The sequence below is a fragment of the Motacilla alba genome, chromosome 5 (assembly GCF_015832195.1).
Source record: "Motacilla alba alba isolate MOTALB_02 chromosome 5, Motacilla_alba_V1.0_pri, whole genome shotgun sequence".
Taxonomy (NCBI): Eukaryota; Metazoa; Chordata; class Aves; order Passeriformes; family Motacillidae; genus Motacilla; species Motacilla alba.
Genome location: NC_052020.1, coordinates 7,870,697 through 8,100,682, shown reverse-complemented (window position 1 = coordinate 8,100,682; position 229,986 = coordinate 7,870,697). Strand labels below are relative to the sequence as shown.

Sequence of the window (229,986 nt, the reverse complement as noted above, 5' to 3'; positions counted from 1 at the left end):
GAGATGGAACAAGAGATGGGTGATGATAAACTGGGCATCTCTGTATCTGTAAGACAGGTCTGGATGCATTTTGCAGCTTTGATGATAAGTTTGTCACTCAGTAGCTTGCATTGCCTTTTCAATTTTGTGTTTTCAGTCATCAGATCTAATGGAAAACTTGGAAAACACTGAACTACATCTTCAGAAGAGGAGGGCTTTAAGGGATATTGAGGAGGCAACAAGGTAAGCAGGCAGGAAGTCTGGATTTTACGGCAAATAGCACGCTGGACTGAGATGCACATTTCTGAGATGCACGGAAAATGTGAAAAAATCACCTAGAAGAAAATCAGGGAAAGGAAGGTAGGAAACTTTGCTTTGCGTTTTGTCGTTTTTCACCCTCCTCTGCTGTAGTTATTAGGACAAGGTCTCGATTTAAATTATTAGGGAAAAAAAAGATTAGCCTCAAATATAGAAAAGTGTGTTAGAATATTAATAATTTATATGTTTCAAACATGTTTTTCTTTGCTTCTCTCATTTTCCATAGATGAGAATGACTTCAGTGATTTTGGAGCAGTTGTCTTTAATTTTGGAGGTTTGTATGGGGTTAGTTAATGCCAGTGGTCCTAGACCTAGTCCTTTTTAACCAAAAATATAATTTAATTAATCCATATTAGTTGTTTCTAATAATGTCTTGCTTTTCATAAACTTCTCATGATCATCGTTATGAAGAATTTGTGTTTCATATTTAGTGCTGGAAAGACAGCTGCAATCTACTTCTTGAGATCAGTGAAGGAACAAAAATAGGGATGCAGCACTTTTCAGGTTGTGGGGTTTCCAAACATCTTTAGCATCCTGATACCTCAGTTCTGTGTTTTTATTCGTCAAAACTGCACCATTAAAATGATTTCACATCACAGACACACACTTTTTGTTAATGCAGGTTTGATTTCCTTTCGAGTTAGAGTGCCCACACGAATGTTTTTCTCCATTTGTTCTCTGTGTTATTAGCAGCATTGCCCGAAGCATCTACCCAGTGGCAGTTCATCAAGCCTCCGTTTTGGAACCTGATTTTGCCCATTGAAGCTTCATTCTGCATAAGAAAAGATTTAAAGCGAAACGCAGCCGTATTTTGTTCCGTTGTTACAATCAGAAGCTCTTGAGCTTTTAAATGGGTCAACCCTCGGTATGACTTAGTCACATGTTCTTTAAATTAGTCAAGTGCTTAATTAGCATGCTGGATGTTTGCATGTATAAATACAGATGTTTGATCCAAGAGATGCCTTGATACTATAGGTGTCGTTTCATGTGTTCCAATTCCACAGAAAGAAGGGAATCCTAAATGAACGGAGCTTGAAGCTGCAGAAAATTAAAGGCAACTAAAAACGTTGTCTGCCCAGCAGGACTGGAAAATCAGGCTATTATTTCATGGCCAGGAAAAATCAGACACATGCCCTTGAAAAGTTTGGAGAGATGTGTGTAGCTAAATGCATCAGTAGGGCTCTAGGCTGATACACAGAGATTATTGATATAATTCATTAACAGCAGTGATGATGGACTTCAGCACGGCTCATACCTCAAATTTCACTTAGTTTGGTACTAAACAATGTTAAAATTTGTTCTTTTCAGTGATGATTTCTGAATTTCCTTGGGAATATGGGATCATGGCGCTGACTGGAAAATAAAACATCATCACAGGGAGCTTATGGAGAAAAACCAGCAACAGCAAACACAGCAGCCAGTGGAATGGCAACAAACCAGATGAATTTGTGGTAACCACAGCAAATATGGATGCTGGAGAACAAGGAAAGGCAAACAAGTAGATTCATGAGGTACTGAGAGAGGAAATGTCTCCATCTTTGAAAGCAATAGGAGGTAGAAATTCTCCAGACTTGATCGTTTCACCAAGGCGGAGCTGAGAGGTTTGAGTCATGCAGCCAGGGGTGTTTAGGCATCCTGAGGAATGCTGGATTGATCCCTTTCTGTTTCAGTGAGTTGGGAAAGATGGGACACCCTGCAAGCAGAGGGACATCAAAGGCTCTTACCAGGTGACAATGGTGGCAGGCACACGTGGCATTTGTGTGCCAGGGCATCAGCAAGCACTCCACATGACAAGTAATCCACTCTGCTGACTGGTTGGGTCAGCTTCCCATGGAATTGCTGCAAATTCCAGTGTAGAGACAGCCTGCAAGATCCCATTGAAATTGCATTTTCTAGGTGTTTATAATTCAAATATAGTTTAAAATGTTTTCTCTTTCATTTTTTTTGGTCCTGAAAATGCACACACGCATTTGAATTTATTCAGATTGATTAATTTTCAGTGTCTCTAGCTGATTAGTAGATGCTAAACATAACTGTTTTTTTTAAAGATAATTTCAATGAATTGTGAAATAAAGGCAGTTTGAAAAATCTGCTTTATTCTAGAAGATGGATGTAGCTGTCTCTTGAGGTGCCCTGTTTGAGAGCAATAACAGCCATTTAGGTTTGTCCCTTGAGATGGCAGCAAATAGAGCACAGGGAATAATTGATCCTAGGACACCAGCACGGTGGAATTGATAGGAGTTTCAGTACCTTTGAAAGTCAGTTTTTATTTTGATGTGAATATTTTAGCCTTTTTTTTTCCCCACTTGAAGTAGCTGCCATTCTCATTCTGTTTTCCATCATAATAGGAGACATCTAAGGATTGAAGAGTGGCAAAAAGTGAACCACCTGCCTCAGCATCTTCATTCTGACAACATGAAAGGCTACCAAAAAATCCTAGGGTTAGTGGGATATGAGATAAATATAAAATAACTCTTCCAGCCCAGTGGCTGCCATCTGGCCAGCAGTTTGCTGGTGCCCTTTGCCCCAGCTATCAGCATTTGAGTAGTTGCTCCAGTCATATCCTAAAAGCAATTAGTTCTAGATCATTACAGGTTGCAGAGATGGCCATTGATTTGTTTAACATTTACAAACCGCCAGGGACCTTCTCCTGAATTAAAGTCCTGGACAAGCCCTTCTTAGCTGTTTTGAGCACAGGTAGGTGCATGGAAAACAAAGGGTGGATTTTTTTTCCTGCTCTTTAAGCCCAAGTCCTCTCCTGTACATTTGACCTCATTTTTCTGTTCACAGAAAACTCATTGCCTCAAATAGGTAAGCTGGAATTAAGGAAGCTCAAAATATGCCCCCCCCCCCCAAAAAAAAAAAAAGGCAGAACAATTCCATAATTACAGTGTCTTTAGTTAGACATTTAGTCCATTTTTCCACATCCTAAAGACTGCCAGCTTGTTATGTGTTTGGAGAACTGTGCTCCTAGAATGTTCATCTTCACAAAAATTGCTGAAATAATTATTTTGGCCTAACATGGAAACTGTAACAAATTGTTAGTGTGTTTGGATTTTTTTTTCCCCTGGAGGTTGATGCTAAGCTACCGGGTTAATTGACATGTTTCTTTCCAGCTCCTAATTGCTACCTGCACCCTGGCTGGACGTTTCTAAGATATTTGCAAGAGGTTTACAAGCCCTTTACACTGCCAAGAAACCTCTGATGTAGGGATAAAAATGAAATACAGATCATAGCTTCCAAACCACCAAACTCATAAACCCTCCTGCACAGATCTAAGAGCATTCCTACCCAGCTTTGGTTCCATTTCCTATTTTCCTTGGATTGAGGGCAGTGGTTGACCAGCACAATTGGGTCTTGACCTGTAACGTGGACTTCCAAACAACTTTAGGAGGAATATACATTTTTCACTTAGGGTTTTTTTTTTTCAATACTTTTGGTCTAAAAATATTTGATAAATTTTTACAGCTACCACAAAGAGCACTACATCATATTAGGCATGGAAATTTGGCCTAGTTTTGACCACCAACTACTTTTGATTCCGCCAGGGTGAAAACAAATCTTTTTCAGTAGTCCTCTGGTTATCATATTATTTGAGAAGGTTCTTTTTTTCCCCTTTTCTTTTTCTATTAGTAGGGTGGAGAGGTTCTTTACTTGTTTTCACAATGTGCTTATCCCTCTTCTGTTTGGCGTTTTTATCCATACATATTCCTGAAAATGAAAATAGTTTTCAAGATATGGAAGGCTGAGATATCTTGATTTTCTTGGGATTCTTGAGCCTTTTCACTGTCTTCTTCCACAATGATGGTTTCCTCCTTTTCTTCCTTACCACTCCTAGGGATTGCAACCAATATTTCCTATCCTATTGTACTTGAGAATTATTTTTAAAGTATTCCCCTGTGGACTGGAGGCAGACCTGGGTCTGTCCCCCTCTATTTTGATACTTTTGAATAGGGAGGTTTTGCTGTGATCCATAGTGACTTATCCTACAACATCCTACAATATCCACCCTCCATTCTTCCTTTTATTTAATCCTTTCATCCAATTCTGATACATTCTGACTCACCATTTTATTGACTGCTGATGGCTGCTGGCACCAGCCCCACTTTTACTGAATCATCCAGACTGTTCCTATGTTTTTTTGGGGATGGGTGTCTGGCTGTGCCATGCACAGAACACTACAGAGCACTGTGACACTTCCATCACAGGTGATGTGTCCCGGGAATTCCTTCCCAATGATGCAGGCAAGGGGAAAAAAAGGGTCATTATCTCTCCATTGCTTCCAGCGTGTGTTTCATCCTGAGTAGCAATCACAAATTGGCCTGTCAGCTATCTCCTTGTTGGAAAAATATTCCTGGGTTATGTGATAACAAGCAGCCCTGTGTCATAACTGGAATTAGGGATCCGAGGAGGTGGATGGCGTTATGTTTATTCAGGCTGCACGTTGACAAGGTGGCTTCTGAGCCAACACTGCTAATTAACAACGTGTGCCTGTACCGAGCTGACAATTACGTTTGAAACCTTGGTATGGGATTGCTTCCCTAATGTTTTTCCCCCCAGGATTTTACTTTTTGAGGTTGGAATTACACGCGCTCTTCTGCTGTAGCAAAATCATGGCAGGATACACATTCTGCATCTTCACAAGAGGGGTGAGATGGCAAAAGATTGTTCATTCACATAAAAACTGGGAAGGAACATGCTGGAAAAGCGTGACCAGTGCATTATGGAAGGTACTTTCTGACCAACATATTCACTTAGAAAGTTCCCATTAATTACTACACTCACATGGCAATAAATGTCCAGCTGCAAATTCCTGCTCTCAACATACTGACTTTAAATCTTCTCAGTGAAAACGATTTCCAAAATTTTTAATAAGGGTAATATAATTTAGTAGTGAATCCCAGAATAGTGTTACACTATGATACAGAATAAAGAGATTTCTTTGAAACTCTTTTACAGATTCTTTGAGAGAGAAAGATTTTTTTCCTCTGTCTCAAACTTTCCTGTTTTAGTGGCCTACTAGTGGTACAAAGCTTGGGTTTCTGGCTTGTTTTTCTTTTTAAAAAAGCCATTATTATGGTCATGCTGGGTGAGTTATATCACGCTTTTACATAGGTCTTACAAATTTTAGATATAACTATTTAAATTTCAGCCTAATTTTGGGCAACCACTCATTTATTTACTACATTAGAATTATGTGCTGTTGGTTCAGAGGTATTTAAACAATATGAAATATGCCTCAAACTGAAACATTTATAGCATTCTACTGTAGGTTTCTTTGCAGGTAGGCAAAGTTTTCTGGTGTTCACTGGAAAGGGTGAAAAACTCTTGAGTTTACCACAGAAATCAGAGATAAGAATATTAAAGGTCATGAAACAAAAAGGAAAGAAGTTCTGAGCAAAAAGAGAATTCTGCAATTAAAGATGTTTTGTTGTGGGTTTTCCCCTTATTCTGACATTTGACTTTTTTTTTTTTTTAGGAATTGTTTGAACTTTACAGGATACATACCAATTCAAAGTGAGGCGTCTGAAGCCTCACAGAGTTTTTGATCTGCTCCTCCGTTGATGAGAAAAAAGCAGTGGCAAAGTTTCAATACCACACTGCACTCACTTCCCTTCGTAGAAAAATCTCAGCAACAGTGCTGAGTCTGTCTGGCCAGTGGAGAGAAGGGATGCTCCCCCTTCCAGAGGCTTTAGGCTAAGGATGAGGAAGGAAAGCAGATTTCTGTTTTGAGTTTTTTAACTAGAAAGTCGGCAGCTTTGCTACCACACAGTCAGGATGCTCCTCCGGACATCCTCGTGTGCGGGATGCTGCACATTCTGGTCCCTCTGTGAGGCAAGGACCTTGTGACAGTGTCACATCGCGGGGACAGGATCACCTGTGCCACGTAGGCAGCGCCTCGTCCGAGCTCACACACATGCCCATCGCACGGGGAATGACAGGCAGCCCTTGCTCACACGGCTGCGCCTGCATCTTTCCCCTCAGCATCCCGCATCCTGCTCCTTCTGGAGCTCCCGACGGACAACCTGCCGCAGTTCAAATGCGCCATTGCGGCCTCCAGAGGGAGGCAGCGGGTTACGCGACACGGCAAAGCTGCTAATCCTACCGAGTTCGGGATTCCTTGGGAAAATAAAGGTTTAAGCACGACCAGGGCGAAGCAGAATTTAGGCACAGCCGCTGGAGATGATGATGGAGTAGTAGCCAGGAAGCTGTTGCTACACTTGGTGTATTTCAGTACCAGAACAAACACTGCAGCTGTTGTCCGATGGTTCTGAATGATCCCGGGCAAGGCAGGCGGGGTTTTGACCTTGAATATTCTGAATAATTTCTCTTCAATTCTTTTCAGTGCTGTTTGCCATTGTAAATAACCAGTGATCTCAGCATGGCCTGATAAGCTTTGGGGCACCAAATTCACAGCACTCTTAGAGGGTAATACTTTATTTGGCTTCCTGGCAACTTCCTTACTGGTCAGGGTTATGAAAATACAATTTTTAGCTGTAATTCCTTCTCTTTGGCTATTATTTCTGTTGGCTTTGCAATTACAGTGATAGAGCCTTGATAATGTTCTTGTCAATACTGTGTCCCTGGCCAGTAGGGGAGAGCTGAGGATATGAACATTGTTTCAGGAAACATGACACACATCCGTTGCAATTGATACACATAATTGGCTCTATCAAGTGCCTCATGAGACAGGCTGACATTGCAGCCAGTGAATGGCTGTAGTAATAAGTGCAATTTTAACATGAAGTTCTCCCAAATGTGTGTTTTGGTGCACAGGACTGCAGCAGGTTTCCACACAGACATGATGTAGCAGTGGATCCCGTGACCAGATAACTGAGATTATTTCAAGCGCCTCCAAAGAGTTATTTTACACTGGTAGCTATCATACACAGACTTGGCAGGCCTGGTGTCAGATCAGAGCTAGGGATCTGGCTGACTGGGGAAGTTTATCCTGCTGTAACTTTATAGCTGGATGTTATAAATTAGAAGCTGTTAAATGCTGAAGAACAACATCATTGTCTGCAGCGATTTGGTAATGCCTGATGGCTCTCAGAATGGTCTGGTTGTTTGATTCCTACATTAGGAAGAAAATGCAGGCACTGTAAAATTGGAATTAATAGTAGGAGTGAAATGAGAAGAGGAGGAGTGGAAAAGAGACCTCAGTAAGTTTCAGTACACCCTTCATCTTGAATATTGACGTGTGGTGAAGTAAATACTCTTTTACTCCCTTCATTTGATCTGATTCCAGGTAAAATATAATTCTCCCCGTGAACCCTCACTGATAAGATTTCTGATAGTGACTGAGACAGTCTGATACTGTACCAAGTTTTATCCAGGAATTTAATGCATTCTAGTATGATCTTTCTTATTCTGACAGTTTTCTCCACCCTTTGTCATCACAATCATTTTATTGGGCAAAATAATCCAACATAGATCCATAATTTTTGTAGTTCCATAATCTTTCCAAATAAAGCCTACTATAACACTTGCTCGGTTGTCTGCTTGCAATTAAAATTTTAAAAGGCATTTTTATATCAACTCTTGTCTTCACACACTCCAAATTTCAGGACAGAAATGCTCAATGCTTGTTGAGGATTACATTTTAAATTGGGTAAAATGCCATTGGTTGTTTCTGAGATTAGTTTACTTTTCCTGCTTCAAAGGTTTTTCAGAAAACACCCATGGAATAAATGCAATACAAGTGAAACAGCTGCTGGGGAGGGAGGCTCTTTCCTAAAAGTGTGGGAAGCATCTTCAGCACTGCTTTCATTCTTAGAAAATGTTTGATTTAAAGATGCCTTAACGTATACAATGTAACGTATACAATGTGTGCTGAATTGAGAGAGATTAAAAACAAAATGAACCAGAAATGTTTAAAGATCAGAGGATTCAGCAGCAGTGCTGAAAGTTTGTGAGGAGAATCACTCCAAATGTAGGCAGACTTTGGAAAGGGGAAGTTGTGTTGGAAATGGTTCCTCTACCCTTTGCAGTGGAAAGAGCAGGATTCATGGAATCCTTCTGGTGGTTGGAAGGCACCTCTGGAGATCACAAAGCAGGGTCAGCTAAAGCAGCTTGTCCAGGATTGTGTCCAGTTGGGTTTTGAATCTCTCTGACTACGGAGATTCCACAACCTTCTTGGGAAACCTCTTCCAGGCTTTCACCTGTTTCACCTGTTCCAGTGAAAAGGTGGAAAAGGTGTGTGTGTGTGGGGGGGGGTGTTACAGTTTAAAGGGAATAATTTGTATTTCAGTTTGAGCCTACTGCTTCTTGTTCTTTCCCTGAACACCTCTAAGAAGAGCCCACCTGTCTTTTTCCTTTTTTTATTCTTCAGATATTTATAGACAGAGATACTGTCCCACCTTCTCCAGAATGAACAGTTCCAGCCTCTCAGCCTCTCAAATGACAGAAACTCCAGTCCCTTAATCATCTTTGTGTCCCTTTGATAAAATAACTCCAGTTTGTCTGCACCTCTTTTGTACTAGAAAACCCAGAGCTGGACTCCGACTCCATCTGAGTCTCATCAGTGCTGAGCAGAGGGAAGGATCACCTCCTCCACCTGCTGGCAGTGTTTTCCCAGGGATGCTGCTGGCTTTCATTGCCACAGGGATGTATTCCCAGCTCACATCCAGCTTGTTTTCTGACAGGTCTTTTTATCCAAAGTTGTTTTTCACTTAGATTGAAAGGAGCCATTTATCCAGGCAAAAAAAAATCATCAATTTGTCAATGAGGATGTTGCAGGAGTGAGTGTCAAAAGCCTTGCTGTGGTGAAGATAATATCAACTCCCTTCCCTCATCCATCATAGCACTGATATCATCTTGTAAGGCTGACAGATTGGTCAGGCATAATTTCCCCTTCCTAAATCACTGGAGAATGGATTGAGAGCAGCCTGGAAAAGACTTGGGGGTGTTGGTTGATGAGAAGCTCAACAAAACCCAGCAACACACACTTGCAATCCAGAAAGACAATTGTATCCTGCATCAAGTATTGGGAATTTATTCTTCCCTGGAGTGGTGCTGACACACAGGCACAGACATGTTGTGGGATCCCCATCCCTGGAAGGCCTCAAAGGCCAGGTTGGATGGGGCTTGGAGCAACCTGGTCTAGTTGGAGGTGTCCCTGCCCATGGCAGGGGGTGGAAGGAAGTAAGTGGAAGGTCCTTTCCAATCCAAACTCTGTGATTCTAAATCGCCCTTTTGTCCTTAATGCTTTCCAGGCTTATTTTTTCCACCCCTTTCAGCACCATCCCTTTCCACCATGAGTAGTTCCACCCCTTTCCACCATCAGTCGATGCTGAGCAGTTTGTACCTGACTGGTACCTGACCAGTTTGCTTTGAAGGGTCTCTGAAGAAGTTCTCTGCACAGCAGCAGCAGAAAACCATTTATTTGTTCATTTTGGGCATCTGATACACTTGTGCATGGAGATTTCACTCCTAGTTCCTTATCACTCTAATTATATCTACTACAAAAGGCAGCTCTTGAGTGTAGAAAAATATTCTTAATAGATTCTCAGTGCTTCTTCTGCTTTTCATACCTGAAAATGTGTGTCAGTAGCAGGCTGTAATATAAAATCTTCAGCAATTAAAGTTTTTAAAATGGCCTTGCTTAACACTCACTATTAGTCATGATAGACATGACCCCTTCTTTCTTGACAGTATTAATTTTGAGAAGCTCTGCCTTATCTGTCATTATAAATAACAGTAATGCTGATCTGGGCTGATTTCTTATGCTAAGCAAATTTAAGTTCCTGATCTTATTTAAATAGAAATTATGTTTTAATTGACAGCCTAAGGATACGAGCGAGGCGAGTTATGTAAGGACAAGAAATGTCTTTTATTAGACTAAATAGTAGAGTAGGGGAGAAATGAGGCAAGATTTGTTAAGCAGGAGTGTTTCTCTTGGTAGGAATTGTTAATAGCAAAATGTAGTTTTAGGCTATGCTAAACCACAGATAAAACCAAGACAGGGAGAAGGTGAGATGTCCATTTATTATTAATAGCTTGAAGATTTGTTCAGCACACACTGATTTCAGTGACTTCTAACCATCTGAAAAGTTTACACAAGGGACAGTATTATTCCTAAAATTCTACATTCATGAGATTCTGTGTTCTCTTTTTAAATTTTAATTGGTGCTATCAAGTAGATTTACCTAAATTACCAATCAAGACATTCTGAAAGACAAGTATTGTAACCTTGGCAAAGGCCATTTTGCACAAAATGAATGGGGGGAGACTTGGAGTTATTACACATTGAATAGATTTTCTCTCCAGCTGGGAAGATTCAAGAACCTGGCTGTGGTGAGGTCAGCAGGGAGTATTTGGTCACTCCAAATACTGGACCAGCAACTCCAGTTAGACAGTAAGTTGAGGGCTGGATGGGGATTTTGCTGCATGGTAGAAAACACACCACATGAACATTTTCTCTCCATCAGTGGTGCTTTGAAAATATGCAAAACAAATTCTCATAACTCTTTTTTTTTTCATTTAATTTAGACTTGATATGTGATTCACCTGCTCCAGTCATGCTTCATCTCTGCTCCCCCCACATCTCCTGCTGTCTAGGCCCACACTGATTTTCAGGTATCAGACAGCAGCTATCTTTCTTTATTAACAAAAATACTTCTGAACCTTGCAGATAAAATGCAGCTTAATGAAGTAGCTACACAAGGAAAATGCCATTAGCACGTGTTCAAAACAGAGACAGCTGCTTGAGAAGGAAATTTCCAGCAACATCCATGGAAGCCCAGCCAGCTGTTGAGCGTTTGGGCTCATTAACACTCCCTCCCACAACTGCTTTAAATAAGGTTTGGAAAGGGCCCTTCTTTTCTTGGTAGGGCTCTGAGGGGCTGGTAGCACCAATCAAGCAGCTTCTTCGAGGGCTCTGTGAAGGCCAGATATGTTGTTAAATTTTTTCTTTTCCTGTTGGAAATTCTTGAGTCTTCTTTTCTTCAAGCGAGTAAAACAAGCTTATGTGGGACCTAGAGGTAAGGGATGTTTATGCTGCTCAATACCATGTACATGAATATTATTTCCTAGAAATGCACTGAACTTTGTGGCTTGAACAGTAACAGGCCAATCTCAGTATTGGTTACTTTAGAAAGTATTGATTTGGATGCTTTGGTAGAGATTAAGTCTATGAAGATTTTACATTTGCTTTGACTGCTGCAGTTCCTTAAAACAAGTGTTTGGTTTTTTAAATAGGTTTCCTATTATCCGGTTGCTTTTGGTGTATCAGAGAATGCAAAGGCTTTTTATTTGTAATTAATTCTGGTGTACTTTAAATTCAATTTTTAAAACCCTGTAGTTTATCAGAGCTAGAAAAGCTCATATCTGAACCCTTTACACAAAGGAAAATGGAGATTCTAGAGTCCCATGGTTTTGTTTATTATGAAACTTCCAATGTTACATGTTTTATCTGTTTTATTTATGTTCCTGGAAGTCTTCTGGTGCTTTCTACTTTAACACTAATTTTAGAGAGAAAGGATTATAAGAAAATCTGTCTGTGGAAAGTTGATTTTTATTGTGTGAAAATAACTTGGGATTCCTGATGGCTCCACTTGAAACATATGCAAACAAACAAAAAAAGCTGAGTATTTATTGTGCCTTATAAATCAAGGAATGTTGAGTTGTTTTTATGGGTGTTTTGATGTATGACTTGTTGTCTCTATTGGGTTCAACATCTTGGAGTTTGAGGTTTTAATCTTCAGTAAGGAAAATCCTTTCCACATTTGGGGGTGCTTCTGTTCTAAGGTTTTTTTTCCCCCCTGTGGAAAAGGCTGGTGATACCTTTGTAGCAGGAGAAGAAAAGGATTTATCTGGCAAAGGTTTTTCCTTTATAAATAAATACTACAATGAGAAAACACTGTCTAAAGGAAGTGGGGAAAGCAGACACTGCTTGTTAAACCAGATAATTTTTGGTGTTGTTAAATGACATGGAATGGCAGGAATAACAAACTGTGTGGGAGTATGGGAGAAGTGTGATAAAGGGGGGGAACAGAAGTGGTTTGTAGAAGTTTTGAGTGCTTGCACAGCTGCATTTTTCCTAAATAATGTCAAGTTCCTATTTGCCAAGTGTGTAGCAATTCCCTGTGTCAATTTAGCCTTGCTTTTGTGATTGAAATGAACCCTAGGAGATAGAACAGGATGAGTTTTAGAGAAAGCTTTTGCAAAGAGGCATCACAAACCAAAGCATGAAGGATTTTTGGTGAGAGAGAGAGAGGCCAACTCTGTTGCCTTTTTTTGCCCCATTCCCATTCTTGCAGTGATCCTTGTGAAGACAGAAGTCTTCTGTGCAGGATCTTTGAGGAACTAACAGAGAATAGAAGAAGTACCCTGGTTTTGAGGAGGCACCACATGGTCACCCACCAAAAGTCTTGTTTAAGAGGCCTGCAGTAGTCCATGGCACTCTAAGATTGGGGAATAAATACAGATGTAAGAAAAAAAAAAAGGAAAATTTTTAATAAAGAATTGTCTTGATTGAACACATGAGACTTAAAACTGGGTTCTTTGAATCAGTCCTGCCTTGCCTCACATTTAGGGACCTATTTACCATGTTTACTGTCAGGTGTGTATTGTCAGCTCTTAAAAATAGAGCCTAAAAAAATACACCAAAATAGCAGAGGCAGCTTTGATCTGTAAAATAACACCCGAGCAAGGCATCAGTTGTGCAGAAAAAAATACCAATTTCTGAGCTGACAGTGGAGCACAAATGAGGTGCTGAGGTGTTAAGATTTCCAAATAAATTGGAATTACTTTGAGAGAATTAGGTCTGGTTTTATTAGACAACTTTTCCTTTGTGTTCATGATTTCATGGGGAGAAGCTATGAAAAAGCTGAGAGCTGCATTATAGCTGGGCTTCAGTCTAAGAAAGATAAAAGATATTATGTTTAAAAAAAATCAATTTTGGGGTCCAGCTAGTGGAAGTTAGGATGCCTTGTTAAATATTTTGTCTTTTAGTATAAACAGAAGCTGCTTGATCCTCTGAGCAGAAGTGCATAAGTAAAAGAGATGATTTTTCAAGTATTTAATTCATGCCTAATCGTTAGGATGCGTTTTTATTGACACTAAGTAATATGTATACTGCAGTACAAAAAGGCAACGGGGTGTCCTGTAAGGCATTGTTGTTTAGAAGCAGGAAATCCCTTTTCTGTATCATCTGACCCATCCCTCCGTCAGTTCAAAAACATCCCCCTTGTCCTATTGCAACGGGCCCTGCTGCAAAGTTTGTCCTCGTGGTGCAAAGACAATTTGTCCTTTTGAACTTAACTCTGGAAAGCCAGGTATTGAAGCGGATCATAGTTGGAAGCTGTATCTTGTAAGGAACATTATTGTGGAAAATATGGCTTGTTTTTTTGTTGGTTTTTTTTTAGTCTGTAGTTAAGGGCTGTGTAAGATCTGTCTTGACAGTACTTTTGAAGTGAAAAATCTCCTTTGTGAGAAGTTTTGAATGTACTCTCTTTAGGCTTCTAGTCGTACCCTTTCATATATGTCCTACAAACAGTGAGTAAATGACAGGAACAGAGAGCAAACTTCAAAATCCGTGTGAACGAACAGCCGAAAATGCCATCCTTTGAGCTTTTGGGTTTTTACGCACTTTGTCACAGCGGCAGCATTAGCAAGGACACGCGTTCTCTCTTGCTTTATCGCGTTTGCCTGGATCGGGGCCGTTAACAGCAGCGGGTTTGGGATCTTTTGGGGGCCGCATCTTGTAGGAAGACCCGCAAAGCGCGTTTTTAAGTTCAGTTCCAGGGATTTGAGGACCCGAGCCCGAAGCACAGCGAGCCCCGCGGCTCTGCCCGCCGCAGCCGCGCGGGGGCGCGCTCGTCCCGCGCAACCCCGCGGGACGGGGACGCGCTGGGCTCCTCCGCTCCGCGCGCGGCTCCCGGCCCAGCCCGGTTCGGGGAGACCCGCCGTGCCTCGGGGGCTCCCGTGGGGGGCTCCGGGCCCCGGGGCCGCCGCACCATGCCCGGGCCGAGCACCGACCCCCGCCCGCCGCCCCGCACGGCCTGCGCGGGCCGCTCCCCGCTCCCTCCCTCGCCCCGCCTCTCTCGCGTGTGATTGGCCGGGCCGTTCCGCCGCCGCCGCCGATTGGCGCTCGCCGCGCGCCTCATTTGCATGCGGCGGTGCCGGGCGCGCGGCGGAGGCGCGGCGGGGAAGTTGCGCCGGAGCCGCCGCCGAGCGCCCGTCCCGGCCCGGCCGCCGCAGCCTCCGCAGCCTCCGCCGCCCCGGCCCGAGCGGGACATGGCTGAGCGCAGCCTCCCGCCGGGATGGAGGTAGCCGGGCCCTCGGGGAGGGCTGCTGCCCGCTGCGCTGTCAATCCGCCCGCGCCGCTCGGGGCTCGCTAGGGATCTGCCCCTGCCTCACCTTTCGCGCTTGTCGTGCCGCTTGGCTTAACCCGTCTTTCCTATGGCTGGGATATACAGCTCGACTCTGAAGACCCTGGAGGATTTAACTTTGGACTCTGGTTATGGGGCAGGGGATTCCTGCAGGTCCCTTAGTCTCTCTTCTTCCAAGTCCAACTCGCAAGCCTTCACCTCTTCTCAGCACAGAGGCAACTGGTGGTACTACTCGGGCTCCATGAACAGTAGGAATAACAGCTGGGACACCGTGAACACCGTGCTGCCGGAAGACCCCGAGGTCGCAGATATCTTCTCCAAGTGCCCTAAGCTGCCGGATCTCGAGGAGTACCCTTGGACTGATGAAGACATCGGCAGAATCCTGCGCAAAGGGAAGGGAGAGGGCCAGGGCAGGAGCTTTTCGCAGGAGGCTGTCCGGCGGCTCTCGCAGCTGCTGCGGCGCGCTCTGATCCGGGTGTCGCGGGAGGCTCAGCGCCTCAGCGTGATGCACTCCAAGTGCACCCGCTTCGAGGTGCAGAGCGCCATCAAACTCATCCAGAGCTGGGCCCTGGCCGAGAGCTGCGTGCTGGCCACCGTCAAGGCGCTCTCCCTGTACAGCATGAGCGCCGGCGATGGGCTGAGGAAAGGCAAATCCGCCCGCTGCGGCCTCACCTTCTCGGTGGGCAGGTTTTTCAGGTGGATGGTGGACACGAGGATCTCGGTGAGGATCCACGAGTACGCGGCCATCTCCCTGACCGCTTGCATGGAGAACCTGGTGGAAGAGATTAAGGCTAGGGTTTTGGCGAGTCAGAGTCCCGATGGTGGAGGGGAGATCTTGGCTGAAATCCTGGAGATGGTTATCAACAACGATGCGGAACTTTGGGGAGTGTTGCAACCTTACGAGCACCTCATCTGTGGGAAAAACGCTAATGGTAAGATCCAACTTTTACGGTATGTTGTCTGCATATCAGCAAGCTTTACAGTAAAGTCCTCGTTCTCTGTGGGCTTGGGGTTTTCCTGGGTTTTCTTTGCATCTGGATTGCATCTTGCTCGTGGTTTGTGTGTGCGTAAAGCAGGCATGACGGTCCTGCCAGGCAGGAATGCTCCTGCTCTGTTCTTAAGATGTACCAGGTTATAAAAGGCTGTGGGAAACCAAGCCCTGTTGTCCCGACAAACATCTGACTTTCCACCAGCTGCTGTTTTGAGCATTTTCCCTCTAACTGGCATGCAAATATGTTCTCTGTAACCCTAAGATGAAATGTGTTTTACAAGCTGCTGTCCAGAAAGTACCACTATATCTCTTTTAAACAAAGTTTATCTTACAGCGAGTATCTTGTAGTTTCATCTCAAAGATGCTGTTACCACGTACAGCCTGGAGAGTGAAAACAACGTTAATTTCCCCCCCCCCCCCCTTTGCGGTAGTAAAATTCACTTTATGAGCAAAAACTTTGAACTTGTATACTTTGGAATTCCTTGTAAGTCAGCAGAAACCTGTGGTGTCCTTTCCTGCCATAAACAAGAGCGCGTGTGTGAGCGCAGGACGCTGTCTCGGTGATGAGAATAACACAGTGCTAAGGTACTTACCGCTGCCATTTGTTTGGAAAGCAAAGTTTCCGAACACTTAAGCGCATAGAGGAATGTTGGCATCCTCTTACGGGAGCGAGCAGCAGTTTGGACGGCTTAAGCCGTGACAGTTGTGTTAAGGAGCTGCGCTGTTTATTTTGCATTGTCACGCTGAGGAATACCATATTTTTCCCATGGAAAATTCACGGAAACGTCCAGTTTAGAGAAGTATTTTGTGTACCACCCACGGTTTCATGACTTTTGCTGGCCTCCGTTACGGTCGACTGTTCCATGCTTAACACGTTTGTGATTTAACTCTGTAAAACCGAGGGGCTTTTCAAAAGGGAATCTCATAGCGAGAGACGTCAAGGAGCTGTTTTGATTTGAGGGGGAAAAAAACCCTTTGATATTGTCAGAGATGGGCTGACTCACCTCCTCCTCCCTGGGTGCATTGATTTCCTGCAGCTTTTCCATACCCAGGCAATTCTGATGCTCAGATCACGAGTAGGTGACTGCGGGGAGTTGTCCCCCTTGGGTCAGCATTACTAAACACTTGTGAAATAAATGCGAAGAGCCTTTTGGATGTTCTCTTGGCTCTGCTTCAAGGCATAACTGTAAGTTTCAAGGACAAACACAGACACCTACACTTCTAACTAAAAGCGCTTGGGTGATTAGAGAGGTATGAGGATGTGTCTGCCAAAACACTTGTCATTCTTCGTTTTTCGTGAGAGTGTTTGCCACCAGCTCCGAGAAGAGGACTTGTTTCCCCTCCCTTGTTCCTTATTTAGGGAACCTGGAGTAAAATATTTTGGTTCTGCGAGCGGAAATGTACATTTCAGCTCTTCTCTGCTCCGTGCTTCTGCCACACAGGTTCTGCGTGTGAAGTAAAGAGTTGGACCCTCACTCAGCTTTTTTTCTTTCCTTTAATCTATTTCTTAAGGGAAATTTCCCTGGAAAAAAACTGCAGTGAGTGAATGGGTGCTGGTGTTGAATGGGGAGAAGGGCGAGCGTGCAGGGAAATGCTTATAAATATTCAGAGCACCAAATGGTCAGTTATGATAACGCTCCTGCACAGCGGAAAGCCAAGCAGTCAGTGGCCACAGAAGGACTGGCTTCTGTTGCCTCTTTTGTTGTTCCTGCCTTTCAGATCAATCCTGTCAATAATTGAATGCATTTTTTAAGTCTGGCAATTGAATAAAACCGCACATGAAGGCATCCTGTGATTTCCTGTGACAGTCTGTCACTGGTGTTTTACCTGACACAAGTCAGTGAATCCTCTAAATGGCTTTTCTTGCAGTTGGAAGGCCACAAATGGTTTTATATGGATGCAAAAAAGCTTGAAATAACTTCTCTATTCTTCTCCCTGTAGGAATTGTAAATGAGTAGTATTCACATCATTCTGCACAGTGCTTTCAAATGATCTTGTCTTTTACATTAATTTAAATCTGAAGTAGATCTGGCAGTGAAATAACTGGATTTATTCCAGTTTAAGGAACAGGGAAACTTGCTTTACTGTCACTTTTGTTTCTTTCCTAGTAAAAGCATTTAGTGGAGCGCTGGTAAATTGCAAACCTGGGGGGTGTGTGTGTTGGGTTTTGTTTTATAGGCCTGAGTTTGATGGCAGAGATAAAAAGCACTTAGAGGTTCAGTTCTAGCTCCAGTCAAGCATTGTAATCCCTGGATGAAATCCATGGCGCTGTCCTATGCAGAAGATTGCACGGGATTATCATAATGGACATTTCTGGCATTATGATCTATTGAATACCATTTTCATTATTAGATCAGGACAGCCTGCTGCTTTGGAGTCAAAGAAACAGTAAGTAAATACATAAATCTTCCTAAATTCTCATGAGACTGAGGTTTAGACCTGTATTTCTTCAGTGACTAATCTCCCATCAAAGACCACAGTCCAGTCACTTGAAGCTTTGGAAGCTGAAAGAGCAATATTGTGTATTACAACAAATGTGTTTTAATCAGCACCTGCTGTGTGAAGGGTAAAGTTTAAAACTCTGTAAATGCTTAAGGGGGAATTTTAATATTATTTTTAAATAAATAATAATCTGTGGCTTACTTGTTTATTTGCCCTTTGTGTGAAGCTGTTCTTTAATCAACTTTTTTTTGCTGCTTCTGTGAGCCTTTCTCTGCCCTCAGTGCGAGTTCTGACTCTGTGCTTGGGACTTGGTGGCTCTGCCTTGGAGGAGGGAGGAATGTCCTGAGCCTGTGGACACCTGAGTTCTGCCAGGCTCTGGGTGTGCTAATGCCTCCGAGGGTAAGGTGGTCTTAAGCAGAGTTCAGGTGGGAAGTTGCAAAACTGATGCAATGCTGGAAAGAAAATGAAACAAAAGCAGCAAAAAAGATAAGCAGCTACTGAACAACGTAGCTAATGAAAGGTAAAGCAAGTGTAAATTGGAATACAGGTTTTATTTTCTGTTTTTATTTACATGGAGATCTAGATGTGCAGTGGTGGAAAATGCACCCAGTGGTTTCACAGGGATTTGAGACGCTCTAATTAGGAATATTAGGGTCTATTAATTTAAAATGCTGAGGAGAGAGGTTGAAATCTGAACTTACCTTGGGAATGTGATTCTTTTACTGATCTGCCTGTGTTTGGTGCATGGTTCTTTAGACTCTGAGCTGTCAGCACTGCAAATACATTTGGATATCATTGCCCTGTTAATTACAGCACTTGGGTTGTAGTGAACTCTCTGGTTATGGTCAGGCACTCCTCTGTCTGCCAGTCCACCTGCTGTGCTGTTTAATGCATCAGCACATCCTGGTGCTCTGGAGATAGAAGTGTTGACAGATGTTTTGCCAAAGGAAAAAAAGGAGAGGGGGAAGGGTTGGAGTTTAACCTGATAATGCTGTTTCTTCAACACTTGAAGTTCTCCCTGGACAAACGAATCCACAAATGAGTCTTGTGGTTCGCTCACCTGAGATGAAGAAAAATAGGGTCTGAAATAATTCTACTTGTGTTTTGAGGTATTTTTCTTAGGAAGGGTTGAAGGGTGAAATGTGTGACCTTTCCTCACAGTGTGGGGGAGTGGTTTGGACTCTATAAAATTAAACAAAGCATGAATTTTCTTCTCTCTAATATTAAATACTGACAAACCTTACCAAACATCAAACATGGGCTTAGCATTTACTGTCACCAACCCTGTGTTCTTTTATATTTCACACTGCACTACTACAAGTTAAAAATTACATCTAATTTTAACAGAGGATTCTTTAGAGCTGCACTGTGATGAAAATTCCCTTTTATACCTGTCACATGGTCTGAAGTAACTTTTTTATTTCTGCATAGTCATGGTACCGTATTGAAATGCAGCGTGGGGGAAAAAATAATGACATTTCAATAAGCAGAATGTCCTTTTGTTATCTGAGCTGAACGAACTGGTGTGCTCGTCAAGAGCCTCATCAATTTTAATAAGCTATCAGCTCCACAAGTCTTCAGCAAAGCACTGCATGGTGGAAGGGGGGCATTTTGGGGAAAAGAGCTGCAAATGCAATCAATAAATGAATTTGAGAGGAAATACAAGGTTCATATGGTGTACAGCAGGTGGCTTGTAAATTGTTTCAGAAAAAAAATAATCAAGTAACTCTGTCTTCTGTGTTACTTTGTCTGAAGCAGGTGTTTGAAGCAATTTTGGGGATTCCTGGGCAGGAATTTGGTAACTTATGTACACATTTCCACGTTGGGTGAGCTGGTTGTAGCCATGATCCTGTTCCAACTTTGGCTTCATTCACCTCTGGACCCCCAGCCCACCTTGTGTGCCTCTACTCCTACACAGCCAAGAGCTTGGATTTCTATCCACAAACCCACAGGGACAAATGCTTTAAGCCTAAATATTAATGCTTGTACACACATGCTCTCCTCCCCTACAAAAAACAAACCACCAGGTGCATATCTGCAGATGTTTGTGTTTTTAATTGTGCATCTTAGGTTAAAGTACACAGCAAGTAAGGCTGACCTGCCTATTTTTTCCACTTTACCGTGTGCCTATGTATATATTTTTAGTTATAGTAAAGGAAAATGAATGATGCAACGATTCTGTCTTAATTTAATCCTTCACATTGCTCATATTGCCTCATGGCAATAAAATTTGTGTCCTTTCAGTAAAATTGGTTAAAGAGCAAGTGCTGAAATCCCTCTGTCTGTTACTACCAGCAGCAAATGCTGCTGATGTTTAGATTTCTAGTGGAATCAGTATTGTTGGCAACTTAACCCTGTGAAACAGAGGAGTTGTTTCTCTTGGAGAGAAAACTCTGTGACCTCTTTTGTCAAGGCTGAAATCTCTTGTTACTGCTAAAGACTGAACTGAGCAAATATTGTTGGGATCAGGACAGAATTTTATCCCTAAGTGACAGCAGAGTTCTGGTGTTTGGTTCATTGATTAATTGATTTTCCAGGTGAAAAATAAAGCTGGTTTAGCTCAAAGATTAGCAGCGAACACGTGCACAGTTTCTGGGATGCTGTTACATGTAATTTTGTGTGTGTGTGTCAGCAGAAAATGAGGAATGAACTCTAAATGTTCATATTATTAGTAATAAAATGCAATGTGTTTGAGGCACATGTCTTCTGATCCTGGAATAACTGGAATTAAAGTAGAGATCTTGCAGCTGATTTTGCTGAACTGAGCCACCAGAGTGGGATTTTCTCTCATGTACCCCATCTCATTTCTTATGTGATTTGAAACAGCAACTCACCTGATCAAGGGAGGATTGCTGATTGTCAATCAACTTCCATAACTGATCTGCAGGATTATGGATCTCCTCCTCTTCCTTAAGATCAGCACTAATCCAGAGCATGGATGTCATATATATACATTTTGGCTGTTTTGACATCTTAATCCACCCTAATTTGGAGTTATTCCAAAACTAACTGCATTAGTAACAAAGAGTAGTGGTGAATTTTGAATGAATTTTGTTCTGATAATGGGGTTGAGATGAAACATCTTTTTACACTGAAAAATCTTGTTTGGGTAGTAATGTTATTGCAATGTTTGCATGTTGTAATAATTTGTTTCTGGTGATATACATCATGTGATTCAATTACTCCAGTTAATGGTCCATTTAGAGCTTTCTTCATCTGTTTGATTTTTCTGTCCCTTTCACCAGCTTGCTTTGTAATGGATGGGTCTGCAACAACTCAAAGGAAATGTTTCAGTTTATGAAGTCCTCTGTTGCAGGAAACATAAGTAAAAGTACATTTATTTACAATAAACAGTTCCAAGTTGCAGAGGAGGATGGGTGAGGACGCAAACATTAATTAACTGCAGAGAGAGCCGAAGCTCCAAAGTGCTCGCTTGCACTTGGGAGCTTAAACCCAGAATCTCGGTGCTGAAGTAGAACAGAGTTGTTAAAAAACTCATTTTACAGCAATGCAAGAAAATGGAGTAAGACCAAAAGTTGTATTAATCTGTGATCTTCACTAAATTAACTTGTTGTCCTTTCTTAAAGGCTAATGCATTTTACATTTAACCTTTTCTTGAGCAATTTGTCAGTTGTGCCAGCAGAATTAAACAGAGGAGAAACAGAGACTTGTAAACACAATAAACCCACTGGATACTCTGCAGTGCCCAGTTAATCTCTCAGCTGTCTTAATTCTTCTGAATGTTTGGAAGATGGAAATAATTCTCCGTTTACATTTGAACTCTCACTTTGCATTTGGTCAGGGCTGAGCTTTACAGTCAGCGTATGTGGTCTTTATTTATAAACATTTCCCATTGTTGGAGGCTCAGGATTTTGCAAGCTGGACATTAAGGAAGACCTCTCTCTCCCTGATGAAGTTTTGCCCCACCAGTAGACAGCAGGAGGAAATGTCCATTTGCTCCTGTTGAGCTATGAGAATTCAGGCTGATGAACAAAAGGATAAAACCAATTGAATTTCTGGAGCTACTCTTGTTTTATTGGGATTGACTTAGGTGGTGTTTTGAACCTAAGTGCCTAACATGACATTCCAATAAATCCAAACAAGCCTGAGGCACCCAGGACATCTAGGACAGTGGTGGCTTCATGCTTTCTTCATTCTCAAACTGGGGCCACAGTACTTCAACAGAACTCTTGATTCTTTTCTGTACAGAAGAGCAGCTACATTTAAAAAACAAGTAACAAATATATATATAAAAATATATCTATAAATATCTATAAATATATAAATATATAAAAATATAAAAATATATAGAGCATGAGTTAAGGGTTCCAGATTGTGGATTTTTTGTGGAACACCAGGTTGGAAGGGACCTGAAGGATCACCTTTCAACCCCATGAGTGAGGAGAGCCTTTGGAGTGGAGTTGCCTTGTTTGCATCACAGGACTTGTCCCAAGAAAGCAGCAATAGAAAGAGGAAAGGTTTGTTCCTTTCAACCCCAACACATCCAGACTTGCCTTTGGCCTTGGGTCACAAGCCAGGCAGGATCTGGGAGCTCAGCCTGCTCCTTGGGAAGGGCTGGGAGACAGCAGGTGACCTGGTGAGCTTGGCAAGGCAGAAGTGGCTTTGTCAACCCCTAATTCAGGTGTCTGCCTGCAGCCTGCCAGGGTGGTGGCTGCACTTCTGTGAGCCTGGGACATGTTGGGATGGAATTAATAGCATGGAAGTAACTTCTGAGGAAAGGGGATGATGTGACTGCTGCGCTCTTCAAGAGGGGACACTGAGGATTGAAGTTTAATGGAATTCTGAGCTATAAAATCCCTGTCTTCGAAAACCTACTTGTTAGGTATACTTGCAGGTGAAAGCCCCATAGAATTGTAAACTTCTTCCTCCTCATCTGCTCAAAACCTGTTCCTTAATGCTGTGATTCCTGGTCGGGCTGATGCTGTTCGAGGAGCTCCTCCGTGGGGCAGTGGTTTGGGTTGGTCTTTGCTGTGATTTTAGTGAAGCATTTCTCTGAAATTGCCCCTCAGCAGAGCCCGAGGTGCTGGGCTGCAGCCTGGGAGCATCATTAAACTGGGTCTCAGGGATGGCATGGTGCTCTTGGTGTGGCTTTGACCCAGACACTTAGAGGTCAGTTGTACACCTGAGCACTTGTCAGTCTTGTTCTGGTTGTTTAATTATTACACTCGGACCATCTCTTTCTTAAAACCTGTTTGATGTTCACATCATGTTGTACTTGACCTGTTTCAAGTCTGAATTGAGCAAAATTCCAGAGCAATCTGTCATGAGGCTGCATTTGGCTCTCCCTGTCCAAAAATTAAAAAGCCTTGACATGAGCCAAAAAAAAAAAAAAAAAAATGTACTTAAACAATTCCTGTAGTTTTTGTGTAGTGACACTAAAATGCTCGAGATGATAAAAAGTGTTTTTGGTAGAATCCTGGGGTAGAGACAAAGAACTGAAGCCAAATAAACATTTCAGAGCAGCTTTTCAGTTTGTGGATGTAGATTTATAACAACTGATAAATTTGCTGTGGGGCTGCGCAAGATCAAAGTAAAAGTTGTTTATGATATTTTGGGGATGAGAGGAAGGGAACACTACAGAAGACATAATCTGCTTGTTCCATTCTTCAGTGTTTATAACATCACAGTCCATGCTGGATACTTCTGTCACTTTAATTTCTATCCCAATCTGGAGTCTGTTGCCTGGGACCTGGAGAATAAAGAAAAAATATAACTCTGTTTATGTTGGGACTTATGCATTAAAAAGATAAGTGTGCAGAGGCATAATTATCTATTATTTTTTGATCCTGTATAGCTCTGGATTTTTTCCTGATTAGTTCCAAGATGAGAGTGAATGGATTTTTTTCTAATATTTACATTGTATTCTTTGTGAATCAAGCACACTACTATTGGAGCTGAAGGACAAGAGTTGAATATTGGCAGACGGTTAAAGTAGGGAATTGGGCCAGTTTTGCCTCGTATTTATTCTTCAGACTATTTGGGTTTTTGATGTTTTACTAGAATTTAGAAGTCAGTTTCTTGTTTATTTTGTTTAAATGACGCCTCAGTACTCCAGGCAGCACTGACTCATATCAGGTGAAAGCAAAACCCAGAGTTTCGAGCTGCTTTTAGGCAATTTGCTCATCTTTATCTTTGATTCCTCTTACGAGTAGTTGTGAGGTTCCTTTTTATTTCTTTTCCCAGTTTTTGTGCAATTTCCTGAGATAACACCACAGGCCTAACCAAAACCTTAGTGATGGGTGTTTGTTGTAATAATATGAAAGATAACATATAATGAAACATATTTCCTCTGGGGGGGTGGATAGAAGTTCTCTTGAATTGCACATTGAATTTCTGCTCTTTGGTTGAATGTTATCTTCATTCCAGCCCCCCACCCTGCTTTGTGCTCAGCTTGCACTGGCGACTTTGTTTAGTCTAGAGATCATAAAAATGTCTCCCGAGCTGCATTGATACAGTTTTATTACTATCTCAGTGTGGGTTTTGGTACTTTTAAGCTGTTATATGAATTTTACAACGTGTCTGTGGATATTTGCGCTGTAGGGACAGTTGGACTTAGAGGGGAGGGAAGAAGGTGAAAAACTATAGTGGTAGTAACCAATTCATAATCGTTATTGTTGTTTTTAATAAACTATCTCACTCTGTTATCAATATATAAAGAGTTTTAAAGCTTTCCCCCCCCACTGGGAAGGGTTATGACAATTTCAGTTATGCTTTGTCAGCATATGTTGAAAGTTTGGCTTGAATGGCTATCAGTTTTGTTCCAACCTGAAGTAAAATCAGGAGATTTGTCAGAGTTGTCAATGACCTGTTGCTGAAAGAAGCTCAGAGTCCATGCAGGAAGTGCTGGTTACCTCAAAGTTTAACTTTGCTGCAGCCCAAGGAATAATTTCCACCTGATTTAATAGATATTTGATCAATTTTTGCTTAGCAGAAAAGACTGGATCCTTTCTGAAGCAGTTGCCTGTGTTCGAAATTGCTTGGATTGAGGCCACATGTTTGTCTGAGGTGGTTTTGTTTTAGTGCTTTGTAATAAACTTAAGGGATTTACACCTTGAGGTGGGAGAAGTTTTGGCTTTGGTGACCATTTCTTCCATGGAAAACCGGGATTGGGGGATTTAAAGCATCTGTGCCCTGAGGTAGTTTTGTAGCTGTGCTGGTGAGTGCAATCTGGGTGACTGGTGTGCTTTTGTTAATCTTATTATTTTGTTAATATTATAATATTATTTGGAAAAGTGTGTCCATCCTCCAGCTCCATTCCCTAAGGTCCATGCCAGATGCAGTCTCTTATTAAAGCCACTCGAGGAGGATTCATGCTCAACATTTCTCCGTGGAAGGCAACCTTGTAATTGTTTCTGGCACTTCTTCCCTGTGTGTGTAATTCTGTGGCTCATGTTTTTGCAGCAGACATGTAGAAATGCAGCTTTCACCACGGGTTATTTTGTGGGATGATGTATGTGCTGCACATACATAAATTTGGGGAGGGGGCTGTCTTGCTTTGTTTTCAGACGGTTGAGGTGACCTGTGACCTGCTGGAATTGAGTGATAAAACTCTGAATTTTCTTGTACCTCCACAGCAGTTCAGAATATTCAAAATTCTCCTGCTACAGTGTGATGATGTATATGCAAGGCTTGTGTGATTGTGGTTTTTCACGTTTACTGCAGAAGGCCAGAGCTCCCCGAAGGCAAGCACAACTTATAAATGAAAATGAATATAATTTATTAGCATGCAGGTAACCCTTGCCACACAGCCAAGACTTAGATAATTCTTTAGTTATGGCAGAAGATACCGAGCTGGCACGGGGCATTTGGCCTTGCACCATCTGCAAAGCCCACACTCCAATTTTCTGCTGTTGCCATGGGCTGCAGACTCAGACAGGAAATCATGGTAGGATGGGAAAGGCTCCAAAATACACACAGCCTGTATAAGGTTTGCAGTTAAAAGGGAGTTTCAGAGAACAGGCTATCTGTTCTGCTCACCAGGCAGGGAGAAGCAAAGCTGCCTTGTGTGTGCCCGCGCGCTTTAAATGTCCTGGTATGTTTTATACGCTCATTTTTTTAAAAGCTGGAATTTTTTCCATGTAAAGTAACGCGCAGAACTTCAAATGATCCATTGATGTACCAGGGGCCTGATTCAGCCCTCGCTAAATTGGTCGTGCTGGGCTGAAAGCAGAGGAGAAAGGAGTAACCACATGGAGCTTGGGGCACATGAGGCAGAAGAGCAGCCCCTGCCTCCCCTTCCCGGGGACTCATTTTGGGGATTTAGTTCTATTTTCATGGATCAAGGCCTGGGTTTGTGCACTGCAGAGTGCTGCTATGGCAGGCTGTGTGTGTGTACGGCCCGTCAAGTGACAGGGATGCAGAAGGTGCTTGGTTAGTGGAGCTGGGTCGCTTTCTAGCCCTGGCTAGATCACAGGGTAGGAGTTATTAATACGTTTTCCTTGAGCTATAGGTTAAAATAGGCAATACTGGAGTGATTTGCTTCGGAGAGCAAACAGTTTTATCGTCTGCCTGTGAGAGATAAGCACAATAATCTGTGTGTAATGAACTGCACAGTCTGCAGAGTGTGTCTGAAGTGTAGTGTAGGACTGGTCAGCTTATGCTGCCTTGACAGATGGGGGAGAGGATAATTTCTCCAGCAGTTCCTAATTTTATTTTAGCAAAGAAGATGCTCCTTGACTAAAATTCACAGCAAATCCACACCGAGCATCGTGCTTGGGAGGCGTTCTAGACAGACAGAACAGGAGCTCAGCAAACTTTTTGTGGTAAAAACCTGCTTTAAAACTTTCCCTCCAAGGACCAACTGTGGTTTTTAATTCTGACTGAAGGGAGCCATGTAAGAGGGTGATTTGTTTGCCGGGCATTTTCCAATTTGGCTTGGGTATGTAGTGCCTCTCCAGCTGCTTGGAAGAATGGAACTGTGAACAGGAGTAAGGTGAGGTCTGTGTGATACACTGCCAAATATTGCTGGATGCACTGGTGATGTATTTGTCAAGAATGAGACTGAAGCTACCAATTAATCTCATTAGAAATTAAAAACTTCGGTAGGGCTTAACCCGGGCCTGGGATCAGCGACTGAGGCAGTTTATTTCATGACCCTGGATCTTCCAGAAACTGCTGCCTTTTAATGTGCAATATAATGTCAGAAAGATTTGCTGCTTTTCCTTTTTGATTTTATTTAAATCTGACGGGAGACAGTGTTCAAATGGCAGACTGTCTCAGCCAAGCCATCTGCCTGAGCCCCTCAGCAGCGCATTGTATTCCTGAAAGAGCATTCTAGGGAAACATCCCAATTCTGAAAAGTTTGAGCTGATTCTACATTAAAAGAAGTGATCCAAAAAGCTGCTGGTGATTTACATGTGAACACTGCCAAGTATTTCTCTGATGAGAGTGCATAACAAAGGAGTGCTCGAGTGGTTGAGTAAGGCTGATTGGAACAATCTGTTGTGGGCTACAGCTCTTTCTGATGCTCCACAATGGTGAGAAGCTACTGTCACTTGTATTTTCAATCTGTATTTTGCTTAGAGGTACGAGATCTTTTGTTGTCAAGTCCCTCGAGCCAGTTGTGGGGGGGAGAGACAATATTTCTTGCTTTAAAATATTCATGGAGCTTGCATGGGCTGGCTTCGGCTGACTTTGTCACCCAGAGTGATTTCTAGAAGAGACAGAGAAGTTGTATTTGATTTGTCTTAATCAAGGCTTGATAGACACATTCTAATTTGACTTCTGGATCTGAATATGGATCTGCATTAATAATCAACTGCTTTCCTAGCCTTGCTTTTTGTTCTCAGCTGGAGGAGTTTGCTCAGGGAATAGCTGGAAGAATGTGTAGTAGTTGTTGTGTGGACAGTTCATCTGAGGACACTTCTCTGTCCTTCAGGGATAGCAGGTTGTTCTCTGAGCTTGTTCTCTAACAGCACGAGCTTTAGGAGACTCGTGTGGGAGTGATTTCTTCTACTTTTTTTGTGATTTGCTGTTGAAATGAGGCAGGTCATATAAAGCAGCTGCTTATTTTGGAACAAAATCAGCATAACACATTAAAGAACTCATTAATCACTTAGCTCGACCTTCATTTATTATTAAAAAAAAAAACTTATTGCATCTCTTATACATTTTGAAATGCCAGGGATCCTAAGACATATGTTGTATATTCAGATCTATAGGTTAAGAGCATCAAATAATTATAATAGGGAGTAAAACCAAAACAGATTCCTGTTGAAGTATTAGCTCTCCTTTTACTCATTTTTAGGAGTGGGAGGTGGCTGTATAAAATACCTGCACAAAGAACTGCTCTGAACTCTCCTCTTGTGTAAATTTTTGTCCTGGGGTAGTGACTTCTTCCCTTTGTTCAGTTTTGCTAACACAAAAACCTTCACTTTCCTGCAAGTCTTTGAGTGCATTAACCAGCTTCTGCTTCTCCTCTCCCCTCGAAAATACCAGTGCTTATTTTACAGCAGGACTTATTCTGTAGTTAAAACCCCAAGTTCCTTGGGGATGTCTTTCTTATATATCCCCTGTGTAGTCCTAATGGTAAGAGAAGAGCTTACTACATTATAATCATGTTAACTTGTTACAGAGTTGGGTTTTTTTGAGTAGTGGGAGTAAATGGATCAGCCATTAAAACCTAGATTGGTTTTGAGAAAGGGATCAGTAGATTTGGTCAGAAACCTGCTCTTTAATTGTCTAATAATACAATTGTCTGTTCCTGCAAGCCAAAACGGGATCATAAGCATGGGACCAAGCTTCTATTCAGCCTTTAAGGAGGGTACTCGAGCAGCATTTTCATTTTATTGGGAGGGTACAGTCAGGTTTGTGTGGTCGTTAATATATAGGAGTTCATAAAACTGGCAGCCTTAATTGGATAGAAGGGTTAGTAAAGCATGAGGTGAACCAGAATGAGATCTCTTGGGGTCTGAGTTGTGCCTCCTCTTAAAATACGCATGGCTTGGCACAGTGAGTAGCTGGGGCTGAGAGCAGAGTAGTATTAATTTTGTTTGAATAATGGCATTCATGTGCCTATGCTAATGAGTGTGTTCTGCTGCCCGTCCTGCAGATTGCGGACTGGACTCTGAGCTTATTTCACATCTCTAGTGCTTATTTCACATCCTTAATGGCTTCCTTCTGCAACAGAGCCTGTCTTGATTCCCAGTGATGTAATGGATCAGAACCTGACCTTGCTGCACTGCTTTTCCCACAACTGTTGTGCAGCAATCACACAGCTGTTCACTGATTATTATTTTTTTTTTCCAATTGGCTTCTTTGGGATACATTGTGCTTTGGCCTCAACCTCCTAATGCAAGTCATCAGCCGCTTTGGTAACAGCATTCAGGCAGTGCAGGCAGTGGTGCTGAAGGTGTTAAGTATTGCTGAAGTGTTTGGGTCTGCTCTAAATGTTGAATGAATACTAGGTTGATTTTTATTGGTGGGGAATTACGTGCTTCCTTTGCCCCTCTCTTTTCCTCAGCTTATGACAAGCTAGGACAAAAGCAGTATTTAATAAAGGAGTGAGGTGTTTCAAATAGAAATATCTCATAGGCTTTTTTTCCCTGTAATGTCATAGATATGTGCTCTGTTACATTCAGCATCAGGGAAGTTACGTGGACTAGCAGTTCAATGTGTTTTGGGGTTTGTGTTTTTGGGGGGATTTTTCAAGTATTTGTGATTCATTGTGAAAGTATTGTGAGCTGATGAATTAAAGCTGAGAAAGGGTGGGAGGAGGAATGGAAATCAATACTTCACAAGCTGGAAATCTCAGCTGCAGTGCACCTTAGAATCACTGAAATGCTGGTTAAGATTTGCTCCTGGAGGTTGTTCAGTCCATTTCCATTTCTGGCTGGACTCCTGCCAGAACTAGATCAGCTGAGGGATGGCTTTGCATCTCTAAATCTTGGAAACACCTCTGTGGTAGATCCCACAGCCTCGCCAAGCAACCTGCTCACTTTTTTAGTGAAGAAGTTTCTCCTGATGTCCAGCATGAGGCTCTTAAGTCACTGTTCGTGCCAGCGCCCATCATGTGCTGCTTCTGAGAAGAATTTGACTCCGTACATTTTGTAGCCACCCTTCCAATAGTTGTAGGTGCTTTTTAAATTGGCCTTTAGTATCCTCAAAGCCAGACTGTACAAGCCCAGCTCCTGTACACTCACAATTTCCAGGCAGAGACCATCTGGCCTCTGTGCAGTTTATCCACATCCCACTTGAAGTGAGGAGCCTAAAATTGTGTTCCCCACAAACCTGCTGAGGCTGCTGGTGAAGGGATTGGGCAAGCTGGACCTCAGGATCAGCTGCTGTTCTCTGATCATTATCAGTACATCGTGTTGAGTGGTTTGCTCTCATCTCTGCCTCACCTTGAGTGCAGGAGACCTTTCAGGTTGGAAAGTGCTGCTGAATTATGTGGTTGAGGCTTTTTGAGGTGGAAAAAGGGAAGTTTCAAATGTAGAATTTTCATTCTGTCAGAGCATGAAACTCAGAGAGCCCTTTGGAGTTTCCATAGAGAAATGACTTCATTTCATGACTGGGATGCTGGCTGCCACAAGCAGGGGTTCTTGAGTTCCTTTGTACCCATTGGTACAGTCAAAACTATTTCTGATGTTTAAAAAAAACAAAATGAAACAAAAATGAAAAAGCCCCTGCATCTCCAAACCACCAAAAAACTCCCCAAAAAACCTGGCAAAATCAAACCAACAAAAATCCTTAAAGTCTTCTGTGTGGCAATTGAATATTATGGTTCTTTTGCAAATTCACCTGAGTTACAGCTATTTCAGTGTGTGAGAATATCGGTGTTCTCACTGCCCAGACACCTTCAAAACCAAGGGTTTGAAGTCTGGCTGTGAGTCTGCATCTGCCTGAGATCTGGTCTCAGGTTTCAGTGCTTGTTTTCTTTCTCCTTTCCTGTCCCCCCAACCAGAGTTGAAGGCACAACCTGCCTGATGATTTTAAGCTTAGAAGATGGGAAAGAAGGTTACAGCAGACTCTTTTGTAATTCTTAATCACTGCCTGCCCTTTCTAAATTTGCAGTCACTTGAATGCTGTCTCCATGTACTTGGAGAATTGAGGCACTCTGGGCAACTGGAGAAGTGAGAAACAAATATTTTGGTTTCTCTACCCCACTGCATTGTGGAACTTTCACAAAAAACCAAAGGCTCATTCAATGTTTCTTTGGGAAAATGTGGGTCTGAACACTGCTTGCCTGGGAAAACAGGTATGGGATTATGTTGTAGTTTTACATAACCCTTAAAAACATAACATCACCACCAAAAATTACAGACCAAAAAAATAAAAGCAAGCAGTTGAAGAGGATTCTATTTCAATTAAAATAGCAATGCTGGTGACTGGGCAAGTTTCAGTGTAGCCGCACTGCTTGTCTTCCAACTTTCATTTATTTTGCTTCTATGTTATAAACTTTGGGGAGAGAGGGGGATGGAGACTGTGACCCTGAAAGTTATTCTGTCTTAACTTGTTCAGCTCTTGAACAAAGCTCCTAAATCTCGAGCTTTTGAAGCAATTAGTACAAATAACTGATAAGAATTGTAACTTTCTCTCCTGTGGAAACGTTGAGCTTGTGCTGAACCCTTCCTTGAAGAGGCCAGATCCCATCACCCAGTAGTGCCATTCCTGGATGCAGGCTTCCCTCAGAGGAATGGAAGATGGAAAAAGAGTAGAGACTTCTTTTTTTATATAATTAAAAACTCTGGAAAATGTCAGCAGAGACAATGCTGACTAATGAGGTATAGACTGCAAATATTGGTATATCCCAGAAAATGGTGTTCTCCTGTCTGGAGCAGTGGAACTAAATTGGGTTTGGTAGTAGCGAGAGGGAACTGCACACAAATTCATGTCTGTCTTGCTCTAATTGAAGTAAACCCCCTGTGAAATTGCTACCCAGAAATGACCTCACCAAAGCTGTTTGCTCAAGCTCTTGGCAATGAGTTTTGAATACTTAATGCAGTAGCCAGAGAGCAGCAAAAAAACCCCCATGTGCTAGAGAATGAGTGAGATGGTGGTGTTGTCCCTTACATCAAAATGCTCTGTAATTCCTCTCTGCTTTCGGCTGAAAATAATAATTAAAATAGTATTTTAATGTTGCTTTTATTAGTTACACCCTGCCATGTGAAATCCAAAGAAATGGCTCTGTGTAGATGCTAAAAATGCCAGAGGTTAACTGTGCTTCAACGTTTCATATTAATCTGAGTAACTGCAGTGAGCTACTTAAATACAAACACTGGGGGGGAAAAAAATGCTGCACTACCCTTATTGCCAGTGAGACTTTGAATTTAGGTAATTTCATGCATGCAGAGGTAGACTTTATTTTTCCTTCATCAGCTAAAATAACAATAAAGCTCAACTTGGTATATTTATTTAATGAAACACAGGATCCCTGCCCTGATGGTTTTAATCAGTCCCCTCGCTATGTGGTAATTAGGGGTTCTCTCCCGTGGTTCTGTTTTTACTTAACTTTCAGAATGTGCAGCCAGTTGAAGTTTCGAGAGATACTTGCAGCTAAATGTTGCCTCATTTACATGCGGGTTATCCGGAGGGGATCCTTAAACGCGCACTCCACGTTCCAGAAACGCAGCCCCTTTCAGCACTTTGGCATTCAGGGAGCGGCGTTCTCCAGGAAAATGTTATCTTTTGTCAGGAACTAATTCATCCCACTCGGGGGATGTGACCAGCCCTTTGATTCCTCGCACACACGAGGATTCAGAAGCTGGAGGTGGCTCAGAGCCAGGTTTGCCTGTGTCCCGATGGATGCAGCTCTGCTAATTCAGGAGAGCATCCCTGAAATCAGGTTCGGGCTGTGCATCTGTCACAGGCGAGCCTTGTATTGAACACGGGGCCAGAAATTGGCTTTTCCTGACCAGACAGAGCCTGTCAATGCTTCTCATCTTCGTTTAATAACCAGATCCCTTCGAGGGACCTGAGAAGTGTTGTACTTGTGCCTCTAATTGTGCAGCTGGGTGCCATTTGCTCCTGGCAGCTACGGAATCGCTGGAGACGCGAGGAAGTCGAGCAAATATAGAGCATTTAAAGCTCTCTAAAACAGCTTCCCTGCCTAATGTGTGATGTTAAAATACTAGGTGGCAGTTTGGGCCGGTGTAAAAGTTTTATTGGTGTGAGTTTGAGCCAGCCGCATTATTCAGGAAGCCACTACTGAGCTCTCAAGTCATCTGAAACGTGTGCTAGTAAAACCCTTTTTATAAAGCAATACAACCCCATGCAAGCTCCCCGTGTAACTCGTCATCTGTGTGCTGGGATTTAGCTGGTGGGATGTTTGGGCTGCTGGTTTGTACAGGTACTCTGCTTGTAAATCCAGACAGGAGCGAGCTTCTCCCAGTCCCAGGATTCTGGAGAAACCACCTCTGCACTGTGCTGAAAGCTATTAATTAAACTTTGCTCATTGCAGAACTGAGCCCTGCTGTTGGTTCATTCCCTCCCCAAGTATTAGGAGGGAATTTGTAAAGTTTTATCCAGCACACCGTGTACTTACTTGTTTCTAATCCTACTGCGGTTGTATCTGGTGTCTTCTCTACGAGCACAAGTATCAAAAAGCCTTCCCAAAAACGTGACCATTGAAGGGGTGACACTGAGACAATGGAACTGGAGTTTAGGAGTGCAAAAGAGGAAGGGAAGTTCTCTTCTATAGCTTTTGTCTCAGAATAAATTAATCTGAGAGCAGATTAACAGGAGATTAAAGCATATGAGTTGCAAATATAAGTGAGTAGCTGGAGAGATTTGGGGTCAGATCTGGGACAAGTGGTACAGGAGCATGGCTCCCCAGATGTGCATATACACCCAACTGGTTCCAGAGGTTCCGTGCCACAAATACCCCCCCTGCTCCCGTTCTTGGGAATACTGATAATTGTGAAATTCCCTCATAGCAGACACGCAGTGTTAGGATGAAGGTCTCTTGTGTTCTGAAGGCAGTGGGATCTCTTGTTATTTGTCTGAAAAGCTGTTCAGATTCTGAGCTAAATAGGTCTTTCCAGGCTTCTTCACTCACTTCTTTGATCTGGTTTGGCATTTTTCTCTTTCATTCTGTTGTAATTTTTTTTTTCTTTGCCGCTCAGCTGCTCTTAATCACAACAGCTCATGAATTTGGGTACATAGCTTAGCTCTGACTTTGAGGGGGTTCATCTTTACATTTTTGTCATAAATAACAAACCCAAGAAACTGGCAATGTGCTTTAAACAATTTCAGTAGGAAGGCTTGTTGTGATGCATCGTGAGAAACCTGTTTCACTGGTACCACTAAGTCTATTAACAGCAGCTTAACTTTAAACTTACACTTATTGCCCACAAAAAACCCTCATGCTCTTAAAGCAAAGGTAATTTTCTGGTGGGAAGAAGACACAGATACGTAAGTAATACAGTTGTGGAAGAGCTGTGTGTGAATACTGTGGTTTGGAAACCAAGCAGGAGGTGGAGATTGCAAAACAAATTGCTCAGAATTCTTCCTTCATTCTCCTCACCAAAAAAAAAAAAGGGGGGGGGAAGGATGACCAAGAATGAGAATTATGACCAAACAGCAGGGAACCCAGCACTGAATGGATTTACTGTAATAGTAGTACACTGTAGTTACTTCTGTAGTAGAATCCTGTGAAGATCATGTAGGTGAGTGGAGGACTAGAGGTGTCCCCTGCTTTCCTGAGGGATCAAATATTATTCCTGCTTTTATGTTAATTGGCCTGGATACAGTCAAAATATTTGAAATATTTGCAAACCTCTCCAGGTTCATCCATGTTATTTCTAGGGAATGTAGCAGTGGATGGAAGATTGTGGGTGAAATAAACATGACAAGGTTTAAAAAATGGGATCTGTATGCACTGCTGGAGTTGTTCTGTGGGAAAAAGAAAACTAATCCCTTTGGGGAAAAAATGAAAAGGAAAGCAGATCCCTTTATGAAAATAAAGGCATGTATGGGATAGATTTTTCTTGTACTTTGAGTACCTTTTTATTTTTTCAGCAAGGCCTGACTTTAAGGTGAATATTGATGCTAATTAGTACGGCACCCTACCCATGATATTGATGTGGCACTGGAAACTCAATTAACTGTACAAGACCACCTTTGAAGTCAGTCTTAAAGCTGGGATTGGATTCTAGATGTCCTGGCTGGTTCAAGTTTTGAGTTTTTGTGTTCCCCTGGTGTGAAAGTTTAGAGGTTAAGATTCCAGAGGACAAGTTGCACTTGGGACAGCACTAGTTGCTGATGGGAATCTTCAGCAGTGATTTTATATCATGAGCATCAAGCCTTCAGTGAAAATAACTGCAAGACCTTACTGCAGTAAAAATCACTGATGTTTGCAATAAATTCCACAGCTGCTTTGAACTGCTTGCTCATCTGATTTCTCTCCAGCCTGGGTAGGCTGGGACAGCCATGAGGAAGAGCAGTGAAAAATCTGAGTAGCCAGATAACTCTGGGGATTTCCATTGAGCTCAGCTGTGGCGTTCTGTCAGATTGAAAGTCAGTGTATCACGGTGGAATATTCTGAGGAATACCCTCTGTACTGCCAGCCACATTTGGGTAACATTTCCATGTTATAGGAGAGCGGAGCACTGTGAAACCTCCTTACAGAACGTGTTGGGGCAGCTCCCCAGCAGCAGCCTCCACGTTATCTGCCTGGTGACAAATGCTGGCTCAGCCCAGCAACTTCTGCTTTCTGATAAGCCAAGGTGGTTTCCTTGTTGCAAATGATGGGAAGGTCTCTTTCTCTTTCTCTCTCTGAAGCTCAGTCTTCTATTTTTGGATTCAATTTGCATGGCGTTGGTGATGACTCTGCTGGGTACGTCAGAGGCTGTCATGGTTCTTGATAAAAATATTCTCCAGCTGGGCAGAATTAGGGCATACCAGGCACATGAGGAAAGCCTCTCTTCCCCTTTCAGCAATATGGAAAAGCTGTGTGGGTTCTCTGGGTGTTTGTGTGGATTTCCAAGCGTTGTAGGCAGTGTAGAGGTGGAGAAGATGGCGCACAAGAAGTTGTGTGCTGCTTCTACCTCACACCCTGCTTCCAAAACACTGCCAGGGCTCAACCCTTAAATAAAGAAGCCTATAAAACTTACTATTATAATAAATAACTTGGATTTTTTAATGAAGTATTTCTTGTTGGCGTTTTGCAAGTACTAAATAAGCTTTGTAGTGCTTATTAAGGCAGAAGGCATTGCAAATTTAAAACAAAAAGGAAAATATGAAATGTATGCAGAAGTGATTTGTTTAAAATGACACCAAAAAGTGGCAAAACTGGAAAGAATCCTTGAATCTGAGTTGATATTGTGGTGCTACCTAATGGCCAGAAGTGCTGTTAGTTCAGGACTTGCACCAGTTCCTCAGGAATTGAAGCAGAGGTGTCCTGAACGTGCTGTGAGGCTGCAGCAGAGTTCAGGAGTTTTCAGAGCAACCCAGGACCACATGAAATTACAGCCCACAAAGAGTGGAGGGGGGACACGACACAGCAAAGCACCTTCAGCATCCTGCTCTATCCCCAGACAAGAAATGGGATGCTGTCTTCCTGAAATGCCTTTGGATATTGGGAAGTTAGCAGAGGGTGGTCTGCTTGAGACTTAGGGAGCAAAAAGGTTGTGCCATCCTCAGGCTGTGGAGTGTTGACTGTTCATTTTAAGGGATTATTCTGGTTAGAGGTTTTGCAGGGATTTTTTGCTAGAGAGAGGTGCTCCTGCAGCAAGGTGGGAATGGGAACTGCCTTCTTGGATTGAGCCAACTCTCAGTGCGTCACATACGATTTGATTACAAAACTCCTTTCCGTGTTGAAAGCGAAATCTCAGTCTGTTTCCATTTGGTCCTTCCCAGAAGGAGTTCTTATTTCTTTTACAGCCCTCTGGTAGATGCTGAAGGTGAAGGGGGGGATGTATCTGCTACTGCATTTTTCTTTATGGAAGTGTATAGGGAGTTCATTACCGTCTATTTTATAAAATTTCACCCAAAAAATAATCAATCCCTCATTGTTTTGATGGCTTCTTTTAGAACTGCCAACTCAGTTCAGTGTTACACTAAATAAGAACTGGTTTAGCACAGATAAAAGCAGCTTCTGTCATTAATCAGCCAAGAATATGATTTCTTTTTTTAATTACAAATAGAAAATTCCAAAGGCCTGAGGAAGTTCACTAGCATAACTTAAATATAAAACAAAAAGTTGTGATTTATTGCTTTCAGATCAGGCTCTGACTTTACTAAATGGATCTGGTGTTCATCTGAGCTCCAGTCATGTATCTGAAATGAGCATCTGGGCTCCTATCTCTTATCTACAAAGAAACCTGTTTTAAACAATGGCCCTTCAGACCAATGAAAATTAGTTACTCAGTAAAATTGGTTATTTAAGGTAAAAGCAAGTTCTGCATGGATATTTAGGCTTGTTCCATAAATGTGTGACCATAAATTTATCTGGTTGAGTAAACTTGTAACAACAGTCCTAAATTAGACATAAAGAACAGCTTTTACATAAGTCACGTTAAACCTCTGGAAATGTTATTGATTTATGTGCAGCTGAATTTCCTCGTTGCTAAATTTGTTCTGAAATGTCTCTTCCTCTGGAGAAAAATAATTTTCAAGTGTTGGTCTTGCTGGTTCTGTGTAAGCTGTGGGGTGGATTCATCCTGATGTGCCTTGCAGAGCTGGTCTAACACCTTCTGGTGTTCCTACCTACCACGAGGCAGGACAGGACTTGAGTGTGGATCTCTCCACCTCCTCCCCAGTCTGCCCGGTTACCTGGGCACCCAAATGTTCTTCCAAGGAAAATGGGAGGTTACAGCAGCAGAGTTGGGAAAATGGGACTGCAGGGAGTCCCTGGAATGGTGTTGGTTTGGAGTTGGGCACAACTGATGGGCGAGGACCAAGCAGGGCCATGCCAGCATCCCAGGATAGGAGTGACACCAGAGATAAGGCAGAGCATTCCATATCTGTGGGTAGGATTTTGACATTCAGATTTGTAGTTTCATCCTCTGCGAGGCAATGAGATGGTCATGAAAGCATTCTCCAAACAGATCCCAGTAAATCATATCAATATTTTAATGAAAGCTAATTGTCCCTTATGGGAGAAAAGTTTCATTTTCATCACTGCAGATTGAAACAGTGTTGGAGGTGGCTGCTTGCAACAGAGGCCAGACTTGGCTCTGAGAACTGAGCTCATCCTTTCCCAGGAGAGGCTCTGGAGTGCAAATCCTGCCCTTCCAGCACGGGTGGCAGCTGCACCGAGCTGTGTTTGTGCTGATGAGGGGTTGGGATCCCGAAGCAAGCAGCACCTCTGTTCAGCTGCAGCAGGAGAGGACTTGGTAGATAGGATCTCATCCTCCTCATACCCCAGATCCAGACTGTTGTGGCCTTTTAATTGGTGTCTCCCTGTTGAATGTTTTCCCTAGTGAAAATTTCGGTGTGTGATATTTTTCATTGGCTAGAAATTGAAGTAAAAGAATAGAAAAGTGCAAAAGGCATGATCCGTGCCCTAAGAGCAGTGATCTGGCTCTGTGAGAAGGAGCAGAGCTGTTAAAGAAGAGCTCATCATTGCTTTAAAGTGATTTTTTTTTAAAGTGGAAACACTCCTGAAACAGAAACCTGAAGAGTTAGGTGCTGGTGGAAGTAAAACTGAACAGAACACTTGCACTAAAGCAAGTTAACTGCACCATCCAGTTGGATCCTGCTTTGAAATTCATCAGCTCTGAGTTTTGTTCTTGTAACTTGAACTGGGTTGTATTTTTGGAGGAATATTCACTAAAATGAGTGTTTTGGTCGACAGTTTTTTTCAGGTGCTCATTTCAATACAAAATAAGCAGTGGTAAGCATTTGAGAAGGCTGTCTTAAAACAGAATAAGTAGAGTTGCTCTGTGTTTGTCAGGGTTGGTAGCAGAAAGAAAAGGGCACCCAGAAAGTCGTCCCCATTTATGCCATGGCTTGTGGTGATTACTAAAGCTCACACACTGTACATCCTGGAATATAACAACTCTGCACTTGGGGGGGGAAATATGATATTTCAGAATATTCTTAATGCCAGTGAACAAAGAGAGGAGATCAAAGCCAACCAATCAACCCCATTTTTTTTGTTTTATTGAATTGATTTCTAAAGGCCCCGTTACTATAGTAACTCCAGGAGGTCTTTTAATTACAAAATTTGTAAAAACGCTTTAATTATTCAGAACTGCTTGGCGGGGGGGAGGGAACAGTGACACAAATGGTTTTCAAAAATATGTAGGAAATTTGCAAACAAGGCTTGACAGACTTCCAGAGCACACCAGGGGCTGACACAGCATCAGCACAAACACACTGAGTTCAAGTTCTCAGCCAGCAATCCCCTGTGAGAGGGTTCCCCTTTGGCTGAAGAGAGACAAATCCAAACAAATCCCCATCCCAGTCCAAATCAAGCGCTTCCCTGTGCACAGATACAGGCGGCAGAGCTTGTTCTTTCTCTCCCCTAAGTTCAATTACAGTGTATCTGAGAGGAGCCCTGGTGTTATCACGTTAATTAGCAGTTTAGGGAACTGCTCACTCCTGGGAGCGTGGAATTCCAGTGGAATACCAGTCTGTGTTGCAGGTACTGAGCTCTATCAAAGAGGAATCATTTAGCACTAACGAGCACCTTTCAAATAATAATTGCATTTAAAATAGATGCTGTCATCTTTTATCGTCAGGTACATTTCCAGAATGGATTTATACTCCAAACAGACTTATATTTATGGTATCAGGGTAGAATTGGAGACATCATGAGAGCAGTTTTGAAATGCCGTCTCTTGACTTGAATCCATGCTGAGATAATGTGTTTGGCAGAGCTGCTGGAGCTTCAGGAGGTCACTGACACCCCTCAGAAATGCAGTAGTGAAATTTGGGTTCTGAATCTAATCTCTGGATTGAATTTGAGTTTTAGCCCAAACCTAAGTGGCTTTGCCTGTACTAAACTACTCCACTTGCTTGGCTGCATTGGAAGCAGAGTCTGCTTCTCTTGGAACCTCCTGCTTTGCAGTTTGCTATTTTTATTCATTTTTCTGCTTACATGCTCCCTACTTGCCCTCTGTATGTCAAAACCTGTTTGCTTCTATGGTGTGGCCAGGGTTTAATCCTACATTTCATATTGCTTGTTCCATTTCTGTAAGGCTTGGACCCTCTGAAGTAATGGGAGTTGTAGCAACGTGGGCCAAGAAGTCTGGGTTCTGTTAAATCTACTGTGCAAGTGCAGGGGGGAAAGAAAAAAAATTAAAAACATTCATCCTAGATTCTTATATTCTTCTAGTTTGGGTAGGAAGGGGCCTTAAAGACCATCTTTAACCCTCTGCCATGGGCAGGGACACCTTGCACTGCACACCTTGCACTGATTTTTTTTCCATTCTTGAAGAAACTAGTTAGTGTCCAGTGTTGGAAGTAGAAGAAATAAGAAATTGCTGTGCTGTATAAAGTAATAATGGGTGTGGATACCATTCTGGCCCTGGTAATTAGCACTTCTCTCTCAGCCTCTTCATTAACCCCTGGTGGCAGCACTGTGGTTGGAAGTGCATGTGTAGTTGTAAGGCATGACTGGGTTCAAAGCAGGTTTGGTGAGGTTTGTTTTCATCCTTGGGAAGGCATCCCTCATACCTGCTGCATGTAAAGATGCAGGCTTTGAGCAGAGGCATCCCAGGAACTCAGTGGGAGGTGAAGTTGAACTTTTCCTTGTCGAACAGCAAGTGCTCTGAAGGTCTGGGAACAACTCCCCAGCTGTATTAATGAAAATATTTTGTGAGTCTTCCAGAATCTCGGTTACATAAAATTTGTCCTTGCTTCTAAAACAAACAAGCAAAATGAACTTACTGCTACCGTGGGAAGGTTACTGATTTTATTCTTTCCTACTGGTGTAGCTCCTAGTGCTACAAGGAACATCCTGTACCTGCTGTTTACTGAGCAGGGGTTTGTATCCAACAGAACAATGAAGGATGTTTGTTAACCCCCCCTTGGGGTGGTTTGGTGTCAGCTGCGTTACTTGGCCAGAGTGAAAATGCACCACAAGTTTTTGAAAAGGTTCCCCCAAGACTCGTGTGTTTACACGTCAGCAGGTTGCAAGATTATTCCCCTGAGATGCTTTCACAAACACCACCCTGGTGGTGGATGCTTTTCCCCATTTTTCAAAGTCTGGGATTATGTAAATCCAAGGAGTTGCGGTTAACAAAGCTTCAGTGTTGGTGAATTCCTGGGAAAGAATTTGTTCCTCCTTAACATCTTGCAGTCTGTGTATGGGAGAAAATGGGAACTTTCTTCACCTGAGGAATAATCTGTGCCAATGTAAAAGGAATCACACTGTGCTCAATTCTGGACCTCTCCATTCAGGAAGAACATCGAGGGGCTGGAGTGAGTCCAGAGAAGGGAATGGAACTGGGAAAGGGTCTGGAGTGGCTGGGGGGGCTCAGCCTGGAAAGAAGGGGGCTCAGGGGGGGCTGTCTGCCTCTGCACAACTCCTGACAGGAGGGTGCAGGCAGCCAGGTCAGGCTCTGCTCCCAGGAACAGGGACAGGACAAGGGGACAGGGCCTCAAGTTGTACCAAAAGAGGTTTAGTTTAGATATTCTGACATATATTTTCATGGACTTACTCCTTTATTGGCTTGCAGAAGGTTATTTCTCAGTTTGTGAAGCGAACTAATGGTACAGAATTTCAGCACCCAGAATTGTGAGAAGTCCCTGTTTGTCCCTGTCTGTAAAAAATTGCATTCAAAACAATTTATTAAAAGAACCCCAAAAAACTCTGGAGCTTTGGGAAGAGGACTGTAATTTGGGCGTTCTTGTGATTCAAGAAAATAGCAAATGTCTTGTATAACTTCACAATATTTCAAGGAAAGTGGAAAACGCTTTCCTTGAATGTTAACTTTAATGGTTAAAAGTAGCACGTCTGTTGTGTCTTAATAGCACAACCTCCTTAAGGTTCAAAACTGCCACAGATGATGAAGTTTCCATTAAAGGATAATAAAGTCTCTCTGTCAATGTGACAAAAGAACTCCCTTATCTCTTTGGAATAAGAATGCTCTTTGAAGAGCGTCATAAAAGGCTGTGCTATGAAATAAGTCTGGTGGATGGTTATTTTGAATTTCTATAAAGTGCATCAACCCAAAGGCTAAAGGGATTATCTGGCGAGTGCCAAAATGTGAAAGATGAATGCTTTCCTTCTGTGCAGTGAATGACATCTCTTTAGAAAGCACAGGTATGATTTGTTCCTGTCTCATTGGGAATGATTCCTTGAAATTAGCAGAGCCTCTCGGGTCCAGGGGATGCAGCTACAGTGGAGCTAATTCAGCTTATCTTGAATGTAGATCTGGAGTGGAAATAAATAACCACGATCCCGGTCCAGCACATTTATCCACCTCTGCCATTGGAACACCACCCTTCTCGTAGCTTTCATTACACCTTTAGGGGAATTACAGTGACCAGGAACAGGCATTGTCCACACATGAATTTAGTTAAGAATTGCTCTCCCTGACCCAGCTAAGTGTTTGCAAGGCTGAAATGAGAGGTAGGTTGGATCTGATGAGTAATATTTAATGTTTCTGGATTACTTTTTATTATTTTATTCATAAACTATCGAAATACTGAGCTTTTACTCACAGGCAGTGGGAGTGAGGCTGAGGAGAGAGTGCATTTTACTCACTATTGGCCATATACCCAAAAATTATTTTTTAAATTTTTAACTAGCAAAGAAGAGACTGTTTCCATTTCATCACATTCCTTATGTGCCAAAAGTGTAAAAGCCCCTTAAAGAATGAACAAATTTGGAAATAATTGCCACAGTATTGTTCTTTTATGATGGATATATCTCTGAAATCAAAAGCAGTGTGAAATTTATTCACCAAAATTCAAGTTATTAAAACCTTTGAATGGTTTTGGTGCTTTTCATTCATTAAATGCCAGGACTCTGGGGAAAAAATAAAGGGATGTAGGTGAAAGCTATGAATTCAGATTTCCAAGCCCCTATCATTCCCAATTAGGTTTGGCAAATGGCAGAACAAAATTAATGATGCCAAATTATCCTTCAGTGCAGTGTGTGATAGCTTAACTCTTTTAGCTGTTCCAGGGTTGTAAATGATGGAACTGATAACACACTAATGTGATCCTTTCAGGCTTCTCGTTTATATTAATGAGTTTTAGTCATCTAAGGCAAACTGATAACCACTGATGAATAGCTCAGCAACTTCCAGACTGGCATCAAAGCCTGATCTCTCTTTTTTTTCCTTTTTATTTTTTTAACTCTTTGATGGGTCAGGAGTTAAGACAGTTAACAATTAACTCTGAGCTTAATTGAAATCCAGATGTAAAATTTTTGATGGGAGTTAATTTAATTCTGGTCTCTAGGCTTATAGCTGATTTCAGTCTGATTTTTTTAAAGTAGGTTTGAACTCGTAAATCAAGAGTGCAATTTGTTTCACAATTTTTTAAAAATTTATTTCTTCACATGTTCAGTCTGTTGAAGAAGGCTTGTTAAACAAACACTGGACAACAATAAATTATCACCAAAGAAGCACCAAATGACTGCCAGCAAAGCAATTAAAAGCTCTCAGAAAATCTCAGAATTAGCAAGAAGATACAGACTGCTCAAGTCTTTAAGTTGTTTTTAATTTTTATCTATATATTTGAAGAGCAGTCGCCACATTTCCTGGACACTGTCATGGTAGAGACCGGAGTGAGAGTTGGAGAAGTCAAATAACCATCACTTGGGTAAGAACATAGGTTGGAGGGTTTGGAAGAAAAACTATGGAGAGGGAAATAACAATCCTAGATATAGGATTGACCAAAACTCTTGGAACAGTGGATGTAAGGCATTTTGCTTGCACAAATACCTCCATGACACTTCCAAACATTCTGCTCCTGCAGCAGAGATTTTCAAAGCCAAGGAGACAATTTGGAGGAGTGTTTGTGCAATTATTGTTACAAACACTCTGCACTTTCCTTGGCCTGCTTACTAAAAATTACATCAAGCAGCTGAAGTTCTTGCCCTGACACTGATAATCCAGGTCAGCTTCAGCTTTTCAAACAACTGCCTTCATTGTTTTCCAGGAGGAATATCGCTCCACATTTCCAAAGGAGCCATTCCTCAAAATAAGGAAACCTGATCTGCTGAGAAGTCTTGGCCTGGAGATCAGAAACAACATTCTTTAATCAGTATTTTTCTTTAGATTGTAGTGGACACTTCACCTTGGTGCCTGGATATTAAGGCTGTCCCACAAATTATAGGAACTAGATTTGCAAAAAAACCATCTCTCTGAAGGAAGGGGGTTATTGGTGCACGTTTTAGTCATCACTTCAGATCAAAACCTCTTGCAATCACTGGATATTCCACACAACATCTGCTGGAAAGATAAATCCATTGTAGTGGAAATGAAATGCATATTTTAAGTTCAGGCAGTTTTGTATTGTGTTGTCAGTGATGGAGAGGCAAAATAAATGTGAAAGCCATTTAAAAAGCCTGTGTAAAACGTGCCTGTGTGCTAAAGGATGTTGTCCTCTAGAATTAGACCCCAAATCTGACTCCCTTGTCAGATTGACTGGGTTGTTTCTAATCTTAACAGTTCTTTTCATCTTTAGAAACTTGAGTCTGAAAAAGAACTTTAATATTCTGCAGCAGAATTATACATCTGAACAAAAAGCATCTGCTGCCATTTGGGATTCTTTCCTCCCTTGCAAAGTGCCCTGGTTCAGAGTGTGCTGGTGTTGGTGTTGCTTGGGGAGTTCATCTTGAGCATCTTAACCTTTTGCTCAGTTTTGAAGAGGCCAAACTGAATTTAAACTACCCCTACCTCAAGCTGGGCAGGTTCTGTTTGACCAGGTGAGTTTCTAGGACATGGAATAAAGACCTGCATGGCAGTAATAAGATAATTACGGTGTGAATTCCTGAATTCCAAATTTTCTCCTCAGAACTGGCATAAGATTCAAATACCAAAATTAATAGTAATAAAAAAGACATTACTAGATTATGGTATAAAAGTTTTAATACTTATAATTGGCATCCTTTAAATATTCAAGATATTAACAACAGAAGAAAAGAGCACTAATAAAAGGAACTTAATATAAATTAGTGGAGCCTTTCAGCTAAATCAGAAGGACCCTTCTAGCAGAAAATACATATATATTGTTTTGATATTAATGATAGTCCTGGAATGCTGAAAAGTTCTTATTTGCAGGATCAGGGCTTGGTTCTTTCAGCATCTTCAATATTCTGAAATCCTAGCCCGGCTATTCAAAAGTTAGGAGCCTGATCTTTTTTTTAATACTGATAAAAAAACAAACTTTACTTTTGGTTAGGTTTTGGTTGTTTAGTTTTGGTTGTTTTGTGTTTTTAGCCTCCAGTGTTTAAATTGTCCTTACCTATGAAAAATAAAAAGGTGCTTTGCCTTTTTTGTCGTTCTACTTCTTCTGAAGAATGTGTTTCTGCTCATATAACACTTCTGCTTGAGAACTGAGGAAAGCCCCACATTTGCAGTAGAGTGGCAACTCCTGACTAGAGTTCAGAGCCTTGGCTTTGCACTGAAAACTGCTAAGAGCTTGCATAGCCCTAATAATACTAATAATTAGTAATTTGGTAAATGTTGTTTTTCCTGAGTCCATAGCATGTGGACAAGGTTTCATCAGGCAAGTCTCACAATTGCTTTCTGGATCTGTTGTTCCTCTGTTTGTCCAGAGCTTTGTGCCAGCCTCTGTCACCACTTACATATGAAAACTGTTGCAGCAAAGTCCTTAACATCTGTTCCATGTTCTCAGATGGGAGAGAAGAGGAATCAGCCTCATGCACAGCAACTTTTGTAGTTATCCAGAGATCCTTCAGTGTCCTGTGAGTCAGTCAGAGACAATTCAGGGTGCAGGTTTTTGTTACGTGGAGTTCAGTCCCAGTTTGGGCTGCCAGTGAAACCAGATCCTGTTCTCCCTGGGCCAGCCATGTGCTGCCTCTGTTTGTGTTTGCTCTGGCAGCTCTGACTGTGGGCAAACTGGATCAGTTTGCTGACTTAATGGAAAACTGGCTTTCTAAACTATAAAAGCAATTTTTCTATTGGCTTGGATTCTGAGACACAAAACTCTGCGAGGCTGAGGGTGTGAATCTGCACCTTAAGGGAAAAAGAAAATAGGATTTCGCTTTTTTTGACAGCACTGGCATGATGTGACCTCGGTGATTAAATTCTGATAACACCTAGCTGAAGTTTACAGAATAATTTGGATCTTTTTAAGACATTGTTTGGTACCCCAGGTGAGATCCTGGTTTCTGTATTGTTGGGTGTGAGCTGCCCTGTGTGGTGATAGCTCTGCATGTGGAAACACTGGAATGGGTGGAATTTGACAGGCAAATATCCTGTCCCTTGTATCACTGACTCACCCCTTGCCAGTGCATCACCTGCAGTCCTGAGCAGTTGTTACATCATGGGTATTTCCTAGAGAAGGATGAGATAAACATGAAACTTCCCTGCAGCCGTATCAGAGGGTGTGGAACAAGTCTTGGAACACCTTGCTTTGAGTCAGGAGCAGGAGGAAGCTGCAGCTCAGGTCAGAGTTCTGGGTGAGCGCTTCCCCTTGAGTTGGTGACAGACTTAACCAGCAGGAAACTGCAATTTCCAGCATGAAAACAAATGCTTTATCCTCTCATCTCCTGTGGACTAATCTCATCTTCCTGATTGTGCTACATGAAGGAGTGGATGGGATACACTTCTTCCTTTTCTCTTAGAAGCTTTATGCAAGATCCCATCTCATTCTGTTCCCCTTTCCATTCACTCTGATATCCATCAGGAGTAACTCTGTTTGAAGTCAAGGTGTTCATAAAGCAGAATATTACCCTTTATTCCTGGAAGTAGTCCCTACAGGTAACCTGGGGGAATATGCACTGCAGAACCAAACCTTAAATTGGTGGAAATTGTGATTTTTCTGGACCAGGTTTATGGCGGGAATAAATACTACAAAAAGCATATAGTAACAAGTTATAAAACTCTCTGTATCGTTCTCTCACCCCTCAGCAGGGGAAAGTAGAATGAATAAATTAATTTTCTGTTTTTAAGAGATCACTATCCCTGTAAGATCTATCCCAGAACTATAAGCAGACTCAGCCTGGTGCAACTGCCCTTGGAAGTTCTTCCCACTGAGAGGAGTGAAGCTACACTCAGCCCATGTTTGTACATTTTTAGGGGGACTGTCCCATAAATTCACTTTGCTTTGTGCACTGCAGATCAAGGTTCTTCATTACAGTGGCTGCTAAAAAGAGCTTTATCAGGTTACTCTGCTTTGTAGCTGGTTCTTGCATCTGTCTCTCTTAAACATTTCCCTGTTTATTGCAAGGACCATCCAGTCCTGCAGCTGTGCCTGTGGTGCTGAGGTGTTCCACAAACAGGAGTTTGCATGGAACAACTTTCCCAGTAAATCCTCTCCTCCCAGCTCTTCGCAATTTCCTTTGCCAGGCACTCACTTTAACTGGCCTGAGCAGATAGGTTGCGGTAAAAATGGGTTAAAAATTCTAAATCATGCTATCAAATACGACCCAACCACTGAAATGCAAAATGTACAACCCCAGGGTGGTGTATAAGGCATGCAAAAATATCTTATGGTCATGGTGCAAGTCCTTGTGCTTTACCTGCTTTTGTTCAGGTACGGAATTGGGGTGATGATAATAAACAGCCTCTCGTGGCTCACAAGTGCATTTTCTGAAGCTGCTTTTTCATGTTAATATGGCTCATTGTTAATGTACAAGGAACAAATGCAAATGCGAAGGCCAAACTCCAGGCTTTTTAATGAAAATTGAAATTAGTGTCACAACACTGGAAGCAAGAACAGAGGCTGTGCTCTGACATTGGGAAGAGAGCAGGAAATTCAGATGGATAATTCTGATTGGCCCTCTGTTGGAGGGATTGTTTACTAGTACCGAGTTTTGCATTAAGAAAATTACTATTATTGTATACAATTAGTTTTCCTTAATGTCTTTCCTTACAGTTATTAGATGTCTTAATTTTCGGTTTGCAGGTCTGCTCAGTGAAAGGGATGGAAAGTGGCAAAGTTATTTTGATCTCTTTCAGCATAACCTCTGGCCAGAAATTCATGATATTACAGAACAAGAAGGAAAAAAAAAAATGAGAGAAATGTGAAAGCTCTTGGTGTTGTGAGTGGAAGCCCTGCTCCCTGAAGGATAGAGCTATTTCGTGTCCCCCTATTCCAATGGAGCATTACAGCCTAATAATGCAGCAATTATTTTGTTGGGTAGGTGTTTCATTACCAACCTGGGCCTTGGAGGTGATGAGAGAAAATTTGTCTTGACCTTCCAGGGAAGCCATAAAAGAGAAATGATGTCTAAATAATAAATGTCCAGGAGAAATGGGGAATGCCTGACAGTGTTGCACGTAGTTTCCATGATATCTGGGCATTGTAGGATAAAGAGCTGGTGGTATGTGGATAATTTCAAAAGCTGGAATATTTTCTATTGCTCCTCTGCATTTTTGACCTTCCTCCTCCTGGTGCAATCCCTATCAAATAGGGTTTAATTTTTTTTTTCTTTTTTTCTGCCGAATGTGCATTTTTCTGGTTTTCCCTTCAGAGCAAACCACGAAAAGCAGATCTTGGAAAAAAAACCTTTTGATTCCAGAGTGAGGGTGATGGGATCAAATTTTTATTTGCTGTACTTTGCCATATGTGCAGCATTTGGGATTGGGAGCCACCCAAGAAGGAATCTTGCCTTCTCCCTTTGATCCTGTGACAGTAGAACCAATAATTGTGTGGAAGAGAACATGCAGGAGTAGCTGTGGTGGCATGTGGCTCTGCTTTGTGTTTATGCTCAGGGACAGGAGTGCAGGTTTCTCTTGATTTGGGATGTTGTGGGGTTTTTTTTCCCCCATCATTTCCCAAATTTAAATGTAATAATTTACAGGACCAGCAGTTGAGGTGGTTGTCATTCTGAAGTCCCAAAACTTTGTAATTCTCTTCTGTTGGTCAATTCCTCACTGAATATTCATATTGCTTTCTATGCTTTTGCTCTTTCAAATTGTTTTGAATTCCTCTGTGAGGGATCTATGATAAAACTGATTTTAATGAAAAAATAATTATTCTAGAATAAATAGTCCATTAAACCATCTCATTTTTAAATCCCTTCCTTCTAAACAAGGATGAGTGTTGCCATGTGCTGCTGTCCTTATTTTATATTCCTCTGGGTGTAGTGGAGATGGAGATTGTCCTTTGCCAAGAGAATGTAATGCCCCCCAAAAGAACTGCAGATCTGGGCAGGTAAATGACCATTCTATTGGGTTTAATGTTCCCAGGAAGCCTTGTGTAACATTATCCATCCTAGCAGAGCATAGGAGGAACTCCTGGTTCTGTCTGTCCTGGGTCATCTGCCTGGTTCACTGGAGTTTTACAACCTCCCCAGGTACCGGTCGATCAGTTGAGGAGCTGGTGTTCACAGCTCTGATTCTTGCATAGAATTAATCCTTCTCAGAAATAAATGCTGAACAACTCCCCTGCTGCTTTATTGCAGGTTCAGCTCTGTCAGGCTGGTCTCTGGGGCTCTGTAGGGTTTGGGGCAGTGTGTCTGGGCACAAAAGCTGATTAGGAAAGGTTCAAAGCAGGCTGCTGGGGCAGGTGTAGAGCTGAACTCGACAGCCAGGTCCTTCAGCTGTGGCATCTGGAGTGTCAGCCAGGGCAGGGGCTGCTGAGCTCAGGGTGCCGCTCCCTCCTGCAGAGATAAGGAGTTGCTTCAGAAACCACTGATAAGGAAATAAGCAGGGTCTTGCCTCTTTTTGAAGTCAGTTTGTCACTTTAGATTCCCATTGGGAAAGGAGACTCTCCTCTGATACCTTAGCCTCAAAATGTTGCCTGTGCTAAGCTGAGCTTGGAATCTAAGGAGGCACAAAGGGAGCACTGTCCAAAAGCCTCTTTTTGTCACAGGAGCTCGCTCCTAATGCTTCCATCTTTTCTTCCAATGTTTCTGAGGTTCTCCTCCTCCAAACATTGCTGTGCTTCTCTTCCTCCTCCGTTTCAACCTTACTTTTCCACAGCTGAGAGCCTTCATCAGTGGATTCCCCCAGTGCAACTCCAAACACACTTAATTTGTGCAGCCTGAGTGCTCTTCCACTGAACTGACCTCGGTGACCTGCCCTAAATCCTCTTTCTATTCTCAAGACTTGCTCAGGTTCTGTTCTCCTTCCTTCAAGCATCTTTCTTCACCAATTTCTTTCTACCTTCTCACACCTGCAAATACTAAGAATTGGATTATGGCAGCTCCATTTTAGTTTTTGTCTCTTCCTTGGAGCGTGGCCTTTTGCCCATTTGTTATGGAGCAACTTCTGGGAGCTGCCATGTCCCTGTGATGAGGTTGTGCCTCTGATTTCACCCATGGCTGGTGCAGTTTTGAACCACAGGCCCAGTCATGTGCTGTCTGAACCTTGTCATCTTCTTAGGGAGAAAATAGGTGTCTAAACTGCTTTAATGAGTATTGGTTTGGAGGTTTCAGATGACTGGGGGTAGTACACAACTCCGGGGGCAGTGGGAGTGTGATGGATAATTTCCAAAAGCAGAAACTTGATGAGTTGAGAGGACAGAAAGTGTGATTCATAGTTCATGTCACTACTACAAACCTAAAAATAACCCCAAGGAGTGGCTCTAGTGTTAAGTGAGCTCAGCTGAGAGGTGGTTTTGATCATGGGAAGAGCTGCCAGCTCTTCTCAGGATTTCCAGACAGCCTGGGTACCACGCTGACATCATGATTACTGTCAAATATATATTTACACGTATGTACATGCAAAAGAGATTTACACTTGTGGTCCCTTATCTCATGACAGATGTGTCTTGCTTTAGTGTGCCTCAGAACAGCATCACTGCTGATATGTTTTCTCTCCTTTTTTACTGCCTGTCAGTCCCTTGGTTTTGCTATAAAGTGGTGGTTTTAAAAAAAAATAAAGTACCAATATGTACATTTAGATGATCACATTGGTGTTTGCTGTCAGCAGATAGTTGAGATAAGCAAAAGCACATTCCAAACTGGAAGCTGGAAGGAGCAATCATCATTGCCCTGCAGCACGGCAGTGGCAAGAATGGTGATAACAAAGCCATGTGGTTTTCTTAATTTCCTAAAAAGTGAGTCCTGCTCAGTGTAATGGGGCTGCTCAATAGGGGGTCTGTGTAATGTATGTAAAGTGAACACAAAGATATTTAAGATAGGAAGTTCTTACTGAAGTTAATTATTTTATATAGACTTTAAGGATTAGTTAAACAGTTGCTTGCCCCAAAATCCCATGCAGATAGTAGGAAGAAATGCCATAGTAGCTGTGAATGAAGAAGAGTGTGTGGAGTCTGTCCATCCATACCTGAGAGGGATGCAGGAAACCAGCAGGGACAAAAATGGGAAGAGCAGAGTTGAAGATGAGAGTTCCAGGTTTCAGCTCTCTGGGCTGTGGCTACCCGAGTTTATCTCAGAAATGCAGAGGCAATTGCAGAGTCCACGTAATTCTGAGGAAAGAATTCTCCCTCTTGCCCCCTGAAGAGACCTTCAAGTGCCATCTTGACACAGCCTAGGATCCAAGATGTTTCCTAGTGGATGAAAGCAGATAAAGTCCCGTGCGGGATTGCTGTTCTGAGTTAGTCTCACCTGTAAGTCTAAGCAGCACCACACTGGATTTAAGCATCTGTTAGGAATTAAGCAGAGCAGTGCCCTGACTTTTCCTTCTATCCTTACTAATTTTCTGGGCTTTGTGTGCCTTTTTCTTGGCTGTTGGTAAGTGCTCCCCACAGTATTTGGCTGCTGAAGTGCGGTGTCCCCCCAAAACCCACCCTGGAGCACAAAATGAAAAAGACTGTGTGTGCAGCTGCAGAGGAAGAATCTTTAAGGGAGTGATATGAAGAGCATCCCTTGGGATGCTAAAAATACATGGGACCGATTAGTCTTTGTGGCCCACTAATGAGTTTATGACTGAATTGGAGATGAATCCTACCTGGTGTGTTTGCTGGAAAACTTGAGTCGATGGCACAAAAAAAGGCCACTTAATCCTTGGGATGCCAGCCAACAAAATTCCTGGATTTCTGTCACACTGCCTGTTACCGCTCTGGCAGGTTTGCCTGTCAGGGCTGGTGCTTCCCCTTCAGAGGGGTTAATTTTGTCTCACTTTGAGAACACAAGGGAATCAAACTCAGCCTCTTTATTCTTTTGTTCCCCCTCCATTGCCCATGTTAATTTAATTTGACAGCCTGGCGAATAGGATTTGTCAAATATGGTAACCTTAAGCATCTGAGATATTGAAAACTGTGCTTTAAATTTATATAATCCAGATGTGAGAACCAATAAAAGGCTTGGATGAAATGAAATGTCAGGCTTTGTGGGGAGAGAAAGGGGAAAAATACTCTTTGCCACTTATTTTTCCACATGGCATAAAGTGCAGAGCAGGGTCCGATCAATTATATTAGTCAGGAATAGAAGCAGGTTTTGGCATCTCAGTGCTGGTAGCTAGCAGTAAATCTGATTGATAGCAAAGTGCTGAATCTCACAAGACTGGGCAAAGTAAAAACAATTTCAGCATTTGGGCAGCAGAAAGATGAGTCTTGGGAAGTACTTAGGTATGATGAACACAAGGCATTGCTCAAAAAGACTATTTTTCTTAGTACTAATAAAAAAATCCTATTTAATGAATTTAGCTCTGTAGGCATTATCCAAATAATATCCCACTCACTCATTCTGCAAAATATATTCTCAGATTATACACACAAAACAACTTCTCTTTCCACAATATTTGTTCTCCTGTATGTAGAAAGAGCCTGAGAGATGGAGAATAATTATCTTAAACTAATTCTCAGCTAAAGCTCTTCATTCCCTCTGGTGACCCTCCTTTGGCAGGGAGGGAAGAAATAAATACTGAGGGAACACTAGGAATTATTAATCAAATACTTCATTCCCCAAAAGTGCAGTTTAATTTTAGCTCAAAATGGGTATTCATCAAATTCAGAGCATCGGCCTAAGTAGGATTAAAATTTGGAAAGTTTAAAACATTTCCATTTTTTACTTAAAAGGCAAAGATTTTAATGTCAATATGAATTAAAATTTTAAATTTGCCTGCATTTAATATGAAAGCTGAAGAAACTTTCCATCAAAACAAACCAGTTTTTCATGTTGTAAAAACAATTCAATAGTAGGCCTGAAGTTGTAGGCATAGCTCAATAAGTAAATTGATAGAGTTGGACTTATTTCCGTTCTCTCCAATATGCATTTAGTGTTCAAAAACAATCATAGATTAAACTCTATTTAAACCACCACCCTCAGTTCCACTCTCAGGCAAAACTGCCTTTAATTTTTAAATAAAGTTAGACCTGAATCAAGTCCATCTATGATTTTGATCACATAAAAGCAAAACATGCAGGATAAGATTTTGTAAATCCAACCCAACCACTGGCTTTGTGAGAGAGAGTGTGTGTGTGTGTGTAAATTATGATTTGCTTCATCATAAGCTGTAGGAAAAAAAACCATAAAGGTTTACTGGGAAAATGAAGAGTGGGATGAGAAAATGCTTGTTCTGGGATTTTTGTCACTGCTGAGACAAACCTAATAGGCCATGATATTGAAAGAGCTTCTCTGGGCTGGTGGAGACACAAAGCTTTTATCACAGAGAGTTGCTGGAATGCAAATCTGGGGCAAAGTCTGTTGCTCTTGCTGGAGTCTCCAGATATCCCAACCTCTCCAGGCTGCGCTTAGGGTACAAACCAGCCTGGAGGTTCAGGCTAATATTATGGCTAAAAAGGAAAAATTTTGAGCAAATAGAACTTCACAGCCCTGGATGTTTCCCAAGAGAAGTGTCCTGTTCGGATTGTCTGGTGCCATAGGTGTATTTGAGAGGGAAATGCTCCCGAAGTTGTTCTGTCCCAAGTTTTGTAGAGGCCATCACAGAAGTTTTTGCATCAGTGGCAGCTAATTTGGATGGAGACAACACTGATGAAAGATGTCAGTGGGGGCAGATCCACACTGAAAAATTCCACGGTTTTGGAGTTTTTTTAAACAATTCAATATCTGTCTGGATCCTGGCTCTTGGAAATCTCAGTGTAACCATGCACAAAGATCTAAGTAGTAGAAATGCCGTTTCAAAAAGCGAGTCCCACGCAGCTGATGATATGATCTCCCTTCTTGGGTTCGTTTGATTCATTCATTGGCCCTGTAATCCATTCCTTTCTGCTGGGCTCCCATAAATCATATGCTTGCCTGAGTGGAGAGGGTTATTTGAAAGCATGGAAGAGCCATTAAGTAGGAATGAGAGCGTGTGTAAAATGCTCACCCCGGCCTAGCTGGGGGGGCGGATGAGCCCTGGCCTCTGGAAGTGTGGAGCCCAGCAAAACCTCAGCCGTTTCCCCTTTTTTTGGTTAAAGTAATAAACACGAGGCTGAGCTGCTCCCAGGAGGGACATCCTGCAGCTTCCAAAACTGGGAATGGCTTTCTCCCGTCACGCTCGGCCGTGGCTTTGTATGTTTTCCCTGGAAATTACAACATGGTTTCAATCTAAACAGACATTGGCTCTCTACACCATGCACATCAAATCTGTACTGCAGGGATCACAGAATGGAAGGAACATGGCTCATGGAATGACAGTGCAGGGAAGAGGAGGGGGAATTGGAGGAAAGGGCTGAGCAGGGAATGGACCCCTCAAGGAAAGCAAGTAAGAGAGGTTAATGAATAGAGGTATTGTATTCGAGTTGGTGAGGCAGAGTCCCTGGGGAAAGGTTAGGTTCCAGGAGAAATGAAATCTCCCCTCAAAAGTTCTTCTCTGTTTGGGTACAGGCCTTGTGAATACCTGGGAGGAAGCAGAATTGAAAATATTTATCACTTGTGCTCTAATTTACATGTCTGTACCAGTGTCTTGTTTTTGCCTGGGTTGGAAATGCTGTGTCATCAGGAGAGTCTGTCTTTCTGGGAGATATTTTCTTGTAGGATCTCTCAAGCACCTCCTCCCATTTATTTTCTTTATTTTCTTATGGCTTGCCATGCGTAGTGCTGGAGGAAGGTCCAGACTTTTTCCTCACTCAGTGCAAAACTGTTTAGAGAACAGAGCCAGTACTGTGTGAGTCCCACACTTTGGTGTCTCTCCACCTTCAAGGAGTTTTGGGAGGGAGTGTGACTGGAGAAGTGCTGGCTTTGGAAGCCTTAAGTCTTGTGTGAGCTCCCGAATTTGTACAGGCAGGAGATGTGAAGTGTACACATGCCTTATGGACTGCTTCAGGTTATTCAGATACTGAATTTGAATAAAATTAGTTATCGAGCATGTAGATACGCTCATCCATTTAGCAGATCAAAGGTATATTAAACCAGAGTCATCTGCAGCTGCCACTAACGTGGTGAGACAAACTGATATTTGTATTGTTTTTAGAAAGTTCTGCCAAACCTTTTGGAAAAAAGACAGATTACAGAAGTAGTTGTGGCCCAACAAAAACCCGGGCACAAAAAAAAAGCCGTTCTCAGAGCGTGAGTGAGAGCGCAAGGGAAACAAGCGGCTTGTAGAAGGTGTAGAAACGGCTTTAAAAAACAAAAATCAAGCTGAAACACGTTCTCTTTAGTCTCTGGTCTCAGTCTACAGCTGCTCCTTCTCCAGCCAGGCATGCAGCAGTTTCCTTGCAGCGCTCCCCGAGGACTTGGCATTGCTCGGTCTGTCAAGACCAACAACAGCTCAGCGCTGCTGAAACATATGAAGCACAAGTTGAATGGTGCCAACACTTCATAATGTTGCAGGGCTTTTCCCCCCCAGACAGAGGGATCCTGCACTGAACTGCTTTATGTTCAGTCCTCTTTACAAATCTACACCTCTGACTTGTAGTTTTGGAGAGGCACTTGTGGCTTTTCGGAGGTGTGGCACGTTCTCAGGCTTGTGCTTTGATGTTGAGTATTTTGACATTTGGCTTCAAAGCTGAAGGGGATTGGGCTCCGGAGGGTTGGAGGGTCAGACTCCAGTTTCAGATGGATGAGAATGAGGGAGGCAAGTCAAGTATCAAAACAGAACCCTGGGAAGCACAATGGTACTCGGCAGCAGAGCCAATACAATAATGCATGACCAGAGTGCCAGAAGCAGGATTACAGGACAACTGGGGCTAGATTCATGTCTTTCTGAATTTTTTTTCTCTGGAGCTCCTTCAGCTTCTTGTATGGACCGATGGAAATGGTCTGAAGTCAAAGACTAATGGTGGAATGCTGAATTTCAGGCACTGTTTTCACACTGACTCTCCCTTTGTGGCCAGAGGTAAAATATTTTGTTGTTTCTAATGTGTAGAACAGGCCAGACACTTCCCTTCTCAGAGAGACATGTGGGAATTAGCTTCCACTTCCAAAATATTTTAATGTGCTGTCGTCCTTCATGGTTCAGAATGGACTTTAACCATGGAGATCTCTGCCTGTGGCTCAGCACAGACCACACCTACCACATTGCTGTGAGCTTTGTGCAATTGAGTCACCAGAAAAAAGCTCACAAATTGGCAGGAGCTCACAGGGGAGCAACCCAAACAACTCAGGGACTGGCTGGAGGGGTTAAATTAATAGCACAAGATTAAAAGAGATAAATACAGGTAGTTTGGTGAAAGCTGTTCCCCTGGAGTTAATTATGCCATATTATTTGAAAGATGTAAATGGTGAAGGATTTGCTTAGTGCGCTCTGGAGAGGTAATTGGCAGAGGAAAGAGGATGCAAAAGGGAACTTCAAGTTGAATACCAAAGGATTTCCTGACAGTGGATGTCTTGCTCTGTCAAGCACACTTGCAGGAAAGCAAGACTTTTATGTTTCCAACAGCCCCACTGCTGGAAACATAAAAGTCTCCTCAATAGAAGGGAAATCCTGAGCTGAGATGAAGATGAAACCCAGTGAGTTTTGTCTGTTCCAATTACTGTAATTAGAGAGACGATTGATACAGCAGTAATGCCCCAGAGCTCAAATCAGAGAGATGCTGTAGGCGCTCACAAGCAAGCTTTCCCTTTCTGACATAAAATCTGTAGAGTAATCTGGATCCAGACCGACTCAGAAGTTCAGTCCTGAAGGGCCACAGCCCTGGATATTCCTCCCTTTTCTGTTCCTCTCTACCCTGGAGTACCCAAGAGTGAAATACAGCTCCTTAACTCATTCTCCATGTATGAACTAAAGTTCACAAACCCAAAGATGCTGTCCCAGGCTTCCAGGGTCCTTCTGATGTGTAATTGTAAGAAAAGCTATTAGAAGCTTCAGAAACTACAGAGAAACACTAATTTTCCTGGAGGTTTTCTACTTCAATTGGCTTCCCAATTAATTCTGAACATCTTTCCCCCTTCTTAAATATTTTTGTTTCTCTCAGATTCCAGGTGTTCCTATCCTGCAGCACACAGAGTTGACCTGAATATTTGAGGAAGGACAGCTGGGGTGCCCTGGAGTTCCTTGCAGGCAGATTTATCCTGGAGTCCTGGCAGGGTATATTAACCCATATTTAGTGCTGTGCTGTTGCAATTACTGCACTCCCAGTGATTAACTTGTTTACAGTTATCATGAGCATCTCTGCAGCGCTCAGCAGTCAGCTGAGCCTTTTTTCTGGAAAACAGTATCAGCAAAAAATCAGTATTCCTGCCAGCTAAATAAGCTGCAGTCCGAAAATCAGACCACTCTGGGCGCTTTATTTAGACCAGGCAAATCCTGAGCTCTGTTCTGTAGAGTAAGGAAGAAGTCGACCTAAACAGTCATGGCTTTTAACTTGCCACACACTGGGTTTGATCTGAAAGCTGGATCAAATTGTCCTTTGTAAACAAAACAGCACATTGGAAACCACATGTGAGAAACGACAGCTATGAAGCTGTAATCATATTTCATGGGAAATACCAAAGTGAGTTGTTTAACTAGGAGCATTTAAATTTCTGGGGGAAAAAAAGTCTGAAGGGTTAACAGATTTTTTTTTTTTTTTTTTAAATCTGTGATAAGAACATGGGATCTGCCAAGCTCCATTCCCTGTGCTGATGAACCTTCCAGGGTTTTGTTCCCAACCTGTAATAGTCCAGGAATGGAATTTCAGTTCCATTCCCTTTCCCATGTCAGCATTTCATGGCTTATCTACAGCTTTCTGCCAGACCAAGCCTCAGCCATGGCAGAGCAGCTCTTAACATTGTGGTCATGATTTGTGGTTAGCAGGACGTTGTATTTACAACATGAAGCTTCAGGGTATCTCAGATGGAGGGTCTAAAATCCAGCGAGATGTGGGTGTGGGATTTCAACCTTTTCAGGTTATTTTCTTAGGATACTTCTGCTTTGGGGCATTAACTTGGAGGTGGCTGGGTTTTTAGGAAGCAGTCCTGGTGGAATGAAAACAGTGAAATTTAGTGTTGCTGAAACTCCAAGAATTCCCTGCTGTTCCTGTGCTGGGTAACTCTAACACAGGAACACATACAGCAGCATTTTTGTCATTTTAAGTGCTGCCAAGCACTTCACTAAATGTGGGAAAACTCGTGAGCTGGAGCTGAACGTATTTGCTCTGTTCTTTCAAAATAAAAATACACGTGTCATGACAAAGCTTCCAGAGCACTGATGTAATTCTGGTTCACTTAAGAATTGAAAATTTGAAAAGCCTGTAGTATTTTTGGGTTTGCTGAACCCTTCACTTCAGCCTCGCTGCTTCCCTTGGGGAAAGCAAATTAAAGCCAAGGTGACAATTCTATTCCCAGGCCCAATTCTGGAAGTGGGAGCAGAGTGCCTGACTTATCCAGGCTGTCCCAGCGTCCCTTATCCGCTCCGTGCCGCCCTGCGCCCCGTCACCGACACTGCTCCAAAGAGGAACGCCGCGATAAGGAAGGGCAGCTGGGCTGTCCCGTGGGTTCTGTGCTGTGACTCCATGATAACATAAATTGAATTGGCTGAGTAAGTGCTCTGTGGGCAGGGTGCCAGCCCTGCTGGGGGTTCCTGCTGCTGGGGCAGGGCTGAGATAGGAGCTGCTCTCACCACGGGCACCGCTGCGGCGTCGCTTCCCATCGGCTCAGGGCTCCCAGGGGATGGGTACAGACACACGGGGCTGGCTGTGCCCTCTGCTGCTTGGGAGCACTGGGGTGTTTTCCTCTGGCACAGCGATGACAGCTGGAATGAGCTCTCTCCAGATGGAATTCCCCGCCTGGGTGACATGTTCACCACCAGCCACACTTTGTTCTCCTTTGCCTCCTCGGCTCTCTACGTCCCTGGCCTTGGCTTGGGATGGTCAGTGGTTCTTTACTTGCTCACTCACCTTCTGCCCTCTTCATCTCTCTGGCAGGAGAGAAGTAGGAAACGTGGCAGGAAAACTTCTTCTGTTGCCTTTTGGGCGTTGGCAAACCTGCTGCTAGCATTGTCCCTTTCCATTTACTACTTCTCTGTGTTGTTCCCCATTCCTGAGAAATTCTGCTACGAAATGCTGCTCTGCTTCAGGTTCAGGGCTCAGCCTTCCAGTGATGATCCCACTGCATCAACCAGACATGGGATAAACTACAGTAGTTGCTGTGCTGAGGTTGTCATCAGGAGCTGGACTTGGATGATCCTCGTGGGTCCCTTCCAACTCGGGATATTCTAAGGGAGAGCTCCCTGTGATCCATATGAATGCACAGTGTGTGTGCATTAGCAAAATCTGAGTTCTTTCATTGTTTAGTCGTTATTTTTACTCAGGGACAGGTATACATAGTGAGGGCCATTTGAAATATTTATTGCTTCAGCTGGTTAGAAGTTCCTTGGCCTTAACTAAAAATCTCGTATATAGAGAAAAAGCGTGTATGTGTATGTAGCTAGAGAGACAAGGGCAGTCTTTTTAGGTATCCTGTTTTGTTCTGAATAGAAATATCCTATTCCCATTTTCCCCCCTCCTCTGTCAAATTTGGAGCTTCAGCAAGCTGATTCTTAACTACTAACATATGTCTGGGGGTGGGGAAAGTGATGCAGGAAGGAATACTCCGAGGAGTACAGTAGCATTTCTATATTCAGCAAGTTAGTCATCAGCTCCTTCGGTTGTAACACAAAAAAATAAAATGAATGGTCTGTAAAGGAGCCGTAAATCTGGGAGAGCAAAGCTTGTGCTGTTCCTGAAGTGATCACATAGCAGATCATAACTGTACCTGCTGTTTTCTCTGTGAGGAGGAACTCAAAGCGCTGCAGCGCTTTGAAGTAACAGAGATGTTTATTGCCTCTACTTCACAAATGAAAACATGAAGTACCAGACAAAGACAAAGCCAGATCCTGAATTTCTTGCTTCTCAAGGGCCATTTGCTGTTTTCAGTGTGAGGTGCTGTGTGGAAGGAGTTTTGACAATTCAGCAAGTCGTGATGGAGTGGGAGATGAAACCATGTCTGAGGTGGGGGAAGACCAAGATCTCTTGCTTCTTAATCTGTTCTTTGAACCTTGGAATCATCTTAACTTTTGTCTTCCAAGTCAAGCTCCACTAACAGCTCTACCTGACTAGAATCTGTCCTTGCCTGAACTTTTTGAAATCTCTCCTTTGAACCTGCCCCAGTGGTGATCCCTTTGAGCCAGAGTTCTTGTTTTAGTTTGGCCTTTTACTGTACGAATCATGACCTGGGGGTTGTCTCACTGCCTCATGTTCCCACCTCTGCCTCTGAGTGCTTGAGAATGGGAGGGGTGAACACAGAAAGAACAAAACAGATACTTTCCCCCCTCTATTTTAAATTACACACATCCCTGCACCTGGAAGTGTTCAGGACCAGGCTGGATTGGTCTCTGAGTAGCCTGGTGTAGTGAAGGGTGTATGGTGATACTTAAGGTTCCTTCCAAGCCAAACCATTCTAGAATTCTATGACTCTATGACATAGGTCTATTTACTTTTAGTCCTTAAGGATCAACAAGTTGTTTTTTAATTGCTGTCTCCTGAGTGTTTCTTGGTTAGGCAGGTATCTGGAGAAAGAAAAGCACTAATAGTTGTGCTTTAAATCAAATTAATGTATGCTGTGTGTGTGGTCAGTATCTCCATTAATTTTTGGTTTCAAATATGAGTTGCCTATAAAACCTCTATGACTCCTGCTGGGAGTGAGCCAAGAGAAAGGAGAGCTGTGAGGAGTAGAAGCACATCTTCCCCATAATTGCAATCACATTTGAGTCCACTGGTGCTGCAGATTTAACCTTCTGCTTCTGCACATTCCTTCACTGTTATCACCCGGGGTTCAGCACTGGGCTGAGGCTTTTGCTTCAAGTCTCATCTTGAACACACGCTCTGCCTTTCTTCTTTTTCTTTTTTTCCTTCCCTTTGTGTTTGCTCAGACTCAAAACTCTGGTTACAAATCTCAGTGGAGGAGTCCTTTGAGCCCTGCCAATTGTTTCTGGAAGCTAATTATTGTGTGTTAGTAAATGAACCAGGTAGAAAGAATGTTAAATATATCAGACTTGCAGCAACACGTCTCTTGTCAAAAGGCAAAACACTCACCTCTCCCCAGCAGATGAGATAGCAGCAGTTGCAGCCACCAGCTGGTAGGAAGGTGAGGCACAGAATAAACCAGGAACAGGAACAGAATTGTGATTTTATACAATGAGCTGCTTCATGTAGAAAGGAAACTTTCTGAAAAGTGGAGCCCAAGACTGTTTCCTGTAGCACACACATGGTTGTGTGCTGCTGGCAGTGTAAGGAAGGCCTCTTGTCTCTTTTTTTTATTTCCTCTTGTCCTTTCCAGACTCAGTAAATGCTGCTGTGGAGCAAGAATTTGAATGCTGACTCAGAGTATGTATCCCATCCTGGTTGGTTTGATTCCTGCTTTTCCAGCTATAGCAGGATTTCTCCAAATGAAGGCTCAGGCTCTGAAATGCATCCACTTGCCCAGAGGGGAGTAATGAAACCCAGAACGTAGCAATTCAAACCATCCCCGATTCCAAACCCATCCCCTGAGTCATTTAGTTGAGGGGACAACATTTAAAAGTGAGCTCAGTTCAAAACAAACCTGCAGTTCATTATCAGTTTGGGCTGGTTTAATCTTGCAGCTCTTTTATTATTAATCCTTTTGGGGACTGTCTGAGGTGAAGGCTGGATCTCCCACTGCAGAAAGTGCCTCGTGTCAGTGCTGTGCAGCACAACCTGCTCACGTTCGTCTGACAAACTCCAGGAACTTTGCAACCCAAAAAGGAAGCTCGTGCTAAAAGCAGGGGACAGTCATAGAGTCTGCCAGGAGTGTGTGAGCTCCTTGTGCCTTTCTGGTTTTACCCAGGTGATACCAGGTGATCAACTCTGAAGTGCTGTGGTTTTTTGTTTTTTTTAATTAAATGCACCCTTTTCCCTCCATTTTTCCTGTGTGTGTCCCGTGTCAGGGGAGGGGATCATTGTGTTCCAGCACACACTGTGCCAAGGTAGCAGATGCTGAGGCAGTATCGGGTGTCTCCAAAGTTCTCTCCTCTCACGGAGTCTGGTCCTGGCAGAGCAGAACTGGGGCTGGATCTCAGGTGTCGACGGCTGCGCTGCATAATTAATTATAACTTTAGATGGCAGAGAGAGAAAGCAATGCTGCCTCTGGGTGCTGATGGTAGTAAATGGATCTGCTTACCAAGGATCTGTATCACACTTCAGGGGTTTTTTTAATCTTTCCACTGGTGTGTCATTTAATCCAGACGTTACCATTAATTAATTATGTTGTAATTAATCCTTGTTGCTGTTCATATCTGTTCCATCTGAATAAATTTGTCTTAGCCAGTTGATAAGAACAAAGGCATTTTTGAACTTCTGTCAGTGCAGAAAGTGACCCCAAGTAAATTATACTTCTAATCCTGTGGGTATCAGTCACTTCAGCTCCACTAAAGTACATATATTTCTATTTTGTAATAATATGTCTTTACCTTTACACGCATGCTGTGAATTTCTTTTCAGTACGTGCCTTATGCAGTCTGTCCCGTGAATCCAGAGGTTGGGAGCTGTTGTGATGCTTGGGTTAGGTTGGCTCTCTCTGCTGGGACCTCTCTCCCCCTGCAGACACTGAAACATCCTCTAGATGTACTCCATGCTCTTCTTGAATTGGGACAACAGCTAAAATACAAAACTATTTCCTTTACAAGCTACACCTTTTCCAGGTGTAACCTAAGGATGTCATTTAATCCTGACACTCTCCATCTGCACAGTAACCATGACAGCTCCAGTGAGTTTTATTCTCAATGTGCAGGAGAGCTGGATGTATTATTCAGGATGCAAAACGTAACACAGTGAACAGGTATTTGTGGTTTCATTCAGGTCACTTATTTGACTCTCAAGAAACCCAGCAAGTAGTAGGCTGGGTTTTCCTCCCTCCTGCTGATTGCACTTTATCCTCTTTCCTCATACCCTTCTTATCTATTCTTAATTCTCTATAGAAATGCTTCACTGAACATGTCAGATGCTTAATATTCTGGTGTTCCCTGCATGGGCTCAGGCATTTTAAGCAGTTGCTTTAGAAGACCTATAAAGTGATCTACTAAATATGAATAATCTTATCTTAAATTGGTCTGCTTTAGAAAAAAATAAAGAAATTGGAATTGCAGAGAAAAGTTCTTGGTTAAAATGTAAGTATGAATCAAAAATTGCTTCTGAGGATATCTGAGTTTTGATTGTTTCTAGTGCAAATGCTGCACAGTCAAATTTTGATCTGATTTAAAGCCCTGGCAGGCCTTTGATGTCAGCGAGGTTATGCAAGGCTGGATTTGCAAGCCTCTCACCATTTCCTCCCACGAATCCAACCCAGACTCTCAGTCTCTGCAGGAAGAGCAGATGGTTTACTGGGAAATTCACTTGGTTTCACCAAGGTTTTCCCAAGTTTTAATGTGTAAGTGAGGCAGAAATGAACACAGGCCTCCAAAAGCAAGTCTGATGTATTATCCTGGCAGTACCTGCCCTCGGAGCAAGCCCTGGCTGAATGCCCAGTGGATGAAGGATCCTGTTGCTGAACTGGGAGGTGGGGGATTCTCCTGGTGTTGAGAGGGAAGGTTGCACTTTCAACCTTAACTCACCCTGGTTTTGCCTGGCCAGTGACAATTCCCAAATTGCCTGGCACATTCTCACTGTTGTTGCTTTAAGGTAAGAGATCTGGAGGCTGCTGGAGCTTTAATAACCATGTCTGCAGATACTGGCGTGGCCTGCATAGCTCAGCTCTTGCCTGGGCTTTTTTGCAAAGCCTTTCATCTGCCAGAACAGAGTCTGAGTCTCAGGCTCCTCTTGCTCACACGGATTGTTGGCCATGAGTTGTGCAAGTCCCTGGCGTCACAGCATCCGAGGGAGAAATCCCTGGTACCTTTGTTACAGATGGGAGTCTCCTCAGCATTGGCTGTCTGGCAATTAATAGGGCTGCTTTATGTCCATGGTTCCATTTGGGATAGTTTAGGCAGAATGGAGCACGCTGGACTAGTAAACATTGTTACAGTGGAGAAGGAAGGTGAAGGAGTCCATGTGGCACTTCATGAAATGGTTCAGTGGGCACAGGAGTATTTCATCTTAATGATCGTGGAGGTCTTTTGCAACCCTAATGATCCTGTGATTGTCTTTATATGATGAGCTCTTATGCACCCAAAGCAGAACCAGCCCATCATAAGCCTTCTCCCAAATCCAAAGCTCACCTCTGGGCACTCTTTCTATATATAAAGACTCACAGTGCAAGGTGCTGAATTTTCTGCCTGAGATGAACCCTGCTAAACAGCTGTGACAACCATGGGAGAAGAAATAAGTAAAAAAAGGTGGATGGAGATGGCCTGAGGAGAGGAGAAGGGGGCTGCATGTACAGAGAATTATGTTTTTTCAGTCCAGCAGAATCGACTGCTCTCAACAGAAATTGGTGCTGCTTGTTCCCTGAGAGCCCTGGCAGATGAGTGTCCCTCAACCTGGGCAGTGTTTGTCCAGGCAAATTGTGGTCAGTGCAGTGGATCCAAGTCCAGTTTGTCCCACAACCTCTCCTAGGGAAAGCCAGGGCTGCTGTGAAGAGCATAATCTGGGATTTGTTTGCTTTTGTAGCCTTCTGGACCTGCCTTTTCCTGTAGGTCTCCCGTGACTGCTGAATGTAAAATAAGAGAGCCTGGAGCCCCAGGGGGCTGTGATCACACTGGCCTTATAGTGGGGCTAACAGAGCTGGAGTGTGTACCTGGTTTTGCTTGGAAGAAGAAGTGGAGCTTGCTTTTAAGGAGCATATTTCCTTCCTACCTTCTCTTGGTGCACACAGATGTTATTCCAGAGAAACTGCAACTACACAGTTTTGTAGAAATCATAGACTATGCTGTTTCCTTCTCAGGCTCATGCATCTGTACATCTGTACAGCCTTGTAACTCAGAAGGGCTCTGTAACTCAGAAGTTCTTATCGTTTCCACCATGAGATTTATTTTCTGGGCCTTACTGGAAACATTACCAGAGAAAACTCGGAGCTAGCGATCCATCTCCGTTGTGTTTTACTGTCTGGTTTTTATTATGCCTGTGGTTTTCACTAGATTTGCTTCAGCTGTGATTTATTTTGGTCTCCTGCTCTGGCATTTGCTGGGTAAGCTTGCGTATTCTTTGCATTTTGTTGTGTTACTACATTTCTCTACTCTGAATTGTTATTTTTAGGTGACTTTTCAGGCCCTTGTGTTTCTCCTGAGTATTGGTTTTCCAGATCCCAGTCAGAAATGGATTCCAGGTTGGCTTAGCACCGCCTGCTTGACTCAGGAGTTCTTGCTGCCTTTTTTATCTTGCTGAAAAATAGTCAGAAAACTATTTTATAGTCAGAAATAGTCAGAAAACCATTTTAGTAATGGGTAGGTAATTGTAGTCAGGGTGTTTAGCAGTTTAATGTAGTAATAAACAGCTTGGTGGTGCTCAAAAGCATCTGAGTAAATATTTTTTATTTAATTATTACAAAGTTCTGAGGCAAGTCTTCAACAGAGAGGGATGATGGGGTAAAGTAGGAGCCAGAGTTTTCTCAGTAGATTTGAGGTTCTTGTGTTCGGGGAGACAGAAAGTGCCACCATTCCACAGCCCAGCTTCTCCCACTTTTTTTTTGCTGTTCAGACTTTCGGGGGCTTTTCCAGCTCTGAGTCCATGAGCTCGGGGCTGCTGCCTACACAACCTGTAGCCCAACACTGTGTGCATTGTTTGGGCAGGAACTTCTCTGATTACCGTATGATTCACAGCCCTGCTGTGCCACCAACTTATGTCATACGTGTCCTGCTCCCACACCCACTGCGCTCACAGAAATCCTCTGCTCTGCTCCTATTTATTTTGTTTCTTTTGTAATAAAAATCGGTGGCTGGAAACCTCACTTGTGGAAAGCGAGTGTGGTCAGCTCTGACAAGGTTTTTTTGGCTTTCCTTTCGCTTTTCCTCCATGTGTGTTTACACACAGAGCACAGCCTTGTCTTTCCTCCCCAAGCCAGGCTCCAATTACACTCTATCCCTGTACTGTTCCTGCTTTTCCTCAGCTACTAACCCAAACCTAGTTGTTAATACAAGCCTCCTGCAGGTTCTGCACCTTCCTGAGCCTTCTCTACACAGTGCCAGCTTCAAAAGCCACCAGGCTGGTGCTGATGTGACGTTAGTGACTTAAGCCTGGCTGCTCTCATCTCCAAGCCTAACAGCTTTACCCTCAGTCATTCCCATGCAGCAGGGAAGGGTGGTTTCTCACAGGAATTAAATATGAAGGTTGCCTGCCACGGGCTCTCACCTTGGGGACTGAGCTGGTGTGTGTCCCTGTGGGGATGGGATCCTGCTCCTTCTCTTCAGTCAGTGGGATCCATCAGGGCGAGTTCCCAGTGCAGCCGTGGCCCCGAGGGTGGCATTGCTCTGGGTGCTCTTCTGGAGATGCTCTGGACATGGACAGTGGTCCTTACCCAAGGGGACAGGAACTTCTGAGGCTGACTGCTGGTTATACTGTGCTGTATCCCACTGGATACCTGTGAGGGGATCCAGATCCAGGCATCCGCTAAGAGCCTCCAGGACAGAGCTAAACCATAAATATTCTGGTGGCCTAGGGTGGATTCCCACTGGAATTTTATTGTTTCCAGTGAAACCCTGCATAGTCATTTAAACCACTTCATTGTTGGCGAGGCTCCGTCCTGATAACAAATACAGAGAAGCAGAGAAATGTCACTTGTAAACCACAAAAACTGCAAGAGAATTGAGTGTGAATAAGCCTTTTCCATCCCTTTCCGTGAAGCTTCAGTTTGTGATCTAATGAGCTAAAGATACCAAGTCCTTTCTTGGTGTGAGGATTTTCTCCCCCAATTCTTTGTTATCCATAATACTTTATTTTAGCCCTTTAATTTTGTATTGCAGATTCACAGTTTGACTTTTGTTGCCTTAAACTGGAAGGGAACCACTGTCTTAATACAGTTAATTTTTCAGAAGCTGTAGAGAGATGGCCAGAAAACCTTTTTCACTTCTGGTTTCTTCCGTAGTTGTTCTGAACCATGCAGACCTGCACACTGTAGTGAAATACTTTGTGAGAAGATGATTCATATTTCTTTGGCCAGCACAAAGCAGAAAATATTCCAGTGAAGGTGACAGTGTAGAAATTCCAGCAAGAGCTGCCTCCTTGCAACTTCCTCAGCCCTTACTTCCAGTAGTATGAGCTACAGGTGGTTCCTGGGTCTTCTGTTGTTTTCTTTTTGGTTTTTGGGTTTTTTTGTCTGTTTGTTAATTCATCTAGACTTTATATGTGGCAGGATAAGCTGCTTCCAATAATAGGCTGTAAAACATAACAAGAATAACAATAATAATAATAGAAGTTATTTCAGTCTAGTTTGTGATGTGATTTATGGGCACTCCAAAATCACTCTGCTTCCAGAGTGCAGGATCAGATGATGTTAAATAATAAAATGAACAAGGAATGTTTATTGAAAGAAAAAAAAAAAAGACTGTGGAACAGCAATGGCATTCTGGTTGGTGGGGAGAATGTATGAATGCAGCAAAGAGATTAAAGAGGCACGAGGGTGAGCCAAGATGTTACACTTTTTAAGAGATCAGGAAGGGGAAATTCATCCCTTTCACAGCCTGGCTGTGAGCCTGCCAGCCCTTGGTCATGACCTTGGGAAAAGCAGCAGAGAAGCTGGACTGACCATTTACTTGCCTTTTATTTTTGGAAGGGATTGGTCTGGAATTAAAGCAAAAATCAGTCTCTTATGTGATGAAGTAAGCCCTTTTTTTTTTTGGCTCTGCCTGTCACAAACTTGTCTGCAGTTCAGCCCCAAGGGATGGAGCAGCAGATCCTCACAGGGGCAATGTTATTAATGTCAGATGGAGTTGGAGTTGCTCAGAACCAGTCAGGGAATGTGGAAAACTGCAGAGAAAGAAATAACTTTGTTTCAAAGATGACAATTGAAGTCAGGAGTAAAAGTTGAGGGTGATAAGTGCAATTTCAGCATGGATTGGCTCTGTGCAAGAGGGTGATGTTGGAGCACGTGGTTGGGAGTAGCTGCTGATAGAGTCCAGCCAGGCTGGGCTGCAGGGAAAGGTCTTTTCCTCCTCTGGGAAGTTCCATGGATCACATGCTGCAGATGGAAGCCCTGTGGGTTCATTACTCATTGCAGAATTATGGCAGACTGTCCTCTCTGCAGCCTCTGTGTCAAACTGAAACAGAACTTTGCTCAGAGAGAAGCTGTACTGCAGAAATGAGCCTTGCTCATCAAGAATTGAAACTGTGAATATTGAATAAAAATTCCCATGTTACTCCTCAGTTCCCGGGCATGGAAAAGAAGGCATGGAGTAAAATGTCCTAATTGGGGGGGGATATAATCCCCAAAAAACAACATCCTTCTGTGCTCTACCTTGTGACAGAGCTAGCCTCGTGCTCATCCCTTGCTCCAAGGCTCCAAGTTGCAAACAATGTGAAGCTTTGTGTGAAGCTCAAAGTGAAGATGGCTGGTGAAGCTGGGTGTCTTTTAATCTCACCACAACGGATTGATCTTCTTTTTTAATTGATTATTTCCCCCCTCTCTGGTCAGACAGTGCCAGTAAAGGGAATTTTCTCTGTGTGTCACTGGTGATCTTTTAGTCATTTGCCTGCTCCCACTGGCGTGCCCTGGCTTGCCTTTCATCTCCCTTCAGGCTTTTAAAGGCTGGGGAGAGAGCAGAGAAAGATTTAGCCTTATCTCATAATTTGTTGTAAAACAGCTTCTTTGCAGCATAATTTGGTTTGGAAATGTAAAAAAATTGTATTTTTATCAGGACACAGATGTTGCCACACAGAGGCAACGAGCAGCCCCTTTGGTGGATCTGGACAGAACAACTGGGTTCTTCCCCAGCTCTGCCTTGTCCCTTCACTGGTTGAGAATTAAGGATTTAATTGCAAATACCAGAAATCTGTAATTGCAGCAACACCTGCCTCGCCATGGACAAGAAAGTGCTTTTTTTTTCTGGTTAATACTTGTCTTGAAGCGGCTGCTGACTTTGTCATGGCTGTGTTCACTGAGAATTGTCTTGCTCTGTCTTGGTTGAGGTTTTTATTCCCCCCAAGAGTTCTTTGGAGGAAACCCAGAATTCTGAAGTTGCCTTGCTTCGAGGCTGATATATACAGCATTATGCTTTATATAAAGCAGCAGACTAATGCTCAGCTTTGCTCTCAGTGGATCAGGAATTTAGTGTTCAGTTTTAGAGCTTTTCCCCTGCGCAGACTGAGAGCTTTTGTCTTGCCCTGCCGCTTCCTTCCTCGCATCTCAGAGCATTTTCCAGCATCTCAGAGGCACGGTCTGTGGGAAGCAGGGTTGGTAACTGTTAAACAGATGAGAAAGCTGAGGGAAATGCCTTAGCCACATGATTTAGTGGCAGGCTGGAATAAATTCAGTATTTCTGCTGCTGGGTCCCAGGAGCTGTGTACTAAACCTACTGTTGCCTTTCCAGCCTCCGAAGGCTTTTCCCACTCCAACCTCTGTTTCAGCACAGGCTTAGGGTTTTTAATGCTGCCTCAAAATAGCTGTCCTTCTCTTCTGAGAATAGAGAAGTTTTTCTTCAAAATACCTTCCCTCCCCCAGTTTTTTTTTTTTTTTTTTAATTTTTAATCATTCCCTGCTGAAAACCTCCACATCAATCTGATCTCAGCTTGTCCTTCCAGCAGGAGAGAGGGGTTTGCACAGGCCCCATCCAGAGCTGGGAATGTCAGCGCCTCTCTGGGTTATTTAAGATACGTCTGCCATGCAATAAATCTCATCTTGTCATTCTAATGCTACAATAACTTGGAAATGAAAGAAGTCAGCTGGGGGAATATGTGTGTGCGCTGGAAAAACCATCCAGAACACTGTGCTGGAGCAGGGCTTTGGATATTGTTGTGGAAAAAGCTTGGAAGCCGTTAGCCTGGTGCACAGGAGCAGTGAAGCAAAACAGGGGCGCTCGTTTAACACAGGGAGAAAATAGGAGAGTGGCAGAGTGAGTGTGTCCATTCCTTCTGGACTCTTCCATGGCTTTTAGGTGGAGGTGCATGTCTTGTTGGCATCATCCTTCAGGAGAAAGGGTACATAAAGAAAACAAGGCAGAGGGTAACCAAAACAATCCTGATGTAGCCTAGCATTGAAATGATTTATTTTTTTTATTGTACCTCCCAGCTGAAGACATGGAATAAACCATATCCATATGGAAATGCCTTGAGCTTTTGGGCTGTCAGGCAGGTTCCATGGAGGATATGGCATAAATCTGCTTGGGGATTTCACCTGGACACGGCACCAGGTGCCATGTGGTCACCAAAGATGTGCAAACAGGAAAAGAATTATCAATAACCCCTTCTGTTTTCCCACCCTTTTCCCTGACTTCCAGGGCACTGGGTTTGCAAGGGCTTTGGTGGCTGTGCCTCTGTTTCTTCTGCTGGAAAACAAAGACAGTGATATGGATCTTTGCTTTGTACCAGGTATTGTTTGAAACTTCAAACTGCTTTAAAAGGAGGAAGGGCCAAGGCGATTCAAATCCATAAATCAGTGTTTCTGCAGAGAGTGGTTTGGGTCTATTCATTGCATCCCAGAAGAAAAGAGGAATTGTCAGTTTGTTTTTTCAGTCTCTTACATGAAAATAAATTCAGAGACCTTTTCCTTCCTACCTAAGAAGGACAGAGATGGAAATAGTTCCTAAAGGCTCCAGTTAGACCCAAACCTCGGCTTTTTAACCATGTTTGAAATGAGAGTGGTGATGATGATGTCTTTAGTGAAGCCTAAATCTGAAGCTAATTTTGACAAAATACTGTGTTTGTGTAGTGGGCCCAAATGCTCCTTCACAGCTTTTCGTGATAGCTTGAAATCCATGCCTCAGGTTTCAGGCAGGTGTGGATAAAAACAAACAAAAAACCTAAACAAATAAATAACCACCAGCCCCCTGTGATTTTCCTCCTCAGTGGTGAGGAGAAGAGAAATGCTGATGTATCTAAAGTGCATTTCCTTTTTCATGACAAAAATACAGAAAGTGAAATTGGGAATGAAACCTGATGCAACAAATGCTCTTTTATTCGTGGAGAAGACATTTGGCAGCAGAAACACAAATGACAACATAACCTCTTTGAAACAGATGACCTCTGTTTGCCCTGTAAAATTTCCTGCGCTCTGCTTTTCATTAGCTATTTGCTTATGTGGTTGATGTATTTTATAGATTAAAAAAATCACATAAAATATGAACTATGGTATGATTTAGACCTAGCATGGGCCTTATGGATGATGTGACCAAGCTTGTAAGAACTGAGCTCTCTGTGGTTGGATGCAATGTGGTTCTTACTCGAGTCAGTGCTTAAGTGGCATTTTTGCATCTGGAGATGCCCATGGTGTTCATGGAGCTTTTGGGTCAGGATATGCTGATAACTTGGAGGGAGCCTCTTCATCCTGGGATGATGTACTGAAAGCTTTAGCTCAGGCACTAAGTGCTTTTAGTTCAGGGTTGTGTCCTAGAACTTCCCCCAGCCCAAAAGGATTAGAGATGATTGTATTTTTGCCCCAGAGTGTGGTGAGAGATTAATAGGAGATTACTGTTAAATAGGAGCTGTTAAAGAGGATTCACTATCGTAAGAACTGAATGTTCAGAAGCAGAACCTCATTTCAGACCTTTTTTCCTCAGAATGCTCCAGTGTGAGGGGAGAGAAAGAGAAGGGAGAAAAAGCCTCTTTCCAGGAAGCACTGCTGATGAACCACCTTGTTTAATGCATAAGAAGGTTCTTTTAGATGCTTCAAGATAAAAGGCATCTATAATGCTGCTTCAGAATTAATGATGTCATGCCAGCTCCATCAGAGAGTTTATGAGTCTTGGCTTCTTAGACTCTCATAAAATAGGTAATTTATCAGTGCTGCTAAATGAGAGAAATCACCCTGCAGCTGCAGTGGGGAACACTCAGGCTTTGATTGCAGTGGGAGAGGAAGAGAAAGTTGTTGGATGAGCTGTCATGTTCTAACTGCTCAGTGCTGTGTTTTATTTTGGAGGGAAATTGCCTAAATATTGCAGAGGTGTTCTCTAATTATGATCTTTGAATTACTTAAGTGTCAGCTGACCTCTTTGCCCCTGCTGTGCTTTCCTTTTTTGAACGTGGCGCCACAGAATTCCTTGGCTTGCTGGCACTGTGCTTAATTGTAACTCACCATCAGCACCAGGGGCTCTGTGGCTTTTGGGCTGGACTTATCTTGTAGTCATTCCTCTTTCAGCATGAAGCAAGAGAGCTCATGTGGAGTACAGCGAGTTCTGGAGGCCTTACTAAGAGATGCTCACTGCCCTAAGAATCTTAAGATGTTGTAAAAACAAACACCATTTCCCCACCCAACCAGCCTCAGGAATAAAGAGAAGAAATCCTTTGTTTCTGGTCACTGGGAGTGAGTTTAGAAGCAGCCTTGCCCATCAGAGCTGAGGAGAGAACCCAGACCTCCTGCAAAACCATTTCTCCCTGCCTGTGGTACCAGCAACTTGCTAATTTGAGAGCAATATTGTTCCAGTTCTCAGGCTATCTGGGCTGATGTAATATTCTTGGCTACAGTCAGGTGGGTCATAATAAATTTTCTGGAACCACGTCCAGTTCTGTTTCTTTTCTTATAAACAACTTCTTGCACTTGGCAAATTCCGTTTGCTTCAGAATGCCAAAACCGTGGATAAGTTTTCTACTGACTTCTAAAAAGCAAGTCTTTTACTATTTTCTCTGACAGCAGAAGAGATTAAATTTAAGAGGTTTTATTTAATTTATGATTTTTTCAGCATTTCAGCAGTTTTTGTTATTTCTACAAGATATGGTGGCCCTGGCAGGGTGTGATTTTGTGGCAGTTTTAGCTGACCTAAATTGGGGGTGCTGCAGTCTCACCCTTCATTTTTTGCCCCCAAACATTTCCCCACTGCCCTTTTATGACTGCGCTTGCATTTATGTGTTTATACAGTGCTTACACTGAGGCAAGGAATTGATGTAGCCCAAGCTGAGCCTGCTGGGGGGGAATATTGACAAAAGCAGAGGCCAGGAAGACAAAGCTTGGGACAAAGAGGAGCAGGGCTGCTCTCAGGAGGTAGTTCGCTGGAAATTTAAAACAATGTATGTGGTAATGAGAGCACCTTCAGCTCATTTTTAATGCCCTAGGTGTCTGAGATACTGCCTCTTATCAGTGTAATGTGGAGACACGAGGGTGGAATCCAGCCTGGAGCACGTAATATCGATGGTCTTTGATCAGAGAGGGTGAGAGGTGACTCAGTCTCTGGCAGGTTAAACAAGTGCCGCTCACCTGTGGGGTTTGAGCTTCCCAGGCTGTCTGCACCCACATCCAGAGCGAGCTGGGAGAGCAGCCCAGGCACAGAACCCTTGTTTTCACAGAGCCAAGTGTCCAGGCTCACGTCACAGACACAGGACAAACTTCACTCTTTTCTTGGTTTGGACAAGTCATACGCAACTTTTGCATCTGGCAAATGCCAGTGGTGGAGGCTGCAATAGCTGCAGGGCTTGGATGTGTTTCCTGCTCTCAAACCCTGCAGCTTTGCCACTAGCTCTAGTGATGCAGTGCATTTTAACCACTCTTTAATATAATACAGTACAGCTCCAGCTACTGCACGTGGCCAGAACTGAGAGGTTTGGCCTCTACTCCCAGTGAAGCTTTCTCTGTGTACGCTAATGTTTTTTCCCCTCACATCTGTTTTTGGCAAAATTGCAGTGGCCAGATTTGATCCAAACGTGTGCTTTTTGCTGCTGGCTTTGCACAGTTTTGTACTTTGGCAATATCATCAGATACCAGGGAGAAGGCTTGGGGTGACCTAATTGCAGCTCCCAGTACCTGGAGGGAACTACAAGAAAGAAGGAGAGAGACTTTGGACAAGGGCTTGAAGTGACAGAACAGGGGGGAATGGATTCACATTGACAGAAGACAGGGTTAGACGGGATATTGGGAAGAAATTCTTCCCTGTGAGGGTGCTGAGGCCCTGGCACAGCTTCCCAGAGGAGCTGCGGCTGCCTCGTCCCTGGAATTTTTCCAGGCCAGGCTGGACAGGGCTTGGAGCAACCTGGGACAGTGGAAGATGAACACAGCAGGGGGCTGGAATGAGATGATTCCTTGAGCTGGTCCCTTCCAACCCAGACCATTCTGTGAGATACTGAGAAAGCTTTTCCATGCAGTCCTTGTCTAGGTACCATCTATGACCTGCTGGTTTACTGATAAGAATGGGATTACAGGCAGAAAGTCAGAATAGAAGAAATCTTTTATACTCTAGAGATAGTTTTGGTGGGCACTGTAGGGACATTTCCCAAGGGGAGATGGAGAAGATGGATTGCTCACACCTGAGTGAGAGCAGAATGCAGACAGAGGAGCAGTGCAGCTGCAGATCAGGATTCCTCCTGGCTTTGCACAGCACAGATTTCCACATTAGTTCCTGTCAGCATGGAGACCCCTTGACATTATTGGGTCAAAGAAAGGTGCTAATCCATCACAGAGAATGGCTCAGCACTTGATTTATATTCATTTATCTTTGCTCTGCACAAATGCTTTGTTCCTTACCCTGCTTTGAATCAGGCCAGCCTAATATATTGGCATCTCAATCATCATTTGGCTCCCACTGAGATGAAGAAGCAATGGTGGAGCCTGCAGGGCCCTAACAGTAAATCAGTGATTTATTAGGAAGAACAGGGCAGGAAGGTGAAGATCATCTTGAAAATAGGTAGTGAGGAGACTGCTACATTTTTTCTGTTCGTCTGATTATTCTCCCCTGAAGAACTATGAAAAGGCAAAAAAAAAAAACAAAAAACAAATCAAACCCAAGTAACTTAATGATTCAAAGCATGGTGTTAAAAAATTGAGACATTTATTTTTTTATCTTATTATGGTGATCTTGAAATTAGCCTGGGAAGGGGCATTGGAAGCTGAATGGTTTTGCCCACACAGCTACAGTGGGTATCAAGTTCCATCAGCACAGGGCCAAGGCAGGTCCAGCTCTGCTCAATCACTCTTTGTTTGTTGTGCCACTTCTCAGGGAATGGGATGAGGGGAAGGGAGACAAATGATGCTGGGGGTTAAAGGATAGAGAGTGTCACACGTTCCTCAAGAATTTTTGAAGAAAAATAAAATATTTCCAAGGTAAAGGTGCAGAATTGGTTCTTATTTATAGGACTCTTTCCCATTCTTTCACTGATTTCTTCCATCAGGGAATGTTTAGGGTGTGAATTTTTTCCCCTGTTCCTTTTCCACCATCCTTCTTCCAGATATCTATTTCCAGCCTCTCTGAGTCTTCTGTGTGCTCCTTGCCCTTCCCTGTTGTTATTATTGTATTACTTCTGGGGGAAAAGATTGTTCTGAAGTACAGTTTGAACTCCAAATATGTTTCTGTGTCAGTTCCAAGTGATGTTCCCTATCTCCTATTCCAGTCTGTTCCCGCCCATAAGTGGAGCTGCAGGGCAGCCCAGTTTTAGCCTTTACCAGCTTGTCCTTTTTTAACAGAACAGTCTCTTATTTGAGCTGTCACTCCAATAATTTGGTGAAAAGAACCGAATAAAGCATTCTTAGACAGTTGAGCCTCCCCAAATCTGCCTCCGCCATGGTTCTGCCTTTTGCTTTATTCCATGACAAATTTAAAAAGCCTTCTAAGACGTTTTTTCCCTTGGCAATAATCAGAGCTATTAATATTGCTGGGATATAGTGGTTGCAGACAAACAGCTGGATCCAAAAAGTGATTACTTCTGTGGGATGGGGCTATTTGTGTGGGATGGACCTTTGCTTTTCAAGTCCTTCCATGCTGTGCATCTCTGCCTTGCAGCAGTGGAGACGCTCCACATTGCCCTCAGAGAGAAAATCATAATTTAAAACAACAGAGAACCAACAAAATAGAAAATAGAGGTTTTATTTTGTACCTTAATGACTACAGAAATTTTACGGACAAAGGTAACGCTGTGATTGTTCATTAAAATAAAGAAGTTTTTTTCCAGCTGTGTAGTTTTTTTCAGTTAAAGGATCTTGCTCTAAAAAATTCTTTCATTTTAATTTCATTTTCTTCTGCTGTGAGGCAGTCTTCCCTGTTTTTCCATCATTTTGCCTGAAATGATGAAAAATGTTTGGGTTTTTTTTTTCCCCTTCATTTCACCTCTACAAATAACAATGTTCCAAATGTCAGGAAAATAATTGCATGCTGTGAAATGGGGTAACTGGAAGTCCTGTGCAGGAAAGCCCTGAGACAGCAGCAGGCTGTCAGAATCAATTGGGCTGAATGCTTGAATCCATTATGGATCTGCTGCACGGGTGTGATAGAGATATCAAAGTGTACTTTTAAAATAAAATACAAGATTCAGATTCTAATTTTCATCCTCTACACAGGTGCTGTGTTAAAAACCCAGAACATGTGGTTGTGTTTCCAAATTCTTCAAAGAACCGTGGCCATCCTGAGAACTGCTGCTTTTTATGCTTATGCAAAAAAATCTGCTGTTTTAAGATAAAAATACTACTTTTCTTCTGACTTATAAAACAATGTTGGGGGATCTATTAATCAGAGTGGTTTCCTGACCAAGTATGCAGATCTTAATGTAAATGTCTATAAATAATATAGTGGCAGCAACATTCTTTTGGAAACAAAATTCAAAGAGGTCCTGTTTGAGCAGCGAGTACTTGCTCGGGGCAGTTATATTTAGGGCTCTAATGGAAGTGTACAAGTTATGCTTTTTATACAAACTATAAATGGCTACAACCAAGAGACTTAGACTTTGAAATGCACTTGGCATTTGTGCAATAGTGAGACAGGCCAGAGTCTTGTAGTACAGTTAGGGGTTTTTTAGTTGGTTTTTTTTTTTTTTTTTTTTTTTGCCTGCCAGCTTTACAAATATTGCCAAATTGAATATTGCCAAATTCTTAGAGCGTTGCCACCCCTGAAGGGCACTTTCAACAATAGATGTTGGATCTGCTCTCCTTTGGGACTGGTGTGGAGCCTTGAAAAGGCTGGACCCTGAGCGCCAGTGTGATGACAATGGAGAGGTGATGGGGGACAAGAAAGAGGAATTCAGATGCAGAAGCAGGGAGTAAAATAGGTGCTGAAACCAGAGCAAGACGTCGTGGAAGGAAGCCAGGCATGAATGTGGATGGTATGAGATGGTCCTTGAGTGCCACACACGATGAGAGAAATGGGCTCAAGTGTTGCAGATCTTTCAGATCGAGGGTAAAGCTGAGCAGTTGGTGAGTAAGTGGAATTCCTCAGCTTCACTTCTGAGTGTCTAAACAATTGGTCATTGTTGACAAGATCTCCAGGATGCTTTGATGTGAGGAAGCAGAAAGTTGCAAAATACTGTCATTAGTAAGAGGCTAATCAGCTGTATTGAGGGGGAAAACTGCCAAAGACTTCCAAGTGTTTGTTTGAGGAAATGAAAATTAAGAGAGGCAGAGCTTCTGTCCTGGGCTAGAATTGCTGCTGGTCTTCAGTGCTATCAAAATACTCTTGGGGAGAGCAAACCCTGCCTAATGGTGCTTGTCAAACACAAACATTGTTATCAGCATGGTGAAGCTTTTTATGTTTGTCTTGTCCCAAAAGCTTGCACTAATATGGGGCTGCGGGCAGAGCTGGGGTAAAAAATGACAAAGCTTGTGATTCATGAGTTACTCATGCATGTAAACGCCGCTGTGAGCAATTTACTGGGCTGAAATAATACTGAAGATTAAACTGGAGGTATCAAATCTACAATGGTGCTGTTTCTTTTCCCCTGAACTGCTCACCATGCACCCGCCCCAAGTTTTGTGCTGTCTGGCCGGTGACTCCAAACCTGAATCATTTTTGTCTGCAGGCAGGGTAGGAATGTGCTCATCCTGGGGAGCCTCCAAGCCTTGCCCTCCTGAGGTCAGACTTCACGGGCTCAGCACTGCACTGTGTTTCTCTTAGATAAAATTTCAATTTCATATTGAGTGACAGATGCATATTTCACCCTGACAAAACCCAAGGTGCTGTTGCTGACAGCTAAAGGAGACAGGCCCCGAGTTGCCTCAAAAATTCCTTTAGGAACAGTGAGTTGGTTACTGCTGAGCTCCTATTTCCTCATGGCTTTTTAAAAATAAACTAAGAGTAATCGGCTCTTATGACACTCTGATATTTTAGGTCATTAACTGATGTAATTGTAGTCTTGATGTTTATTATTAAGTGACCATGGTTTCTGAAATCTGATTTTAATGGCTTGCAACAGCCAGGAGAGGCTAAGGAGGGTAGATTTTATCAGGTCAAAGACTCACCTGTATAAAGAAGCTGCCATGCAGGGGTAATTTCTTCCAAAAAAACTGCTCTGGAATACGTTAGAAGGGATTGCACTGGATTATTCTGGAGTTCTCCCTGGTCAGATTCTCCGTCTTGACGTTCCCTAAGAAAAGGAACTGGGAGTGGCTGAGGATATAAATTTACTATCCTCTTTGTTTGGCAAGCGTACAGATCATGGGATGTATAAATAGAAGAATTGAAGGCAAGTAAAGAGAGGTCATTATGGGATGTACAAAGAGCTTACTCAGAGCACATCTGGGGAACTGGGCATGATTCAAAGGCCAGATTACAGGAAGGACAGTGAACAATAAGGAATGGATTAGAAGAGGGTATTGTGGAGGGTATGAGGCTCGAGCTGGTGCCTGCAGTTGCTGCGGTCCCCCTGCTTGCACCAAATGAAGCTGGTTTTACTGTAAAAGCACCTAAATTGGAGACTTCTAAAGAATTCCAAAGGAATGGAGACAGAACCCTCTTCTTCCTAAGCTTTCTGATTCCCTGAGCAGTGCCACTAAAGGACTCTTACCACTGCTTACCTGTCATACCTCTCTCCCTGTTTCAAAAACAAAGCTTATTTTTTTTATCTTGTTTGTTTGTTCATATATGTTGTTTCTTTATAATTTCTTATGGTACTTCTGCTCCGTTTGACAGAACAACTGTCCGGTATTGTATCCACATTCACATCTTTACAGGGCTAAAATGATTTTGCTTTCCTAAACCCTCTCAGAGTTGGGTAAAGCTTCTCTTCTGATGTCATAAGCTCCACTGAGGTGCAGTTAAATATTGTCACAATATCTGTCCTTTTATCTCAGAAGTAGCTGTGTCTTGGGGAGCTTTATTGAAGGTAAAAAGGGCTTTGTAAATGAAAAAAAGGGCTGTTGGTAAGGGGCAAAAAATGTGCTATTGACATATATGGGAAATGGGGACACTGCTAAATGTTGAGCAGCATGAAGGAGTAAGTTGAGGATGAGAAATGAAGCAAGAACACTGCTGCTGTCACACCACCCTTACCAGGAATGAAGCAATATCCTCATTTTCCAGATAAGCAGACTGAGACTCTGAGATTAATCAAACTGGTCGGGGTTTACACAAGTAGGGAATTCTAAGTCTTTAGCCTCTTGAAGCACAGTAATTTTTTGGCACAGAATTCTGGTTTTTTATTTCTTTCACAGTGTTCACAATCTATTTACACCACTCCTCATAAAACTGTGTTTTTTCATTGATATTTCTAACCTAGTATGGGGTTTTCTCTTTAGTGTGCCCTATTGGATCCTGAAAATAAGACTCCTGGAAGCATGGATTTATTGGTAATTGGTGGATTTTTAATACTGATATTACAGTGTACTTGGGCCCTCCATAGAAAAGCCAATGCCTGGAAAATCACATGTACAAAATTCCAGAAGTTAAGGATGTGCTTGTTGACATCTGAGCACACGCGCTCCTCTTCAGAAGTAGTTGTAGGAAGTAATAATAGTAGGAAGCATTTATAGTTTATATTTACAGATTATATCCCCAAAGGCCTTTTATCAGGACATATAAAACAGGAAGCATAATTCTACAAACCTAGACTTAAAGCCACATCGTTATTCCATTTATTTCCAATCTCTGGATCTGGGTTGTGGGAGCATTGACTCTGTGCTGCCCAGTTTCATACAGGGAATTTGAACTGGGAATTTTGAACAGGGAGCAATGGCGCTGTGCTGCCCAGTTTCCTACAGGGAATTTGAACTGGGAATTTTGAACAGGGAGCAATGGCTCTGTGCTGCCCAGTTTCATACTGAGAATTTAAACTGGGAATTTTGAACTGGGAGCAATGGCTCTGTGCTGCCCAGTTTCATACAGGGAATTTGAACTGGGAGCAATGACTCCATGCAGCCCAGTATCATACAGGGAATTTGAACTGGGAATTTTGAACAGGGAGCAATGGCGCTGTGCTGCCCAGTTTCCTACAGGGAATTTGAACCGGGAATTTTGAACAGGGAGCAGTGGCTCTGTGCTGCCCAGTTTCATACTGAGAATTTGAACTGGGAATTTTGAACACAAAGCAATGACTCCGTGCAGCCCAGTATCATACAGGGAATTTGAACTGGGAATTTTGAACAGGGAGCAGTGGCTCTGTGCTGCCCAGTTTCATACTGAGACTTTGAACTGGGAATTTTGAACAGAGAGCAATGATTCCATGCAGCCCAGTATCATACAGGGGAATTTGAACTGGGAGGTTAGGGCTTTGCCAAGTGCTGGTTCTGGTGCAGGAGTTTTGTGGTTGCTTCTCTTCCTTTTGCCCGTGTTTCTCCATCTCAGAAATGGGAATGAGGACAGTCATTGTGCTGTGTTTTTTGGCAGTTATGACAATGCAAGCCCAGGATATGTTCCCTTGTGCTTATGTTCAATTAAGTGCTTGGGGCCAGGCCAGGTTAGTGGTTGTCCAGAAGACCACAGGGATATGGAAGTGGGATTAGTGACTCAGTAAATTCTGACTCGGTATTAAACCAAGGCCTTTCTCCTACTTTTATAGTCATTTGCAAGCCCATATATCACAGCTGGATTCAAATGGAATACAGATCCTTCCTACCTTTGTCCAAGTCCACCATTTTCATAGCAAAGGGGAGGCAAAATGTGTGGGATGAAGACAGGTACAGGGAGTTTGCTAGGACTAGGGTAGCATTTTTTGTGATGGTCCAAAGGCTCCTGCCCTTTCCCTGGCTGTGTGCTCCATGGCTTTCCCTGCTTTTTAGACTTCCAGTTGCTGCAGTGACCTGCACCCCAGAGAAAGGGGTGGTGAATTTTGAGAATGCCTTATAAGTCTCTCCTGGGTTATTTTGGTACTTTACTTAAGCAATGCCTGTTGACACTGAGCTACAGGAATACTGTGAGCGTGAAGGCAACTCGTTCTCTGATAACATTCCTGAAGTCCAGGAAAACTGTATTTTGTTAATTTGGAGTGAATATTTTCTGTGTGATCAGTAGGACCAAGACTGAGGGCTGTGTGACAGACGTGTCCAAAAGTGTCCCCTTAGGACATCAGCTCTTTGATGGAGAGATCCAGCATAGTAGCACTTGCAGAACATTTTAAAATCTCCTCCACTTGCAGCTCCTCCTTCCTCTGCTTCTCCTCCTGTTTCCAATTACAGAATTACTGTTTAATGTGGATGCAGATATAGGAAACTGTGTTTGATTTTTCTTACTGCTGACAAACTGGGAGAGATGCCTGCCTGCTTTCTAGCAGAAGCCACGCTCTTTTCCTGTATATGAGCAATTAGGTGCATTGTTCCCTGATCACAAGCCTCTCTCACCATCTATGGCATGGCTGCAGTTGATTATAGAGCCTGATGTGTTTAAATTTTGAGGGAGCTCCATCAGGAACACTTTGGTTGCTGTTGTGCGGAGGGATTTGTTTATGTTCTGTCAAAATGATCCCATCTCATTTCATAAAATAAAGAGGGGTTGAGCTTTCCTAGCCGCGGTAGGTCAGCAAGGAGAAAACAGAACTCCAGGAGCTGGCATTAATTCCTGCTGGTGCTCCACACTGGGAACTGATTGGCAAGAGGGAACTGCGGGGCATTGTGTGGTGTGGGAGAACGGGAGAGGGAAAACAAGGAGAGCCTTGAATGCTCCTGGCCATGAGGAATGGCAGGACTTTGTGCAAGGTGACAGCCGTCCCGATGTCATGGCCGCGTTCCAACGTGGGAACTGCACTTGCGCTTGGCTGAGCTTTCCCCCGGCTCCCTTGGAATTGGTGGGATTTGGCAACTCCAGCGCAGTCAGGTCGTCACCGTCCGCCTTCAAAATTTGGGCCTTCCAGAATTTCAGTTCACAGGGATCAGCCGTCGTTCCCACCTCCCAGAAGGCTTCTTGCAGAATTTATCCCAAGCCAAACATTGCAAAAGCATGCTGGTGTAGGGATTCCTGCTTGGTTCCCTAATGCATTTTTCAAGCATACTCACAGCACTCCTGGTTTCACACAAGGGGCTTTTAGCAGCAATTTATAGTGTGTAGAGATGATTTTGAATTTTCCGAGGGCTTTCTGGTTGGTTTGGCCAGATAGGTGTTTTTTTCCCTACTGTTCTGATTTGTTTTATGGAAGTGTTTAGGTATAAATAGCATGTTTTATTGTCCCATGCATTTTGCTAGGTTTATTTTTAAAAAAAGCAGTTTTTCCGTGTCAGTAGTTTATGGTGCATATCCCTGTCCTAATTATATTCCTGATTCTTTGCCTAATCTGTCATGAGCAGAGCCAGTGCATTTCTGAAATAAGGAAATCAGTACCCTGGGCAATTTCCATGAGGAATCCCAGACAGCAGAATTGGAGTGCTTTCCAGCCAAGACTCATTGGCCCTCTGCCACTCGTGAGTGGCCCCATCTTAACCTCTAGACATCATACAAGTGTTTGAAAGCCATCAAATGGCTGATGAGTTAATCTCTAGGAAGCTGTCTGCCAACATCAAGGGTCCAGACTGGAGAAAGCCCAGAGAAAACCATTACACAAGGTAAAAATGATGGCAAGTTCCTTTGCGCGACCGTGGCGTGCAAATGGTGTGAGGTGTGAAGGGGCCGTGGGTGGGTGGAAACTCAAAACATTCCAATCTCAGAGTAAAATTCAGGGAAGGGTCTGCATTTGCCTGTATCTTGAGAGCAAAAGGACAGAATTTGATGCCAGCCTCTGAATTATGGGGACGTTCAGAGATGGACCCGGGATTCCTTACAGGAATTGTCCTGCTTGAGGAACTGGATTGACTGCCCAGCTTGGGGAGTCATAGTATCAGGTGGTGGTTTGGCTTGGAAGGGACTTTTAAAGATAATATAGTTCCAAACCCCCTGCCATGGGCAGGGACACCTTGCCTTACACCAGCTTGCTCCAAATCCTGTCAAACCTGGCCTTGAGCACTCTCAGGGATGGGGCAGCCACAGCTTCTCTGGGAAACTGTGCCAGGGCCTTCCCACCCTTATAGTAAAAAATTCCTTCCCAACATCCCATCTACACCCACCCTCCTTCAGTTTAAGGCCGTTCCCCTTTATGCTATCACTCCGTGCCCTTGTCCAAAGCCCCTCTCCAGCTCTCTTGGAGCCCCTAGGTTCTCCTTGGACCCTTCCCCTCTCCAGGTTGAGCATTCCCAGCCTGTCTCCAGAGCAGAGGTGTTCCAGCACGTGCTGGAAACCACACAAGAGCTTTGCCCAGCCCTGCTCGGGGGAGCCATCACGCTATAGCCAAAGCTCTCTGCAGAGCTGCTGCACCTCTTAAAGCAGAAAGATGTCCAGGAGTGTGAACAGACTTTTCCCTGGATCTCGCTCAGACTGGAAACATTTTCAGTTGCTATTAAAAAGCATCAGATTACGGACAACAATTTCAAACTCTTTAGGCAAGCAGAATAATTTGAGTTTAAGGAACTGCCTAACTGGAATTCACCCAGTCGTGACTGCCTTTTAAGAGCGTTGGCAGCAAGTGCTTGTGAACAGGTTTCATATTTAACTGAGGCAGAATAAATATGGCTTTATTTCCAGCTGCTGTGTCAAAAGCTATGGAAAGATCAGAAAAAAATTGTTAGCCAGCCATGCTTTAATTGAGATTCAGGCTATTCCAGAGGTTACTTGTGAGCTCTTGCTGCTCCTGAGGTTTGAGCAAAGCCACACTTGAATTCACAGTCTCTCCTTAACTCCACCAGGCCCTGGATCCTGTACTTAAAATCTTAATTAAAAATACTGCCCAGGTGGTTCATTCCCACACAGTAATTATGTGTTGTTTCACATTGTTTTGTAGGAAAAACACAGTTTGGAAAGTCAGGAAATAAAGGTGAATATCAAACTGGGAGTGTTCTGACCTGGATTGATTTCAGTTGCAGTTTTGCTTATCGTGCTAGTCATGATTTAAGCCAGTGTTGCCACTAATATGAAAATGCAGGAATGTGACTGCCAGACAGAAACTGCCCATGGTTTATACCATTGTAATACCTTTTGACTGAAAATTCCATTATTTGGGAAGCAGGAGAGCAAGAACCATAGTTTGGGATACAAATAATCAGCACAAGGCACTTGCCTGTTATCAAAAAATGGGGGTTTTAATTGATATTCAAGATTAAGTACTGTTCCTACTTAAAACATCACTGGACAAAGCTTGACTGCAGATGTCCTTGTGCCTGAATTTCTGATCTGAGGAGCAACAATGATGCTTTTCCAACTTCACAGAGTTACTGGGAGTGAATCAGAGGGGAAACCCAGATTAGGGTGCTGCAAGATAGAACAGTTGTGTGGTACATCTTTATTTTGCTTCCCACTGTCCCAAAATCAGTGTTGGGAGATGTGTCCTCATTTCCAGGCCTGCTTGTACCTGTGGAGACCTGCCAGGCGTGGGGAGCCTTGGAATCTCTGTGTCATTCATCCCTGTCTCCAATCCCAGGGAAAATTCCCAGTGGCATCACTGGGCTTTGGTACATGGCCAAAATCTTGGTGAGTTCCTTATTCCTCTCCTAAAGGATGTTCCTCAGCTGTGCCAAGGCAGGTGACAGCATAAAGCTACCTTGGATGAGTCATTTTTCCAAAGGTAAATAAATCCTCCCTGTTTCCATGCATCACCTGACAAACTGTGAACTGGAAAACTGCGAGCCAAAGCGTTCTGCAAATCTTTATTTTTAATTCCTTGTTAGAAAACAGAACCAACTGAAAGGGGCTGGCAGAGAAAATGTGCCCCACTTCTTTCCCTCTGCTGGGCCCAGCAGTGGAGCTGCCAGTTTCTGTTTTCGCCTCTGTAGAATTATGTGCCTCTATTTGAAAGTTTTGACAAATCAGGCTGTTTTCATTCTCCCTCTGCCATAAATTCAATCCATATGTCTCTCAAACATCCTTTCATAGCTTTGGCATGGAAAAGGAAGTGGCTTAGGCTCTGTATAGTGTATTTAAAGCAAAGCTCTCCTAGTTTGCATGCATGGCTTCTGTTAGCTCTTAAAGCCTCAACTTCCTAATTATTCAGGTTAAGAGGGCATTGGCAGACCGTTCTCCATTAACCAACAGTGATGTACAGTGAAGAAGCACAACAGGATAAGTCATTCCCTTATTCTCATCATGTCCAGGAAGTTTTTGATACAGCCCTTGGCTTTGCCACAAAGCAGGATGTGAAAAGGGTAGGAGAGATCAATCTGGCATAAAATCTCAAAAGAAAACATCAAGACAAAAAAACAAAGGGTCTTGCACAATGAGCTGCAGGGTTTTGTTGGGCAACAATACCCAGCACCTATGTGACAGGAGGTCACTGCCAGGGGAGTAAAGGATCTCCACATCCCAGCCTGAGCCAGGGTCGGGAGGTGAGGGCGGAAGGAAACGTGGGTCCGAGCTGAACTGTATTGCTGTGGATCAAAGTTAAAAATCAGAAATACAGGATGCAGCAGGCTAAGAGCACAGGCAGTCGTGGCTGCTCTGAGTGGCCTTGTCTGGAATTGGGGAAAATTTGGGCCGGGAGGTGTTGCTGGAATTGTGAGATGGATCTGTAATTAAAAATGGGGCAGTAGTGAGGGCACAGGAATAATGACTGAGTGGCTGCAGGTGGCTTTTTGGAATCCATCTGCCCTGTGGATGCAGCAGCACCAGATCTGCCCCAGGGTGCCACTGGACAGGGCAGGTCACTCTCCCAGCCCAGCCTCTGTCACACGCCCTGCCTCACATCCACTCCAGAGGTCACATTCCCCCTTTTCTCTGTGCCACACTGAGCAATCAGGTCCTGATTTGAAGGAGAGGAGATGTGTGTGGTAAACGCGTGTGTGCAGTGTAATTACCTTCCTAATCTCTCTCTCTCACACGGGGGTCATTTACAGGGATGAAAATTCAGGCAGCCTCAGAACTGCTGGGCGTCGCTTGGCGCATCCAGAGGTGTGCACATGCAGAAACCACAGTCTGAGCACCTGAAACTGCATGGCAGGTTCAAAGGGCTGGCACAGCCCCTGGTTTTGTTTGCAAGCTTGCAGGGATGAGGTGGACTCCAGGCTATATTCCACATCTCTCCAGATCAGGCCCTTCTATCTGGAGATCTGCATACAGCTGTTCAGCAGCGAGCCGTGTGTGCGCGGCCCTGTTGCTGTATAAACAAGAGTAGAGACTTAACCAAAGCTTTTCATGTAGTTTTATCTCGATTGCAATTTGTTTCCAGCTCTTAAAGGCTGTAGGAACATCCAGCCTTACTCCCTTGGGCCTGTTTCAGCCATCCCAGCAGTGTTCACAGCGCTGTTTGATTTCCTTTGAACCGCTCAAAAATTCCCGGAGAAAGGTGCGAGTTCTGTATCCCTCCTGGAGGGATTTGCTTTTCCACACAGAGGGTAGGCTGATTTGTAAGTGGTGTTCTGTGTGCTCTGTCCCAGGTGTGCTGTCCCTCCCTGCCTACTTCAGCCCCTACCACGACGGCTCCATGTGCAGCGATGGCCGGGCCGATGCCTACGCGCAGCTGGAGCTGCGGACCCTGGAGCAGTCCCTGCTGGCCACCTGCGTCGGGAGCATCTCGGAACTGAGTAAGTTTGGGATGTAATCCTGTAATCCACCATGGGGTCCTGCAGCAGGGCACGAGAGCCCATCCCTCCTCCACTGTTGAGGGGCAGCAGGAGCGCTGCCACTGTTGGCAGCGTGAGCAACATTTGATGTTGGGTGAGGTGTAATTGTCTGGTGGTGCTGTTTATGAAAATCAGCTGGTTTCATTAGTCTGCTTAATGTCTAATTCACCTGGAGAAGTGTGAGATGTGCCTTTTTGTTTTTGCTGAGGTTTAGATGCTCTTTCCTAGATGCCTCTGGAGGCTCTCCTGTGCATTTGTGAAGTGCAGCAAACCTCCCAAAGACAGCCAAGAGGGTTTTCTTGGTTAGTGTTTCTGCAGTGGAAATGTCTGGGATGTTCAAGGAAAATCTTTTTGGTTACTTAAAAAGCGAAGGAAAAAGAAAATCTGAGAGCACTCCGGTAACAAAAACTTGTTCAGCTCCCATTTTTTTTTTAAAGCTGACCAAATGAAATGTTCCATTCCTAGAGTACTCACAAAGCCCCTTTAAAGTAAACAAAAATGATTTGTGTTTTCCTGGTCTACTTTTCCCCTTGCAACGTTTCTGCTGGCATCACTTTCTCAGCCTGTACGGTCTGAATGCTAATGAATGCCAGGGCCAGTGAGGAGTTTGTGTGTTTCACCATTTATTTTGCAACCTGCCTTAGTTTGAGGTTTTCAAATTCCTTCAACACACCTCTATTTATCCTGGAACACAAGAGAACATTTGTAGCAAGGGCCTGGGATTGAATACAGCTTCCTCTCTCCCTCTTCCCCCATCCCTGCCTGGCCAAGTTGGTCAGTACATCCAGTGAATGGCTCTCCTGATACAGTTGCCTATTTTTTTTTTTTTTTATTTTTTTTTTAAACGTTGCTGCCCATTGCCAGAAAAATAGAGTGAGTGTGCAAAGGAGAGGGAACGTTATTCTGAGCTGAAAATTTGAATTCCAGATGCATTTCTGCTATAAACTATGCAGAGTTCTGTGTTAGCACCAGCACTGGAGGATCCGTGATGCTCTCGTAAAACGTGCGGATCCTGGAGCTACTGAAGTGGAAAGGCAGAGTTGTTAGAAGGATTTTTTTATTATTCTGAAGTGGGTCCTTAAAGCTGAATGTGCTGTACAACAAAGGAGTGGCAGGGCTTTAGACTACAAGCTGAGATTTTTAATACCCCGTTGGTCTGAACCACTAAAAATGTCATGTTTAGGCGTACAGTAGCTTTGTGGGGCTTTCTCCTGTGTAACGGTAGAACCCCAGAGCTTCTGACTAACAAATTTAGTGTATTGCTTTTAGAAATAAATGAACAAATAATAACTTCCCAAGAATTTCAGAGGGAGGTGTTGCTAATGCATATGTGGCACCACTAAACTCAGGTTGCTTTCCCAGGAGCCAGCTTTGTGATGGGGCGACTATTTTGGTTCCATCCTTTCCCAGCATTGTAACTTTTGGACACAATAGAGCAATGTTTCCTGTGAGAGTTTGAGGGGGACTGTGAAGCATAAAGCAGCAGAGATTCTTCCAAGGAAAAAACAGATCCTAGCTAAGTATAGTAATAGTTCAGCTCACTGGTTGGTAGTCACACTACTCAAAGATGAAGCTTTTAAAGATTTTTGGAGTTTGTAATGCGCCACAACACAAGGAGATTAAACAGGGTTGTGCCTAAAGCAAGCTTATTGCAAAAAGACCAGCTTTGGGCTCATTGCTCTGGGAACTTTTTAAAAATCTGCAGTCCTAAAATTCTGAGTGCAACTGTGTGATCCAGGTCACCTTCGTCGAGGCCTCCTCGGGTCCACCGTGCTCCGACACAGAGGCAGTTTGGCTCAAGTTCAAAAACCAAGAGGAATGAGAAGCCCAGAGACCTCCTGGATTGAGCTTCTTATTATGCTGAGGGACAGATTTCTGGCACAGCTTGAGATGATAAAGATTGGCTTTTTAATAAGAGAGTCAGGTCTTGGCTGTTCTGGAGAAACCTGCAGCTGGAGTGAGAATGGGAGCAGCAGACCTATCAAAGAAGGGGTTTCTGTCTTGAACATAATGTCACTAATTTGTCTCAAGTGCCTGGGCAGGAGGGTAGAACAGCATGACCCAGATGGAAGAAATGGGAGCACCCTCCTAAATAAAGGAGAGTGAAGTATTGATGCTACTGACTTTGCCTTGTGAAACTGTCGCTTCCAAGTTGGGCAGAGGACATTTTACAAGGACATCAGTAGTTTTTGTAGGCTGGCAAAAAACTTTGGTATTTGTGGGTGGGAAGAGGAGAACACCAGCAGTAAACCAGCAAGCTCACTGTAAAAAATGTGCTGAGAGGTGTTGCACTTCATGTTTTCTAACTGAAAACTTGGTATTTGAAAGAAAGTGCTGCCAAGTGGCAGCCTGAGGGACAGGACACCCTCTGCCTTCGTGGAGGACGTTCTGTGCACACAGCAAACATTCCTCTGAGCTGTGAGAGCTTTGATTTGTTCAAGAAGCATGACTGAAAGCACTGTGGGTGCCTAATAAAGAGATGGTTTTGTGTTTTCTCCCTGTGTGTGCGCGCAGGCGATTTGGTCTCGCGAGCCATGCACCACATGCAGTGCCTGAACACCATCCGGCCCGGCATGAGCCCTGTGCGGCAAACCCGGCAGCAGCAGCCCATCTCCTGGTCCCCTGATGCCCTCCACACCCTCTACTACTTCCTACGCTGTCCCCAGATGGAGTCCATGGAGAATCCCAACCTGGACCCTCCGCGGATGACGCTGAGCAATGAGCGGTAGGTCGGTGAGCTGGGAGCGGGCACGGAGCAGGCTGAAAGGGCTCCTTCTGTTGCAATTCCAGGGCAGGTTTGTGGCATGCTACCTAGGAGGCATCAGTTATTCCTGCAGCCAGGCCAGATTAGGTTGTCAGCCCTGCCAAGTTTGCAAAGCCTTGGAATCGGAGCTGGAAAGTGAGCTGGTTTTTCGTGCGGTCTTTCCGAGCGAGGCACAAGGCTGTGTGCTGCCAGCAGGGCTTGTCTGGAGACCTTGCCAAAAGTACATGTGGTTGCCTAAAGCAGGAAAGGCCTTCCCAAAGAAAATGTTACCTCCTGAATGGTGCCAATTAACAATTGTCATCGTTCTGGGGAAAAGCCACACTGTTTGCTGTGGGGAGGGTTCAGGGGATTTATGAACAGGGGTTTGATGAACATCCTACTTGAGGATTACTTCAGTTGGTGCTGTGTGTCTGGAGTAGAAAAAAATTTCTACAGGAAGTCAGGAGCTAACCAGGGAAGGCAGTGGGTCTCCCTGCCTTCTGCCAGCTCCGTGACCAACTCTCAAAGTAGGGCCATTATTAGAGCAGTCAGAAATTTTCCAGCGGGATGTTTTTGCTCTTGGAAGCCTCCCTGGTTTCCTTCCTGCCCAGCCCCTTGGCAGGCTGCCTGACAGGCGGGTGGCACAGGAGAGCTGAGGAGCCCTCAGAGCTGAGTTCCTGGACAGGTCAGGCAGCTCCTGGTCCCCAGTTGCATTCTGTAGGGATACCCAGGCTACTCCAGACTTGTTTCCCCGCTTCCAAGTGCACATCCAAGTTTCTGTTCACTTCAGAAATCTTAAATGGGAAGTTTTGTTATTTGGTTATCCATTATTTATTCTGGCTTGCTTTTTGGTTGTCTTTTTGGCCTGCTGGACATCAGGCTGATGGAAAGCTCCATCCTGGCCCTTCCCAAAAGCAGCCTGTGGTTGGGAAGTTTCCCGGTGTATTGATGTGCTGAGGCGATACTCATAAAACAAAAAAGCAGAATGTTTGTTGGACAGGTGAGCAGGGAAGGGAGAACATCTCTGTAGTTTTGTAAATAACATGGGCTTTACTGTACTCAGCCCCAGCTTCTGAAATCTGCATGAAATCATAGTAACACACAAATAATTAATTACAGGAGTAAAAAAAAGATTGCCTTTCTGTTTGATCCTCCCCTGAAATCTTTTCAAAAAGAGCAGAACTCTACAAAGAGAGAGAAGAGATGTACAGATATGAAGACTCAGGAGGAATTAAGTTGAATAAAACAGGAGTAGACAGAACTGTGGCTGCACACCTCAGCCTGCTGGTGGCTCAGGTTTTTGTGCTCACTAACCTTAATCTAGGTTATCCCTACCCACTGCAAGGCTGTTTATTTTGCACACTGTGCAGAAAAAGTTTTCACAAGGCCAGATTGTGTAAAGTTGTGCCGCTGGTTCCCACAGTGGTGCAGCTGAGGCTGCTGCACAGCTCGTATCAGAAATGTAGATTAGGCTTTCTGTTCTGTGCTCTTTTCAGTGCTCTCAGTGTAATGATGTTACTGCAGCTACTTGTTTTGTACACTGGGGATAATAAATGAGTTAAATCAGGAGAGCAGTTATCTCTCCAATTGCTCCCAAACAATGCTCTTCACATGGTTCACCGGAGTTTTTCTGGAGGCTGCGGCTCTGTTCTGTTTTGAAATCCTCACTAGATCCTACAACAGCTGGGGTAAGGGAAATTTCTGCCATTTTTTCTGACCAGTACTTAGCTGTAAAGGAAATTAAAGGGGATATATTAAAATGGAGCAAAAACTGACATGAAGAAAAAAAAAAAGAAAACAACCAGAGCACTTAAAGGACTGGCTTTTAAAAATTTATGGAAGCTGGAAATGAAATTAATACTGCCCATCCAATCCTACGTTTTGTTTGCTGCAGGATGTGTTTGTGTCTCGCTGTCCTGAGCTCTGGGCACATATCTAGCACAGGCAGGGGATGAATCCTGCTGGCAGCACTTTGCAGAGGAGGTGCTTTGCTCTCTCCTGGCCGAGGAGGAGAGAGGCAGCCGAGGCTGCGTGCGAGGCGCCGGACTCGTGGCGTGAGAGACGAGGGCACTGATTCACCTAATGTGACTTGGCAAGGCTGTGCAGCCCCGTTCTTTTATTCTTCCCTGAGCTGTGCTAAATCAGCTGCAAACTGGGCACTGCTCTTTTGTGTGTGTGTGCTCACTTTGTGGAATACACTTTCTGGAACACACGTGTTCCGTGCTCTGCGGCCCCAGCTCGCTTTCTGCTGGAAAAATCCCGGTCACGAGCAGGGACAGTAACGCTGACCTGTTCTGCTTTTGTTTGTGCTTCAGTCCCCACGCTCCTGCCTAAATCTGTACATCTATTGATCTGAAATTCAGCAAAGAGCTGTAGGCTTGGTGAGACCTGGTTTTGGGGAAGATCCGTGCTGATTCAGTGGAAGGAGCTGCAGTCGTTCATCCACAGAGCCGACAATCTGCTGTGCACTTTGGCTTTCTGTGTGTCACGCTGCCATGCAGAATGCTGTGAAAATCATAACACTGTAGGGCCTGGAAGATCTTCACTTCAACATGAATGCAAGCCTAGGATTCAGTTCTGAAACCGTGCCTAATGGAGGCTGTCACGTGCAGTGAAGGGCTTTTAAAAGCCTGGCTGAGCTTCTGCACTTACCCTGCAGCAAACTGCAGAGGGTACGAAAACAGACACACTTGCAGATTTGAGGCACCCTGGTGAACAGAGCCAGTTTCAACCCACACAAGTGGGTTTTTATCCATGCTAAACACCTTGGCAAAAGACCTGAGGTGAGGAAGCTGGAGAGGGCTGCAGCAGTGGGGTGGATGGAGTCATCTGTACAGCTCTCTGGAGTACGTGGATGCTTGGGGATACCCAGTAGGCTGAAACTCTGCAGAGTTTGTGGATTGGGGATGTTTGCTTCAGGCACCTTGAGGTGAAGTGTTGAAGCAGGAGGAGGAGAGGAGGCAGAATTAGAAAGCAGTCAGGTATCTTAGACAAAACATGAAGCATTTCCTAAGTGAATGCAGCTGCTCGCCGTGCAACCAAGCCATGGCCCACTTAGAACCCCAGAATGACCTTGTTTGCTGCACAGACAGTAAACCATCTGCTGTTTGGGGTCGAACAGGACACCTGAGGAAGCGTTTTGCAAACACAGAGTGCCACTGGTGCAATATTTTGGCAAGGGAATTAGACCCTGAGGTGAGCAGGAGCTCAGTGAGGATACACCTGAGTGCCCGGAGGCTCGGAGCTTTTCCGTGTCAGCAGAGTTCTGTCTGTGCTGCTGCTGCAAAAAAAGGCCTCTGCTGGGCAATAAGATACTTTTATTTTCTCTGAGATCCTAGTCTGTGTTGTGTTAGGGGTCAAGCTATGTGGTTTTGGACCAGGCACGTGGCATTTCTGCTTTCTTCACTCTGTTCCTGCTCTGGGATTTCTCCCATTGCTTATGTCAGGCAGGCTGAGTTTGGGAGCGCTCCTGCAGTGAGCTCATGTCCCAGAGCATGTTTGCTGGGATTGTTTGGGATACTGTGACTTGAGAAGAGCCATTCAAAGGTAAACGAAGTTCCTTTCTCCTTTTTCACTTTTCCCCAAGTGGGATATAAAGCTTTTGTTTTATTTTTAATGGTGTGTCAAGGCAGGAATGCTCTCACAGTGATGCTTATCTTGGGGAGTATTTGTCAGCTCCCATGGAGCCCAAATCGAGGTCAATATTTAGGCTTATTTTACTGCTGAATGCATTGCTCTGCCCTGGGTTAAATACTTGGCCTAGTGGTCCAACCTTAAAGTTGGGAATAGACACCACTGACTGCCCTCATCCTGTCTCTTTTTGGTTATCATCTGCCTGCAGCACTTACTGTTGGAAAGTCAGCATGATCTAATACCTAAGAACAGGCAAAAAAGTTGGATCCTGCTTCCTTGTGTAGCTGATTATCTGTGGGTTTGGGTAGGCTGGGCTTCTTCCCCTTCCAGCTGCCCTATTAAAAAAAGCTCTAAATTTTTGTCTGTTGTTGGTACTGTTGGTCTGTAGAACATTGGGGAGCTCATTCCAGGCTTGTCCATAAGTGCCTGTTGATCCAGCTATGTCAGGCCTTTCCAAGCTGTCCCTGCTGCAGCAGTGCCAAGTTTTACATGTTGTCTGGTTTGCTGGTGCATTATTTTATGCCAGACATCAGGGAGGGAGTATAAAACAATTTACATCTGCGGAAGCCCACAGACTGTACCCATCTTGAGCCTGTCAGTGGAAATCCAGCAAAACACTAGGGAAATTCCAGAGCTGATGGAGGATTTGTCAGCTGCCAGCAGTGAAATTTTGGGGCTTGTCAATTTAAAGGAAATTCACAGCTCTTAAGCTGGAAAACTGGAAGAAGCCCAGGGGCCACCTCTTAGGAGAAGAGAAAGCTCTAGGTTTGCCATGTGCAGGCTCCAGATTTGCTGCTTGTAAACAAACCTGGCCTCACTCAGTTTCTCACAATCCTTCAGGAAGGCTGCTGCTCATCCTACCTTCAGCTCAGTGGCTGCTCTTACCTACCAGGCTCAAAAATTGACCTGGATTTGTCTTCTGCTTCCAACAGGAGTCTTCCCATTACATCTGTTACCTCTCATGATCCAAAGCCAAAGGATAAACATGGAAACCATATTTTTCAGGAGGGTCAGGCAGGAAAAGAGGACTCCTCTGTTAGCTGGGCAGAAGAGGAAGGAGCTGAGCTGCCTGCTTGGGTTTTCTCTGTGGAATATTCCCAGCAAGTTATTTATTGGACAAGGGTGAAAAACGCATCTGATTCTGAAGGAAGATATATCAATGCTAGAGAAGGAAAGATTGCAGCCCTTTCATGCTGTTTTTCAGTGCTCTTTGCTTAAATACTCTACTCTTCCAATGTCTGAACTATTGATGTAAATTGTCATTGGCTGGAGCACTTGATAGTTTTTGTCCTGTGTGTAATCTAGACTTACTTTGGCTGGAACAGAAACCAGAGTTGGGTCTAAATTAATTCTTCCTGGTAGAGTGTCAAAAATCCTGCCCTGCCAAGCAGAATTGATTGATTGATTGGTTGGTTTGCAGTGGTCAATGCAAATACAGAGCCCCTATGGCATGGCTGGTTTTTAATCCCTAGTGACCCTCGGTCTCCTCATCATATTTCCTAAATTCCATGTTTTAAAAAACACATGACTTTGATCATACTTAGTTCCTTTTTACTCGATGATTTCTAGGTGCATCATCAGAAATAATTAGAGCCTGCAGCTCCTTCCCTCATGGTTCACTGGGTTCTTTCCCTGTGTTCAAAAAATGCCTGCCACGACTGAATGTTCCTTCTGGAATTGCTTGAGACAGGAGTGATTCGGTCACATGGATCACATTTACGCAAAGATTCTCATTCAGATTAAAGAGAATATTAATAGCCCACTTATTAATGGGAATTGTCTCCAAAAAGTCTTGCTTGGCATAGCACGGGCACCCAGCTGGCAGGAAGGGAAGGAAAATCAGGAATAACCTGCAGAGCCTGTTGCTGAGACCTGTGTTTGCTTGAGCTGCATCCCCACCATCACTGAGAGGAGTCCCTGCTTTCAGAGCTGGTTGAGGCTTTTCAGGACAAATCTCTTCTCCAGATGGATCTTTCCAGACTCTCACTGATCTGTCATGAGGCTTTTTTCCCCTCTGCTCCTTTTAACTGCAGGTTTATGGAATTTTATTAAGTGCCATAGCTACATCACTGCCTGTCTTTTAGATTTATCTGTGGCCTAGTCTTTCCTAATTCCACTTTAATGTATTTATGTCTGAATTCTTTTATTTTACAGCCATACCCTATTGTTTCCATGCAGTATCAGGAGCAGAACTTGATACACTTAGTTCCTTTGAAAAGGTCTGCAATAAAACAAATTCTGGGGTCTCTTGTCTGAGAGCTCTGAGTGTCTTTCCATTCTGTCTGCAGCTGCCTCACCACTCAAAAATAGGTGGGCAGGAATAATAAAAGCAGACCCTGATCCAGTCATTTGCCTTGAGAGAGCAAAATGCTGTGATCCTGCAGAATTTAACAGTACTTAAATCCACTCAAGAGTATCCCTGAAGTCAACAGAAAGATGGATCCACACATTCCAGCCCCATCCCCATGCCGCAGTCCATTGATTTTATTCTTTCCCCCAGAGCTGTTTTGATAGGAATATAGTGATTAAATATAGGGAAAGAGAAGGAAGCCTTGCAGTGAACTGTGCCATTAGGGCATTGCTTGTGCAAAGGGCACATATAAATGTGCTCCCCTTTTTAAAGGGAAAAAAAAAAGCTATTTGCTATCCACGAAAGCCTGGTCTGGTAGATTTATTAGAAGAATAAAAAGGTTATAAACAGATAAGATCAACTTCCTTCACCAACACAGGGAGAAAGGCTGCTACCATGCATTTTTCAGACTTTGACCAGTTAATGTCAACCTTAATTGAGCTTTTGAGGTGCTCATTCACAAGGAGATGACATGAATAACCCTATTTCAGAGGCCAGTAAGCTGCAGCCCACATGTATCTATTGACTGAATTTAACTGTTCAGTGGCATTGCTGTTCCTGACCTTAGGCTGGATCATTTGTTTGCTGAGTCCATACTAAATAGTTCAAAACATCGAATATATTGCACAATTTTGAGATCTGAGAACATCTTTCCTTTTAAAAAGAGAAGTGAGTAGCTTTAGCACATTTATGATGAGCAGCTTTCACCTTCCTGCTGTTTATGGGACATCTCAGCACATATTCAGCAGTAGCTTCTAGATCAAAATGAAAAAAAAAATGACATTTTGACAGAGTCAGAGCCCATGGAAGTGGGACTCCTGCATATGTGCTCCTGGTATTTTAACTGAAAGGCTGCAGAGAGACGCAGGATGAAGTGTTTATGGAATATTAAATGGAAGGGAATTAAAACAAGTCTGGCTAAAGTCAGTGGGTGACAGACCCCAGTTACGCTTCCATTCCTGGAATATTCCTTTCTGTGCCTGGCATCACCTACTGAGGTATTTTTAAGCTGTATTTTTAAGCTATTGAGGTATTTTGGGCTGTCTTTTTTTTTTAATTGTTCATTTCTTTATAGTTCAAAGATTGCAGAACTGGAATGTGAGAGATGACCTTGGCAGTGGTGAAGGGAATTAATTGCAAACCCTGAGGATCGAATCCATCCAAGTGCAATTGCTGAAGCTGGCAATGCCCTCTACTCTCAATTAGATACTTTCCCCCCTCTCTTTTATGTTGTTTGTATAAACATGCGCTGCTCAGTTGTTTTTTTTTTTTTCCACCTCTACATATCTCACACCTGGGACAGACCAGCCTTTCTTCCACGTTGCTGGCTGTAAGCAGTTTGTATTGTTATTGTAGTGCTTCCAAAGGAGCCCCTGCATCTTCTGATCTTTCTGTCTCAGAGCAGGGGTGTGATACAAACACAGATTATTTAAATTCTCTGCAGAAGTGGGAGGAGAAGACTCTCCCTGTGTATGAACTGGACCAGCACAGAGCAGACTGCATGGAGAGACAGGGGAAATATTACAGGTACAAAAGACAGTACAGTGAAACAGAAATTTGATGATAAAGGCTGTGGGTGATGCTGTGGGGGAAAAAAGTCAGGTTTTTGAACTGTCTTGAGACCTGGCTGCTCTTTTTCATGCTCTGAGAAGTCCCAAGTGTCACTGGTACAGGTGGGACAGGACACCTGAAAAATCACCCTTTTCATGTGGTCCTGGGCAATGTGCTCAGCTGGCCCCGCTTTTGAGCGAGGGCTTTGGACTGCATGATCTCCAGAAGTGCCTCCAACCCCAGCTGTCCTGTGCTGCTGTGGTTCTAATTTTGGTATTTGCCCTCAGAGCTGTTTAACATCTCTCCACTTGGTGATTTCCCACTCGACAGGAATCAATACCTTGTGCCCTGGAACTGGTTCTTCAGCAGGCAGTGGTTGATCCTCACCCACCTGGAGAAGTGTGAGGTGTCTGACATCTTTGTCCTGTCAGTTACAAAATGTTTGTTTGAAAAACACAATTTTCTGCTCTGACAGTGGTTTTACCCCAGTGTGGGTGGAAATCCCCGCAAAGGCCGTCACTGACCAAAGCCACTTCTGGTGAAAATCCCTGTTTGTAAAAGTGTTGAGAAGTGGAGGGATGATCTCTGGCTGTGCTGTTCAGCAGTGAAGAGACAACAGGCACCGTGTGTGTGTGTGTTTGTGTGTGTTACCACCCTGCAATTACAGCTCCAGTAATTACTGTAACTAAGGTAGAGATGCCCACGTTCAGCTCTTGGCTCCTGCTCCTGAGTTTCCATCTGCTCAGATAAAAAAGAAGGTGCAAGAAGATGAGAGCCTGGCAACTCAGTTGCCTGGAATCTTGGGGCTGGTGCACCCAGGAATCTCCAGTGCCCGTGGGCAGCCTGGGTTGTGCATTGTTTGTTGTTTGCTCCTTGTGATGAGCAGCAAACCAGCATCAAGACTGAAAGGAAAATCATCCAGGGAGACCTAAAACAAAGCTGTTAGAGCATTACAGAAACACAGGAATGAGTTAGGCAAGGTCTTCTGGCTTCTTTTCCCACCTTTTAGATAGTGCCTATGGGAATAATAGAGGGCTGACTGAGAGTCTGCACCTCTCTGCTTAACTCTTGCAGGTTTCTGTCTTTCCTGTGTCCATCTTTCCTTAAGGACAGCCTCCTGATAGCAGCACAATGCTCTTTTAACTAATACAATGAAAAATCAGTAATTCTGGGGATGAAAAGTTCTGTGCACGTTGCAAAGGATGGTGATGGTAACAAGCCAACAAGTTTCTTCTTTTTCAGTAATTGCTGTTGCCAATTGAAGTTAATATTGTTTCCTATTGAACTAAATTGCAGCCCTTCCCTTGCAGAACTTGCCTGTTTCCTGAGGAAGGAGTTATCTGGTGCTTTTTAACAAAGGCCACACTAAATAAATACAATGCTGAGCCTTTGCTGTGCAGCAGCCAGGGCTGGCAGGTTGTTGGGGGTTTTGCTGTTACTGTTCTTGACATCTTTATAACACATTGCTAAGAGCCAAGCTCCACTGCAGAACAAATATTTCTGGGTGTAATTTGTGATAATAGCAGCTATCGTTCTCTCTCTCTGCCCTTGTGGAGATTAGACCTAAGCTTTCCCCTGGGGTAACCTGTGTTGGTGTGTCTCTGCTGGGTTTCCTTTTCCAAGGCAGTTTTCACTTCCCCGTCCCATCCCTGTGCTGCCCTGACCTCGTGGTCGCTTACAGAGCTGAACTGCACCATTTGAATCACATGGTTTTTACAGCAGCTGCTGCACTGAGTGTTTCAAAAAGCACCTCTGCTCTGCAAGACAAATCCTATTCAAATGAGCTGCATGTCTGAGCTGATTCAGCCCTGGCTTTAGACTCTTCTGGGGCTGAAGCACCTGGTGTTGATCCCATGGGTGCTGGTCTAACGTGTTTGCTGAGAGAGGAGGCACCAGGCTGTGCTTTGCTGCTGATGCTGCTGGAAGGGGCATTTCCAGCCTGGAGTCAAACCACTGGCAACTCGAGTTCCACTGGAGAGTTTGTACCTGCAGGTCTCTCTTCCAGGGATTGGAAAGTCCATCATCATGTCTAGAGAACAGAAGGGGCAGGCAGAAGCTAGAAGGTTTTATTCCTAGGCTTGCTGGAAAACTCTCTGCTGCTGGAAGGAATTCAATTAACAATTCCTCACCCCTTTGGCTTTGTTCAGAGATGGAAAAGATCCTTCTGGAGAAGCAGGGGGCTCTTCTTGGACAGGTGCTGCAGAACTGGGGAGATTTTCAGTGGGAAAGGATGAGTTGTTTGTGATGCAGTTCCAGAAGATGGTCTGAGAGGAATAGGAGCATGTTAGCATGAAATTATAACATAACCTACTCAGAACTTAGCTGCTTGTAATTATCCTGCTCCCAGCAGCCAGACTGGCTGATTAAGAGTTCCCTCTGTCAGCCCTGCACTGTGCCAGGTAGCCAGTGCTCAGTTCCCTGTTGGGGCTGCCAAATTCTTCAGGAAGGATATCTGAAGAGCTGGTGCAGTGGAATATCACAGAAACAGATGTGCCTTAAGTGACTTTCCATCTGGGCATCCCATTCTTCCTTGTACAAGAAGTTACAATAGTTTAATTAACACACTTTGGGGCTACTTTTGGGCTGCTAAACTGTCTGTGCTCAGACACTCAAGACATCTATGGATAAGTGGCTTCATCTGAGAGCACAGTTTGCCCCAGCATAGGAACAAAATTTGAGCTCTGTACAGCTTCATTCACACTCAGGGCTCACAGGCACCTGCTGCAAAGAAAATTAAATGAAAGCCAGTTTGTTTCTCAAATAATTTTGTTCCTTCATGGTTCTTTTGAGGTAGAAACCCTGGGAAGAAAGGTGTGTCCCATGTGTTGTAAACATTTTATTGATTACTTTCTTTGTGCTTGAAATGCAGAGCATTGGATGCTGAGAGAACATTTTATTAAAGCAACAGGTACTCAAGAATATGGATATTTTCCTCAACAAGCTGAAAAAGAATAATTGTGCCCATTGAGTGCAATGGTGTTAGAATAGGCTCGTGTTTAGCTTTGTCATTTTTATCGTATCAATCATTGATTGGTTGATGCTTCTGTGGTTTGAGATTTGCTTTTTGGCAGTAGCATTTTAATAGGGCTGAAAAGAAAAAAAAAAACCCTTGCCATTTGGCATTAGAAACAAAAATTGTTGGTTTTCGTGCTGGCCATTAGCTGAGAGAGCAGCTGGAGCTTGAAATTCCTCCGTGTTCCTGTAGGAAGCCCAGAGCTGCTCCCTCTGCTGTGGTCAGCATGAACCAGGCTGGGCCTGTTGCAAGAACAGGTTTTATCTGAGCTAGAGAAAACTTCATTCTCTTATCCCTAATAGAATGTTTATCTAATCTATTAATATGAGACTATTTAAGTGTGGCTTTTTAGAGAGGGAGAGATGGGGTAGCAGATAACTTGATATGGAGACTTGAGTGACAATTGGGTTTTTTCATCTCCCTGTGCCACAGGTGTTGGGGTGTAAACAAATATTGCTGCTGTCTTACTCAGGCATTTGCCATCTGGGCATAAAATCTGCAACTCTGTAGTTCACAGTCCATGAGAAATAGATATAAAACTCTGGTAATTTGACAGGTTGCTTTGTAGGAGGGCATTGGTTATGCCTCTGGCCTCCTGTTTGTGCTGGTATTTGACCACAGCATCCTGAGGGTGTCAGGGTAAGAGCTTTTTTCCATGTGTCCTGTCAGCATTGCTCTTGGTGAGGCCAAGCTGTGACCTGCTGAAAGACCTCCTGCATCCGTATATTGAGGTATTTGAATCGTTTTAATTACTCTCATTTGAGATTCAGTAGAAATTCATACACTATAGCAGGCAAAGCTAGAGGCTGCTCAGCAGCACTGCTGGCACTAAAAGCAGACTTAATAGCTGGAATTTGTGGCATCTGCTGAGAAGCTCCAAATGCTGAAATGTAGTGCATGCATGCTCTAAATTTAGGATATTTGAAAACTGAAAGAATTTGAGCTTGGCCAATTAAATCCACCTGCCAGAATCCCAGAGTTAAGCTGTTGTGTCTGCCATTCCCAGTGCTGTTTAGGTTCAGTGATGATGCCCATTGATAGGATCATAAAAATCCCGGCCATAGAACCATTAAAAGAGTTTGAAATTAGGAGATTTCACAGTCTTGAACACAAAATGGAAGAACGAGATGATTTCTTGTCTGGCATAGAAAGACTTCATTGCAACAGGCATTTTCTTTAAATTCAGGATGCTTCTGTTGCTTGCATTTCTCATATCTGTAACTTTACATGGCGCTGTTTATTCAGTTTTTTTAAGGCAAAATGCAAACATGGAGTTCTGTGCTTTCCAGTAAAAAGCAGAAACAAATTCATTCACCACTGGAACTTTCTCTTCATTCTGCACAGCAGCTCTTCAGTGTTTTAAGACAAGAACTGAGGAGCAGAGCAGAAGCTCTTTGAAGATCTAGGTGAAAGGTGTTCATTGAGCAGTTTGCCATTAGGACAGAGTGATGTCTTCCTGCAAAATAATAATTTAAAAGCTTTAAAAATGCCACACTGGCATCTATTTGATCCATCAGTGGTGTTACTTCTTCTGAACTTTGATTAATGGCAGATTTTGTGTCTTATATGGCACTATTAGGAAAGTGCTGTCCATTCATTCACAAATACTACACCCTATGGGCTTTGAATGCCCTTTATTTAAGCAAATGGACTCTTAAATTACATTATTGGGTGGAGTGGGTACCTGATTTTAGAGCACACATTGCATTATTTCACCTAAGAGAGCTGCAAACCCGCATATGTTGGTGTGTTCTTAGTGCCTTCATGCTAAATTAATTCCTGAAACATCCCAGATTCCAGAAAAGCCAAAAGATTCCTTGGATTTTCATGAAGAAAGCACTGACATCAACAGTGGGGTGACTGATGACACACGATATCCCTGCTCACAGGAGTGTGACATGGCACAGGAATACCACGTCACTCAAGTCTATAGAAAAACAGGAGTTTCATCAACTTTTTCTTAGTCCTGAAAGGGAAAGAAACATGTTAGAATCATCTTTTTAACCTTGAAATATTGTGCCTCTAGATACCAGCATTCTGTGTTTTAAAATGTCTTATTTGAAACACTAATTAGGTTTTGGCTTGTGCTGGGATGTAAATGGGAAGCCTTTCCCTGTTTATTGTGAAAGCTCCTTTGCTTCGGTAAGAATTGTCTTTGTTTAACAGAACAAACTTTTCCAGCTATAATTAATATAACAGCTCTCAATATTCCAGAACTGCAGGGAAAAAAAAAAAAGCATTTCTCTTCCTGGCTCTTTGCTCACACAGCTTTAACTCAGGAGCTCCGGGCAGTTTTCATGAGCGTGGCAACACTCCGTGTCAGGATTTTACAAGTGGGCCCTGAAAACCAGTTCAGTGATTGAATCTGGCAGATTGGGTTTGGCTCCAGAGCCAGCATATGCTTTTAACATATGCACGTTGGCAGATCAGATTGAAGTCATAACTAAAAGGGCTGCTGTCTCAGTCCTGCTGTTGGGAATTACTTGTAATGGGCAAAAAAAAAAATTGGGGAAGGAGGAGTCTGGGCTGTGGGTAGTGAAGAACCAGCTGACCCCTGGTAAATCTGCTTGCAGATAGCACGGGATATTTTTTTGGTTTGTTTTTGGTTTGGTTTGGTTTTTGTTAGTTTGCCAGTGTAGCTGCTGGAATGCACCGTAGGAGTTACAGCTTGGTGTTTCTGCCCACAGGATCAAGGCTGATCCAAGAATAGCAGACACCCCACTCTGGCTCTCTGCCCGTGTTTATCTCTGACTATCACCTAACGTGCTGCTACAGGCTCATTCCTTTCATGCATGGAAATTGTGCTCCTGTCCTGCTCCAAAATGTACCAGTTTTTTCCTTTGCTGCTGGAGTTGTTGGGCATGGCAAGGTTTTCCTGGGTCAGATTCCTCAGGGTGGGTCCTGGCTACCAGGACTCCACAAGTTGCACTGGTTGGATCTTGTCTGGAAGGTGTTTTGTGCTTGCAAACCAGGGCAGTCACCTTTTTGTAGGAGTTTGGAAAGGCTTGGATCTGATGTAGATGGCCTGGCCAGAGCCACTGTTGGAATAATTATGGAATCAGGATTATGGAATGGTTTGGGTTGAAAGGGGCCTTAAAAGTGGTCTTGTCCCACACCCTGCCATGGGCCACCTCCACTAGCCCAGGTTGCTCCAAGCCCTGTCCAACCTGGTCTTGGACACTTCCAGGCATGGGGCAGCCACAGCTGCTCTGGGAATCCCTTCCAGGGCTTCCCCACCCTCACAGGGAACAATTCCTTCCCAATATCCCATCTGTCCCAGCCCTCTGGCAGTGGGAAGCCATTCCCTCTTGTCCTGTCAGTCCAGGCCCTTGTCCCAGGTCCCTCTCCAGCTCTCCAGGAGCCCCTTTAGGTGCTCCATGAGGTCTCCCTGGAGCCTTCTCTCTCCCAGGCTGGCTGCAGACAGGGGGTGTTCCAGACCTCGGAGCATCTCCATGGCCTCCACTGGACTCACTCCATGTTAGTTGAGGTCAGGACTGCAATTAGGTCCAGACACATGGAAGAATAGTTCACCCTCCACATTGTTTGCTGTAGTTTTCAGCTTATGGAGAGTTTTAGGGCCCTGAGGAGTTGGGAGCAGGAGCAGGATTGGTGGTTTTCCTTCCTCTGCATTTCCTGCGTGTCCATCAGGGCTCCAACAGCTCCATGTGGGGCAGATGGAAATCTGTCACATCCTTGACCCCATAACTGTGACCATATTGTCATAGTTAAACTATCGTGTATATTTATCTGCCTCTTAACAACAACTGTATACATTCAAAGTTGGTTTTCATTATTTTCTGCCTCTCTAGAAACCTTCCTCCTGCCTCAGCTTTGCAGATGTTGCAAATATGTTTTTCTAATGAGACACATGGCACATTCCAGAGCAGCACCAGTGCTTGTTTCCAGGCTGAAAATGAAATCTTTTCCCTGTTGGTAAAGTAAAGTTTGTAAAATGTGATTACAATAAATAAACCATAGACTTGAGAGGTCTTTTTAAGTTTCTTAGTGAGTTCCCAATGATTACTTCGTATAATTTTTTTTTTTTAGTGAACTCAAATTTAATTTTTCCTTTGATTTGTAGCAACATGAAGTAAAACCTCTCTGATGCCGCACCTTATTTTTAAACGTGGTTTGCCAAGGATGGAAAAGGTGTTATTTCTGTCTGTGGGAAGAAAGATCTGCCAGTTCTAGATTTAAACTACTCTTGTACCATTTTATATTCTCTGTATAAAGAGGAAACTCTGAAGGCAGATTCAAGGGAGAAAGGATCCCAATAAATATAATATTAACCAGATGGCTTTCATTCCATTAGTGTCTGACTGCAGGATAACTCTCTAAACTCATGGCATAGCCAAGCCAAGACCTTAGTAACTTGATAACGATCCACTAAAATTTGAGAACTCTTATCTTCTGAGATGTGAGCCAGTCATTGTTTTAAGGGAAGTCAGGAGAACACTTTTTGGGGTCAGTTGGATGTAGTTAAATATCTTCTTCCTTTTCTATAAGGATCTGGACTGTCTGCCTTGAAAGATGTTGCACATGTTGAGATGATCCCTGAATAGGGCCCAGCATGGTCATTCCTGTTTTTTCTCCTGTAAATGTGGGAAGTTCTTGAAATTTTGTAAAATACTTTTGAATCTGTGAGGAATAGCTCCTGTCTGAAGCTGATTGTATTTTGGAGCAACAATTTTGTGTTTCTTCTAAATCAACATCTCTGCTGTTTATTCACATATAATTACATACTCTGAGATACATTTTTTTTTTCCTCCCTGCTGCTTGAAGAGGGGTTTTAGTGTTTGAGAATCCAAGTTGTAAATACGCCACTGTTTTCCACATCAGTGTGCCATGGTTTGAGTTTTGGATACTCTGTCTTGCCTCAGAATCTTTTCCCTTCTCCAAGTAATGAGACTTCACTCTAATTTCTTTTTGACTCTGTTGCCATCCTTGGGATTTTTCCATCTGAGTGACTTTGAGCCATAGAATTTGATTCCAGCAATAAATTCAAACATTAGCTCACTGCACTGAAAACCTTCCCTTTTTATTTTTTAGTCTCTTGCAAAACCCCAACATGATCTTTAAAGATTTGGGATTCTTCTCCACAGAAACCTCTGTATAGCTCCTGTAAGTCAAATATGGGGGGCTACCATGGGCTACCTCACTCTGATCATAAATATTGTGAGATTTCCACGTGCTTTAGTTCACTCAGACCATTTAGAAGGCCTGGGGACAGGCAGGATGGAGACTGTGCCTGTGTGGCTCAGGCCGTGCTCAGGCTGCCAGGAGGGAGGTGAATTTTGCCATTCCCACCTGCTTCCATTAGGACAGGATTTTCTTTCCCACTTTAGAAGAAGGAGAGCCTTGTTTAGAAGAACAAGGTTTTTCTTTCTTGCTGTTGCTGTCACTGTTGGCTCCTGCTTTGTTTTGCTGTAGCGGGGCAGAAGGCACTGAAAAACAGCAGAGAAGAGGTGGGGCAGCAGGGAAAATGTTTTATTCCTCCTTTTTCCCTCCAGGTTGGAAAGGGCTCTGAGCAGTCTCTAGTGGAAGGTGTCCCTGCCCATGGCAGGGGGGTTGGAACAAGATGAGCTTTCTCCACCCCAAACCATTCTATGACTCTGTGATTTTTTTCAGCAGTCTTGTCACTGGATCTCCCTGGGGGCACAGCCAGGGGGAAGAAGGAGTGTGATAGAATGGCTGGTTTTTGTGGGAAACCCCACTGTCTTCACCCGAGTTAGCAGGTGCTCAAAGCAGGGGAAGAATGATGTGATTTTCTAACTGCTCTGGAGTGCTCTCCTTTTTGCATACAATTAAGTTCCCTTTGCCGAAAATATCTTGATCCCAGTGCTCCTGGAAATCCCCAGAAGAGCCCACTTCGGGGAATGATTTCTTTGTGATGGATGTCCCTGAAAGTCTGTGATCCCACAGCCTCTCCTGGAGATGCTGCATGTGCTCTCCACATGCCAGTCATGTCCAAAGCCATTCTAATGAAAGTACCTTTTCCAGGAAAAAGTTATCCTAAAACTTGCTGTAGATTCTCTGCCAAATGCTGCTTGGCCTCCTCGGCTATGTCTAAATAAAACAATGTGGTTCAGCTCAAAGGAAGGGGGAAAGCCCATGATAAAGTCTGTTCTTTCTCAGAGCGCTCTCACCCAGCTCCAGGGCGATCCCCTCGGGAGTGGAGTGGCTGTCCAGTTCCAGATGGAGGGAATTTCAGAGAGCTTACGGGTGGAATACTGACAGCCCATGACAGTATCAGACATCGGTGTGATCCTTCTCGAGGTGTACAGAAGAGGAGCAGTTCCTATTCTACTTTCCAGTCCTGTGCACAGTCCCAGTTCACGCTGGCATCGCTCCAAGACAACTTCATGGCAAAAAAACTGGAAGAAGCCATGGTGGCATTGTGCTTCCAAGAAAACTGAGGGTCTGTGTCCCCAGTGAGCTGCTGCTGGAATATGACAGCTTCCCAAGGCTGGATCGCTTCATGTGTGGAATTTAATGAGCTGCCAAATGCTTCTAAATGTCAGGAAGAGCAGAGGAGAATGGCACCGGGCAGAACACGGCACAGGCAGGAGCACACAGGCAGAAATTAATTCTTTAGCTTGCAGCATCTCCCAGTTAATTTTCCACTAAGGTTTCCCCCCTTCCCCTGCTGCAGACTGAAATGATCAGTGATTCCTCGGGGGCAGATGGATGCCCAGGTTCAGGGCCACAGGGTTGAGAACAGCATTTTATTTTCTAGGAAATGAGTAATTTCATTTATTTTCTTAGTGCAGCGTGACCCAGTGTTGGTGTTTCATTCAGCTGAACTGCACCTCTTCTTTCTGCCTCAGTCCTGGGATAATGCTGCTTATCTGGTGGGGTGTCAGCGAGCAAAGGAAGGTAAAGCTGTTCCCAGAGCGTGGCCAAGTTGGGAGAAAGGAAATAATTGGATAAAAGCAGGGGGAAAGAGTAAAAAGCCTGTCCTCAAGCTAGAAATTTTGCAGAGAAATGAAGTTTTTTCAGCAAAATAGCAATTGAAGCCATTATAGTGACCCTCGATAGAAAAATGAATAATAAAGAATGATTTATCCAATTTGCACAGCAATGCCAGTGTTGGGGTTTGGAAAATCAGGACAGCAGGATGAGAACATCCTTCCTGACACTGCATTTTGCATTCCAATGTCTGCTCCCCTTTGGACACCAGGAGAATCAGGCAGTCTGAGCTGTCACTTTTAAAGCCTTTGGAAAAAAAAATCTGTTAAGATTAAAAAAAGAAACAGAAGGGGGAAAAAAAATCTTCTTGCTATTCCTCCCAAAGCAAGTTTTCCACATCCAAAGTCTGCTTGTGTGGAAGCCATTTATAACCCTGGCACATGTGGATTTTCTGCAGAGTGGAAATTCCTTCAGGATAGGTGTTATTTCTGGTGCAGACTCCGTGGCATTTGCTGCTGGCTGACCACAGGTTCTGGCTGCCCAGGGCCTTGAGTCAGTCCCCAGGGTTTGATCAGGGACATGGTTCCCTGGCCAGCAGTGTTCCCACCATGGGAGTGTCAGGGAAGCTGGGATGTGGCCTGAATCTTTGTTTACCACAAAAGGTGGCGGATGGAATCTCTCACAAGATGAGCTTTTCCAGTGCTCCTGAGCGTTCCCAATCTAAATATAATTTAATTCTGTATTTAATTTTGATGCTTTTTTGCCTCCTTGGCCTACCTCTCTGCCCTCACCACCTCTGTGGAACTTTGAATTCCATGCTAGAGGCTCTGCAGAGTACATAGAAAAGATAAATAGTTATTTTGGCTCCTCTCTTAAGTACCTGCATTCAAAAAGTGTGAATGGCTCTTTTCCAGGCCGGATAAGAGTTGAACTTCTCTGGAGCAGAGAATTTGCTTAAAGGCATCTCCCAAATACCTGTGGACAATTCCTGCTCTTCCCTTAAGGTCAATCAGCTCTGAATTGGATGAGCTGGAATGATTCATCCCATCCCTTTGGGAAAGTCTTGGGAAGGATGAGCTGCTGGGTGATCTTCAAAGCGGTGATTGTAGCAATATCAGCAACCCTGACATTCTGATTCCCTGACAGAAAAGTGAACTGGTAACAGGAGAAAGTCAGTGTCCTGTTAGAAACACCCTGGCCCCGGGCAATCCAGGATCCGGTGCTTAAAACACCCCTGGTTTTGTAGAAGCTGTTTCACAACTCAGAAGAAAAGGAAGAGAAGGAGAAGAGGGAAAAATAGTGGGTGTGTTTGTGGAGTGATAGTGGCAGCGTTTCAGGGTGCACCTTGCAACTGGGAGAATTGGAACAGGCATATTTTTACAGAGTTGAGTTATTCCGGCTTGAAGGGTGTTCAAAGTCGTGATAAAGGGAGTTCTGCTTGTAAATCCCATTATGAGTAAATGGTTTCTAACGGGATTGGTGCAGCTCCCTCTTCCTGCCCTCACACATGTACACAGGCACAGCTTTGAAAATGCCTTTCATGGCTTCAGCTGCTTTCATTAATGCCCAAATCTGTTCATATTCCCTCATATATATATTTTTTCTCTCAGAACTTTGTAAAGTAATTAATCCTTTCTCCCCTCAGTTCTTTTCTTTTGAATGGTTAAATGGAACAGGCTTTTTTTTTGGTTTGGTTTTTTTTTTTTTTCCCACAGCAGCTAATGAAGTCGTTACTGGGAATAGGAGAGGTGTTTTCATTACAGCTGGCACTTCCAAGCCTTCCGCTGGGGTGGCAGGTATCCTTGGGGAAAAATCAAGCAGAATAGATCAGTCTGGCTGTATATTGAGAGGGTGGATGAGATGTGTTGTGTATGAGAGTATTATGGTAACTATACATTAATGTGTAATCTCAGTGCCGTGTTCATTCTTACAGCAGGAGTAAGGGGGGGCTAGCCACGAGCTGGTGCTGCTGTTATGACCTTATTTATATTCCTTTATTGCCTTGCAGCCCTTCATATTGACTAAAACCTCATTGTTCCGCCAGTTCCGTGGTGTGGAGGCTCAGGGGGGCAAAACTGAGGGTCAGGTGGGCAAAACTGAGCTCTGCATAAGAAAGGCAAATGGCAAAAAGCCGTGGGGATAGTGATAAGGTAAAGATTAAGGAGGCAGGACTGAATTAGCAAGGCTTGAAGTTGCAATCAGTCGAGGATATTTTTGGTGTTCCTAGCAGAGGAGCATAAAAATAATAATAAATAATAAATAATCCTGTGCTGCCTGTGGATTATTTAGAATAACAGACGCAGCTATCACATAAACTGCTCAGGTGACCGGGGCTGAGCGGCTCCTTCCCACAGCCCCGACCTTCCAGTCCAGTTTCCTTTCTCAGGTGGGATTTATCCCCCTTGCACACCCAGGAGCCCACAGCGTGTCCTCCGGCCTCAGCCCTTGTTCCCTAATGGATTTCTCCCCTCACTTCACAGCCCCTTCATGCTGCTGCCGCCGCTGATGGAGTGGATGCGCGTGGCCATCACCTACGCCGAGCACCGCCGCAGCCTGACCGTGGACAGCGACGACATCAGGCAGACGGCCAGGCTGCTCCTCCCGGGGCTGGACTGCGAGCCACGCCAGCTCAAGTACGTGGGCTAAGCTTTGGGAAGCTCCTCCGCTCCTTGGAGCTTCTTGAAACTTTTGTGGAGTGGTTTTGGTTCGCCAAGTTGAGGTTTCCCGGCCAACGCGCCAATTAGTGCGGTGGGTTCAGTGCTGGCCAGTCACCAGCACAAAAATGGACAATATTAAACAATAAAAGCTCTTGCTGCTCCAAAAGAGATGACAAACTCAGAAAGTCCCCTCTGTGGGCTGCAGCTCAGCTCACTCAGTCTCTGATCAGTCCCTCCAGTGCTGGAAATGCTGTGGCCCAGGCCCCAGTGTGCCACAGGTGCAAGCTCCTGGTGCTCAGGCACAGAATGTTCCTAGCTGGAAGGGACCCACAAGGATCATCAAGTCCAGCTCCTAAGAATTAGCACCATGCTCTAACCAACGGAGCTAATCTCAGGGTCATGCTTTCACTGCATTTTGCAGAAGCCAGATCTCGCTGTGCCGCACAGGCGATGCACGTTTAACCTTCTGCTACTTCCTGAGATCAAGGAACTTTGGCCAAACTCTGCAGCTGGGGCTGAAAGATTTTTTGTCTTTCTGAAAGTTAAATATGAAATGCAAGTATTTGGGTTCAGGGTTTTTCTGTGCCTCAGACTTAATTACAAGATTATTCCTTGCTTTATAAGATAGCTGGAATGAAAGATCTAAACTAGCAAAAAAAATAAAAAGTTAATTCCAAATTGCATTATTTGATCCTTTAAAACAGTCATTTCGTATCCAGCATGTTCAGGGGAAAAAAAAGGTCTTGAAACTGGTTTGTTTGTTTAATTGTTTATTTATTTATTTGTTCCTGACTTGCTGTGGGATAGGAACAATGTGCAAAGGCAAATTCCATCCCTTCAAAAACCTTTGTTTTCCGGAAGTTCACTGGATTTCAAGTGGAGTCATTTCACTTTTTTTTTATATTATTCTTCTTTTTGTCTTTCTTCTTACTATTATATAAAGTAATTACATTTTATTCTGGGTGACACTGTAGATTGTGATACCAGTTAGAACAAGATTATGGTATGATTTTATGAGAGATTCATCCTGAATCTTCTGTGTGAGGTGATGAGTGGCCTGTTCCTCTGGCAGGCTGTCCAGACTCTCCAGAGGAGGATGGCTGTGCTGAAAGCATCTCATTTATCAGAGGAACTTGGCAGGCTGATATCTCACTCACTGGGAGTTTGCTCGAGAGCCTGTGCTGGAAACCAGGCGGGTACTGTGGAAGGCATTCACCCCAAAATAACATCAAAGGGCTGAGCTTCTATTGCCAGCCTCCAGTTGGGAAGTGATCCTTCAGTGAAGGAGACACACTTCCAGGTCTGGAATTCAGAAGAGTCTGAGCAGACAGCCAGAGGATTTACAGTAATCCCTGGGCTCCTTCCAGATGACATAAAAGTTGTCCTGATAATCATCTAAAGGATAAGGATTTAGTAGATCCTCATAGAAACGTTCAAGCACTTCCTTCAGTTGAGTTGCTGGAAAAGTATTGAGGGTGTTCCCCTGCCTAAATTTGATTTTTATTTCATACTTTTAAAAATTTTTGATATTTTTTGTCCCTTAAAGACAAAGGATCCATTTATTTTTTTTATGATATGGGCACCATCCAGGAATTCTTTTGTCTTTCACAGGCCCGAATGCTGCTTCAGCTCCTTCAGGAGACTGGATGCTAAAGCTGCTACTGAGAAATTCCAGCAGGATCTGGGCTTCCGCATGCTGAACTGCGGGAGGACGGATCTGATCAACCAAGCCATCGATGCCCTGGGCCCCGACGGGGTGAACACCATGGATGATCAGGTGTGCCACAGGACAAACCCTCACCACCCCAAAACCCCCTGCATCGGCAGCTCCCTCCTTCCTTCCCACGTGGCAAATCAATGCCAGGTCGTGTTTGTTGCCTCTCCGAGGGTTTTTGTAATTCTAGCTCGTGGTTTAGGCTGAAAGTGCATCCCTTAAAACACAGAAAAATACTTCCCCACCCCATTCTTATGCCACCCCTCAAAAAAAAAAAAAAAATCCCATTGAAGCCCGGAGTGGATTGTTTATCAGCTGGAATGTCTTGTTCTTTGGATGGGCTGTCTCAGGCACTGATGGCAGGCAGGTTAACACAGGGGCAGTGAATGGAAAGTCTGATACGTGCTGAGAGGATGTCAAAGCAAAGTGGTTTCTTTTCCAGTGACACTCCCCTCTGGCTTAGCAGCCCAAATCATGGCTGGGTTAGTGAGGAGTGACCAAAAGGTGTCTTTGTCTCATGGCTTTCAGGCTCAGAGCAGTTTGGAATACAAGAAACGTCACTGAGGACCCCACCCCAGTGGCCTGGTGTCAGTCAGTGTTAGATTTGCTCATTGTCCATCATGCTGATGTGTCTGTTTATCCATTTTTAACTGTTCCCTGCTCAGCTACACTGAGCCATAGGGATTTGGTAGTCCTGGGAGTCTCTGGCTGCTTCTGCTCATGCTGTCAGTCCCATCAAGTAACAGCAGAGTCTGTCCTCTGGGATATCATTCAATGCATGGAATTAGCTTTTAATTTAAAAAAGGGGGGAAAAAAGCCACCTCTCCTAAATAAACACTCGTTACAGCTGTCACAGCGAGAAGAATGAGCTGTCACATCTCTGGAACAAGAGGATATTGAGCAGTGGGAAGGGTTTATGTTCAGGTAGAGAGGTTTTCTCACTGCCAGCATTTTACTGCAGTAACATTTCAGACCCAGCTCTGAACCTGGCACATCTTCTATAGCACTTCCCGGCATTCCTGCACTTTTAAGGGAAGTGTGAATGTATACACAAGTAGCAGAAACTGCTCCTGGACATAGCTGGGTGTGTAGTTGCCTTATTTATAAATCCAGTACCAGGAGCTTTGTGGTCACTGGGGTGGGTATCTTATCATAGATATTCACTTTAGTAAAGTGACTGAGGTGGCAGATTTATATTATGAAGGCTTCCCACTTCCTCTTTATATTTTTTTAAATAAGTTTTTGCAGTTCCTGTAGCCCAGAGGCCTCGAAGATTCTCTCAAAGATTATTTTGTGATTTGCGTTGTGAGCCACTGTGCCCTAACACCTCAGACACTGGTGCCAGGACTGTCACTTCTTGCTGCAGGATGTCTCCTACCTCTCATCCAGCCAGCAAACTGGGAGGTGTCAGCACAGAAATCCCTGTGGGCCTTCTTCCCAGGCTTCCCTTGGGAAGCCTGAGGAGTTTCTGCTGTCACTCACTGATGTCTCATCCTGTGGGTGGGATCGTCTTGCCAGCCCTGATGTGAGAGGGGCAGCTCTGTCATCTTTGGCCCTCAGAGACTCTTTTGGCACCAACAAAAAGGGCAGGACAGGCCCCTTCTGGAGACATTGTTGCTTGGAAATTCTCCACTTGACTCTGGAGCAACTCAGCTTTGTGTCCAAGCAAGTGCCTGCATGGCACTGCCCACCCCAGGCAAAGCTAAATCCAGGTTCTGGGAGTGAGCTCTGCTATAGCTGGAACAGGAACCCAAAGCTGGACTTTGCCACCAGCTTGTTTTGCTCCTTTTGGAAGAGAGTAAGACAAAGCCAGATGCCCAAACTTGGGAAAACTGACTTAGGCATGACAGAGCTGCTGGATAATTTACTACAAAGGCTTTAGATCCAGGCTGGGATTTTGACCACTCCCAGGGTGTGAGCATGTCCAGGATGTTCAGACCCACTTGCCCATCTGTGTACATGGAAATCTGTGGAAAAGAACTCAGAACATCCCCTCAGAAATGTGACTTCGGAGCAGGACGCTGTGTTCAGTTCTGATGGGGACCAACCAGCCCTCTGGTTTCAGGGGATTGGAGATGTTTAGGAGAACAATCTCTTCTTCCCTTTGCAAGGAGCAAGCAGGAAGTGCAAAACCAACATTAAAAATTAAAAAAAAAGGACGGTGTAAGTCTATACAAGTTTTAGAACCCTGCCTGGGGTTTGTGCCTGCACACCTGTGTTTTGAAGTCTCAGTTTATTTGTCTCTAATGAGTGTGGAGCCTCCCAAGCCCCACAAAAGCCAGAATATCTCACCGAGAAATATCCTCACCAGTGGAAGTGCCCCAAAGCAGGGAGCTGGGAGTTGTGGCTGCTTTGAAAAGCAGAGTCAAGAGCAGAACTCCTGTGCAAGAGATGTAATTCCATTTTACAGTACAGTTCCCATTAAGGACGAAGCTCTGTTATTGAACATTGCGCTGCGGAGATGCTGCCTGTAAAAAATTCAAATGCCTGCAGTAATTGAGGGGAGGGGGCAGGAAAGTGTAGGATGTGAGCAGGAATGGATTGTACCAGGCCATTTCCTTTGTGTCCTTGGCTACTTCAGGAATGAACTCCATAAGTAAGGCTCATTTTTCTCATAATTCATCTCTGAGCCGTCATGGTTTGCTGGTTAAGTAGAGGGAGGGAGATTTATGGGATTGAAATGCTGAAATATTGAGGCAAATAGGATTTTAGCAATGGGGAGAAGTTGCCAGATAAATTCATCGTCTGTATTTTTGTGTTGCTTTCTGCCTTCAGTTCATTTGGCTACAAATGAGCCAAGAAATGGCATTTCTTTGTTGGCAGCCTTGGGAAAGCTGGAGAGTTGTGGACAATACAGGGCTAGGATTTTCAGTGATCCTTTTTGTGTTCTTTCAGCCTTGTCCAGTGATGTTTTGTCCAGGTCATTTTCCAGTGTCAGTTGTGCCCCCTCTGCATAGAAATCAAAAATGCTTTATAAATACATGTATGCTGTCCCTACACACACTTTGTACATTAAGATTCAAACTCGCTGTGTCCATGACAGTGTCACTGTTGATAGGGATGGAAAGATAACTTTGGTTTGTTTTTATTTTTTGTTTCCTTTCTGAAGGGTATGACCCCCCTCATGTACGCCTGTGCTGCTGGAGATGAAGCCATGGTCCAAATGCTTATAGATGCTGGAGCAAATTTAGATATACCAGTGAGTAACCCTCTGCCCGTAATTATCCAGCTGTAAACTAACAGGAGTTCTGAAATCTCTCCTAGCAACTGAAGGCTTCAGTCCTGGAAGCTTCAAACAAGCATTTCTCCCAGAAACCATCACTTCAGGGATTTGGGAGGGGGGAGAACACCTTCCAAACCTCTTGGAGCACTCAGTGGCTCCAGTTAGGATTGGCACTGGCAAGTCTAGTGGGCAGGGGAGAGGGAGGGAAGGAGCTGCCACAGGGAGAAACCAGTGAGCCCTTAAAAAAGTCCCAGGGGATGGGGCAGAGCGAGTGCTGGTCACAGCGTTCTCTAAGTGACCCAAGTCCCCGTTCCCTGGGCCTGTCACTCACAGAGGAAGAAGCTGGTTCTGTGGAAGGCAGGGGAGGAAGGCAGGCAGGCTGCAGTGGGTAATGAGTGCTGCTTCCCTGCTCCAGGTGCCCAGTGCCTCTCCACGACACCCCTCGGTGCATCCCGACAGCCGGCACTGGACTGCGCTCACCTTCGCCGTGTTGCACGGGCACATCTCGGTGGTCCAGGTAAGATTCCAGCCAGGAATCCTTCCAGGAGGCACAGGGGACTGAAATGCAGCCCTGTGAGCCCTTGCTCCCAGCCTTCCTTAGCCTCCTAAACACCATTGAAAAAACTGCCTGCTGTTTAAAACAAGGAGAATGAAAATTGGTGGCATAATTCCTCGCAAGGCCTTGATAACAAAACGCAGCGTGTTTCTGTATTTTAATTTGGTTTCAGTGTTGCTCCAAAGCTCACTGCTCCCAAAACAGTGCTGCACCATCATTTCTTTGGTTTTAAGTAAACTAGTGCTTCATGTGGAGTGGTTGCAGGTTGGCTGTTTGATCAGGAGCTTTATAACAGTAGATATTAATTGGTTTATAAATTTACATGCAAAAATCCAGTGTGTGCTGATGTCTGCTCTAATGGCAGCAAATCATCTGTGACTTCCTTCATAATCCTTGAGAATTGCATGAACAAGACTTAAGCTGTTGTGGGATTTGAGCCTGTGGCATCCTCCCTGCTCCCTTTTCTGTGGAATTATCACAGGGGGCAGCAGGATGGGGTGGAGCCCCAGAAATGCTAACCCAAACTTCCAGGGGAATGAAAAACTGATCACAGCAGACAATCAATTGCTATTGAATTTAATTTACCTTCTGCTCAAAGGGAAGGCATAAAATTAAAAAAAAGTAAATGGAGGCTGCACACACTCATCTTTTGTTTGTGTACATTTGTACATAATTATAAAGATTAGATTCCACCTGGCAAACTGCCCGGGCAGCCTTTGGTATTCCAGAGGTTGGACAGCCTTAATTTATGTGTGAGATACGAGTTTGATTCTCCCAGGAGATGAAGCCAAGTGAATCAAAGCTCCTGTTGTGTACTGCAGTGCCCACAGTTGTGGCAGCATGGAATATCCTGATGGATACACACACACAGGGCTGATCCTTCCTGCCTGCCCCTGCCAGCACTGCTCTGGGTGCTCCAGAGCCTTCTGCCAGCCCCACCTGGCCATAAAACATCCCCATCACCCTGGCACCTTCTCCCTGTCACCTGGGAGGGGGCTCTTTCCCTCATGGCAGCTCAGTGAAAGCAGCTTCTGTGTGACAGTCCCTGCAGCTTCCAGGCCTCCCTACACAGGCTCCACGAGGTATGACCAGGCTGGGAATTCCCTGGGGGAGCTCTGCTTCCTGTGCACAGCATGGAGCTAGGATGGACTTCCTGCTCTGACTGCAGAGCCTTTTGGAGTTGGAGATTCCAACTGCACAGCCACGACCATAAAGGAGATTAAAAAAGGAGGAGGTGCTCTCCAGGCAGGCCCCCCTCACTCTGACCCCACTGGTTCTCCTTTCTAACACCCAGCCCTGGCTGCTTGGTCCTTCTGAATTGCTCTTTTCCCAACTCCCTGTCTTTCCTGTGCCCTTACAGCTGCTCCTGGACGCTGGTGCCCATGTGGAGGGCTCTGCCGTGAACACTGGGGAGGACAACTATGCTGAGACCCCCCTCCAGCTGGCCTCAGCTGCAGGTGAGCTCCCTGTGGCCTCAGCACTCTCCATCTCTTCCTGCCACCAGCCTGATGGGCCCCAAATGTCTGTTTTCCAGCTTGTCCCACTCTTGACTCCTCCCCAGAGCCCCCCCAGCAGAGCTGATGGCACCAATTCCTTCACAAAGCACTGTCAAGGAACATAAACCAGCCTCTGTCTAGTCTGGGCATGTCTGTGGGCCTAAGCAACACCCAGATGTGAAAAATTAACAAGTTTCCATTCAGCCTGGGGAAAAATAACTGTTGTATAAAGAAATTGGGGTTGTTAGTTTATTAAATGCAGGTAAAAATTCTGCATTTCTTCTAGTGGGCTGTCAGGAGCTGAGCATTCTGAGAACAAGTCTGTGCTGGCCTTGTTTGTCAACACTTCTCACCTCAAAGTGGTTTTAGTTTCTTTTGTTTCTTTCTCTGTTATCTTTGTGCTTTTATGAAGATGAGTGGCTGGCTTGCTCTTCTCCAAGCTTTATGGAAGGAATGAAATAGGCCTCCTCCCCTCCCAGTGACACCCAGTGCTGGATCTCCTGCCACCACGCCCTACTCCCTCTAATGGAAACAGAGCCAGGGATTCCTGCCTGTGGCCAGTGCTGTGTTCTGTGCTTCCACAGAGGGACCATCCTGATGTTCCTGTCCTTTTTCCCCAGGGAATTACGAGCTGGTCAGCCTGCTGCTCAGCAGGGGCGCCGATCCGCTCCTGAGCATGCTGGAAGTCAACGGGATGTCATCGTCACTCCACGAGGACATGAACTGCTTCAGCCACTCAGCAGCACACGGCCACAGGTAGTGCTCTGCTCCTGCTCAGGACAGGGCTTTTTTTGCACTCTGGGTGTTCCGTGTGACTTTGTGACCCAAACCCCTGCGTGTGCAGCTCAGCAGATGGGGTTAAGACTCTCCTGACAACAAAGAACAAAGATCTTTCTTTGCTGTTTCTGCTCCTTACGCTTGCTGGTCTGGCTCTGCAGCACTGAGAGTGAGCTGGTTTTAAGCCCCACATCAGCAGACCAAGTCCCACCTAAGGACAGGTTGTGAGATCAGGGTTGTGAGATCCTGGTTCATGTTCTGAGATGGAATCTAATCAGGTTGAGGTGGCAAGCATAACTTACAGCAGAGCCTGGGTGTCTGCATCTCTGCATCAAGCAAGAGGTGAATCATTAAACCAGCCAGCCTGGGCCCTCCAACCTTGTTTTCAAGGTGGTTGTTCAGGAATAAGACATGCAAGCTCCTCCAGAAATCTCTGTGTTCCCAGAAAAAACCTTAGTGAGATCCAAGGCTTGTTCTGTCGTAGGATGGGATGGGGTGATCCTAAAGCTGGGTCCTTAAATAAGCTGGATTTAGCCCCAGGGAGTGGTGTGGGTACACGGAGAGCACAGCTGGTGGCAGTGCAGCAGCACAGGGAGTGCTGGGTGGCCCTGCCGGGCTGGGGAATGTCAGGAGCAGCTGTCCCCAGCTGGGTGAGGGACACCCATGATGCAAACTCCCCAAACAAGACACAAACAAGAAAGTCTGTTTCTTGCAACTGCCGTGTGAAATTCCAAACAAACCCACCATGTGAGGAGTACAGGCCATGGTTTTGCCCTTGCTGAGGGGCACCAGTTTGTAGGATGTGGGGTAGGGATGGACAAGTGGTTTCCATGCTGCTCCACAGTGCCAGCTGTCTTTGGGAAGGAAATTATTATTTACTGAGCCGGATCCCTAATCCCAAATCCCCACAGTCCTGTCTGAGTCGTTAAAATTTCCTTTGTTAGTGAGTGAAACCTCTCGTCCCTGCTCAGGAACGTCCTGCGCAAGCTCCTGAGCCAGCCCCAGCAGGCCAAGGGGGATGTGCTGTCCCTGGAGGAGATTCTGGCCGAGGGGGTGGAGAGTGACACCTCCAGCCAGGGCAGCTCCAGCGAGGGGCAGGTGCGGCTGTGCAAGACGCGGATGAAGGCTCTGCAGGAGGCCATGTACTACAGCGCCGAGCACGGCTACGTGGACATCACCATGGAGCTCAGGGCACTGGGTGAGCCCTTCCTTCTCAGCATCTGGCATAAAAAAACCTTCCTTTTCTGCCCCTCTCGCTTAGAAGAGCAACAACTGCAAAGCTGTCTAATCTAAATTTTAAAAGTGTTTAAGGCTCCTCACAAGTGGGTTTTTTTCCCCAAAATTCCTGCTGCCCTGGTTTGTCCCTCACCCTTGGTCGGATCCTCTGTTCACACGGATCAAAAGGAAGGGGCATCTCTCCCTGTCAGATACTTACACCTAAAATTCACTGTTTATTGATGGTTTAAGGTGAAGGAACAAAAATGATATCAAGGTAGGAGGGAGAAAAGCTTTGAGGCTTGTGTGTAACTGGGAGAAAAGACCTCACACCACAGTTGCGTGGCATTATGTATCCTCACAACTTCAGTTCAAATTTGTCTTGTGGTTCTGACTAACCATGAAGCTCAGAGCAAAACAGGGAGTCTCTGATCCTTAAAAATCAGCAGAAATGTCCAATTTATGATCCTGCTGCCAATCCTTTGTCACTTAATCTGTCAGTGACCCAGTTCAGTCACCTTTAATATCAGGATAAAAATCTATCTGCTCTTAGGATGTAGGTAGAGCTACTTCAGTGCTGCCAAGTGTTAGTAATAGGAGCAGGATAATCTCCTCACAGGTGCTTCAGGAAATCATCTTTCACTGTCCCTTTTTCCTGTGGCTGCAGGAGTGCCCTGGAAGCTCCACGTGTGGATCGAGTCCCTGCGGACAACCTTCTCCCAGTCCCGCTACTCCGTGGTGCAGACCCTGCTGCGGGAGTTTGTCACCATCAAAGAGGAGGATTACAACGAGGAGCTGGTCAGTGAGGGGCTGCAGCTCATGTTTGACATCCTCAAAACCAGCAAAGTGAGTCAGAGTTTTATAACTGTGCCACAGCTGAGCGTTCTGGGGTTTTGCTGTTGTTGTGCACAACAGGCACAGGGGAATGGCTGGGCAAAGTCCCTCGGAGTTATGGCACGGGAAGCATTTATCTCAATTCATAAAGAGCCTCCAGACAAACACACACTTCGGGGAAGCTCTGCAGCTCTATATACCTCCATAACTCCACAGATATTGTAATTCTGCCTTAATTTAAAGCTTGTCCCTCTGTGGGGAGGTAACTCCTGTAGGGCGCAGCTGCTGTGAGCCCCAGGTGAGCCCTTACGGCACATTTGGAACCTGCTCAATGGCAAGTTGCTGATCCCTGTTCCATCCTCTTCGCAGAATGATTCCATCAACCAGCAGCTGGCATCCATCTTCACCCACTGCTATGGCAGCAGCCCCATTCCCAGCATACCCGAGATCCGAAAGACTCTGCCAGCTCGGCTGGGTAAGGTGCTCACCTCAGCAGTGAGCTTCTTTTGGTTGCTGCTGGATTGGGGTTTTTTGTTTGTTTGTTTGTATTTATTTATTTATTTTCTGAAAAGCATGCACAGTTAAAAAAAAAATCACCGTTTTTTTTTGTCTCATTACCCAACAGATCCTCACTTTCTGAACAATAAAGAAATGTCTGATGTAACTTTCTTAGTGGAAGGGAAGCTCTTTTATGCACACAAAGTCCTACTGGTCACTGCATCTAACAGGTGAGTCACTAAGCAGAGACATAATGAATCCAGCCATGATTATCCCTGAAATCATGTGTGGTAGATGGAGTGTACATATCCAGCCATTCCCTGCCTTCCCATTCCTTCTCCCAGAGTTTGCAGGGAGAGCTGCACTTGCTCCAGCTTTCCTGGAATCTCACACTGCCCTGGTGCACTTGCAGTTTGCAGTTTCTTTCTGTTCTTGGCATAGAAAGAGGGTTTTCCACCTGTCCCAGAGTGGGATTAGATCAGATCCTGGCCATTTACAGTTTTAAATTGTCCCTGAACTAATCATCATTAAATTAAAGGAAATGTTTCGATCTTCAGCTTGCAAAGAACAAGGAGGGATCTTTGTTTTCCCCTTGTTTGTGATGAGTGTGTGGCACACTAATACAGTTAAACCAAATCTTCTCAATGAAATCTGTTGAAAACCATTCCCAGGTTCAAGACACTAATGACCAACAAAACAGAGCACGATGGCCACGGCAGCAAGACTGTAGAAATCAGCGATATGAAATACAACATTTTCAAGGTATGGAACTTAATTCCACTCTTTCTTTATTCTTTTTCATCTTATTTTTCTCAACTGCTTGGAAGGTAAGACAAACCCAAGTAGTAATATCATAAGCAGATAATAAGTAATGCCATAATTAGATAATACTGCAAGTAGAAGTGGAGTACCTTTCAACAGATCTGAATTTTAGGAGTTTTCTGAAATACCCTTTTTCCAAAGTTGCAGCCTTAAAACAGACTCTTCCACTCCATATTCTTATTGTCTTCCTCGGCAGCTGACTCCTCCATAAAGCAGGAGAAACTAGTCTTCTACTGAAAAGTAGTTTTATACTTTTAATACCCCATTTTCATACTTTTTAAAACACCATTTTCGTGCTTTGCTAAGCAAAAAGTAACTTATTTACAGCAGCTGCATTGCCAGGCTTCATATTAATTCAGATCAGACGATAAGAAATCAATGGTGTCCATGTCAAGAAAGGCTCAGAACTGAGAATTGTGCTTTGCTTTTATGACATTTCCATATTTAGTGGAGGAACAGGGAGATGAGAAGTGCAGAATAGGTCATGTAGCTGCTTCACTAAAGGGTTGAGGGTTTTTTTCTCTTTTTATAAGCAAACAAACCTGGTCTGTTGGTCAGCAGTGCTCTCATCTCACTTGAGGGAAGTAAGTTGACCATGAGAACACCTTTGCTCTGCTTGTAAGGGGCTGTACAAGTTTTGTGTTGGATACATGACATCTAAATTTTGCACTTTCAAGCCACAGCAGAGAAGAAAACATAACTATTGAAACCAGCTTCCTTAACAGCATTTGTACATCAAAAGGTTTCTAAAGATAAACTTGGGCTTCAGTGGAGGGAGAGAGACAAATCAGAAAGAATTGAAACAGTGAACTATTTCACAATTTTATGGTAAATACAGTCAGAGGGGTTAAGGAGAGGTGGGCTCAGGTAGGATGGAGGATGCTGAGCCACCAGAGATGTGGGTAGGGCTCTGCTGGCAATAGCCTTGCTCTCGTGTAACTCTGTTGAATAAGGCAATCTCACAAGGAGCAGCTTAGTTTTGTTCCCAGCCCTGTTAGGAATGGCAATCGGAGCTTGCAAGCTCCACCCAGCACCCAGGACACTTCTGTGATCCAACACCAGCTCCATTCCCTCCCCTGACACTGTCTGAGCTGGGGGTGGCACATGCAGATCAAAGAGCAGGAGCTGCCTCTTGCTCTCCCTGCAGACAATTAATGCCTTTTCCTCCAGGCCTGGAGAGGGGCTGGAAGCTGATTAGAAGCCCAGCAGGGGAGGCAAGTGGCTGGGAGGTCCCCGGGATGCTCACGCTGGGCTCGCTGGCAGCTCCGCGCGTGACCGGCCTGCCAGGCTTCAGCAGCCCGGATCCCAGACAAGGACAGTGGCGTTGCTCAGAGACACGCTGCCACCCCCAGCCCCAAATCCCCAGCAGGGCCCTTTTCAGGGCCTAAGAGAAAAAGGACTGTTAGAAAGCAGCAGATTTGCTACGCTAGGGAGGGAGGAAAAAGCCACCAGTGGAGGTGAGAGCCGGCACAGGACACGATTCCCGTCTGCTCAGGAAGGGGAGCACAGCCATCAACAGCTCCTTGTGACTGCCGTGATAACTTCATGCCTGGCCTTCTTCCCATTCCAGATGCTGATGCAGTATTTATACTATGGAGGGACAGAATCCATGGAAATTCCCACCACTGATATCTTAGAGGTGAGAGAGCTTTTTCTTCCAAGTCTTGCCAAGTGCGCTGGGGCATAAAACAGAGTTGAAAGGCAAAATCCAGGAGCTAACAGCAGGCTCCCATTCAGTCCAGAAGCATATTTAACGCTTGGAAATGAGCTTTAAAGTTTCAAAACATCACTGCTTGGTGTTTCTGTGTCGTGCTGACAGAAAGGAGAGCAAATATGCTTGTGGGAGGAGCTTTTGCTAAGAGGGGAAATGTGTCAGTCTGTCACTTCAGCATGGAGCGGCCTTTTTGCTGTTTGATGAGGACTCGGCCATTAAAACAGCGAGTCAGAGACTCTTCAGAGAGGAAATCATCCGTCCTGTTTGCCTTCTCCAGGCCTTTCAAGCCTCATGATCTCAAATAGCCTCTCTCTTGTCCCCGTAGCTGCTGTCGGCTGCCAGCCTGTTCCAGCTGGACGGCCTCCAGAGACACTGTGAAATCCTCTGTGCCCAGACCATCAGCATGGACAACTCTGTCAACATCTATAAATATGCAAAGGTAGATCCAACCCCCCTGGTTTGAAAACCCCAGTGAGCAGCCTATGTGCTGCTGGTGGTAGCTAAAAACCCCAGGTGGGCACCCTCCCTGCAGGTAACTCCTCCCAGCCATGACACGAGGGAGATAATTCCCAGCTCCAGGCTGGAAAGTCCTGCACAGCCCCGGTGTGTTTTCTTGTCTGGAGCAATCATGGATGAAATGGATGGGGCATCCCTGCAGAGTAGGGGAAAGCTGTCTTAGCAGGCTGATACAGCAACATCAGCAAATCCTGTGGGATTCAAATCCTGGGAGCAGCAGGGGCAATTGATCACACCACAGCAACTACAGAGTAAACCCTTTCCTGGCACCTCTGCTGCTAGAGAATATTATTTTCAGCTCCAAAAGGAGCATATTCTCTGTAGCAAATAACGTAAATCAGAGAAATACTCTGCCCTTGCTGGAATTTTGCAGGATCAGATCCCTTAAAGACAAGGAGAAAACTGCACAAAGGGCTGGGAATGATTTTTTTCCCACTGTGTGTGTAGTGTCCCACTGATGCTTTTCAGTTTCTCTCACATTGGGCTGGTTTCTTTCAGACCTAAAATTTAACAGTGTGCAGTGGTAAAAAGGGGAAACAGCATTCCCTACTGGCCATTGTGTACTTTGCCTTAAATTATCATTTGCACGGAATTCCCAGGAAGAGGCTGTGCGTGCACAGAGCTCCTTAATATTGAACTTGAGTTTCATTGTTCTCGTTACTGATCCTGAAGCAAAAGGAGCCAGATCCCAGGCAGAAATCACCCCGTGATGGTTCAGGAGTGCAGCATCCCTGTTCTCCTGTGTTCAGCCCCTCCTTGTAGGGAAGAGGCTCCCGTCCTGTGACCCGTGTCCTGATTGCCCCGAGCCCTGCTCACCATCTGCCGGCGCAGCAGCGTTGTTGTGTGTTGTGGCTCAGCCAAACAGGTACCTTGGCCACCTCATCAGCCAGCTGCTCTGCTGCAGGAAGGGAAGGGGCTGGAGTGCAGGCCAGCAGCCCTGCCAACAGCAGGCCGGCAGGGGAAGGAATTAAAAAAGCCTGGATGCCCCCCTGCAAAAAGCACCAGGAGAAATGATCAGACGAAGTCTTGCCTTCAGTGCTTTTCCGCTGTTACTCCTGTCTTTTAATGTTTTCTAAGAGAAAAAAAGGAGGAAAGCATTAGGAATGAGTGGCTCAGGGATGTCATTTAGGTCTGTGACGTACAGGAGGGGTTAATAGTCCTGCTGTCTTCCTCAGATTCACAATGCACCAGAACTGGCCTCTTTCTGCGAGGGCTTCTTCCTCAAGCACATGAGCTCCCTGCTGGAGCAGGACTCGTTCAAGCAGCTCATCTACAGCAGGAACAGCAAAGTGCAGGGCCTGGACCCTCTGAGGGACCTGCAGGCAGCCCTGGCCGGCCGCCTGCACTCGGTGTATGTCACCTCCAGGGTGTGAGGCAGCCCCGGTTTGGCTGGCAAACCGCGCCGGAGGCGTCGCTGGGGCTGCCCTGCCTTCTGCATCTTCCTGAGAGTGCCCTGGAGCCTGGAACGGGCACCCCCCGTGCCGAGGGAGGGGAGCTGGCTTCTCTGTGCTGCTGCCGCCGCCGCAGGAACGACACTGTCACACCAACCACGCTGCCACGGCCCAAACACCAGCTGGGGTGCAGGGGAGAGCCCGAACCGCAGCCACTGGCGCTGCCCTTTCCACGAGCACGGCGCCGGGCTGTGGAGAAAGAGGCAATTGAGCTAAGCCCAGCACTAATACGTGGGCTTAGGTTCATCCACACAGATGTTTTCCTTGTAAAAAGGCTGCCTAGAAGGAGTTTGCTGATCCTAAAGCCCATCCCACGAGCCATCTGTCTGCACACAAATACTTCCCCTCAGTAGTCCCAGCGTCTGTGCGTCGCAACAGACTGACAGAAACTTCCCCCCCAAACTGTTTGCACCTTGAGAGAGAGGTTTTGTATGTTCAAAGCTGAGTAGAAACTAATACTAACACTGAAATTACTCACTCTTTAAGCCTAATATGAGGAGCTGAGCTGGGGCAGGGAGGGGAGGGGAGAGTTGGGGGTTTGAGTGTTTTGAAATACAGTTTCACTGTGCCAGTTGTTAATCCAGATCTGTTTTGAGGAGAAAGAAAAAGACTGTCTACCCTTTTGCTGTAAAGGTCTGACAGTGTCAGTCAGTCACTTTTTTCACCTTAAAAGCCTGTTTCTGAACATTACCTGTGAGACCTGACGTCACGAAAGACATTTCGTAGAGTGCTCAGGTGTAGCAGGAGCTGGCAATAGGCTGAAAAACTGCCCAGTTGCAGTAAGAGCAATAAAAGCCTCCCCTGGCCTCCAAAGAACATCCAGCTCAGTGGTTTGCTCTCTCTCTGGAGCTGCTTGGGATTAAGGAAAGACCTCCAGCTACTTCCACTGAGCTGTGCTAAGCACCCACCAAAAATCATTTGCCAGAACACTTCCATTTGTTGTAGACGGGGGAACAAGAGGAAACCAAGTTTTCAGTGGAGAACTATTTATTCCTTATTAGAAATTCAACAATTTATTCCCATTGTATCTAAACACAGTGGAAGGAGGAGGCTCAGCTGGGCCCAGGCTCCAAAGCCCAGCACAGACACAGTTTAGATAAAGGGAAGGAGAAGGAACCACCAGCATCTCCCAGCAAATCCATCAAAATCTGACACGGCCTTGTTCCTAAAGGATTTACACAGAGGCAAATTGCATGCATGGATAAGGATTTTTAGTCAGCTGACAGGTTGGTCAGGGCACACTCCCTTTGTGCTTTAGGTACACATCTGCTGAACATCACCAGCTCCAATAACCCTATTTATTACAGAAAGCCATACAGGAGGGTCAGAATTATCACTGAGAAATGCCACAGAAGGCTTTATTTTGGAAAGTATTTTCAAGTAGCTGCTCCAGCTATCTGTACAAATATGTAGGTCCTCTTTTGTTGCTGTAATATTACAATGCTTTGTTTAATTGTACATTAATGTTGTCATTTATGTAAATGTACCAGGATTTTATTAACAACGTAATTTTAAAATACACAGTTGCTGTTATTTATTCTGTTCCTCTAACAGTAGGGAAAAAAAAAGATTTAAAGACACTTGTGTAGAAAAGGCTGTTGCAGTTGAAGCATCTTAAATTGGTTTTAGTGTACATATATCTAATTTTAGGGATACAGAGGTATTGATTCTCCTTCCTAGGCTCAGACATTTTTGTGAAGTTAAAAAGATTAACTTGCATTTTTCCCTAGCTGGAATAAGACTACCTGCTTTCCAGCAGAAAGCAGCAAATGGTAGTGTCCAAGAAACCCCTAATTTCCAGGATTCTTCTCTGCAGCAGGAACAACAGTGAGGGTTAAAGTAAGTCTTAGGCCAGAGGTATTAAAAAAATAAACAGGTGATGCTTCCATGTCACCTCAGATCGCAAAGGCCAGAAGGGCTCTGGTTGATGCTCTGTGGGAGGATTGATGACAGAGCACAGGACTCACCCAAGAGGTAAGAAGTATAAAACCTTAAGAGCAAGAATTTGACCCAGAAGTATCCTTTTTTTCTCCTTATTTGGAAACCTGCCAGCATAAACAGTGACTGGTTCTCAAGAATCATGGAATACAAACACCTCAGATTCCCTTTGGAGCACTTTAATGAGTAGGCTAAACAGAAATTCCTTGTGAAACCAGTTGTACACTGCCTGTGTTTTATAGACTGCTGCCCGGGGAGCCTGAGAAAGTACCAGAGCAGTTTGCCCAGCTTTGGGGAAGCACGGAACTTTACTGGCCACAATGACATCATTCCAGGGAGCAGAGGAAATAAACATCTGCCTGAGCAGGCTCGATGACTTCCAGCCTGAAATAAAGGCCTTTTTACTCTCTAATAAGGCTTTGCACAGCAGGCAGGCCCTGGCTAATGCAGCAGCACCGCTCACAGGCTCTCTGCCCTCGCCAAATGCTGCCCGGGCAGGCAGACACTGCTCCCTGCACCTGCCACACACACAGCCTGTGTCTGCGGGGGGACACCCCGGGGAACGGGGCAGCAGGCTGCTGTCACACTGCTTGTGGCACAGGAGAGGGCTCCAGAGCTGGACCTGCCTCCCCAAAGGGCAGGGGTGCAGCCTGAGGGATCCATTGATCCACAGGATGTTGCATTCGGTGTTATTTGCTCAAGAAAAAGAAGGGCAGAAAAAAAGGTATCTTGTGATAAAATCGCAGCAGAGCAAGGAAAAAGGAGTGACACATCCTAGAGCTGGAGCTGGAGTCATCTCAGTGCTGTCCCTATTCCTCTGTTCCAGGCACAGGATTTCACCTGCTGGTGCTCTCTCCATGCTTAGCTCAGGCAGGAGAAGGGTTCCCGTGTCCCTGTCTCCATCCACAGCCTGGCACCCACACGAAGCCCTGCCCACACACCAGAGCCCTCACCGAGACAGCCCTGCGATTCCCAGGAGCACAGGCAAGCAGAAACCCAGCTCTGGAAGTTAAAATCTCCCAAGGGAATATCACCAGGGCCGAATGGAGGGGACACACCTTCCTCCTGCCCCTTACCCACACAGCTCCCTTCTCCCTGACGCTGCTCTGGGATGCCGGACCTGTCCTGGCAGCAGCCTCAGCTTCCCTGGATCCGCTCCCTGCCAGGACACGGCCGGGCTCAGCTGGCTCCAGCTGGCAGAAGAGCTCAGGGCTTCCAGTGACAAGTAGGTCACATCTCGCCGCCACCTGCAGGGAGCTGCTCAGCCAGACGTGGCTGCCACATTTGCCTCCAATTAGCCACGGGACCCCGTCACTGCGGGCGAATGGTGGGCGTGGGAGAGGAGGAGGGATCCTGCCGCAACGGGATCAGCGGTCTGGAACGGCCAGACACCCATGGAGGGTGTGGGACAGGCCGGGCACTGGTGCAGCTGGGTGCTGGCGTGTGCAGAGACTTGTCCTGGCCTGTCCCCGCGCTGGGACAGGCTCAGGCTGAGCTGGCTTAGGCCGGGATTAAAGGCACGCTCTGCAATTAGAGGCACACCCGGCTCCTTCCGGCATTCCCGGCCCCATCTGCGCAGGGTTTGGAGAGAGGGAATGGTGAGGGTGTTCATCCCTAGTGTCCAAGGCCATCTCTCTGCTTGTCATTCCTTGGAATAACAAAAACATCCTTTCCCTAATGCATCAGGATGTTTCCATCCCTTTTTGAGAAGGGAAATACACCTAGAAACGGTAGGATCCTAAGGATTTCCAGGAAAGCAACGCAAGGACAGAGATGAGGGTGTAAGCTTCCAATTTAAAAATTATTTGATGGACATGGGAATTCTTGTCTGTTTATGGGATTCTTGTATGTTTTATAACTCCCCTTTTTATTCCTGGGATAATTTTAGATTTTTTTTTCCTTCATCAAATCATTTAAATTTGAGAGGAAACAATGCATAATTATTGCAGGGAGAGATGGTGCAATCATCATGGAATGGTTTGGGCTGGAAGCCTCACCTCTGAGCCTGTCCTGGGCTGGCTCCTGTCCTTCGGCCACTCGCTGCAGGTGGACATGGAAGTGATGGAGAAGTGCAGGGAATGCTGGTTGGTTTTCCCTGCCTGTGGCAATCGGGCCATTCAAAAGACTGATTGACCTCTTCCAGCAGGGAAACATTTAAACAAGAGGTGCCAGAAAGAACTGGAGCTTCTGCACAATGAAATCTGCAAGAATCCAACTTCAAATCCCCTGGATTGTCACTGGTCCAACTTCCATGGACTGGTCACCGTGGCCAGGAGTGTCCAATCCTGCTGGAATGCACTGGACCAGGATGTCATTTTCATTTTATGCTGGTAAAGACTCTCTGGGTGACCCCCAGTGACTGGAAGGAGCAGACTGGGCTCCCAGGGCACCAGTTCCAGGCGTTCTATTTTTGGGAATAGCACAGGAGCCTTTCCCTTGCCCAGAGGAGCAGCCAGTGTTTCCCTGTCTGGGACAAGGGAGGTGCAAAACACGCTGGGTCAGTGCGAGAGCTCGCGGGGAGAGGGCCATCCATGGGGATGGGAGACTCCCGCTGCAGTTCCATTTCCCTGCAGGCACGGACAGCTGGTGCCGAACCAGGACAAGGCGATGTCCCCGGCCCCAAATAGGCCGGGCCGGGGCCCGCTCAGGTGCGCGGGGCGGGAGCGAGGGGATTGAAACCCCCGGGAGCCGCCCCGGCCGCTTGTGCTCGCTCAGCGCTCGGTGCGGGGGGCAGCGCCCGGGCCGGGCTCCTCCGGAGGGGCCCAGGTGAGGCACGGGGGGCTCGGGGTCCCGTCCTGTACCTCCTTCTACCCCTCCTTCCTCTTGCCCTTATTCCCTTTTCCTGCCCCTCTTTCTCCCTCCCCTCCTCTGTGCCCCTGTCCGTGTTTCCCCCGCAGCCGCGGGGCTCGGGGCGCCGCAGAATAAAGCCCCGCGGGCCGGAGCGCGGCGCCCCCGCTGTCCCTGGAGCCCCCACACGGGGCCGGGCCCGCTCGGCGGGTCCCCCCATCCCGGTCCAACACACCGCCCGACAGCGCCGGGGCTCCGGCTGTCCCTACATCACACTGGGGGTCCCCGGGGCAAGTCCTGCGAGTCCGAGCTCAGAACTAAAACCTGAGGTTTTTTCTGGGACCAAACTCAGGAACGGCAATGGCGGAGCCCGGGGAGCGGCGGGGCCGGGCTCGGAGGCGAGCGGGGAACGGGGACAGCCCGAGCGGACGGGCGAGAGCCTCGGGGTTTCGGTGTCCCGGTGCAGGGATGGGTGTCCCGGTACGGGGATCGCTGTCCCGGTACAAGGATAGGTGTCCCGGTGCAGGGATGGGTGTGCCGGTGCAGGGATGGGTGTCCCGGTACGGGGATGGGTGTCCCGGTGCAGGGATGGGTGTCCCGGCGCATGGATGGGTCTCCCGGTACGGGGATGGGTGTCCCGGTGCGGGGATGGGTGTCCCGGCACAGGGATGGGTGTCCTGCTGCAGGGATGGGTGTCCCGGCACAGGGATGGGTGTCCCGGCGCAGTGATGGGTGTCCCGGTGCAGGGATCGGTGTCCCTGCAGTGATGGGTGTCCCGGCACAGGGATGGGTGTCCCGGCGCAGTGATGGGTGTCCCGGTGCAGGTATGGGTGTCCCGGTGCAGGGATCGGTGTCCCTGCAGTGATGGGTGTCCCGGTGCAGGGATGGGTGTCCCGGTGCAGGGATGGGTGTCCTGCTGCAGGGATGGGTGTCCCGGTGCAGGGATGGGTGTCCCTGCAGTGATGGGTGTCCCGGCGCGGTGATAGGTGTCCCGGCACAGGGATGGGTGTCCCGGCACAGGGATCGCTGTCCCTTGCCGGGACACGGAGCGGGAGGGCGGCAGCAGCGGGAGCCGCGGGCAGGGGACACCGGAGCTGCCTCGGCCGAGCGGGGCCCGGGGCGTCGCTGCGGGGCGGATTCTGTAGGGGCCAAAATGAACATTTGGGGCAGAATCTGAATGAATGTGCGGGGGACAGAGCGCACACTGGGGTGAGGATGAGGCGGACGGTGCTCTCCGGAGGGAGCGGCTCGGGCTGGCTCTGTGTCGCTGTGAATAATTTGCTTTATGGAACGGGACACCTGAGGCTGCCGCGGGAATCCGGGGCTGGAGCCGGGAGGGAAACCTGCTCTGACTGCGGGAAGGGGAGCGGGGGCCAGGCGGGGCTTCCGCCGGTCACTGGAGCCGCCGCCGTGCAGCGATGTGTCAGGATGTGCAGCGAGATGTAAGGGACATACTGAGTGTGGGTTACCGATAGCGATACATAACGGAGCTACGGAACGATCGTATAGCGAGATACAGACAAACCCCCCGTGATCCTTCTGCCAGCCCCGCCGTGTTTCAGGATCTGGGGAAGAGCCGGGCTCTGGACAAGGCTCCCGGGCACAGCGGGAATTCCGGGGGTCCTGTGCGGGGCCAGGAGTTGGACTCGATGTTCCCCGTGGGTCCCTTCCTGTGCTCGGAGGGCGGCTCGGGCCCGGTCCTGCCCGCGCTGTCGCGGCCCCGCGGGCTCCGGGCGCGGTGAGGCCGCGGCCGCCCCGGGACAGCGGCACCGCCGGGCCGGGAGCGCCGCTGCTGCCGCCCCGCGGGGAGCGCCCGCCACTGCAGCGGGACCGGCCCGGAGCGGCGTCCCGGGAATGCTGGGACAGCCCGGGAATGCTGGGGAATCCCGGGAATGCTGAGACACCCCGGGAGTGCTGGGGCATCCCGGGAATGCTGAGACACCCTGGGAATGCTGAGACAGCCCGGGAATGCTGAGACAGCCCTAGGAATGCTGAGACACCCCTGGGAATGCTGAGACACCCCGGGAGTGCTGAGACACCCCGGGAATGCTGGGGCATCCCGGGAATGCTGAGACACCCCGGGAATGCTGAGACACCCCGGGAATGCTGGGGCATCCCTGGAAATGCAGAGACACCCCGGGAATGCTGAGACACCCCGGGAATGCTGGGGCATCCCTGGGAATGCTGGGGCATCCCTGGGAATGCTGAGACATCCCGGGATTGCTAGGGCATCCCTGGGAATGCTGAGACATCCTGGGAATGCTGGGGCACCCCGGGATTGCTGGGGCATCCTGGGAGTGCTGAGACACCCCGGGAATGCTGGGGCATCCCTGGGAATGCTGAGACATCCTGGGAATGCTGAGGCACCACAGGGAATGCTGAGGTGTTCCAGGGAAAGCTGAAGCAGCACAGGGAATGCTGAGGTGTCTCAGGGAATGCTGAGGCATCCCTTGCCCGGGGCACTCGGCAGCACAGCCCTGGTGTGGGGCAGGAAAAGGAGAGTCCTGGGTTAGTGGGATGGTGTTTCTGGAAGTCCTGGGTTAGTGGGATGGTGTTTCTGGAATGGAACTGGGAGAGGCGCTGATCTGCCATGGAATCAGGGGCTGCTTTGGCTCGGAAGGGAGCACAAGCTCATTGGCACTCTCTTGTCTGATTGCACAGCAAAGAACAGCCCAAAGTGCCTCCTCACCCTCGTGGACAGCAGGAATGTCCTCCAGAGCTCCTGTTGGGGAATGGCACTGGCTGCTGGGAGCTCTGGCAGGAGCTCCTGGAGCCCAGGTGAGAGCAGCACTGGGATCATTCCCGCTGCTGCTGGAGGCGGTTTGCTCTCAGTCAGGATGTTCCTCTGGTTGGTGTTTTCACAGCAGTGTTCCAGGGCATGTTTGGGCGTAATTCCAAGAGTTTTGAAACAGTGGAGAAGCAGAGGGGAAAAACTGTGAAGCTGATCCATTTCTAGTAATTCCAAACTTGTCCCACAGCACCATTCTAGATGAAACCTGGGTAAGGGACAAAGATGCAGAGGAACAAATGTTCTAAAGCCCCCTGGATTTCTGACAGAGCAAACCTTCCAGTAATCCCAGCTGATGTCTCAGAGAAACTGTGGCATCCTAAGGATTTCCAGGAAAGAAGAAGAAAGACAGAGATGAGGGAATAAGTTTCCAGTTAATAACGATTTGATGGACATGGAAATGATTCTTGTATGTTTGATGCTTCCTTTTTTATTCCTGGAATAATTTTTAAGTGATTCCTTTAATCATCTAAATTTGGGAGTTCAAATTTGATAGGAAACAATACAAAAGAGATGCATGGTGAAATAATGGAATCATCCTGAAATCCCCAATGGTTTCAATGGGAAAGGACCTTAAGGATCACCTCATTCCATCCCCTGCCATTCCATCCAGAGCCCAGGGTGCTCCAAGCCCCATCCAGCCTGGCCTTGGACATTTCCAGGGATGGAGCAGCCCCAATTTCTCAGGGTTTTGGGCACAGGAGGGAATTTCCAGCAGGAGCTGAGGCGTTTCCTTTGCTCTGTGCAGCCCCAGCAGGGCTGTGGGGGGCAGAGGATGTGGGAGCAGGAGCTTTGCCCGCTGCCCCGGGGGAGTCTCTGCTGCCCCAGCAGAGCAAACATTTGTGGTTTAAATCCCCTTCCAAGGAGCTGCCAGGGCAGGGACGGGAATGGGCCAGGAGCAGGGATGGTGCCAGGCACGGGGGTGACATCCAGAGGGTGCCAGCGGTCCGTCCCTGCTGCCCAGGCTGGCAGGAGCAGGCTGGGGACTGTCCCTGTGCTTGCTCTGCAGGATGAGGAAGCCAAGCCTGGCGAGAGGAAGATGAGGAGGTGCGGGAGGATGGAGACAGCGGCCACCAAAGGCTGGGGAAGGCACAGGTCCAGGTAGGAGATGCTGCCTTCCAAGGAGGGATTGGGGCAGCCCCCCATCCCTGTTTTTGTGTGCAGTTGGAATGAGACCTCAGGTGCTGTTACTTGCCAGCTCACAAGCTGTGTAGCTCAGAGCCTGCAGCCCTGAAGGGCCAGGCTGTGCTCAAACAGAGAGCAGAGAGCTGGAGTCATTTCCTAGCAGGGAACTTGACTTGGAAGCTGCATTCCAAACTCTTGTCCACATTTATTTTATCTCCCACATGGAGATGCCTAGAGAAGCAGCGGTGGGGTGTTCCTAACAAAAGAACATTCCAATCCATCGGTGGCAGAGGGCTCAAAATTAAAGTGTGAGTGGAGGTGCCTTTAGGGCACTTCCAATTCCTCAGTATATGGATGAAATTTAAATGCAATACCCAAATCCTGACAAGCTTGTATGAACTCCAAAGTCCCCACAAGTGTTTTAGAGCCTGGGAGGGAGACAAAAGTCTGGAGTCTCTTCCCAAAAACTAGCTGCTGGTTTGTTTTGAGACAAGGGGGTTAGAAATGAGAAGGTAATTGAATAATGGTTTAGACTGTGTATATTGCTTGTATATTGGATATTGGATATCGTTTGATGAGGCATAGGAAAAATTGTGTATTCCCTGGGGCTGTCCTTACGGAGAAAGGTTTATTTATGTGCCCTGGGTTTATTCACTGTATCTTCACAAGGGCATTTCATTGAAGTGCCAGAGGTGCCTTCCTTGCAGCCTGCAACTTCCTCACAAGGGGAAGAAGAGGGGCAGACATCGATGTCTTCTCTGTCCTAGTGACAGTGACAGCACCTGAGGGAGTGGCCTGAAGTTCTGTCAGGGGAGTTTTAAGCTGGGTATTTGAAAAATGATCCTCACCCAGAGGGTGGTTGGACTGACTCCCCAGACCAGTGGTCAGAGCACCAAGTCTGACAGGGCTCAGCAAACATTTAAACAATGCTCTTGGGTACATGGTGTGGCTTTTGGGGATGGGTTTGTGCAGGGCTGAGAGCTGGACTTGATGATCCTTGTGGATCCCTTCCAACTCAGCATATTCTGTGGTTCTCTTGGACTCTTGCAGCCAAACTTCATAGAATCCTGGAATGGTTTGGGTTGGAGAGGACCTTAAAGCTCATCTTGTTCCACCCCCCTGACATGGGCAGGGGCACCTTCCACTAGACCAGATCCCTCCAACCTGAGCTTAAACGCTTCCAGTGATGGGACAGGTGAGCAGTGGTTTGGGTCTAAGGAATTTAGAATGGGTAGAAAGGTGGTCCATCATCTCTGGTGACTGGAACTGCTGATGGATATCAGCTCCAATGGGACTGTGCCCCACCAGTGAGATTCCCCTCAGCTCACTGGTGTGATAAGGCCAAACGCGGCATTTTTAGAGCTGAACATCTCTGGAACGCTCAAAAATTTGACACAACAGGTGGGGTTTTGCACTGAGGTGGCTCTGAGGAGTCCCCAAAGCCCTGTGGCTTACTCGAGGTGAGATAATCTCCTCTGTGTAATCACCTCCAAACTCAGAGAAGCAATAACAACCTGCTTTGGGCTTTGTCACTCTCCTGGGGCTCCAAGAGCCGCTAAATCCCCAAGTTACATGGAAAAAGGTCTTTGCTGACAGTGGTATATTTTTAAATTCACCTGCAGAGCACCTTAATATCCACTCTGAAGAACATCAGGAGGGAAGCAGGGAGAAGGCAGAGATGTAGGGGAGGATCATCCTGGAGAACCACGAGTAAGGACAGCGCATGCCAAGCCACCCATCTCCTGTCATTTTTCTTGCAAAGAAGAAACAGCTTCAGTCTTCATCTCAGCTCCTGCCTGGAGGCTCCTGAGCTCCAGTTCCTACTTGTACTCTGGGCTTAGCACCAAATCCAGGTGTGTGGTGAGGACACCCCATTGGAACACTCTCTCCGGGTGCATCTCACTGACAACAAAGGGCTCCTGGAGGAGGACTGGCAGCTTTCCTGTAAGGAACACTTACGGATCTTACTATTGCTGATATAAGGCATGTCCAAAAGGTGATTTTAAATTTTTTTTTCCCCAAAAAAAGAAATATTTTCAGGAGGAGATTGCTGAGCTTTGGGCGTTGCATGTTTTTGTTTGAAGACTGAAGGAACAGAATGAAGAGCTGGGAAGATCTTTTAGGAAAATCATCAGGAGGGAGGGGAGACTTCAGAGTCAGGAAGTTTTGGGTACTCCTTCTCTGGAAGTGTTCAAGACCACGCTGGACAGGGCTTGGAACAACCTGGTCTGGTGGAAGGTGTCCCTGCCCATGGCAGGGGGTGCAATGAGATGGTTTTCAAGATCCCCTCCAACCCAAACCCTTACAGGATTCTATGGAGAAGACAGACAAAGCAGGTGGTTGGCAGATGTCAACACAAGGAAGAAGAATCAATTCTGTGCTTTTACAGCTTTTGTTGGGTTTCTCTGTGTTTCAGGTTGTGCTGGATGATTTCAAAGTCCCAGGCTGAAGACACACAGGGGATTGAAGGCAGCACCAAGGTAAAGCTCTTCAGGGTTGTGTAACCCACAGCTTCTCCCTACCCATGCCATGACTTCCACCCAGCACTGTCTAATCTGTGCCTAAACTCTTGTTTTAGATCTTGTAGGATTGTCTCCAAACAGATCCCACTGCAAAGAGGGTTTTCCAGCTGGAGGAAACCTCCAGCAAGGAGTTCACACAGACAACACACTTTGAAGGAATGCCAGGAAGCAATTGCACCCAAGCAACTGAGTTCAGCTTGGCAGGATTCACCGGGGACCTGGCAACTCAGGTCACCCTCTTCCTGCTCTTCCTGCTCACCTACCTTGTCACCATCCTGGGGAACCTGGGGATGATCGCCTTGATCAGAGCCAGTGCCCTGCTCCATTCCCCCATGTACTATTTCCTGGGCAACCTGGCTTTTGTGAACCTCTGCTCTTCCACCATCATCACCCCCAGGATGCTGGCTGGGGTTTTGCTGGGGACAAAGGGAATCACCTATGCTGGGTGCATGGCTCAGATATTCATTTTTGGCCTGCTTCTGGTCACTGAGTGTTCCCTACTGGCTGCAATGGCCTATGACCGATATGTGGCCATTTGCCACCCCCTGCTCTACCCCCTTGTCATGTCCCCAGAGTGCTGCTCCCGGCTGGTGACCGGCTCCTACCTCCTGGGGCTGACCAACGCCGTGGGACAAACCATCAGCATGTCCAGCTTGTTCTTCTGCCGCTCCAGCGCCATCGATCTGTTCTTCTGCGACATTTCCATGCTGATCTCCCTCTCCACCTCTGACACCACCCTCAGCCTCGTCATCCTGAGGACTTCTTCATCTTTGCTCGGTGTTCCCAGCCTGCTGGTGGTCCTGGTGTCCTATGTGGCCATCATCTCCACCATCCTGAGCACCAGCTCAGCTGAGGGCAAGCGCAAAGCCTTCTCCACATGCGCCTCCCACCTCACTGCCCTCAGCACCTTCTACGGGGCATTGATCTTCATGTACCTAATCCCCAGGTCAGACACCTCCAGGGCAGGGGATAAATGGGCTGCTGTGCTCTACACTGTGGTGACCCCCATGCTGAACCCCCTGATCTACAGCCTGAGGAACCGGGAGGTGAAGGAGGCTTGGAGGAGACTCAGGAAAATAAAATGAGCTTGGGCATTTAAACATTGTGGCCAGATACAACGGAGATGTGGGTGACATGCTGGGATTTTTGTGAAAGATGTAGAGAGACATTTTTGGGGCCTTCTGCACTTTGATTTAGGGGATGTGCTGGCTGATTCAATATCAGCTGAAAATAACAATTTCACTCCAGTTTTGGTGTTTGGATGAGGCTTGGAGCAGCCTGGTCTAGTGGAAGGTGTCCCTGCCCACAGCAGGGGGTTGGAACTGAATGAGCTTTGAGGTCCCTTCCAACCCAAACCATTCCAGAATTCTGTGACACATTTGGTGTTAAAGCATTGCATATATGAAAAAACCCCAAACCCTCCAAGCAGTGCATTATCTCACCCTGTGCCAGGTCCATGGTGAAATCCAGAGAGATGAGACTCTCCCAGAGACTCAGAACAGCTTGGGATGGAGGAGAAGCTGCTCAGTTGGACTAAATCAGGCCAGAATCAAGGTAGTTTGCTGATTTATTGATGACACAAAATTCACAGGCACTCAGAGTCACTCAGCTGAATCCTTTGTTCCCAAATCTTGCCAATAATTCCCTGGTTATTATTTAGTCTGGCTGCCTGGCTGAATCCCCCTGAGCTGTTTATGCTCCTGTTCCTCTTTTCTCAGCTGTGCTGAGCCCTCATGCCAACCCCAAAGGGCCTCAACTCACATGTCCACAGATGTGGAGACAACATCCTCAAGTTGCACCAGGGGAGGTTTAGGCCGGAAAGGGAAAATTCCTTCATGGGAAGGGCTGTCCAGCCCTGGAACAGGTTGCCAGGGCAGTGGTGGAATCCCCGTCCCTGGTGGGGTTTAAAAGGCATGTGGATGTGGCACTTGGGGACGTGGATTAGTGGTGACCTTGGCACTGCTGTGGGAATGGTGGACTTGATGATCCCAGAGGATTTTTTCCAACCCAACCAATTCTGTGACTCTGTGATCAGGACCATGAACTGGGATCTCTTTGTGGATCTCCTGCTGTTCTCACACCCTTCTGCTGTCCCTCAGGTCATTGTTTAATTTAGGTGCAGACAAGATTGTACATTTTTTCTTTAAATAGGACTAAAGATTATTTTTAATGTTAAATTTAATTGTTAAATTTAATGTTAAATTTAATGTTAAATTTAATTTAAAACATACCCCCCTCCCCCCCATAATTTTTAATTGATTAAAACATTAAGGCATTTAAAACATAAGCCTCAGAGCAACTCTCTTTGCTCCGGGGCCTTACAGCCGTTGCTTGGCATTACAAAAAATATTTGAAAAATATTCAATATTTTAATAATATTTTGAGAAAGCATTTCATGGTTTTAATTTCTTTGTCCAGCTGGTCTTGCCTCAGCCATCACCTGACCTTTAAACAGGAACATGAGCCCTTAGTGAATTAAACCCCGAGTCTGTGGCCATGGCACTGTCACTGTGCGTGTTGTGGCTTTGTGCTGGAGCTGCTGCTCTCAAAACCAAAAGGTTTGGGGTTGCTGTGCAAGTGGGGATTGGGGAAATCACGGTGAACTGTGTCCGACTTCTGTGGGAACAGCACCTGACCACGCATGAGAGGATCTGGAGCCACCCTGTGAGAAGGAGATGGAACGTCCAGCATTGATGTTTGCTCCTGGTGGACACACGTTCCTCAGGGCTCATCCCGTGTCCCTGCCCATGGCAGGGCATTGGAATGAGATGGGCTTCGAGGACCCTTCCCACCCCAGCCATCCCGGGATTCTCTGGCTGGTACAGTTTACTCCCCGTGAGTCTCCCGAGCCCATTTTGAAGCACACATTGCAAAATGGCTTTTGAAAATGAGGTTTCCCGGTCAAAAATGGGCAGATGGGAACCAGGTAAGCTTGGAAAAGGGGAAATGCTGAGCATTGTCCATCGGGAGCAATTGTGCCAGACACTGGGGCAGGAGAGCAGCTGTGGAGGTTGTAGTGGCCACCAAGGTGGAGATGAGCCATCAATGAGTGTTCTGAGGGCAAGGACATCCACCAGCAGCTGGAGAAAAGCATTGACAGCCACTCAAGTGACATCCTGCAATGAACCTCTCACTGAGAGCTGGAGGAGCAGGGAAGGAAAAGGTTCTTTGGGAGGGTGAGAAGAGAAATATGGAATTAGAGAAGAATTTAAAGATCTTCCAAATTCAAGCCTTTAGCAAAAATCCTTTTTTTTTTTTTTTTTTTTTTGGTGTTTCCTCTTGGCAGTGTTGTGTTCCCAAATGGCATCACCCAGGCTCTGCAGGCATCAATTCTGATGTGCTGCAGGCATCCCATCCCTAAAACTCCAGAGAGAAACCTGGCGATGGATCCCAGGGCCTCTGGAGAAGGCTCATTGTGTGTTCAGGTGCCTCAGAGACCCTGTGGTAATTGGTCGCGTGGGGATGGGGTAAAACTTAAATATTCCAGCCACGTTAGAGGGTGGGAACAGAAAACTTCCTGGTTTTGGCCACACTGATGGAGCTTGTGGACTTCAGCTCAAGGACCTGTGAGTATCTTAACAATCAGAGAGGGTGAAGTTTTAAGTGGTTTTGAGACAATTTTTTGCTGGTTGGGGAAAATTGTCCTTCCCAAGTGTTTGCAGAAGGATACAATAACAACTCCAGGAAATTGCAAAGATTCTTCCTGATTGCAAAAGATGTATTCCAGTACATCTGAACCTTCATTCCTAACTCAAATTTTGGATGAATACTCCTCATACCAGCAGAATTAGGAGGCACACTCTGGGCAAATTGACTGAAGGGTCAATCTGAACTTTAAACCTTAAATTCAGCTCATCATTATCACCAGAAAATGTAAAAATAAATTGCAGCAGGAAAGTTCCTGCCAATCATCCTGATTGGCAATTGCAACACTTCCCCAAACCCTGGGCTGTCTCTCAGTCCCTGAATCTCCATTTCTTACACCAGTTCTTTTTAATTCCCTGTGATCCCAGGAAATTATTTATATATTCTAAGAGATACAGTTAAATGTATGTAATTACATGTAATATATAAAATAAAATTATATGTGTTAGGAAAATATTTATATTTATTAAGTAATTACATCTCTAACTGCAAATATAAATTAAACCTCTATATTAACTTTATTTCTATAGCAAAATGTTCAAATATTTAATTATATATATATGGTGGTAAATAAATCCTCAAGCTGCCATTTAACTTCCTGAAACTAATTGAGTTGTTTTAACTAATGGTCTTTATTTACCAGTGCAGGTCTCCTCTTTAAGGAGCTGCTTCCAAAGTCATCCACTCCCAAGGGAAATTTCCTCCTCCAGGGCTGGGCAGTGACAAACCCCTTGGTGTTCCTGTGAATGAGGACTACAAACAGCAGATTTTTTTGGTCAAGTTTTAATGCTTTTTGTGAAGGCAAATTATTCCCGTCTTCCACACTAACACTGGGTTTATTTCTCCCGGGAAATTTTGGTCTGGGAGATAAAATCTGATCAAGCAAAAAGGGGCCTGAGATGTGAGGAAACAGGTGAGTTTTAGCCAAAATAAGGCTGCAAGGGAGTTGATCTGTTGCAAGGAGAGGACTTGAAGCGGGAGCCTGTTCTCACAACAAATAATCAGCCAGGCTCAGGGGCTCTGAGGTGAAAGCCAGGAATTTATCATGACATCCACAGCTTGGGTTGGAAGGGACCTTATGGATCCTCCAGTGATGATCCATGGGCAGGGACACCCAGGTTGTTCCAAGCCCTGTGCAACCTGGCCTTGAAGATCAATCATTGCATAGCAGCCCGACCTGGATTATTTCCCAAATTATAAATCTTCTATTTATTTGAAATGTATTATCAGCATCTTACTCCCCGCAGTTAATCATGGCACCACAACATTTTTGGGGCCTCCAGACTTTTAAAACCCTTTTCTTTCTCCATGTCACACTTCTCACAGGAATCATGCAAGTATCACCATATTTAAAGGGGGTTTTAATACAAATATCCTGTTTGAACCTGAATTTCAGTTTCACAGGAAGGAAGAGAAGAAATTTGGTTTATTTTAATTTGTTCTAACTCTCCTAAAGAAAATTTTAAAGATGTCCTGATCTCTCACCAGTGCTTTGTCTCCTTTGGATCTTCTAAACCAATGAGGTTTGGGGTTGTTTTTTGGGTGGTTTTTGTTGTTTTCAGTTTGTTTTTTCAAATTCATAATGATTTCTAAAGTCAGAGAAAATTACTGGGGTTAATGCTTTGAATCTGATGAGTAATCATTCCCTCAACTTCTTCAGGAGGTGGTATAAACCTTCCACTGTGCAAAGTGATTTATCAAACCAAATCAGTGGCTAAGCCAGACTAAAACCATCAGAAACAAACTCAGTAGTGAACTTTGACTACTTTAAAATGTATCTTGAACCAAACAGTAAATTCTGCAGTTCCTGCATCTCCAGGCTGTGTTTGCTGATAAAAACACAGCCATTTTTAACATGTTTGTGCAGAAAACAGGAATATCCTGACTCTCCATCTCGGCTTTCCCACAGCACCTGCATTAGGATGTCAGCCAAAGGAAATGGAACCACCAGAGCTCACTTTGTCCTCTTGGGGTTCTCTGAGCAGGGCCATGTCCAGGTTGTCCTGTTTGTGGCGTTCCTGGTGATCTATGTGATCACCCTGCTGGGGAATGTGGGGCTGCTGGTGCTGATCAGGCTGGCTGCCCAGCTCCACACCCCCATGTACTTCTTCCTGAGCAGCCTGTCCTTCCTCGACCTCTGCTATTCCTCCTGCGTCACTCCCAGGCTGCTCCGGGATCTCCTGGACGAGGACAAGGTCATTTCTCACGCCGCGTGCCTCACGCAGTTCTATTTCTACGTGGCCTTCGCCACCACCGAGTGCTACCTCCTGGCTGCCATGGCCTACGACCGCTACGTGGCCGTCTGCCGCCCCCTGCTCTACTCCCTCTCCATGTCCCCAGGGATCTGTGCACTCCTGGTGGCCAGCTCCTGCCTGGCTGGGGCCACCAACGCCGCCCTCCACACGGGCCTGGCCCTTAGGCTGAGCTTCTGCGGCCCCAAGGTCATCGACCACTTCTACTGCGAGGGGCCGCCGCTCTTCGCCCTCTCCTGCACGGACCCCGCGCCCAACGAGCTGGCCATGTTCCTCACGGCGGGCTTCAGCCTGGCCGCCACCGTGCTGGCCATCCTCCTCTCCTACGCCTTCATCCTGGCCGCCGTCCTGGGCACGCGCTCGGCCACGGGGAAGCGCAAAGCCCTCTCCACCTGCACGTCCCACCTGGCGGCCGTGGCGCTCTTCTACGGATCCCTGGTGTCCATGTACTGCCGGCGCAGCTCCAGGAGCTCCCGGGAGCGAGACAAGGTGGCCTCTGTGTTCTACACCATGGTGGTGCCCATGCTGAACCCCTTCATCTACAGCCTGAGGAACCAGGAGGTGAAGGCCGGGCTCTGGAGACTGATGGGGACGAAACACTCAGCTGCAAATTAGTATTTCCTTTTTCATTTGTGTTTGCTGCCTGGTGTTTTAATTTCAGGGATTTAAGCCCTTCTTGACCACTTGTAGAGCTTGAGGGCCAGGGACTCTTCATCTCTTCTGATTACAGCTACTTGGGACCATTTCCTTCTTTTAGGGAAAAAAAAAGAGAAACTTTTCTCCATCTGCCTGATTGTGACACTCTCTGGTTGTTTAGACATCAGGATATCCCAGATAATGTAAAAATAAAATGCAGCAGGAGACTTTCTAAAGTGTTCTCCCTTCTTCCCAGTTAGCAGTTGCAGCACTTCTCCTAATCCCCAGCTGTTTCCCAATCCCAGAATCTCCATTTCTTACACTGGTTCTTTCTACTTCTCTGTGATGCCAAGAAGCCAATTATATATTTCAAGGACAAATTTATATAAATTTAATAATAATAATAAATAAATAAATATATATATATATTACAAAAATTATATAAAGAAATTCTATAAACAAACTTTCTTTATATATATAAAGAAATATGTAGTAAGATCTTTATACATAGAAATTTATATATATAAAAAGAAGTGGGACATAAACCCTCAGGCTACCATCAAACTTCCTGAAACTGATGGTGTTTACTTACCAGTGCAAGTCTCCTGCTGAAGGAGCTGCTTCCAAAGTCATCAATTCCAAGGGGAATTTCCTGTGTGCCACCACAGGCCGGGCAGTGACCCAACTCAAGGCCCAAGCTTGCTCAAAGAGCAGGGAGCCTTCATCTGGCATCTCCTGTGGATCATGGTGGAATTGCAGCTGCTGCTCCCCATCCCAATATTTTGTTCATATTTTGGTTTTATTATTAAACAGGCTTTGCTTAGTTTTGAGCAGCTGTGTGATTTCCCCTCTAAAATAAACCGAGACAGAGAGGAAGGAAAAAATAAACTGTGGGAAATACAGTGAAACAGCATAGAAGGAGTGGCAGGAATGCTGACCAGGAGCAAATATGGGGTAGAAACAGTTACAGAATCCCAGAATCATTTAGGTTGGAAAAGCCCTCTAAGATCATGGAGCCCAACTGTTAAGCCAGCTCTGCCAAGGCCAGCACTAACCCGTTTCTGAGCTCAGTCTGTAGAGGTCAGACCTGAGAGGTCAGACCCTAAAGGGGCTCCTGGAGAGCTGCAGAGGGACTCTGGGCAAGGGCCTGGAGTGGCAGGACAAGGGGAAATGGCTTTTAGATTGGATATTGGAAGAAATCCTTCCATGTGAGAGTGCTGATGCCCTGGCACAGGTTTCCCAGGGAAGCTGTGGCTGCCCCATCCCTGAAGTGTCCAAGGCCAGCCTGGCCGGGGTTTGGAGCAGCCTGGGACAGTGGAAGGTGTCCCTGCCCATGGCAGGGGGTGGCACTGGATGAGCTTTAAGGTCTCCTAACACAGTCCTGTGCCAACACATTGACCCTCCAGCTTTTTGGCTCCAGGGCCTGAACCTGACAAACAAAGCATCTAGAGAAGTTCTCTTTGTCTTTTAACAAGGAAGAAAGTTTCTTCCTTCCTTGTTTTCCTTTGCTAATTAGTCTCTAATGGCTCATTAAGATGAATGAAACAAGTTGTGGAAAAGCACTCTGAGAAGTTCCATGATGATGATTAGGAAACTTTCTTGGCAAAGCCCAGAAGATCTTGTTAAGCTGGTGATCCCTTGAAGGGTGGTTGGTCTCCCAGGATCACTTCTTGCTCGGGGAATGGGAGCAGCATCCCTTGTGCTGGAAATAGCTGTGAGCACCTGTATGGTGGGACCCTGGAGCTCAGACCTGCTGATGGGCTTTCTTAATTCTTCATTTAAACCTGAAAACCTTGAACTGAGGGAGAGTGGGTTTACACTGGAAATAGCAAAGAAATCCTTCCCTGGAAGGGTGGGGAGGCCCTGGTACAGGTTTCCCAGGGAAGCTGTGGCTGCCCCATCCCTGGAAGTGTGCAAGGCCAGGTTGGACAGGGCTTGGTCTAGTGGAAGGTGTCCCTGCCCGTGGCAGGGAGTTGGAATGGGATGAGCTTTAAAGTCCCTTCCCACCCAACTTTGATATCTATATTTGACATTTATACCTTTATCATTTAATGATATCAATTCCAGCTTCTTCATCCAGGTCCAAATCTACCTTTCCCACTTCCCCCCAGAATTAAAACATCTCTTCTGTTGTTTTTCCCCAGAGAACAAGGAGGCTACTCACAGTCCATTTACTTTTCAAACAGAAGTGAATTCTCATGTCACAACATCTACAAAACAACACCAAAGGGAAAAGTTTTCTGGTTCCACCTTTCCCTGCTGCAGCCAGGGCTTATCCTGAAGAGTCCAAACTCATCCCACCCCCCAAAGGTGTCAACAGGTGAGGGAAAACCACAATGAGGGGTGAGGAGAAGAGGAGGAAGAGGGGGAAGTGTCTGCTGAGCTTATCCAGGCCATCTGAATTGTGAAAGAAAATTGCAGGATTGCACTCTGCCCTCAAAAACAACAGAGGATATTTATCCTTTGGAATTTGTTAGGGTGAGCAGAAAGTAGGAGTTTTTTTTTCCATTCTAAGTGCCTGCCAGGAAGAAGTGAAGGATTGCTGGTCTGTCCCCAGTGTTGTGGCCACCCCTGTACCTTCTTTATTGAGCCATAATTTGGAGAACTGTTGTTTTGGCTTTTTTAGGGCCTTTTCCGGAGCCAAACAGCTCCCAACTATCCATGGATCAGGTGTTGAGGATTCTTTTATCTATGGAAACCAAGTCACTTAAGTGCTTAAACTTTGGGTGAAAAGCATCTGTTAGGTTTTCAATATGTGTTTTGCATTCCCCTTGATATTCCAAGCTGTATCTCAAGAGCCTGACTTGCATCAGCTTTTTATCCCTCTAAGTCAGAAAAAAATGCACTTTTAAAGCCTTTTTTCTCATTCATTTATCAACCAAATTTTAAAATACTCTTATTCTTCCCAAATGCTCCCTCCCACCCCAGCAGTTTGGCTTTAATAAATAACTCACTGATGACAATGAGGAATTTTATTGGAGTTTAGGGATAAGGACAATAATCTTGCAAGAAAAATACATATTGATCAGTGCAAAATAAGTTATAAACCAATAAAGCTGTGATTTGCTCTTCCTGAGAGAAAGAAACGTTTAATTGGAATAATACCCTGGAATAATTCTGGGTGATTTCTTCCAACAACCTCGTGGCCACAAAGGAAATTCAAGTTTGAGGCTCCCACTCCTGTTTCCTTCCAAGGAATATGTGACTGTGGGGTCTATTTCTCCAGGATAAATATTGTAATTGAGTTTTGTGAGGAACTATGGAAGAACCTCTATAAAACTTTGAGGATAAGGGAAAAATCCATATAATTTTTTTTTAAATTTTATTCTTGCTTTAGAGGAACAGTTTTATTCCACAAGGGCATGGAGTGGGTAAGGCTTTAAGCTGAGAGTAGGTTAAAATGGGATTCTGGGAAGAAATTTTTCCCTGTGAGGGTGGGGAGGCCCTTGCACAGGCTGCCCAGAGAAGCTGTGGCTGCCCCATCCCTGGAAGAGCTCCAGGCCAGGATGGATGGAGTTTGGAGCTGCCTGGTGTAGCGGAAGTCATCCCTGCCCATGGGGTGTCGGACCAGATCATCTTTAAGGTCCCTTCCAACCCAAACCATTCCAGGACTCCCTGATGCCACGAGCTGCACCTCTCTGATGCCGACAGAGATTCAACATCCTCCTCCCACACTTCCCCAGCGCTGCCTTCACCTCCTTGTTCCTCAGGCTGTAGATGAAAGGGTTGAGCATGGGGCTGACCACGGCGTAGAAGACAGAGGCCACCTTGTCCCGGCTGCCGTGCCGGGACACCGGCTGCAGGTACATGAAGAACAGGGAGCCGTAGAACACGGAGACGGACGCCAGGTGGGAGGCGCAGGTGCGGAAGGCTCTGGCCCTGCCGGGCGCCGAGCGCATCCGCAGGACGGCGTGGAGGATGCGGCCGTAGGAGAGCAGGATGGCCGCGCCGGTGGCCAGCCCGTTGGCGGTGGCCAGGGCGAAGATGGCGGCCTCGCTGCCGCGGGTGTCGGAGCACGCCAGCCTCAGCACGGGGCTGGCGTCGCAGAAGAAGTGGTCGACGCGGCGGGGCCCGCAGAAGGAGGCCCCAAACGTGCAGCCGGTGTAGAGGAGGGCGCTGAGGGAGGCCACGAGGTAGGACCAGGCCACCAGCTGCCAGCAGGCCCGGGGGGACACGACCAGGACATAGCTCAGGGGGTGGCAGATGGCCACGTGCCGGTCGTAGGCCATGGCGGCCAGGAGGTGACACTCGGCCGTGACAAGGAGAGCAAAGAGGTGGAATTGTGTCACGCAGCCGGCCCAGGAAATGGTTTTATCCCCAGATAACAGATCTGTGAGCATTTTGGGGGAGATGACGGTGGAGTAGCAGACGTCGGCCAGGGAAAAGTGGGTGAGGAAGAAGTACATGGGGGTGTGGAGGCTGGGAGCCACCCAAACCAAGACCATCAGCCCGATGTTCCCCGCCAAAGTGATGATGTAAATCAACAGAAAGAGCCCAAAAAGAGGGGCCTGCGCCCAGGGAGTGTCTGTAATTCCCAGGAGGATGAATTTGGGCTGTGTGTAGTTTCCTCCCATGACCAGGTGTTACCTGCTGAGGCAAAGGGAAGAAATACATCAAAATTGTAAAACCTGGAGTTTCACTTTTGGGTCATATTTAACTCCAGTTGATCACCATTTTAATTGCCATACTTTGGTATATTCCATATATTTTCCAAACATAAATTCTATACTTTTTTATTTATCAGTTGAGGTGCCTAGAAAAGAACACAGAGCTTAAAGAAACACAAATGGCAAATTTGCTTTTCTGTGCTTGGATACCTAAAATTACAGAATTATTCTGGCACATGTTAATTAATAATGAAGAAAAGAATCAGATATTTATTCCCTTTGGGTTTGAAAGAAATTTGTTTCAGAAGGCACCTTGGAGAAATCTCATTGGAGACAATGTAAACCTGGAGTGGGAGAAAGTCCCAGTGCAATCCCAGACTACACCACATTAAGAATATTTTTCCTTTGCTTTTAATTATTAATCCAGTTCATCAAACTGTTGTATTATATATCACTCACACTGGATAAAAATCACATGGATAAATTCACGTTTTATACCTTTCTGAGCTCCAGCAGGCTGAAACATCCAAAAAACATGGGAATTAAGATAAAACTTTGAATGGGAATGAATTTTAAAACAACCCAATTCCAGAGGCTGCTTTGTTAACAACTGCATTCTGCCCACAATTCTTCATAATTAAATAAGAATTGTCCTTAACACTTCCATAAATCCATTTATCTTGCTCTAGCTGCCTAAAGAAAACAAAAACCAATTTGCAGAAGCCATTACTCCCATTTACTATAAAATATCCTACTTTTGGAAGGCTGTTTTCCAGCACAGCCCCAAAAAAAGAGGATATGAGGACATGAAGAAGGAATCCAACTTCTTTCTCTTGGATTTACAGCTCCTTCTGTGCCCTCGCTGCGGTGGTGGGAGCCAAGGGTTTATGCCAAACGCAGCAGAGAACATCCAGGCTGATGTGGAGAGGGATGTGCTCCTTCCCTGACTCAACTCTGAGCCTGTGGGTGACAGGGCTGTAAATATGTTCCTTCTGCTCTCCCGGGACAAAACCCTCAGGGCTCCTCATGGCACACCACATAAACAAAGAAAAGAGGGGAGAGAAAAAAAAAGGGATAGAATGGAATTGTGAAATCCATTGTGCTTCAGGGATCTCAAGTCCATCACGTGGATGAGCCACCATGTCACATGGACACGTGGCACCAGCAGTGACCGGCTGGTCAGAGGGTCCCCAAGTGTCACACAAAGCACCTCTGGCTCTGGAGCTGCTGATGTCCCTCTGTGGACACCAGGCAGCCCAGTTTTCCTTCCAGGATGGGATTATCCAAGGTGAGGTACCTACAGCCCAGATGTCCACACCTGGGCAAGCAACTCTGGGCACCTTCAGACAGTGATTAATTGTCCCAGAGTGAACTAATTTGCATTAATCACCCCATCTGGGGGCTCCATCCACACCTTGACCCACAAACTCCATTTAAGCTCAGCCCAAGGAGGTTGTTCCCTCTGCAGAAGTCCTGGTTGCCAGTTTAACAACATGTGCACATCTCTGGATTCCTTTAATCTGCACCTTGTCTTGATCACAGATGCAGCCCTGACCAGGACTGAGCTGGTTTTTGGATGGTTCAGCCTGCTGGAGCTCATAAAGGTATAAAACATTAATTTATCTATGTGAACTTTATCCACTCTGAACGATATACAATATGACAGTCTGATAGACTGGATTAAGAATTAAAATAAATACCTGATTTAAAAAAAATATGGAATTTAGGTCAGCCTTGGACCTGCCTCATTGTCGCCAGCTGTCCTGGTGGTTTGGAGTCTTGGCTCAGAGAACATCAGGAGGCTTGGAATAAATCTGATTCTGATTTATGAAGCAAGCTGGAAGGTTGGAAAATAAGGTTTTTGGGGAAGTCAGTGGTGATTTGGTGCAATACAGTACTGGAAAAAGATAAAATAGATCTGATTTGGGTCAATGCCAAAGAAATGGAGCAGAAATACTCATGAAAGCAAAAGTTGCCATTTTTCTTGTAAAATGCTCAAAGGCAGAGGAAGGATTGAATGATAGTTAAAAGGTTTATACTTAATTACCTGATAATTATTTAACTTCTTTTACAAGCTATTTTGCCTTCTTGGTCATTCTTTTCTAAGTATCAAAAGTTTCTCATGGAAATAACTGGATTTCCTGCTTTTATTTATTATTTTGAGAAAAGAGGGGGTGTTTGAAGTTGTGCCTGGGGAATGGGGAAGGAAGCAGGAACTAATGGGAGTCAGTGCTGAAATTTTGGTGTGGAATCTCACCAAATTCCAACCCTGATGTTAAAATGTTGTTGTTTGCAGACCTACAGCCAACCAAAACATCAGCATGAGCTGGATGATCTTTAGGGCCCTTTCCTACCCAAACCATCCCAGTATTCTGTGACTCTGAGTGGGTCACACATCCTCTTCCAGCCTACCTGGAGTCTCTTGATCCCTCTAAATTCCACCTAAGATATCATGGGATGTGTTATTGATAACTGATAAATCCCATCTGTGGATCCCAACTGTACTTTGTGGGCAGCTGAGATATTCCTAGGAATACCTGGAGCAGAACAAGAAGGTTTAATGGACTCTGGATCATGTTCTGGCAGGTGGGTCCTGTGCAGACCCGCCAGCGCTAGGCCAGGAGTAGCCTGGAAGCACTTTTGGCTCATTCCTTACCTGCAGGCTTGGATCAGCCCTAACCCCCTGTAATCCCAGCTGGCTGCTCCAGGGATCCATCCAGGACAGCCTGAGCTGTTTGCAATGGATACCTGGAGCAAACCCACCCGCTGACCCTGAAGTAAAGTTCTGTTCACTACAAAAATTAAATTATATTTCTATTAAAGGATGTTTTGCTGAGGGAGAGGGTTCCTCAATGAACCTTCTGATCCTGATGCTCCTCTGGTGAGGTAAGAATTGGATTTTTATCTTTAATCCTTTTATTCTGATTTGTTGTTTTATCAGGGACAGGGAATTCTGTCTGGCTCTTTTTTTTTTCCCTCCCTCACGCCGGGGCTCTCATCCATACCTTGGTTTCAGCTGGAAATGAAGTGGGATTCGTGGAGGCTTGTGAGGGAGAAGAAAATCCAGTAACATGTGGGGGTTGGTGCACACATTTAGCCCAATAATGTTTTGCATTTTATGTATAAATATATAGGATAATGTACATTTGATATTGGATTTTAACATATGATTTTGGATCAGGAAGGACAGACATCTAGGAGATCTCTGGCCCTAGGATGGCAAGTTATCCATTTATATCCATATATATTTATGGATGTGGGGCTTGGAGCACCCTGGGCTGGTGGAAGGTGGCCCTGCCCATGGCAGTGGGGTGGAACTGGATGATCCTTCAGGTCCCTCCCATCCCAAACAATTCCAGGATTGTGGGAAAGGTGTCAGGAACCCCTGTCTAAAGGTTTATGTGGGTTTAACACGTGGCACATTCCAGACTTCTGTGATTTCTGGGCTGGATTAGGGAGGCAGCTCCCATGAAAAGCCCTTTCTAGGAAAGATGGAAGGACAACATTCTAAATGGATTAATTTGCAGTTTTAACACAGTTTGGAGATAATGAGACACCATCCATAAGACAAGTCAATGAATTAATTAATAAATAGCTTAATATTTGAAAACTGGGTAAATTTCCAGGTTCAATTGAACCAGACACCTTTGCCCTGTGCTTTTTCCACCCCCAATTTCTGCCTTTCAAAGCCTTCAAACAAAGCTCTAATTAGTTTTCCTCTTTATGCCCCTGGTGGTTTGCCAAAAGCAAAGTGAGGAATATTGTCAGTGGAGTTTGTATCCAGAGATTTGCCCTTTGGCAGTGGGGAGAAGGGACTGAAAAATAACAAAGCAAAGTAAGAAAAAACCTGAAAACCTGAAATTAAAAGAGGATGGGTGATAATTATTTAAAAAGTCCAATTTTTAGGCAAGAAATAACTCCTGATCAAAACTGCAGCTCCCTCACTTCTCCACATTCTGGCTGAAAACTTGGTGCTGGCAAGGATGACAAATCAACCTGGTTTTTGTTGTCAAAAAACCCCTTTCCTTTTAAAAAGTTGTGTTTCATCTAATTCCAAACTAATTTAATTCCTGTTTTTACATGAACAACTTATTCTTGCTCCTTTTGGGCACCATGGTGCTCCATTGTCAATCCCAAGGGATGTTAAAGAGCCACAAAAATCCTTTTAAGGTATGAAATGGAGAACTGGAAGGGGAAAAAGGTTAAAAAATATCCGTCAGTATTTCCTGTATGTCACCACCATCTATTGGACATTGCTGGGAATATGATCTCCTTTCTATTTTACATAAAACCTCCTTTTTTCCTGTAAGCCTTGGGTAGCAAAGTGCCTTGTTCTTGCTCAGGAAATTGAGAAGTAGGCAATAAATAAAACAATGGCACTGTGTGCCTGATCCCACCTGGATATTTTATTTTCCAAGTGTCAGCTCCTGAGCCTTTTGAAAATATTGGGTGCTTGAAGTTCTCACACTTGGAAACTATGCTTTAAACTGCACCTAATTTTTGTCTTAGGACAATTTTCAGCTGATGCTTCAGGTTGTCTGAATCCTTCAGGTGGAGTTAGATGGAATATGGGGAATAAACCCTTCCCTGAGAGGGTGGTGAGGCCCTGGAATGGATTTCCCAGAAAAGCTGTAGCTGCCCCATCCCTGGAAGTGTTTAAGGCCAGGTTGGTTGGGGTAATCTCGGTGAATCCTAGGGCAGCTCATTAGAAGCTCTTCTACTGCATTGCCCAAAGGTTTTATGGAATTTGGGTGCCACAATGGAGATCCTCACCACAGAAGGACAGGATGAACACTCCATTAGTTATTCCACACCAACCACCTGCTTCTCAGCAAGAATAAAATATAACCCATGGGTTTTAATTGAGTTTATTTCCATTCCAGGTGTCCAATCCCTCACACAAAGTTGGTTAAATAAGAAAAAGTGAGGCTGGACTTTAGTCAAGCAAGAAATTGAGGACAATTCTCTGATGGCAGCAGGTGGGTTCTGCCTCTGGGGGGAAATTCAGCCCCAAAAATATTTGGTTTTCCTTATTTTTAACACCTCTATCATCTTCATGAGGGTAATGAAAAGCAGCTTTTAATCCTCCTTAACATCTCCAGGAGACCATAGAACACCTGAAAGGAGATGTTGGGTTCTGGGGGCGAACTCAGCCTTCAACCAAGGCTCATGAAATAAAGAGGATTTCCAGGTTTGGATCCATTCATCAGGAGCCAGCAGTGCCTACTCTTGGTTTACTCTCTGGTGCAACTCTGTCAAGCCATGATTATCCAGGAGAAAAATCCATGTTTGTTTATTCTATCTGTTGTAGAGTGGGGTTTTAGGAGCTGCTGCTCTCTCCCTGGTGAACAGCAAGATGGAACATGAATTTATCTTTTACCTCCAAATCAAGCATCACATCTAAAGCAAAGGGAGGTAAGACAAATCCCAGCTCTTATTCCTACACCAGGAACAAATACACTAAGGGAAGTCCCATTTTCCAATGCTTTCACCTAGAAAATCTCTTCCTGGGACATGGGGAGCAGGTATTTATTCCTCAAGTGCTCAGGCTGGATAGGGAATGGTCAAAAGATAAGAAATAATTTCACTTTCCCAGGAATTATCAGGAAAATCATGGAATTCCATGTGTATAAGTGGATTGAGAAGAACTAGGAGGAAGCCTTGCAACTTATTTATGATTTATTTATTTTTATATGTTATTTCCCTTCTTAATGGCCTAAATATGCCCCTGCTTCCAAATACGTTGGCTGAACAGGGATACTGCTGCCAGGAACTTGTGGTTTTTCTCTTTCAAGGAGAATTTACCTTTTATGACAGAAGGTTTTGTAACTGCTTGACAAAAATTAACATTTTTATCATTATAAACGGATTTACATGCATTAAACACTTCAGTCTAAAGACAGAAAGCAGCTGAACTGCATTTATAAAATGTTCAGTACGGCTGGAGAAAATGAGATGTTTGCATCTGAATTTATTCTCCCGGGCTTCACCACCCAAGCAGATCTGCAGGTGATGCTTTTTGTCTTGCTCCTTGCCCTCTATGTGGTCACACTCCTAGGAAACCTGGGAGTCATCGTGTTGAACTGGATCCACCCCTCCGCACCCAATGAGCCACTTGTCCCTGCTGGATATCTGCTGCTCCTCCACCATTATCCCCCGGAGCCTGAGGGATGTTTTGGTGGGGAAGAAGGTGATTTCCTTCGCGAGATGCGTCACCCAGCTCTTCTCCTTCGCCCCCTGGGCCACCACCGAGTGCCACGTGCTGGCCGCCATGGCCTACGACCGCTACGTGGCCACCTGCAGGCCCCTGCTCCACTCCGTGCCCGTGTCCCGGAAGATTTGCACTGGGATGTTGGCTGGAGTGCTCAGCTCCACTCTCCACGCCGTATTTCCACGTTCCACGCTCTGTTCTGTCACTCCTGGGCCACTGAGCACTTTGTTTGTGACGGGCCCCTGCTGCTGGCCCTGTCCTGCTCCGACACCCGCGCCAGCGAGGCCGCGGTGGCTGCCATGGTGGGGTTCAACGTGCTGAGCACCACGGCTCATCCAGGCTCATCCCGGTGTCCTCCCCGTCCATCCTGGCTGCCATCCTGCGGATCTGCTTGGCGGCCAGGTGGCACGAGGCCTCATCCACCTGTGCCTCCCACGTGGCCTCCATCGCTCTGTCCCACGGCAGCTCCACCCTCACGTACCCGCTCCTGTCTCCAGCCGCTCCCGGAAGCAGGACAAGCTCATCTCCCTGGGGTATTCCATCACCGTCCCCAGGCTGAGCCGTTCCTCTGCAGTCTCGGGAACGTGGGCTTGAGGAAACCCCATGAGGAAAGCAACAAGTTGGATCCTTGCTGCCTGGTCCATCCATGGCTCCTGGTCAGCTGAAAATAGAGGACAACCCTGCTGCACTGAGGGGTGTCAGAGTTTGGAAGAGAGGTTGGATATCAGACCCTCAGGATCCCAGGGTTGTAGTCCAGATTCCTCTTCCAAGCCATTGGTGCCATGGTGTCCCTGCGGCAGCACCACAGGGAAGGGAGGAGACATCTCCTGGCATTGTCTGGTGCAGGAACCGAGGGGGAACGTGGAGAGCAGAGCCAGGGTGGGAGATGAGGGACTCTCAGGGACACCACCCTCAGGGACACTCTGCACAGGAGCTGCAGAGATTCCAACCCTTCAGGAAGCTGCCCAGCCCTCCCTTGATTTTTCCCCCTTTTTTGGGGGAATGTCCATGTGCAAAGGGCTTTTATGGAAGCACCGAGCTGCTGGCTAGGGCACTTGGACTCATTTTGTGCCTTCTCTGGGGGAGAGGAAAAAGGGAGATGGGGGAATCCAAGGAGTGATGGTGTCATTTGGGACACCCCAAAGTGTGGAGGGGGAGCCAGGTGAGTGAGGGATGAGGGGGGTCAGGAGAGGTCTTCCTAAAACCCAAGGGAGGCCATAGCTCCAAAAATGCCAGAAAATTATTGAGGGGTTTGTGTGTAAAATACTTAAAACTGCAAAGATTCTCATTTTCTATATGTTGAGAAATAACCTTAATTTGTATAAAAATTGATTTAAAAATAAGCCCGCATGCCTGCTGTGTTATAGTTAGGATTTTAGACTGTAAGAAATTTTGAATATGGATCTGTAGGGTTTGAAAATACAAATAAAAAGTGTACGTAAATGAAATAAAGGGCTTGAAGAGGTAAGACAAGATGGTCTGTATGAAGGACCTAGAAACAGCACTGTGTACGCGGAGTTCTTTCTCCTTCCTCCCGCTGGAACCCCCGAAATGCGGGATCTGGGATTCACCGAAATTGGGATTTATTGGCGCCCCTAAAACCGCTGCGCATGCGCGGTGGTTGCGGCACCCTCAGTGCTGCCGCCTTGTGGATACATCCGGTACTGCAGCTCCGAGCGCTCCGGGCGCTTCCCGCGGCTCCGCCGGCACCGGGACATGGAGCGGGGCTGGGACCGGGACATGGAGCTGGGCCGGGACAACGACGGGGACTGGCCGTGCGAGGCCGCGGGGCCCTCGGCCGGGGCCGCTCCCGGCAGGAACCGCGGGCGCGGTGCCGGGAGCGCAGGCGCGGAGCCGGGAGCGGCAATGGAGGGGCCCGGCCGGGGGCAGCGGGAGCGGCGGCGCCGGGCTCGGAGGTGAGCGGGGAACGGGGGCAGCCCCGAGCGGGCGGCGGGGCGGATTGTGCAGGGAGCAAAACGAACATTTCGGGGTAAAATGTGCGTTAATGTGCGGGGGAGAGAATGAGTGCTCTGAGGTGCAAGCGAAGCAATCGGTAGTGAAGGTGGGGAAAGTCCCAGGATGGATAAAACGGATTATAAACCCATGTGTGAAATCAGAGCTGCTCAGCAGCTTTCCTTGCCAGTGCCCCCCAGGTGCTTTCGTTGTTGTCTGGTTTTCAGGAGGGAGCACGGTTCGGGGTGACGCAGCTTTGGGCAGTTCTGCGTTTTCCCTGGCTGTGCGGCGGTGTCAGGATCTGGAGGCGCTCCTGTTTGAAGGAGGATGCGCCTGTGGAGCCTCCCAGGCTGAGCCGCGCTGCGCTCGGATCCTGGGCTGGTCCTTGCACCACCCTCATTCCTCAGACTCCCGAGGTCTCTGTCTGTACCCGCCCAGCCGGGTCAGACCACTGGGCCCTCCCGAGTGGAGGATTTATCTCTTATCTCCCTGCAAGTGGATTTATCTCTTGGTCCCGTTGGAATTGAAGTCCTATTTCAAAACCAGAATTGTTTTCTCAAGAAAAATATGCCACCAAAGCCATTTTTTGTCCTTTGTTTCTCAGATTTCCACTCTGGTTTATTTCTGTTGCTGCAACAATAATGAATGTCACAGAAATAACAATGGGAAAGGGGAATACATGGAATGTGACTGAAAATGATTCGTTTTGATGTTTGGGCGGGAACTGATCAGTGTTCAAAATCTTCAAGCCATGGCAATATGAGCACAGCCACAGGAAAATCCAGGAACTGCTGGGTTCAGTCCAGGGACACCTTCCACTATTCCAGGCTGCTGCAAGCCCCATCCAGCCTGGCCTTGGACACTTCCAGGGATGGAGCAGCCCCGATTTCTCAGGGTTTTGGGCACAGGAGGGAATTTCCAGCAGGAGCTGAGGCGTTTCCTTTGCTCCGTGCAGCCCCAGCAGGGCTGTGGGGGGCAGAGGATGTGGGAGCAGGAGCTTTGCCCGCTGCCCCGGGGGAGTCTCTGCTGTCCCAGCCCCAGCAGAGCAAACGTTTGTGGTTTAAATCCCCTTCCAAGGAGCTGCCAGGGCAAGGACGGGAACGGGCCAGGAGCAGGGATGGTGCCAGGCACGGGGGTGACATCCAGAGGGTGCCAGCGGTCCGTCCCTGCTGCCCAGGCTGGCAGGAGCAGGCTGGGACTGTCCCTGTGCTTGCTCTGCAGGATGAGGAAGCCAAGCCTGGCGAGAGGAAGATGAGGAGGTGTGGGAGCATGGAGACAGCGGCCACCAAAGGCTGGGGAAGGCACAGGTCCAGGTAGGAGACGTTACTGTCCCAGGAACTGTCACTCCCAGCAGGAACACCTGTGCTCACCTGGATCAGGAGCACAGGCAGGAGAGCCTTGTCCTGGGCCAGGGTTTCATGGGAGGGCTGTCAACTCCTTGGGGATTGCTTAAAGGTAGGTTTGAACTTGGTTCTTCACTTCCCATCTATTTCCCATATGGGCCAAAGTGTCAGGTCTGGGCTGTGCAGGAATGAGCTCCCATGTTTTTTTTTCTCCATGCTTAGTCAACCTTGAGCTTCTGGGTATTTTTTTGTCTGATTTGTCACAGGTTGATGTCAGTTTTAACTAAAATCCCAGGCGGCTCTTCCCTGAAATCAGGTTAAAAGGAGATTCCCCTACATAGACACATTTTTGCAGCACATTATTAGGAATAGGATTTGAGCTGCCTTAGACTTGGAAACAAGTCCTTGTTTTTAGAAGCTTTCAGCAAATTACTGAAGTTCTCCTGAGATCCAGCCTGGCAGTAGCAGCTTCCCATCCACCCTGGGAAACTGGGAAGGGACCCCACTGAGGACCCTCTGGAGTGGGCACAGCTTTTTTCTGTGGGAGATGCTCCAGCAGCACTTGGCAGGGAATGTTGGGGACGAATCCATAGGAACAGATAAATCCACAATCACTGAATTCCCAGCTGAGGGGAGAGGAGCCTCTGCAATTGGCCCTTCCAGCGCATCAGCTGCTTTGTGCCAGTGCCTGGAACCTGGCATTGATCCCGATTGTCCGACTCTGGAGCCCCTGAATGCTGGATTATGGAAAACCGCCAAGACAATGGATCAGCCCCTCGTGTCACCCGGTGGTTTTGGGTGGGGCACAGCAATTGGCAGGGGGTGTGTCTGGGGAGAGGAGCCACTGCTTCCCTTCCCAGCAGGGTCTGGGAAAGGCAGCCCAGGGGGTGATGCTTCCCAAGGAAGGAGTTGTGAGCTGAGAAGTGGCTCGAAACAAGTTTTAGTAGCCTTAAACTCCTGGAATGGTCTGGGTTGGAAGGAACCTTATTGATCATCCTGTTTCCTTGCCCTGCCATGGTCAGGGACACCCTCCTGGGGTGTGCATGGAATTTGCTCTGTGCCAGGCTGGTGGAACGGGTGGAGTTTTCTCCCTGAGCCCAGTCAGGGGCAAGTTTGAAGCTTTGATGGGAAGAAGCCTGGGAGCTGCATTTCCAGAGCTGAGAGGCTCCATGCCTGGAAGTGTTTCCAGTTCTGCTATTTGTTTTTTTTCCAAAACTGGGCATTACATGTGGGCATTACAATCAGGCCATTCAAAAGACTGATTGACCTCTTCCAGCAGGGAAACATTTAAACAAGAGGTGCCAGAAAGAACTGGAGCTTCTGCACAATGAAATCTGCAAGAATCCAACTTCAAATCCCCTGGATTGTCACTGGTCCAACTTCCATGGACTGGTCACTGTGGCCGGGAGTGTCCAATCCTGCTGGAATGCACTGGACCAGGATGTCATTTTCATTTTATGCTGGTAAAGACTCTTCCCCGAGTGAGGTGGTTTTCCCTGCATTGTTGGGATGGCACACTGGTTGTTTAAGGGCTCTGATGTCTTTCTCCTGAATGGAGGAGCGTGGAAATGGGGATGCTCCCAACTGTCACACGGAGGCGGCAACAGCCCAGTTGCAGTGAGGAATGTGGTGCCCAGCTCATGGAGTGCACCCTGAGATGGTTTTTCCTGTTGTTTACTCCTTAGAGCCTGTTGGAGTGCTGGCCTGGATTTAGGAGGAGCCAAGTATCCTGGGGCTGTGAGGTTTTTCCTGTCAGAAATCCATGGTGGGGATGTTTTCCCTTGGTGTCCTGAGTGGAAGGAACAGCTTTGGAGTCCTTGCAGCCACAGGCTGGGGATGCATCCCCTGCAAACCAGCTCAGGATTGTTCATCTGACTCTGCCTCTCACCTGTGGCTTCCAGGCACCCTCCTGGTCTCCTGGATATTCCCAGGAGAGGATATTCCACCACCTGCCTTTTGAGCCAGGAATTCCGGACCCGGTAAGTCAGTGACATTCCATGTGAGCTGTCCCAATGGCTGGGTGGGAGAGGGAGCAAACACCCCACCCTGCTGTTTGAGACATTCCCAACTGGAATTGGGGCTGAGCGGTCATTGCAGAGCTCTGAGGCCACGAGTTCAGCCTTGAATGGCATCCCCAGGGAATGCTGAGGCATCCCATGCCTGTGGCACTCGGCCACACATCCCTGATGTGGAGCAAAAGGAGGAGGGAGGAAGTCCTGGGTTAGTGGGACGGTGTTTCTGGAAGTCCTGGGTTAGTGGGACGGTGTTTCTGGAAGTCCTGGGTTAGTGGGACGGTGTTTCTGGAATGGAACTGGGAGAGGCGCTGATCTGCCATGGAATCAGGGGCTGCTTTGGCTCGGAAGGGAGCACAAGCTCACTGGCACTCTCTTGTCTGATTGCACAGCAAAGAACAGCCCAAAGTGCCTCCTCACCCTCGTGGACAGCAGGAATGTCCTCCACAGCTCCTGTTCGGGAATGGCACTGGCTGCTGGGAGCTCTGGCAGGAGCTCCTGGAGCCCAGGTGAGAGCAGCACTGGGATCATTCCCGCTGCTGCTGGAGGCGGTTTTCTCTTTTCCATATGTTCCTCTGATTGATCCTTTCACAGGAATTTTCCTGGGCATATTTGAGAGTAATCCCAAGAATTTGGAAATAGTTGGAAAACAGACCGGGAAAAACTGTGAAGCTGATCCATTTCTAGTAATTCCAGACTTCTCCCACAACACCGTTCTGGTGGAAACCTGGTCAGGGGACAAAGATGCAGAGGAACAAATGTTGTAAACTCCCCTTGGCTCTCCAGCAGAGCAAACCTTCCAGTAATCCCAGCTGATGCCTCTGAGAAACTGTGGGATCATAAGGATTTCCAGGAAAGCAAAACGAGGACAGAGATGAGGGAGTAAGCTTCCAATTTAATAGTGATTGGATGGATGAAGGAATGATTCTTGTATGTTGGATGCTCCCTCTTATATATCTGAATAATTTTTAAATGGTTCATTTAATAAATCATCCGAATTCGGGAATTTAAATTTGAGAGGAAACAATGCACAATTACTGCAGGGATGATGGTGCAATCATCATGGAATGGTTTGGGCTGGGAGCCTCACCCCTGAGCCTGTCCTGGGCTGGCTCCTGTCCTTCGGCCACTCGCTGCAGGTGGACATGGAAGTGATGGAGAAGGGCAGGGAATGCTGGTTGGTTTTCCCTGCCTGTGGCAATCGGGCCATTCAAAAGACTGATTGACCTCTTCCAGCAGGGAAGCATTTAAACAAGAGGTGCCAGAAAGAACTGGAGCTTCTGCACAATGAAATCTGCAAGAATCCAACTTCAAATCCCCTGGACTGTCACTGGTCCAACTTCCATGGACTGGTCACGGTGGCCAGGAGTGTCCAATCCTGCTGGAATGCACTGGACCAGGATGTCATTTTCATTTTATGCTGGTAAAGACTCTCTGGGTGACCCCCAGTGACTGGAAGGACCAGGCTAGACTCCCAGGGCACCAATTCCAGGGGTGCTGTTTTTGGAAATAGCACAGGAGCCTTTCCCTTGCCCAGAGGAGCAGCCAGTGCCTCCCTTAGTCCACAACTCCCCAGGATGGACCACAGAGAAAATAACAGGAATGTGGAAATCCCCCACACCGGGAGTTTGTGGTGCTCTGGATGACATTTGGGATGTAAAATGTTAAAGGGGGTGTGGAGGGGCTTTCCCCTCTCTCCTGTTCATTATTGTTCTCACTGCTCTTGTTGCTCTCACTGTTGTTATGTGTTGTCATCACTGTTAAATGATTGTATTTGACTGGTTTCCATTATTAAACTGTCCTGAGCTGGGTTTTTGTCTCTGGTCTCTTCCCCATCCCACTGGGGGCCAGGGAGCTGCTGCTGGGGCCGGGCTGGGTCCGCCCATGGCCCAGGGCACTTCTGGGGGCTCCGAACGCGACGGACTGGGGCAGTTCTGGGGCTCACAGAGAGACACCCAGTGCTGCGTTTTGGGGGTGCTAAACCAGGCTCCGAGCTTAAAAGCAGGGACTAAATGGAGCATTTTGGAGTCCTGAGAGCAGGCTCCTGCGGCCAGAGCTGGGGCTCAGGAACAGGGAGTGAATGCTCTGTTTGCAGGGCTTGAGGAGGAGACCAAGTGCTGAGCGTTGGGGCTCACCAAGGGAAGCCGAGGTGCAGCGTTTGTTGGGCTTGAACGAAAGGCCAAACGCCCGCGGTGTTCCGGTGCTCCGGGCGGGCTCTTTGGGCCGGGGCCGGTCCGTGTCTCCGAGCCGCGAGTGGTGCCTCAGGCACAGCCCCGGGCCGGGCTCCCCGGCGCAGCGAGCGCTCCGAAGCAGCGCCGAGCGCCGCGGCTGGGGCTGGCGGCGGAGCCCCCGGGCGGCGGGAGGGGCTCGGAGCGATCCCGGCCCGGCGCGTCGGGCTGAGCGCGGCATCCCGGGGGCTGCCCGGGCCCGGCCCGGCCCCGGCTCCCCGGAGCCCCGGCGGGTCCCGGCCCCGCGCCGGCCGCGGGCGGAGCGGGAGCGGCGGCGCCGGGCTCGGCCCCAGCGCCCGTCCCGGAGCGGCTCCTCCGGCCCCGGTGCCGCCCCGAGCCCGCCTCAGAGCCGCGGGGCCGGGACCCGCAGCCCGCCCGGCGGCGGAGAGGCGGCACCGCCCGGACCCCCAGAGACACCGGAGCACCTGGAGCCGAGGCCCCGGTCCCGGTGCCGCTCGCAGCCCCGGCCCGGCCCAGGGGAGAGGGGCGGGGCCGGCAGCGATGGCGCCGCCGCGGCCCGGGCAGGGCGGGACCGGGGCCGGGGCTCGGGGGCGGTGCTGGGGGCGGTCCCAGGCGGGGCCGGGGCTCGGGGGCGGTCCCGGTGCTTGGGGGCGGGGCCGGGCGGTCCCGGGAGGGGCCGGGCTCGGCTCAGGTGCGCGGGGCGGTTCCGGTTCAGGTGCGCGGGGCCCCAGCGCGGCTGCGCGGGGCGGGGCCGAGAGGATTTAAACCCCGGAAATCACCTCAGGCGCCATTTGCTCCCTCAGAGCTCGGGGAGGCTGAGGCCGGGCCGGGCTTTCTTCTCCCCTTTCTTTCCCCCTCTTCTCCCCCTTTCTCCTGCGCTTATTCTCCTCCTTCTTCCCCCCATTATCTCCTCTTTACTGCCCCTCCAGCTTCTTTCTCCCTCCCATCCATCGCCCTTCTCCCTCCCAGCTCCCCCTGCCCTCTCTCCGCTCCCTAGCCTCGCCTACCTTCTCTCTCTGTTCTCCTGCACATCCCGGACTCCCCGTTCCTTTCGCCCCTCTCCCCAGCCCGACTCCCCTCTATTCCCCCTGTTCCCCTCCTCTGTCCATCATCCTTCCCCCCACCCGGCCTTTCCCTTCCCCCGCTTCTTCCCAGCCCCTCTCCGTTCCCCACCTCATCCCTCCCTATTCCCGTCCTCTGTGCCCCTGTCCGTGTTTCCCCCGCAGCCGCGGGGCTCGGGGCGCCGCAGAATAAAGCCCCGCGGGCCGGAGCGCGGCGCCCCCGCTGTCCCTGGAGCCCCCACACGGGGCCGGGCCCGCTCGGCGGGTCCCCCCATCCCGGTCCAACACACCGCCCGACAGCGCCGGGGCTCCGGCTGTCCCTACATCACACTGGGGGTCCCCGGGGCGGGGGGAATTGGGGGGCTGGGGGTGGGGCGGGTTAGGCAGGGCCCCCTCCTGAGGAGGGGGTCCCGGGGGGGAGGGGGCCCGGGGGTGGGGAGGGCCCCCTCCGGAGGAGGGGGTCCCTGGGAGGGGGTCGGGGCGGGCTCCCTCCGGAGGAGGGGGTCCGGGGGAGGGGGCGGGGCGGAGGGGGGAGTTCTCCCTCCAGTCCCCGCCTTCTCCTCCGGACCCCCCTCCCCCGGACGGGGCTGCCCCCGGCCCCCTCCCCGGGACCCCCTGCACCGGACCAGGGCCCGGGGGGAGGGAGGGGGGCGGGTGGGAAGCAAGGGAGGTCACGTCACTCAGCAGCGTGAACGCACACAGAGATCACCGGACAGACAAACAGCCCCTCCCGTCCTGCCCTCACACCCCACCCGCCCCTCTCCCTCCCCGCGGGCCCCGGTCCGGAGCAGGGGGTCCCGGGGAGGGGGCCGGGGTCAGCCCCGTCCGGAGAAGGGGGTCCGGAGGAGAAGGCGGGGACTGGAGGGGGAATGCCCCCCTCCGCCCCGCCCCCTCCCCCGGACCCCCTCCTCCGGAGGGAGCCCGCCCCGACCCCCTCCCAGGGACCCCCTCCTCCGGAGGGGGCCCTCCCCCCCCCAACCCTCTCCCCCCCCCCCCCCCGGACCCCCTCCTCCGGAGGGGGCCCTGCCTAACCCGCCCCACCCCCAGCCCCCCAATTCCCCCGCCCCGGGGACCCCCAGTGTGATGTAGGGACAGCCGGAGCCCCGGCGCTGTCGGGCGGTGTGTTGGACCGGGATGGGGGGACCCGCCGAGCGGGCCCGGCCCCGTGTGGGGGCTCAGGGACAGCGGGGGCGCCGCGCTCCGGCCCGCGGGGCTTTATTCTGCGGCGCCCCGAGCCCCGCGGCTGCGGGGGGGAAACACGGACAGGGGCACAGAGGACGGGAATAGGGGGACAGAGAGGGTGGTCCGGGCGGGTCAAGGATGGAGGGCAGGTGGGGGGGTCGGGGTGTGCAGGGGAGCAGGGAGGGGGGCAGGGGCAGGAGGGGCGGAGGATGGGGAACGAGGATGGAGCACAGGTGGGGGGTCAAGGTGAAGAGGGGAAAAGGAGGAAGGAAAACGGGAAGGTGGAGGAGGAGGAAGAGTGAAGGATGGAGGGGGAGGATTGAGGGCAGGTGAGGAGGAACTGGGGGGAAGGGAAGTAGGATGAGGGGGCAGGTGGGAGCCGGGGAAGGAAGCGGGGAGGAAGGAGGGGGTGTGTAGGGTTGGTGTGTGCAGGGGAATGGGGAGAGGGGAGTAGGGGGAACCGGCTCAGGAGGGACCGGCCAGGGGGGGAGGGAGGGGAGGGCTAGGGGGGAGAGGGAGGGGGGGGGGTAGGGGGGGGAGGGTGTAGGGGGTGGGGGAGGGGAGAAAGGGAGGGAGAGAGGGGAGATATGATAGGAAAAGAGATAGAGAGAAGTGTAAAAGAAAAGAAATAAGTACAGAGATAAGGAGCCCGCGCGGACGCAGCCTCCCCTCCGAGCGCCGAGGGGGCAAATGGCTCCTGAGGCGATTCCCGGCGCTTAAATCCTCTCGGCCCCGCCCCTCGCACCTGAGCCGGCCCCGCCCCTCGCACCTGAGCCGGCCCCGCCCCTCGCACCTGAGCCGGCCCCGCCCCTCGCACCTGAGCCGGCCCCGCCCCGCCCGCGCCCGTAAATCCCGGCGGATCCGCGCCCGCTCCGCTCTGTGTGGCGGATGCTCATCCCGGGATGCGGTGGGGCCGTCGCTCGCAGCGCTGCGCGGAGCCCCGGGCCGGGGGCAGCTCCCGGTGCTGCGCGGAGCTCGGGGCGCTGAGGTGGGGCCGGGAGCGGGACCCGGGCCTGGGGGATTCGGGTCCAGGTCCTGCTGGTGTCTGCTGGGGATCCCGGGCTGCACCGCTTCTCCCTCGCTGGGCAGGTTCTGGGTCGCGGGGCCGCAGAACCGAGGCGGGCTGGGGCTGGGACCGGGATCGGGATCTCCGCGGGCGGGAAGAGCCGCTCCAGGACGGGCGCGGACCAAGCCCGGCGCTGCCGCTCCCGCTTGGACCATGGCCGCTGCGGGGCTGCGGTCCTGCTGCGGCCGTGGGAGCCGGGGCTGTGCCGGTGCCGGGCCCGGTGGGAGGGCGGCGCTCTCCCGGAGCGGGCGCTGGCTGGCCCTGGGAGCGGGCGGGGCGCGGGGAGCCAGCCCTGGGACCCCCCGAGGCCGCCGGTCCCGCGGAGTAGGATCCGCCTCGCAACCCCCGCGAGAATGCGGAGCCCCCTCTGCCCGGCACCCCCTGAGCAGAGCAGGGCCCGCCTCCCGTCCTGCGCCCACCGCATCCCTGGGAACTGAGCGGAGCTGCTCCAGGATGGGCGCTGTCCTGCTCCTGCTCGTTCAACACCTGCCAGGTGAGACCTGATGCTTTCCTTTCTCTTCCCCCGAGATCTGTGCAACTCACAGTCTCCAATGGCAAAACCTCCGTTTGTAAAATTCTAGTTGAAACATTTAATCCCTGTTTCCAGATTATACCGTGAGATAGAAGGGACCACAAGGATCATGAAGCTGAGCTCTAAGTGAATGGCCCATCCAGTGATTGGACCCACAACCTTTGGTGTTCTCAGCACTCTGCTCAACACAACTGAGCTGATCTCTGTGTCAGCTGGAATTCCAGGCCAGGATGGAAATACCAACAAGGTAATTCCTACGCCAACGCAGCTTCTTTTACACTAACGCTGCTTTAAACACCAGCCCTTGGAACATCTGTAGGGCAGAGCTCCATGGCTGGCACTGGACCGTGGAGCAGCGCAGGTGAACAGTTGTGTGACAGCACAAAACTCTTCTAATCACCCTGATGTCCTGCCCTTCCCAGGATTTCTCCAATAGCTGCAAAGGTGCTTGTGCCATGTCTCTTTCCAAGGAGAAATGAGCAAGACAAGTCCTGAGGATTCCCTTGGTCCATGGAAAAAGTGTTCTGGTGAGTGTTCAGAGCTGGTGTAGTGCTCCATGCAGAGCTGGAAGCTGGAATTCCAGCAGCTTTTGGTGCAGTGTTCCCACTTATCTACGGCCAGCTGGGAAGGGAAATGGAGTCAGACACGTGAACTGTTACCTGTTACACAGCTGTACCTGCCCCATCCCTGGAAGTGTCCCAGGCCAGGTTGGACAGGGCTTAGAGCAGCCTGGGATAGTGGAAAGTGTCTCTGCCTCTGGCTGGGGGTTGGAATGGGATGAGCTCTAAGGTCCCTTCCAACCCACCCCCTTCCATGGTTCTACTGTCACCACCCTATCAGATCCCTGTCTGGAAGTGTGACACTTGGGAACAACCGCGCACTCCAGGTTTTTTAGCTTGGGCCCCAAAATAACAAACTGCTGTCAAAAAAGGAAGGCCAGGAATTCTACATCATTCTCTCCCCCTGTTTTTTTTTGGTTTTTTTTTTTTGGTAATTTGCCCCTTGCCCCCTGCTCACCTGCAGCCCTGGGACCAGCCCTTTAGTGCCACTTAAAGGGGTCTGAAGTGCGTGGCCCCAATTCCAGCTGGGAATGTCTTAGTTACCACCCCCCACCCCTCCTTCCTCCCCCTCACAACCCAGCACTGGAACAGCTCAGATTGAATGACTGACTTACTGTGTCTGGAATTCCCTCTTTAAAAAGCAGCACTGGAATATCCAGAACTCCAGCAGGGTGCCTGGAAGCCACAGGCCAGAGGCAGAGTCAGATGAACAATCCTGAACTGGTTTGCAGGGGATGCCTCCCCAGCCTGTGGCTGCAAGGACTCCAAAGCTGTTCCTTCCTCTTGGGACACCAAGGGAAAACATCCCCACCATGGATTTCTGACAGGAAAAGCCTCACAGCTCCAGGATACTTGGCTCCTCCCAAATCTAGGCAAAAGGCTCCGAGGAACAAACAAGAGGACAGACCACCTCGGAGTGCACACTGTATTTTTAACAATAACAGCAAAACCAGGGAGCATTCACACTCACCTTTTCTCCTGGGCACAGCTCTCCAGAGCTTGCCTTCCATGTCTGCTCCTTTTCCAAGAGCTCTGGAGCCAGTCCAGGGCAGCCAGTGGCCACCACAGCCCTGGCAGTGCTGCTGGGTGATCCCAGCCCCTCTTTGAGGGCTGCAGCTGCACATGTCCCTGCTCAGGGATGTGTCACTGCCACCAACTGTGGTGGCACACCACAGAGGCTTCCAAACCACAGGCAGGCACGGGCTGTGTTTAACTAAAACCAGCCTCCTAGAGAAGAAAAGCTGTCCTTACCTCAGGATTTGCCAGGAAAAGGAGCTGTGAGATCTGCAAGTCAATACAACACAGCTGTGCCTCAGCTGCAGGAAGGGCTCTGTTCCAAACCCCCACAGCAAAAAGCCACTAGGATATCAAGGCACTGCATCAGGGCTCTCAGGATTGGGATTGGGACACTCCATGGCAAAGGTCTGCCCTGGATTTGAAGGCTCTGGAGTCTGAGAGGCAGCAGAGCCAGAGTCACAGCCAGTCCCAGCTCCAGACTGGCACAGTTACTGCTGAGCTGCTGGGAATTCAGTGCTTGGCTGCTCAACTGGCCCCTGAGGTCAAAGAGGAGATGCCACAACCAGGTTTTGGTAAAATAGTGCTGATTTCTGGCAACCTGAACACAAAACTTTCCACCACAGCCAAGGGGCAGCTCTAGGCCAGCAGGGAGGCAGAGTGAGTGTGCAGTGACCAGCCAGCCCCAAATACAAAGCACAAAAAAGCCTCCTCAAGCTCCAAAGGATCACCAGAACCAGCAGCTTCAAAGATCAAGGCAGAGTCACATTTCTGTCCTTTGTTGTCCAAGCTCTTGTTTAATGAACCACAGAACCTTAAAGATGCAGGAAGTTTACAGATCTGCCCTCTTGGAATGGGAATGTTGGAGCTGCTCAAGCACCTTCATCACATCTCAGGGCATTCCAGTTCCTCACTCACACTCTGCAGTCACCCTCCTATAAAAATCTTCACACAAACACTTGAACACTGCTCTTCCCACAATACAAACACTTGAAAAATGCCTCCAAGGGTTTTTCTTCCCTCCAAAATAGTCTCTTGCTTTAGAGGAGAACGGGGCTTCTTAATTACAGACCCAGCACTTATTCATTCAAGTTCATTGACTGGCTTTTAAGTCATTTCTTCCTCTTCTGCTTTAGATCTTTAGTCTTCTTAAATTTCTTCTGTTGCTTGGGTCCTCGTGCTGTTTCTAGTTTTCTTTTCTTCTCACTGCAAAACAGGAACAAAACATCTGTTAAAGATACACTGGCTTGCCATCCAGCAGGGAAATTTTCGTTGTAATATAGGAGTGAGGGAGAAAATTTAAACTTGGTGCTAGAAGAAGCACAAACAAGAGCCTTAGATTTTACAGTGTCCTCAAGAATTCATAGTATCATTTTATAGTGACGAGAAGATCTTGATTTTTAGCTTTTAGCTCTTGTCTTTGCTTTTCAAAACTTTATCTGTCCTAAATGGGGCATCTGGATTGTAGAGTACCTAGAAGAGAAACTACTTCTGATAGTTTTAAACATTCAATTTTTAATCCCTGCACTGAATTCTGACTCAAGCCAACATACAGAATTCCCAGCTCTGATCTTTATCTTATAGCAACTGCTAAGGCTCTCTCCTTCCTGCAAGGCTTTTGGAAACTAACAGCTTCCAGCATTCATGGAAAAAACCATGAAAGAGTGGAACAGAGATCATATAATTACTTGAGCTGTCAGGCACTCCAGGAAGGGGAAATAAGTGAGCAGGGAAGTCTCAGCTATAAATCCCCAAGGAAAAATATGGGAAAATTACACGCTGGGCAGGGCAGAAGAAAAAAGATGGATGAGAACTAAGGAATTGTAGAAATACAGACATTTTCCAGCCTCAAGCTCACTTTGGAAAGAATTCTTCTCTAAATTTGCATTTTCTCCACGGGCTGCCACTCAGTGTTAGATCCCAAAGCAAATTGGGCAGTCAGGTGGGATGAGTGACCCAAGGGAGGAACAGTCCCACCTTCTGTGTGGGGTCAGGATCAGATCATCAGCAACAGAGTCAGAATTAAACAAGTCAATGAAGAGAGGACTATCCTTAGAGCAACACAGAAACACTGGGTAGTGGAGCTCGCAGCTGCTAACATCCCAATCCCCCAGGAAAACTGAGGATCTAGCCAGGACACTGAGTTCACTTAACCTGCATTCAACCCTTAGGCTTCACTCTTTTGGAAAACATTTAACAAAGCCAGCAGGAAGAGGAGAGATCTCTGGAAAATTTCAACTTCCTTTACCTTTTCAGGCTGACGACGGAAGCGTTCTGTCCTGCCTTGCTCAGCACCTCGTTCCACTCCTCATCATCCCCCCTGATAATGTACCTAAGTGGGAAAGGTGAGGGAAAGTCAAGTCAAATTGTTAGCACAGAGGAAAACAACATAAAAATAAGGTGTTTCTACTGTCAGGCACACACTACTCTGCAAACAAAGCCACTGGGCCAGCACCCAACCAAACTGGATTTGGGAAACACACACCAAGTCAGGCAAAGCTGGCATGGGAAAGCTTTCCTAAATCAGTCTGGAAAAAAGTGAAGAGCTGCAGCTTGCTTTTGAGAAGAGAAATAGGGACAAGAATTGCTACTCAAATAAGCTCATGTCCTGTGGGCCTTGCCTGGGTGTTCAAGCACCCTGGAAATGACACCCAGATTTAAAGAGGCAAAGCATTTGTGTAGCAAAATGGAGTGACTGCTCTCCATCTCAAGTTCTGGGAGGTTTGGAATAGATAAGGCTTTGTCCAGAAAGCTGAACAATGCTGGACATTGAAAAGTATTGAAACCTGCATTGAAAAGAATTCAAAATAGATTTTTGTCTCTCTCTCCTCATGGAGAACAAAAATCTTTTTCTGGCTGAGGAGAAAAACAAAAAGGAAACATGGTCCAAAATGCCAAAAAGGTATGCAGCACTATCAATGCTACAAAATGGAATCAATTTGAAAACATTCTGGTTGTATTATTTTCCTTATGCAAGTCACTTCAAATCACATCCATTCTTGTCCTTTCTTCAAACATCACAACCAAATATTCTTCAAACATGACAACCAAGCTTTTATTCCCTTTGCCAGATGTAACAGAGACCAATTCAGAGCCAAGCCAGACAAGCTCCCTGGGAAATCAGCACAGTGAACAGTGTTTATAAGACAAAAAGTGGGAGAGGAGAGGGAAGAGAGACAATCAGTGGCATCTGTAACTCCTGTTGGTGCAGAAAGACAGAAACCCGCTGACACTTTAATAAAAGCTCTGCTTGGTTGCCCTTTTTGTGTTGATTTGGGGTTTTTTTATGTTTTACCCACTGCTGTTTTACACACTGGTTCTCATTTACTGATGGTTCACTGCACCTACAGCCTTGTGCACAAATCCCAGCAAGACCCAGCATTCCACCCAGGGAAAAACTGGATTTGAAACCCAGGCAGATGAATTCTTACTGTGTAAGGTCCATCTCCTTCAGCTTCATCACCTCCTGCTTGTGCTTTTCTTGGAATTCCTTTGCAGCCTCCTCCTGCAACAGGACAGCACAATGTGCATTAGGTCCTGATGGCAAGAATGACTTTGTAATGACAGGAAAATGCTTCTTCCCACAAATACATCCTCTAAAACAAATACCAGCTGGTCCTGAATAGCTTCTCTCTTTTATCTAATTGCATTTTTATGTTATTTGTACACACAGACTTGTAGTTTTCTCTGAAAACCCCACGGTGCAGCTTAAAGCACAACTCCAGGTGCACAAAATGCAAACCTGTCAGGTTTTAACTCCCTTACAGTGCCAGATGTGGCGTGGAACCCTTTCCATCCAAGAAAATTTAATGTTTCTGGCCTGAGGTGAACTCCCTGAAGTGTTCACATATGAACCAGGAATAAAGTTTGTAATTACCAAATCATCATTTAAAGATTTCAGTGTTGGTTCCATCACAATATCCTTTGTTGCTGCCATCTGCTCCTCCACAGCTTTTTCCTGGACTGTGTTGAACAGCTGAAAATGAAACAAGCCAGCACATGTAAGAACTTGGTTTTTAAAACACCATTTATCACCTCTACAATAAACTCCTAAATCCAGACTTCAGGAGCTTTGCTATCCTAAACCTCAGAGAGAAAGAAAACCAGGAACCAGTTCCAAATATTTTCAATTAATTTACTGGATTTCAAGTCTACCTCTAGACAACATTGGAAAACAATTTTATTTTTTTCCAAGGAAAGCTGAGATGCCACCAATGCTCTGAACAATGGCTCAGGCAACAAGGATTGTCTGCTCAGCATTCTGGTCAGGGCACTTCAACATGGAAAACCACAAGATGAGCAAGCACTCTTATCTGGGAAATCACTACACAGAATCAGGAAGTGGTTTGGGTTGGAAGGGACCTTAAAGATCATCCAGTTCCAAACCCCCTGCCATGGGCATTTAAATCACTGCCACACATTTTCCAGCTGGGATTTTCCCCACCTTGCCAAGAAGTTTATGGTCAGTAGCTGGGGATGTGTTAAGGATGCCCAGCTCTCTCTCAGTGTCTTATTTTCTGTTAATTTTGGAATGATAGTCCCAGATGACCAAGGCTTGTCCTGCTGCTCCCACCTGCACTACTTTGCGGATGATCCTGTTGAAGAGTCCCATCAACTGACTGCTGGGCAGTTCCAGTTCCTTTTCCAGCTGCTCCAGAGATTTATGTTGCAGGCCAATCCCTAGGAAAAGGGCCTGAGGAAGAGACAGGAATTTCAGGCACAGAGCAAGTACAGACACACATCCTCACCCCCCAGACCCTCGCTCCAGCCCGCCCACACGCACCGACTGCGCAGCAGACAGGGAGATGTCTCCCATCTGGCTGAGGAAAAACATCCTGGCAAGGGTGGGAACCATGTCCATGATGAGGTGGTAGTCCACCATGTTGCGGGAGTACATCTCCAGCCTCTTCAGGTCGTACGGGATGAAGGCTGACTCCAGCTCTGCACGGCTGATGGCTGGTGGGGAGCAGAGGAACACAGCAAGGTTGGCAATGCACTTCAAGCACCCAGGACCTCAGTGTTTATTTAGCACGTGTTCAAGTATTTAATAGTTTTCCTTTGCCTTTAACAATTCACACTGGTTTTGCTGTAAAAGAGGTTTGTTCCCTTGCTGCAGCAGGAAAACCCTCCAGCCAGCACAGACACTAAAACCCCACAGGACACAGGTACCAAGTTCTCCCCAGAGGATTCTCCTCTGCTGAACATCTTGAGAAAACGGCAAATTGAGCTGCCAGGCTCCAGCCATGCTCTGTCACACTGTCCCAGCCAGGGTACTCACGTGCTTGGGGCTGCTGTTTGATATTTTTGTTCTGTAGAATATTCAGTGCCAAGGAGGGAGAGAAGTTGCTGAACTGGTAGGAAAGCAGGGAAAGGAAGCGCCTCCTAAAATCTACAGGGCAAGAGGACAAAATAAATTAGCCCAGTGCACCTCTAGAATAATGAACAGCCCAGAGGGTTCCTGCAGAGTCAGCAGGATCAGAGTTACCTTTCCAGAAGGCAGTGAGCCAAGGCTCCTGCTCAGAGTCCTCTTCATTGAGCATCTTCAGCATGATGCAGGAATGCTCCCCTGTCAGGTCATTCTGATAAATAAGATACAGTCCTGTGATTCTGTGGTGGATTTCCCATCACCCCCATGAGCCTTTTGCACTCCGTGCTCAGCTGAGGAAGGGAAATACCTTCTAAATCAACACCAACAAATGCATCAACTGCTACTGACCACCTCCACTTAATGGAAAACCTATGAACTTCTAGAACTTGGTAAATCTCAGCTATTTTACCAATAACCACGTTAACAGCCCTCAACAGCTCTAAATTTTTATGTGCAAACTACTTGGAGGCCCACATTCACAGCCCTAAAACTCTACTCGTTAGCTACAGACCCAAAGAACAAAAATGAACATAAACCAAGCCTTAAAAGCAGCCTCAGCAAACCCTCCTGCCCCAAACCCCTTGTCACAGAATCTACTGGAATGCACGCCCAGGGATTTCAGCAGGGCTGGATTTTCACTCAGGAACAGTGTGGTACTTACAGGGGTCTGCCTCAGATAAACCGGCACAAATCCAGCCCGCTTCCAGAACCTGGGAAAAAGGAGGAACACACTGAGAATTATGGAGCTAAATAAGTAATAAATTGTGGTTAAATGCAATTTTATCTGCTGTACAAGGACAGCTGGTGAGGAGCAAGCAAAAGTCTCTAAGACACTCCAACAATCGGAGCAAATGAGGTTTCTGTCAGAAAGCAGGAGCAGCACCCACCTGACAGAGGGTCCAGCTCAGAGGGGTGAAAAATTATGAGTGTAATGTCAAAAAATGCACAAACTTTCAAGGTGCTGTGAAAGGCATTTACATCAGTCAGGGAAAAAAAAAACCACCAGCTCTGAAGTCAGCAGCACCTCAAGTTTCTACAGGTCACAGGGATGAGATTTAACCACTCCCTATCTATCACAGGCTGTTCTTACTTCTACACCCTGGAAAAATCAGGCATGTAAAGCTGATTATCTGTTAAAGAAGGGCAAGATGTAACTGGGAAATAGAATCATGTCCTACTTGAGCAATCTGGGTGTCAGGCCATAAGACACCCCGAGATAGTCCAGGTGCTCAGCTTGTCTCTCACTCAGTTTGAGCAGCAAAGGAGGCAAATCTTTCCGGGGTGTCACAACCTCTTCTAATAAACCAACAGTCTGGAAAAGAAAGTGGGAATGGGTTAGCAGCAATCCCCACAGAAAGCTGCAAATTACAGCTCTTCCTCTCTATGAAAATCAAATCTGAGTATTTCCTCCCTACAGAGTGGACAGTTACAGGGGAAATTACGCAGCTTAGCATGGTAGAAAATAAAAATAAATTACCATACCTCACTGCTCACAGTCGTGATTTCTTTTGGCTTTTGAACCGTTTCTTCTTCCAAACATGGGAATTTGCCTTCATAGTACATCTGCAGCAAAGCCAGAGCTCTGCTGCCATAGCCCATCTGTGAAGAAGCAACAACCAAATGGAACCAAAATGAGATCTCTGATTTTTAATATAGGGCAACAGCGTTCTCCCCTTAAAACCCACTAGCAATCAGCACTGCAGCCATCACTCAGTCACTGCAAAAATGCTTTTTTTTTTTTGGCCATGTGGCAGCTCCAGGGAGAAGGACAGTACAGAAGAAATCAGCATCAGCTCTGGTAGCTCAGGGCTGTGTAGCAATTCTTGGGGCTTAACTCTGGCACTCAGAAAATGCCAAACACTCGGTAATGTCACAGTAAATACCCCTGGGTTGTGTACAGTGGATCGGGATGCTCCCAGTGCTGCCTAGGGAGCACTGGTTTGGTGCCCTGAGCTTAAAATGCTAAGAACTGGAGGAACTGCAATGTTTGCCCTGTTCCTGAGCTCTGGCTGCAGAGCCATGTCCCCGCTCCCAGGTACTTTACCCCCTGGTAATCCGGGTGAACCGCGATGCGAACGACGCGCCCGCCGGAGAGGCCCCCAAAATCCGGATCCTGGAACTGCACAAGGGACAAAGAGCCCATTTAAAGGACACAGCTGGGCACTCTGGAAACAAGAAATACACGAAATACACCCTGGGTGCCAGTGCACAGCCAAATCACCCACCTGCTCTGAAACGGTCCAGGGAATAAGATCCCCAGAGGCTTTCTTTCCCCTGGAGAGGCTGTTCATGATGGACTGGCGGGAGATCTCTCCCTCCATGCACACCTGCCAGGAAAGACACAAAGCCATGAACACACACACACACACACACACACACACACACAATGCTTCCTCCTGCTCCATCAGACCAGGATCAAATCAAAACTGACACTTGAGTCGTTCTCTTACCTGAACAACAGCCAGGACTTCTGGTAACGAATTCTGGGTGGGTGGAACAGGAGGCAAAAGGCAAAAGAGATGATGGGCAGGGGCATCAGAGAGCATCTGGAGGTCATTGGGGGAGTTCTGAAGGGGGAAGACATCAGAAAGATCAAAAACTGTCCAGAGAATCACAGAATACCCTGAGTTGGAAGGGACCCATCAGGATTAAGTCCAGCTCCTGGCCCTGCACAGGACAAACCCAAAAATGCCACAAATGTGCCTGAGAGTATTACCCAAATGGTTATTTCCTGAGGAGAGCTTTAAAGTCCAGCTGATTTCTAAACAATCACTCTATTTTCCAAATTTAGAGCTATTAAGAAATTTAGAACTCATACAATGCTGAGGGATGGAGGAACTTCCCAGGCCAACTCACGGCTATCACATCCCCAGACAGCATCTGTTCTCCTCAAGGGAAACCTTGTGCTCTAACATGTATGAACCTGAGCTTCCTGTTTTCATACAGCTCCTTACCTCCTGAGTACCAAATCTAATTTCTTTTTTAAGCCTCAGATTTTTAGAACTCAGTAGCTCAGCACTTCTGGACTTCCCCACTCACATTTACAGATCAACCCTGGTCTTGAAACCTTGAGATGAATTATTCCTCTTTTCAGTCTCATAAAGGTGATGAACTTGAGGCCACCAGGACATGGTAAAGAGAACTGCAAATGAGGTTCAGCACTGATAAAATTCTGACAAGCTGGGAGGCTCATTTAGAATTTTAGTCTCCACATTATCTCAAGGCAAAAATATTTCAGACTATCTGGAAATCCAGTGTGTACAGCCAGGACTGAGGCAGAGATCTCAGAGAAAGGAGAACACAGCTCTGCATGCAAGCAGAAGCAACAGAAGCTGATGAGAAATGTCAACCAGGCTGCGATAACAAGCACAAGAAAATTCCACACTGAAATTGGGAACGAAACTGGATGCAAGAAGCCCGAGCCCTACCTTGTAGTGTGAAGCCACATAGAGGGCCATCAGCCTCTGCAAGAAAACTTCTGATGCTCTGTGGTAACAAAAGAGTGTGTCTCTATTTACATAGTATCTAAACACAGGGATTAAGGAAAAAACCTCCTTGGGAACCAGGAAAAAGCTCCCTGTTGGTTTACTTTCAGTATCTGGACCACAGGCTGGCTTGTCCTCTTAGACTCCACAGCTTAATCTACAAGAACAAATGATGTTAGGCGGTGTCTGCAGCTTTCACACCCTTCACCTGTAAAGATAAACCTTTTGTAACTCCAACAAGAGCTTCCCCTCATGCAACCCGTCCTCGAGGCTGCCTCTGCAGCAAAACTGGGGTTTGGTGATGTCCTGGCAGCACCCACCACCAGTGCTACGAGAGCTTAACTCCAGCAGTGAGGTCTTAGGGAAAAGACCGTGTGCTGAGCTCATCCCAACCACCAACCAGGCTGAGAACCTTTCAGCGAGGATACAGGTCACAGGTGTCTGGCAGAGGGCAGCCAGAGATGATCCTGGTGATGTTGAGGCAGTCCAAGCACAGGAGATCATTCAGCCACTTCTCCACGGGGTCCCCAGGAGCGTACCTGATGGACTCGTGCAGGGACACCTCGTGCAACGTGCGAGCTGCAAGGGTTGCAAAAGACACTCAGTGCTGGAAGCCACAGCCAGACAAGCACCCACAGGAGCTCTGAAGGGCTCCCAGATTAGAAAACTGTCAGATGCTGATTTTTCACTTCTTAAAAACCCTCCATCTGAAACTTGTGAGGGAAAGCCAGCAGAGTTCTGTCATTTCCCCACACAAGCCCCTTCCCAGAGCTGCAAAGCACACGGATGGGTGGGACAGCCACGGATCAGGCTGACAGCAGCCCCAGGACACACACAGGCTGCGTGGGACACAGAGCCAAGAGGTGCTGTACCTGAGGTGAGCTTGGCAGTGGCTGTGGATTTGTTCTCTGCTGTCAGGGTCACCTGGCTCTGGGCGCTCTGCTGGCGCAGCTGCTGGATGAGCTTCAGGGACAGCGACCGCCCGGTGCCCTCGTACCTGGGAACCAGGACACAGGGAGCCTGAAGCAGCGAGCACAGGAACCAGGCAGCCATCCAGGGCTCTGGGGAGGCCCGGCACGGAGTGGCTGCTCCAGCCTTACCCGTTGATGGTGGAAGCCATGAACACCAGGTACGGGCCCAGCAGGTTCTTCACCAGGGGCAGAGGAATGGCAGCGGCTTCGTCGATCACCACGAGCTCGGCCTGGCCCAGCTTCACAGAATCAGCAGGGTGGATGTACTGCAAAGGAGGGGACACTGTCACTGCCAGCAGCTGCCAGCAGGGAAACACCAGGGCTCTCAAAGCTGGGGCCCTGGAAAGCTCTTTGTAGTCCCTGTTCTCCTCAAACACCGAGCCAGAGACTGAGATGTGGAAGAGCAGAAAGTCAGGAGAGGGGTTATGCTGCTCTAACAAGGACTGGCTCACACGTCTTGTTTGGCACAACTCCACAGGAATTCATCTGCAGAGGCGAGGAGAATAAAGGAAATCTAATCACTAAAACCTCTTCCTGCACTGCTCCAGATGCCTTGAGAAGGCTGCCCTAGAACAGAGGCTGGACAGAGTTAAAGAATAAAGCAGGGATTTACCAAAAGACCTCCATGGATCCACCTTGGGCAGTACAAGAGCCAGCCAGGGCTGCACCCAAGATGAACCCAAAATGGTCACAAAATGGACAACTGGTCATGAGGTCTCACACTTTTATAAGTTCTGGTCCATTAGCATATTGGAGTTAATTGTCCAGTTACAGCTTTAGGTTATGAAGTCCCTTCCTTCTTCTTTTTCTCTCTTCAATTCACCACTGTTTATGCTTTTTGGGCCTGAGGCTGTCACAGCTGCCCTTGGTTCCCAAGCTGGAAAAGGAATTCCCTCTGTGAAGAGACCTTACTTACTATGAAGCTCAGAGTTACACACTAAAGCAGCACAGAATCTGAAAAATATGAAAGCTAAAACTTAAGGCTTCACTCCTTTCACCTTCCTTTGCTTTTGTTTTGGGAGAAACCCACGAGGGAGCTTTGTAATCTACAAGTTATTCTCTGGAAGAGAGAAGGTATTTTGAGGAGGTCACTCCCTGAAGATCTGCCTTACAGCAAACCCCACCAGGACAGCTCCACATCACACAGAATGAACATGCTTAAAATCAAAACAGCTTCAACTCTGGCAAAAACTACAGCCAGGAACAAAACTGGAAAGGTAAGAATGCCAATTACCTGGATGGTCTGCCTGTGCTCCTTGAAGACATTCACTCTGACCACTGCCTTGTTGAACTCTGGATTTAAGGATTGAACAATCTCATAGTCCAGGTGCTCCTGGAAAAGAACATTTTTAAACAACATAAAAAGCCAAGATCTAAGAAAAAGATAATTTACCATCATCATCAAAATAAGCTCTGACATTGTTATTTCACATTCTCAAAAAAAAAAATTCTTATAAAAGCTTCAAAGGCCTGAGAACTGGGAAATCATTTACTGATGTTAAAATCTGCTTCACAAAGAAACTGGTTTACCCTGCTCAAAACCAACTCTACCACGATTCCTTTTCTTGCAGAACATGGTGAAAAAGGCTGGTAGCAAACATTTGTAGCCAAAAGCACAGATGAGGTGTAAAACTTCCTAAGCAGGAAAGCTTTGAAAATATTGTAAAACAGTCTGCTCCCCTCACCTGATACTGAAGTGCATCAAAGCCTTTAAATATGAACTCAAAGAGAGTGTGGAGGTTGTCAGGGCTGGGAGATGTGACAAAGATATTGGAGTAACTGCAGAGAAAAAAACCAAACAAGAGCTGAACGATTTTTCTAACAAATTTTACTACATAAGTACTAAACAGGATGGGTTTTTAATAGGAAGGGGTGACATTATCTAATAACCAAAACACAGCAGATTCCTATGGACACTGATCTTGATTAATGTGTGATTATTTTGAGTTTTAAGAAAAATTTGACCAAAAGACACAATCTTGTCAAGATACAATCTTGTATCAAAAGATACAAGATTAAAAATGAGGGATTTAAGATTGGAAATTACAAATATATTCCAATCTTGCCATCTTGGTTGTGTTTGGGGTTTTTTTTTAAACTCATGGATGCAGATAAGGCCTGAGGGATTGGAGGGGGGATCACTCACCCAAAAGCCACTGCTCCAGCAATGGCCAGCCCCAAAGCAGCAGATTTCCCTCGTCCCCTGGCTGCTGTTAATGCCACAGTGCTCCTCAGGGTCTTCTCAGAAATGGCTTCAATGAATTTTAGAACTGCTTTTGCCTGAGGATCAGAAAGCCCCCAGAAAACAGAGTCTGAGTTTCTCTCACCCTGGGACCTGCCACACGCAGAGAAGCTCAGCTCTGGCCAGCACGCCTGATGCCTTGAGAAGGCTGCCCTAGAACAGAGGCTAGATGGAGTTAAAGGATAAAGCAGGGATTTATTAAAGGCCTCCATGGATCCACCCTGGGCAGCACAAGAGCCCAGCCAGGGCTGCACCCAAGATGAACCAAAATGGTCACAAAATGGTCGCGAGGTCTCTCACTTTTATAAGGTCTGCTCCATTTGCATATTGGGGTTAATTGTCCAATTAACCATGGGCTTTAGCCCATGAAGTCCCATCCTTCCTGTTCTCCTCTCTTCATTCTGCCATTGTTTATGATCTTGGGCCTGAAATTTGGACCATTTATTCTTGGTCTACCTACCTTGTTTTGTCTCCCTGCTCTGCGAAGAGAGCTTACTATCCCCTACCATGAAACTCAGAACTACACACTAAAGCAGTAAAGAATCTGAAAAATATAAACCTGAGGCATCACACCAACCTGATCCAGGGTTTTGCAGCCATCCACCAGCACTCCCACAGGCTGTGTGTCCTGCAGGCTCTCCTTCAGCTCTCTCAGCTCCAAGTCCTGGGGCCCCAGGCTCTCCTCCTACGGGCACACAACAGGATGAGCCAAGGGCATTTCAGCACAATTCTACCTTTGTGGTGTCTTCTGACACCTTTGGGCAGGCAGAGAAAGGGATCTGGAAGGAAAAGTTACCCCAAGAAGAATGTATTCCCCAAAACCATGAGAATTTATATGGACAGGCATATATTTAACACTTAAATTTCCAGGCAGCTTCAGGAGAATGGTCACAAAGAGGATCCCCAGTCCTGACTTCCCCAGGGTTGGAAGGGAAAAAAGGGAAGGATTTTGCAGTACATGGTAATTACAGAATGACATCGATAGGAAAAACAGATTAAAGAAGAGTGCTCTGAATATTTCATTCATTTTTTAGTCTTTGGACATTCATGACCTTTGTTACACCTCTCACATGAAGTGTCCACGCAGGGGGAAGAACCACTGCAGCACCAATACCAAAACAGTACCAAGACCTTCAGAGCCAAACAATAAACTCGGACACAAACACAAAAACCAGTTTTGGATGGGAATGAAGGCTGATTTTCCTGGGTGTCACTTAAAATTCCAAAGGCACCAGCCTCTCCAGCCAACAGATAAGCATTTGTGCTGCTGTCAGTGCTGGCCTAATGATAAAAGGAGGTTGTTTGATTAATTTATTTTTTAATCAGTGCCCTATTAGAATGTTTTTACCATCTCTGACAGAACCTGTCTTGGTTATTTCTTAGGCCACACAGCACAGCTTGAATGCTTCAAGATTTCTGTTTAAAACTGGTTCCACTTTACTGCAGTCTACAACTGAAGTGATGAAAGGGTACACTTCTAACAGTGCAAACGCGTGTCTGGATTATCCTCAGGGAATTCTTCCTGGAATGTGACAGATGTAACTCAGAAATTGAAACACCTGCCACAGCCTCCAGCTGTGTCCTAAGTCTGCAACATACTTATTTCCAAAGTGCTCTCCCACCCTCCAGCTGCCAAAGAAGTATTTTTATTGGTCTTGTCCCTTCTGTCCAGCAGCTTGAAATCCCTCCATGCAACCACAATCAAGCTCCACCTCACTGGGCTAAGCAGCAGTACAGGAAAATTAATAAATATTATTTATTATTAATAATAAAAATAATAATTATTATTAATACTAATAGTTGGGCAAGCACAAAAAGGATAGGACAGAAAATTAAAAAAAATAAGCAAAATAGAGAAAAAACAGCTCCCCAAGCTCCACCCACGTAATTTTTGCAAAACGTTCTGCTTCTACTCTCCAATGCCATCCTTTGATATAAATCAGGAGGAAATAAAAAAAATTATATTTTTAAATCTTTAACAGCCTGTGGCCAACTCAGAGGGATTGGTGGCAGGGAAAAGGGCTGGGATCACTCACTGACCTGGGACTGGGGGGGCACAGGAGTGATGTTGGCAGTGTGGCTGGAGATGGGCAGGATGTTCAGCTGGTCATCGATCACCAGGCAGGTCTTGCACGAGGCCAGGGACAGAATGAACCTGAGCAGGCAGAGAAAACTCAGTAAAAACACCAGCAGCAGTCCCTGGTGGTTCATCTGAACTCTCTTCTAAACACAGAGAATTCTCCCCAGAGCTGAGTATTCACAGCTCCCCACAGCTGAGCTGCAAGTCCAGCTCCCAGAAAAAGGCCTGTTCCAATGGAGATCTATGGGATGTTTTCCCATCAGGAAGAGCCAGTGCTGCTCCTGATGCTTTCCTTGGGCTGCCAGCCCAGCTCCTTTGCACTCTGAGCCACTCACCTCTCATTGAACCTCCCCACCACATCCTGGTGGGCCTCTGTCCTGTACCGGGAGTGAACGTCCTGAAAAAAAAAAAGGGGAAGGAAACAGAAAGAAAATGTGACAGTGACATTTACAGGATTGTGACCCCTTCCTTCCCTTCCTCTTGACTCTCCACTTCCATCCACAGCACATCCCAGACAGGATCCTGACTTGGTGGTGAAACACCCACATCTGCAGCATTTCAGAAATGCCTGAGCGCAACAAATCCCATCCCATCTCCTCCCACTCCTGAAAGAAGGAGCAGGAAAGAAGATGGAAGATAACAGCCCATAATAGAATCAATAAATACCCACCCAGCATCACCTCAAGGCAGCTGCTGGCAGAGAACAGACCCACTGTGCTGCACATACCATGGTCATTGTATAGAGCTGCTTCAGGGAGTTCATGGTTCTCAGCAGAATCACCACAATCCCACCACCTTCCACTGTCTCCACAGTTCTGGCCAACAGGTTCGGAGTCAAGGCTTCAAAATCCTGGGCAGTAAAAAGAACTTCAGAGTTGCCCCGAGTCCAGCAGTGCAGCTGGCTCCTACTGAAAGGCACAGAAAGCCTAAAAGCTTTATTGCTCACAGTTTAATTCCCACTGAAATTTGCACCCTGCTCCAACTCCCACCCACGAGGCCACCTCACCCTCACACAACTCGAGAGGGATAAGCAAGGCCACCAAAACTGAAGTGACAGAAGCAACAAAGCCCACTCCTGCAACATTTCAACTGCTTATTGTAGAGCCCTTTTGGCAGCCAAGGAGCTCCTGACCTGCAGGACACACATTCCAAAGGTGTTCCCGAGGATCTTGTGCGTTTCGTTGTAGTAGCAGTAGCGGATGTTTGTGGCTGCAATGAACAGCTCGAAGGGATCATCATCCTTGATGTTCAGAGTTCCACTCTTAATCTTCTTCTGGAGCTGCCTCATCCTCTTCTTCCTGTGGCTGGAGGGGGAAAAGAACCATACAGGAGTTTTCTTGGGAAGGGGTTTGAGGAAGGCGTGCTCAGGCTGAGCCTTGGCAGTCAGAGCTCAGTCCTAAATATGACTGAGGTTAAAGAAGTGAGGAACCCAAGTGTTGAGGTTAAAGGACTGAGGAACCCAAGTGTTGAGGTTAAAGGACTGAGGAACCCAAGTGCTGAGGTTAAAGAAGTGAGGAACCCAAGTTTTGAGGTTAAAGAACTGAGGAACCCAAGTGTTGAGGTTAAAGAAATGAGGAACCCAAGTGCTGAGGTTAAAAAGGCGAGGGGGAGTTTGGCCCAGGGCAGCAGAGTCAGAGTTAGAGCTACAGGAGAAAAACCAGAGGTACTCTCTGCCGGTGCCAACTCTGTTATGGAAGCCAAATTTCAGTCCTGGAGGAGCAGATTTCCCCTGGCTTCCCTCCCACCCCTGCCCTCAGCCTCCAGCCCTGCTCCCCAGGGAGCAGCAGGAGCCGGGGGTCTCTCACCTGCTGAAGCCCAGCTCCTTCTTGTAGCACCAGAGCACAGAGGGCCTGGCCTTCACCGTGGCCTTGGACAGCATGTGGTGGAGGATGACGACCTGCCAAGGCACAGAGCACTCACCAACAGCTCTCAGGGAACACCACAAAGCAAAGTGTTCCTCTGGGCTTGACTTTACAGCTGTGTTCCCACCTGGAGAACACAGGGCTCCCTTGGCACCAAGCGAAGCTGTGTCTGTGCCCACCCCAGGGCTGCAGGACACTGGGTTTTACCTCCTGTGTCCTCAGCTCCCTTCTCTGCCAGAACCAACGCTGGAAATTCCAGGCTAAACACACTTTTGTCTCTAATGGATAACCCACTCATATGGATTTTCCACAGAGGGCTTCAGCGAGCACAACCAGAGCTGGGAGATGCCAGAACCCATCAGCAAATAACGCCAACATCCCTCCTCTGCCACCCGAAGAACCCATTCTTTTCCAAGTCTTTTTGGATTTTTCTTAATAATCAGTTCATTTGGTTTGCCCACAGAGTGGAGACAAACGAATTGTCAGCTCCACAGCAGTTAGAGCAGAGCAGCAGGGCAGGGGTTGTTCCTCTGTTCCCCTCTGCTCAGCACGGGGGAGGGCAAAACCCTGGGCTCAGTTTTGGGCCCCTCACTGCAAGAACGACATGGAGGGGCTGGAGCAGGTCCAGGGAAGGGAATGGAGCTGGGGAAGGGGCTGGAGCACCAGGAGTGGCTGAGGGAGCTGGGAAAGGGGCTCAGCCTGGAGAAAAGGGGGCTCAGGGGGCTCTGCACAGATCCCTGACGGGAAGGGACAGCCAGGTCGGGCTCTGCTCCCAGGAACAAGGGACAAGAGGAGGGGAAATGGCCTCAGGCTATGCCAGGGGAGGTTTAGGTTGGTTTTAAGGCAAAATTTCTTCCCTGAGTGGGCTGTCAAGACCCCATCCCTGCAGGGATTTAAAAGCCACGCAGATGTGGCCCTTGGGGACGGGGGTTAGTGGCTGCTTTGGCCTCAGTGGTCTGGGAGGGCTTTTCCACCCTGAACAATTCTGTGATTCTGTGAATGGTCTTGTCCTAAACCATCGAGTGTTTGCCGAGCTGCTCTTCCCCTCCCGCCTCGAAAAACACAAGGCCAGAGTCCCTGAAGAGAAAGGAGTTTAGCACTGAATTTGCTCCACACAACTTCACTGAGCAGCTTCATCTGCGGGGCAACTCAAAGCCCACTCCGAGAGAGAAACCACCACAGGGGAAAAATCCTCCAGCTGGCCAGAAACTTTAACATCCTTTGCCCCAGCTTAAAAAAAACCAAACCGAGCCCACAATCCGCAGCCTGCCCTGAGCTTCATTCGATGTTCAGGAGCCTCCCAGACAGGAGATGCCTCAGGGGGGTCTCACACACCATTTCCAACCCTCTGTCCCTGCCAGTTCCCTCCCCTCAGCTCTGCCCGGGAGGGTTTAATTCCTGCTGGAGGCAGAGAGGAAAGAACCCTCTCCTGACTCAGTTTCTTGATTAACCATACTAAGAAAACCCCGCATCCCTCCTGCCAGCTCTAAGACGCTCCAGAAAATATGTCTGGACACTGGGGACTCAGAATTGTTCGCATTGTGAAAACTGTCTTGTGCGCGCATTTGATTGTTTTTGTCATTTTGTGTTAATTCGGTTACTCCTTCAGAGCAGCTCTATCAGTAATATCCAAAGGGGGAGTCGTGGGGACCCTGGGGGCATTCCCTGGGCTGGGGAGCCCCGGCCCGGCGGTACCTGGTCCTTGCCGCGGTCGCCCACCACCACGAACAGGCTCCGCTGCCGCCGCGCCACGCCGTTCTCGATCAGGACGCGGATGCGGTTGTCCACCTTGCGCCGCTGCATGGCTGCGGCTCCCGGGGCTCCTCCCGGGGCTCCTCCCGGGGCTCCTCCCGCGGCTCCCGGCGCTCTTCCCGCAGCTCTTCCCGGGGTTTTCCCCGCGGCTCTCGGGGCTCTTCCCGAAGCTCTTCCCGCGGCTCCCGGAGCTCTTCCCGGCTCTCTTCCCGGGGCTCTCCCCGGCTCTCTCCGCGGCTCCCGGCTCTGTTCCCGGCTCTCTCCCCGGCTCCCGCCGCTGTTCCCGGCTCTCTCCCCGGCTCCCGGCGCTGATCCCGGCGCTGTTCCCGGCTCCCGGCGCTGTTCCCGGCTCTCTCCCCGGCTCCCGGCGCTGATCCCGGCGCTGTTCCCGGCTCCCGGCGCTGTTCCCGGCGCTGTTCCCGGCTCTCTCCCCGGCTCCCGGCGCTGTTCCCGGCGCCGTTCCCGGCTCTCCCGCCGCTGTTCCCGGCTCTCTCCCCGGTTCCCGCCGCTGTTCCCGGCTCTCCCCGCGCTCCGCCCGGCCCCTCTCGTGCCGCACCACGTGGGAGCCGCGTGGGGCCGGGCGCGGGCGCCGCGCGCCGTGGGAGGACCCCGGGGCTGCCCGCGGCGGCCGCCTGCGCGACGCGTGCGAGGGTGCGTTCCTAGAGACACATCTGTGTAAAAGCGGCCCGGAAACACAGCCTGCTGGGGATCGAGCTCTCTAGCACAGTGACTCAAAGTGGCTTTCCGCACGGGAAAGGACTCCTGTGCCCCGCCAGCTCCCAAAATCCCTGCGAGACACAGAACAGCCCCTTCCGCCCACAGCTTTCCTTTCCTTTCCCTTTCCTTTCCTTTCCTTTCCTTTCCTTTCCTTTCCTTTCCTTTCCTTTCCTTTCCTTTCCTTTCCTTTCCTTTCCTTTCCTTTCCTTTCCTTTCCCCTTTTCCTTTCCCCTTTTCCTTTCCTTTCCCCTTTTCCTTTCCTTTCCCCTTTTCCTTTCCTTTCCCCTTTTCCTTTCCTTTCCCCTTTTCCTTTCCTTTCCCCTTCCCCTTTCCTTTCCCCTTCCCCTTTCCTTTCCCCTTCCCCTTTCCTTTCCCCTTCCCCTTTCCCCTTTTCCTTTCCTTTCCCCTTCCCCTTTCCCCCTTCCCCTTCCCATTTCCCCTTTTCCTTTCCTTTCTCTTCCCTTCCCCCTTTTCCTTTCCCCCTTTTTTTCCTTTCCTTTCCTTTCCTTTCCCTTTCCCTTTCCCTTTCCCTTTCCCTTTCCCTTTCCCTTTCCCTTTCCCTTTCCCTTTCCCCTCTTCCTTTCCCCCTTTTTTTCCTTTCCTTTCCCCCTTTTCCTTTCCCCCATAACGGCAACACCCATTTCATTTTTTTTTAACAATTTATTCTGAACAGATCCTGCCTGTGACCCCTCCAGGCGTAGTGGGCACAAAGAGCAGCATTTATAAATTCTAAATTTTTTATTTTATAAAGATAATTCCATTTCCACACCTGCCAGCTCTTAATCTGGGTGCTGGGTGGCCTTTGCTCCTGGGAAGAGATGACAAAACCAAATATATATATATATATGTGTGTGTGTGTGTGTATATATATATATATATATATATATATATATATATATATATATATATATATATATATATATATATATATTTAAAAGGGCATTTGGAGGCAGTTTTCCCAAGGAAACAAGAGTGCAGAGAGCAAACAGAACACCTCCAGGAAAGAATAAATCTTTAAATCTTTAGGATTCCTTGTTCCAGGACACTCGGTGACCCCCCAGGGAATATCAGGAATCCTGCTCATGAGGAAGAGGAGGGAGCTGCTGACATTTAACTCTGCTTCTTAATAAATCCACCAGAGCTGTTGGAAAGTTTTCCCTACGAAATCCCAAGCTGCACAGCCGTGGAGCAGCAAGAAGAAAATGATTTATCAACCTGAGCTGAAATTCCAGAAACATGGAATTTAATTCTCAAGCTGTTCTAACCTTTCAATACCAAAGTTGAGCCCAGCTATTTGCATAGATATTTATTCTTAGCTTTTAATGCTGCCTTTTTTTCTTTAACTTGAACATTCGGACAATGAAGTATTTAAAACCAGGGGACAGCGTAGGAAAAATGTGTTTAATACCACTGGATGTATTCGGGGTTGTTTCAAAACATAACAAAAATATGATAAAAATACTGAATTAATAATCATAAAGGCTGCAGAACAATTTTTTTGTTTTTAAGGTGAACCCAGTTAAACCCAGCCACTGAGACAAAACCACCAATGCAACGGAAGTGTAGCAAGACAATCCCTTTAGGTATGAAATATTTGCTTAAAAGGGAAGGACATAAAACATTTAAATAGATTTATTTGTCAAGTGTTTACATAAGCCATGGACCAATTTGTTTCCAACGCTGAGTTAAAGAACTGCAAAGACATATATACAGGTATGTTTAAGGCCATCAGAAAATTTAAACCTGACAACAAACTAAAAAGTCTCAACACTTATTTTATGTGCTAGAAGCATTACTAAAATTCATTCTAAAATCCAAGAGCTTCAAAAGAGGAAGTACATTTTCATTTCATAAAAGTCTAACAGGTATTTCCTAAAATTTAGCTTGAGACCAAGATTCCAGGTGTCCTCTTGGGTAGAAATGGGCCAGCAGGGTTGGAACCGAGCCAGTGACACCCTTCTGACTCACCCAGGAGTATTAAAAAGAGAGGGGAAGAGAATCTTGCCTTTAAAAAATCTGCAGCAAGAGAAAAAAAGTTAAATTCAGAACCAAATGCCAAGTTAGGCTCTAGTTTTCCTAGTGCAGCTCTCCTACACGCTACTCTAAGTGGCTTTTAGGAAGGGGACTTTGGAAAATAGATTTCCTTCCCTCCCTTAAGGCTGGATCCAGAGAGCCATGAATTTTAATACCATTCTATTCAAAAAGCCTCTGGAAGTGGCTCATCAATAGCACCTCTGCCCTTAGATGAACAGTCTACAAAAGGAAGTTTCTCCTCACACTCTCCACATCACACCAAAAACACACATCTGAAGCACCTTCCCCACCTCCCTCCCTCTGCAAAAACGTGTTGGCCAACAGGAAAATGTTGCAGTTGAAGCAATTAGCTCTCTCCAGGGCTGAGAGCGTGCTGACCAAAGGAAGGGAACGCTCCCAAAGCTCCCTTATTCTTGTCCAAGTCAAAAGCTCCTTGCCTGAAGTTGTGCCACAGCCTCCAGGACAGCCAAGATCAGTGTGAGAGCAATGGAGGGCTGAGATGCACTTTAACGAATCTGTCACTTCAGGAAAAACACCATTAGAAGGGAGCTCCCAGCAAAGCTCCAGACAATAATCACAAATGTATTTAAGGCCAGATTTAAATAAGGAAATTGTCCCCCAAGTTCAACAGGAGAGTTTTGTTGCTGGGGCTCATTTCCTCCTTGCTCTCCAGATGTTCTGGTCCATCAGTGAGGGACACCTGCACCTCCCCAGCACATCCCTGCAAGTTCACTGCTGCCAGCTCACGTGAAGGGAAACCTTTCAGTCCCATCCATGCTCAGTGCAGGTGGAAAACTGGAGAAACAGGTGCCCAGATTTTAGGAACTAAACCAGCCTCCTTCACACAGCGACAAACCTCAGCTCCAGCTCAAGCATCCATGTCAATACTTTGCAATAAACTTCTCCCAAGAATAGTTTCACATCAGCAAGAGGGATGGTCTGGATTTCCCAGGATGAGACTGCAGCCTCATGAACAGGGCGAGGGGAATATCAAGATTCTTCCAACCAGCTGGTTCTGTATCTTGCTCTGCTGGACCACAAAGATTTTGCCCGATTTGTTCTTAATCATATGAATTTTAAGGACTTTTTCAGTACAATTTATCATCTTTGTAGAATTTATCTGCAGTTGGAACCTCTTCAGTAACTTCTCTCTACTCAAATGCCATTTGGGAGAAAGGGAAGCTCGATCCTTTCTCCAAAGACCTGGAACACAACCAATCTTCCTAAAAACCTAAGGTTGGTGGGACATTTTGAGAAGACACATTTTTAAGGACACAAGGTTCTCTGAGGGTTAAGTCCCAGCAGGATACATTGCCTGGTTAAGTAACAAAAGCCAACAATCCTCTTCCAACTACTCTGCCTGATGATTCAGAGATTGCTGCATACAAAAGACAGGATCTGGGGAAGAAAACAGGGATTAAGTGACGTTTAGAACCCTCTCCACAGCAAAATCCATAAGCTGCACTGGTGAACTGTTCTTAGAAAACAGCCTGCACACAGCAAAACCACGGGAGAAATACTCAGGAGCAGGCTGGCCTCAGGTACAAAACAACAGCTCATGATTTCTGGGTCAGCTTTCAGTAAGGAGGATGTCTAGGAAGCATCTGAGTTTCCCAGACACAGTAACATTAGGTACAAAGATCTGAAATACCTCACTGATTTAAAAATCACTTGCTCAGAAACCCTTGAATTGCAGCCAAGAGGAAGCAAGAGGCTGAAGGCAGAAGTTTGAACAGGCTCAGACCCAGCCCTGTCCCACGCTCTCCTTCCAGCCCCAGGATCACCCCCCAGCTGCCCATGGAATAAACAGCTCGTCCCTGCATCCAGAAGGGGCTCAGCACCAGAGCCAGCCCCAAACCGCCACGGCTTTGCTTCAACATAAACTTCTGGCAACAGTCTTTGCTCTAAACAGGACCTTTCCCAAAAGAAACGTGCCTCGGAGTGCTCGGGGTCTGGAGGGAGCTCGGAGCTAGAGCCAAGCCAGGGGGTACAGACTGAGAGCTGCCTGAGCAGGCAGAGGAGCAGCGAGGGCTCCGAGTGCGACCCCACCGATGTTTCAGGACTCTGCTACATCACAGGTGGAGATCAAAGGGCTCCGTGCAGATCCCCAGCTCACAGCTCAGGGATTTGCTCCCTCTCCTCCACCAGCAGGGCAGCTGCTCTAAGGGCCATTGGCACACAGGAGGTTCACAAACTTGTCTCTCAATGAAGAGGCCCAGCGTTCTATTAATAAATTCAAGTTGGAAAAAAAGCCCAAACCAACCCCCCAAACTCAAGGTGGAATGTTCTGATCCGTTCAGAGGTCTCTGATTGAGTATGGTGCACATTTACTGACAAACCACAATTAAGTTCCTTAAGGAGCATTTGGTGTGCAATGGAGAAAGCTGAGCAGCTTGTGTTCTACCAACCATTTAAAAGCTGATGCATGAAGAAAAGTAAAATAATTTAAAGAATTCACTGTTTTCCTACATCAGTTCAACATTAAAAGGTTTGTCTTTTTATTTTTTTTTCCAGTTAAAAAACAGTTGGGACTATTATCTCAGTAATAGCTTCCTAAAAAAGACACAGAACAGCAACTTCTCACCGGACTGCAGTTTAGGAATGTTCTAGGCCTTGACTCAAACTGCTGCTTCCAGACATCAGCCCCGTTTCAGGATGCCTGGTGTGGAATATGGTCTTCACAAGCTTATCACTTCCCGCAGTGAAAACATTTTTCATTTGTGCTCTTCACACAGGGCACGGAAAAGTGATATCCCACCTATTTGTATGGAGTTCCAGACTGCTTCACAACGAAGTCAAAAGTATCTGACTGCAAGTTCTGAAAGTTCAGTTGTGATACAAAGTAGAAATGACCCTCTGAGTGTGAAAACAACCTTCAGTTTTGTACAGAACAGTTAAACACCACGCAGCTGTTCCTTAATTTCACCTTTCCACAGGTAGGATTTGATGAGCAATACTTAACAGACAATATAGCACTTTTCTTCTCACACGTGCTATAGAATGCAACAGAACTACCAACACCTCTATGGAGGCAGCTATCAAAATATTCTCCCCACTGCAGAGAGAGTGCATGTGCGCAAAAGGCAGGCACAAGTGATTCCAAAGATCATACCACAAGGATGCAGTACAACTTGAATAAGACTTGGTATTTTCCAGCTCCTAGGCTTATGCCATGTCTTTTATACATCGCTGCCTTGATGAAGGAAAAAAAAAGGAAAAGTCCATCGAAAAGAAAAGCTTCCCAGAAGTCACAGCTAGTAGAGTAAAACCAGAAAAAGAGGAGGAGGGTTTACATCTAGTCAGGAAAAAGAGACTATTGGGGGGAAAAACCAAAGAAAGAAAGAAAAAAAACCTTATGAAATGTCACCCCATCACATTGAATCTGTTTCAGCTGTTGAAAACCAGTGTTCCAGGATACAATTTTTATAAACATGTTTTATTTATCTTGCTTATACCATTAGAACTGTAACTGCTGGCTGTCATTTCCCTGAAAAGGGGAAATCAACTCAAACACAGACTGGTGCTTTTCAAAAGACAGCAATTGGAAGGGCAGCAGCAGCGGGCATTTGAGATTTCTTAAAACCTTCAAGGCTGCAGGAAAGACAAAAGGACATGTGACCAAAAGTGTTATGATTATCCATTAGGGATTTCCATCAGTACCGGCATCAGTTATTTAGGTGATAATACAGCAAGGTCAAGTATTAGTGACAGACAATGTGCAAGTCGTAAGGAATGATAGAGAATACCAATCCTTACAAAAGTCATTGCTATCAAAGAAACTTAAAAGTGTTTCAAAGAGATATCTAAATACTTCACATCAAATATACAGTGGCCATCCAGATTATAGCTCAGGGTTTGTTGCAAAATTTTGTCCAAGTGCCAAATCAAAGCCTTTTTTTTTTTTTTTGTTTTTTTTTTGTTTTTCACCTTGTCTCCTAAAAAAAAGAAATTAATTACACAGTTACATTAGCAGTTATGCAAGCGCTCTTAACTCCATAGCCACAGGAATCAGGGCCCTGGTGATGAGGAGTGCTGCAGCTAAGGGTGCCTCTTCTTTGTCACAAACTGCCTCTAAGCCCACCTGTCTACTTAGGGCAATTGCATCACTACACATCTTGAACTGTTCAGTGCTTCGATTTAGTAAGGAAAAGCTGAAATGCAGTTGTTCTACCAAGCCACACTTCACCTTTCCCATCCTTTCATGGGAACATTTAAGTTTTTTTAACTGTCACCACAGTAAATCTTTATGGATTTGCAGATTTTATCAGAATTTTGTTAAATCACTTTTAAATGACAGAAGTGAGTCTTTGCTTTTTCCTGCCACTTCAGTTAACCATGGAGATTGGATCACCCTGAAAATTGCCTTTTTTTGCTTTATTCTTAGCAAGGGTGAGGAATTTGAATCTCATGTGCAAGGCTCAAGATGATGCTTAGGACAGAACATGCAGAGTAAACGTTGTTTCGTTCCTTTCAATATCCAGGGAATATAAAGCTGGCAACTGTAGTCCTGTCATTATGGGTAATGAAAATAGTCCCTTTACAACAAACTTCCTGTAAGGGAGAACAAATAGATAATAACTCTTCTGGTAACATGTATTGTACACTGGCCAGCGTGTTTTTGGCGTTGAACGGAATCCTGTGAACGTGTTTAATTCACTTGCTGGGCGTTCATCTGAGGCATCCCTCTGTTTGGTCTGGGGGGCCCTCCACGACCTAGAAAACACAAATTCGGGGTTGAATTCTGCAGGAAATCTGGTTAGTTTCAAAATAGTCCTGAATCTTCTGGTCTGAACTCAGACCAGAACTTTGTTGTTCAGTCAGACTTTGCTGTGCTTCCTAAAACACACTCTCAGCTCCAGCATGTCGTGTTTCCTGCCCACCCAGGGACGCCAGATGTGGGGTTTCACCCCTGGATTGGGGTGACCCCAAAAGATGGAAAAGTCCCTCCTCCGACCCGTGCCTTCGAAGAAAGACTCAGTAGTCTTCTGTTGTCTGTTCTTTAGGTTGTTTATTGTTGGTTATCTAAAAGATTCTTCTCCTGAGCTGCTGTGGCCCGTTCAGCAGCTCAGACAAAGGCACACTGCCCTCCCAGGGGGCTGGTGCCATCTTTTATATCACACATTACGTGTTACATGTTTGTACTTTCTCCCCAATGCCTACTATCCATATTGAATGGTGACTTTCTACTCTAAACCAATCTGTGAGTGCCAACATCACCAAAGACATGGAGGCTAGGAAGGAGAAAGGAGGAGGACAGGGCACACCCAAATCCCTCCATCTTAAAACTCTTGACCCCCATGTACAAAACTTGGACCCCTGCGTACAAGGCTTAAAACCCCCCTGTACAGCACTCAAAAATCCTTCCTTTCACTTCGTCACTATCTCTACTATGCAATCTAAACTTGTGTGTGTGGCTTGTAATTCTTCATACAGAGTTGGTAATTTGCTCCACGGGCTAAGATCAAAACCCCACGTGTGTCTTTGGCTGCATGCCAGGGTCTCAGAGCCCCCTGCCAGCGGCTCTGGCCATCCAGGGCACCCAGAGGGGTGTCCTGGATTCCGACACAGCACAGCCCGGCGTTGCACTGAACTCCAGAGGCCTCAGCTCCACACCTCAGGGCTCTCAGAACCAAGGCAGGGACAGAAACTGAAACCCCTCAAAGCTGAACTACCAAGCGGGGTTTCACAGATGCAGGGCACAGCCTCCAGCTGCCCTCACAGCAATGTCTGTATTGAGATAAAACAGTCCCATCATCAAAAATGTACTAAGAAAAAGACCTGAGGAAATGTGACAAAAATATAATTTAGAAGCTTAACTACAGCCTCATTATGTCTGCTGGGTTTGTTTCCCAAGGCTTTCACTAATAAAAGACAGTTAAAGTAGTTCTACAACATCTGAATGTGAACAGCAATTGCTATTTTAGCTTCTTTTCCAAGAATTCCTCATTCAACAGCCAACTTAACTTCCACCACCAGTTCACAGGATCCCAATAATTCAAGTCAGCTTATTCTTAATTGTGAGCTGCTGAGTAAGGAGTGAGGTTGCCTTTTAAGTGCCGAACTTTAAAAGTTGGCTCAAAAACTTCCACTCAACCCACATCAATTATTCCCTACTCAGGAAATTACCTCTAGGAGCTCCCCGAGGTCCACTTTGTCCAGAGCCACGTTTGAAATTTTGTTGATATCCATCCTGAAGCAAAGGAATGTGACAAGTTACAATATAAAACCTGGGCACTCTGTTATTAATTGCCAGCAAAATAAGGACATTTTAGAACAATATGCACTGATGAAACATCTGTAACTTCAAGGTGCAACATTATATTAGCAAAAAATAATCTTTAAAAAATAAATTCTTACTTCCACTAGAGCCTAGCAGCTGTAATAAAACATGCAGTGACAAATGCTCTCTCCAGTTACAGGATGTGTTGCTCAATATAACTAAGAAATATAAACAGATGCATTTTTAGTGTTCAACTCTTCCAAACTACACAGGGGCAGTTTGTCTTCCTGAGCAATAAAGGAAGTCCCAGAGGAAGATGTCACTAACAGCTCTAGTGCTTTTGACAGGTATTTCCCTCCCCACAGGTAGCTTACCCTCTGGTAGTTGGAGTAATCCCGAGGAGCATTGAACTGGGGCTGTGTGTAGCCGCTGTTTGGAGTGTTGGAAAAGGAAGGACGGTAGCCATCGTATCCCCCTAAGGAACAGGGCACAAGTCTTTCACTTGGAAATCAAAGCTGCATTTAATACTTGACCTTCTGCTACTATAGAAAGAAAAGTAACAACAGCATTTTACCTAAACCTTAAAAAAATCCCATCCCTTCAGCAAGGCTGTTTACCTGCAAATCATGCAAATGCCTCCAGCATCAGAGCTAATATATCACAAGGAATGAGAATGAACACTTGTTAAGGCCTGGGAGGAGGCAGAATTCAGTGCATTTCTCAGAGTAACCCAAGGTTTGATTTACAGAACATTCAGTTCAGAGCTAAACATGATCCTAGGTAGGATGTGAATGTCCCAGCTGTGATTACTGCATTCACACTCCAATCAGCTGTATTTTTATTACATGTTTCTTCTCTAATCCCCAGCCACAGGAGGGGAAGAGAACATGGAAGACAGGACCTGAGTCCATAGCAATCCCAGAACACCTGACAAGGAAATCTCTGTCCTATTTTAACATAAACCTCTTTGTGTTACTCAATGAGCATTCTCTTATCTATCCAGAACTACACTATCATTCCTCCACTCCTGTTAATTCCTAGTGACTTTTGGACTCCTGTGTTCCTGTACTTCCACATCAATCTATTCTTGTTCTGATGAAACACAGAACTACAAAATATACTGTGGAAACACTAACCATTTTTGAAATACCAACTTGCATCTGAATCCCTTGCTTGATGGGTGGATATTTCTGCATTTGCTTATACTTCCAGTAGATGCTTACTACTGTATTGTAACAGAGTGCAAACACACACTTAAAATTTAAGTTGCTTACCTACAACCAGTAAGATTTTTACTACAAGTTTGCTGTCTCACAGGGCTGCTAGCCCAGTCTCCCAACAGCAGGTCAGTTCAACAGCTCTCTCCTGAGCTGGTGGTTCCCCCGGGGTCAGGCAGAGCTCAGGGAGGGTTTTGCAGAGCTGCTCACCTCTGAATCCATTTGCTGGGCCCCTGTAACCGTTCATGAGGCCCCGGGCCCCGCGGGATCCCCCCCGGGACACGCCCCGGCTGTTGTAGTAAGGCTGGCTGTTCCTGGGGAATCCAGTGCTCTGCTGGGGAGGCTGCTGGTGGTTTCCTGCCACTTGGTGACTCTGGTCCGGGGAACCGTGGTAGGTACCAACCACTGCAGGGGAATCGCGGGGAAAAAGAAGTAGAAAAGTCTGAGTTTCTTTATGTTCCCATGTATCTCTCTTTAAGCCAACATTCTGTGACAGAGGAAAAGGATGAGGCTCTTTGTCCTTGTTCCACATCTAGTACTTGTTAGTGGAAAGTGAAGGCAGTGCTGAGAGAAAAACAGCTCTGGACATAGGCTTTTATTTTTTTCAAGTGTTTACCTGGAAAGCATTTTGCCTGCTGAATTAAAGTAATTTCAGAACAAGATTCCAGGCCTTTGTGACCTTACATCAACCATGAGAATCAATCCATATTTGCTCTTATTTCTGGCTTACTATTTCCTTCACAGAATGTCACCTCGAATTACACTGGTTTTTTTAAAGCTACCTTAACATCAGCAGAGCCAGTACTTCACTCAAGTACTTGCATCTTCAGAATAATCCTGCTCATGTTTTTTTTTAAACCCATATAAACCTCAGTCAAGTGGAGAACTGGAGATAGAGATATTGAATTTCACTCCCTGCTGGGTACTCAAACCCAGACAGAGTAACAAAACCTGGTATTGCTCAGGGGAAAGGCCTGCAAGGGAACTTGTGACATGCCCTGCTCCATCATCTAGGATGTCAGACTTATCACCTGCTCTACCAAGGCCACAAGAATTTTACCTGTCTGGAGTTGTTCCTGCTGGAGATCTGATTGTTCTACTTGGTGAGGTTGATTGGAGAAACTCTGGTTGTAACTGGCCTGGTACTGGTTTTGCTGCTTAAGGGTTTCTGGCTCATTCACAGGAGGAACAGGTGCATTCATGTTGAATACCTGTAAGAACAGAAATTCAGTTTTACGGCTCTGTAAAGAAGCATCAAAGTCTTAGAAATGTGAATAACCAAGGACTACCATAGGTAGCTGCATGACTGATTCCACCACAAGGAATGAGCACCAAGCCAAAGGGATCCAGCACTGATTTCCTACTCACTGTTTGCATGGATTGGAATGGAGCTGCATTGACGTTGATTCCGCTGCTATGCAAAGGCTTGCTGGATCCGGCCTGGAACACCTGCGGCTGGGATGCAGTGGGAAGTGATGATGAGGATGGGGTCTGGTCTGCATTCAGGGACATGGAAGCCTAATAATTAAAGCAAACAACATTTTAGCTCTTGTGGTACCAAAAATTTAACGTCAAAAACTTTGCTTAAAAAAGAGTGGCAATGGCTCAGCTTCACTTCTACTAATCACTGTTCTGTACTTCAGCTCAACAGCCTAATTCACAACAGCATAATGAGAGGAAAAACCTAACCATCTTCTCCCTCATTAACTTGAAACACAACTAGAAAAATCTAGAGGGGGGAAATGATGAAGCTTCCAGGCCAACTGCTGTGAAAAAATAAATCCCATTTCCTAAGCCAACAACACTGATGCTCCCATGCTGATGTTGGCATGCTGCATCCAACTGAACAAACAAGCTTCCAAATGAAAAGTCTTGCTATGGAGGACTCACTGGCCACAGACAGGCTCAGAATTTTGAAATTAAAGGGAACTGAAGCACCCCTATCAACTAAAAATAATGTTATTCACTAAGAAACACAGACTAACATTTGATGCCACCTGCAATCAAGCGTTCTTCCCACCCCTGTGAAACCTGACTTGCCTGAATCTGGTCAATTGATTCTTTCTGTGGCCGCTGCTCTGCTGTGTGAGAAGGCTGATACATGGGTTGGGAAGCTGTATATGCCTCACTTGTAGAAGAAACCAAGGGAACCTGACAAAATAAACCCCAAAGCCCCCAGAAGTCAGCTGATGCTCACACACAGTTTTGTAGAAAGTATCAGAGAAGTCTGGAGTGGATGGTACTCTCTAGTCTGTGAGCCAGCAGTATTTCAAACCAGTACAAAATAATTACTTTTTAACCACCAACATTCCAACACCACACAGCTCCAAGCTCAAACACCAGTGGACAAGGGCTGGCTTCCAATGGCCTGAATTTTACATTTTACAAGCTCTGCTCCCACTCAGACAGGCCAGGGAAAAGTCCAGCCAGGAAAGCAGAGCACTTTGCATTAAAGGCTGTACTGGGGAGTTAAAGAGGCAATGGACAATAACTGATGGGAGTGTTCACATCACACTGGAATGTTCCAAAGCCAAGAGTAAGTTTAGCTACTGCTTGCAAGATCCTCGAGAGAATCACTGGCAGCACTAGTTGAGGTAAGGGAAATAAGAAAAAAAATCCACTGGATTAAGTCAGACATCAACTAACAGCAAAATAAAAACTAGTGCAGAGAAAAACCCTCTCTGCCTAAAAAAATGAGTCTACTCCTACAAGACAACAAAACTGTGGAGAGCACCAGCATTTCAGGAGGTACATACAGAGGAAATGTAAGAAATAATTCCCTCGCTCCTGTTTCTATATAAATGAGTGACTTAAACCTTGCAGACCTAATCTGGACAAGCCAAAGAAGTAATTTATACTGCCTGTACTGTGAGATCCATCATCTATCCACATTTTTTTTGGTTTGCAAATACCTACAGGGATCAGACCCATTATTGAGACCAGTAGAGTCCTCAGAGATGTCACACATGCTTAATAAAAAATCTTTGATCACCAGACAACCAAAACTTCTTAACAACAAACTGACTACTTCATTTATACAGTGCAGAAGCAAGTTTAGGAGATCCCTAAAAGGTGAACTGGAAACAGCATTCAACTCACGCTGACTGCTCTACAAGTCCAGGGTAAAATCCCAATCCAAGCAAGTGGGAATAATCAAACAGAACACAAACTCCATATTTCAGATCTCATGCATAGTTAATGCATGAGATCTACTTGTGCCCTTACCCTCACTTGAACAGACACAGCCTGCCCCATAACCAAGTGCTTTTGGTTTTGGCATTTCTGTGGCAAATACCTGCTTCCCATTACTGGAAATTTGCAATGTCAGTAGAGAATGAAACTAGGAACTAGCAATGCTTATAAGCCACAATGGAGATGACCAATTTCCCAAAATTTGACCTTCAGCTTTTTCTTAAGAGTCTCTCATGTAGTTAGGAAATAAATTCTTTTGTAACTCCTCATTGGAGTTACAAACTCAAATCCAAACCAGAATGTACTAAACATTTTACCTGTGTAGCTTCTGGTTGCACAGGAACTTGGGTAGGCTGGGCAAGTCTTGACTCAGCATGAACTGGAGGAAAATAATTTCACTTATTACATAGTAAAATAAAACCTTTCACAGAATAGCATTATTATCTGCTCTGAGCACTTATGTGAAAGCTGATCATCATGAAGATGATGAAGCCTTAAGCCTTAAGGCAAAGTTATCTCAAATTACCAACTCCTGTTTCTACGCAAAGAACATTTTTTCTAGTTGAGCAAAACCAAAGAAGCTTTGGCTGCTCCATATTTCCAAGCAAAACCTAAAAGCAAGTGAGAACTGGAAGTCTAAAAACAGTACAACCACATTTCTGAGAAAAACACATTATAACAGTACTTTTACTTGTGGTGACCTTTTTATTATGCAGCAGCAGCTGAAGCATTTCTAAGAGATGACTTGCAGGCTTCCCCAGTATTTCTCTTTAGGATTTACCATTACAAACCTGGAGGGCAAACCATTTGGGGCATGTCCAAACTCTGTGCTGGGTTCATGGGCTGTGCAGATACAATGGCAGGATCAAGCGTTTGGTTCTCAAATTCCAGCATCGAGTCCTGGGGAGAAAAAAAATTTAAAACAATAAAAATCAAACCCACACTGCTGTGGGTTAAACAGACGAATGTTTAGAGTACAGAAATACCTGCATGAAGTTGTAGGGGCCCTGCATCTGTGCCATGAGGTCCTGTACTCGCTGTCTCCTGACCAGGGGGTCTGCCTGAGCCACAGCAGTGAGTGCGTGAGGTTCCGGGACGGGAGGAGACGTCGCCTGTGTCTGTTGCTGCAGGGAATTTACAACCTAACAAGAGACAATAACCAACTGCAATTTCAGCTCCAGGCAGCGCTGCGCTCAAGCCACTCAGGACTTCTTGCACTTCTGGCTACTGCCTGACTGGTTATGGATGATGGAATTGCTGTAGTGGTGATGCAGGACAGTATTACATCCTAGACAGGTCAGTACTGTGGCCAGCCACTCATCTGAGCACTCACAGAGCAGAGCTCCAACTCTGCTCTTTTTTCTCTCCATCTACTCTTTTCCCCATGAAAAAAGTATTTGTTCAATATCACGTGGAGTTTTTTAGACCAGGATTTGAGACAGCAATTTATCACCATTTGGAAATTTAAAGGAAGTGGGGGAAGAGTAAGCTTCAGAAATATGCACAAATGGGGAACAATTGTTTTCTCATAGCTTTTTGGTAAATATAAGTGGAGTCAGAATTTTTTGGTCTTTTTTAAGACTTCATAATGCTCAATTTTCACAGCCACTGTTATCATAGCTCCCTGATTTACTGTCTCAGGAACAGCAGGCAGCATTGCACGACAAGGATTGCCAGACAGCACCGTGAGGGAACACCAGAAGCCCACAAGCAGAAGCACAGATCAGGGAGGGCAAGAAAGCTCAGAGTTACCAGACATATCCCAAAGGGGCAAACATCAACAAAGGAACAAACTGCAATGGGCTTTCAGATAGCACCTGACCAGACAGCAGAGCAACCAGCCAAGCTGGACATGGGCACCTAAACATCCATCAGCAAATAGTCTGAAAACAGACTGACAAAGATGGTTGAGCTGTACTTTGATGGCCCCAACCAGTCCCTCACCTGCTCTTTAGGCAGCTCCTGTAATCCAGAAGTGCCATTTTCAATGTCAACAAATACCCTTTAAAAATATCATTGTCTCTTAACGTTACTTCTCTATTTCAATCAGCTTGTAACATTGCTAACATTCCAGATAAACAGCTAAGCCTTAAAACTTAGTTGCACAGATATAAATTGCACAGATATACAGTTGCACAGATATAAATTAGCATACAGGCACCTGAAAGTTCAAAATATTGATGTAAAATACCTGATTTCTTATCAGAACTGCAGAAGACAGATTTCTGTACCCAGCCATAACAATTAACAAACCACCCTATAATCAAGGTCTGAACTTTAAGCCTCCCACTGTCACTATCCACCCTCAAAGCCTGCACATTCCTTGTTAATTTCTCCAAGAAACCTACAGCCTGTTCCAGCATTCCTACTGCCTGTCCGGATTTCCCAATCTTGTTTGTCCATAGCATTCTGCACATGCAGTTGCCTCCCCAACTCCAACGGCTTGTTCCTTGAGCAAATCCCAAAGAGAGAATCTGAACAAAACTGAAAGCTAACCACAACCACAGTCCTCTCTGAGATTCCCTTCAGACCCCATCACCACTGGTAGCAATCCAGAGAAGCAATTGGACAATTCCCATGAAAAATACACCCTGAGGCAGTCCACACTGGAAACCAAGCACAACTCTGGTCTGTCAAACAGTCCTTGCATTTCACATTATGGACTGTTAACAAATTAAGAATTAAGCCCTGTGAGTGGAAAAAAAATTATCTTGAGCACATATATAGACCTTTTGTACATGACAAAGTTTAAAAATTGAAGAAAAAGTGCAAGCCAGATTATTAGGTGAAATTTGAGTGGTAGAACCAACTCATCTCCTGCATAAATGTTACCAAAAGTACTCTCAGTTATTTGAGCACTACCATTCAACTCATGGAGCCCAAGTCATTCACAACAACTCAGTATCTTCAAGGAAAAAAAAAAAAAGGAGTCAATGGAATCATCAAGAACACACAACAGTGACAAAAATAGCCAACCTTTTCCTTTTCCACAAACAGCACAGCAGTAACTTCAGATGGTATTTCTTATTTTACATTTTCTTTTCCAATACTCCTTTTTTGATGTCAAAAGGAACAGTTTAGGACCTATTCCTCAGCCTCATTAGCACTACCAGGGTACTCCGACCAAGTAAAGCACAGTAGGATGGAACAACTGAGCAAATTCCAAGTTGTGTGAGGTAAGTTAACCTTGTCAGCAGGCAGAGCTGCCAGACACAAGGCAAGGAGACTGACAGGGGACAGAGAAAAAAGAGAAGGAAATGTAAAACCACAAGTTTAATGACACCACAAACCAAGAGAATGTATTTTTTTAGTCTGAGAACAGTTTTCAGTTCTACACAAAATCCACCCAACCGAAGTTCCACAACCTAAAACACAGAGAACTTTGTGTACAACCAGACTCAGGCACTAACTACAGAAGAAGCAGTTAAAAAAATTTAAACCCCACAAAACAACAATAAAAAATCTCTATAAATACTATTACCAATAAAGGACACCCTCACCAAAATTAGACCATCATATAATCCAAACACGCTTGGAAAACTCACAAGCAAATTACTTAGTTTAAAAGTTATGGAAGGACCATACAAAAAACACTTGTGAAGACATACAACACTTCCCAACCTAGAAACACACCACAGAAATCCTGACTGTATCACATCTAGTTGAGGGTTACTGGAAGAAAAAGAGAGGAGCTTATGATATGCTTCCCCTTAGTGAACAATTACAGAGATCTTCTGAGCTAGTGTTCTCTTTCAGATTTCAAAATTCACAGCTATCAGTGTACATCCTGTGTCATGATCTTACCAAAGCACAATCCAGCTGCATTCTGCTGAGAAAGGAGACTGTGGTGCCAACAAGAATAATTCTGCAGGCAGATATTCTCACTTTCCCTTTTTTGTGTTATAGCTGAGAAAATAAAGTTCTTTACTATGAAGGAAACAGGCTTCAACTTCAATTTTTTCTAAATTATTCCTTTCTACCATATCAAAGATATTGGGACAGAAAGGGCAATGGAAGCACACATTCTGTGTATTGTCCTATGAAAACAAAGCTGATCTGATTCCAGATTCAGCTGACTAGGAAATTATGAGTTTCTGAAATCTGTCTGATACCAACTACAACCTGAACGCCTTCATCCACACTCCTCATATTAAGAACGAAGAGAACTGAACCACTCTGGACACTTGGCAGAAACACAGATATACAATGGGTATAACTGAAGCAAATTAATCATTAATTTTAAAATACTGTGCCTTCTAAGAACACTACAACCAAGCATGATTTTAATGTATGGGTTTGGAGGGTTTCTTCAGTTTAAGATAATTCTTAAAACACATTCAATAGGCAGCGAGTAGCAGTGATAATTGAAGAGTTTTTAAAGTAAGTAAATGAAATATACTGTGACAAGGAACTACCAAACTCCTTCACATACATGGCAAAGCTGCCTACTTAGTTTTAGAAATCTCACACTCACCCTCAGTATAATTAAATCTCTAAGTGGTCTTCAACACTGTAAAATAGGAATTTCAGCCAGACTCAATGTAAAACCAGCCAGATTAGTTAATCAGATCAAAACAGCCGCTCTTTTTTTCAGCACTTCACAAGATGATGAACACTTATTCCACTCCTACATTAAAAACAGCCAAAGGCACCAAGAAAGTCTAAAAAACTGACCATCTGCAATGTGCTGCTGCAGAAGGCTAAAATCAATCAAAAATCAACTCTCCAGCACCTGAAAGAAGCTGCTCATACTTGTTTTTACCAGTCAGACACAACTCAAGCTCCAACGTACCAAACAGGGGGCTCGTCTTTTCCCTACACAAGGACCACAAATTCCAGTGCAACAAAATCATGGACTTGCACATGCAGCAAAGTCTGGGTGCAAATCACTGAACTGGGAATGGATCCCAACACCAGTGCACCACAAACACCACAAGTGAACAGCCACTCAAGTGCAAAGGAGTAACAAGTGAGATACTTCAAGAGCTGCGGTTCTGGGAAGCCGAGACACACATACATACGAGCACATTTTAACATCAAATGATGCACATAAGCAATCTGGAGTAGGCATTAGCTGAGTTACTCATTTTCAGCTCCTTCTCCAGGGACCTGTGCTTAATGAAAGCACAACTACACCACACTGTCAGCAGCTGGGTAGAAAAACTTTCAAGTTCTACATTTGCAGCTAAGTTCTCAAAAAAAAAAAAAAAAGACTTCAAAAGAAGTCCTTAAAGTCTTTTCAAGCATGAGACTTTTAAGCCCTGTTTTCCCAAGCAAGCCACTAATGAAGAAAAGCGAGTTCTCTGCAAACTTAGCCGGACTAAATAGGTTTTATTTCTTCTTACTTTAGGTACTCCTGAGCTAAGTATGTAATTAAAGAATTGAGAAGCGAGTCCAAGCCTACTTAAATAAATGTATTCTTTTATATATTGGGGGAGAAGGGATGCAATACTAAAACCTATCATGAATTGTGAGCCAGCAGAAACAGGGATTGCAATTTTACCTGCAGTACACAAGATCTTACCTCAACCGTTTCAACTGTCCACTCATCTACCTGTTCCTTCTCACTACTGCTGAACTGAGTCTCTGCCATGAATTGTCTGTTTACATACTAAAATAAAAATAAGAAAGGGTATGAAAGTAAAAGTAAGTGGCATTGGAGGTATACAAAATGAGAGTGTTTCAGTGAATAATACCTCAGTTGATTCAACTTCAGTTGGCTCAGTAAATTCTTCTGCTGGATCGGGTTCTGGAAGAAAAAGAAATAAACCATTTATGTGGGAAAAAAAACAAATAAAAAACCCCAAACAACAATAATAAAGACCTCAACCACCCTCATGTTATAGACCTAGAAGATACAAAGTGAGATGAGAAAATCTCATGTCTCAGAATAAAGAAGAAATGTCAGGGGTGTTAACAGAGAATTAGTAATAACAAATATTCTCAGAGCTTGGAATTGAAAAGAAAAAAAACCATTAAATTCTTGCTAATGAGAGTTGTGTTCAGCTATGCCTTCTCCACAAAAAGGGAAAAATGTCCTGAGTTGTCTTAAACCTGGATACAACATTCCCAAGTTTCTTAAGTATGTAATTACACTGTCTGCTTCAGAAACTGCTCCCTTCTAGCTCAGCTTAAACTGGTGGGAACCACTGAAAAATGGGAAAAGCCTCAGGCAGCCAGAACTTTCATCCTGGATGGTTTCAGTGCTAGAGATGAACACTGAATTTGCAATTTAATCACTCTGAGGACTGCAGAGACATGACAGAACAACACAAACGTGTCAGTCACGGGGCATCTTCCCCTTCTCACCAGCCTCTGCTGCAGTGTCTTCTACTGCAGGTGCAGGTGCTGCCTCCTCTTCCTCACACAGCCCATTCTGGTGGTTGTGGGTGCTGTCAAAGTAACTGGTCTGAAGAATGCGTTCAACAATCTCCTTCAGTGCTTTATCTGGGAAAATGGAACAGGGAAACATCAGCACCACCTCAGTACTAATCATCATCTCCTTCCACCCTTCCTGCCCAAAGATTGCAGGGTCATTTCATGACCCTTTTGCTGGGAAGATGTTGCTGCCCCAAGCCACTCCATGAGCACCAGGATTTCCTCTCTTACTGGGTCACAGTCAGTAAATCCATAAATAACCCACTGTCATTCAGAAAAATCTGAAGGGAAAGAAGGATCTTAAGAGTACAAAACTCTTCAGAAGCTTTGTGGAGCACCTCACAGTGAGGTCAAGTTTATGAATTTAATTACTAGACTTTTATTCCTGTTACTTAAAACCATTACTGTAAGACAATTTCTTCCAAAACAACTAACTGTCAATAAAAATAAATCTACACAGGTACCACCTGATTCATGAGGGTTCTTCTCCTGAGGTGAAGTGGCTCAAAAGAGCCTTTGTAAGCAAAGAACACTTGCCCTCAGTGCTTCAGATGAATGCTGGGGCACCTTAACTCAAAAGACATCAGCCCCATTGGCAAAGCAGTGTTACTGGCTCCCTAGGCCAGGTATTTGGGAATTATTTCCATAAAAAAGTCTGGCTGGCATGGTCACACCCTGATCTGCAGTTGATCAATGAAGACAGGGCAAACCTGCAACAACTTTTTGCAGGAGCTAAGGGGGAAAGAACATCCCAATAAGGAAGGCCATGTCACCTTGTTCACACGCAGGTTTGCAGAAAACAAAGAACTGTTACTGAGCAGCACCAGCAGCAGAGTACTGCTGATGGAGCAGGAACAGACTGAGCTTCAATACTGAGTATTGTGAGCCAGTATAAAAAATACACCACAGACTGAGTACAAACTTCACAAGTCACTGTTACAGTCCAGATGAGAGCTGAGAAAAAGTAGTTCCTCTAAGACCTCACAGATAATTAACTGCCCAAGTTCTCTTACATCAGATGTGTGTTTTAGTTCAGGCACAAATTCAGTGTGCTGTCTCTTCATGCAGAGACTGTACTTACAGGTTGTTCCACAAACTGGTTTTTCCTTCCCTTCCAGTAAGTCCCACAGGTGAACAGATGCTTGCTCATACTGCTCATTCAACCTTAAAAATTAATTAATAAGAGTTAATTTCTTACTGAGTCTTTAAATTACCATAGCAAATACATTGTTAACTGACTGGCAATTAGAAAGAGGAGCACTTTGCTGTACCCTACCTCATGTTCATGTCTCGTTCAGGGTAAACCAGCTTATAAAACTCATCCAGCATTGTCAGCTCCTCCTCTGTCAGCACTGGCACCCCGTTGGATCCTTGTTTGAGATCGCTGCGCACTTCATCATCCCCCAGCTTCTCCAGAATGAACTGCAGCTCCAGCACCGTCTTTAAACGCTTCTGCTCAGCCTCCTCTCGCATCAGCTGCTCCCTACGAGCTGTCTTCTTTATTGTTTTCTGGATCTGGAATGGACCCAAGGCAGAAACTGTTTGGAAATGTCTTGAACTGCTAAGTAAAGGTACAGAGGAAGGCAAGGGAAAAGCCTAAGTGTTTGGTTCTTCCATTTGGAAAGGCTTGGGTGATCCAGATTTGCTCACACTGGCCACACAGAGAGCAGGAACAGAGAGGTTATTCACCATATCCCACGAGAGTAGGATTCTTTGGAACTACCAGGAGATCAGCTTAAAACAGATAAAGAAAAGGACTGTTTTTTCACACACCACAAGAGGGAACTCATGGAATTTTTTGACACGAAAGGCTAGGGAGATAAGACAGGATCAGCAAGTCCAAAAAAGGATTTCAACCAATTCTTGGACATGAGATCCCCAGTCGCACACCCCAGGGAACAAGCATGTGCATCCACTGCAGCATTCCCAGCGCGAGGAGCACGGATGCAGGGAGGGAGAGGATGACACACCAGCAGCAGCCTTGTGCTCTGCACTGAACCTTCCACAAGGTCTAAATGCAGCACCACTCTGAACCTACAGGATGTTGCTTCCACTCTTCATCTTAATCCAAGCATCCAGCGTCCCAAGTTCAGCTGGAAATGTAAGATTGTCTTCCAAAAATCTATCGTGATTCTGACTTTTGCAATTGAAACATCCAAATTTTGTTTTTAAAAATCAAACACATATCTTAAAATCAACTAACTGCAGTCAGGAAAAACTACAACCAAGTTTGAAAGCAGAGCAGCAATCTGGTACTCCTGCATTCACTGGCTTGTTTTAGCAGTCAGCTGACCAGAGAAACGCTTAAGAACAGACTTATCCAGAAAAGGACATTCTCCATTACTAACATTTCATAAACACAAATGAACTGTGATGCCAGAAAATAGAGAAACAAGTTGGCTTAGTCCTATAAATCAATTTACAGCCACAGCCAATGTAGAAAGCAGTTTATAACACAAGGATGCTGCTGCCCTTCAAATTATCCCAGCCTGTTCACAAGCTAACTATGCTCCTTAGAGCAGCCAGCTGTATTAACATCCACTACTTAACCAACTCCTCCAATGCTGCTGCTCTTTCCAGAACTCCCACATTTTTACAATTTAATTACTGAATACAGTATTATTATGCACCCTTGATAAAACACCAACCCAAAAGATTACCTATTTCATAGTATCCAGTTAATTTACCCTTCACAAAAATAATACTGTCCCATAATGTAGCTTCAGATTGTATTACCAAGAAATGAAAACCCTATGAAATCCATTCAGGAAAATGTTACCAATGGCAGAAAGTGACCATCTTTAATGTTGCATGACAGACCTGGTTCTGTGATCACTATTTTCAACACTTGTGTTGTGTCAGAAAATTACATTATTCTTGTTTCCATACATTTATGTAGTACATCAGAAATTCTTCAGAAAACCTGACATGAACTAATATAAAAAAATAGAAGAAAACAGTCAAACATAGAAGAAATCAAGGGCAATTCATCCCTGTAAACAGAGGTGACTACTACCTCAGTGGAAGAGTTTAAAGTGTTTGGATAACCCACATGGCAATGCTTGATCTTTACTTACATCTTGGCTCAGAGCCATAAAACTCCTCTGCAGTTCCTTAGCAAATTCCAGATTATTTGTCACTTCCTGGTATTTTGACACTGCATCCTTAAAAAAACCCAGAAAGACCACAAATGTAAACCATCAGCAACAGAACTGAATATATACTTCCAACAAATAAATTCCCACATTTTTTAGTTCTGAAGTGAGACACAGGATCCCTGAATGGGACTGCAACGATGTTAAGGCAAATTTAGATTTTCACTGGCCCAGATATCAAAGACTTGTGTATGTCCTTGGGGCCTCCAGTTTCTTTAGATATGCTAAACATACACAGAAATACGCCTTTATGTGCTCACATGGATGATGGACTGGTTTCATGTTTGGCTGCAGCCAGTTCCTGACAAAAACTAACCAACAACTGGGAGAATGGGAGAGAAGAACAATCTGGTAACTCAGAACTGCTCAAGAGTTTGAGAATTAATGCATTGTTCTCTCCAGTCAGAGCCAAAATCAGAATATACAAAGCATAATGTCCCCTTTTCCAGAAATCTCTGGTTTTGCTATCTTAAACCTAATACTCTGATCTGCACCAAAGCAAACCAAATTCTTTAACCCATTTGGTATTACTGAGAAATTATATCAAATCAGGGGTATTTACATTCATGAGACATTTACATTCCCGCTGTGACAAAATAATGCATTTCTCCAAACTAACATTTATTTTTATCAAGCCTGGTAGTCAGGCTTCATAAAAACCATGAGTTTCCCTCCTCAACATGACGTCAGTTCACTGTCGTGGTTTATCCTCACAACAGGCCATTACAAAATAAAAATACACAGATCTGTGATATTTCAGTTCTCAGCTGGCACAGAACCACCAAAATGAAGATGAAATCATCCAAGGGACCCAGGGAAGCAGGTCATTCTTTTAGGTATCAACAGCTGCAGTAGTTGCAGGGTTCATTTTTGTCCCTTCACTTTCTCAGTGTTAAAAATCATCCACAAAACACTGTTGATCCTAGACTGGGAAGATAATTGTTAAGGACTGGACTTCACAGAAGACTGAGCATCTGGTAATTTCTTGAAGTATCAATGTGCAGTTTGCACCACACAACTGAATTGAAATTGATACTTGCTTTTTATTTACAACTGCAAAACTGCTGCTGAATCAAGCTCTGCAATAACCTACTTTAAAAACCAGCCCCAAAAAGGAGAGAGGCAGGAGAAACTCCTCACCACAAAGATAACAAAACAATTTTAAAAGAGATCTGGTTAGGATTTTTTTGGTTGTTTTTACCAGTTGATCTTGATTCAGGCGTTCTCCCTTGTTCATTCGTTCCTGGTAATCATCAAGTTTGCTCTGAAACAAAAGAAAAATGCTGTTATGAAGAGGCAAAAATCAGTTTAAAGCTTTTTTTTCTACTTGTGCTAACAAAATTATGCACTCTAAATTACACTACACAGACTGCACCGTGTTACACAAGCACATACTGTCCTGTAGAAAGCGTACAGGAGAAAAACTGTCTTCTGGGTTAAAATGTAAATATTTTCCCAGGAGATAAATATTTTTATCTTGTTTATTTGGCTATTACAATGTCTTCATGGCTAGTTGGAATTTCCAAGGAAATTCACATTCCTCCTAAGGGGACAAGCACCCTCAATGGACACGTCCTTCAGTCCAAACAGCAGAGAGCTGAACTGAGGGCTGAGGTAGAGCTTATCACCACTTTATCACCACAATACCAAAACTCTGACTGCAAACCCCCACTGTCAAGGCTATTAAAATTCAGAACTGTGATTCCCTGTAGCTTCATCACTTAAGATAGTTGTAAAGAATTTTAAACAGTTTCTAATCCTCTGTGCAAGAATGCCCACCAACACAATTCATATTAATAGCTCTAAAATAGTTTTTGTTCAAGAGCATTAGGATTTTTTTTCCACAGGAAGAAATTGAAAAAATAATCATGAGGCTACTTTTCAGCAGGATCAGTTTTCTCATCTGCTTGAACAGAAACCACACAGAAGAGTGGCATCAGCCAGGATCAGGTAAAACTCCTGTGTGCCCCAGTGACAGACTCTACAGGCTAACTACAAAGGGTCTCCAAAAGGAAACAAAGCCTCTAAGGACAACACACCTAACTATTATGCTGTTTCCACCATTTCTGTATTATCACAAATCGCTGCATTTTGAATGAAATTTGCCATTATCTCATTTAAAAAGTTATTAAAACAAATCCTTAACAATTATCTTCCCAATCTAGGATAACAAAACACGAGAAGCAGGAGAACCCTTAATTCTGAATGTCAAAGAATCAAAATCCTGATGCCACTGCTGTCTCAGGGTTTACATTGGCACTGAGTGACACCTTGTTTGGCTGCTGCTGCTCTTCATTTCAGACTTTTCAGTTAAAATACTTAACTGGTATTGTTCTAGTTAATTCAACTTCTATGCTTAATCTCACTTTTGGAAAGATCAAAGTCTGTGGAACAGTTTATCAAGCAAGTATTTGATGCCCACCATTATTTCCTGAAACCCTATCACCCTTATGAGGCTTGGTCCTTTTGATGTCATTTTTGGTGCTGGATCTTTTTAAGTCCTCCAGGTCAGAAAGAACATTTCACTACTTCACCTTCCAGTGTATCAGAGCCAGCAATGGCCTAGACAAAGTCAAAGCAAGAACTTGCAGAGCTCCAAAAATATATTACTGGAGTTTCATGCTGGGGACAGAAACTACATGGTAACAGTTGTTAAATGCAGCAGCCACCGCTCCTAACAGATCAAAAAAGCAGCCCTGGAGAGCATTTGGCACACTGCAAATCTATCTCAACAGGAAATAAGGTCAGGTTACTCTTCTCCATCCTGATCTCAGAGCAGATGATGACATGCTTGGACAATCACAGGACAGTCTCTTGATTTGGGAGAGTGTGGCTGAGCCGTGCAGCTGAAAGGGAAGTAAAAGAACTGAACCACTGCAGTGCCCCAGTGAAAAGCCAGGTCAACCCACACCTCTGATGGCTGAAATCCTCAAGCAAAGGGGCTTTGCAGACAAGCAAATGTCAAAGGAAGTTCCTACTTGCTCAAGTCACCGGCTCCCCTGCTGCAGATTACAATTCCCTTGGTCACCCTGATGCAATTGTTTGTGAGGCTGCTCAGTAAACAGACTGCTAACATGAGCCAGCTTGAACAGGGTCTACAAAAATGCACTGAAACAAATTCTGTGATCCAGTTTCCAACACAAACCCATAAACAACAACAGTAAAACAAAATGGGTGGAACCCTGGATTCCAGAACACTACTTTGTTTGACTTTGTTGAAAAAAACAACATATATTGCAAAATTACACTGTGAAACACTCACAGAATCCCTTTTGTGGCTGAGGGCATAAGGGAGGCAAGAGGGAAAAATACCCTAAATAACTACCATTTTTTTCTGTATACTTTTTCCATGCATGGTTGGTCCTTTCAGATGAAGCTATGGCAGTAACATAGTGAACAATGCACAAGGTCTTTCTTGAATGGTCAAATACTCTTAGGTCTGATGTAAATGCTTTGGTTATTTTTATTCAACTAAAAAGCCAAGGGTAATACGTCTCTTTCTGCTAGGAATAGAAGAAAAGTTACTTGTCTTCACATTTACTTCTTACAAAACACTCCTGTTGGGAAGGTAAAAGCAGAGGAAGGAAAGCCCTGTCAGCTGCAATGCAGAGGACAAGCCAATGTGCATTTAGTTAAATGTTACCACAAAGATTCTGACTGCCAAGTAAGCATACTTCTATCATCACAAAGACACTTTTAAGATCCAAAGCTGCATTACACAGAAATATTAAGTAAAATGCCTTCCTTTTTAATCTGCACTGTCAACTAACAACAATCCAAGAGCAGCATTAGAGCTGTAAAACAACTGCAGTGAAATTCCTGCTCAGGAGCCTACTGCAGTGCCTGCAAGAGGGGAAGACTCTCTTCCTCTTACCCCTCCTTACTCAACTTCGCCCTCACTCCTCAGACAGAGATCTCCGAGCATGAAAACCAAACCACCAGGAAAAAAAATAATCCAGTGGCAAAGTGAGCACATGAATTGTGTATTGAACAGCTCGTGAGTCAGCAGCTCCCAGCTCTGCAGGCAGCAAGCCACTCTGCTTCAGCTTTTTCCACTGAGACACCCCAAGTGTTTCGGAGTTTCCTGGGGAAAAAGCCCCACTAACAGGCTCTTGGGACTGTGGTGCTCACTGCTTAACTACGCCCTGGAATTTACTTTAACAGGAATCCAAAACTGAGTTACTTTATTCACTAATAGATAATTCTCTTCACCTCCTCTGAATTGGCTCAAAAATATCATCCTGAAGCGGAAACAAAAACTGCGGTCACCTGGCATTGCCCTCCAAACCTACCCTGGTCTTAGAAATGCCTGACCACTGAGCCACCACTTCCAGTGCTGTGCTGCAAACTGGATCACTGGAATCATCAGATTAAAAATAACCCTTAAAAAAGGGGGTCAGGAGCAGGAGGGAGGCTCTATATTTAACCAGATAATTTCAACGCTATGGTTCTACCAATTACAGCAGCGCAAGTGTGCACAACAAGCTGCAAGGTGACAAGGTAACCTCTGCCAACAGCTGGAGTAAATCTTTAGCAATTCAGAGTCTACCACAAGGCAAGAAAAGATGGAAAGGACATTCCAAGTTTGTCTCCTGAGGTATCTCAAAAACTGAATTAATGCTTTTGACAGCACAAAAGCAATCGAGATAATCCAAAATTTAAAATAGCTGTGTAATACAGTTTGCACTGAGGCCAAATAAATGCCATGTTAAAAATTAGAAGTTTGTTAACCTGTTTTACATCTCCACATTGTAATTTGCCCTCCACCATCACCTCCACACTTATTCATGGCTTTGCAGCTAAAACTGCCCAGAAATGACCAAAAAACCCCCAAACCAAAATCAGTCTTCTATTTCCTCAAAAAAGAAAGAGGTAAAACACTTAGCAAGGAAGTTCAGAACCTCCCAAAAGCCACCAGTTCTGAGAAGCTGTTTCAGTCCTGAGTTGGAACCAGGAAGATGGAAGGATACAATAACACCAATACTCCAGAACACAGAACATTTACAGTTCTTCTGTTTAAACTGAATTGATTTTTTGAGTAACACTAGTAGATATTCTAGCGGGAGGGTTTTTCCCCACAGTCTGGGGAAAAGTTTGATGGTTTAGAAAAAAAATATCTGCATAATAATTTATTAGTTTTTAAACAACGGACAAGGACACATCAATTCTGAGACTGCAGTTTCATGATCAGTTAACCCCAGAGGCAGAAAAAGCTTCTTCAGTAACCAGAATTAAGTCACAGAAGAGTGGAAGCCCAAGTTTGGGTGACTGCAGAGATGTTCCTTCCACATCCCCACCATATAGGATATCCTACAGAAACACTCTGAATTTACAGGGAAGTTGACTACACTGTAGGAGACATGGATTTTGCTCTACACATCATTTTTGCTCCAAAAAGTTACTTTTACAAGTGAATTCTAGAGCACAAATGTGTCTCTCCCAACACATTCTGCATTCCAACAAAAACCACGATGCAAACCCCAAAGCAGCATCTGAAAAACTGAAACTAGAAGATGTTTCATAGCTCCCTGGGCTCATCATGAGTCCAGTTAAACTGAACTCACTGTGAGACAATCCCTATTCTACACTAACCAGTTAAAACCAAACCAGACCAGCCTGAAACCTCAAAGCACCAATCCCCTCAAGATTTCACAGATGAACTGCTTGATTTTTCAGACCTGAAGCTTGATATCCAAAATTCCTACTAAGAGAGGTTTCAAAGAAAGATTCAGGCTTATAGCACGCTGTCTGAAATGAATTTTACCATTTGTTCCATGTTAAACTCCAAAGATTAATTTCAAACCAAGCCTCCAAGGAGAGGTTCTGGAGCCACTCACAAGCCTGAACATCCAAGAGGCCCAAACCATGGACAAATGCATTGAGAGAGCTGCTACCAATGGGCAGCTTCAACCTCCTGCTACCAGAATGGAAAACTGACCCCAGCTTCTACTCCAGGTTCCTGTTTCCCATGGGAACTCCAGCATTTCACTGAACCAAGTCACACCAACTTCAAATGTCCACCCGCTGTTCCGTGAGAGTTCTTGTGTAGCAAGGACAGCAGCACCTGTGAACTGCTCACTCGGCACCCCAGCCAGGGTTACACTCAGCAGGAAACTCAGACAAGCTGATAAAGTGACAGCAGCTCAAGTTACCAGGCACAGGCAGTGTGTGCCATCTTTCCAACTCCAGACACCAGGCTCACTCCAAGCTTTAAGCTCACATGTTACTCTGTGAACATCTGCCCATCCCCGTGCCCACATGTTAGCAAATTAATTATTTTGCCCCTTTGGCAGAACATTTGTTTGATGAGCTGTTCTTACACGGCTCATGCCCTATTACACAAGATGAAAGCAAAAACAACTGGGTTTTTTCATCCAGCCCTGAAACAAAACCAGAGCTTGATCTACATTCAATTGGCTTAAAATTTGGAAAGGATCTTCTCCTCTAAAAACAAAAACCAGAAGAGTCAGGGAGAAGGAGAAATTGAAGGTGAAATATTTTCTCCTAGGGAACGTGGACAGCTGGCAGGATTCTAACCCCAGACACCTGACAAACACCTGGAGGAGTCCAGGCAACTTTCAGATTAACTAAGCTTCTCAACATAAACTTGAGCTGCATATCCCAAGGTCCTGGAGAGAAAACACCCCTTTAATTACCCCCTTCCATGCACACACAAATATCTTGTCATCTAAGAGCAGAGGATAGCATTCCTATCTTTTCCAAATACAAAGAGATGAGGGGAACACAGACGTTTTCAGGCCATGTTTTCACATCCATTTCTGAACAGCAATTGAATTTATTCCAGTCCCTTTTAACAAAATAAATACTCATTCTTTCAAATGAGGTCACATCTAGGAAAAGAAAATGAAAGTTTAACTAATAATCCAGTGGTTTTAGTTTATACAGAAACATTCAAACTAGCATAGACCAAAGTTACAAATATTATTTCAATTTGTATTTTGGCAGTCCCATTATTTTATCCTCTATGTTTACAGGTAAACATGACAAACTTCACTCCAAAAATTCAAATTTCTTTATGAAGAGTGACCTTTACTAAAAGCTGCACACTCCTTTTATTTAAAACCTAAGATGGTCCCTCTTCCAGAGCAGTAATTTTACATCCTTCAGAAATGTGTGTCTAAGTATTTATTTGTGTTCATTCTGTGACACAAAGCTCTGAAAATCATCTCTGCTGGCCTTCGTTAGCAGCTGCTGACAAAGAAAGGATTAACTGTCCAACTGAGCACAAGTTCCCAGTGAGATTTACTGCATTTCTCCCACTCCTGCCTGTACAGTTTCCAGAACAATTTTACTTTCTGGATGGTTGGAAAAAATTAAAAAATATAATCTTGTCTGAAGATGCAGAATATAAAGAAATCCTGATGCGTACAATGAGCTTTGTTTTAAGACACAAAGCATGCACTGCTCTCTTTACTAAAGGCATTCTTTACTACAGAACTCTTGGTTCCCCCACCAAGGGAGAGGCTCAAGCCCACAAACCAGCTCCTCTGCATAATACACCAAAACCCATTTCTCTCATAACTTCTGCAGTGCTTAAGAGTCCTCCTTCAGGAAGTTTCACAACTTCAGCCCTTTAAGACTTGGGAATCTTTGAACTTTAATTCATCAGAGAGAGACAACACAGAGCTTTTCCTTTCTAAGCCCCAGCCACTGTCTGGTTTTTAAGCCCACATTGCCCAGCACAGAGTATTCAAAAAATAAATGCTTTCAGTAAAGAGGTAAAACACTTAGCAAGGAAGTTCAGAACCTCCCAAAAGCCACCAGTTCTGAGAAGCTGTGTAATTCCTGAGTTGGAACCAGGAAGATGGAACGATACAATAACACCAATTTCATGGAACATCTTCCAACAAAAGCCACGTCCAGAAAGAAAAAGGGCACTTTGTCCCCTCCACTCACTTGGTAAAACACTAAAACTCCACTCAAATAGAATGGAATGGCTAAGGCAAGTGTAAATTATTTAAAGGTAAATAAAAACAATGCTCCCAAGGACCCTCACCCAGTAACAATGGGCTTTATCCTCTTGATTACTAGTCCCAAGTACAGAATAGGTCAGAATGTTCACTTTCTAATTTTGGTTTTTTAAAATACACGCTTTCAAGAAAATAAAAAACATTTTCAGAGGATTTTTGTTTATGTTGGGTACAACAGTTACTTTTCAAACAATTTTTGTGTATTAGAACAACTAGAGACAGAAAGATCTGCTCTCTTTCTCGAGCTGAGGACCAGTATTGGCTGTGCAGATATTCCTGTGTATTAAAGCCAAGTTTAAGACAGACATCTTGTCCTGTCTACACACAACAGACACGGAGGAAAAGCTCCTCTGGTTCTACAACTTACCTAAAATGTCCTGCTTGCTGCTTTTTGCCATATCATTTCTAAAAACCAGGAAAATCCCACACCCAGTTTTGAAGTGGGAAGCTACACTGTACACAGTGTATTTATACAGTGTATTATTGATACACAGTGTATTATTGATAGGTAAAGCACAGCTTCTCTCCTTTACAACCCACCTGTACAGACTAATTTACTGGGACTACTTCCACCTTATACAATATGGAACACTAAGAAAAATAGTAAAAGTGACAGTTAAAAAAATTAATAGAACAGTTATTGTGCTTATTCACTTCTAAAACTACTAAGAGATTAAGGGCTCTGGCACAAATATAAAATTATTTTTTGGTAATTTAGCTTGGCACTGTGGTGTCTTGAGGCAAGTCTCGAGGCAATGTATTAATTCTTTTTCTGATGGACACCTCATGCTCTGGGGGTTGTAAAGCCCTGTGAAGCTCATTTAATCTGCCACCTCCAAGAGGGTGCAAAACACACCGCGAGTAACCACGACAGCCTCTTCCTCCTGTGCCACGACTCGAACCGTCCGAGCAGCAGGGATTGAGTAGCTGCTCCTTCTAAAAATACCCCGTGAAAGGCCGCTTCCAGCTGGGCTCAGGCTCCCAAAGAGTTGAGCTTAGGGCGATGGAAAGCGAGCGATGACACTGGGGCGGGGTGGGGTGGCCCCGGCTTTGTGCGGGCGGCACAATGAGCTCCGCCGGGGAGGCCGGGCCGCCGCCATGTTACAGCTCCGCGTCCATGTGCCCGGCACCGGGGGCACCGCAGCCTCCGCCCGCCCGCTCCGCGGGCCACGGGCACCGGGCGCGCTCCGGCCGCCGCACGGAGCGGGCATGTGGGGAGCCGATTCCCGGGACGGCGCGGCTGGGAAAGGCCCCGCCGCGGGGAACAAAAGGCGGAAGGAGGGGGAAGGGGAAGGGAGCGGCGCCGCCGAGGGGGCTCCGGGCAGCGGGGGCGAAGGGGGGCCGGCAGCCGCGACTCTCCGGGCTCTGCTCCAGGAGCCGAGGGGAAACCGGGCCGGGTCCCGGGGCGACGGGAGGGCGGCCGGGGATGGGGCAGGGGCACCCCGGGAGGGGAAGGGGACAGGCCGGGGGAGCGGCGCTCGCCCTTCTGGAACCTTCCAGCAGGCGGCCTCTGGGGGCCACGCCGGGAACAATCCGGGAGGGCTCGGCGGAGGGCCCGGCACAAGGGAGCGGAAGGGAAACAGGCCGGACCGGCTCGGGGGCAGGGACGGCCGAAGGCGGGTGGGCACCCGGGGTGGGCTGGGGGGTCTGAAGGGACGTGGGGGATCACCTTCTTCTTCTCCAGGTTGCGCAGCTTCTTGTCGATCACCCCCAGGATCTGCTTCATGGCCTCGGTCTGCACCGTGGTGATGTTCACACCCGCCGCCGCCTGCGGGGCCGCCGCCGCCGGGGCAGCCTCGCTGCCCGGTCCCGCTTTGCCGGTGCTGCTGCCGGTGGTGCTGCTCGCCATGGTGCTGTTGGTAGCCGAGGGCATCTCTGTGAAGGAGGGAGGGAGGGCGGGAGAGAGAGAGACAAGAGAGCGGAGAGAGAGCGGCGGGCGCGTCACGGGGGATGGCGGGGACGCGCGGGAGCGCGCACGCGGCCGCGCGCGCACGAGCCGCACCTGCCCCGGCGCGCGCCCCGGAGGGGGTGCCCCCCCCTCCCCCCAAACCCGCCCCTCCCTCGGCGCGCGCGGGGCGGCGGGTCACGTGACGGCGCGGGGCGGCCGCCTCGCGCCCAACGGTCATTTTCCCTTCACGCTCCCCTTCCCCCCCGCCCCGCGCCGCTCGGGGTGTCCGGAGGGGCCGCGCCGCCCTCCTCACCCTGTGCGCGACTGAGCCCGGGGGGGACACGCTGCGCTCTCTCTCGCTCCTTAGGAATGGCCGCCTCAGCCGCGCTCCAGCCCCGCCGCCCGCGCTGCTCCTGCTACCACGGGAGGGAGAGAGAGAGACAGAGAGAGAGAGAGAGAGAGAGAGGAGGGAGGGAGAGAGAGGCAGCGGCGGCGCGCACGCCGGCGCGTAGAGGCGAGGCGGCGCGGGAGCGCGCGGGGTCCTGGCCGGCCCGCGGGTGCCCGCGGAGAACGCCGGAGCCCGCGGCGGCAGCTGCCGCGCCGCCCGCGCGGGGGAGGCGCGGCGCGGCGGGTCCTTGAGGCGCGCGGCGGGGCGGCCCCGCGGCAGACACAATAGCGGGGCGGCCGTGAGGGGAGCCGCGCCGCCCGCCGCCCCTTCCCCGCACTACCGTGCTCCGGAGCGCCTCTCTGTGCCCTGCGGCCAGCCCACACACCCGGCGAGCCCATAGCGGCTCTAACTGAGCCCTAATGGCCGCAGTTCAGTCGCCGGGAGCAGTTGTTTCCTCTGTCTGTCAGGCGGGGATTTGCGTCTCCAGCTATGTCCCTGTGTGTCCCTACGATCCCCACGTAACGTGTGGGATTTTAGTCCTACACGTTTCAGTCAGCAAAAGCTGCCACCACTCAGTAAACCTTTACTTCTGTGCTAGCGATTTATTCTTTCAATATTAATTATTTCAGTGTTAATAAATGAAATGCAACGTCGGGGTTTCTGTGAGGCAAAGGGAATTTTGGGAGGAATGCTCCAGCTGCTTAGTGGGGCACAGCTGGAAAATGAAATGTCACTGCCTTCAGAAGGCCGGGAGCTAAATGGGAAAGGATTTGGTATTTATTGACTTGTCTTGGAATTAATGGGTGCAAGACTTTGGGAATAGAAATCCCTGAAAATCCAGTTCAGGGTTTTCTATTCCCAAAGTCTTGCACCCATTAAGCACATGGACATTGGAAATTTCGGTTAAAATGAGCCATTTAAGACTGTATTTGTACCGTTGTTTTTTAAAGTGTTGTGTTTTTTCTCTGATCTCTTTATTTGTGGATCCACACCATCAATGACATTAAAAGAAGGAAAAAGCCCAGTTCCTTGAACAACTGGGCCAGGAGAAGGGAGATGTCTCGTGGCCCCTCCTCACCAAATCCTTGCCCTTGTTTCCATCCTGGTTCTCGCTCCCCCGGACTTAATTCAAGCTGATAATCCAGCAAGAAACTGGTCACTCGATGGGCAGATTCTCCCCCTCCATTCCATCTGTAAATATTGCTCCTTATGCTTCTGCTTTCCATGCATCTCTGCATTTTCTGGAGCAGCCCAGTGCTTTGTCATTTTGTATTAGATATTTGCTTTACAAATCATTTTGTTTTGCATAACAGGTTATGGGACGTGCAATAAATCACCCAGCCCAATGATTTCAGTTGAATAAATGAGGTATAAAACAAAATCTTCAATTGTTGAAAGTCCTTCTCCCTGTTCAACAAAAAGATTTTGGTAATACCACTGTATTTTCTTAATTCCATTGTATTTACAAGATTTAATTCCTATGGATTTACTTCTCCAAGCCTCATACATGGGGGTTGAAATGACCTTTTTTCCCCAAGCAAAATGCAGTTTTTTCTGTCAACATGTGAAGCACTTGAGGCTTTTTGACCACAAAATACAATGGTTTAAAATAATATGGAATTGTGTCATCCATTCCTATTCATTTCTCCTTTTCCCTCACATTGCCATTGCAATTCTCCATAAGTTTTATTTTTTTAAATTATTTTATTATTTTTATTTTTATTTTTATTTTGCCTGCACAGCTCAGGCAAATTTTTCAGCCAAGCTCTGACAGAGTTTGAACTCAAAACCTCTCAAGGTGTTTGTTCTCCATGGAGAAGCGAAACACGAGGTAGCGAATGCTCATGGTCTCAGAAATGAAGAAAGTTAAAAGGCTGCTCTTGAGAGCAGTCATTGCAGGAGCTCACTCAGCCAATCTCAGCTCCTGAAATGTTTCTTGCTACTTAACGTGCTCGTCATTTCAGGCAGGTCTTGCTGGGAGTTATTGATCTACCCCTTTCCCACCATTCCTGTAGCAACCACAAATTCCTCATCCTTCTGTGCCAACAGAATCGATCACCTGGCAGCGCCTGGCAGAGGAAAACCCTGCAGAGTTCCCTGTAAGATCTGAGACCTTTGCTTGGAGGAAGTGTTGCTGAGCTGTGGGTAAACCCCATCCTGGCAGCTTCCAGCAGGACGAGCTTGTAATCAGCGTGTGGGTCTCAGCATTTCCATTTCTCAGAGATAAGTATCCCTGCATTTCGTGTTCGGGAGCTTTGTGAAACAAAGGTCAGCTCCAGAGCTGCCGGGTTTGGAGTCACGCATGTTCAGTCCCCAGGGAAAGGCCTGAGAGGAGAGAAAGTCCCCCCAGCAGAAGCACTTCCACAAATGGGAACTTCTAGAACACAGAACTGCTCGAGATGAAGGAAGTCACATTCCCGACCCTTCCCGTCTCAGATTTTTTCCCTTTTGCCCTCTTTGCTCCCCTTTGCTCAGGGACTTTTGACCAAGCCAAGCCTTGCCACTCCCTCTGGGGAAAATCCTACAGGGAAGTACTACTAGTCCTCTACCCCTTGTCCCATCTCCAAGTGGAAAAGAAAAAGGAAAAATTACACTTTTTTTTCTCCCCGATGCCCTAAAAACTATTTCCAAGCAAAAGCGATGTCCCGGCCTGTGGGAAATGGATTTGTAAAGAATTCTCAAAACCTGACAGAAAGCTCAGACAGTCTTGTACATCTGTATCCAAAGACTAGGATAAAGCGTGCTAACTTAGGAAAGCCATAGAATAGGGATGACATTGTTAAGAGAGAAATTAAACTAAAATCAAGTTTATCAACAAGTTTCAAAATATAACCTTACAAAAAGACTAGAGGTTTTAGAGAATTAGAACTGTGAAAGATGCACTGTAGCAAGACCACGTGGAGAAAAAATACAGGTGATTGGTGTTAGAAGTAATAGTGGCGTTGTGTAACAAAAACTAATAAGTTTTTGAAAATGAAAAACATTTTTGAAAATGAAAAACATTTATAAAGTATTGTAGCCAAGAAATAAGTTAGCTTTTGATAGAATAGTGTTAAGTTTTACATCTCTTGTGTCTCACTATTCATCGAGACTGGTGATAGAATAAAATCTTTGAAAGTGCCTTTCAGTCACCCCATCTCTGTAAAAACGAAGAAAACCAACAGCAGGTTAGTGCCTTGTGAGCCCAGGGATGAGCCGTGTCTCCCTGCAGCCCTGCCAGGCTCTGACCCTTCCTGCAGGTAATCAAAGCACACAAACAGAGATGTGCTCCTGTCCTCCCAAACCTGGCATCCCATCCCTGTGTCCTGCCATCTTCTGGTTCCCCACTTGTCCAAAGCTCACCAGCTTTCCCACCCTGCTGATCTGTTCCCAACTTCCCCAAACCAGGAACTCTGGCCCACTCAGGGCTCTCTCCTTAATCACCACATCTACTCCCTGGTCATACTCAGGATTATCCTGAACTATATAATAAAATTAACATAATTAATAACTTCCTTTTTTTTCTAAGTTGGGTTGTTTGTGTTGGGGGTTTTTTTGTTTGTTTTTTGGGGTTTGTTTTGTTTTGTTTTGTTTTAAATAGGCTCCATAAGACTAAAATGAAATTTCCTTCCTGCACATTATCACAGGCCTATTCATCAAGCAGTTCCCTGCCTGGGCTCATGGAATGTTATGGGATTTCAGCATTGCCAGTGCTCTCTCGGGTTCTAGAGATAACCTCAGCCTAAGCTGAAAAGCAGATCCCATTCCAGCTCTGGAGCACAGAAAATGGAAAGGACCAACCTCAGTTTCCAGTTCCTGGATTTGTTATACAGGGATTATGGTTGTTAGGTTTTGAGGGGGGCTCAGTCTGCACTTTTCAGAAGCTGGGGCTCCTCCTGCTTATCAGGCTGTTTTAGAAAGGTATCGCTTTGTTTTTATTTAGGTTTCCTTTTTCCACAGGAATGTGCTCAAAGGAGAGGAATTCCCATTCTATCTAAGCCCACAGGCTGGCTAGCTTTCATAATAAAGTGAGACCCAGACAAAATAAACTTCTCTGAATAAGGATTGAAAGCTCAGTGTATGTTTTTTGTCTGAATAAGATTAAAATGCAAGGTTTTTATCAGAAATGTTAAACATTGATGTTTCGGGAGAAAGGTCAGTTAAAAATTCAGAAGGTATTTGAGTTCAAAGGAGATTAAATTAAATCGAATGGCATGATTAGTCCAAACTAACATAATTCCAATCCAATGCAGCAAAAAATCGATTAATTGCTACTAAATGATAGATTTCCCTCCACAGCCATAGATGGGAAATCCTTACAAAAGGTATTTCTGTTTCAGTTCTTCTTCCCTTCCACAAAGCAATTGTGTACTGAAGTCTCCAGCTGCAGAACCAGGCTGGGACACTCCTTTGCTCCACAAACTTCATGCAAAGCAGATCAAGCCTTAGTTTATGGACAAAGCCCTGGCACAGGAAGGGAGGAGGTTGGTCACACATGCCAAAGGAGCTCTGAAAAGCAGCCCAAAACTGCCCAGGGCTTTATATTTGCCTGACTTAGCTAATTTGGATGGGCCCAGCTTACCACACTCTCCAGGATGTTTATGCCTGCCCTCCCTCTCATTTACTCTTTCAGTCATCTTTTTGTATTTGTAAATTAGATCAAGTAATTAATTCTGTCTTTTATTTCCTTACTGCTAAGGAAAATATTGTGACAAATGCTGCAGCCCCAACCAAAGCATCCTCTTAAATGACAATCTTCTGTTCAATTTAGGTTTGTTTTTTTTTCCAGCCACTTTAGTGTATCACAGCCATTTCAAGGAGAGTATCACGAGGCTGTAAGTCGAATTTAGGCTGTTCATAGTCTGACTGTCTTAGATCTTTAATTCTGGAGAACATCTACAGAGGTTATCATCCCAAAATTGTAATCACCTCAGAAAATGTTACCTTTTTATTATTTTTTTTTTCTCAAAGAGACATGCTGTGTAACTGTGGAGTAAAAAAAGGGCTCTTACTGAAAGGATATTCAACCCTGTGCTGAAACGGATCATGAAAGTCACTAATTGAAAGGCAAAGGTGCTGCCAAGGGCCAGGTTTTACTGTAGATGGGATGGGTAACATGGGGCTCATGATGTGCCTAATACCAACTTTTTACCTTTATTTTTATGGATAGAACAATTTTATCTTTATTTCTATGGCTCTTTCTATGAATCGAGGAGTCCAAATGGTTCTTGACAAATGAGCAGATCCAATGCCTGCCCTCTTACCCACCCCCCAGGAAATTTGTGCCTGAGCCCTTCATCTCTTCAGCTGATGTGGTCAGGCACAGCCATTAGAAAAAAAAAAGGGTTTTGCTAATTATGTTCATAATTAATTCATGCTCACAACACCTGAAAATTGCCAACCGAACCTCACATTCTCCAAGGTGCACCTCAGGATTTTCCTGCACATCACATACATAAGAAAGGTAAAGGAGGAGGGAAACTGGAAGTAACTGAAGGTGAAGGATGACTGGGATTTTAGGGAATCCATAATGCTGATATAGGACAAATTCCTCTCTTGATACCTCCTTTCCTTGTGATAGGGAATGACTGGAAATTATTCTTTACGTAGACTGGTTTTGCACCCACTTTACTGTGGTTTTCATTTGGGTCATGATTTCTTAGGCTGCTTCTGAGTTGTGGGAGAGAGCAGCAGAAACCTTATTAAAGTCAGGAGATCTTCCTCTGATTTTTCTTTCTCTGCTTCTTCTCTGTCCATGTGTGGAAGGAAATGAAATAGCCTGGCACAGTTTGGTTTTGGCAGATTCATGTTGCCTGTTACTTCCTTTTTTTTTCCCCAATCACTTGGGATGTTTAATAAATTAATTTAATAAATAAAGGTAGAGCATCTCTAACTTAATTTAGGCAGACCCAAGTACACAGCTTAATTTGAAGGTGGCCACATCAACTTGTTGCTTTAATTTTATTTCTCAATTGAAAAGCTCTTACTGAGAGCTTTAAAATAGCAAAGTTCCCTCCAGAAACAGCTGAGGTGAGGGGATGCCACGCTGCAGTCTGAGTCCTGTGCTTGTTTGTACTGACCTGCTTAGCTCAGGCTGTATTATATAATTTACATTTTTTAACCAAATGTCTCTTTGCCAGGTCAGAAAGGGACAGGAAATACTTAAAACCTCTTCTGCAAAATATCCTTGGTGTGGAGAATAAAGTGTTTTTAGTGAGCATGGCTGAAAGAGCTGGAAGTAAACAACCCTTAAAAAGGGGCAGGTACAGGTTGTACCTTCCAGTTCCACTGTGCAATCGTTGTAATGTAACCATGGAGCAAGAGAGAAGAAAAATCACAGGATTTTTGACCATTTTCTTCCCATCATATTTGAGCCTGAGTCTCCTGTCTTTTGGAGGTTCTGAGGATTTCTCCTGTAAGTCAGGTGTATTTTAAGGTTGATAATAGCAGAGCCTACCCACCAGCCTGTTTAGCAGCTGGAAGTGCTAACAGAGATGTCATTTCCCCACAGTGAACAGAATTACATCTCACAATAAATACTGGCACGAGGAATGCAGGAAGCCTCTACCCCTGCAGGATAAAAGACCTCTATCCCAGAGGAGAGCAAGGAAGGGCTGGCAATTCTCACACTCCAGTCAGTACTGGAGGCTCAGCTGGGCTATTTTGAGGAAGACTGATCCCAGACCCAAAATTAAAGAACAATTAATGGCTGTTTTAAACAAGTATTTCCAAATCTGTTGGTGTGACAGCTGCCTTTCCATGTGTGCTGGCTCCAGGAGTGTCCACAGGCACTGCTGCCCTTTTCCTTCCTGTGTGCTCAGCACTCTCTGAGAAATAAATTGGTGTGTTCCTCGAGGCCATATCCATCCCAGGGAAGCTGAACTCAAGAATTCTTCCACTAAAACTTCCACCAAAGAATTGAAAATGCTTCTGTGTGAAAAAAGCCCCAAATGGACCAAAAAATGTCCAAAAACAGCACAACCCCCCAAGCCAATAAAATAATGTGAAAACAGGTGAGGAGATCACCTACATAAATTCAGATTTATTCTGAATTTTTGCCTGTGCTTCAATGTTTTTTTTACTTGAAGTCCAAACTCTTCAAGTCCACTGGGCAATTCTATTCCCCAGCACCCCAGTGATGAAAGGATCATGAATGTGTTTCACGAGCTCTAGAATTATTCACCAGGTATCTGCAAACACACACAGGGTAAGACCCTGCTGCAGCAGAGGAAATGAGAAATTTGGGAACAGCTGTCCCTGGGGAAGCTGGAGCACACCTTGCTGAGGAGCAATGAAAGATTTAAAGTTAAAAAAAAAACAACAAAACAATGTTTAATTTTGATTCACTGGCATTAGTAACTGAAGCATTGCAGTAATAACACGTTACACTCTGAGAATTGCAATGGCAGAACAATTATCTAATTGGAAAGTAAAATTAATGACACCATATTTTAATGACTTAAAAAGCGAGAAATTGTCGTCAGGCTGGGAAATGCCATGAAAAATTATCAGGGAGTGCAGTTTGCTGGCTAACAGAAAGTTTTCCTGGCAAACATGAAGTTTGGGAGCTGCTCTGCAGCAGCTGCTCACAGAGCCACCACTGAGCTTTGTTTTATCCTCCACATCTGTTTAAGGACAAGGGGGCTTGGTGGACCTGAAGAGCTGAAAAATGTGGGATTTGGAATAAAGATTGGGGATACAATCCTTACAGACCCAGGATGTTTTGGGAAGGATTGTTACTGGAGTGATTTCCCAATCTTCATGGAAAGCAGCTTGGTGTTTAAATTGATGATGATGATGATGAAGGAAGCAGCCGTGGGGAGGAAGGCAGGCAAACAAGAAGGCACGGTCTTCAAATAAGCAGATAGCAGACAAAAAATAAAAGCAAACATTCAAATACCGTGTGTCTGTGAAGCAGGGTGTTTGTTTTTGCTGGACAGGTTGCAATTAAACTGTGAAAAGGTATGTAAATAATGCTCCATGCAAATATTCCTGTGGACACGGTCCTGTGATCTATTAATTATTCCAAGCCAACACCAGGATTTTGTCATCCCTGTCTGTGGCATATTCCTTGCTTTAATCTGTCCTTTAGTCTGGGAGCTGCCAGATTTCCATAACTGGGTCATCCAGTTCTTTCTCAACTTTGTTTTCTGCTGTGAAATGAAAAATTAGCATTTTTCTGTGACATACATTCAGAGCTCCTGTGAAGACCTTGAGTGGCCACTCTGGAAATCAGGAGTCCTGAAATAGGTGGGAAAATAGGCAGGGAAATATTCATAGTTGTGGATAGGATGAATTTTCAGTGGGCAATCACACAGTTTGGATGAAAATTGTTGGTTATTCAAAAAGGTAAATGTTATTTTGATGCACAGGAGTGATGTCAAACTCTCTCTACACTTTGCATAGTGAAAAACACCACTCCAGTGCCTAAGAATAAATTATAATAAAATCTTATTATAATTACAACAATAATTAAAACCTTAATTTTAAAATCTCTTTATCTCTGAGAGGCGTGAGTCACAGCGAGTGATTTATTGATTAAAATTGAGAAGGGGATGGAAGGTGCCATTAGCAGGAGTTGCTCTTTAACCACTAGAGAGCGTTCAAGGACTGCCTCAAAGCTCCATTTTCAGCTCATCCCTCGAGCTCCAGGATTTTTCTGAGGGACACCACGGGACAGTCACGGTGCTTTGGAGGAGATACAGGGAGAGGTTTCAGCTCTGGCTTCTGCTGCTGATGAAGAGTGTGATGAAGGAAAGGAGGCAATCCTCGATTATTTGGCGTTTTCCCGTGATTATTCCCACTGAGTGTATCCATCCCATCAGAGATGGATGTTTGGAAAAAATAATCTTGGAAGTGTCAGAGAAAGGTGAAGTTTTTGTTTCAGTTTTCTTGGGAGAAGGTCTGGATTGCACATTCCAAGGATGAACGAGCAGTGCCATTTTATTAACTCAGTGCTGATAAAAATTTTAATTATTTGTAAAATTCATCATCCTATGAAGGGTTTTGGCTAAAACTGGAGCAGGGTGCCCAGAGAAGCTGTGGCTGCCCCATTCCTGGAAGTGTCCAAGGCCAGGCTGGTCAGGGCAGGAGGCTGGAACAAGATGTTCTTTAAGATCCTTTCAAGCCAAACCATTCCATAATCCTAAGATTACTACTGGGACCTCCACAAAGAATTAAAAAATCCATGGATCCCTCCAGTGCCATGACTGCTGCACTTTGTCCTCCCTCTTTGGAGTGCAGTTTCCAGAGGGGTTTGTACCCTTATAATCCCTGGAGTCAGGGTGAGAAGTGAGCACAACAGTCATTGTTACAAGTAAAAAAAACCACAGGATTTCTGCTGGAGTCTTGTTAATAATGATGTTGAGGAACCCAAAGATTAATTTTCCCTTCAGGAATTCTCAATCCTGCGCTGCTCTTCTGTCTTTTCCCCACTAGAAGGCAGAAGCGAGGTTTCATAAGAACATTCACCAAAAAAATAAATCGTCCAGCAGGAAGTTTTACGGCAAACTGACTGCTGCTGGTTTTCTATGGTTTCATCACCTTCACTCTTCCCATTTTCCAGGGTGCCAGGGCCTCCCCAGTCCCGACCTGGCACCCGGGCTCTGTGTGCAGCACCCGTGGTATCCACTGGTGCCTCTGTGGTGAGCTCTGCCTCCTCCAGCCTCACAGGGCACGCATGGAAGGATGTATTATCCTGCTGAAACTTCAGGGGGAATGTTAAAAGGAGGATTGTAATTAATTGAGTTGGAATTTGGCCAAGGCAGAGACTTTAATATGTCTTCTTTCCTGGCTTGCTTTTTTTTTTTTTTTCTTTTTTTTCTGCAGGCACAGGAGTTGTATAACACCCTTGTCTAGAGCTTTGACAAATTCCTGGCAGTCCTACTCCCGGCAGGAAGGTCCAGCCATGGGGCTGGGGGATCCATTCAGCCCTGTGTGGGTGCAGGAATGTCTTTGCTGTTCCCTCAGCCAGGTCCCTTAAAGATAAAATTGATGTGTACAGCCTGTGCTTAGTGAGAGCCTATAGAGTGTTAGTGCTCCCTTTCAGCACATTGATGCTTTCATGTTTTAAGCTCTTGGCTAAGCAAATCTTTGTACTTCTTTCCTCCTTCTCCTTAGCACCAATTAAACTCCCCGGGCATATTTATACAAAAATCCCTGTTCTTTCCAAGGCAGAAACGCTTTCTCTGTCTTCCCAACAGATTTTAAACCTCAAGATGACTGCAGCAATTTTGCCAGTTAGCAAAGAGAACGAACGTTACCTCATTTCTCTGGCAATTCTGCAATGCCATTTGCATAATGTGAAGTTTAGATCTTCCACTGTCACATGCTCCCACTCATTTACCACCCTAATGTCCATTGGAAGTGCACCATGGAAGTGCTGGAACATTCCTAGTTCTTTGTTTCATATCAGCCTTGGATTGAACCAGTTGCTTAATTTTCCCCAATTCCTGCAGCACTGCAGGAGTTCCCAACATTTGTCCTCCCAATGTGCTTGTCTGAATTGCTGTATCGTTTTTGCTGTGTTCTCTAATGGCTCCCTCCAAATAAAATGCCTTTGCAGCATCAAGGAAAATAACAAGCACTTTTAAACTCCATTCTTCCTTATTCTTCTCCCCCATAAACTGTAAAAATCTGCATATCTGATTGATGCAACTTCATCCTGATCTGAAGCCACGCTGCCTTTCTCTCACCACTCCCTCTAAAGCTGGCTCTGATCTGTTGGCTACGATTTTTGCAGAGTTTTTTTTCCTCTGCACTGGCAATAAACTTTCACCTCCATAACTATTTTGATCAGCAGAGTCACCTTTTGCCAGGATTGAGGCAAGGATTGCCTTCAGCCAGGCACCTGTGAGTCTCTCACTCCCACGAGTGTTTGTAGTGGTGTTATTTTTGTACGCGTTCCACAGCCTTTCTCATTTTTAACTGATTCACTGCTCTGGTGTTCCTATGATCCTGGGTTCAGCACTGCCTCACAACCTAATGAGTCTGTTCTTGCAGTGTTGTGGAGTCTTTCATGCTGGGTCTGATCCTTCTTGTTTAGCATGGAACCACGGGGTCACAGCATCACAGAGTCACAGAAGGGTTTGGGTTGGAAGGGACCTTAAAAACCATGTTATTCCACCCCTGCCATGGATAGGGACACCTCCCACTATCCCAGGTTGCTCCAAGTCCCATCCAGCCTGGCCTTGAACACTTCCAGGGATCGGCAGCTTCTCTGGGCAACCTGTGCCAGGATCACACCACCCTCACGGGGAAGAATTCCTGCCTGATATCCAGTCTAAACCCACCTATTGGCATTGCCACATGCCTTATGTGGGCAAAAAAAAAAATTAACACTAATTTTTAATTGATAGCTATATTAGGTATTTAAACCCTGAGTTTTAAAGTCCTTCTGTTTATTGTTCCTATAAGCAGGGTTGATGACGAAAGCAGATGCACTCCACTACTCCTGTGACAGCAAACCACGTGGCTTCTTTGCGTTCCAGCTACATTTTGGACTTTAATTAAACATAGCATCACATTCCTTGGCTTGTCTCTCCAGTGTGTCCCTTCACATACTTCCATTTTTATTTCCCCCTTGTCTTCCCCCAGCCATATTTTCCCTTTGGGAGCTCCCCTCGTTTATTATATCCGTGTGCGCGCCTCGAGTGAGCTCTGAGCCCCGGCAGCTCCCAATGGCGCTGGGTGGATGTGATCAGCACTTGCTGAGCCAGGATTTGGCTTTCCCAGAGCTCAGGGCATGTTGTACGCTTCCCTTTTCTCCTGTCAGTGTGAAACATATGCGACACGTAACGTGATGTGCGAAAAAACAGCGGTACCCTCAGAGCTGCCTTCAGGTTTGAAAGAAAAAAATTTTTAAAAAGGGGGCAGGAAATAAAATGAGCTGCAGATGTTGGTTGTCGCAGTTTCCAGGGGCTGTGTCTCGGCTGGTGCCGTTGCTATCGCTCGGCAGGGTGTTTCGCACGCCGCCGTGAGGGGTGCCGGTGCCTCTGGGCGCGCCGATAAGCGCGGCTCGGGGCGGTGGGCTCGGCCTGACCGCACCGCCTTTCCCTTCCTGCGCTCCGGGCCCGGGGCCGCCCCAGCAGGGACAGCCGTGCCCCCATTATCACCGGCCTGCAGAGGAGCCCGGCAGCGTCTTCGTGCCCTGCCTTCCCAGCGCTAAGTGCCTTTATCGGCTCCTTCAGGGCCGCGGGGAGCGGCCGCCCGGGCAAGGCCTCAGCTGGGGCCCGTGGCTCTGGGCCGGCAGAACTGCTCATTTCTAGGGATTTCTGTCGCTACATCTTCAGGAGAGCCGGTTCCCTTCCAGCAGTTCCCTTCCAGCAGTTTCCTTCAGCACTCAGGGGTGTGCCAGAAATATCTTTTCATCCTCCCACCATCCCTCTTCAAAAGCTTTTTACCCTCTGAGGAAGGACCTTGAGGGAATACCATACGCAGAGCTGATTTCCTCCCAGCTTTCCCCAGCTGGGATCCAGGGGAACAGCAACCATCCATCCTCTGGGTGCCCACAGCCTTCAGGGGAGCCACTTTGGATGGCTGATCACAGAATCACAGAATCACAGAATCACAGAATCACAGAATCACAGAATAATGAGTTTGGAAGAGACCTCTAAGATCATCGAGTCCAACCTGTGCCCTAACTCCTCACCTAGACCACAGCACCAAGTGCCATCTCCAGGCTTTTTTTAAACACATCCAGACATGGTGATTCTACCACCTCCCTGGGAAGAGCATTCCAGTACTTTATTATTCTTCCAGTGAAAAACTTTTTCCTGATACTCAACCTATCCCTTCCCTGATGTAGCTTGAGACTGTGTCCTCTTGTTCTGCCCATTGCTGCCCGTGGAAGAGACCGACCTCAGCCTGTTTACAGCCTCCCT

General features: G+C 45.9%; 7 protein-coding genes across 9 annotated transcripts; 4 read left to right on the top strand and 3 right to left on the bottom strand.

The window, feature by feature from the left end:
- The first annotated feature begins 14,700 nt into the window (after positions 1-14,700).
- ABTB2 (ankyrin repeat and BTB domain containing 2) lies at positions 14,701-126,429 on the top strand. The gene is made up of 17 exons (XM_038138043.1): positions 14,701-15,562; positions 86,906-87,052; positions 89,606-89,816; positions 109,771-109,923; positions 111,559-111,724; positions 114,771-114,860; positions 115,300-115,401; positions 116,801-116,897; positions 117,557-117,692; positions 118,685-118,911; positions 119,596-119,774; positions 120,132-120,237; positions 120,388-120,490; positions 120,932-121,022; positions 122,653-122,721; positions 123,122-123,235; positions 124,488-126,429. Exons 1-17 carry the CDS (start codon positions 14,701-14,703, stop codon positions 124,683-124,685), a joined length of 3,051 nt encoding a protein of 1,016 aa, XP_037993971.1. The 3' UTR covers positions 124,686-126,429.
- A 9,652-nt stretch (positions 126,430-136,081) lies between these two features.
- On the top strand, positions 136,082-137,008 carry LOC119701840 (olfactory receptor 1440-like). Its single transcript, XM_038138992.1, has one exon. The coding sequence runs from the start codon at positions 136,082-136,084 to the stop codon at positions 137,006-137,008; it is 927 nt and encodes a 308-aa protein (XP_037994920.1).
- Positions 137,009-141,472: 4,464 nt separating this feature from the next.
- LOC119701841 (olfactory receptor 1030-like) lies at positions 141,473-142,435 on the top strand. Its single transcript, XM_038138994.1, has one exon. It carries the CDS (start codon positions 141,491-141,493, stop codon positions 142,433-142,435), a length of 945 nt encoding a protein of 314 aa, XP_037994922.1. The 5' UTR covers positions 141,473-141,490.
- Positions 142,436-146,034: 3,599 nt separating this feature from the next.
- On the bottom strand, positions 146,035-147,030 carry LOC119701839 (olfactory receptor 8J2-like). The gene has a single exon (XM_038138991.1). It carries the CDS (start codon positions 147,028-147,030, stop codon positions 146,035-146,037), a length of 996 nt encoding a protein of 331 aa, XP_037994919.1.
- A 5,961-nt stretch (positions 147,031-152,991) lies between these two features.
- LOC119701376 (olfactory receptor 1019-like) lies at positions 152,992-160,393 on the top strand. The gene is given in 9 exon segments (XM_038138000.1): positions 152,992-153,164; positions 153,166-153,451; positions 153,454-153,612; positions 153,615-153,753; positions 153,756-153,990; positions 154,911-155,190; positions 156,449-156,540; positions 158,975-159,091; positions 159,819-160,393. Coding segments are annotated over 9 exon segments (1,536 nt in total). The 3' UTR covers positions 159,874-160,393.
- A 6,570-nt stretch (positions 160,394-166,963) lies between these two features.
- Positions 166,964-184,397, bottom strand: NAT10 (N-acetyltransferase 10). Its single transcript, XM_038139429.1, has 29 exons — positions 184,385-184,397; positions 183,890-184,164; positions 182,138-182,229; positions 181,465-181,636; positions 181,060-181,182; positions 180,668-180,729; positions 180,293-180,407; positions 178,830-178,937; positions 178,157-178,290; positions 177,696-177,789; positions 177,245-177,343; positions 176,140-176,276; positions 175,912-176,036; positions 175,468-175,618; positions 174,983-175,079; positions 174,005-174,121; positions 173,780-173,881; positions 173,599-173,673; positions 173,037-173,153; positions 172,733-172,866; positions 172,216-172,264; positions 171,672-171,765; positions 171,465-171,575; positions 170,970-171,142; positions 170,760-170,879; positions 170,064-170,162; positions 169,618-169,691; positions 168,435-168,518; positions 166,964-167,392 (listed from the first exon to the last, which is right to left on the bottom strand). The coding sequence occupies exons 2-29, from the start codon at positions 183,995-183,997 to the stop codon at positions 167,299-167,301; spliced, it is 3,060 nt and encodes a 1,019-aa protein (XP_037995357.1). The 5' UTR covers positions 183,998-184,164; positions 184,385-184,397; the 3' UTR covers positions 166,964-167,298.
- Positions 184,398-189,167: 4,770 nt separating this feature from the next.
- On the bottom strand, positions 189,168-217,250 carry CAPRIN1 (cell cycle associated protein 1). Of its 3 annotated transcripts, XM_038138108.1 has the most exons (19): positions 217,052-217,249; positions 216,520-216,725; positions 208,061-208,123; positions 206,782-206,868; positions 204,981-205,219; positions 204,786-204,868; positions 203,636-203,773; positions 203,023-203,075; positions 202,851-202,937; positions 198,313-198,468; positions 198,118-198,226; positions 197,644-197,705; positions 196,175-196,285; positions 195,503-195,652; positions 195,195-195,345; positions 194,345-194,539; positions 193,292-193,392; positions 192,824-192,887; positions 189,168-191,410 (listed from the first exon to the last, which is right to left on the bottom strand). In XM_038138108.1, the coding sequence occupies exons 2-19, from the start codon at positions 216,721-216,723 to the stop codon at positions 191,346-191,348; spliced, it is 2,118 nt and encodes a 705-aa protein (XP_037994036.1). In that variant the 5' UTR covers positions 216,724-216,725; positions 217,052-217,249; the 3' UTR covers positions 189,168-191,345. The 3 variants fall into 3 exon arrangements, with proteins under 3 accessions (XP_037994036.1, XP_037994037.1, XP_037994038.1); XM_038138109.1 differs by lacking the exon at positions 202,851-202,937 and having other exon boundaries at positions 217,052-217,250; XM_038138110.1 differs by lacking the exon at positions 196,175-196,285 and having other exon boundaries at positions 217,052-217,248.
- Positions 217,251-229,986: the final 12,736 nt, after the last annotated feature.

Coding starts and splice junctions, on each gene's coding strand:
- LOC119701841 (XM_038138994.1), top strand. CDS start 141,491: ATGTCAGCCAAAGGAAATGGAACCACCAGAGCTCACTTTGTCCTCTTG.
- LOC119701840 (XM_038138992.1), top strand. CDS start 136,082: ATGCCAGGAAGCAATTGCACCCAAGCAACTGAGTTCAGCTTGGCAGGA.
- ABTB2 (XM_038138043.1), top strand. CDS start 14,701: ATGGCTGGGATATACAGCTCGACTCTGAAGACCCTGGAGGATTTAACT. Junction 89,817..109,770: donor ATGACGCTGAGCAATGAGCG/GTAGGTCGGTGA, acceptor CTCACTTCACAG/CCCCTTCATGCTGCTGCCGC. Junction 120,238..120,387: donor GACTCTGCCAGCTCGGCTGG/GTAAGGTGCTCA, acceptor ATTACCCAACAG/ATCCTCACTTTCTGAACAAT.
- NAT10 (XM_038139429.1), bottom strand. CDS start 183,997: ATGCAGCGGCGCAAGGTGGACAACCGCATCCGCGTCCTGATCGAGAAC. Junction 180,730..181,059: donor AGCTCTATACAATGACCATG/GTATGTGCAGCA, acceptor TTTTTTTTTCAG/GACGTTCACTCCCGGTACAG. Junction 177,790..178,156: donor GCTGGAGCAGTGGCTTTTGG/GTGAGTGATCCC, acceptor TTTTCTCTGCAG/TTACTCCAATATCTTTGTCA.
- CAPRIN1 (XM_038138108.1), bottom strand. CDS start 216,723: ATGCCCTCGGCTACCAACAGCACCATGGCGAGCAGCACCACCGGCAGC. Junction 203,774..204,785: donor ACCAGTTTGTGGAACAACCT/GTAAGTACAGTC, acceptor CCATTTTCCCAG/ATAAAGCACTGAAGGAGATT. Junction 195,346..195,502: donor CATTCCAATCCATGCAAACA/GTGAGTAGGAAA, acceptor CTGTTCTTACAG/GTATTCAACATGAATGCACC.
- LOC119701839 (XM_038138991.1), bottom strand. CDS start 147,030: ATGGGAGGAAACTACACACAGCCCAAATTCATCCTCCTGGGAATTACA.